The following is a 288,358-nucleotide window of genomic DNA, read 5'->3' as shown; positions in this document are numbered from 1 at the left end:
ATGTAAGTACAGTAACTGTTAAATAAAGTAAATCTATGGTATACATACTTCCTGCTCGCCTTCATTTTCTTCATCATCATCTTCTTCATCGTCACTATCAATCACAATGACATCATCTCTCTTGGACTGACCATCCTGAGATGAAGAAGTATTTTGTTGATCTGACTGAAGAGGTCCAAGATCTATTGGTATAGACTGAGAAGTTTCTTCGCTATCCTCCATTGGAGTGTACTCTCCCTGTGTAACACCCTGTAAAATATAAAAGTAAGTAATAAAAGGAAAACAAAATGTAGCATATGACAATCAAATACAGACAACTAAAAGTCTCCCCAGGATCAAGGAATAACCATTCCTCTTCTGAGCATCAACTCTGAGCTGCTGTTTTAGAGTTCTTTTAGTCTGGAGGAACAGTAAAGCAATTCACATGATAGCCAGAGTTTTAAAATTTTCTCCTTTCATTCAGCACAAATGTATGTTCAAAACAGTTGAACTGAATCTGACAAATACGACCAGAAATGCTAAGTAAAAAAAAAAAAAAAAAAAAAAAAAAAGGCATCAAGAAGAAAAAGCCTCAAAAAATGGGAAAGAAATTAGGACTCTCCTAACATACTTTTTGTAGCATTCAGGACTTCTGGTTCAGGTAAGGTAACTAGTTTTTGTTACTTTCCAAACAACGTGTCGCTGTAATGTTTTAAATTCTGCTGTAAAACAGCAGAATTTAAAATTATCACATTGAGTACTAGAACTTTTAAAGAAAGTTTAAAGATACCTGTGGAACAGACGTCACACAGACAGGATTTAGTGGGGGGATAAACATCTAAATATATAAAGGTTATTGAGGGAAAATGCCTTACTAAAGACTCAATATCCACTCTACTTAAATGAAATACATTCTACAACTCTACAGGAGACTTTGCTAAATTACAAAATTACCATGATTTGTACATGTTCCTTAAGAGAAAGATTAAATACACATTTTTCACTTGTATTTGGCTTCCTTAACTCTGCTACAATGTGCATTTTAAGTGGCTTTTATTTTAGTATCTTTGTTTGTTGTTTAGCCCACCATGACTCATCTAACACTAATCTTGCTCAAGGATTTGTGAAATCTTTCTCTAAAATTAAAGTCAGAAAGCAAAGGAGTAAATGAAGAAACGAAAATTCGAATTCTGTTTTAAGACTATGACACATTTAATCTCTACATCTCAGTTTCACATCACAGAATTAGTAAAAAGGATACTCTGATTTCTAAACCACATTAAATTACATTCAAAATTGCAAAGCTCCGTTAACATTCCCACAGTTACTTATGTAGCTATATGCTGAGTCCAATAAAAATTCAGTATCTAGCCTTGAACATAGGAAATTTAAACTTAAAATGATTTTAACTGCTTTCTATTGAAAATCTGCGAGACCCGATTTGAAATTTCTTTCAAAGACGTTGTTTGAAAAAAAAGCTTATTTTTGCTGAAATTATGATTTTCTTTTTTTCAAATATGCTTACTTCTCCAATTGAGTCTTGTGAGTCTTGATTGTATGTTTGAGCTTCTACCTCACCATCGGTGCTCTCTTCTGCTGTCACTTCCTCCTGAAAGACCATATATTTTTCTCATTTAAAACACATCATTAGTCCTAAAGTTTGATTCTTTAACATAGTAGAGATCATTATAATTATTTTATATAAAGCTTATCTTTTCCCACAAAGAAAACCGGTAACGTTTATTATTCTCCTTTAGCTCTGTTTTTATCTAGCACCTGAAGAAATACAGTTTTCCCATTCCAGTCCACTGGACCTATTCTCTTCTACATCTCTAAAATTTTTCAGAACCAGGAAAGAAGCCTTAGTCTCCCGCTCCATCTCCACCCTCCAAGCAAATTAAGTGATTATCTTCTTACAATCTTGCCCTTCTATGTTATGCAACATCCGTTTCCTACACAGTTAATGAAGTGCCTTTGTCTTGCTTAACATTTTTCATGAGTTGTCTGCTGTGAGGTATCTCAAGTTCAATCCGCTTTTCCAGGATACCCCAACTCTCTCACGCAGTATGTCACATGCATCTTCTCTAAGCTTTTCCATGAAACTTCTAATCTTTGTTTTCTTGGCAGAATGACTGTAGATAATGACCTCCTAGACCACATTTAAAAATACTCTAAATTCTTCCTCTTAAATGCTAGAATATAGCCCCCTCTCTCGATCCACACTACAGCCAAGATGTGAATGTTGCAACTGCAACAACCTCTGCCTTTTATGTTACCCAAACACACTTGCTTTCTTTACTGTCAGAAGAAAAAGTCATGTCAAAAATTAACTGACTTGCTTTGAAGTAACACACTTTCTCTTCCCATTAAAATCAACCGAAGTGGCGGATTAAGTAGTAGCATTTTATGTTCCTACAAACCTCAGCACCAACTCTCTGCATGTTTCTCATTTTCTTTGGAAGAGGTACATCCACTGTCTCCTCTGAAATTTGTTCTGAGTTTTCCACAGTGTTATCCTCCTCTTCCTCTCGTGGACGTTTAGACAGAGAAGAACTAGGGGTAGCTGAAACTTAGAAGAACCTCTCAGTTACTCTCAGAAGCAGAACTACAAATGCAGGAAGCAGAAAATCAAGAGGTTTGGTATTTTACTCTGGCAGACCACCTCTATTTCTGCACTGAAAGATAACAGAATCAATTTCATTTTGCTGTCTCCTACATCATGAAAATATCAGCCTCTTTGGTTACAAGCCTTATGTTTTTGGATCCACATTCACTCCCTAATTGAACCCCAATATAAGATTCTCAGGATTATAGTTAAAATACTTATTCCAACATTTTTGCTTCTGACAAGGGCACCTAAGAATTAACAGCGTATCAGCTGGAAAACAAAAAAAAAAGCAGTTTACAAAAGTCTGTTTTGTGAAGTAAGTATTCTAAACCAAATTCTACACTGTGTGCAGCAAATAGACACACAACAATGCACCACACTGAGCAGTATGTGTTCTCTGTATTTCATATTCCAGCTTACGTAGTTTACTAATGACTCCTAAAATTAACCTTGCTCCAACAGTATGGTGGAAACGGGAGCAGAAGGGTTTAATGTGTTAAACCCCAACACCACTCTGAATAGATAAAGACATGAATTTTTATCTTTAAGGAATATGGTGACATCAGAATTTCAGGGGTAGTGCTTTGGAATGTTCAAGAAAGGAGCCTACTTGTAAAAATGTGTAAAATTTGTAGTAAACTAAGGGGAAAAAAATCACAAGCAAATTCTTTTTCTGAAGCTAGGCCTGTTTTGACAGTAGAGCTACTTAAAATCAATGACTCAAAAAGTTAGGCCTATAAAATGAAACCAACCTGTGCCAAACACTGCTGTAGAAGTGGAGGGCCTCTCTATTTGAGAGCTCTGTACAACTTCTACAATGGTAGGGGATGGCTCCTGATTAGCGGGCTCAATCTGAGGATGACTTTGCTGAGTGGGCTGCACAAATGCAGTCGCTTGAGTCTGCTGCTGAACAGTCAAGATGGGCTGAGAGAGAGATGTCTGAACATTAGGGCTGGTAGAACGCACAGACCCACTAGTGCTTCCAAAGACGGGAACGTGCTCCACGGGTCCTTCTGATTGCATAGCTGAAAGGCAAACAGTAGCACATTCAACTGACTTCATATTATCTAGCACAGTTCACTTTCTCCACTTCAGGATGCCCTGAACAGTCAAACTCAATGTTTCCTAGATTCAGTTAACATTGCTTCTCGTAGCTGTCTTCAGGAATTGAGAACTTATGAACACTTCTGTTGCCTTAAAAAGCACAATATTTAAAAGAGATGAAGGGACAATGAAAGTACCTTCAAGTATCTTTAAACTAATGAGATTTCAAGGGAAAAGTAGCATTTATGTTTACTGTAGATCCCTGTACTACCCTAAAATGCTCACCTTCCTGAGTCTCCACCTGTGTTGTAGGCATAACTGTGGCAGTTGGAGTAGTCGTAGGATTAGTAACTGTAGCAGGAGTAACCATTGGACGGATACTAGCTCTTGGAGTAGACTTATTCCCAGCTATTGCTGCAGCAGTCACTTTACTCGGAGTTGACACAACCGGTGTTGGCTTAATATTTGCTGTTGGTGGATCTGAAGTGCTAGCACTGAAAGACAGGATTCATGATGGTAGCACACATTTTAAAGCAGATTTTAAAATACCAAGTTTAAATATATTATCATAACCATAGCCATTTTTTAACGGTTTTGAATTTAAAAACCTGCGAAGACATAATGTCTTCCAAAATTTGCTAATAGTTTAAAAAAGTGACCCACTATACCATTAGCAGCATTTTGTCCAGCCTAAAGGCTTGACAGATTTCTTAAAGGTTCATCAACTACAAAATCATAAGCAGGTCAAAAGGTGCAGTGCATAGCTCATAACATAAGCTGCACTGGGTCTTTCTTATAATCAGTTACTAAAGCTAACTGGCTCATTCAATACAGAGCAACGTGAAGTCTTGGTTGAGACAAAGATCAGCCAAATTATAAAATGGCATTTTTAAACATCACAGCCTTGGTTTAAATGAATGCTGTTATGAAAAATTAATAGGGAGCTGTTTTTCTAAACTTAGTAATACAGTAATAATCTCCAATTTAGAGCTTGGTTGCTTTTTCATTTGACAATTTTATCTGTTAGGTGCCATCTATTTAGTGCATTTCTCAAGCTTGAGCTCTTTGCACAAGGAAGATTCCGTCCCTCAATAAGGGAAAGGTAATAATCATCTGTACTACTTAAAGATTCTTGAAGTCTGAAAACACTTAAAAAATATTTTATGTTCCACAAAAATCATGTTCCTGGTGATTAATATGCCAATTCAACACCTGACAGGATTGATTAAATCAATTTATTGATTAATTTTTTTTCTTTATTGATTAAATGTGTCTAAGAAAACAGGAGAAGCATCATGTCTCAACTGGTATCTTCCAAGTTGCTAAAGAAAATTTGTGAAAATCAGTAGTTTACTAAAAAGAAGAGCAAATAGATGAAGACAAACCCAAAAATCCCCAAATAGAGAAACTGCAAAATCCCTAAACCCTTTTAACTCACATTCCTCTTTCACCTGAAGCTGGAGTAGACTTGAGTGAGATCTGCCTCTGCTGTTCTGGGACCTACAATGTAAGATGTAAAAGTATGCTATGTAAATGTGAAACAGAGCGAGTGACTTGGTGAAACACTTCAGCTGACAGATCTCTTCACTAAAAATTGGTAACATTAGTTAGATTTCATGATTACTGCAAGTTCTTCAAAATAAATCAAACCAATAATACCAAATATATCAACCAATTCAGTAATTTCTCAGATCTTTTCAGTTATTTTTTGAAGCTATTGAGACATTCAGTACTGTCAAAACCTGCTGAACAGATGTATGAAAATAGAAAAATAGAGAACAGTGCAGTTTATTGGCTGATTCACAGTGAACAATACAACTGTATGCTTGCTAACATTGGGTATTAGAATTTCCACCTGTTATTTAGGATGTTTAGAAAAAACATGTTCACATAAATATTCCCAATAAATTAATTACTGTATATATAAAAAAACAAATTAATGGTGCTAGTGCTACGAGCTGTTTTTGTAGTTCAGTCATGGAACATAAAAGCAGTTTATTTCCTCTCACACAGCTTACTAGAAGGATTTTGTACCTTATTTGTAGATTCTGGTGGCTCATCTCTCTGTTCATGGTGTCGCTCTTGCTGCTCTCTAAGCTCTCTTTCAAGACGGCAGATTCGACCTTCATACTGTGACTTGAGTGCACTCATCCGCACTTCCAGTTCAGTCTTCTGCTCTTCTAATGAACTGCTCTTTTGCTTCCACTCTTCATTTTCTTTCGTTAGCTGTTCTTTTGTACCTAATTGAATAGGAAAGAATCCAGTCTTGTCACTGTAAAACTGTCTACTCTGCATACTGGATGTCTGTCGGTTTTAAAAGGTTACTGAAGTATTTTGAAATCCTAAAAAAGTTAAGCTTTAGAAAGAGATCTTAAAAGTAAACTTTATGTGCCATTTTTCTATTTAATTGCAATTAACTAAAAATAAAAACAAAATATACAATAAATACATCCAATAAATAAAAAAAAATGAGCAGTTATAGAATGCCAAGATGTTTTCAGCAAGTTCTTGCACCACTGTTCCTCTCAACATCAATTAAAAATAGAATTGATATGTTTTGAACCTGTACATTATGGAAAGGCAGGAAAGGAGGGAAGAATTACCAAAGTAGTCAGTCTAATCAACAAGACTGCCAAAAAAAATGGCTGGCAAAACTATGGCAAAATTTTAATTCCCCCAGCATACAGCTAGTTGTTCACTTGTATCATCTCCTTAAGGAATTTAAATTTCTAATTTTTAGAAAGATTCTGTAACATCCGGTCAAGAACATATTTTAGGGATTCTGTCTAAATACTTTCCACAGGAATAAATTTAAAAAACAAACAAACAAAAAAAAACACACAAACAAAATCAAACAAACAGAAGACGACACCTTAAGAACATTAAAAAAAAAAATACAATACCAGCTAACTGTGCAATTTTCTGCTTGGCTGCAAGCAAGGTTTTCCTAGTTTTCTCTTCCTTCTCAGTGATCTGCTGCCTAAGCTGTTCTTCCTGTGTAGCCTTCTCTTGCAGATCTTGATGAAAACGAGCAAGTTCTGATTGCAACTGTGATATCTGCTCCTGAAGATTTCTAGCTTCAGTTTCCTTTTCTGCTATACTCTATAGAGAGAAATTGGCCACAATGAGCTACTCCAGCACATACAGTCTAACACGCTCCACAGTCCTATTATTAGCTGGCCATCGTATAAAAAACTTTTAATCAACAACAACAAAAGGAGTCCAGTCCTCTCTGAATGCAAAAGCTGAGAGAAGAGCATTTTTTTCCCCCCACTTACTTAGTCCAAGAAATAATAAGTCACTAGACACAGGATTTGAACCAGGTTTAAGGTTCATCTTTCCTGGCAAGGTAGAGGCATAGCTTGGTCATTTCACATTTGTGCGCACACAGATGTATGTGTACACATAAAAACAATGACAGCCTCGTAGTCTGCAGTTACTTATTTAAGATTCTAGTAGAATACAGTGCTTTGAAATTGCTCACTCTGATCTTACCTTTTGTAAACTTTCAACCTGATTCTCCAAAGCCTTTGTCTTCCCTTCAGCTTGGCCGAGAGAGTCTTTCAGCTCTTGTACCTCCTGGGCAGAAACTTGTTCTTCTTGTTGTTCTACTAAAGACTGAGTTGCTGCTTCGGCAACCATCTGAAATATGTCAAGTGGTATAAGGCTACAAGGTACTATCCAATTAGAATGTTATTGCTTCCACAAGCTGCTTCTGCATGCAAATGAATCACGTTTACTTAAACGAATTAAGTTCTGGGCAAAACATGCTCATGGAGCAGATCCTCCTGGAAACTCTGCCAATGCAGAAAATAAGGTGATTGGTGACAGCCGATATGGCTTCACTAAGGGCAGATTGTGCCTGACAAACCTAGTGGCCTTCTGTGATGGAGTTACAGCATTGCTGGACAGGGGAAAAGCAACTGGCATCATTTGCCTGGACTTGTACAAAGCATTTGACACTGTCCCCATACCCGCCATGATATCTTGTCTCTAAATAGGACAGGATGGACCACTCAGCAGGCAAGAAGTTGTCTGGATGGTCACACTCAGAATTGTGGTTAATGGCTCAATGTGGAAACTGGTGGAAACCAGTGATGACAGGTGTTCCTCAGGGGTCACTGGGACTAGTGCTGTTTAACATTTTTGCTGGTGATGAGGACAGTGAGATTGAGCACACCCTCAGCCAGTCTGCTGGCGACACCAAGCTGTGTGGTGTGGTTGACATGCTGGAGGGAAGGGATGCCACGCAGAGGGACCTGGACCTTCACTCAGAGGTTGCTGAGGCACTGGAACAGGTTATCCAGAGAGGTTGTGGATGCCTCATCCCTGGAGGTGTTCAAGACCAGGTTAGATGAGGCCCTGAGCAACTTATCTAGTGGGTGGTGTCCCTGCCTATGGCACGGGGGTCGAACCAGATGATCTTTGAGGTCCCTTCCAACCCAAACTGTTCTATGATTCTATGGCAGCTTTGAGACGTGGGCCTGCGTGAACCTCATGAGCTTCTACAAGGCCAAGTACAATGTCTTGTATCTGCTCCAGGGCAATCCTAAACACACGTACAGGCTTGGCAGAGAATGGATTGAGAGCAGCCCTGAGGAGAAAGACCTGGAGGTACTGGTAGACAAGAAACTCGACACAAGCCAGCAACATGCTTTTCAGCCCAGAAAGCCAACTGCATGCTGGGCTGCACCAAAAGCAGCATGGGCAGGAGGGTGTTGAGATCTGCTCTCGTCAGACCCCACCTGTAGGTAGCACTGTGTTCATCACCGGGGCCCTCAGCAGAAGAAAGACATGGAAGTATTAGAACAAATTAGAATGGGAAGGCCACAGAGATGATCCAGGGGCTGGAGCACCTCTCCTACAAAGACAGGCTGAGGGAGTTGGGGTTGTTCAGCCTGGAGAAGAGAAGGCTCCAGGGAGACCTTATAGCTGAACTTCCAATATGTAAAGGGGGCCTACAGGAAAGCTGCGGAAGGACACTTTTTCAGGGAGTTTAGTGAAAGGACAAGGAGTAATGGCTTTAAACTAAACAAGGGTAGATTTGCATTAGATATAAGGAGGAAATTCTTCACTCAGAGGGTGGTAAGGCACTGGCACAGGCTGCCCAGAGAAGCTGTGGATGCCCCATTCCTGGAAGGAAGTGTTTGACACCAGGCTGGATGAGGCTTTGAGCAACCTGGTCTGGTGGAAGGTATCCCTGCCCACGGCAGGGGGTTGGAACCAGGTGATCTTTAAGATCCTTTCTAACCCAAACCATTCTACAATTCTATGAAAACACAAGTATTTTAATGAACTCCAATGTTCTGTTAACAATGCTGCTAATAATTAAATGATATATAGCTTATGATTTGTGGCCGTTTGAGCTAACAGCAGAATAAGTTATGTAATTTTCTGCTTCTCTCTTTACAGATAAGTGTTCCTGTAGTGTTGTCATACTAAGTGAATGTGAAAATCATTATCCAGATTATACTTAACTCTAGATGAATTTCTCTGCAAACAAACAAGAAGTTTATCTACCTTATCATGCTGTGCTTTCAGCTCCTCATACTGAGTCTTATATCTTCGCCCAATTTTCTTGACCTGTGTTATAGTTTTCACTTTTTCTTGTATGTCAGCCACTTTAGCATCTAGTTCTTTCTGCAAAGTGTCCTTCTCTGTTCTTATTTTAGTTACTTCCTCCTTCAGGTTCTGAACAAGATTCTGGCTTGTAGTCAAGGACGCATTTGTTCTAAATAGCAAAAGATTGGAAGGAGATGCAAATAAGGTATTTGAAACAATACATTTCAATACTGCTCATTCATGTAATACCATGGGTATCATCTGTAGTGAACTGTGTTATTTAGGACTTCACAGTACAAACAGATAATGCACTTTAGAGCACGTTCAGTTAAGAGAGAACTTCAAAACAATTCATGTTTCATTTATGTATTATCAAGCTACAGTAAGAATATAAAACAGCTACATTGGGATAGTTAAGAAAGTAAATTTCCAATTGGTGTTTCATTATAAATGAAGCTATGCATGGAAGTTTTTACTAATTGATTAAATACCATACCTGGCTATTTCTGCTTTAAGCCTGCCCGTTTCTTCACTCATTTGTTGTATACGCTTGGTGTTTGCCTCCTTCTCTGAAAGTAGCTTGCGATATTCTTCAAGATCAGTGTCCTTCTGTTGACTCAACAAATGCTGAAAGGTTGACAAAACAGTTTGCATTTTCAGAAGATGACTACACAGTTACACACAAATTCATTTTTAATTAGAGTTGCTGGTTTTGTATTTTGACTTGGACTGCCAATGAACTAGAATAGCCTATTTTAAAACTGAATTAAAAAGCATTGCTCATGCAAATACATTTCCTTGGTTTTGACCACTTTTTGCAATATAGCTTACATTTTTTGTTTTAAAAGAGCTTTTAGAACTTTTTTTTTCCCCCCCAAGGGTTGATAATTTATTCTCCCCACCCTGCCCTCCCCCAGAACACCTTGTTTTAAGAGATGCTTTTAAGAGATGCATTTCCCACCTGTGTCCGGGCTTTCCAGCGTTTGACATCTTCTTCCAACAACTTTTTCTCTGCCTGCAACATTCCACTTTTCTCACTCAATTCAGCATTAGACTCCTGCAGAGGTAGAATGTCTGCCTCAAGCTTGCGTACCTGAAAAAAAGAATAGTTGGGGATTAAACTACCTGGATCTTTTAAGACTGAAGAAAATGGAATATGGTAAGCCTTGAATAATGGTGGTAAGAGGGACAGAGAGATCCAAAAAAAACAAAAACAAACCCAACACAAAACCACCCTCAAGAAGTCATGATATAGCTTCTTTTCCCACTCACTGCCCTTCAGTAGCCAACTGTGTGCAGGGAAAGCAACAAGGAGCAAAAGCAGGGTACAAGCCTACAGGGAAAAAAATTATAAGCACACCTTCACAATCTCAAGATTCTCACTTTGTACCTTGCAGTAGTAAACAGATTATCAATTATGTATTAGAAGTCAAGCAATGCTGCACTGGATTCTGTCGAAGCAACTGGTATGCAGAAATGTGAAGAGGCAAGTATGTTCCTTTTAAATTCTTAGTAAAGCTATGGACTGCTTTGTATCTATTTCTGTGCCATTTTTCATTTACCTGTTGATATTGCTGTTACAACTTTAGCCAGATTTTCTCTTCCATTTAAATCAAACGGAACTTTCGACTTTCCAATACTCTAGGAGAAGCAGTGTCTTATAAAATTCTCAATGGAACATTTCCTCAGTTGTGTATGATGTAAAGGAATAATCCCAGTTTAAATAACTAGCAGTGATATATCCAGACATTAACTGTCTGACTTGAATACACAGAAACAAGTGAAATACAGTACTAACCTTTGCTTGCATTTGTTGTAGCTCTTGTTCTAGCCTCTCCTTCTCTTCTCTTAGCATCTTGTTGGTTTCTATCAGTACGTTCATGGTCTCTGTTTTTTTCATTAATTCTTCATGCTGTGCAATGGTTTTTGCTGTTACCTTTTAAAAAAGATTGTACTTACTCATTTGCTTTGCTTTGGCTTACATATGCTTACATACTTACTGGGATCTGTCTTACATAGCTATTGTGGCATTCCTTGTGTCACACACATGTTCAAAACAAGTAAATATCAGTAACAAAAAAGATGGGGGAAAAACTCAGAAAAGATCTTTATTTTCCCTATTTATGTGTTTTTGGGATTGCCACACTGCTTCACAGGACCCAGAACAAGACCGTCCATTTGGCTATATACTAATCCCAGCTTAGCAAAGGCAGTAAATGAGAGAAAGTAGAACACAGAGAACAGCCCTCTACTTACTGAAATCATAAGCAATAATATCCAGCCATACCTGCACCTTCTCTCTCTCAGCATTGAGACTGTCTTGTAGTTCCTGGAGTTCCCTTTCAAGGTGTTCCACTCTCTGACGATAACGCAAACTTTCCACCTGTGCCACCTCAAATCTAGTTTCTGCTATCTCCTTTTCTCGACGTATAAATCTGCAATAAGAAAATGAACAAAGCATTAGGTCAATGAAAATGCAAGACAAAGCATTTTAAGTTGAAGTTGAAGCATCTTATATCTGAAAAATTACTGAGTTCAGAAAGATCAAGAAGAAAATACTAGAAAAAAATATTCTAGAATGATTTAGATAAACTAAAAACAACAAGAAAATAATCCCTATGAAACTTGCTTGCCAATCATATTTTTCCAAAATCTGCTTTAGCTTCTTGTCGAAATTGACTCTCAGTTTCTTTCTAGGAGTAGAAAGAAGTCTCCTTTATTAGTGATGCAGGACAATCTCTACCAAGTTAAAGGGTACTTACATTTTACACACTGTGCTTGAAATATAAAGCAAGAAAGAACGATTTAATTTGGCAACTGAATTTATAAACACCACCAGAGGGAGCTAAGTTTACCTAAGAATTTCTAAGATTTGTTCCTGGGATTTCCCTTCCTCGTTGAGAGAAACATTCAATGCAGATGGCATGGCTTCTTTCATAGATGTCACCATCTTGTCACTCAGACTTTCCAGTTGTTCATGTAATAATCGATTTTGTTTTTCCAAGTCCTCGCAGCGGGATGCAAGTGTTGAAGCTTCATCCTACAACAAAATGGTTCAATGACTGAAACCTATATAGACTGGTAGATAAAAACACCTACTAGAACCATAAAAATGATCATACCTTCATCATTCTCTCTCTCTCTTCCCAGGAAGCTTTACACTCTAGCAATGCAGACTCAGCTTTCTGAGCAGCTTCTTCAAGCTGCTGCCGTACTGCTGTATTCTTGGCAACTTGCTCTTTAATAGCCTGTAATGCTTCAACATCAGCAGCATGAAGCATTAATTCCCGTTCATATTTATTTTGAGCTTCAGAAGCCATCTTTGCCTGCAGAAAAAAAGGAACAGATTCTGATATCCTTAATGTTAACATTTAATATATACATAGAGATTCTCAAATGCTAGACAAAATTAGTGATCACTAAGGAAAACCACTGGCCAAAACCTCTGTCATTCTCAAGTACGAAAGAAACAGATATTCTTAGAATGGTTCCTTTTAAGGAACTATTATTTTTAAGAAAAGTTAGAATTTGTAATTATTTCCTTTAGTGGCTAGGAGGAGCTAGTCTACAATCAATCCTCTTGCTGCAGATTTTGCATGGATGCGATGCAGGAATTCTTTCAAGAACATCCACCGAATAGGCAAAGATATTTATCACATGAGGGTAAAAAACTTAAGACCAACTGCAGTCATAGTATTAGGTAAAAAAATGGAAACGCCTGCATATTAAATTTTGGGTTGGATGAACCAACAGCTAAAAGTTGTTCTCTATCCTTTACACTAATCAGTGTTGCTGGAGTTCTCACCTACAGGTAAGCAGATTCACTGTGGAAACATGGCTAACAAGACAATCTTATCAGGTGCTGCTAAATATCATATTGCCTGCAGTTTTAAAAGATGACAATTATGTTTTGGGTTAAAAAGGTATTTTCCCCATTGTTTTGTTGTGTTCATTTTCTTTTTCCTTCCCGCCTCAGAAGAGGGAACTAGAAATTCATTAAAAAGTTAGTTACTTTCCACAATCAATCCTTTCACAATGAAATAGACCTTAGAAACAGTGAGTGGGTGGCACCCCTGCCCACGGCAGGAGGGTTGGAATTCGATCTTCAAAATCCCTTCCAACGCAAGCCATCGTGTGATTCTCTGATAGCACCTTCTGCTGTTTTATTTTTTTTCTTCCTTTTTTTTTTTTTTTTTTAGTATGACAAAAACTATGCCTGCAACACTATATTATGTTCAACATCAGTTTACTCTGTAACACCAAAATGTTTGATAAGGTGAAACAACAAAGCATTAAATAAGCAGATGTTCACAAAATAGGAAAAGAATTTTAAGAACATCTTCTCTATCTGTCAGTCACTGATTGGAAACACAACCTTAGAAAATGTTTTGAATTCTGGTTAAAAAAAAAAAAAATGATGAAAAGATTACATTAATTTTACTACCATTGGCTAAAGTAGTCAAACATTACAAACATACTTGTTCCTGGCAGTCACGTCTGGCTTGCTGTTCGTTATTTAGAGCTGTACTGGCTCTCTGAAGGGCTTCCTGAACTTCTGACTGCACAGTTGTAAGACTCTTCTTTAGTTCCAATAGCTGTAGTGAAAAAAATGCAACCAAACAAAACAAATCTTAAAGACTAAATGGTAAAGTATTTTACAGAATGTTGAACTCTGCAATGCTTTGAATGTAGAGAGTTACGAATCATTTAAAGCTTAAGTATTATTTTACAACAAGTTGAAATGTAAAATGAAATACTTCTATGGCTTTGACTTATAAACACTCAGAACTCATTCCTGGCAGAAAAATATTACTGTTCTTTCAGAGTCAGGCTTGAAGCAATACTAGCTGCAGTCATCATGCTTCTTTCAAGACCAGTAAGAGCCCAAACGCAGAACGAACAAATAAGGGGAAAGACTGCTCCAGTTTTAGGGTATATGAACATTACAAATGTGTTTTTGGTTCATGTTACAAAAATGTTTTTCTGAAACCTTTCTCAAAGGTTTTTACTTGTGTTTTTTTTCTGCAACTAGTGCTCAAAGTTCAAGAGGACAGTGACAGTTCTAAATACACCACCACCCTAATGAAGCGATAAACTTAATGTACTACTCATGTTTGGTCATCTCTCAAATTTAGTTAGGCTTTTGTATATCCTAAAAGATTTATTTTGGACACTACTACACCGTATTGCCTCTACAAAAGGGAGCGAGAATAAATCTATATTTAGGAAGTTAAGTAAAAGCATAGTCTTGCAGACTCTTTGGAAAGGAGCTTAAGGGAGGTGGTATTCGATGCATACCTGTTGTTCCATATTCTCCACAGCTTTACGTTTCTCCTCTTGAAGTTCCTGCTTTTCTTTCTCTGACTCCATCAACTTCTTTTCCAGCTGTGCTTGATACTCTGAAGATTCCTTCAGACGAGCTTCAACAGCTGCACGAACTTCCTCTGTCACCTTCATCAAAATCCATCATAAGAGGTCAGTATTTTTTGTCTTATTTTGCTTTAAATATGGTATTCCAACGTGAAACCAACATTTCAGTGATATTTTAAAGTCAGAGCAGGTATTCTTAAGATCTAATTTAGAACATCACTGAAAATGTTGAAAACCACATATAGCACAGAAGAAAAAAAAATCTGTTTTTTCAAAACTGCAATACAGCATGAAGTACATGTAAAAAAAAGTTTCAGGTGACTATATTCAAATACACAGAAGCCAGTATATCTTCTTAGTACACACTAAAGTCTACAATACTCATAAAGCAAATGAAGCTACAATGAGATTTTTACAGAATGAGAACACAGACCAGAAGAGAACTGGATACTAGACTAAAAACATGCTGTCTTCTTCTGATGCTGTAACTTAAGCAGAAAATGAGAATTCTGTTTTCCCAACTCTTATTTTGACGTGCTGAACAGCTTAGAAGAAGGGGTTAATGTTCACCATTAACACGGTGAAGTATTTGACAGAAGGGAGACCACAAAGAATGTTTTCTTGCATCACTGAAGACCATAACATTTTGATGGAAAAGGTAGGGATTTAACTGCTTTTGACTGAGAGCTTAATAAATTTTTTAATCACTGATCTCAGTGTTATAGGAAGAATTTTTAAAAGATAATTCCACTCTTTCTTCTACAGACACGGGCAGAGTACAGCTGAGTCAAATCTATGATCTAACATTCTAAAAATATGCTGCAAAAAGTATTTCTATCACTAGAAGTATTTTTAATCAATTTTGTTTGTTTGTTTGTTTGTTTTTGGAACGCCTTCTAAACAAGCTTGACTTTCTTTGCAACACATCCCATAATTCTACAGACTTCAATATGAACCAAAAATTACATCTTTCATTTTGCTTTATTCAAGAATGTTAAATGTTAACTACTTACTTGTTTTTCCTTATTAAGGGATTCCTCTAGACTAAGAACCATGGCCCTGTACTGTTCCACATTATTAGAACTAGTCTTAAGTCTTTCTCTCAGGTCATTAACTTGTTCGTCAGCTTGCCTTAGTCGAGTTAGAAGATCATCCACATCTTCACTTGTACTAGGCTGACCTGTAATATCAGAACATACTGTTAACTGTGGCAGCTTTTAAACCACTGTTCTATTTAAAAGCTGAAGTCTTTTAAGGGTAACAACAAGAAAGAAAACAATAATAATTATAATAGTAAAAGACTCTCACAAAGTTTCTCTACAGAAAATTGTCATCCCTCGTCAAAATAGAAACTTACAGTAAACAACTGTTTCGCAAAAAAATGGCTTTTTAAGAACAGGTAACATTATAGATGGAAGAGCCTTAAAACAAAAATAAAATGGATCCTTACATAAGTTTGGCTTTAATTTTTTTCCTTTGTTAAAGTTGATCTGGGGTTAGATATTACTTTAAAAACTTATCCTGGTTATCTTTTGCTTGAATCTGTGGTTGCAATAACAAAGGTTTCTTATTTAGAGTAATGATCTTACTCTAAACGACAATTTTTATCGTTCTGCAGAGAGCAGCATTTAATATAAAAATTAAATGTAGGAAATTCAATGTAGGAAAACACCCTACCTTTCCCTAGAGCCCTCTGTGATGACTGAGATGCTAGCTGAGCCTCTGTATTATTAAGTTGTTGTTTCAACACTGTAGTTTCTTTCTGGGCATTCTTCAGAAGTTCCTTTGTGTTAATGTGACGGTTTGTCTCAGTCTCTAGTTGCCTCTTAAGATCCAGGATATGAACCTGAAAACACAAGATTTTTAGACTTGTATTTAATTCACACATGACATGAAGCCCCAACACATTTGTAAATTTCATGTATGAAAAACAATGCACTGTATGCTAGCAGAAGCCATGCAACTCAGGTTTTATTTTCACTAAAGCAATTATTACATATTTATAATTATACTTGCCTCTTGATTTTTGGAAAGGGCATGTCTTTGTTCCACCTCATTTTCTAGTTTCTTCTTTAGCTGAGATATCTCACGCTCTAGCTTTTCTATCTGATTATTGAGTCTTTGTTTTGTTTCTGTCTCAGACCTCTCCAGTATTCCCTGATAAAAAAGCATCACACAGTATGCTTACAACACATTTCAAAAATTTTTTTCTGAATTACTGCAGTTCACAAAAGGTTATTGTCACAACAATTCTCTTATCCACAACATAATTACTGCACAGAACAAGAAATAAGAGGTAAACATAGAATACTATGAGAAGTCACATTTAAAATTTATGACTTGGTTTTGAAATATTCTTTAATAACATCAATACAAGAACTACTATTAGAAGAAAATCCATTATCTAAGCAGTCCAATATTAGGGATTAAAAAAACAAAAACCGACTACAGAAATAAGAGTCAGTCACATGACAAAGTGGGCAGCCTTCAATATTTACGCTGTATATAACTAAGTACACTTTAAAACAGAAAACAGAATTATAAAAAAATAGGTACCTTAAAACAATATAAAAACTACCAAGGTGGACATTTATTGTTATAAAAATTAATATATCTTGTTTTCTTTGTACTATTATTTCCTCCATATTTTACTGTGAAAATCCTGCTCCTTATCTAAAAATTCTCTATTTTATACGTGGATAAAGTCCTGAGTATCATAATTCAGGATAGGAATTACAAACTTGCTTAAACAAGTTACTCAAGTAATTTACAATCAGTGTCAAACTTGTAGTCAAAAAAACCAACCTCTTTTCAGAACAAGTTCTATTAATGCTGAAGTCAATTTCAATTGGTATTTATTGCTAACTCTGACAGATAGACCAGATTTATCAATAATACCACATACCTGAATAGTTCGCAAATTAGTAAGTAGTAAGTTCTGTCCTCTTTGTTCAACCAGTAAAGACTCACGTTGCTGAGTCAAACGCGCATCTGACAACTTCAAGATATCCTTCTCTTTTTTTAAGTTTTCTGCTCTCACCTTTAAGATAACAATTAACAAGAACTTTGTTATCAATCCCAAATTTGTTTGTTAATTTTAATTTGGACAATACTAGTTTATAATCTGTTAATACTCATGAAAAAAACAAGCATTCTATGTAAGATTACAGATTGTAAATTAAGATTTATGCAAATAGGCCAAGAACAGTAAGAACATAACTGTTTTACTAATCACTTTCTGTTTTCTCTATAAATACGAGTTTTGAAACACCTTGTACATTTTATTTCACTTCATCTTTAGTCAGTACTTAAGATTTTTTCTGGAATGTTACAAAGGCACCCATAAATACAATGACATACACGTACACAAACTGGTACAAATGTAATAGCTGGTACATTTCAAAAATCCACACGTTCAATTTTCAGTTTTTAATTGTATGAAAAATTCTTCTACAAACTCAGAATATCTGAGACTATAACACAATATACTGCTCACCTCTGCCACAGCCAGTTTTTCATTAGCTCCCCTCAGGTCTTGAGTCATAGTGTTAATAATCTGCTCTTGCTTCTGAGTTGTTGCTGTGAGTTTCTGGGTTCTTTCATGCAGAGACGTTATTTCTCGACGATAGCCTTCAACATTATCCTGTAGCATCTCATAACTTAGAACAAAGCAAAGTATGTTCGTGATTTTTTTTTTTTCAAATTTATTTGTAAGAGGTCTAAGTACACAGCTACATATCATTTTCACGTGTACGTTTTCTCATAGCCTTATGTGGCACACTCATCTAGAAAGTATGTTCTTGATCCCACCTTCATGATTTTGTGTTCTTAACAGAAATTGACAACTCTCCCAGAGCAACCTACATCAAGGAGTCAATGTGACTCTACTGACAAAGAACACACACATATGGTACTGCAATTAAGTAACTGATTTACCGTTTGGATGCAAATTCCAGCTGTGTAGATATCTTTGCATTTTGTGACCTTAATTCTGTGACCTGCTCCTGAAGCTTTTCATTTTGTTCATTCAGCAGCTTGTCATTCTCTGCTTTTTCTTTTTTATAGTTCTCAAAAACTTCCTGCAACTACATTACAGAACAGATGTTGAAGTGCTTACAAAAGTAAAAACAATGATAGTTTTCTACCATGTTTACTGAAAATAATACCTGCTTAAGTGCAGCCTTAGCCTCCACTGTCTCCACTGACTCACTCATCGACACTGGAGCAGGAGTTGACATGGCCTGAGGTATGCTTGAGCGCTTTGGAGTAGATGTAAGAGAGATCTCCTCTGTTAGTATGCCTGATGCTAAAAAAAATAAAATAAAATAAAATAAAAAGGGTAGAAATGGGAGGGGCTTTTAAAGGCAACAATTGAATGAATGCTTGTCAAAGCATCATATAACCATATTTAAACATGGCTAACAACAGTACCACGTTTCCTAGAAAAGCCTTGGGCACTACTGAGAAAGCAACTGGTTGTCCATTCTTTATAGTACAACATGCTACCAGATAACATATGTAGTCACCACTACAACTCAGTCGTTGTGTGGTAAGTTATTACACTGCACAAACAGAATCAGGTGCCGAAATCTAAAGTCATGGGTTTTCTAGCGAGTAAAACTTGAATACCAGATTAACAAGTTACTGGTCACATTTCAGCATCATCACTGGAAGCTCATAACAAAAAATAAATAGAACTAAAACTGTCATTTGAGTGGTACAGAAACGTGAAGCTTACCTTGCAAAGGAATGACAGCTCCTGTGGTCTGTGCCAACAATATGCGGAACATGTCACGCTGACGAACTATAGACTCAACGAGCTGCAGCTGATGATGACGTGATTCACGCAGTTTTTCTAGCTCATTGAGAGCTTCCTCAAGCTGACTCTGAAGCTCAGAAATTCTGAAACCAAGACCAGTTATTTTTAGTAGTATACAAAGCAAGGTTTACCAAGATTACACATAATCCTTATATTTTGCCCATCCTACTAACTTGTAATACAGAATTATATTATCTGTGGGCTTTACAGCTAGTGAAACAGATGTGTGTGCATATACTCAAATTTTTCTCAGCTAGCAAGAATGAAAACTTAATCTTCCTTGTTTGAAAAACAGCTCTGTGTGTACCTACATTCACTGAAATGAATATTCAGTTAAGTTTTTCAATGACTAATATTTTTCTTGAACAACACATTTTCAAAAATTTTTCAAGGATTTTCACACAAATCCACTTCTATTATAAAAGACTAGCATTTCAGTGTGTGTTCTTGCATCTGTGGATTGAAAAAACAACATTTAGGAAGAATTTTTGGAAGAAATATTATTTATCATTCCTTTTCATCATTTTTTTATTTGGCTAAGGTATAAATCTATAAAGCAATTTTAATCTAAAAACCAAGACAATGTTGCTTAATTGCTGTTATGGATTACATAGTTGTTCATGAGTATACATGCACTTATATATACATAGTATATATATAGTATACATAGTAAGTAACAATAAGAAGCAAAATGTACGTGAATAAATCCCTGTTACTACTTAGTATAAGCACTTTACTAGAAGGAACAGATAATTTACTTAGATGATGTTGTTTCTTGCTCTTCTTTTTCCCTAGCTTCTCCTAGCTCCCTAAGAGCCACCAAGAGACGCTGATTCTGCTGCTGAAGTTCTTCAATATTTCTGTAAGACACTAGATGTTGAGATATTACTTCAGAAGAGCTACTAATATCAGCAGAGCTCACTTCTTCATCACGAATCACATGATTGCCTCTAGCTTCTTCAAGTTCCATTAAAAGGACACGAATCTGGAAGAGAACATTCTAGCATAAGACACAGCTTTAGAAGTTTGCTCTGAAAAACAGTATTAGAAAGTGCTTGAAATTATATTTTTCTACAACACATGAACTATTACTATCAACACATCATTGTAAGATAACTGCATTATAGAAAAGTTTGGCAAAAGAAAACCGCAACAGAAATGGAACTATTCTTGGTGTTCAGTTCTTTGAAAATAGCACAGGACACTCCAATTAAACAAACAAAACAAGTTATACTTTAGTTTTCCAGCCAGATGTTGAACAGTACTATGCTAAAGCAGCATCCCTTCCATCCATAAACTTATTCTAATTTAGCAGAAACGTAAATACATTGTCCCAAGGAGATTTTTTTTTAATAGCATTAGGGCTCTCAAACACAACTCTTCCAAGAAGACTTCATAAATACAGTATCATATTAATAAAAAAACTGTAAAGGGTACATTTTAAAGCCATAGCAACATTTGTTCTACCTGCTGTGAAAGGTCTTTTACTTGTATTCCCAGTCTCTGGTTTTCTCTTTCAAGTGTAGAAGCCTGCTTATTGGCTTTATCAGCAACATCCTGCAATCGCTGGATTTCCTGCAATTCAGAAATATAAAGCAATTCATCCATTTCTTTCCATAAAGATATGTCAATAGCTCTCTTCAGTTAAAGCGAGTTACTTGAAGAAGTAAAGCTTTGGAGTTGCACTGTAAAGGTTAAACTCTACTTACTTAGGAATCAAAAGCCATGATGTTTTATGCTCTATTAGTGTGCTTATTAAAATTAATAGGAACTGTAGGAACTGGGCACCAAGGTGTTTTGTTTTTTTTTTTGTTTGTTTGTTTTGTTTTTTTTAATTTTTTGACAAATACTGATATTTGCTTATAAAGAATTCTACTTTCACAAAGAATTGGAGATAAGTCACTGCATTTAAGCCTTCAATGTAATAACCGCTGAAGAATGCTGTTTCTGTGAAATACAGCGTTTCAGGAAAATAAATCTCAAGCTAGAAAGTTCAATGGACATTTTCCCCACAGCAACAGCTGACCAAAAGATCTATTTTATACATATAGGATTAAGGAAGGATTATATGCAGGATTAAGGAAGTACTAATCTATTTTTTCAATATTTTTACATGCCCTTTTCTCCTTCTTTTATACTAACCTTCATAGCTTGTTCAAGCTTTGCAGACAGACTAGCAACAGCTTTTTGGGAACGCTCAAATTCTTCACGCTGACGTTTTAAGATTGGTGCTTTGGCTTCCACCTCCTGCACTATTTCATCCAAATATTTATTAATTCTCTTATTCTCCAGCTTTTCCAAAAGCAACTGATCCTGAGTTTCTACATATGCATTGTACAGCTGCAAAAGATTTTATTTTTTTTTAAAGACATCTGTCCAGATGTGTCAAAGAACCATTGGTAATTACACCATTAGAGCAGTCAAATTTTATATGGAAATAAACTAATTTCTTCAAAGAAATGAGTATGACAAGTAAAATGTTCTTATGGGTCATACCATGTCAAACCAATTATCCCTACTAATTTTAAAACTACAAACATTTATAGTACAACTGTATATAATAAAAGAATAATAATAATATATATAATAAAAGATATGCAACTATATATAATAAAAGAATAATATCCCATAACAGGGATAAATTTCAAGCAAGTTTAAGACAAAAGAAATATAAAAAAAGCAGCAAAAACAGAAAATTATTTAATGGATGGACAGAATGAGCGATAACAGAAGGAAAATAATTCATGGATATGTTCATTTTTCTGCAAGAATAAGCCAATACCACAGCAAAACAAATCTAAATTATGCAAATATGCATAAAAAAAAAGGAAACAGAAGAAAAGTTCCTATCAAAAATCCATACAGAAAGTAAGTTGATGTGCTCAAAACACAAACAAACAACCCTGTGAATATTTTGATATACCAGGGAAAATCTGTCATTTATGCCACATAAACATCCCAAAATCATAGCTAATAAAGCTAATAAAATCCTCAAACACAGGATTTCATTGGCTTCATTCAGGCATTACACCAAATCCTAGACTGTGCATGAAAGTCTATTTAATTTTGTTATTAGTGCATCTGTTGGCTATTCAAGGGCCCTGAAACTTGAAGAACTTCTCACTTACCTCTGTTAATTTCATTCCAGGCTTGACCACTTTAGCTACTGCTGCAGCAGTGGGAGACATAGCTGCCAGTTCTTCCTCAGACAAGATAGCTCCTGAATAAATAATCCCACCAATTACCATTAAAAAGTTGCAGTAATTTGCATCTTAAATATTCTTTATTGATATAAGAAGTGTCCTCATACACCTTTGCACTTTCTTAACTACTGTATGTTAAATGATCGTATTTTAACTTCTTAAGGTTACTGGTGCAAGAGTTTTCTGCATTCTATATTATACATACGCATATAAAAGTGATTGATATTATATTTAATATTGTTTTCATTTATTATCAAGCCCTTTCACTAGTTTAATTTGAAATGATGAACAGTTTTTACTATTAGACTCTTAAGACTTAGATCGTGCCAGAAGGTAAATAAATTGAGATAGCTGAAGCAGAGCTTAACATCGTATTTCTTGGCAAACTGCAGAAGGTTTAGAGTGGCAGAGCGCTTGTTGACTTTCACTACATTAACATAAGAAGACAGAAAATTTACTTAATGCCTCTGTGTTCCTTTCTGTTCTATTCTCTCTTGCACATAATTACCTTCAATATTACAAACATTCAACAAACAGACTATTCTTTACAACTAGAGCAGTTAATACTGAGCAAGATTTAATGGTAAACAAATTTAAAGACCAGCATGTCTGGTGTTTGTTTATAAAGAGGAAAATAAGAATAGTTTACCATCCCCGCTCCACTCTGCAGAAAACCATTACAAGCAGGATGATTCAGCCTTAAGGAAAATATTTTCTTTTCCATTTTCTTTGAAAAGGTATGTCAGATTAACAAAAGAACTTAAGAAAACATTTTGACAGAAATGCATTTCTCTACTGGGGGAAAAATATGTATATTTATACTTTATAATATATATCTAATATATCTATAATGAATATAAAAGCATAGTAATTTCATGGTAGACTGGTAAGGATAACATGCCTGAGGCTTCATGTATTTTAGCTCTTAATGTTACCTTTACGTTTCGTTGTGGATAGAAGATCGTTAGCATTCTCTAGCTCCTTTTCCAGCTTGCTGATCTTCTCTCCCAGTTCTTTTTCCACTACAGCTTTTGACTCTTCCAACTCAGCCAAATGCTCTTGGGTTGCTTTATTAGCTAAAATTAACAAGCAATTTTTATTCTTTCTTCTTAAGACAAAAGTTGGCATATGAACCTTAAACTCCACTTTGACTTTTATATAATCTTCAGATCACGCTGAGAAGAAAACTCAGTAGTATGACAGAAGTTAGAACTGCTGCCTATCCCCTTTGCATTCAAGTGGGATAAAAATAATAACTGCCCATTTATCAATGGAATCTAAAGCTAAAAAACTAAGAAAATAAAATGAAGAGATATGCTTCTCTCTCCTAAAAATCCAAAGTAAAATTCCAGGTATGTTTGAAGATCCCCCTGCCCATAAATGCCTTCAAGTAAATTCAAACATAGTAAAATGGTAAAATTTCTGTTACAAAATTTGATTTTTCTATCCCCGAATCCTAGAGATTATCCCTTCAGAAATGCTCAACATCTATCTTTCAATACATCACCTTACTTATGAAGGAGAAAAGTTCTGTTCCTCCCATTTGCCATTTCTGACTCACAGCTTACCTTCACCTGCTTCCTTCAGAAGCTTGTGCAGCTCTTCTACTGCTCCTGTCAGTTCATTGCTCTTTGCCTCTGAGTCATCAGCAGCACTCTAAATAAAAGCATTCTATTTAAGCTTTTATTACATAGTAAGAGCAACTATAGAAGAAAGCTTGAACTGACCAAAGATTATAAACATACAGATTTTTGAGTAAAATACTAAGAGATTCAGCTGAACTAGATAAGTGTTTCCACTGGAATTAACTTGATGCAAACTGTCTTAAGAGCAAGAAGTGTCAGACACTGATACAATAGGACAAAACCAACTAATATGTATGTTTCTATGCCCCTTAGCTGCTTCACAGGTGGTACTAGGTTTTTCTTTATTGAAGAGCAGGAACAATTTGAAGATATTTTCAGTGTTTGATTTTGATCATTCTTAAAAATTTTAATTTTTCAAAAATCTTATATAAACAGTCTATGTTTCTTTGCTACCAATTAAAGATCTCATGAGTGCATGACTTCACAATACTTCAGCAGTTCTGCAAATCCATTGGAAATAACTGAAATAAAGTTGAGAAAAGTCTCAGAGTAGGCCCTCATGTGAGGACACTAAATCCGGACACCTTTAGTATAAAGTCAGCGATTCCAAACATACGGCGAACCTTATGTTAAGTAGAAGGCAAATATTCAAGCCCCTTCAACCCAGCACTTCTGTAATTTAAAGAAAGCAGTAAAAAACAACCACCACTACCAAACGAAAAGATAAATGGTGATGCATGGGTAAATTAGCTATTGACTGTTAACTGAAGGGTCATCAGCTAACATCTGGTCAGACACAATATTAATGCAGAATTCAAGCATTCTATTGCACTTAATTTTAGGTGGGTATTTATGCATTACAACTCTGGAAACAGAACTAATTAGCCTGACATGCGAACTAATGTGAACCTGACATGCGAACTAATGACCATTCAGTTGGCCTCTTTACCTATCTTTGTCTTATTCAACATACTATAGAATATTTTTCACTCTGAGCCGACAAAACAATCAAAAATTACTTGCTTAGATACTGCTAGACACAATGCATGACATTCAGCATTCTCAGCTGGATCTCTAACACTTGCAGAGTTTACAGAAGTAAACTTCTAGAAAATATAAAAGATTGCTTCCACTCATCTTTTATGTAACATTTAACTCCTAATACATCATAAAATATAGCTACTGATACAAATATGAAGCACTAAAACAGTCAGCATAAAGTTACTATTTTAACCAGGTTTGTTTAAACTACAAAATGATGCAAACATGTTGCCTAAGACAGGATGTTTTACAATGTTTTGTAATGGAGGCAGTCTTCCTCACATCCTCTACTTTGCAGAAGGGAAAAAAAAGAAACAAGCAGAAAACTCACAAAAATTGGCTTGCACTACACTTAAGCCTAAGATCAGCCACAAGTAATACTCTTATTGCTGAATCATTAAACTTACCTTATACAAATTAGATAATTTTATGTGGGCATTCAGTTCATTGTGGAATCTTTCCTCCATACTAGCTTGTTGTTCTTTTGCCTAGTAAGTGAAAGAAGAGACAGGGCAAGGGAGCATTCAATCATTTCTATTTCACACTTTTTTTATTTTATTTTATAGAATCAACTGTAATGCTGTTACACACGTACTTCAAGTTACCTTACCTCCTTCAGTTTATTCAAAAGGTCTTCCACATGTTTCTGAAGATTTTCATTTGACTGTTTTAAACTGTTAACCTGTTCCTCCATTCTGGAAACCTGTTGCAACAGTAAATGAGGATACTATGTATAAATTTGTCTTTATTTTAGACAAATTAGTAATTAGTTTCGAAAATACCTATCCCATTGATAGAAAATGTAAACTTTTATGCTCTTTTTGGCACCTTTGTTTGTTTATAAGTATAAAACACTCTTGGCTCCAACACATTCAGCTAAATGAAATAGTGAGAATCCTCAAATTGCTCATATTATGTATATCCAAATAGCCGCATGATCCTCAATGCAGGTAAGCACTACAGAAAGCCTGATCAACTGACCCGGTTAAAATAACTGTTTAGGTACCTAAACAGAAGCTCACTAAAGTTGAATATTTGCAAAATACAGCCACTGATTCTAACACATATTTTGATTCAGGAAAACAAAAATATCAGCAACTCACCTCCAAAAGGAAGTTAAATCAGATTCTTCTGCCCCTTTCCCAATTAAGAATTATATTCCTGTACATTTTAATTGCATTGTATCGTTTTATCCTTTTGTTATCAGCGATTACAAAGTTTCTAGCTTACCGTTAAAAATTTGACAGTCATAACCATTCGTATTCCTTACAATTCTCAAGTTAAAAGAAAGAACTCCTTACTAATTGCATAAAACACATTATTTTTTCCTATATTTTATACAGCTATTTTATACATTTTATACACCTATTTTATATTTTATACAGCTATTACTTATTTTTGTTAAATTTGGGTAAACAGGAAATAAAACTTTAAAAAAATAAATGGCAAAAACACTCAGAAATTACATTACCTCTTCCTTCTTGTTCTCCAGATTACATCTGAGCTCCAAGATTTCATTGCCTTTCTCCCTGGCAGTATGTAGAAGTTCATCTGTTTTGGCTTTCAACTCTGTGTTCAGCCAGGTGTTTTGACTCTGTAGCAGTTCTTTTTCTTGCTCCAACCTTTTCTCACGGTACTAAAAAGAAAATCACACATTGTAATTGTACTGGTTCCCTAGAAAATAAAGTAGCTAACCAAGTACTACGATCAGCGTAAAAATGATGCATATTAATTTGGTAAATAACACCAAATTAAAGGTAATACACTGGCAATACTGAGTTACCAATCTCAGACTAAGAACTTCCTGACACATAAGTTAGTTTCCTCAATAGTTATGTCAGTTGGGAACATTAACTAGGGTAATATCTAGTTCAAAGAAATAAATTAAGGTATCAAAGTATTTCTCCTCTCTTCTCCTTTCACCCTTTCAATTCTTTATGGAGTTACTTCTGTCCACAGAGAAACGTTCACAAATAATCATTTTTCTCCCTTCTACCTGCCTTTGCAGAGCCCTTCCTCCTAGCTGGCAGAAGCAGCCACTGTTGCCACTGATTAGGCTTGGATAAGCTTGCCTAACTCAATGTTCCCCTCTCCTGCTTGTCTTCCATGAGTATACTTCTCACTTCCAGGCCCAACAATCAATTTTAAAATAAAGTCATTTATCTTAAGTAACAGGAGTAGGCTTGACCTACTTTCAAAGTCAATAATGACAAAATGGTTACATCACATATAAACAACTACTTACTGGTAACACTACGACATTAACAGGTACTACACACGTAGGAACTACTCACCTTCACAGTAATATCTGATGTTTGAAGTTCATCCAGTTTTAGCTGAAGTTTCACCTTTTCTGTGTTTGCTTCTGTTAGTTTTTCATTTAAGCGTTTAACATCCTCTGGGGGAAGGAGAAATGAAACCATTGTTAAAATCAAAACGTAATTGTAGAACTCAGTTTTCATTACTGACCAAGTTTAAATGAATTGTAGAGAATGAGAACAAACAACATATATATATATATATATATAATATATATATATATATATATATAATGTATAAATAACATATATATATCAATATATAAATCATAAAATATACAATATCTCATTACACAAGTATGATTTTATATCTGGAAAACCAAACATCAGTTATCAAACTACTGTAGTTTTGTGCAGCTGGCATAAAAATTCCTGCCTTGCTTGCTTCCTTTTCTCTAAATAGCTTCCTGATAATCCATTATTTGGAGCTGCCCATATAAACTGGATATTCCATAGTGGTCCAGTCATTCAGGGAAGTGTTCTACTTAGCATAATCATATGAACCAATTCATTAATATATTCTTGGTTATACCATTTAAATGTTCAACTTCCTGAGATCGTCTTTCGCTTGTTCGAACCAAATCTCTCTTTTCAGCTTCCAGTTCTTCTTTTTCTCTACTTAATTGGTTCTGGAAAAAAAAAAATTAAAAAAAATAAAGAAAGAGAAAGCTGATTGCATTTAAGACAGTTCAGACAGTATTTACACTTACCATAACAGGGAAGCTTGCTAAATGCTATCCCACCCAACTCCAGAGACTGAAAACTGGGATAAGAAGCTTCTACAGTGGACAACCAAAACAGTCTAAACTAAAGAGTATGAAACTATGGCTGAAGTCCGTTGTTTCCATCATGTTGGGAAGAAGTCAAACAATTTCAAGTTAATGTACCTACTCTTCTAGAACCTAAGAGACAACAGGTTTCAGTTCTTTTTCCCCCCCATAAATCATTCTGATACTAATGTCCAACTGGCCTTTTGTGCTTAAATGCAAAATATCAAAGATCAGACAGCAAAGCAGGAAGAATTATAACACAGCTTTCAAGACCAACATACTGAACAGGTAGTCTCCATGCCTTTGCATTTTAACTGACATTAAGGTCTGGACTTCCATAAGACTCCTCCGGGTTCTAGCTGTATTTGAATGAAGACTAAAATGAAAAATTTTGTACATACAGCAGATAAAATGAACTGAAGGCCTAGAAAGAATACAAATCAAACAACAAGAACTGTTCAAAACTACATCTAATTATAACATGCTTTGAAATACAGCATTTTTAGATATGGTGTTCATTGAAACTGTTTTATTTGGTTAAATAAAAGATAACTGAGTAACCGAGGAATGAACACAAGTGAAAAAACAAATTAAAAAAAAACAAAGTCAACAGTCTTGGATTTTTTACAGGCCATAGCATTGCCTTTGTTTTCTAAGGTGGCAATACAAACCACTTCAGGCAGACCCATGTAAGGCCCTCTGGCAAAACAATCACATCCGCCTTCTCATTGTGGAAGAATCAATATAATGATAACGTTTTTCTTTCCTGCTCTGAAACTAGTGTTCTGCTGGATCAGTCATCCAAAGTGACTCACTCTGTAACCCCATAACTTCTGAGCGTAATGCAATGAAAACTGTACCAGGATAGGGGAAAGAATGGAAGAAAAACAGGTCTCCACTTTAATTTGCAGCTCAGCATTAGATTAACCGTAACATGAAGTTTTTGTCTGATTTTTGAGGTTCATCTTAAAGTCACTTTGGAACAGGTTTCAGATGGGACGAAACTAATCTATTCAAAATGAATTAAGAGCATCTGCTTTGACATATGTTCACCTGTAATTTCATTTGCTAGAACACAAACATACTCAAATAAACCAACATAAGAAGCACGTGCAATTTTCCTGTACACATGTCCATCTGGACGTGTGTATCAATACAAAGTTGTGCTGATATCGACACAGCCCAGCTTGAAATTTAATTGTGTTCTTCACTGGCATCAGATAAACTGAAGTCTTACTGCCTAGTTCTTCCAGTACCTGGATGGATGCATTACGATCCTGAGCATCTTCAAGCTCTCTGTTTTTCTCGTTCAGTGACTTCAACTGCTCATCTGTTGGGTAAGAGCACACAGTAGTGAGGTGTCTGTAATAAAAATCCAGTAAGTGGATTGAGTGGACTAGACAGTATTGTGGCAGCCTCAAATAGTCCCTGGGGGCAGAGGCGTTTATTGTGAAGAGAAATATGTAAGCCACCATATTACTATTACAATTTTTTCCCCGTTAAAACAGAAAATTCCATTAAAAGACATACATAAGCATAAAACCTCCCTGTTTGCAGAAGTAATAATTGCATTTGATGGTTGAATATTCAACTCCTATTTAAAACTTAATGCATTTCAACATAACATTGGACTAAAGAATTAAAATCCCGTCCAGTCTTAAGAATGCATGGTTATACTCACGAAGCTTTTTAACCTCCTCACGGAGAGTTTGACATTCTTGTGTTTCGGTTACAAGCCTCTCCTGACTTTGAGCCAGTCGCTTTTCTACTTCAAAGTACTGTTGTTCTGAAAAATAACAATATTATCTCAATTCTGATTCAAAGCTGTTATTCTTCTTTCTTATATTTATCGAGGATCCATACTTACAGACTTTAGACAAAAGCAGTATTTGTCAATAAAATATAGAATACTAAGATAGAATTTGAATAAAAACGTCTTTTTGAAGCTAAAAGATAATCTTTTACATATACTTAACACCGTTTAATGCATTTTTAATATGGAAATATATGTTTCCAGAAATGATCCACAAAATAACAGTTTTGATTAATTTTTATACTTCTTCAAAATTTTTATGTAGCTAGAGAGTTATATTAACACAATCACGTAGTGGGCTCAGTTGAGTCAACATAAAGATTCTTATGTCTTTAGATGTGAGAAAACAGGCTACCTCTACACATATAGAATGAAAGCCACATAAGTCTAGGTGTTGAGATTTAATTTGGAAAACGTTTAACAGTTCTTAAAAAAACAACTCTTGTGCTCTATGCTGCGTTTCTCGTAGCACTAGAAAAAAAAAAGATCTGAACTTTGATTCATCACCTGAAACACTCTGTCGCAGAGTTTAACTGTTAAATGCTTTGTTAAATCAGAGTTAATTAATCAGGCACAGTGGACTTGTAGGGAAGTACTGAGGGATTTTTTTTTATTTTTTTTTTAACTTATTTTATACTTCCTACCACATTTTAAAATTCCAAGTAATGCTGCCTTCCAGCTACCTGAGAACAACCAGCACACAAAAGAGACTAACGCGTTAAAACTTGTGATTTACCTTAACTTGACATGTCAAGTATACTTGCAGTATACGTACCGTACATTTTAATCACTTACTGTAGCTAGGCTTTTATCGTGAAACAGATAGAAAGGTTGAAGGAAAAATAGAATGTTTATGCCTAGTAAGTAAACTAACTTATTTTGTCAGCCATGTCCAGGGCTTACACTCATCTACCCTCCTTCCACTTTAGCTCTCCACAGCCATCAGTTTCTCCATGACCATGTAATCTCCAAACCAACACAAAGCCTTTGTTTGGATTAGGAGCACTTTACCCGGAAAGGTCGCAGTCTCCGGCGTGAAATTTAAAAGAGAAACTTGGGGAGTCGAGAGAACAAATCAGTACTGCTCCTCCACGAGGAGCTAACCGAAGCGAGGCACTGCCTCTGCAAATCTAGCGCAAAACGCTCCATGCGCCCATTTTGGAGAGGTTCTGATCCTATAGGAGACCTCGAGGGAGCAGCACCACGCTCCCCTCGCCGCCCCACGACGAGCGACCCCTCCGGTCCCGCTCCTCCCGTCAGGGGGCAGCGACGCTCCCGGCCCAGCCCCTGCTGCCCCTCGCCCCGCGCTTACCGCTGTCCACCTTGAAGCGCTCGTGCCTAGCCCGAAGCCCGTCGATCTCGCTCTGCTGGTCGGCCAGGAAGCGCTCCAGCTTGCCCTGCACCGCCTTGGGCAGCTTGGCGAGCTCAGCCCGCTCCAGGACCTGCTGCAGCACAGCCGCCATCTTGGCGCCGCACGCCGCACCTCCCTGCCCAGCCACCGCCGGGCGCCGCGCAATCTTCCTGCGCGGCGGCCGGCGCGCTGACGGGCACTTCCGCTTCTGGTCGGGCATCTCCGTCCGCCATCTTGGGTGAGGCCGCACCCCCAGTTGCCCCCCGAGCACGGCTGAAACGGCGCCGCGAGGCGCTAAGGCTTTGCGGCTGGGCCCGTCAGGGAACGGCTCGCTTCCGCGGGGCGTCCCGTGCGGCTGAGCGCTGCAGCGGTGGGGGGTGGGCGGAAGAGAGCGGCGCTGGGGCTTCTGCCGCACACAGCATGGCGGCCAGTCCTCTCTCTGCGTGGCCCGGGAGGCGGTGAGGGGGCGGCCGGGGCGGTCCTGGGGAGCAGAGTAGAGCCGAGCCGAGCCACTGTTGGTACGGCAGCACGGGCTGAGGCGCGGTGAAGAGCCGTGAGTTGCGGTCCGTGCCCGCTGTGTGCTTCGGCCCAGCTCTCAGCTGCAGCCCCGCCGGCCCCAGGCTGCTTTCGGCCGCAGGCGCTGCCCCCTCTGCTCCCCGGTGCCCACCGACCTCAGCCGCGGCACCTGGGGCCCTTCCCGGCACAGGGCTGCGTGTACGGGCGCGGTGAGTCCCCCTGTCCACGTGCTCTCCTGTGGTCACTGTAAAGACGGCCTCTTGGAGAGTTCACAGCCGCCTTGCTTTTAATTAATAATAATTAGGGCTAAATTTGCTCAGTGCAAACGTGCAGTACAGCTGCTCCCTCCCAGAGGGGGCTGCATGTGGAAGCAAACGCCCCGCTCATCTCTGATGTGACATGATGCAGAAAGAAACTGTTACTTGGAAGCATGTTTTTCCTGTCATTTTCCTCCAGGGTTTTAAAAAGCTTTCTTTCAAGTAAGGCTTGTGTGTACTTTTCCTTCTGTTTAGAGACTTGTGTTTTTAAGTTATAAAGAACTTGAAGTTCACGAAGATAGTTAATCTTTGCTAGATAAGAATTAATGTGTTCAGGATTTTTTCTCTGAGGCTTACTTTCATGTAACCGGTTTAGTTGCCACTATATACTGTGACTTCATGTGTCTTGTTTTGTAGGCTGAAAATGCAATACTGAGTCAAACCTGCAGCAATGGGTAGAACTTACTTTGTTGAGGAAGCTATTGGGCAGTATCTTTCAGACCTCAGCACGAAATTTAAACCTTATGTCACTGGCCTGTTAATAGGGCAGGTAAGTTTGTGAAGCTTGTAGCATACGTTTGTGTTAATAGGAGAAATTCCCCTTAGTTTTAATCATTGTTGTTAAGTCTATTAAATTGGATGACCATGCTATGACCAGAAAGGATGCTATAAAGTGTTTGCAGCATCAACTGAGTACTCAAGTTTCCTAAAACTTTTTTTTTTTTTTCCCTGAAAGATAGGACACAAAGAAAAGTAACTAAAAATCTCAGTTGTAAAACTTTGCATTAAAATCTCGTTTAGAGTTAAGGCAAATGAATCACACGAAGGAAGTAGTTTTGTGGCAGGTTATTACAGAGTTTAACGCTACATGCTGTAAGGCAGCTTTTAGATGTATTGTGTTACATAGTATATTACCAGATTTGATATAACCCTAAGGCTGTATTTGTTCATATTGATGTTCTTGAAAGTGTTCGTCACAAAGAGACTACGTTATTCGGGCTGTTCGAACACCTCCAAAGGAAGAGCAGAAGGAAGGCAACACCAGCCTTTCAAAACTGGAGTCCATTGATGAAGAATGGATCACCGCACATGCAAGTCAGGTAGCACAGTGAGTTACTGAAGGGGATGGGAGAAACAGAAAGGAAGTATAACGTACAGAAATTTCTATCACTTCAGTAATCTCTAGCCTCTTTCTCAAAGTAAAGGAACCTTTTTAGGCACACGGTCTGGTATATTAATTAAACCAAAGTACATGTATTTATTGTTTTCAAAGTTTATGATGAAACAGTGACCTGATAGGGCTGAAGTGGGAAAATCTGAAAGATACTCTCTTCTTCCATTTCAGAGGATGCGATATGGGAAAAACAGCCTTGCTTATTTTATTTCTGCTCTCTGCATACTTCTCTCATTAGGAATTTTTGGTATATAGACACCTTTGCTGGATATCTGATTTCTATTAATACATGTTCTTTTCTATTTTTAAGGTTTCTAGAATGCTTCCTGGAGGTTTATTAGTTCTTGGTGTATTTATTATTGCAACTCCAGAACTGTCAAAAGACAGTCAAAATGCTTTGCGCAAGGTAAGTAGAGGAAAGAGGAGGAAAGATGAGCATAATTTTAAGTGTGTAGCTGAGTAATTTTCTATTATTGTCTTCAGTAATCATGGTTGTTTACGCTTTTAGAAATAAAGCAGCAAAAACATTCTGTTTTGATTTCTGGTTTTGAGATTGAAACCTCAGAAACTGCTGTCCTTTGGGAGTGTATGGCAGCCCTCATTTGCTAGCTTTCTGTGTCTTACAGTGTTACTGCAATAGCAATTCTTCAAATATGCTATTTTAAGGTGCTTACTAAAAGTGGGCATTCTGTCTTAAAGAGAATATCTTTAGAGTTGCTTATATTAAGCTAAATCTTTGTAGCACAATCATTAGTAATGGTAGCCTATTATCTTTGTGGCTGATTGAATTGTTTAGAGGTACTTATAATAGTGTGAGACCTATAGTTCCGGTTTCTTTTAAAGGAATATTTTGTATATAAATGTTGACTTAGTCATGTGGGGTATTATATTTAAAAACTATTTGCTACTATGTCTAGTAACATGCCTTATTGTTACAGGATCAGAGCATCTAGTGCTGCATTCACTTCTTGTTCCCTAGATATAGGTTCATTTTCTTTTTTTCATAAGACAAACATAAGTGATTTTAAATGAGTAAGATTTAAAGCCTTGGGTCCAAGACTGAACGTTGGCAGTAGAATATAGTTATAGTGCAGCATAATCAGGTCTCAACAGTGATTATTGAAACTAGAAACCAACATGAGAAAATGATTTCTGTATAGGTGATCAGTGATTGCTGAATTCAAATTTGTTTATTGGCTTAGTAGCTGTCTTGCACAGCTGCCTTTCCTGATCCTTAACCCTTAAGAATAAAGCTGTAACACTTTTTCTAAGGAGAAAAGCATACAAATTACATATGTGCTTGGTTCAGTTTAAGAGGAACCTGAATGAAGTTTGCACAAGCAACTTTTTCTTTGGAGTATTAGTCTATGAATCTTTGCTGAATGTTCTTTTAATGTGATAATTTGGTGACGTATAAGCTGTGTTTTCAGTTTATCTATAGGCATGATATTGTTTGGCTTACAACTTTTAATGCATTACAAGTTCTGGTAAATAGTCTTGCACTATTTGTGTGGAAAAATCCATAATACTTAATACTGTTTTTTAATCTTTAGATAATCTTCTCAATAGAAAAGTCTTTGACTAAAAGAAGGCTCTGGAAACCTGCTGAGGAGGAAGTCTCAGACAGAGCAGCCCTTCAAGTTTGTTCTGCTACAAAGAAGTATCCTTTATTATGAGGCCACTACCCCCCAGTCTGTTTTTTTTCTAATTATTTTTGAATAAAAGATTGTGTTAAGATTCCCAGGATTCATTTGGCCCACAAGCCGTAAAAAGCAGTGTGTCTTCTGGTTTGCTCTATTCACTGCACCATGTCCATTTAACATATGTTGTCTGTGCTTAGTGTAACCAGTCACAAGGTTTGGTATGGCAGGTGCAGCTCTCTCTTTCTTGGTATTCTGCATGAGTACCTAGGATAGGGTATCAGACTGCTCATACTAGAAACTATATTTTTCTCTGGATTAGAAGGAATGGGTGTGCTATGTTTGGTACTTTTGATGTGGAAACTGCCAGGTGAAACTCTGTGTTCTGTTACCGATAGACATAACTGTTCTTTCTTTTTTCTTCAGAACTGGAATAGAGAACAAAGTTTTAGACTGGTAGATGAATTGGGAGGGTAAATTTGTTTGAGTTTGGGTAGACCAGTAAATTGCAATCACAGTTTTCTGATTAGCCATAAGTAAGGCTTCTGGTTTTCTCACTGCTACTAACAGTGCCTTTCACCAGTTTTCTTGATTTGTATAAAATAAAGGGAGCATCTGAAATACTGTACAACTTAAGATTGCAGTTAAGTGGTGCTCTAATGGTAGTGGGGAAGTGTCAAGCGTGTGGACACTAGTGCTGCAGAAGGATGTTGTGTCCGTTGATAACAGGATAAGCACAAGAAAAAGCAAGATTTTCCAGAGAAAAGTGAGAGAAACTAGGACAGATTGCAAATGTGTACATTGGTGGTTGTAAAAACACGTTGATCTTAGTACTTGTAAGAGATGGGACAGCATCACTATGGTAGTTTGAATTTACAGTCAAATGTATTTGTACTTTTTTTTTTTTTTTTTTTTTTTTTTCACTAATGAAAGATGCAAATTTTCTTCAAAGCATATACTGGAGAAGAATTTACTGTATAAAGGATAGAGTAATTGTTCTTACTTGCTTTTTACTTTTCACTGAATCTTTTTCTTTAAGTAGTGAAGAATAGTTTGCCGAACCTACGATGTACAAGATCCAAAGGTAAGTTTGACTTGTGTTTTTGCACAGCTTTTAATGCATGACAATGTTCAAAAAGGAACAACAAACAAACAAAAAAACATTATGTTAGTTATGTACTGTTTTGTATAGACACTTTCTTGTTTATTTCTTCGTTCAGAGTTCAGCTAAACCAGCAGATTGGAAATATCAGAGTGCTCTGTCTGCTTCCTGGTTGTCTTTGGACTGCACAGTAAATGTTAATATCCACATTCCACTTCTTGCTACTTCACCCAACCATGACTTGGAGAAGAATACCAAGGTAACTAACTGGTTGCACCAGCCTTGTATTTAATTTCTACAGTATTTTTTCTGCTGAAAATTACATGAGACAAAGATTTGAATACACAGTGTGAGTAGCTGAGTAGGACTAGTAAGCAGGGGATGTTTGACACTATTATTCATCTTTTAAATGTTATCTGAAGTTTCTGTGAAGCATTCCTAGTATGAAAAATGCTGACAGATATTTTTTTTTTCTGCTATGCTTAGTGTTGGCAGTTCCCTTTTCTCAGAATTATTGGCAAGGTCACGAGGATCCTAATTAAAGTCTCTTCCCTTTCACCTGGTGAAAGGTTGCACCCAGTTAAAATGGGTGGGGTGCTTTTAATACAAATTAACTTTAATAGAATTTACAAAAATATAATCATGTGTTGCATCTCTGGGGTAGCACTTATCCATTAAGAAATGAATATTTTAATATATTCTGAATACTTTGTTTTTAAGATTTGGTGTAGAAAAATATATAAAAGTATTTCATAGACTTTAGAACCTCCTCAGAGTAACTTCTGAAACATGTATTTCTCTAGTCTTCAGCATGATACTGTCCAAATCCTTTAGTGAAGTTCTTTTTATGAATTTTTTGCCTTTGCTTTTCTTAAAGAATGGATTAAATCGATGGTCAAAACAGATAGAGGACAGCGTTTTCCTGATCAATGGACAAGTTAAAGATGATGATACAGAGCTGCTGGAAGGACAGGTGAGTGCTGTACAACAAGGAATTAAACTCTAATAGATTTGTACTTAGAACTCCTTGTGTAATAAAACAGTGAATTGGAGGTCTTCTGTACAATGTTGGTTGATGCAAGTGGCCTCTTGCAAATAAGTAATGCACAAGACTCCTTGTTTTCCCATCCTCACTGCAATAAATTGCCTCTTCTTCCTCTACCACAGTAAAAGCAATTATTGTGTGTGAAGTCTGACTAAACATTTTTCTATATGTTGTCTCTGGCTTTTTTGCCTCATTAAACAACCTGAGTCAGGTGTAAATGCAGGTGATGAGATTTCTAAGACCTATGTTTGTCAAAATGCTCAATAAATAGTGGTTGCCATGTTCATATCTCCTTTGAGTTTTGTAATTATGTTCTCATGGCTGTTTTCCATAAGTTTCTGTCTCTTAAAGGCTATAAACTAGGGCACATTTTATGTTATTGTGAAGATAACTGTAAAGTAGCTTGACGTAACTGATTCAGGAAGATTTTTCCTATTTCATCTGACATACTCATTTTCTCTCAGAAAAAGTTAAGAGGAAATACTCAATACAGCACTCAGATTTCTGACGTCAAGGTTTTGACACAGCTGGTAAGTAGTGCACTCTGATACAATACAATAAAAAATGAAAGAACATTTTTAAATGTTGTCTAGAAATCCAGCTTAATTTATCGCAAGGTATTTTCCCCGTTGGATATTGACTGTGAAACTGACTATGGACAGATTGGAATGCTTTTTGTCTTTGAAATTATCATAGTGTGATAGTCATGTTGTATAAGAATTGCACAATATAGTTGTGAGGAAAATTTGAACCGCTGGTTAGAGAAATTAAGTCCTACGAACTAATTCAGTTAATAGTAGGACACCTGTACCTCCCTGCATACAATATGTTCACAGTGACTGCATTCTGATGTTCAGAATGAACCCCATGCTTTAGTTTGTCATGGCTATCTTCGGACGTTTACTTGAATGCTTTCATCAGAAGCTCAGTCACTGGTTTGGGGTTAAGATACAGATCCTGTGAGCTGAATCATAATCTGGAGCTGTTGGGTCTGTATTAGAAGTTTCCACTCCAGCCGAGCTTATGTTGATGTGACATTTTAATTAGGTGCCCCAGCCATGTTTGTAAAGCCCAATGTATAGGCATTGTTTTGTAGGCTTCCATTTGTAAACAGGTCAACCTGTTTTGGCACATAGTATTCTCTAAAGTTGCATCTAGAAAAGCATTTATAAAGTGTCATTTTTAAAACTTGAGAGAAACTAACGTACTTTTGTTGATACCTTGCTCCAATGGTTAATTGCTTCGGAGGAAGGAAAGCTTTTTATTTTGACATTATTGTAGACTCATAGAATGGTTTGGGTTGGAGGGGACCTTAAGGATTATCTGGTTCCAACCCCCTGCCATGGGCAGGGACACCTCCCACTACAGCTGTGTGCTCAAAGCTCCATCAAACCTGGTCTTCACTTCCAAGGGTGGAGCATCTGCAGCTTCTCTGGGCAACCTGTTCCAGTGCCTCACCACCCTTATAGTAAAGAATTTCCTCTTCATATCTAATCTAAATTTACCCTTTTAATTTAGAACCATTACGCTTTTTTAAAAGGTTTCCAGTCATGACATGAGTCAGTTAAGCAGTTCATGTGGAAGTTACGAATCCACTTGTTTCCAGGTATTGTCTTAACGAGTACATTCTAGAAAGCATTTTGTTTTGGTAATCAGGTTAACTATTTGTACGCAGCAGCAATTCGATACAGTTCTGAACATGACCAGATTTGTGACTTACTGCTGATTGATGGGATGGCTTTCAGGATACCCTAGGTTATGCTTACTACATAGTAAATGTATAAACCTCTAAATAATAAGAATAAAAAAAAGCCACAAGCCACTTCCCTGAAAGGTTTAAGAAATCCTAAAATCACAAAATATGGAATGTCTGGCAAAGTAAATACATCATACATAATGGAAAAGGAGAGAGATTCTTAGTTGTAGCTAACAAAACAAACAAACAAAACCCAAAAAATTATGAGGGAAGACAGATTATGTGTAAACATCTTAAGGTATGCTATTAATTTCCTTGTTCTGTTTTTTTCTTAATCATGCTGCAAGTGCCTAGGTAACAAGATAAAATTGAAACATTTATTTTTCAGTCCCAGGGTTCAAGTCATAGATCAACGGCAACAGTCCAAGTCTGCAGTGGTTCCATAAATCTCAAAGGTGCTGTGAAATGCAGAGCCTACGTGCATAACAACAAGCCAAAAGTTAAAGAAGCTGTTCAGGTAGTGAAAAGGTGAACTAGCAGTTCATCAGATTTGTGTTTTTGTTTTTTTTCCAAAATACTTGAAGTTTATCATACCGTTTTTTCTTTTCCAAAATTGTAAGGTCTAAACTGGTGTTGCAACATTCACCTCTTGAACTTAAAGGTTTGTTTCTGAAATCAATTGTGTGTGTGATAAATTCAATTCCTTTCTCGCTTTTAGCAGATAGGTCTTCTGTTAATGCTATTCTCTGGTGAATCTTTGCACAATTCATAAACATGATTAGGCAGTGACAATTCTTTTTTAAATTAAGAAAATATTTCAGACTGTATATTTATGTACACATAAATGAGAAAATCTAGTTTTGTTCAGTGTTTTTTCTTGTTTCTTATTAAATCAATGCCTTGATTTTCTTTTGTTTTTAGTAGTAATTTTTAGTTTTTAATTTAGAAATTCAGAAAAAAAAAATAGAAATTTTTAATTTAAAAAAATTCAGAAAGTTTTAGTTCTATTTTTTTTGTCTGCTTTCATCTTTGCTTTGTTGTTTTCTGGTTTATATTCTTGTGATGTTAGCTTGTCTTTATTGTACTTTTAATTCTCTTTAGAGTGTTTATTGTCTGGAAAACTAATCTTTCAACAAGGACTTCACCTATGAGGGACTTCTTTTGTTGTTTCTTACTAGTCAAAAGGTTTGCAGATGTCTTTTATATTGCTCATGCTTTGTCTTTCTCTTTGCAGGCTTTGAAAAGAGACATAATAAACACATTGAATGATCGTTGTGAAATACTGTTTGAGGATCTCGTTATAAATGAAGGACCTCACAAAAAAAGTAGGAATTCATGGAAAAATCCATTTACACTTGCAGTGAATTTTGTGTTTTTATAGAAGAATCAGCTGGCATACAGAATTTCCACTATACTTAGAGCAGCGTAAAAAGCAAATGGCACAGTTTCTATTCGGCAGCCCTTACTTTTTCTTAAATCCAGAGAATTTGGTTAAGTTTCTATATGTTCATTGGTATCACAGTTTTCAAACAAACTTTGTGTTCAGTTCTAACCACAAAATGCAGTTTCAGCCTCTTTCTCAATGATTGTGAATTCTCTAATTTTTTTTATAATTCTGTAGTTGAAGCTCCTGTTATTGAACTCCTAATTGTAACTAGCACACTAGTGCTGTGTGTTTTTTTTTTTTTACATCTCCCTATGGTATTCCTATTAATATTGAAATTAAAGATACAAAGTTTGTCAAGATTAAAGAACGAGCCGGACATGGCTTTATTCTTACATTATCCGTATTATGAATGCTAGTGGACGTGATCTTTGAAGTCCAGTACTTCATCTCTGTTAAATTAAATATTGCATTATATCTGGTCATTATGTTGTGCAAAAGTATCCTAACTCTCATTTTTTAATTAAATATGCAAATATATCATCCATGTTGGCTCTTCCCACAGAACTTCTAATCACTTCAGATTTCATTTTATAGGCTTGGTATCATTTAAAGAAGTAGATCGTACTTCAATACCACTAATAATTGCTAAATCGCTTTGGCTTGAATTTATCAGAGCATTCTAACAGAAGCCAGAACATGATGCAAGTTGATCTCATGACAATAAAAGTTGTCCTGATTATATTAAAAACCGATGGGATGTGTACAGAGACCAAATCTGCTAGGTCATGCTGGATGATTCTTTAAACTTCTTTGAGACAGTGTTATCACTATTATCTACTTTTTTTTTAAATATTAGTTGAAATATCTGTTTGAAGATCATATATAGAGGACAACCTTGTAGGAGATAGGATCTTTTGTAGTGGTTTTAGAAAAGATGGAAAAGAAATAGAAACAAGTTGATTGTATAAGGAAAAAGAACTTGTGTTCAAAATTATCATTTACTTTAGGATAACAGTTCTTTTTGGTGTACTAGTAATGTAGAATGGTATGTCAGCTAACTTTTATCTGAACTCCGTGCTTTAAAGTTGATGCTTTTATTTGCATGCAGTTTTCAGTTTCCTCTTTAGATGGCACCCATGCTTTGTGGTTGCGAACATGCAAAAAAAGCAGCCAAGTGTTTGCAAATCCTCTCTGTTGTTGAAATTATGTGCTGTCCTGCTTATCTTAAGTCTTTCCCAGAGTTCTTTGGCTAGTTATTGTAAACATGATAAAAAGTCTGTTTAACATTTTATAGTCTATTTTGGAGGTCTCTCAGATATTTCTGGAGAGAGTAATGTGAAAACATAAATCAGTATAATCGCAGCCAGAACTTTCATAAAATAGTAACAACTAAACAAACCATGCTTGAAATCAGGATTTTTACATGGAAACCTTGAGCAGGTCTTTTGCAATAGCTTTGTTTCTCTGTCAGAGATTAATTAAGAATCTTATCATAACTGACAAGGCATTTATTTGGAGGTATTTTTCCCCATTTTCTCTTAGATTTTGAGAGGGTATATCATGTCTTACCTCAGAGACTGTTTGTCCCTTTTGCTGGATCCAGTGTGATGCTCAGTGATTATAAGTTCGGTGATGAGGCTGCTGTAGAAATTCAGGAACGTTTTGTTGAGATGTTGGACCAATCTGTGCAAGATGAAGATATCCATATAGCAGAAGAACTTAACACAGGTAAACAAAGTATCTGAGAACTGGGATAGAAGGAATCTGTGATTACTGAAATGTTGACTAATATCATAGGCCTGTTTTTCCCAGATATGGAATGTAGTATGTTTAAGGTTGGTTTCCTTGTCAAGCTTAAACATCTTGTTATATAAATCTAATTACATTTTGTATGTATTTCTGAAAAATGGTAAGGGTTCTTGCAGCTTCTGAGTTTGGCTTGTAACAGAGTGCTTGCCCTCCAGAAAAAACTATGCTTTTTCATTGCTTGCATTATCTGTGCAACTATGGTTGCAGCCTATGAAGTTCAGACATATAGTAGAAGATGAAACTGTTAGCAAAAAAAAAAAAAAAAGTCTTTCAAGAAGTTTGCATGATAAGACCCCTTCAAAAATATCAAGTCCCTTCTTTGTTCTGAGCATTGTAATTTATGTACCAAATATGGTGCTTCAAAATTGAAGTTTTGTGGTTCATTTGAAAGGGAAAGAAAATCAACAGAGATTTTCATCTACTTATAAGTTTATGATCTGTCTGAGACATTTTTTAATACAGCTATTGTTATAACTGTTTATTTTTTTCTGAATAATCTGACTTAAATTGTTTCATATTTTTTCCATATGAGTTTTATTTTAACGTTGAAGCCAAATCTGTGAAATGGATCTAGTAATACTTCCTGTCACCTCTTGGAAGAGATTCCTCCCACATGTCGTTATGAGCTACTGGTTAGAGTTTTGTAACATGAATACAAAAAAAGCCTCAGTGATTCACAGATAATAGCAGTAAACACTTTTTTATATTGATACTTGTGGGCAAAAAAAGGAGATGTTTAGCCAACATGCGCTCAAAGTTCAACTGTGATTACTTATACTCTGTGTACTCAGGGTTTTTTTTGTATTTCTTAATTTGAGAACTAACCACAAATTCATATGTCTTTTTGAATAAATCAGTATTCCTAGGTGTTAGCTAAACCTGTTAGCAGTGAATGACTCCTCAAGTTGAGAAGTAGAAGATGTCCACAGCTCAAGAGCCTAAAGAAAAAACAGTAAAGCCAATAAAAATCTGCCTTGTATTATAAGAGTAACTTTAGTAATCTTAAAGCTAATTGTTAGTGAGCATTAAACAATTAGCATAACTTAGGGAAGTAAATTAATATTGTTGTAGCAGCACTAAAGGTAGGTGTGTGTGGGGAAACATGATGACTCAGTTGGGGTTTATTGCTTATGTAAGGATGTATGATCTGGAGGCAGGAGGAAAGCATAATTTAGACTAACAGTAATGCATCACAAAGATTTGATGCCACTAATATGTCTAAAGTGATGTCCAGATACCCAAATTCACTTTGTCAGCTGTTCTCATCACTTGCTGGTTATAGGGCTAGGCACATGGTATTTCTTTAATGTGAATTAAAGTAAACATATAGAAGAAGAAAGGGGAAAAACATACTAAAATGATTTCAGAAAAAAAAGTTAAGACCTGTTAAGAACTGACCTTGTCCCAGTGAACACCTAAATGTTTGTCTATAAGAGTGAGTTCTGTTAACAGTGGTGGTGGCAATAATGCTATGAACGCCGTGCTGTTTGATTCTGATAATTATCGCTGTGAAATTATTAGCTTGTCATTTGTTAAAATGCCTCTTCATTTTTATTAATCCTAGGAGGCCATTTTAGAAATTAGACCTGTTAGCTGCCTGCTCTTCCCACCCCCCCACTATTATCTATTGTAAAGAAAAGCATTCATTTGGCAGCTTGACTTTTATTGTTACTTTGAGATGAAGTTTTCATAGATTGCTGTAAACATGTTTTTGTGGCATAAATTTGGGGTTTCCTTTGTGTATTCACAGTGCATCATCCTAATATGGGTGGGATTTGTTGTTTCTCAGAGCTTGGAGCTGGCTTTAGTAATGACAGTCAATATTCACTAATACTATAAATTGTTTTGCTGTGAGTTTTGACGTCTTTCTGTTTGTATCCCAATTATTGTGGTTTTAGACACCAACCTTGAATTAACTGTGGGAATTATTTCCATTACAAAATTGTGGGGAACCTTTGCTTTTAAAAAGTACTGTTTAAAATTCAAAAAAATGAGCAGGCTTTTTAAATGATACTCTTTAAAACAGGAAACTTGTCAAGAAGAACATCCAGTCAATGCAATGTTAAGATTTTTTTTTTAAACGGCATTTAGTCAGCACATATGACAAAGATATTTTGAGAGGGTCAGGTGTGCTTTCTTAATATGGCCTGCTGCTGTCTCCTGCAGTTCTGTTCTCCTAATTCTTTGAACAGCTCTCCAGTGAGGTCGCTATGGGCCATGCTTTAAAATTGTTACTTGGAAAAGAGAACAAAAATGACCTATTTGTAATTGAAAGGTATAAACGTCTCTAACACTGTGGTTTCAAGGTATTTAGTACTTTAATACATGCAATTGAAAGCTCTGCATTTATTATTGGCTTTACTAAATCCCTGTTCCTCCTTGGGGTGGGGGATGTTAAATACACTGAGTAGATGAGGTGGTGGTGGTAATCTCTTCCCCATCTTTGTTAGAAAATTGAAGAATTAATGAAGAATTAAGGATTCATATAATTGGTAATGGAAAGCTTCTGCTTTCAAAAACTCCTTGTGATTTATACCACAGCTGCTTCAAATACAGGCCTTCCATAACTTAATGGTATAAATACCTTCAGTAACTAAATAGCTTGTGTTTTTTTTTTGTTTTTTTTACTGCTTCTTTCCTTTTTTTTTTTTTTTTTTCCCTGAGCAAGTGAGCTTTGTTGCCTTGATGTGCAGCTTCAACAGTTTCTTTCAGAGAGGTGTAACTGTCCTTAAAACAGTGGGTAAAAAAAAAAATAAAGCTAAAGGGCCCAAACTGACCTACTTGCTCATCAGAAATAAAGGAGAAGGTAATCTGCTGGATCTAGGCTTCAATGGGGACCCAAGAAATATGGTCAACTTCTCTAAAAGTAAGATGCTATTTAGGGAAGTGAAAACTATTAAGTACTTTAGAGAGAATGTGATGCTCTTATTTTGCTGGTTAAGGTATTTACTTGAAAAGCTATCTTGTAACAGTTAATAGCTTATTTAATGTATGCTTATTTAATGTATGCATACATATGTATGAAGGAGATATCTGCAACTTGTTTTCCTTTGCACAGAAAAAATAATGATGAAACGGCATCCTCAAATGGACTTTAAAGTGATGATAATTCCCATTCAAAAAATCACTCCCATGCATTGAAATTTTTTGCCATTATTTTATGTATTTTGTGCAGGTTGCAGAGACGTCTTAAAGCTGTGTTTATGCTTGGTGTGTGTGTGTATGTGTGTGTATATATGTATATACATATATATACTGTTAAGTTTCATATCAAACAATTCTTAACTGCTATGCTGTAGTACATCCTATACGAAGCCGGTCGATTCAGGGGTAGAAATGGCTAAAAACAGTTTGTAAAAGATGAGTTTGAATGCTTTTTTTGAAACTGAAGATATTGTGCAAGTCAGACTTAAGATTCTGAAGATATGTATACATGACTCATCCTACATGACAGAAACAGCCCATCTGATCACACACTTGGTTTATACGTTCCCCGATATTTTATGATAAAGTACTTTTCCATGAATCATTAACACATGAATCATAATGGGATGTGCCTTGTATTAGTCAGCTATGCAATTTGTAATTAAAGCAGATTGACAATCTCACTCTGGAAATGGGAAATCCATTTATTATTTAGATCAATATTTTGTAGACATGATAATTGGCACTGCTGTATTTTTTTTCCTCTTTGTTTTCAGAACAGGAGCAGTTTGTTAGTCTGTCTCATATGTCTGGGGTAGCTGCTGTAGCATTTCTACTAGAATAAACTGTTGTTTCTAACATAAATATACTTTGTAAAGTTGATAGTATTTTGCATTAACATAAGTATGAAATGCAGATGTTAGCTTTTCACCTGGTATTGTTCACTTGATTTCCATGCAGTTGATATTTGTCCAGTTACTGAAAACACAGATGACACACAACAGAAACAACTGACAAAAGCAACGTTGCTGATGAAACTGCAACAAAATATGGGTATGTTACTTCATTGTTTCTGCTGTGGCAAATCAGAAATTCTAATGGGTTCTTTTCACTAAAGTTTGCTTCCATGGTGGTGGTGTTATTCTCACAGCTGGCAAGGTTAATTTAAAAATGTCTTAATCCCTCCTGCTGTCCTAATGCAACAGCTTTTTAAAGATGTGCCCTGATTTCACAGCTGTAGAAGCAGGGCGTTTTGGGGGAGGAAAGAACTGCAAGCTGCTATTTGAACAAAACCAGTGCTTGCAGTTTGTTCAGCCTACAAGTTGATACAGAAAGCTTAAGTAGATTTTCCTTTGTTGGAGAGCCATCACTTCTATAATTCTGTAGTTGGAAAAACAAAACTACAGTTGAGTGGCTTGTTCAAGTAGGCATATCGTGAAATTGGCTAGTGACTTATTAAGCTTCTTCTTATGCTGATAAATATGTATGGGCTTGGGTGGTAATTGTCAGCCTCAGAAACTGGGGGAAGAGCAGTCGCAGAACTCCTCCAACTACGACATCTCCATGATATCCCTTGGTCTAGCTCTCATGCATCTGGCTGCACTTATTGGAATTCTCTTTGCTGTGAGCTTTGACTACCTTTTTGTCTTATAATAATTACACTTCAGTCATCAAAACAATATCATTTGTTTTCCGTTAATTCTTAAGCCTAGAACATGGTAACTGGAAGATTAAAGCAGAAGAGTATTAATTTCTGTTTGTTTTGCATATAACCATGTTTTCCTGTGAATCATCAGTCCTTTTTTTTCCTGTACTTAGCTTTTGGGGTGGTTTTTACTGTTTTTCCTCTTGCTTGTCATTCACATTGACCCTGCCCTCCACACCCTAGCTGCTCATGACTGTGCTGCCACTGCCACTCATTGAATTATTTTCTTTTGTTGTTTTTAGGTGTGGTAATAGCAGCTGCTGTTGCAGTCTTTGCATCAATCTTCTCTTTCAATTACTTCAGTGACTGAAATCAAGAAAAAGAAGCCTCATTGACATATTGATCAGTAATCACACTTACACAAGACTGAAACATCTGAGTTTAATACATTAGTAACTGAGAATTGTTACTCAAATGACACCAGTTAGATGTGCAATATAAATTCTAATGATACCTTCAGCTACCTTGTTCCAGCACATAGTTACTATATCAGGTAGCCAGTGAATCAAGTTCTTAAGAAGCTAGCTCTACTACTGTGTATAAATTAATTAATAGTAGTATGCTCTAGAAAGAGCCCCTAAACCAATACAGAACCTCAATTTTTCTCCGACTTGCTATTTTAATGTAAAATGCTCCTCATGGTGTTTTTCAGGCTATTGGTAATACTAGCAGAGTTTCCCGGTATGGGAATTCTTGCTTTAGAGGTTCCATTGTTAAGAGAAATCTTATCTCATTAAACTTAATTAGGGAAAAACTAGGTTTTATGAAGCCAACATCTCACCACATGCATTTTTAGGCAATATTAGTTAACTGTCTTACTAGGTGTACAAATAGTTTCTGGTAGACTAATTCAGACTGTAAATACCTTAGTTTAAGACCCGGAAAACTCAGAAATCAGTAAAATATATTGAACTTCTGGGATATAGATATGCTGTCTTTTACTTGCTGACTTCTGATGACAATTTCTCTGTCCAGTCCTGATTCAGTCATCTTTCTCTTAAAATGTTAACTATTTCAGCAACAGCTTCATCTATGTAGCTCTAATTATCTTTTAGATAACTAAGTTGTCAAAATTTGTTTGCTAATCATGACTTATAGAATATAAGCAGATAATTTTTCATTATAAGATATTCTCCTGGGTATGTTAGGCGATAACATTATTGTAAACTTGCCATGAGGAAAGCAGGAGGAAGGAAAAACTCCAGTGAAATTAGTAAAGGCAATGCATATATAAAATATGATGTTTGTTTGGATCTGAATTACAATAGAATAGAATTCCAGATTTTAGGGCATTTTAATACCACTGCAAATTTCTTTTTAGTGTAAAGGTTCTGGAGCACTATGGAAAATAAACACTTAGGTTCTAAAGCATAATCAAGTATGTATTGATACCTTTAATAAAAGGCAACAATGAAAAGGATGTATTTTAAATCCTCTTGTCTCTGTATTCTGTTTTCACATATTTGTTAAAATTATCTGCTTTGAGTGTTGAACTGTGTTTTGGGACACAGTGCTATCTTCTGTGCTCAGTATTGCTCAAGTAGAGCCTCTCAGGGAAAAGTGAATGTTATAATTGGAAACACTGCTTTCAGGTAAGTCCTTCAGCTGCTGCATATTTTATAGATGCGTGTTGCTCTGTGCAAATGAGTGGAATCAGTATACAAAGTGACATTATGCAAAAGCAGTCAATTCCGGCACTCCTATGGTGGAATTTGGGTGCTGTCCAGAAAATGAGATGAATTTACCGATGTGCTTCAAAACATGCTTGGTCTAAAAATTGTTCTACTACAGCCTATATAAGAAGGTAGGGCAGGGTAATAATGGGAAGAAACAGTTGGGTTTTTTTCCTTACCTGTCATTCTATTTGTCTCATTCCTGTCTGGGTCTCTGGAGGACCAGGGCTTGATTTCGTAGAAGTTCCCTCTTGCTTTTTTAAACAAGCATGCTCTTAAACTTGTATCCACTTGATATTTTCTTGCCCAAGTGTGGCTGTTGTCTGGCTTACTTAATGGTTAAATGATTTGGTATGAGATTAGAAAAAGCGTGATCTTTGTACCCTAAACAACAACAACAAAGTCACTAAGTTGCACCCCTCTTGCCAGTCTCCAGCTGGAGTTTGCCTGCAGTTTCTGTGGGTGTATTTTACTCAAAACTAAGCCAAGGAAGGGGGAAGTACAACATTTGAGACACTTGCACCCGAAAGGAAAATTGTCATGAAATACTCTTCCTATGGCTCTTCGTTGTGTTTGGCAGCTCTGGTACAAAAAGTACAGCTTGTTTAGATGTTCCATGGTTCCCCTTGCAAAGAACTCTATTCTCCCTTCTACATGCAGGCATATTTCAAAGTGTACTAAATGATCTTTGTGATGTTATCACATTAATTGTAAAATTAAGCATTCAGTTTATAATTTCCTAAGTATCAAGGATCTATGATAGTTTAGTATTGTAGTTTGAGGTTGGAAGAAGGTGAAGAAAGAAGTTGCCCTTGATGAGCTTTCTGCTTTAATAAAGGAGACTGCATTTTGTAACTACCTGTGCAGTAAGAAAACAATTCAACCCCATCAAAGCAAAAATGAGTAATTTGACTTGTATCTACAGATTGTGCCTTCCAGTCATCCTGCTGTGAGGAAATAGTGGTTGTAGAAGAAAGCAGGTTCTCACTTGTTTAAGAATTATGGAAGGGATTTCATTGTCTTCTTGCTTCCCATCCCTTTTGCACTGTTAGGCCATTGACAACCTGAGATAATGATTTATTTTAAGGAAGATTAAAAGGTATGTGTTAGAAAAAAGAAAAGCAAACTTCTAAATGTCTATTTATTGACTTATTTAACTTTTGTTCAGGTCTTACGTAGGCACATCCCTTTCCTGATAATTAGACAATCTAAAGCTTTCCGTGTGTGAAAATACCATTGTGACTGAAATAGAGCTTGATTAACTCGTAACTATATCTGCAAACAGATTTTTATTGTAATGTGCAAGAGTCTAGAGGAGCTGTTGGAACTTCCATGTCAGAAAAATCTGGCTCCTCTAAATGTAGTTCTAAAATTGAAATTGTGAAATACTTTAAACAAACTTTATTCTCTCTGCTTGTCCCTTTAATTCATCAGTATTTCTTTTGCTGTTTACATCTAGAAGCTTCAATTCTAAGGGTTATCTTTCAGCATGTCAATAACTGACGTGCACCTACTAGAGCTTCTATTCTCAGTCTGATCAGCAGTGACACCACTGATAATTAGGGTCCCCACCTTCATTTTTGTTTGTGTTGGTGTGTCTGAAGGTGTGCAGGGTCTCTGCCACTTTGAGTCAAACAGAAGAATAACTGTAGATGAGGATAGCAGGAAGGCTGCTCCCATGTGCTTGTTAAAACATTTACTACTTGTTATTCAAGAGTCTCCTGTACAGTAGGATGATGTTTGAGTCAAGTCTTGCTTTTTGTTTTTAAGTTTCTAGTATGTGTTTTCTGTTTGTTTGTTTTCCCTGCAGAAATAGGGATGACTGCTGTGAGCACAGCTTTATATGAAACTTAGTCATGAAGTTCTGTTGAGGCTTGGTGTCACATTTATTTTTTTTCTTTCTTTTTTTTTTTTTTAATTACAGGTGGAAAGAAATCCTGCTTAAGCATGCTTAATCTGTCTTTTAAATTGGATTGTCAGCTTGTTTCTTACAACTAGCTATTAATGTAACTTCTGGGTTGGTTATTGTTTCTAAGGGTTTTTTTGCTTTCAGTCTGGTTTCTCAAAAAAATGAGACTTATGTGAGTAGACTGCTGGTGTGCATCTCCTCTGAACTTTTGAACCATTTTTGATGAAGAGGGAGAGTTCTCAAGAGTGTTAACCTCCAGCCAGTTATGTGGAGGTTTTCTGGTGTGTAAAGGACAAACTTTTCATACCTCCTGTTTCAAACATTTCACCCAGGACAAATGTCCTGCTATTTAGGGAGCTATTTTTTTTCTGACGATCAGAAGGTAATTTGTTATTTTCTGTATAACCTGCTATATTGAGATTTTCAAAATGTTAGGTATACCTGCAAAGAGTAGCTTTTTGAAAATTTGACATGCTGATGCAAATGAAATACTAAGATTTAGGTGCTTTTAACTGAGGGGTAAGCATCAATGCTTGTTGAAGGGGGAAAAGGTCTGCTGTAAGGGAAGAGAGTGGTGCCAGCATTATTTCATCAGGACATCCACCAGAAAAGAACTTATATCACGCTTGTATTCATAAAAAAAAAAAAAAAAAATAAAAAAAAATATATAATACTGAAATCGCGGAATTTTGGGAAGGTACTGTTTGACACTTCTTGGTGAAATGAAATCATGAATTGCTTTACAGATTGAAAGACATTGTGTTGCTGAGATACAAAACTTCATATTGCTTTATTTATGTGAGGTGGTGTTTTGAATGCTCCATTAAAACATTAACCCATAACAAAACAATATTAAAAGTAGAAATTCAGTTCAGTAGTATTTTGATGGCCATTAAAATTGGACAAATAAAAAACTGTTTTTTGTCATTTTTCAAAAATGAGTCTTAAGTTGGGTCTTAATCATTTCATTTAAAAGGCTTTATGGTGATTCCTACAGTAATTTTTTACAAGGTCATATTTTTCAAAAATGTTTAAAGCATTATTATTTTGTTGTGCAGATCTTTTGGAAAGTAGTGACTTTTGGTTATCCTGTGAATTTTCCATGCAAAGGAAAAGTGGAGGAAAATGTGTTTAAAAGAATAATGAGGAGCCTGCTTTTAATGTGGTCATGGAAGTTGAGCTATGTGGTTTGTATCACTGCAGCAATAGTTCCTTGATGCTAGTCACTGAATCCCAACTGATCCATGTTCAGACTTTTCCATGGTGGGATTCTGACCTGAAGCAGAACTGGAAGCTCTCGCTCTAAATTGAGCAAAATTTGAAACTACCAAATCAAATAAAAACTGATAAGTGAATCAGTTAAGTCAAAACTCATCTTTTAAGATTGTGGTAATCTCAAATGTTATCAGAAAAACTGTGATCAAGATATAGATATTTTTATCATCAGAGCAAGATACAGATATTTCTGTCTTTAAAGTAAAGTTTAGCCTTCAGATTTGCCACAGTGCAAAAGTCACTGAAACATTATTAATGTTTCGCTTTTTTGTATCAGAACTGGAGGAGCTGGATGTCTTTATGCCTACAGGGAGGGGGAAAACCAGTGAATTTATAGTTAATTTACCATGTATCTTCCTTAAACAGGTTTATAAACTGTAGTTCTCTGCAGCATCCCTTTTGCTAACACTAAAACTTTGAATAAATGTTTACTAATATTACCCATATTTTTAAGGTTAGGGGTATGTATTGCAAGCATATTTCACACGCCTGATGGCAGGTTTTGAGAGCTGTTAAGTTTTATTCAGAGTTATTACATAAGCACAATATAATTTTTCAGTAACTTGCAAATATTTTAAATATTACAGTTCAAAACATACAGCAATGATATACTGAAATTACCAGCTAATTTGTTTGTGTTAGCAGTTTGGATGACAAAGTTAATAAAAGCGATGAGCTAACTTCCGTATTTTCACAATTACTAAAACTGAAATGCAGAAACATAAGATAATGTCCTGCCCGTGGCAGGGGGTTGAAATTAGATGACCGTTAAACCCTTCCAACCCGAACCATTCTGTGGTTCTATGAGATACCTAAGCCATTTAGGAATGCAAGGAATTCAGGCTATTTGTTTGTCCTTAAAAACTGCTGGATGAGGTCTTGTTCCTACTGAAGGTGGTTGGAGAAGTGAATCTCTTGAGCCAGGCCACTCCATAATTTCAGAGCCTGGGGATGGCTTTTCTTCTGTGCAGATGGGTAGGTCAGTTCTGTTGCTGTTGAAATGCAGTAGGTCTTGTGCATGGTTGGGCTCTTAATATTGTGTGTCCCTGATTTCTTAGAGATCACAGATATTATCCCATTCTTCCTATTGCTTGTGGCAGGTATATAAATAAGTACGTACAGGACTGGCTGTTGTAGGTGTTTTCAGTAAAATTCACATGCTAACAGTTAAGGAATATTTATATGTGTATCTTACAAATAAGTTAGGGAGCAAAGAGATCCTTCTCTAAATGAGATGGGTGTTACTGAGATGGATTTATGACATACTGAGGGGAGTCATAAGAGTGAGGATTGTGGCTCTCTAATTATTCAACATCTTGCTCATCGGTGTTACCATTTCCCAGTGCTGGAAGCTCCCTTTCAGGTAGCAACCCATACTCATTTAGGAAAGACTCCACATCCACAGCAAAGAATTCATCGTTGAATTGTTCAGAAACGCTAATGAAATTGCTCAGGAGCTCCCCACCCTTGTAGACGAGCAGGGTGGGAAGCACTTCATCTGAGAAGCGGTCTCCAGCCCCAGTGTCAGAGGCTTTGATTTTGCAGAACTTCACAGTGGCGTACTCAGCAGCAAGGCAGGTTAAGCTGCTGTTCAGAGCATCACAGCCCTTGATGCCATCTTCATAAATGTGGACAATGACGGTGGTAGTCTTCCGTTCTTTTTCAATGGCTTCCAGGAACTGTTCTCCGTTTTGCAGCTCACACAGATAACCATATTTAGGCCCAAAACTTAGCCTCTGGTGCATATCCTGCATGCAGCGTTTGCGGTATTTTTGTAGGCAGCTTTCATCTTCTTTCTCATCTTGAATTAATTCATACTCCTGCATACTCATCTGTGAATATTGAGAGAATGCTGTATAAATAAGTGGTCATTTGTTGACACTCAAACAGGAAGAGAATAAGTTGCTGTCTAAAGAATGCTGCATAGAAAGCTTAGCAAGAAGAACAAATTCCTAGTGTTTCTTTAATGTCTCTTGAGACAGGCAGGAAGATCCCATATCAAGGTTTTTAAGCACACTAAAAAAACTTTTAATTTCGTTAACCAAGCATTGACCATTGAGGCAGGGAAGGAAGCATGAAAGGTCAGACTCACCGGATTGTGTGGTATGTTGTTGTGAAGTATTCTGTTTATTTTACAGAAGTTAGACCCTGCTGGAGACAGAGCTAGGTAGACAGTTGGATCTGTATTTTAGATCAGGTGTTGCTATTTTCATGGTAAGCAAGTCTTTGTTCTTTGAATATGCTCTCATTCAATTACACTACATAGCTGCATGCCACTTAGTGTTAGTAGTGTAATCTGTGCCCAAGGGGATGCTTTATATTAAATTTACAGTATTATACATGGAGTGGTAATTCGTGTCGAGAAAATGTTTGATAAAAAAGGGGGAGATTTGGGAGTGTGGCCATGGGGGTTGGAAAGCCACGTGGTTGATGGTAACATCAGACTCTTAATGATGAGGCCATCAGGAATGTAAAAGAGTTTAGGGGGAACAAAGGATGATTCAGGAGACCCCATGCAGTCTCAGGTTTCTTGTTCTCCAGCAGTTAAGGCATGGAAGTTTCTGCGTGTTTGCTGTTGCTGTTATATGCAAAGTTGTTTGACCAATGAAAAGTTGTTTTGAAAAGAACTGCTGTGGGGAGAAGGATATAAGAGGGGAGCCTGTCTTCAAGATGAAAAAAAAAAAAAGGCAACACGATGAAGTTATGTCATCAATAAAGAAGCAGGAAAGAGGAATGAAAAGGAACAGGCTAGCAGAATGGAGACCAGGACAGGAACAGGCACATTGATTGCCTCATGAAGATAGGTTCGGCCAAACTCAGCAAACTGCTCAGAGAAGCTCGTACTGAAAGTCGCTGGAAACAGGCGCACCGGAGCTGGGAAGAAGCTCAAGCTGAGAGAAGCCGACCCGCGCACACAACTGCCCCTCGCTGGTAAGCAGCCGGGCATTATGGGGAATCATTCGTCCTTAGGAACAAAGACTGTCCTGGTAACCTTACAGCTTATTCTCCTTATTAACAATCAGACAGTTTATGAGCCTGAAATAACGGGACCAAACTGAGGTCAAGGTGTGGGACTCTGCAACTAAAACCGACAAGGTTGCAGTGGGATTGCTTGGCACCTGGCGAGCAGTCCCGAGGCCTTAAAGGGCGATGTGGGACCACAGTCAGAAACGTGTGGTTTGGCAGACAGTGAGGGAGCTGCGGGCTCCTTTACTGATCCGACTGCTACGCCATCTGCCCCTCTGCCGCTACAGCCATCGAAGGCTTTTGCTGTTCCGCCCCCTGCTGACCTGGACGTGCCTTTTGACCCAGGCCCTATTGGCCTTGAAAAGGAGATGGATATGCTTTTCTTCGATCCGGGAAGAATGGGATACATAAGGCCTGAAGACCTAGTTGCTTGACAACTTAAAGCGAGACATATTGTTAAAAAGGAATGGAGAATGGAGACTTGTTTGTAATCAAGAAAAGGAATGGAAAATGGAGACTGTTAAGTCATGGAACCTAAAGGATTGTTACCTTTCCTGATTGTATGTATGTATAGGCATACTCGGGTTTAGTATGTAAAGCAATCTTCTATATATTTAGAATGTTTGATGTTTGTGTGTGCGTGTTGGTGCAGCGTAGACTCCCCGCACACCCAGCGCCGTTTACTTGCCCTTTATAGCTTTTATACTTTTTATAAATATTTCTTTTATAAATATTACAAAATTCAGATTGAGTTGAGACTTCATTTATAACAACAGTATAAATACAAAGGAAAGTTAGTCAGTAGTTCTGTCCAGATTTGTTCTGTCCATATGACAAGACCTTTCCTAAATTGCCAAGGAATTGAGTCTGGTGAATTCAGGATTTTCATGTTTATAGACTTGTGCGTTTTATATGGTATCAAAATGTATTTACTTTGCTTATTTTTCCTCTTACCTTACGACAGAATCTCTCTCTGGTGTCTTTATCATCCTTACTGAAAGACCTGTGTGGAGAAGACATCTGTCGAAGAATTTCTTTCTTGCTCAAGGGTAAGGAGTCTCTGTCTTCACTTTCTAATTTAAACTTTCTCCAGTCATTGATCACACCTTTGGGCCCTGAGAGAGAAGAAATTAGATGAAAAACTGACTGCAACAAGAATCTGTCTTAAGTTTCTGCCCTTTGTTGTCTTGTCCTTCTGTGCAGCAATTTATCCACCTCTTTTCATTTCAGAGCACTCTCTAGGAGTGCTGAAAACCAGAGTTTTGGAACCAATATGTTACATGGACCCCCAAAAGAAAAAATAATGTATTTCTAACCTAGCATCATTTAGGTGGTCTGGTACATGTCATGATCATATAAAAGGATTTTGGTGAGCTATGTGAATAGTTAATGGCAAATGAAAGCCTATTAAAACTGATGTCTTGGCTAAGGCCAATGTTTTGTAACTGTACGTTTGTCTATCTTTATGACTGGGGTCTTTGAATATGTACCATGCATAAGGAGTGGACATTGATAGTAAAGTTAAGAACATAAGACACTCAAGATTTTTGTTTTTAAAGTCATATCAGTTCCCTGGGAATAATAACCTGTAAGGCATTGGTATGATAATTCTGATAGTAATGCAGATCTTGTTCTTTGGAGCTGGTTGATTGACTAAACTAGGGGGGGCGGGCAGAAGACACTTTCAGCTCAAAAGTCCAGTGTTGTTTTTCAAAACAAAGCACTTAAACCTGCACCTTACATTATAAAGCGAAACCAAGGAATATTTCAGTGTTTTCAGAGGTGAATGGAGGACGTAGAAAAGGCTAGGTAAGAAGCTCACCACCCTCTCCTGAGATAGAGGAGAGAGTACTGCTGCCATTTTTCTAAGAGTCTGTTTCAGATTAAATTTCAGCATCTCAAAGAGGCAGCTAAAAGCACTATACCCCTAGGTGGAAAGGGAATGTGAATTATCTTCTGTAGATAAGATTCCAAGACAGGAATTAACCTGAAAGGCTTGGCATAGTGATAATGATTTAAGTATACAGTGACCTGATTTTCCAAATTATTCAGAAGACTAAGACTGGATGTTGTGCCTACGTTTAGGTCTCTGGAGGGGGGGGGCGGGAAATCTTAACCAACAGCAGCAAGGCTGCTTGGGAAACTTGGGAAAGAACCCTTAAAATGGTTGTTATAAGAGCTGCAAGAGTTGTTACAGCACAAGAAAAAGAAGCTGTTGGAGCACGGAGAGGGATGATTGTCTTAAAGCATACAGTGACCTGTTAGGGTGATAGGATGAAGTGATGACTGAAGAACTGAGTACAGTGTGAGTACTCAAAAAAATTCATGGTGATTGAGGGCTGTTTTAAAAAGAATTGTGGTCTGAGCAAGGATGCTTTTAAAGATTTTAAATGCTATGCTGTATTTGCCAAAAGGATTTATAGATATATTTTTAACACTGAATGTTCCTTCCATAAGAAGGAAAAATAATCTTTTTTTTTTTTTTTTTAAAGCAAAACCTTGTAACCTAATTCTAGTGCACTGTGATTCTTCTTCCCACTCCCCCCCATGCCCCCCCCCCCCCCCCCCCCCCCCAAAGAAGAAAGGCATTTTGTTTGTGACTGATGCAATAAACTATTAAGGTCTGCATTGGGCAGTTGCTGTCCTCAGGTGTCTGAATTTGTCATTTGTTTGAAGTACAAGGAGGACTGGTGTCAAAATTAGTTTGATGTTACATGCCCTTCTATGAGAGGCATCACTGAATCCAAAATACCATAGTCATAGAATATCCCAAGTTGGAAGGGGATTCCCTTCCAACCCCTGCAAGGATCATTGAGTCCAACTCCTGGCACCACACAGGTCTACCCAAGAATTCAGACAATATGACTAAGAGCACAGACCAAACACTTCTTAAACTCTGACAGGCTTGGTGCCACGATTGAGTCCCTGGGGAGCCTGTTCCAGTGCGTGACAACCCTCTCAGTGAAGAACCTCTTCCTGCTATCCAGCCTGAACCTCCCCTGTTGCAGCTTGACTCCATTCCCTTGGGTCCTATCACTGGTCACTGAAGAGAGTAGATCGGTGAATATTCTCACTGGATTTGCAGCATACATTTCTGTGCAAGGATTTTGGCAACCCAGTGAATATACCTGGATTCTAGGCTTTCCCAGTGAGCAGAGACAGTTTAGCTTTCTTTTGGAAAACAAGTATAGTCAGTTTTCTTGCCTGTGTGTGTAGCTTGTCCTTCAAAATCTTCGTCCAAGCTAGTGTTTGCATTTTCTTCCATTTTGGTCACTGGTGCAGGAGATGCTGCAAGTTCAAAAAGGAGAGCAATTAGTAACAGGATGGAAAAGGAAATAAGTATCCTTACAGCACGATACTGTGCAGTGTGTAATTTTCTGTAGCAGGTAGGTATCAGTGAAGATCAAAACACATGATAATTGTAGAGCTTCTCATCAGCTTGTAAAAAGCAATTAGGATCATATGTCAATCTCTTCTTAAAGATCTCTGACCAAACCCTTACTGAAAATGCCTGGGCAAGGGTTTCTTCATTCTACTGTTTCTTCTCAGTCATCAGAGAATATAAAGAACTTAGAGTTCTGAACACAGCGTAGAAATAGTGCTAGTAAAGCTTTGTAGCTTTGTGCAAGGGTTTCCCCTTGGAAGTGGGAACCTATTCTCCAAGTCCTGCAAGTGTGTCTATTTTTAAGGAACGTCCAAATAGCTCATTCTTCATATGGAGGATGGAGCTGAGTATTTGTACTTGTTGGGCAAAGAAGAATTCAGAAGATAAGCTGAGTTTTGGGTAATGCCAGAGCATTATAAAGCAGCAGGATTTGACCAGAGCATTTGGTCTCAAACTCATCTGGTCAGGCTGATGTTCTGCTGCATCCTGAAACTTCTTGAGGTCCTGCAACTTTCACAAGCAGATCAATTTCCTATGTCAGAAGTATATACTGGGAGAGAAAAGTACTGATACTTCAAATCCATGTTTGGTATCCTACATATTCCTCTGTATGAACTCAGCCACCACCTAGTAATGAGTGATCTCACATTACATGTCAAGCAGAAATTTCCTTTTTAGTTTAAAATTTTAATTATAATATCACAGTGTCACTGTCCATAGAGGTCTTAAGGCAGAGAATTTGAGTGCTTCCGTTCAGCTTAGACTAGTTTTTAGCTTTAGGTGTTCGGATGTTAAGATGGGATTTATTTGACTTCATGGCAAATCCTATCTTGAAGCAAATACTTAGATGTTATTATGCCATGAATGTCATGTTTAAAAGTTGGTGGTGAGTTAGACCCATATGACTTCAGTATTGTAGTTTGTATACACAAGAGGAAATGGGCATTCATTTTTTACCTATCAGTGTCAAAGGATGAAGAGGAATAATGGCTGAGCAAGGCACAAAGAATCTGATGCTTGTGTGTATTAGGACTAATTCTAATTAGTAAACGTGGATATGTCATTCCATACATATATTGGTGGCAACTAATCAAACTTGTGGAAAGTCTTGCAAATTAGTTTTGGATAGAAGTAGGTAATGAGTTGGTAGAAATTCTATCTATAGATAACTATAGATAGTGTAGATCCCGATTACTGGGTCAATTGCTATTCAGTCAATTCTGAAATAGAAATATGGAGCTAATCCCTTTCCACATGTGCCAAACTAAAAATTGTCATGTCAGTGATATACTGTTGCATGGGTAAGCTGGGCCTTGTAAGGCATTCCCATCATTTACACTGGTGTCTACAGAAAGCTCTACTGTGTGCTGATGCTGAGGATTTTTTTTTTTCTTTCATGGGGACAGAGAAGGATTAATTCTCTGTATGCTTTGCTTTTTCATATCTTTTAGCCCTGAAAAACACTAAAAACACAGGATATGATGCTAAGCGGTCTGTTACAGGCTTGAACCAGAAAACTGGCCATGTTTTATGTGAACATTAATGATGGAAATTGATTGCTTAATGAATGAAAAGTCTCTTTAAAATTTGTGTTACTGATCTGTTGTACCTAATAAATCTGAAAAGATTAGGTGACTCATAATAACACAATGTTGCATTTCACCACTGTTCTGAAGTATGACATGAGGCAATAATCTTGGCAATACACAGACCAGTAAGCTGACCATAGGCCTAGGAGTGGGGAACTCCTCAAATTTAATCCTGGCCCTCAGCTGAGTCAGTCTGTGAGCCTGGAGCAAGTCACGCAAATCATTCTCTGTTCCTCTCAGTGGAGTTATAAATATTTATAGTTTTAGCTTGGTGCTGCAGGCACTGGGTTGTCCAAGCCAGGTGTTTCCCAATCAAGCACCTGAGGATAAGGGCACATGAACATGTAACTGCAAGGTGATCTGTGGGAAGCTCAGCTAATAGCATGAGTTGGGTCTCCTCTATACATACTCTTCTGTCCAAAAAAGCACAGTGAAAAAAGGTGTAAGGTGTTGCATTTACTGTTTTGTGTGGGCGATTTCCTACCCTAATGAGGGTAGGAGATTCTCCTATGTTCTACTGGAGGATATGGATGTGGTCTTTGTTGCTACTGTCTTTCTTTCTTTCTTTCTTTCTTTCTTTCTTTCTTTCTTTCTTTCTTTCTTTCTTTCTTTCTTTCTTTCTTTCTTTCTTTCTTTCTTTCTTTCTTTCTTTCTTTCTTTCTTTCTTTCGGTGTAATGAGACAATCATACAGCATTTTCAAAAGAAAAAAATAAATCCCTAATATTTGGGTATTCGGGTGCTACCAGGACTGGAACATGTTGTGTAAATGCCTCTAGGTAGAAAATATGCCCAGCTGTTACTTGTACAAAGTTTTAAAACCATGCAGTCAGCCTAATGCTGAGATAGTGAAGCAGGTTGTGTAAAAGAACAATTTTTAACGACACAGCACAAAGTTCCTTGGACCTGAAGTTGCAACTTCCCCTGCTGCATAGGTGCACCGAGCTCTAGTGTGCCCAGGAGCAGGGGCAACTAAAGCTGTATTTTGAATGAGTCAGCAGCTTTCCGAAGAGTGACTGCACCATGCAACCCCATGGATGGACCAGAGTGTGTTCACACTCCCATCTGCCAGTGGACCCTAATTAGTGGTCTGACTGTACTGTCTTTCAGAAATGTAATGTAATCTGTTAGCACAGTGCTATTAAACCTGAATCAGCCATACAGCCTGGTGGACTGCAGAGTTTGGAGGCAGCAGTTAGTTGCAAAGGAGTGGCACAGGTGAGGAGGATTATATGACCATTGGGGAATTCCTTCTCTTGTCACTCTTTGGTGCAGCTGTACACAGTGACACAGCTTCTGTTCAAACCTCTCTGGGTTGCTTTGCAACAGTTTAATTCTCCAGGCTTTTCAATGATGATGCAGGAGTGATTTCTGAGCAGAAGCTGACAAATATACTCTACAGGGTAGCTTTGTGTGTGGGAAATAAAGACTATGAACTCAATTTCACTTATTCTCTATAACAATATTTAGACTGATGTTCTCCTGTAAGCCCACAGAAGTTCCTAGCTTTTCCATTTTTGTTTCTTATTTTTGGCTCACAGGGTATCCAGAACCTCTCAGGAATCCACGATTTGACAAAGCATAGCCCATCAAGGTTGGTACTCTCTGTTTGGTGGAGGCTTCTGTGAAAGGCATCAAAACCAAGTATAAGAATGTGTGTGCATCAGGTGGTAATAGGACAATATATTTCTAGAGAAAGCTTTTTCCAATTTACACTTATAGGGTTGGACTTGCACGCTGGAGAACTTAAGACCTTGTCCAGTTGAAACCATCTCATATAAATTTTTTTCTGCTTCAAACACAATTTTTTTCATGAAAATGTGCCTTCTTGGAATTCTGCTAAATATTTGTTCTGTGTAGGAGCACATGGTGAGAGCCAGAACATTCTCAGATGATGGTCAAATAAAGCGATGACATATTGTCACTAAAGCTATTAGTTGTGTCAGCTAATTCTAAGGAAGTGCCAATAGACCTTTCAGGGCTCCAGCTGTGTTGCTGTTAATCAAAATTTTTCTCTTTGCAACATTTTAACAGCATGTGATGCCCCAGATGAATAAAAATCTTGGGGGAGGGGGGGCATTTATTTAGAAGATATATTGCATTTTAATTGATTTTTATCATTGCTTTTGACAACTGAAAACTGTTCCTTATGTTTTTATTTGAAAAATGTTGGGGTGAGGGCAGTTCCTAATCAGTTCTGTTGATCATCAGTGCTTTAGATGATATTCTGTAACATGGATGGTGACTTCCTGTATATATTTTAGAAGACTGGTGATTCTATAAATTCTTTACTTCCCTGCCTTACTGTCAAACTTTCTGAGTGAACAAAGCAGAAAGTAGCGTTTCTTGGTAGAGGGTATTTGGGTCCTTTCTATGTCTCTGCAGCCACATGTTCAGCAAAAGCAAAGCCCAATCCCCTAGCATATGCTTGAAACTACAGATTAATTTATGTGAGCTTTGGAGTTGTTGTTCAAGGATATGTTCCTGGCCATTCACATTGCTGGTGCTTATCCTTCTCTTGTGATAAGACCAGGCAGGCCTGTCTTACTACAGTACAGAAATGACCATTTTTAAAAGTGTTTCCTTTTAACCAGTATGAAATAATCCTTCCTACTTATATAGTAAAAATAGCTTGTATTTTTGACCTTCATAGAGTAGATTTCTGTTTTTACTATTCCTATGCATACTGAGATTTCAAGGTAGCTCAGCAAGAAAGCATGTTGTTACCTTTGTATTTGTAATAATGGCTTATTTAATCCTGGTAAGATATTGCAGCTGCAAATGCAAAATTAGTATATTTTAGTAATAAATTATAGTTACAGGAGGGAAATAATAAAAAAATTATAAACAAACTGTAAAAGGCAAGATGTGTTCTGTAAAGGACAAAGCCAATAAATAAAAATTGCTTCCTAAAAAAATTTTGCTAGTGGTCCAATAAGTAAACATGAGAAATATTTTTCTCAAAATCTAAACAAGCTCTAGGCACAAATTTGCTGCTCTCCATATGTGCAAATCCCACTCAAAATGCTGTTCTGTTTACATAAAGTTATAAATCAGCGTCATGCTAATCCCCAGCAATCAGTGGAAAATTGCCTATGAACTATGAAATTTAGGAACTTGTGGAAATGGAAGAATGGAAAATAAATGATGTCTCAAAGCCATCTTCGTCAGTGAGATACAATTGCAGGTTCGTATTGAGCTGTACGTGGGCAGTTGGCTAGCCAATGTGTGCACCCGGATTGCCCTGTTGTCTCCTCCCTCGTGGAAAAAGTAATTCAATATTAACAGCATTTCCCTCTCTCCAAGCACTCATTTACATCTCTCCTCTCTACTGTTTCCTGTTTTCCATTTGTGTAATTTCTTCCCTGCAAGGCTTGTCCCCTCTATCATTTGATGATCAACTTGGAACTTACTAGGAGGATGGAGAGTTACTTAAGCAAGCCAAGAGGAGTGAGTAGCTATGGACTTAAATGCTTAGGTTGCTAGAAATTGGAGGAAGCAGGTGAAGTCAGATACTCTGAATGTTATGTTAAGTGTCAGTCTACATACTACTCCAGATAGACTGGAAATAATACTGTAGCACCCATTCTGACTTCAGTTTCTGAAGTCAGTGTGTATTTTCCTGCAGGTGTTTGTATTTTCCTATGGGCTTTGTCCATGAGAGAGTTGTGGAAATGCAGATACTGCTGTGAAAATCTCATGTTGGGAGATCTGAAGGACTGCTCCCTTTAAGTTCTGCGTGATCCAGTAATGAGATGTCAAGTTCCTCTTGCAGACTGTATTCAGTCCTTGCTCCCAGATGCCGGAATGTGACATCATCCACCCCTACGTAGGTGGAGGCAGTTTTCCAATATAGCAGAATCAAGAGCCCTTCATGTGCGAGACACTGCACCTTCTGTTGGGACAGGAGGCAGCGCCTTCTGTGCTAGCAACAGAGACAAATTTCTGAGGAGCCTAATCTAAAGCTTATCCATGTCATTGAAGCCTTGTCAGTAAATAAGTGCACTTTGTGTGCACCACAGGGTGTGATCTGCACCAGTGAACACAATTTGTGTGTTTGAGGTTGTTTGTATGGTTTCGTTAGTTAGGATATATGTGCTTCAGACCCAGATGTGATCTGTCTCATCACTGCTATAGTGACTCTGTAGTCACTACATTTGTGACAGATTTTGCATTCCACGTTCATGTTGTGTTGTTCTTGCTGTTAGCTAAAATGCATGTTTGCTGAATAAGAGACGTAGTGGTGAGGGTAAAGCCCGTCAGTACTGAGTACTGTACCATCAGTACCACCAGCTGGTCCCTTCAAAAAAAAAACAAAAAAAACTCAATCCTCGGTTATGTATGTATTTAGATTTGCAAATGGCATTAACGTCATTACATAAGCAAAACCAATGTCAAGGTCTGAGTTCAGAATTTCAGACCCATTGCCAGAGCACTGCAGAGGCAACTGAAAGCCTTAAGCGCCTTTAATCATCCAGAGCAGATCACTGACACTGGGCACCAAACCAGGTAGCTGCTAGTCGAAGTATCCGCAGCTCCTATGACCTTCAGTGATGAATGGCTCACTCCCATTTGTTGTGCTAAACACCAGTTTCAGAGCCAGCCTTCACAACCTTGGTCGCCCCATTTGACTATTTGTACCAGTGTAGTGTTGCTGAGATATGTGAATGCAGACTTAAGTGGGTAGGTGAACATTTTGTGGGTTTACCTAGAGGATAACTTTGCTGGGGTATCACGTAGTGATTAGATCACTATGTTTGGAGAGGAACAAAAAAATCTCAAAAAGCTGGAACGGGACAATATTAGTTTAAAGAATAGGTCTTATGATAGGAAGAGAATATAAGCCAGGATGGGTTGACGCAGAAAGCTGTCAGCTTCACTGCAGATCATTGTGACGGATGAGAGCGTCACTGGATTGGATTATTTGGTCTATCCGCTTTAGGAGTGTTATGCTGTTCTTTATTTGTAAGATGGAAACATTTTAAGTAGATGCAGTTCAATGTTTCATTTATCTTTAAGGCTTTGCCAATTAGGAAATTCCATAAATTCCTTATGTGATCACCCCTGGCTTCATGTCTTTGTATTAGGTTAAACTCCACAGGATAAACAAAATACTTCTTCCTTTTTATTTCTTTTTAAGAGTACTTCAAAATTCGACCTACAATTATGTATGAGAAATAATTCATATGTTATGGATTATGTTTTATGGGTTGCCAATTTCTTTTGTCATTCACTTATACAAGTGCAAAATCAGATTGCCTTGTAGTAGTTAAACAATTTATTTCTGGATTTCACTCTGAAATGGATAACTAGCTCCACTTCTTTTACATCAATCAGTGCTTCTACCACAGTGTCACTGTGTCTTGTATGGAGAGGCAGAATGCAAACATTTTAAAACAGGATTTGTTTTGTTGTTTCAGGAAAATAAAAAATTAACATTAATGATGTCAAATTTCAGTTAACATTAACCAGGTTTAAAACAAGCAAACAAAACATCTAAGTTTTGTGTATTAAATAGTAAATGTCTTTTGAAATTCAGGATTTGACTCAGGGTTTGAATTTTTGGAATGTGTGCAGTTACATATTTGTTAGTATGGTGATGAATATTTTTACTCTTATTTATCTTGTTTTTAGTAAATGTGGATTTTATCAAATGGGGTACAATGGGAGGATTGGATACCAAGAAAACATCTATTTGCAGCAAAAGCAGAGCAGCCAACATTTTCAAATGCACATATCTGAGGCCACAAACCTCAATCCATGTTTAACCTCAATTCCTGACCTGATTTGTCCTTTGAAAGTCAGGACAGATGTTCAAGTTGATGTTTAAGTATGTATTTAGTTTCTGAACTCTAAGTAAACATCTGTACACGTGCTAGAATTGACGTGTCCTTGAGAGACTTGGTTGGAGCTTTTTGCAGGTTGGCAAATGCCTGCTGAATAGCACAAAGCCATGGAGAGTTGTTTTTTTTTCAAGCCTGATGGATGCTTGGCAGTGCCTCTCATCCCAGTAAGTTGTCAAAAATCACCTATGATAGAGCTGTAACTCTGACAGTGACCAGAGAGAGATGTTTAGAAAGGTTGATGGCCATTTTTTATGAAATTGTCGTGGAGTTCATTGAAAACCTAGAGGAAGAAGTACCTTATAGGCACTTTGAAGGGACTCTTACTGCTCCTTTTTGGCAAGAACAAAGGGCCCTGCAGGGAGGGCTGGGGGAATCGAAACTCGTGAAGTTGGGAGAACATCCACCGACTGCTTGGGGGTAGGGTTTCATTGTGAGGGCTCTGGATATGCAAAAAAATGCCTGCAGAAAAACAGTTAGCAAAATAAGTTTGGCTGTGAAACAGCAATATTTAATTCTGCTGGTCTTCCTTAGCTTGGCTGAAAGTTTTTGAAGTGTATACTTGTATTTGTAAAAGTATATCAGTAGGCATTCTTGCTTTTGCTTTCTTCATATCTACAGTTTCTTATCATTATCTGCAAAAGGCAGGCTTGACTGAGCCACCAGGCTCAGTATAAATGCAGTCTACATAAACAGTTTTACTGTCAGATTTGATAGAATAAGGTAATTTATCAGAAGTTGTTTATGACAACTTTCGAATTCATGTATTCTTCATTCCTGGCTTTCTCTGACTGTTAATATGCATCCTCTGAGATGTGTGAAGATTTTGTTTGCCATGTTCCCATCATTTGAAAAGTTGTGTTAGCTTCCAGTTCTGATGCTTGATAACACTGGATTAGTACCTCTCTCTGCAGCTGGACCTGTTCACACCAGTTGGGTGTCCCTGTGCAACTTCTAATGCTTTAGGCAAGCTAGGGCAGTCACTCTTGACAGGGAGTATTTATTAACTTCTTGGTTGCTGTATTAGATTTACATATGTCTTGTGGTGATGATTCTAGGGTAAGGTAAGTCAGAGCAGACCAAGAAAGACTGCTCTGGTAAGGAGCAGGGTTTTGATTTGTCTTTGACCTGTGCTCTCAAGAAGCTCTTGGGTCTTGCAGCTTGCTGCCTTGGAATTGTTCCTTTAGGACTGACAGAAGCAAGCAGATAGGGCTTGCTTGTAGGTGTGAGGTACTTGTTATTCTTCTATTCCTCCCCCCTCCCCCCCCCCCCCTTTTTTTTTTAATTTTAATCATTTTGGTAGACAAATAAAACTGGCTACGTATCCTTAGAGTCTAACAAGTACATCTACATGTTTTAGAAGAGTTGACAGATGTTAAACAGTTGTAACAAAATACAAACTTAAGGCACCAACAATGGGAAGCCATTTTTTTCTCAACATGATCTTGTCAACATGTGGGGTTGCTTTACAGAAAACAAGCCTGCTGCCTTTTTCAAGTGTCTTTGTTTTGTTGACCCTTCTAGGAAGCTGAAGAGACTAGCTGTGTAACACAGATCAGGCTGGGCTGGTATGAACCTCTCATCTTCCTTGCTGTTACATTGTTAAGCAGATACTCTTTCTGCATTAATAGCTTTCACTCACTATTAATATGGGAAGAGCCACCACCTAAAGGTAGGTTGGGTTCATGGTTCTGTTCTCTCTTCCCAACTGTCCACTAAAGTTTCTTAGGCGTGTGGAAAGAAGAACGGAAAAACGTTTTTCTTCTGTCCTTAATGCTTATGCTAACACAGTAGCTACATCTGCCAGCATTGGATTTAGAAATGTTTTCCCTTCATAGAACAAAAAGTGAAACTTGCTAGTTTTGGGATTAATTTTCATATTTATCTTAAATGAGTAGATCTGCATGTAAAAGTGATATATCCTTGATTTGTCAAAAGGCAAAAAAGACACTGAAGAAAACACAGGTAATCTTGAGTAAGATCAGCACATCTTAAGTGGGAGGAAAGTAAGTTTTCTCTCTTGAGCTGTAGGGCTGTGCCAGTTGGATGTATTACAACAGCATGATTTTTACTTGACTATTTACAAAAAAAAAAAAAAAAAAAAAGGAAAGAAAAAGAAGAAGGTTATAATGGTTTAAAAGGTATTTGATTAAATGATGGATGTCCAAGTCCCATTTCAACCAGCTGCAACTTTACAGTGTATATGGCAGGATTGCCTAGCCCTATTACTCACGTTATCAGGAATAACATCTCCTCTATATGATCCTGACATTCCTGTGGCAACTACTATTGAGTGAAACAAAAGCAGTAATAGGAATGTATTCCTCATGTTACTTTTATTAATGAGAAGATGAAAGCCAAAGCAGACAATAGCATGTGCCCACAGAGAACCCCAGAGAGCTGTAATTTCTATAGAGTTTACATTGCTTCTTGGTTTATTCCTTTCCTGTGTAACTCTTTTATACCATTGGTGTAATTCCAGAGGTTTTGTATTTTTCTTCAGCTTATTTATTCTTAACTATAAACAGTGAACTTTTGCCAGCTAAGTTTTAAACAACTTTACACATGGCTTGTAAAAATGCAGGAGATTAGAATTAACATTTGTGTTTCCTTTACAGACCAAAACTACAAGTACACCTCCTGTTTTCCTATATCAACTAATGCATTTACACAGGTTTTCTCTGAACATGAAAAATAAATGTCACAACTTGGAGAAAAGGCTGATGACTTAAAAGACATGCCTTCCCTTCCCTCCAAAAACATAGCTCAGATAAACAGCATAGTAAGTCCTTTTCCTGGGACTTAAATTTATTTATGTAGAAACTGAGGTGTAAATTCTGAGCCAAATTTTCTGTTTAGATCTAGTTGTTCCTAATACTCTTTCACAAGGGCTGCCACAGCTTTATCATGAGATTCTGAATATTTTACCCTTTCCCACGGTCAGGCTGCAGTTGCATCAACCCATAATAAGCCAGGCTTGTTGCGGTGATCTAGTAGTGTTTTTTATTTTTTTTTTCTTGAATGTTTCCAACATGTATCTCAACACAAAAGAACATTAACATCAAAAGAAAATGGCTTGTTGTAACAAGAAGTACAAGATACAAGGAAGCTTATTTGTTTAGGGAAAGTGGGGGAAAAGATGGGAAAGGGGAAAAGGAAAAACGAAGGGAACAAAATAATCTTATCTGAAAAAGATCTTACTGTGAATGCTTCTGATTCATTTCAGGTGCTTCTTTAGTACACAGCAGCACAATGTGTACACCAATACAGTATTCAAATACCAATTTACCTCCCAGTGACAGGATTTGGAATGAAGCCCAAGTTCAGCATTACTTATCGCCTGCATGATACGGAAAGAAGAATTGCGTATGCAAAACAGAAGAAATGACAGTATCGCAGTCCTAGGTATGGGCAAAGATGTCTGAATTCCTTTGGTTTTCACTGCTAATTTCAAGGATAAACTGACAGTGAATTTCAGCATGAATTTCTGGTGAATAAAATAGGAATTGAATGGCAAGTGTCTGAAAAGTGTTCTTTTCCATAAAACACATGTGTGGGCATCTTGTGCCCACCAGCTCTGCAACAGCATTACTGAGAGGTTTGGTGCAGCTGTTGTAGAAACTTGATGCAGAATTTAGGTACATTCTGTAAAGGGAGTAGCTCTGTCTCATTGCTGTTGTGGCTGAAGTGATAAAATTAGCCAGGTCCTGACCTTTTCTCTTTGCAGCAGCAGGTCATGTAATCAAAGATATAAGATCAAGAAGTCCTAAAGGTGTTCTGGTGATGTTTTTTCATCTTCTTCCGGTTGTGATTATGCAGCAGAGCATAACACTTGGTTAAACGTGACCTGCTGTGGGTACCCAACTTTGCAGCTTTGGAGTTAACTGCAACAGACACGAGAAGTGGATAGAATAGCAGCCATATAGAGTGCCGTATGCATGACAGGAAAGGAATTCTGTGAGCCCTAGAAGAAATGAAATTGGATTTCCTAGCATATTTTTCTAGTGGGTTTGGTGTCTAAAAGTTTTTTTGACAGCTTCAGCATTTAAAGTGTTTCTAATTGCAGATTCTCCTGTGTTAAAGGTATGAGTGCATGACAGAGCACTTTCCCTTTGGGAAAAGTAAGCTCAGATACAAAAACACAGAGTACCATAAACCGGAAAAAAAAAACACACAATAGTATTATGACAGATTATCATGAGGTCAGTTAATTGAATTAAGGAAAAATGATTGCTACAGCATTAACTATCCTGACAGAACACTTGAGATGTGAATCAATTTGTTAGAGCATTATTTATTAATGTTACAACACAGTCTGTGAAGAAAATCAAATCATAATTCATTTAACTATTTAACATTCAGTAAACACCAGGTTGGTCTGTCTGACAGCAAATCTGTGTTAATCCTTCAATCTTAAATATTGTAGGAGAGTCTTAGGTAGCATATCAATATTTATATGAAGTGAAAGAGTACCTTCAAATTAAGTTCTAAAATTACTGACATCTCCAAGACAACTTGGTTCAGTGGCCTGAAACCCTTTTCTGGACAAACTCAATTTTTGTATACAGAACTTCATGCTAACTAATCTTGAGAGGAGACAGACATGGATAACTCTAATAAAATTTTGTATTCGTTGGGAGGGGAGACATGCTGGAAAGCAAATGGTGCCTGGACATGGCTGTAACCTGGACACCGAGGAAATCCCCAAGGCACTTTTAGAACTTGGATAAATGGCCAGCATATTTCCTCATCTAATACAGTCTGATTTTTCCTAACTCTTTCTGATGGTTTACTTCATACTGTTTGGCTTAAGTCTTAGCAACCAGGCTGTATTTTCAAATGTACTTCTTCTCTGTGACCAAATGCAATACATAACAAAATAAACCCAGACTGCATCCAGCATACATGAGAATGAATATGAACTGCTGCCAAATGCTGCCTTCTGGGATTTTTTTTTTTTTTTTTTTTTTCAAGAAAGAAATTAGGTTTTTCCAAGTCCAATTTTGCATGTCATAAGGTTTCAAAGGGCAGCACTGCAGAACTTAATGGTCAGCAACACTGTTATGCTTGGACTTAAAATTGGCAATGAAGGCATCAGTGAGATCCAAGGCCTTATCTCATAATTCCTTTCTTTCTTTGCAAACAGTCTCACTTTGCTTTATTTAAAAGTTTTGAAGGCCTTCCTTAAGGGATCTCTGTGAAAAGGAATAATTATTATCTTCACTGCTTTAAGCACAGACAGTGTCCCTGCTATAAGAAGAAATGGTAATCTGTGGTTATCTTTGAGTACTGCTGAAGGCACAGCTATTTTAATAGGATTTCAGCAATTACAAAGGATAGGGCTCAGCTAAGGAATTACTTTATTTGATTCTTTGTGTCAAAAATGACAAGACTATTATGATATGTTTTCATTTCAAATTAGATAAAACATTTACTTTCATGCAAAACAATTGTCCTTAAGATATTGAACAAATGCAATCATTTAAGAGTATTTTAACTGTGATGTCATATTATGAATTACTGTTATTAGTGAAATGGCAAGAATATGCAACTATAAACCAATTTAATTTTAAGATGCCATTTTAATTTATTAATTTAATGTGTTCAAAACAAAGATACTGGTTTTGTGGATATTCTCATCAACACTGAAGCAATTACAAAAAAAAAATCAATTAAATGCTATTTCTTAAAAACCTTTTGAATAACACATTTTCAGCTGGCTTTATGCAAGTCCAACAGTTCTGTGTGAGGCTGAGGAAAAACAAGACCTGAACCTGACACTTAATATGGTTGAGTTTACTTTGAAGTTGCTGCTGCTCTTACAATTTATAGAGCCTTATTCAGATGGCTGCCTTGGATAACAAGAGCAGTAGTTCAAAAATTGCTTGGCGAAGCTTTGAGCATGTAGAGATTGGCAATGCTGTAGGCATTTTGTTAGGAGCATCTGAGATAGCTCATTAAAACCCAGTGTAGCTCTATCTGCAGGAAGCACAGTTCCCACAAAGTTTCTATCCATTCTTTTGACTGAATGCAGAGAGAAAAACTAATTGGCATTTGCTCAGTGGAGTTTCTTGTATTTTTCTTCTTTTCTGTTATCTGTGGCAGTTACAATGGAAAGGGTTCTGGGTCATCAAATAGATTCTGTTGTTATGTCAGGCAAGTATATAGAATTATTTTTTAGGCTTATCCTACTTCCTCTACTTCTTGCCCCCATCTTGCATGCCTATTTGAAATGAAAATACCAGTGAAAAATTGAATTGTTTCATTTCAGCTTGAAAAACTTAATTTGAGAGTTGACATGAATTCACAAAGTCTTTTACTTTTGGAGTAGTTAGAAAGGGTGACTTTGGGTTTCAATTTTTGTTCTTTTACCCAGGAAGTGCTATTCCCCTAGCCTTGGCCAGCTCTGCTCATACATGGTATTGGGTAAACCCCATTTCTCATTTGTTTTACATTCTTCTAGTCATAGTTCTTGGATATCTTCTTTCCAGTAAGCAGCAGAGTAGGAATTGCTCTGTATCTAAATGCTGATTGTGAGAATTCCTCTCCAGCTCTCAGATGAACTCAGTAGGCACTGAGCATTAACATTTAAAGGCAAGAACTGTGGTATTTGCTCATTGCAATATAATGGAGTGCTGTGTGTTGATTTATAGCAGTTCCAGCTTGTGTCTAACATTTCTCTGTATTGAAACTCAAGCTAAATCCTTTTGCTCATTCAAGAAACTCAGAGTTGAGGTTATAATTCAGTCTAACTGTGATTACTTGTATACCCTAAAATGAATGTTATGTAGCTTAGTCTTAGTTATGTTAGCACTGAAAGCCAGTTACTGCACTCTCCAGCTGAGTCTGCTGGATCCCATCACCATACTGAACAGACCAAATCACAGAGGCAACCCATTTTTCTTTCCTTTCTTTGCTCACCAGTATCTCATCCGACTGCTGTATGGTCTTTGGAGGGTTTTCTATCCATATGTGGCTTGTGGAATATGAGTTTCTCGTTCTGGTTGTATACTACTGGCTATCTGAAAGTGGTCTAAGAAGATAATAGGTCTATAAAATGGGGTGGAAATTTAAGGCTGACAGATTTTTTTTTTTTAAGTCCTTCTGTCTTCTGCTTTTAAAACAATTCTGAATTTGCAAAGCTTTTGCATATAGTAACATACAGCCTCGTATATCTGCAGTTAGTTGCACAACTGAACTAATCTCTGTAATCCAGTCCAGTATCTGGTGCAATATTTATTGAAAGTTATTTCCCCATTGAGGTAGGGGTTCTGATTGTATTGGAGTCAGGCCCCCCCCCCCTTTTTTTTTTTTTCTGAACTGATGCTCTCTTTTTTTTTTTTTTCCTTAGTTCTGGAGGGGCACAAGAATGTCCTTTAATAATAGAAAAAAAAAAAAGCAGTGGTTGAGAGGAGGCTATGAACAGATAATATCATGAGAAATTTGAAGCTGTGAAATATCTGTAGGGTTTTTGCACTTTGTAAATTAGGAATAGGTAGTGTTCTTTGACAACACTAAGCCTGAGAACCTTATGATAGTTTCAAGATCCATTGGTGCTAGCGATGAGTTTTCTTTATCGCTGAGATCTGGTAGTTACATACACTGGTGTAGAGCAATCATCTTTAGCTGTGTAATTTGCTCTCAAGTTATATTATTTTTTAACTATCTTTCCCTAATGCATTTCCCTGTGATTTGAGCTGTGCTGCAATTGGAATTGGTAGGTTTAGACATTAATATTTATAACAAAGATCAGCTTAAAATCCAATTTTGAAACAGGATGAAGTATTTGTGTATAATTCTAACAATCTGGGAGATAGCAGCTGCGGAAGAATGACTGTTCAAACTGTTCCCTCCTGTCAAAAAAATTTCAAGTACTTTCACAGAGCTTTTAAAGCTGTTGATTGTGAAGATCATATTGATTGTGTAAGCAGACGGGAAGCAAGAATCCGAAATGTGATTTTGCCCTGAGGTTTCTTGACCACTTAATATACAATTCACAACTGCTCATCATCTGGGGTTCTCAGCTGTAGAGTATCAAAAAATGGGGACATAATGATTTGTTCTATATACTAAGTTTTCTGTTTGTACTTGTTATAGTGATTTTGTGAGGATTGACATGCATATAAAATACATCCTTTCTTGTTAAGTCCATTACCAAATCTAAGTCTGAGTACAAATGAAAAAGATGTGCCATTGAAAACAGAAAAATACTGATCTGTAAGTGGAGCAGTCTCTGCACCGTCACTGAGCTGTGAACCTAACATTTTTCCATTGAGGTCAGTGACAGTGGCCTCAAAGCTGGTAGCCTAGCATCCCTGACAGGGAGGTATTTTCATGTAACAGGTCATTTAGACCTTTAGTTACATACTTGCAACCTGCCTAAAAGTAATGCTGCTATACCATCTACATTCTTACCAATTGCATTTTTAAAATTCTTTTACATCAATATTTATATTTAATGAAATGCTCTTTGGCAACAAAACTATTCTGAGCCTGAAATTAGATACTTGATTAAGAAGGATTTATTCTAAAGTTAGAATTTAGAGTATCCTGGAGATTCTGAAAATGAGGAACCCAGATTCAAACATTTTGATGTGAAAATGTCGTGTGGATTATCCCAAACATTTGAGCCCTTCACTCGCCTTTCATCAGTGTGTAAAACTCAATCCAAGTACAGGTAGTAGAAATATCATGTTTATATTCTTTTGCACATTCTTATATATAGGTTAGTATTCAAAGATTGATTACATTCAAACCAAATTGCTTTTTTGTAACCTATGACAAAATCAAATAAGCAGAGAGAGGATTCCATGCAATAAATATGAAAGCTCTGTTAAATTAGACATAGGTGTCAGTTCCTATAGTCTGGACACTATCAGCAGCTCAGGGGTCAGATTTCTAATGCACTTCCTCTTTGCCAAAATTACCCCCATCTGGAGCGATGCACCTTTTACTATAAAACTAAAGTAAAGCCTACATTTATTTAAAGCATGAATAATGACAGCTCTTGTAGCTTTTTATTCTCACCTTATTCAAAACAGCCTGCCAGATGCATAACTGAAAATCTGGCATTAGTTTTTATCTCAGTTACATTTCAGTCTGATGAAGTTTTCTGACAGACCATACCAGTGAAGCTTAACTACTAGAATGTTTAATATGTTACTAATAAATATTTGCAGCTGTGGCAAACTTCAAAAAACACATTTTATCCTCTCCTAAAATAAAACTTGAAAGGCAATTAACATACAAATCACTCTACCTGAGATGTTCAGTCGCTCAGCTCCTCTTTTTTCAAGTGTTGACAAATGCCCTTGATGGTTTCCAGGAGGGGAGCTGGATTACAACTGAACATAGATAGACCTGGTCTCAGATTTACATCTCTGTATAATGATGACCCTTGCAGAAATAGCTTTGGACAGATAATAGGATTATCATAAGGGAATTAGAAAATTCTGTTAGTTAGTTTGAGCCAATGAAGTTGCAGGCTGGATAGAGATTTAAAGGATTTAGTGCATAGATATTACTGGGAAGGGAGAAAAACAACTGAGCCTAAAGAAAAGATACAGATGGGCACCTTGGTATTACAAAGCAAGGTGTCTTGAAAATGATCAAGATACATGGATAGATTATAAGCACAGTATGATAACCCATTGCTGCATATAAGAAAGCTACCATTACAACCCTGATTGCCTTTTAAAGACTTGTGAATTGTGATAGGATTCCTGTTTAAAGAAAAGCATAAAGCTAATTCTGGAAATCATGCTAATAATTAATTAAATAGCCTAGTCATACCCATCTACTCATGAATTAAAAAAATATACAAAAGAAGAGGGGGAGAGACGTTTACTCTGTGGAAAACCGTAAATATAGTGCCTTATGTGGCTGTAAGAAACAGTTAAATTTGGAGCAGCTTTCAATGGAAGACTTGAGTTTAAACATTTTGTGACTGCGGCTTTTTCTCATAGTTGGAGGTCTTGCAACCAAGAAGGTCCATCTCTTGCCCACCGTGCTGCACAGACAAGCTTAAGCAGTGCGGCCCTGTTGAAATTTGTTCAAGTAGTGACACCAGCAGAGAGCTGAGAAGGGACAGGGACCCTGACTTCCATGTCCGTGTCCAGGTGTCTCCTGGAAGCGCCTGGCTGGGCAGCGCAGAAGTGAGCTGAGCGCAGTGCGGTACCTTACCTACACCTTACCGGCGAGTCGTCATGCTCTCCTTGAGGTCGTCTCACTTTTTTTAGGCAGTAAAGGAGAACTGTAGTACCCAGATACCCAGCAGGCTATCACTTGCCAAGCTCTACTCAGTCAGTGCTAAGTATATTCGCATATTACTCTGTTTGAAAGTATATTGTAATAATATACTAAGTTCAGAGAAATCCCGTGAACCACATTTGAAAGAAGGCCTACAGCACCATGCACAAGCTTTTCTGTGCTCTGCAGCACCTGGCTTTGGGTTGCTTCTGTGCACAGAGCGCATAGCTTGGGCTGCTATGTTTGTGCTCCTGGACACCTTTGGAGGTCAAAAGACAGGTAGGGGACTGGGGAAGTGCTGCCATCAATGCCCTGTCAGAGAGTGGGAACTGCTGTGTTTTGAGCTGTTTTCCTCTATCACATGGAGCATTTTTGTTGACAGTTCTTCCTCTCAAACTGTACCCTGAATTAGCTGGCAGGCTTATCCCTCTGTAAGTTCCATAACGTCTGCTTGGATAAAGCTAATCCAAAAACTTAATGCGAACTGAATTCCTTTAATGGTCAGCAGAGTTTTAGTCCATCAGCTCCAAGCAGACCCCACACTACTGCCTTTCCCTCTCCAGTTCCTACCCCACCATTCAAGCCATATGTGCTCTTGTGCTTTTTCACAGCACTATCCACCTCCTCCTTTTTTTTTTTATCCGTCGTCTTTTTCTTTAAGCCCACAGTCTATTGTTCTGAGAGAGCGGCAATTGTACAAAGGCCTCAGCTGCTTTCAGCTCATTCAAAGTGCTTATGCAACAGTATGGAAGTAATTTATCTGTTGCACCAAAATAAGCAAAATTGACTTGGTAAAAAGCAAAATATGTGGAGAGAGAACATGCCACAGAGGTGCGATATGGGGTTTGCTGCTCTATGCACAGAGTGAGCAGGACACAGGGTGTGTGGAACTTTCAGAAACCTGGCTCTAAAGGAGTTTCTGGAGAGCCAGTCTGATAGCTCAGGTTAACTTTGGTATTGTGTGATTTGTGACTAATGTTAGAGATAAAGTAATGACCAACTTTTAGTCAGTTTTAGATTTTGCTTTTATCCACCCAGGACTTTTATAAAACTGAAAGTTTGCCAAAGAACTGAACTCTAATTAGGAGTAATTAGGAGAAATGAGACCCTGCTTTGGCAGGCCCTGCTTGAGCAGCGGCTTGGACTAGCTGATCTCCAGAGGTGACTCCAACCTCAGCTATTCCTTGAGTAATTAATAAGTTGGTACCAGTTTCTTACGGAATAGTAGCAAATTACTGAAAAATAGGATCCCTGTTTTCTTAGAACTAAGATGGTAGAGAAGGATAACAGCAATTAGTTTTCCCTGTACGGATTAAACTCTATTTCATATTAAAGGTTGTTTATTTTCTTAAATAACACTGTAAGTGTGTGGGGAACCTGCAAAAATTCCTTACTGTGATTCCTTCATGGGAAGACAAAGCTAAGCATTCCTGTAGATTTTTTCCTATGTTTCCATATTTAAATTGCAGAGAGTTGGAACAGTAACTGTCTATCTCGGATAGCTGCCAAGTGGAGTATTGCTCAGGAAGAAAAGCCTCCACTGGGCTGGTTTGATGGAATATTTTCATGGGAACAGCATATCAGGTGAAAGAACAGCTGAGATGCCAGTGGAAAAGCCAGTCTGCCATCCTTTCTCTGTTCTAGCATGGAAATACATTCAAATGAAATTCAGTATTATTTTTGATACATTTAACCTCATTTATCTTAGCAGTGTCAGTGCATGTTCATGTGCCCACTGACACCAGCCAGTTTGATTTGTGTATGTATTGTGCTCTGATTTAAAACAAACAAAAAAAAGTTTTGAGAAACGTAAATAATAATACTATTTAAAATTATAAATTCCAATTCACTGTTGTTTCCCCCCAACTTCTAGCATTTATGTAGCAGTTTATATACATTTGTTCTTTTTCTTATTTTTATTTCTTGCTTGATTAGGTTTCTATTTGATAAGATAAGATTGCCTTGAGCTATTTCCTACCTGATACACCCTAGCTTTCAGAGACTGCAGGTGCTTCAATTGCTTCGCTTCCCTGCACATTATTTAAATTACTTTTTATGAGATGGCTGTTAATTTTTAATGGAAAATCCCATTAAATTGGAATGTTCAGTAACTCTATTCAAAAGGGCAAAAGCAAGACAATTACTTGAAGAGTGGTTCATACCTTATGAAAACATATAATATCACTGTCTCCAGACAACAGCATATATATTATATATATATATATATATTTTTTTTTTTGATGAGATATCACTTCTACTGTTTTAGATTAAAAGATAACCTTCATTTCTGTGATGTAAAATTGTATTTTATTTGCTAACAACAGCATGTACCACAATTTCAGAAAGATAGATTTTTAAAAAATAAAAATAAAAAGATTACTAGTGTTATGCTATTATAGCTTTGTATCTAATGATGAATAGTTGCTTCTTGCAGAAGATTTACAAAATTATAGTCGTTAATCCACCTTTTTGCAACAAAGGGCTATTTAAACCAATGATGAAGTCTTGGCATGGAAACTGATACTAAACCAATTAAGGAAACTCTGCCTGTTTGCATCCTTGTCATTAACTTAAGGAAGATTAAAATATAAAGCAGGAAGAAGAGCAATGTGTTTCTTGTGTCTGCTTCATCACAGACACAAGATCCTTTGCAGCTCTGAGGCACAGCAAACCTTAATTTTTTGTCCCATTTAATTGTTTTTCACAGCAGCTGTCAGGGTGGCCTCTTGTACCACTGAAGCTGTGGAGTAATGACCACACAGGGGCCAGGGTTCATTAAAGATCCGTAACTTCTACTTCTTTACTGAGGACATAACTTTAACTCCTTTATTGAGGACAGCTTCCTTCTTATACCGTTGGCTCTACAGCAGTACTTTTCCAGTAACTGTTCATTGGTCAACAGCTTTGCCCAGCAACTGCAAACAGCCAGCAACTTCCATGTCTTAATGGCTGGAGAACAAGCAGTCTGAGACAGCAAGGCATCCCCTGAATTACCCTTCTATGTTCCTTCTAAACTCTTTACATCCCTCATGGCTTCTTCGTTAACAGCCTGATGTTATCACCGACCATGGGGCTTGTTGACCCCCATGGCCACACTGCCACATGAAAGTGATCTGGGGATAGCCCAGATGGTGTTGGGGTGAGATTTCTCCCATTTTCCCACTGCCCAGCCATGTGCTGTCATTTCATATTTTTGAATTTTGTGTTGTATTTTGTGTATTGGCTTTTCTCCCCGTGTAGTCCAGGTCTCCTGCATGCATCCCTGTGCCAGGGAGAGCCAGGTGTGCACACACTCATGGCACCCATATTTGAAGAGGACACAGAGAAGGCATGTTCCCAGGTGCCCATCCACTCTCACTCCTTTGCCAGCTTACTCAAGGTGCATCCGCTGTGTTGTCCTGCGGCAAGGGCTGGATCACTGCCATGTGTTTGCCATCCAGAGTGCTGGTGTTAGCCTGGGAAACCTGTGTTTCCCGTTTGTGCTCAGTGCCACCTGGAGTGTGCAAGCATGAAGCTTGTGATCTTTTGAGGTCTCTTCCAACTTGGGCTGTTCCAAGTTGCAATTTGGAGTCATTCGAACATTGAGGATGTTGTGTTTGTGAACTGTTCCCTCAGGATTAGTTGTGCATTTTATGTATTCGGAATTGATTTATGGACAAAATCAGTTCCATACAAAACCAATGAAAGTTATTCTGGTGAACGAAAGATTTATATAGCTGTGGCTGAAGTCTAGCATTGTGTCCAGAGAAGGAATATGCATCCTACTTCAGTGTAATAGCTTTGTCTTAGAGAGGGCCACAAAAATTTCTGCTGTGTTTTGGTATCATACTTGGCCTCTCTTTAGTAATCTGTTTGGTACCATTACATGTGTTTACCCATAGAGGTCAGTGTTGGCCTTCGAAAAGGAAGAGAATCGTATGCTTGAAGCACTCTGTCACAAAGCACACAGCTTGCTTTTCTATCAGTTTCTACTGCATGCCTTGGATTAATAATGTTACACCGATCTCTTTCCATTTGGAAGATGTGACTCAGAGGGAAACCATTAGTGTGTACTTTGGTACATTATTAAATTTTGCTGTCTTACATTTTAAAAGATGAAACATGATATTTAAAAAAAAAAATCATAAAATATTTGCATATCCATCCGAAACATTCAGAGGGAAAATCTATCACATCTGTGTTTATTGTGTTAAATTTGTTTTATGCAGTCATTTGCTGGCTGAACACAGGAAATGTTTTCAGAGACGTGCCTGTGAACCAAAACCCTCCCACTTCATCCTGATACCTGCACACTGCGGGTTGTTGATGGCAGCAACGGTTGTGTCTGTATGAAAGCAATTACATGAACTGCTTGCCTGTGATTATGGAAGATACTTTGGGAAATAAAGTCTGTAGAGTAGTTATGAGAATGCTGTATATAGTTTCTATATGCTTTCACATGGAAAGTGAGGTGAGAATTGTGTGGGTTGCACCATATTTAGTTACTTCCTCAGTTGTATTTGTAAACTACCCCTAGACTGTGTGTATTGTAGTTTACTTAATCATCTAAATGCTTTTCAAACAGAAATGCAAAATGAATTTATTAGTTGTATAAAAATCTTAGCTTATCATATCAAGAAATGGGAAACTGCTAAAATAAGTATTCTTTTGCTTATGGAATGTGTGTGACAGGTGGAAGTGCTTTTGAGCAGTACGTCTATGTCTAACTGCAAAATAGTCTGAATTCCTGTGTTTCAAGCCTGTTGATAAAAACAAATCCCTGCCATTAATCATTCTCTGTGTTCTTTTAATTGGCTCAATTGCTTGCTGAAGCACAACTATTTTTTTCTACCAAATCAAAATAAATTAATTTGATAATGTTTAGTATTCCACTCATTGTGAAATTTATATGAAAACTAGCTTATTACTAAAATGTTTGCAGAAAGCATGGTGCAGCTAGTGTTTTTGGAAATGTATCAATATGAATGCTCAGCTGACATTGCTTATGCCTCTGTTCTGGTATTATTTTTCCTCCATAATCAGTGTTTTATCTCCCCCATGTTTTGGACGTGAGGTGAGAGGTTGAAATATGTTGAAATACCCACACCCAGATGCAAACAGGGTATCATTCATATGTGTATATATATAATTTTATGCTTAAGACGATGATGCACAAATTTCTGAATTTATATCTAGACAAAGGAGGTTACTTCTTTCAGACCTGTAGCCAGCAGGGAGCACTCTTACCTAAGGCATAGAGATGCTTCCCTCGGCTCATACGTTCTTCAATTTTGGTGTGTATTGGCAGCAAATTCTTTCACCAGAACAATAGGTAAAGGGTGAGGCTGGGAGTTTTCAGTGGCACACCTGTATTTTCTGTACTAATTTGTTGCCAGGTAATGAGACTTTTCTGTGTCTGTCATTAGCAATGGTAGCCTTCGCTTGTTAAAATTGAATGAATGGCAGTTTGGAGTGAGATGGAGTTCTGCTACTGAATTCTTCTAGAGATCTTTTTCCAAAAATGGTGGTTTTCCAAAACGGCGATGTATGTCCTTTTTACTGACTCTTAATATGATCAGTATGGTATCACCTAGGATATATCACCTGGGAATGCCACTGTATTTGCCATGGGCTAAGTGTAAAAGATGCGTTACAGGAATCTTTTGTGAATGTGTATAACAAGTTTAAAATATTTTGATGGAGAAGAGGGTTGGTTCGAAACCAAATTGAATAAACTCACCCATAAGTCACCCTGCTATTCAAAAGTTTTCAGCAGCCATGTGCAGGTAACTTGCATGCATTTGTTTTCTTTCCCAAGGATTAACCACTGTTCCACACATGGTTTAGAGAATATTTTAAAAGCAAACAGAAACGGTTTTTACCCCCTAAAAGAGTGCAACCAATCTTATGTAGCTATTGATTTAACACACAGACAATTGTTAGGATGACAGTTAGCTGCAGGCATTACACGGATGTCTGAATACAGGATTTTATAGTTCCTGGTCTGAAGAGACTGCACCTGAAGCATCTATGTCCTAGGGCCAGGTGACCTGGCTCCCCTTGGTTTAGCTAGTGTTTCCCATTTCAGACCTCTCTCCTTCTGGCCTGTCTGGAAGAAAATGCAAGCAAACCATTTCTAACAGAGAGGGAAGTGTGCTGCTGGCTTGTCTACTTAAGCTCTGTCTCTGATTTCTCTCTAATGGCTAGTTACTCTTCCAAAGTTTATTTAAAGTTGAATGTCATGCATAGCAGTGAAACCTGGCTCGGATCCTTTCTGGTCAGCTCCTAACTAATTACGTGTGATATATATATATATATATATTTTTTTTTTTTTTTTTTCCAGTTTATCAAGGACGTCTTTTTGGCAGATCTTTGGAGAAGACACCACAGTAATGTCAGACCACTTGTGCTGGCTGTCTTCATGCAGGGGCTGGGTGAAGGTTTGTGCACAAGGACATGGAGAAGGTAAATGATTATAAAAGGAGAAGGATGGGGTAAGGAGGGGAAACAGGAATGTCTAGAGCAGATATACAAAGGAGGTGGGCAGTTATTCCTAGGTCCAGATATAATGCTGCATGCCATAAAGTGATTCAGATCCAAGTCTGACCCATGCGTTTTGAACAAAATGGGGAAATAAGCTGGCTGTGCACACAGGTATTTAATCAGCATATAATCACAGAAGCATGTTTGGAAGGAACCCTTAGAACCCTTTGTGGGTCATCAGGTCTGTTCCCCTGCGTCATGGAAGAGTTTAATTATGCTAAGCCACTCCTCCTCAGATGGAATCAAGTACTTATTATGTCCAGCAAATATATTTCTTGGCAGTTTGCTGCACTGTCCATGTCTTAGAAACAAAAGCACAGAAGTATAATGTTGTTAAACTCTGGAAAATGACAGTAAATGTGGGGGAGGAATAATCTGTGTTTCACATTTATTGTTTCTCAGTCACTTCCGCCTAAGTGTTTTAAGTGGCTAAGCTTGTAGTTTTGTTTCCTAAACAAGAGTCCTAGAAAATGTCCTCTGAGCATTTAAAAAATTGTGTCTGTGTTGTACTTTTTCTGCATCAGCTTTTTGCTAAAGAATGTCTGGCTCGTATATGTGTGTTTTATGTTGTCCTGTATGTCTATATGTGAGACATATATACATGTCACCTGTACATGTTCTGTCCCATGCACATTTACATATGGCAGAATATGAGTTCTTAAGTTGATTTTGTTTCTTTGAAGGAATTGAAAAATTACAGTAAAAGCTTAATGAGTTGAAATGACTTTTCCTGTCAATATTTGCCCTTCTGCTACAGTGAATTTTCTGAACATACTGTGCTTTATTCATGCTTGTTCCATGATCAAACTTTGCAAAGAAGTTCTGAACTTTTGGGTCTGTTGTGCCCACTTTGCTTGAGGTATTTTGGAATTTAAATTTCATTTTTGTGTGCTTGTGATTGACTAAATAAATCTGATTCCTCCTTGACTGGAAGGGTGTAGCTTACCATTCGGAAAGCACAGCACTGGCTTGGGCCAGCGAAATCGTGGCAACCAGGAGCATAGAGAGGCATCATCTGTGCTAGTGTTATGGTGCTGGTGCTTACACCTCTCTTTCTACAAAAAGAAACAGAAAAATAGCACATGCAGCATTCCAACCCAGCATTCTCCACAAGGCTTGCTGTGTACAATACACAGAATCATCATGTCTAAACTACCCCTTTTTCTTAGTTCAAATAAGCATCCCCATCTTCTGGATGCCATTTTATATTTGTCGTGTCAAGTACCAGCCATTTTTCTGTTTGCTTAGATTCTCTGCTGTTGCACTGTGAAATTAGTGCAGTTTGAGTGGGTGAATTTTACATTCCAGGCATATCTAACCTTTTTTTTTTTTTTTTTTTTTTTTTTTTTTTTTTTTTTTGTGGACTTGCTGTGATGGCAGCTCTTGAGCTTGTCGTCTGGTCTCCCTGTCTGCCTGGTTTCAGCACCCTGTCAGCCCTCTGCTGCTAATATAGGCAGCTGAACCCTGTCATCTCCACTTCGTGCTGTTATTTTTGCTGCAGACAAAATTATTTCCATGTTCTAATCACTGCACTGGGGCTCTGCTTTTTTACTGAGTGAAAACTTCTTACTGGCTTTCTCAGGATGAACTGCTTCTCAATATGAACTTCTTCTGGCTTCTGGATAGCTTCAAAATGGTGTTGACTATTTCTTTTCCTGGCTTCTTTTAATTGGTATGAAACACTTCATTTTTTGTAATAATATCCACTATAAGGCAAGTTTGTTTTAGGGTATGACAATTTTGAGAATTTATTCTTAAAATGATGGAGCACAAGAGGTTGTTTCAGTTAGAATGAGATACTGACACAGCAGTCAGATGAGCTGGATGCTGTCTAGTGTAAACATATTAGTTTTAATCGAAACAACAACAACATAAGTGAAATTCATAATTAGGTTTTGCTTTGAAAAGTCAAAATGCTTGGTGCTTGGTACTTGGTACAAAGTACAGTGATTGATCAAGAGGTAACACTAAGATTTTGATCAGTCCAAGTCACCTCAACATTTTATTTGCCTTTGCTCAGGTACAGTGGAAATAATGGACTAATTGACTTACTTGACTGACAGGTATGTTGGATTCACAAAGTTAAAGAGATATGAAGTGGCTATTAATAGTCTCCTGGCCTTTCCTTGGGTATTTATATTACCTCATTTAACTTTGGAAAGAGTTCCTTTGTTAAAGTTGCTGAGCATTGCCTGAGGAGGAGGATTCTTGTCTAGTCTGGCATGATGTTAATAATGGCATTTAGCCCAACAGTATTATAGTCTGGCAGATTCCAAATTTTAAGGGAAAGAGATTGTTTTCTGTGTGTCCTGGGGGCTTTCACTTTCCCTGTTATTTTAAGTAATACATTTTAAAAATCATTTTGGCTCTGATTTATGCATTTTGCTAATTTTGGCTCCGATTCTTGCCTACTTTGTGATGTTAACATGCCTGTGCTGAAGGCTCTTTTCTAGAAGCCTCCGAGGGCTTGGTTTGTATCTTTTCTATACCAGTACCGTAGCACCTAGTCAAAATTATGTCTTACAATATTGCAGTTCTAAAAACTTATATGTAAAAAGAGCTACTTTCATTTCACTGGCTGTATAGGTAGCTTTTCTATGTGAGAGTTAGTATTTGTGTATGTCTCTTAAAAAAAGTTTATTTGCTGAACAATGAAATTGGTGAGTGCTGCATGTTCCACTGCAGCAGTCTGTTCTGCAGAAGACATCAAGACATTTAACTTAGACGAGTGGTTACATGCTGGATTCAGGGAAAGACAGTGATTTGAAGTAAATTTCTAAGCATATCATTGGTTACTTAATGTCTTTAAAAATCGCAGACACATAAGAAGATTTTTTTTTTTTTTTTTGATAAGTGGACCTGTCAATATCTGACAGAGGTTCTTCTAACATGACTTTCTGAAGAGGTTTTAGAAATGCATAAATGTCTTCTGTTATCAGTTGCAGTACAATGCATCCACTCAAATACTGAGAAATGTTACAGTGGTCATTATCATTTTATCAATAATTGTTTGGCTAATCACCCTAAGTGTTTCAATCTTCTTATCTGGCAGGGTGGAAAGAATCTGGAGTGGAGGGCTTTACTTTTCATAGGCACTTACCACAACAGTTTCCTGAATCACTGTTGAAGACCTTTAGCAAAATAAATTGCTTTTAAAGCTGAGAGGAAAAAAAAAAACAAACAACAGGATGTATATCACAAGAATTCTATTTGCTCATCTTGAATGAGATCTCCACATCTCTCATTGGAGCTGCTTTTGGCCCAAAGAGCTCATAACACAAATAGATAAGAGAGTAGAGCATAAGCAAGTCGAGAACCTAAAGCCTATAACATAAGCAATATGTTAATGTGAAATATGTTAATGTGAAAATGTGAAATGACAGCCAGGACAGGACTCATCAAAGATCAGAAGATGGGTATATAATATCGGTAGTGAGTACCCATCTATAGCCACGGTTCTGGCCACCTAACTCTGGTAGTCTCCCTGGAGAAATCCCAGTCCGAGATAGAAGGGATGAATTAAAAGTTCATAGTCATTGGTTCCTAGATGAGAGAGGAACTTGCTTAACCCCTCATATTGTTGTTGTTACTATAAAAAATAATTCATGGTTTATGAGGTATAACTGACTTCCAAGATATCCAAAGTAAAGTAAAGATCTTCAGAGAAATCTCACCAGGATACTAATGTGCATTTTGGTGTGCGAAAGAGAAGGTCAATAGGTAAAACATGGTAGAGTCATGCTGGAGTACCCTGAATGGAGAAACTCAGTGAGGTGAGGTTTTAGTGTAGCAATGTTCATTTATTGCATATCTCACAGTAGCAAAAGGAAAGTTTCAGACCAGACTTCGGCTACTTTCATAGTTATGATCTTTTGAAAAGCATATCAGCCCTTAAGAAGGTATCAGCATCACTTGGATCAAGTGTGTTGAGAGCCTGGAAATGATTTACTAAAGAAATTAGACTGAGAGAGGAAAGTGTATAAAGTTCTGGCTTATCTGAAACATCTCAGGCAGAAATATATTTTTTCCTCAAGAAAAAAAAAAAGTCAATAAAACTATGTTGCAGAGAAGTAGTTCTGACAAGTAATGAGGCTTCTAAATATCAAGTGAGAGGTAAATAAAGAGGAAATACTGTGCAGATGATGCAAGTACCCCAAAGGAGGATGAAAGAGAAATGGAGGCTTAAGGTGAAATGAATATATCTTGCTCTTTCCAAATGAAACAAAGAATCACAGTTTTACAAGCAATTGAAAACAGATTAAATGCTCTAAAAAGACATCATCTTCCTCCTTCATTCTTTTTCCATTTGGCAACATGTACAGAGAAAGATGCTCCAAGGGAACACCTGCTACTTGTAATAATCTTCAGCAGCCCCCAGGGTCATACATAACTGGCTTAAATTATAGCAGAATGTTGTGAGTTATGTTATGTGACTGAATGGGCACATCTGTCCTGGGCCACGGGGACCGCAAAGCCATCTTAAAGCATCTTCTGCATTACCTCTCTCCAAGTTAAATGTGTCCCACAGCTGTTACTGAAGATTGTCGTCACTATCCTTTCCTGTATTATTTTCCATCTTTAGAATTTCAAAAAATGCAGTAGTTTTGACACGGGGATTTGTTAGATGGAGGCTTTATCTCATTTTCAGTGACCTTCCCCTAACCTCACTGGTATGGTTTGAGAATATTTTTCCAAATTGATAGATAAAACTCTATCTAGTAATGGAAAAACTTGTTAACATGTTCCAGTGGTTTAAATCTGAACTCCTTCCAGCCCCATGTTTTGGCTTCTCTCTGCTGCAGCAAAAAAACAAACAGATGAAGGCAGCAGAACTGGCCATCTTCTCCAGTTTAAGGCTTTTGCTGAATATGCTTGCATATTTCAACAGGTTGTTCCAATATAAATACCCCTCCTGCACCACACCCCCCGCTCCCCCCCCCCCCCCAAAAAAAAAAAAAAGGACAGGAAACCCCAAACTGAGTGGGATAGAGCTGCTTCACAGAATGCCTGTGTCAGGAAAGCTCTTGACTGTGAAGGCGTAGGGTACAGCATGTTGTCGAAAGATAAAAGATAATTGCTAAGCAAAGCTGTGAAACAGTCTGGCACTCACGTCTCCTGTGCTGATATCCAGACTGCAGGAAAATGGGCTCGGTGTCAGACCACGGGGGGCTGCTGGAGAAGGGGTGTCAGGGATTCCGTTAAACCACAGTCCTTCCTCCCTGCTCCTCAAAATGTCAAATGCCAGAACTATTTTTCTTTGCTGTTCCATACCACACGCCTGCTGCTGCTCAAAAATGAGTACCTAGAGCACATCACCGTCCAGTCATGTCCACGTGGCTCATCTGCCTCATAGCGATGCCTCATGCTGCAGTCAGTAATGGACAATGTGGGGATGAGCAGGGGCATGGGTCACATCTTCAGGACCTTCCTCCTCTTCTGGCTGACTCTTTTGAGGAATTTAAAATTGTCTGAAGTATTACAAACTCCACAGGGAAGAAAAATAAGAAAATATAAGAAAATTGTGAACAGTGCTATAATTCTTGTATGTGAACATTGGGCCAGTTATCACCAATTATCAATACAAGGCTTTGATACAACTTTATGCTTATAGCCAAGGAGTACTACAATAACAAAATTTCTACTTTGCTTTCTTGTGAAGCATCATCATGGTGTTTTAGGAATCCAATGTAAGGAAGAATAGCGATTTTTATTTTTGTTTGTCATCTTACTGAGCTGCTATGACTTCATTGTCTGAAATAAAAGAAGCGTTCGTGATCTGAAAACATCTTTTGCATTTTTCTTTTTTTTCAAGACAAGTTTAATCTCACAGGTTGCTGAGTGCGTGTAAAATTGAATATCTTCAGAAAACAAAATGCAATCCATATTAGTTATGAATCCAGTCTTGCATGCCAGACTGATATGTGAAGAAAGCCTATGAACATATAATTTTCTAAAATAATGAAATGTAATTCTCTTTTTGTCTTCCCCTTCTACTAAACTAAATTTGAACTTCTGGAACTAAAACAACACTGATTTTATTTGCTGTAAAAACCCTGATCCAATCTGTGTTTGCACCATTAGTTGCTCTCATCTGTATGCTGATGTGGACTTCACATGACCTTTTCCCGTAAAGTTGCGTAGAAGAGAGATGTGGTTCAGCAAGGTAATTGAAATGTGGAAAAAAGATACATATTTCGTTTGAGTCAAAATAACATTTTCAGTGCTTTTTGCTGAAATGAGTACGTAAAGTTATTTTGGCTTAGCTTAATACTGCACTAGGATGTTTTATTTAATTTTGAAATTGATGTCTTTAGATAATATTTTCATTTTTAATTTTAGTTCATTTTAAATTGTTTCTTGATGACTTTGGTACGTTGAAGTGCAACTTCTGAGTTACAATGTCCAAATCCTTTTGAAATTTCTTAGTTCTTTCCCCCCCCAGTTGAAAATAACTGACAACCAAATCAAAATTCTGGGCATTTTCTTAGTCTTCCCCTCACCCCAAAGTTACTTTACATTGGTTCCTGGGGGAAGCTGAAGGAAGGTGGAAGTTGTGCTACTGCGTATACAGGCTATTAATGTTTGGCTCAACCCTGTTCTGTACTGACTTCCTTTTCATTGGCATTTGAGGTCTGGCATTTGAGGGCTGACCTTCTCTGAGACATGCTGGAAAGCAGGAGGGATGCACGTAAGGATGTGATGTGTATCCAGAAAGCAACCTCTGGTGTGGTGCTGCATGAACCTGAATTACAGGACAAACTCAGCCCAAAATAGGTGGAATTTTGATGAGATCAGTGAAATTATGCTTATTTATGGGAGATGTGACTGTAGTTCATAGATTTAGAGGCACTGTCTCAAAAGTAAAGTAATTCTTTCTGGTCGTCAGACCACACTGCCACCAATCCTCAACTTGTTTGTGTGGAGCCAGTGATTGATGCAGTTACCTTGAATGTTTTGGCAAGATGGATGTTTGCAAGAGCTGGCTGCTGGCTGTGGTTTTTAATGCTTCATGTACTAAAGGTGTGATCCACATTTTCATTTTCTTATTCTAAACACTCAGCTTCAGCTGGACAAATAGGCACGTAGGTTCAAAATGGTATAAGCAAAACATGTTCAGACTGCCTGCTTTTTTCCAGCAAAAGTAATTCTCTAAACTTTCCTTCCCTACTACAATATCATTGGTATTAATAGGAAAAATGGTAAATCCTTTCACTTCAGACCTAGGTGCTATTAGTTAGCTACCATCCCTACCTACAGCATGCTTCCTCACTTCCTTGCATCTTGCTGGCCAACACATATGGTGATAAGTTAATGTGTACCTCTACTCTATTCTAGGCTTGAAATAAGAGGATTTACCTATTCAGATGTCAAATGGGGCTTGAAGAATCTCTGGACCATGTTATTCACTGTGTTTAACATTATCCTGAGGAATAAAACATTTTGCCTAATGTCTAGGAGAAGATTCCTGTGGCCAGAATATGACTTCTTCGTCTATTCTTTCTTACATTGTCCTCTTATTTTCCTATTGGATTCATCATTATGGCCTCAAAGCACCTATTTAGTGAATGGAGCTCTGAAACCCAGTGGATGTGTCATGGTCATTTGCTGATCCATATGCTAGTCTGGATTTCTTCTTCTATAATCTTCCACTTAACAGTGCGTCCTTTAGAATGGTGTGAATGCATGTAGCAGCAAAAACATGAATCACAACCTATTGTAGTATTTTTTTTTTTTACTCATTTTGTTTCTTTCCAGCTTACTGATTCATTCAAGCAGAACAAATTTCCGTGGTAAAATTTAAGGTGTCAAAATATCCACCCCTATAACTCAATGCTTGATTATCTTGGCTGCTGTAATTTCCTTTTGCAAATGTTTTGGCTGGAAACAATTATGGTTGACCAAATACTGTTGATTCATTTTCAGAGAAAGGGGATTTGACTTCCTGGAGTTAGAGGAATTATGTAAAATATCTCAAAATTTTCAAAAAAGTGTAGTGTGAACCATCCAGGTGGTGACCATTAACAGGTTTTAAAGAGCACAGAATCATAGAATGGTTGGGGTTAGAAGGAGCCTTAAAAATCATCTAATTCTACCCCCCAACCCCCGATGCCCTGGGCAGGGACACCTTCCACTAGACCAGGTTTCCAAGGGGCCTATCCACCTTGTCCTTGAACACCTTCAGGGATGGGGCATCCACAACTCTGGGCAGCCTGTGCCAGTGCCTCACCACCCTCTGGGTAAAGAATGTCTTCCTAATAGCTACCCTAACTCTCCCCTCTTCTAGTTTAATGTCATTACTCCTTGTCCTATCACTACACTCCCTGACAACGAGTCCCTCTGCAAATTTCCTGTAGGCCCCCTTTAGACACTGGAAGGCTGCTGTAAGGTCTCCCTGGAGCCTTCCCTTCTCCAGGCTGAACAACCCTAAATCCCTCAGGATGTCTTCATAGGAGAGGTGCTCCAGCCCCTCTGTGGCCCTCTGGAATCGTTCTAACACTTCAATGTCCTTCTTCTGCTGAGGCTCCAGGGATGAAACCGGTGCTACAGGTGGGGTCTGACGAGAGCAGAGCAGAAGGGGACAATCCCCTCCCGTGCCCTGCTGGCTGTGCTGCTTTTCACAGAATCACAGAATTTCTAGGTTGGAAGAGACCTCAAGATCATCGAGTCCAACCTCTGACCTAACGCTAGCAGTCCCCACTAAACCATATCCCTAAGCTCCACATCTAAACCTCTTTTGAAGACTTCCAGGGATGGTGACTCCACCACTTCCCTGGGCAGCCTGTTCCAATGCCTAACAACCCTTTCAGTAAAGAAGTTCTTCCTAACATCTAACCTAAAACTCCCCTGGTGCAACTTAAGCCCATTCCCCCTCGTCCTGTCACCAGGCACGTGGGAGAACAGACCAACCCCCACCTCGCTACAGCCTCCCTTGAGGTACCTATAGAGAGCGATAAGGTCGCCCCTGAGCCTCCTCTTCTTCAGGCTGAACAAGCCCAGCTCCCTCAGCCGCTCCTCGTAGGACTTGTTCTCCAGGCCCCTCACCAGCTTCGTCGCCCTTCTCTGCACCCGCTCAAGCACCTCGATGTCCTTCTTGTAGCGAGGGGCCCAAAACTGAACACAGTACTCGAGGTGCGGCCTCACCAGAGCCGAGTACAGGGGGACGATCACCTCCCTAGCCCTGCTGGCCACACTGTTTCTTATGCCAGCCAGGATGCTCTTGGCCTTCTTGGCCACCTGAGCACACTGCTGGCTCATATTCAGCCAACTATCCACCATCACTCCCAGGTCCTTCTCTGCCAGGCAGCTCTCCAACCACTCATCTCCCAGCCTGTAGCTCTGTTTGGGGTTATTGCGCCCCAGGTGCAGGACCCGGCACTTGGCCTTGTTGAACTTCATGCAGTTGACCTCAGCCCATCGGTGCAGCCTATCTAGATCCTCCTGCAGAGCCTTCCTACCCTTGAGCAGAAGTGATGTTTTACCAAAGGTGAGTAGGCTGGCTGGGCAGCATTTCTGAGATGAGCAGCCAATGCTTGGAAATCTTTGAGCCACAGCCCTGATCAAATGGGTTCTATTCACACAGAAAAAATGGCTTTAATCACTCATTGTCTCCCAAGGAATGTCTCAAATTTCCTTAGGAGCTCCTGGTTGAATTTTCTGAAATGTCAGAATGTCAGATGTTTGCTATTAAAAAATAGGATTAAGATAAATGTGTTTCTCCTAATAATTTTATTCTGTATCAGGTTTCATTTCTTGAAATTCTGATCTCCACTGAACTTCTCACAAGAGAGCTGGTAGAATAGTCTTCTTGGTGGACTTAAGATTGGTTCTCAGACTAAATTTCAGTCAGTTTTACAGATTAACTTTTGCTTTTTTCTTAAAATCCTAAGACAGGTTTGGTAATAGAGACAATTGGGTTTTCTAGGTGTCTGTACAGAAGTTCTGTGCTGTACCTGTAAAAAGGAAAATTCATGTTCTGACTAGCCTTTTTCTGTTTAATAGTAACAGAAAAATTATCCAGTATTATAGGAATTTGCACTTAATCTTCGCATAAATTTATTTGATTTTGAGCGTATCCTTCTTGTTTTAATTCTTGTTCAAAGGCAGAATCTGCCCTGCCAAACCACACTCGGGTGGGTTTTTGTAATCTTCCTTACCGTGGGAATGAATTGTTCCAGAATTGCAGCTATTTGGGTCTGAAACTCGATTTACAAGAACTGGAAAGAGAGGGACTGTGGGAGAAGGCATGGATAAAGTAGAGTAATGAATTCAATATTCATCTTCCTGCCTAAGATGGAAGGATTTATACTCTAAATCCCTTCCTGAAATACAACAAATGCCATTTTAGTAAGGCTGAATTACTCCAATGATATTTTTCAACTTCAGAAAAGTTGTGAAGTGTATTTAATGCAACTCTGGTTGTAAACCTGTTCTCCCTAATATGTATTTTTAAACTGCCGTGCTACAGATATTAACACCATATTCACAAAAGTCCAGAAGCGGCTGCTAGTGGAAACAGTGCAAGCATCTTTACTTTGACTACAGATACCATTGAGAAAACAGCATGTTGAAAAATATCACCACCAACTCATCACTTGCAAATCTTCCTTCCCCTCCTTACACATGGGTGCATGCATGCAAACCCACACGCTCCCTTCACAAGCTTCAGAGCTCCAACTCATCTTGTGCAAATAGGGCAATAAAACTACATTGCTTGTTTTACCCCCAAGGCAGTATGTATTTTTCCATAGTATATGAAACACTGAAAGTTATATTTAAATACTTAATTATTCAACAAACTACAAGAGTGTCTTCTGCTCATGTGGCTGTGCTGGTTGTTTGGTGAAGTGTCATACCATGTTAGCTGGTGGCAATGTTTTCTGAATGCCTTAGTCCACTGATTGATTTAGATCAAACACATAGGAAGGATTTCAAGCTTGCTTTGAAAGAAAAATATTCCTATTAGTTTTGATAATATTTTCCCTCTGAAATTTTATCAGGAAACTAACATGGCCTTTGTAGACAGGCAGAAATTGATTTTGAATGAAGTCTAGAGAAGTGAGATGATTTTCTTCTCAAAACTCCAATACAGGGCTGTCCCTGGGTGTTACAGAGCAGCAGTTTCACTACAGCTGTCCTTACTCCTTCTTTGATTTCAGTGTGAATTCTTTCATGCCAAATGGCATTCATATTTGTAAAGCACAATGAATTGGAACAAAATTTGTTTCACCTGCTGTTAGTCTATTAGTAGTCGTCTTAAATTAGAAATCATTTTTAACAGTATAATTTTTTTACATCTCATCTTTTTGCCAGTGGATATATATATGACATCTATGTAATATATGAATAACATCTTCATGAGCATATAGCAAATAAAACTTTCAGGTTTGCTTCTTCATCTGTTCACTTCTTGTTTGCTTAATTGAAACTGATGGAACTTACTTGGAAGTACTTAGCAATTGTTTAATTGCCACTCAAAGTAAATGAATTTGAAAAACAAACAAACAAACAAAAAACACTCTTCAGAGTTATGAAAACATTAGATACTTTAATATTTGTGTGGGCACCTTAATTCTCCACTAATGAAGCAATCCTCAGCGTATAATTTTGGAAATGGTAGGAAGAGCTAAATGTGCATAGAAGAATTAAAAGACATGGAGATAAAACTTTAACAGTGGTATCTTTGTGCTAACTCAACATCTAGAAAATGATATTAGCAAAAGGCTTGGCTACATGGATTCCAAGGACTGTAATTACAAATCTATTTTCTGTTGGCTTCTTGAATATAAAGAGAGAGGATTTAGAACAGAGAAATTTTGTGTTCTGAATAAAAATCTTAAGCTATTTATACTTCAGAGGCAATACTTGCCCCAAAGGTATAATAGTGTTTCACTTAACTGTTTTTGATTGCTTGCAGCTTGTTTCAGTGGATAGATGCTACATTAAAAAAACAGTATAAATGGAAGTATTCCTTCATTTCTTAATTTATATGTGGTTTGAGCCATCAGCAATTATAACAATTTGATGAGTTTTTCTCATGAAACACAAGTAATTGAAATAGAGAAAGATTAAATCTTTGGCAGGTCATTTTGCAAATGAGAAGTTATTTTCAGGAGCTTCTCCTGAAGAACTTTCAAGTTCCACTGGAATAAACTTGTATTTAAAAAAAATACAACACAGGAATTGCTTTATAATGATGAAATGAAGTCAGTAAGTCAGTCCTGTTTTGTAACAGAAATCTTATCATAACTACGTAAACAGAGTGGGGGTGGAGGGTCAGTTGAGTGCTCAACATTCCTTTCGTTCTCCCACTCAAGATACAAGTGTCATGTATATAATTGTGTATTCTAGAAAAAGATTAAGAAATGCTGCATGAAGCCTGGATGTAATTTTCATTTCCATGTACTCTTACCAGTCTCTATGCAGGGCTTCCTTTTTATTTCAAGTCATTTAGTTTATCTGGTATAACAGCTAAATAGTCTCTAGACTATCTTTTTATAAGGTAGCCAATTTTATTATTAGAACTAGAAACCATATTGAAAATTAATGTGGTCAAAATCATCACTAGCCATTGGATTTCATAACCGAGATGCAACTGGTAGATACCTTGACTTTACCCTGCCTTTACTTGATTCTTTTTATTTTTCGTAACAATAAACAATAATGCAGCTTTAATCCATATAATATTATCTTAGTGATTTTTAAAATTAATTAATTTATTATTTTTTTAATTTTAAAAGAGCCTGCAATAAGTAGTCTGTGACTGTATCAGTCTGAATGTTTCCTGGTGCCCTGAGACCAATCCTGTTTTCTTAGAAAGGAAAGGTTACCACTGGTTACTCTGTGAAGCTGTCTTGTGTTCACATCTGCTGCTCCATTCCAAGGACATGGCAATCTTTTTCATATTGAAAAATGTCTTAGGGATAAAGACATTTATTTCTCAGAATTTTTCCAAAGATTGATATGGGTTGTTTGTGATGGGTTGGCTCCATTCACCACGACCCAAAGAGTCGTGGTGAATGGAGCCAAGTCCAGTTGGAGGCCAGTCACTAGTGGCGTCCCCCAGGGCTCGGTGCTGGGGCCGGTCCTCTTTAATATCTTCATCGATGATCTGGACAAGGGCATCGAGTGCACCCTCAGTAAGTTCGCAGATGACACCAAGTTATGTGCGTGTGTCGATCTGCTTGAGGGTAGGAAAGCTCTGCAGGAGGATCTGGATAGGCTGCACCGATGGGCTGAGGTCAACTGCATGAAGTTCAACAAGGCCAAGTGCCGGGTCCTGCACCTGGGGCGCAATAACCCCAAACAGAGCTACAGGCTGGGAGATGAGTGGTTGGAGAGCTGCCTGGCAGAGAAGGACCTGGGAGTGATGGTGGATAGTTGGCTGAATATGAGCCAGCAGTGTGCTCAGGTGGCCAAGAAGGCCAAGAGCATCCTGGCTGGCATAAGAAACAGTGTGGCCAGCAGGGCTAGGGAGGTGATCGTCCCCCTGTACTCGGCTCTGGTGAGGCCGCACCTCGAGTACTGTGTTCAGTTTTGGGCCCCTCGCTACAAGAAGGACATCGAGGTGCTTGAGCGGGTGCAGAGAAGGGCGACGAAGCTGGTGAGGGGCCTGGAGAACAAGTCCTACGAGGAGCGGCTGAGGGAGCTGGGCTTGTTCAGCCTGAAGAAGAGGAGGCTCAGGGGCGACCTTATCGCTCTCTATAGGTACCTCAAGGGAGGCTGTAGCGAGGTGGGGGTTGGTCTGTTCTCCCACGTGCCTGGTGACAGGACGAGGGGGAATGGGCTTAAGTTGCACCAGGGGAGTTTTAGGTTAGATGTTAGGAAGAACTTCTTTACTGAAAGGGTTGTTAGGCATTGGAACAGGCTGCCCAGGGAAGTGGTGGAGTCACCATCCCTGGAAGTCTTCAAAAGAGGTTTAGATGTGGAGCTTAGGGATATGGTTTAGTGGGGACTGCTAGCGTTAGGTCAGAGGTTGGACTCGATGATCTTGAGGTCTCTTCCAACCTAGAAATTCTGTGATTCTGTGATCACTGGACAGAATGGTCTGATGAAGTGCTCAGATTATCACATTATCAGATATGGTGGCACTAGACTTGACTTTTCTACCTTGTTGTGTTGGCTTTTTTGTTTTGTCACTTTGGGGTGAGCAAATCTTAAAATACCTTTTATGCCTCTGATCCCAACCTTAAAAAAAATAGAAGGAAAATATTGGCCAGGGAGAGACTTCTGGAATTTTCAGTTGTCAAAAGTGTAGGGGCACCTTTCCAGAAAGTTTATTTATTTATTTTTAATAAAGATCCATTAAAGTTTGTTTCATCTGGAAAAAAATAAATCCAAGTTAACAAACAGAACTTGAAGCTAATTTAGTATTCCTTGTAGTTTCTTTAAAATACTTCAAATAAACCTGATGTCACCGTATGAAGAAGAACCAGAAAGAAATTTTCCCCTAATTTTTTTTTGGGGGGGCACTTCTTCTCAGCACAGTGTCTACCTTCTCCTTTTTCTACACTGTGAATGTCTTTGGTTCTACTTATGTAATTCTGTAATCCCTTTGTGTATAAAGCCCAGAGATGCACAAATATTTACTTGTTGGGACCAAATCACCAAAACCGTCATATAAATGTTTGCTTGGAAGCATCATTGTTGGCCTTAAATCCTCAACCAAATGCCACCTTTTCCTCTCTCTTCTCCCCAGACCAAGCCGCTATTCTCATAATTTTGTATGACAGTAAAAGTTTGGATCAATTTGAAGAATCAGAGACAGTCATTGAGATTATCACGTATTTTTGACTGAGTTCTTCCATTCTTGGCATTTATGATGGCTCTTAAATTTTGTTTAAATATTCTCTCTTACACCAATAGATGGGGCAGCTCATTGTGTTCTGCTAAAACAAATATTTGCATGCATATTAAATACAGCCTGATTCATATTTCATACCGTATGCTCTGTGCCAATACATGAGTAAAGTTATAAGTTTATGGTAAAAGAAAGATCATAAGGAAACTATTGATCATATATGATAATGAATCATATGGGAAAGGCTACAATGTGGGAGCAAGTCCCTGGGTCCAAACATATATTTTCTTAGCAAAGTGAGCTATGATCCTAGAGTGGAGACACCATGCTTTTGTTCTCTTAAGTTTGTCCTGTTTGTATGTGTTGCTTTTCAGGTGCAGGATATGACTGTTTCTATGTAGTTGTCTGTCTGGTTAGAAGGAATGGACAGGCAGCCATTTTCCCATCTCTTGAAAATTTGTGTATTTGAAATTTTTCATCTTCTACATAAGGATGCAAAAAATTTTTGGGGGGGATTTTACTGTGTTATGTTTCAGCTGTTAAAAAATTCACATATGTGCTCTAACTTTTGGGTCTTTTCTACTCTTGTATGGCTCTGATTTCTGTGAAATGGTTGGATTTGAGAAAAGCTGAATGTACAGTGTATCAGTTACGGTTCTTACGAGGAATACAGAAACTATAAATTCAGGGTATTAAAGGTATATATTCTTGCTTCAGAAAATGCTTATTTAAACGTTTTGGAACAGCTCCAGTAGAAAACTTGGGATAGACTGAGCAGAATTCCTAAGAGCTGGTTACAACCAGGACCAATAACCCTGGCAAGGGAAGAAGTTATTTTGGCCATAAATGATAACTTAGAACTGATTTATTTATTTATTTATCCTGAAGATTGGCAGATTTTGGTGAGAAGACTGCTTTTGATAAGTTGCTTTTCTATTGGAGGTGCTGGGAAATTTTTGACTTGTTCTTATTACTCATATATTCACATTTATCATTTTTTGTAGAACATTTTGTCTTGAAAAGCTTATGATTGAAGATGAAGTTGTACATCTTAGCAAGAGTTTCAGAAGCTGTAATCAGTCCTCTTTCAGATTTTGAACAAAATCTGAAAAGTTTAAAATGTTGTGGTACAGGCAGACAAATTATAGGCTAAACAGGGAGAAGAGGAGAAAAAAAACTGTCATTATTTGGTGATTCTGAAATGGAAATTAATGCCTGCCTAGTCAGTGGGTTGTCAGCAAGTTGTAGTGGCAAGATCTTCAAAGAGAGAAAAAATATAGTAGTGGAAAACAAATTTTTGTGGAAGAAGACATGGAATAAATTCTCTTAGCTAATAGATGGAGTCACTCTGCGAGGTGATCAGCTCTGGGGCACATGTTCTGCAGCAACGCAAGGGACCACAGCCTACAGGGGGGTTTCCTGAGCTGAGGCTGCCCCAGGGCAGTGCAGAGGCTGCCCAGGGTTACAGCAGCTTGTTCAAAAGTGGGGTGCTGCCATCAGTTCTGGATGGGGCCAGAAGTAATGGCAGCCACCCCTCAGTGCTCCACAAGCAGCCCCTGGGGAGTGTGAGTGACCAGGAGCACGGCTGTTTGCATAGCAGTGTGAGCAGAGAGGATGCCCTGTGAAGAGGGCACCCCTTGAGGGAAGGCACCCTGTGAGGAGGGTACCCCATGAAGGAGGGCACCCTGTGAGGAGGACCATCCCATAGGCCAAACGGGAGGCACCAGTTATACCTTAACCCCACACCCAGATCTGCACAGGCCAATGACACACACCTTTCCTGATCCTTAAGGCAGAACAGTGGGCATTCGTCTCAGGGCAGAGGCTGCAGCTTTGGCTGGGCAGTCTGCATTGTCTGCCCCAGCGGTGGCTGATGCCACCACCCAGACAGAAGAACTGCTGAGGGGTGAGGCTGCCATGCAGACTGCAGGCTGATGAAAGTGCCCAACAAGCTGCAGGAGGCAAGACAGTCAGAAGGCCATGTAGCATTAGGGAGGCTGAGGAGGAATTGGGCATCTGGATCCTACACAGTCTGCAGGGGACCAACAGCCCATGGCCAAACACCCCAGAACTCCCTCACCACCACTCACAGAAGGGAGGGGGGCCAGTAACACTGGAGTCTGGAAGCTGGCAACAACAGGGAGCAGCAGGAAGACATTTCCCCAAAGGCTGAGGGGCCCTTGCATAACCAACTGCCTCACCCCCCTGCAGACTGAAAAGGAAAGACCCATGGCAGGAGTGTGGAGCTCGGTAAGACAGCCCCGTCGGCTCCCTGCATAACAACCAGTCCCACTAAGAAAAGGCAAAGGCTGGTAGTAGGAGAAGACTCCCTTCTGAGAGACACAGATGCACCCATCTGCTGACCCGATCTGCCCTGGGGGCTCATATCAGGGCTGTCACCAAGAGACTGCCAAGCCTCGTACAGCCTAAGGACTATTACTCTCTGCTGCTGTTTCACATTGGCATTGATGATGCAGCCAGGAGCAGTCTGAGGAGGGATTACAGAGCAGCAGTAAGGGACGCAGGAGCACAGGTAGTGTTTTCATCAGTCCTGCTGGTCAAAGGGAAGGGGATTGAAAGGACCAGTAGAATCTGGCAAAGCAACAGGTAGTTGCAGGGCTGGTGTCACAGGCAGGGGTTTGGCTACTGAGACCAAGGGACTCACTTTGAGAAAACCTGGTCTGCTGGGGGCTAATGGGGTCCACTGTCAGAGAAGAGGAAGAACATCTTCAGTCGTAAGCTTGCCAAGCTGGTGAAGAGCAAAAAAGAGGACTTCAAAAAGAGTTGCTGGTGGAAGGGACCCTCAATTCATCCCGCTCCTCTCAGCTTGATATCAGCGTCAGTGACAGATGTCAAGAGCCTGAAGAAGGGCCATGGGTCAGCAGGAGAGCACCTGAAGAGCAGCGCAAAGGAATGCCAACCACTGCAGCCAGTAAGCCAGCTTCATCAGGGGCCCAACTCAAATGTCTCTATGCTAACACACATAGCATGGGGAATAAACAAGAGGAGTTAAAGATGTATGCATGCCTGCAGGGCTATGACCTCCTTGGCATTATGGAGACATGGTACTATGTCTCCCATGGCTGGAGCATTGGAATGGAAGGATACAGGCTATTTAGGAAGGACAGGCAGGGGAGGTAAGGAGGGGACATTGCCTTCCGGTGACAAGGACAGTGAGATCAAGTGCACCCTCATCAAGTTTGCCAATGACACCAAGCTGTGTGGTGCAGTTGACACACTGGAGGGAAGGGATGCTATGCAGAGACCCTTACAGACTTGAGAGGTGGGCCCATGCAAACCTCATGAACAAGACCAAGTGCAAGGTCCTGCATCTGCTCTGGGGCAATCCTAAACACACATACAGGCTGGGTGGAGAATGGATTCAGAATAGCCCTGAGGAGAAGGACTTGGGGGAGCCGGTGGACAAGAAGCTTGACACAAGCCAGTAATGGCGCTTGCAGTATGCAAGCACAACCACTTGCTGGGCTGCACCAAAAGCAGTATGGCCAGCAGGGCACATGAGGGGATTGTCCCCCTCTGCTCTGCTCTCACCAAACTCCACCTGGAGCACTATATTCAGCTCTGGGGTCCCCAGCACAAGAAGGACAGAAGAAGGAGGGCCATGAGGATGATCACAAGGATGATCACAAGGGCAGGAGCACCTCTGCTATGAAGACAGTCTGAGGGAGTTGGGGTTTTTCAGCCTGGAGAAGGGAAGGCTTTGGGGAGATCTTACTGCAGCCTTCCATTACCTAAAGGGGACTGCAGAAAAGCTGGGGAGGGGCTCTTTGTCAGGGAGTGTAGTGACAGGACAAGGAGTAATAGTTTTAAATGAAAAGAAGGTAGGTTTAGGTTAGATATTAGGAAGACGCTCTTTACTCAGAGGATGGTGGGGAACTGGCACATGTTGCCCAGAGAAGCAGTGGATGCCCTATCCCTGGAGGTGATTAAGGCCAGGTTGGATGAGGTTTTGAGCAACCTGGTCTGGTGGGTGGCATCCCTGCCCACTGCATGGGGGTTGGAACTAGATGATCTTTAATGTTCCTTCCAATCCAAACCATTCTATGATTCTGTGGTTAACAGAGAGGTTTACTGGGTGCTTCAGGCAAAATAAGCACAGCTGAGTATGAACAACTTGCCAGGTTTGAAGTAAAAATAAGTATTTAGTTCTGAGTGAGGAGATGGTGAGATGCTATGCCACCATCCAGTCTCCTTGCCTCACGTCCTGCTTAGAGGTCAGTATATTGAAATACAAAGGGAACTTGGATTGAACTTGAACCTTCAGACTGAGGAAAGGAACTTCCAAAGGCAGAAGAGAAGCCAGAGAGAAGAGATGTGTTTCGAAGATCTGTTCACAAATTTCACAAGAAATCTCATTGTTGAGGTGGTGGCTGCAGCCTGCCTCATTGCACTGCTCTGTCAGGTCCTTCCTGCCCTTGAAGTGGCACCAAATATCTCTTCTGAATTTTGGGGGTCCATTCCCTGTTGCAGGTAAAAAAGCTCTGGAAATGCCTCTGAACAGAGAATATTTTAATACAACCACTAAAAGAAAAGGAGGGCAACTTCTCCCCCAGCCACTTTATCTAGCATAATTGTCCACAGCATGATAAGTCAGCCAGCAAAGAGGCAGCAAATTAAGATTATATTTCCTGTGTTACAACATCTAATACTTATTTAATCTCAATTAATATCTGTTTAATAGCTCTTTAATCTCCTGGGATATTTTCTGCCCTGAAAATTTTGTTGACACAGGTTGTATGCTGGAGGGGAACTGGTAAAAATGACTCCACATTTGCACAGCTGTATTTTGAAAGTCTGGAGTCTAATATAGTTTATTTATTTATTTTCCTAAAAAAAAAAAAAAACACTTTTATTGTCTTTAAAGAAAAGAGAAAGATTGGAAATTTCCAAAGCTATTTATGTTGTGACTTTGGTGCATTGTCAAAAAATGTGAGTTTGGTGAATATCCCTGCCTCCTGTATAAGGAAACCTTCTCTCATCAAACTTTTATCACATTATTAAAGTGATTTTCCGGAGGGGTTAAAGAGCCAACAAAGCAGCAGACTTCATTAGAAACGGTGAGTTGGGATCTCTTCTCCTCTTCTGACCTTGTTGCTCAAGTGAAAATGCCAGGGGCTGGAAAACCTCTGTACTGAATATAAAAGAGGCTCTCTAAACAGTATGCAAGAGGAGATAACCATTCTTCCATGGGTGGTTTCAAGGCCCAGCGCAGAGGGCTTTGGTGGGCAGGATTCAGCAGGAGTTAGGGGATATTTGGGAAACTTGCTTAGACAGACAGTGTCGCTTCTGCTCCCAGAAAAGCTCAGGAATGGGAAGCTGAGCTGAATCACCATCCCAAGAAGCCATGGATTTTGTCGGAAGTGTGATGGGGTCTTACTACTGTTTCCGCTACCTCGTCCAAAGCTGGTTTTCATTCAATCTATGTGCAGTAAAACATGATCTGCGGTAGATCTTCACTTCTATGCATTTCAGTGGCTTGGACAAAAGATTTTAAAGGGTTAGCTGGCCTGGGGGACTCTATGTCTTAACTTGCTACAGTCTTTAGAGAAACATTAATATGATGATGATGGTGCATATTTTGTGCATATTTGTGTGATATCCAAATAATATCTCTATTCACAGTGAAAGGCAAATTAGACTTTCAGAATTGCAGTTTAGAACTGGTCTAGCAAATTACTGTTGGAAGTTTCAGCACTTTAAATTCAAGATTTTGAATATTTAAATATCAAAAGTCAAAAATTTTTGTCCAGCTTTTGAGGCCATGCACACAACCTGCAGTCCATGTGTTTGTAGTTGTGATGGTATAGGTCTTAAATTATCAAGGATGGCTATTTTCCTCTTCCGTCATGCTGGAAGTTTTGTTATTCATGTACCTATTTTTAGTGAATTCATTGCAAAGGCTTTATTTGACTCTTGTCATGAGTTGCAGGCTTCAGTAGGTGGTTAGGTTGTAGAGGGAGATCTAGAGGATTTCTCCAATGATTGTTTAATGTGAGAAGAAAATTCATAGCTTTAGAGAAGGCTGTGTGCATTACAGAAATCCAGTTCTTTTGCCTTTGCAAGAAGCAAAAAGCAGAGCACTTTTTCAGTGCTTTCTGCATAGAAAGTTCTTTTTTTAGTGATTTTCTCACATCCTATTTGGATACACAGGCCCACCCTGTGTATCACATATTACAGTGCTGCAGAGTAGCCAGTGACCTTTTTTTTTTTTTTTTTTTTTTTTTTTGAGGGTAACTATAAATACTACCTTTGGCATAATAGATGGGTGGGCTGTGTTTCAAGGGTGATGTGCCAGACTGTGTTTTTCCTTTCTCAAATTAGTAGTTAAGCATGCTGCTGGAAGCTTGTCCAAGACAGGAAGATGCTCCATCCCAGGCAGATAAGATACTTCCAGGCACTTCCCAGGTGGCACCTTGCACCACAGCCCTGCTTCTCACGGATCCCATATCAGGAGAAAAAATGCAACACTTCTGCTTTTAACCCAACGCTGCCAAAAGGTACTCAAAAATGCATGCAATCTATTTTTTGGGGTATGCTTTGGGGGTGCTGCCTCTGCTGCAGTGCTCAATGAGCAGTGCCTGCAGGCATGTGAAAAACCCAGTGCACGGACATGGGCTGAGTGGCTTTAAATGAGAGTTTAGTTCCTCATGCTTGGTGCAGTGATTCTATCTTTGGAAGTTTATTTGCTCAAATGGCTTGCTGAGATGTGTGCAAACAATATATCCCACTTCTTAAAAAAAAGAAAAAGAAAAAGAAAAAAAAGAAAAAACAGTTTTTCAGGGAGGAAGAAGAGAAGGGTGTTAAGATGTTGACACATTCAAATTGATGTTGACACGGCTGTATGTGATCGAGGACTGTGCGTGCAGCGTCTCCTTTCATGCAGAGAACTGGTCTGAGAGCTGCTTTGCAAGTCAAAGTGGTCTGTGTCAGTGATCAGCTACACCCGGCGCTCGTGTAGCTGGGGAGTTCAGCAGGAAATAAGATCATTCTGCATCATTTTTCTTAGCTTTAATTCTTGAGGTTTTCTTGAAAACATTAGGCAAGATGAATTGCATAACAAGGAAGTTTACTTTCTACTCATGCTAGCTTTCCCTCTGGACTTTCTTATTTTATGTAAGAAGTTGTTTATTTTGCCTCAACTCCAACATGATTCAGGAGTGGCATTCTTGTTTTTAACAGTTAAAATCTTGGAAGGCTTTAAAAAAAAGGCTTACTGACTGCCTAGGAAAGGATATCAGATTCTGCAAATGTAATACTCAAATTATTTTACATGTTTTTGTTCATATTGGGAGAATTAATATTCATAGTTGTTCAGAAACAGTGAAATTGAGAAAGTCCTCACTCTTTCAGTGTACAAAGCAAATAGAAAGGTGGGCAAAAAGCCAAGAGACATTTTGGAGCAAGGAAGGAAAGTGGAGAAACAATGCACCTAACTTACTGTGTCTCCAAGTAGGCAGCATTCATCTCTGCCTTCCTGTTTAGAAAAGAGAACATTGGTGTAGGGAGGGGTAAGCTGTAGGCTCAGGCACGTGTGCGTTCTGCATATGCCTATGGTGCACACAGGTCTTCTTCCAGCTGCAGCCCTTGCCCAGGTGGACCTCTACACCTGTCTGGAACTGGTCCCAGAAACCTGTTTGCACCCTGTGCATAGGAGGAGCAAATACAGAGTTAATTGACGTTAGCAACAAGTTTACTCTTTTGCTACAGATTCTAGAAATAGGGATGTCTGAAGCCTCCTAGTCTGCTCCAGGACTGATTTTCTTGAATTAACGGATGCATTTGCAGGCTGCCCTGGGGGGAAGCATCAGGAGATGAGATGGTTCAAGAACTGATGTGCTCCAAGTGAGAGAAGGAAAGTGAATGAGGTGAAGATGATAGTTGCTGAAGAATGTAAAGAAAGGGAGAAGAGGGTCAGAATGAGACATGACAGCCAGAAATGCTGGGGTCTAGGGAAAAAGTCTGCCTTGCTGAGGAGTGTGGTGGTTCATCTATAGCACAGTCTCCATCCTAAAACTTGAGAGCCTTGCATATTCTGAGACATTTCTTTCCCCAAAACACTGTCCAAATGAATTATCTTCTGAGGCACAGGTGATACCACTGTAGAAAAAGGGAGCTGCTCTTTCAGTTAATTTCTAGGAAACTGGCTTTTTGGCATCCTGAAGTTTCTGGTCTCTCTGACCAGTTTGTGCTACTTGGTAGAGCATGTGTGATCCTCCAGATAAGTCAAACAAACAAAAAATTGAAATATTCTCAATTCATTAGCAGCCTTTACAGGTCTCTGAACTGCATGGCTACTGCTTGTTTGTGTACTTTCATTGGTCCCCCAGGATGGCTGTATCCTGCAGGCAGCCTGGTGGGTGGGATGAGACAAGATGTCGCGGGTGTTGTTCACTCTGAGCACTGACTGCTAGGAGAAGCAGGCTGTCTTGAAAACAGAGCCTCACTGCTAACAATGAAAAAATGTTATTGGTGAGTTTTTTCAGCAACCACTTTGAATTCTGTAATGCAGGCTATTCCCAGCCTTGGGCAAAGCTAGAAATGACAAAATGTTTTCACAATCATCCCCTTGGATTTGAGTCTGTGGTTTGAGGGAAGTGCCACTGCCCCATGCAGAGAAGACCAACCAAGAAGAGCAGAGACACCACTGTGCATCTGTCTGTCACACCAGTGCTGTTCTTTCTAAATAGTGCGGTGTGGCTGCAGGGATAGAGGGGAAAGTAACAAAATCGTGAGGTGATGAAGTGCTGCATGCACGGTGTGTGTCAAAGTTGTTGCAAATCACATGGTGCAGAGAGGCACAGCATTAGAGGCCAAGCCTTCAAAAATTGTTGTGTTGAGTTGTCCAGTTGCCTTTACCCTCTGGGGCTGCCAGGTACTCAGACTGTTATTTTGACTGTCTCAATCTAGAAAAAAAAATATTGATATGGATTTTTTTTGTGTGTGTGTGTGTGTGCATGTCTTCTCGATGCACATTTCTGTCTTTGTGTTTTTTAATCACAGAATCACAGAATGTTTGAGGTTGGAAAGGATCTCTGGAGGGCATTGGGTGCAACACTCCCCAGCAGAACCACCTAGAGCAGTTTGTCTAGGACCATGTTCAGATGGCAAATCATTGTATTATTACACTATTTAAAAATTACAATATGTAAATCAGTAATTTACCTTACTGAAAAGCACATCCTTTGCCTGGTATTTCATATCTTTTACAAATGATTACACATTATATCTTTCCACATTTCAGTGGGTTAGCACCTTCAAGAGGAATAAATTAGACATAAGCTTCACCCAAGATGATTGGCAAACAAAATGTCTTTCCTGATGTTCACATAGCCTGACTTTTGTTTTTCTTAAACAAAGTGATTTGCATGTTCATGGGCTTCTCATTGCTTGGACTGGGAAGGGAGATGGCGTGAGAAGCACTGGGGCAGGCTGATGTTTGTCCAGCATAAAATGGGAAATTCTGAGATCTTTCAGGCAATGAGTATTTTTTGACAAGACTTCCTGGTTGATTGTTATTCCAGAAAGAACTACAGAGGCTTGAAGAAGCAGTAGAAATGGATCAAAGTAGAGCAGTGCATAAAATGTGTTTAAAATGTAGAAGAAAGAGAAGAAACTGATACACGTGTACTTGTTTTCATGAACCTGTTTCCCCTCTCTGTCATCCCTCTCCAGAAAAGAGCCATTTAGGAATGAAAAGTGATGACAAATACCTTTTCTTTTCTTCTCCTAGTCTTTGTGGCAAGCATCAGAAATGCCAAGACCCAGCTCTGACATCTATTTATATCCCTCAAAATTTGGCATTTTCCTTGTGCTGGGCATGCAACAAGCTGCACCCACCTGCCCACCTGGGCCCTGCCACAAAGCTGTCCAACACGTAAAAAAAAAAAACAACCAACCAACCAAAAAAACAAATAGCCACGGGGAATGCAAATGTAAATACAAGTATGAGGGGCCTTGCACATCTCTATAAACTGTTCTGAGACATGTCCTGAGGTACATTGGATTGGCCATCCTCCCTTGCTCCATGCTCGCAAACCAGACCCCATATTCCCCATAAGACTCATGCTCTCCATTTAGAAATGAATTTAAAAAATAAATAACTGAAGCAACCCCCCTGCAGCATTGCTGCCCTGACCTCCCAGCCTCAGCACGTAATCGCAGGGGTTTGCTGGTGGCCGCGCACGTCAGCGGGGCTCCCCACGCGCTGCGGGAGGGAGGCACCACGAAGCCTTGTCCCATCCAGAGGCTCCGTGGGAAATACCCGGCCTCATAAAAAATGACTTCAGCTGCTCCAAATCACAGGGCCCATGGTGGTGTTCCTGTTGCATATGCTTGGAAAGTGGTGTCATGGGGCCATGAAGTTTAATTATAGCCGCTGATGCTAATCCTGCCCTCTTGCAGATTTCTGGCAGAGCTTCCATTGCAGGCGGGGATGTGGTTGTTGGAGGGGGGTGGCTGAGGTCAGCTCTGTCCGAAGCTGAAAATCCAACTTGAAACATAGCAAAGAAGTTTGTTACTGCACTGATTGGTTTGTTAAAAGCTCTCTTGGTTAGTTTATTCGTGGGGGGCGGGGGAGGGGGGGGCAGAAGCATGAAATTACATTTTTTTTGCATTTGTCTTCTGCAGAACATTTTGGAAAAAAATTACTAATGTATAAGATGAAAAATGTGGAGTTCAATGTTATTCATTCTTCATGTTTATATTTTTTATGATGTATTGGTGGCAGCAGTGAATCTTTTTAAATCACTTTGAACATATGCTCATGTTCATGTCTTACTCCAAACACTTTCCCATTTCATCTAATCAGGTTTTACAAATGAAGGCAGCCAGCAGCACAAACTGGAATAGCTCCACTATTTGAAGACTTTCTGTTTGTTTCTTTGGCAGATCTGGTGCCTCATGTACTATTCTGGATGTAGCACCAAGATAAAAATAGTAAAACACTAAAACACAATGAAGAGCATAAAGTCTGTACTTGTTCCATCTCTTTGTTATTCTGAATTGGAAAGGAGAACACCCAGATGTGTTTCCTCTGAGAGAAGAATGCTGAGGAGCTTCAGTTAGTCCAGATGCTGTCTGTCAGAGCCTGAGTGCCTGCAGCTAGGGCTGTGGTGAGCAGAGCCCGGCGGAGGATGGCTGGGCTGGAGGCGAGGAGATGGGACAGCTGTGCTGGCACCATGTGAAGTGGCTGAGCAAGTGGAAGAAGCCTGGTTCCTGGGTCCATATAACCTCTCCTGTGTCTGCTGGGGGCCAGCACGAGAGCACATATGTCAAAGTCTCCTGCTGCGCGCTTGGTGTATTTAATCTGGATGAGAAAGTTCTCTGTTTGCAAACAGGACGATTATGGGCATGTGTAACAGAGCAAGGAAGGCGGCAAAACAGCCATGGCCTGCCTGTGCTGTGGGACCTAGTAAAGCAAAAGCCGTGGTTTGAACTAAGTAGAAAAAATCTTTGGCTTTGTGTATAAGGTGTGTTCCTCTGGATGACGTGAGTGGTGCAAGTCGTAGTTCTGCAGGTTGATGGAGAGCTTGGGCAGTGCTGGAGGCAACAGCTTGGTGCTCTGATAATACACTTCTCCCCAGTGCTGGTCCAAGTACCTGCCAGTAAGAAGCGCAAGAGGAGGGTTACCAAATTTTTATTCTTTGTGCTATATAAATTATACACCAGCCTTTGGCCTCTGGACCATTTTTGCCATGATTCTCAGATCAAGAGGGTGTCTGGCTGCAAAGCTGTGATTTCGCAATGTCTTGCTAGGTTAGGTAAAATCAGGTAGAGCTTGTTTAAAAACAGAATTAAGTTAAAAAAATCTGTTAAATTACTGGCCAGAAGGCTGAAAGTGTAACCTTTAGTTATAACTCTTAATGTCTAACACTATGGGTTAATCATGGATTTAATCAGCAACAGCCTGCTCTGTCCTTCTGGGAGAAGAGGTTGACAAAGGATAAAGCTGGTGCAGATCTGCTGCTGTGTAGATGGAAGATTTTGAGGTAATAACACACACACACACACAAATTATGATCTTCCCAAACAGCTCTGATTTTAGAGTTTGCTTCGGGTTCTCCTGCAGTTGATTCTGCCTGTGGCATTTTGAATGGTCTGTGATACAAGATCAACAACTCTGAAGGAGGTTTTGAGTGCGATGCTGATTTGTTGAGTGTTATATCTCATCAAAAGTCTTCTGAATTCTGTAAATCATCATAGTCTACAGAAAATTAGTGCTTTGGAGAATGAATGAAATAGGTGTTTCCATCCACCTTGGGGTACCACCAGTGCGTAGGTCCCCCAGGCTTACAAGGAAGTCCAGTGTCCTTTCATGTTATAATTTGGAAGCTGAGGAATGAAGGGGGAGTGATTCTGGGGGGGTTACATTGCAGAGCAGCACTATGGCCAGGAAGGCAATCCTAGTGGATTCTCTTCTTTGTGTCAGTGCACTGCTTTACCCAGTAAACTGTACTGTATTTCTGAAAAAAAGCAGATTAAGGATATCTCTTTAGAAATTCAATTGGGAGTGAGAAGTCTCATGGAGGGGCTGTATCTTGGAAGCCAAGGCAGATGATCTCCCATGCATTAGCAGCGTAATTAATATACTTGAGTCTGAAGTGGAACTCAAGCATATAGCTGAAGATGGTAAACTCAGCTTCATAGGTGGGCACAATGTTAATCAAATGGAAGCTTAAGGAAGGTTTTGGAGCATCCCAAAACCCTCACATGCCCCTGAACTTCACCCTAGTTTCTCCAGAATGCTTTACTGCTCTGGAAATCTTTCTCAGAAAGATTTTCTTCATAATCACTTTTCAGAATTTGGGAATAGGAAGCTTTTTCATTATTCAATAAATTCATATTTTTCATAATAATCACTGTGCTAAATTTGAGGAATCTGGAAAAATTTCTCTTCCTCTCTTTCTCCTCAATGTTTTCAGTCCACATGCTGGCAAGCAGATGTTTATGGAGTGGAGCTACTCAGGCAGCATATCACTTCTGCAGAAAGCTTTGGGAATTTTTCAGTGATGCTCAGTTCCTGTAAATGTCCTCTTTGTAGCCTCCTCAGGAAGTTTCTCAAAAAGGGGATGAAGTCTGTAGTTATGCTGTAGGGAGACTGTAACTCTGCCTGCTCCATGGGGACAGGTGCACTTCAGCCTTGCTCTGCAGATGTGCATGGTGGTGGGCTGGGATTTTGGGAAACGCGTGGTATTTCTCTGTGAGCAGCCTGATGGGAACAGAAAAACCTTCAAGAGGAAACGTGTGTACAGGCATGAGTTTCCTGGAAGGCCCTCCAGGCTGGAGGGTAAGGCAAGGTTATAGAGGAATAGAAAAAAAAATGAACATGAGGTGGTTTATTTTGAACATATCAATGACACATAATGCTTTCCCAGAGAAGATTTATTTTAATTGGCAGAGATTTTGAAAAAGATCCCTAGGCTTACAGCCTTGGAGTTTGAACTGCAATGGTTTGTCTTTACTTAAAGAAAGCATTTTCAAGAGAGGTATCTTCCAAAATTCTTCAATCAGTTAAAGTTTTTGAAAAATAATACCTAAGGTCAGCTCAAAACAAAATTGTTTTTTCAAAACAAACAAACGAAAGAAGTTTGCCAGCAACTGGTAGGTGCTGGGCACATAAAAGAGATGAGACAGTGCTTTGTACCTCCCATATGAGGTCCGTACCCTACTGTGAGCAGCCTCATACCCACTGCCTCTGGGGGCTGCTGCTCTCCCTGTGTTCCCCGACACCTGCTGTATGTTGGGGAAGAACGCAGAGATCTTGCATTACTTTCATACAACAAGATCCTGATTCTTTGGCCAGCTTTGCTTCTAATCAAGCAGCTATTTCACTGGGGGCTATTCAGAGTCTCTGCCTGTTCTCCAAGTCTGCTTTCCTTTGCATGCCTTTCAGCATGCAGTACTGTATTACGTTTATGACTGACATGGACTGATTTATATGTAGATTTCATTGTAGGTAATATTTTCCCTTTACTTTCTGAAGCCTACCTAGTCCAAGTGTTGGATCATGGTGACTTCAAAAGACCTTTTTTTTGGCCAGTGTCTTCTGCACACAACTAGCTTCCCACATTTCAGTATCATGTTTATTTTCTTGACTGATTTTCAGGGTCATCGTGATGTTTGTCTCAAATTCAGCTGAATCTCACACTCAAGTAAAGAATAAGTAAAACATTTAGAGAATTAGTAAAACATTCATTAAAACACTAAAGAATTATTTGATATTCCAACTTCCCCTCTGGGTTCTCCTTGTGAAGCATAAGTTTAATCCATTTTTGAAGTAAATCAAGTTTTTACATGACAAAGTATTTAAACACTTAAAGATGAATATTCTGCCCATCCCTGCCTTGCAGATTTAATAATGATTTTTTTTTTTTTTTTTTTTTTTGTGTGTGTAGCTGTTTAATCAAGCTAACCAGACCCAGAGTTTCAGGGGATTTATTGCATTTGGTTTTAAAAGTAAAGGGAAAAAAAGCTGCTGAAATAATTACAGGATAAGAAAAAAAATATTTCTTTGCTTTATGTGCTTAAGAGAGCAAAAGAAATTTAATTTTTCTGCTGTTGTCATCTTCGTGATCTTGAAGAAGCCTGATATGGACTCAAGCCCATACACTGGCTAGCTGGTCTTACACTGAATAATGTATCTGTTTGAGCAGAGTCTTGTAATTGCCATTTTGTTTTGTGCCTCTTGGAACTTCATTAGTAGAAGATGAAAAGTTGTCTCTGTGTTGCTTTTCCATTCGTGTGTGGACTGTCATCCATTCACTCTAGCTGAATCACCAGTTTCTAGAAAAATCTCTCTCTGTGTGGCACTGTTTACCTCTTGTGAGGCTGCCTCTATAAATGCAGCGTTAAACGAATGATTCAGTCTGTCTCATATACACAGCTCTGAAAAAGACATACACATCAAATGGACAAAGTCAAAAGCAAAAAAAATAGATGCAAGGAGATTGTGGTATATGAAGGGAGCCCTGATGCCCATGAGAAACATTAGTTGATCCATTGCTTGTTTCCAGATGTAGGATGCAGCCACTCTTGTTTTGCTAAATATAAATTCATTTCATATTTCAGTAAAACTTCTTATAAAGCAGGGTTTAAATATGCCTTTAAGACACCAGGTGATTTGTAATGAAACTACAGGGGCATGTAGTCTCCCAGGCTATGTCTGGACTCCGCTGCTGGAGTCCAGTTAATGCAGGTAATAGGGCTGCTCTCTCCTTTGTTCAGTCTCCCCAGATCTATTCAGTCTCCCGAGTACATAAAATAAGATAGATTAGAAATGTACTGTCAGCAATATAAGCTCAAACCTGGATTCAGACAGGAGATGGATTTCTTGTATAAGTCTGGAGCCTTCCTTGTGTGGTTGTGTCTTACAACAAAGCCACACGAGTGGACCTGCATGTTTTTGCAGGCTTCTTGATGCTTCAGAGAGATTTCCTGGGTGAAGGCCAGAGAAAGTACAGTCCAAACCAAAAAAAAAAACACCCAGCATGTAAAGAGCTGAGAAGGATGTAGCCAGAGTAAGTCATGTGGTAAAGTGAAACCAGAGACATCAAGCTAGTAGGTGGTGCAGAAGAGTAGGAAAATGTGTTTGCTGTCTGAGAGAGGAAGACGACACACAGAGAAGAATTTTGGAAATTACTGCTTTATTCTCTTGGCATCATAGGAGCAGCTGCTGGTGTCTCTTCCAGTGCAGCTCAGCACATTCCTTGTCCCATTCATTTTGTTCCCAGATGTTCAGTGTGGTTGGAGCCCTTGGCCAAGAGAAAGCCGAAGGCATCTCAGGTACAGGCACCAGCCATGACGTCTGCACCACTTGCAGAGGGCTATGTGCAAGGGGGCTTGTGGAGAAATATCACGCTGTTTGGCAGGGTATTTCAGCATGATGGCAAAAGGCAATGGCTACATGTTGCGCTGGAGGAAAGCTGGACATAAGGGAGAAGTTTTTCATGGAGAAAATAGCTTAGCATGGAACAGATACACAGGGAGGCTGTGCAATCTCCATGCATGGAAAAGTTAAAAGCTCAACAGATAAGGCTCTAAGGAACCTGATCTAACTGATGGTTGTGTTCAGAAAAGTCCAAGTGGAACCCACCAAGGTCTCCCTCTCATTAAGGGTCTCCCCCAGCCTTGATGTTTCCCTGCTGTGTCACTTCTGTGCACTACATTTGTGGAGAATGGCCATGATCACTGCTTTGGATTATTTCCTCCAAGGAAAACCACTGCCTGCATGTGATTTATTGTTCTTGCTAAAGCTGTAGATCTCCATTTATCACACAGAGTTTTTAACTACCTCTGCAAAACAGGATGCTCAGGATGGATGCTGCCAGCTTGGGACACAAGCAGGTGAAGGACAAAGACATGCTCCTACTGTGCTTCAAAGGCACTTTGATTTTTATGGAATATGAACCTGCTGGCTTGAAGTTTTATGAGCCCATTAGAAGCACAGGGTGAGTTCAGACTAGCTCTGACTTTGAAAACAAGTCAGCCTGTAAAACTACCTGTGAGACTAAATCACAGTAAATAATAATGCAGCACAGCATATTATTGAGTTTTTTGTTCCTGGTCTGTTCCTGGTCTCCTCTTCTCTTCTCTTCTCTTCTCTTCTCTTCTCTTCTCTTCTCTTCTCTTCTCTTCTCTTCTCTTCTCTTCTCTTCTCTTCTCTTCTCTTCTCTTCTCTTCTCTTCTCTTCTCTTCTCTTCTCTTCTCTTCTCTTCTCTTCTCTTCTCTTCTCTTCTCTTCTCTTCTCTTCTCTTCTCTTCTCTTCTCTTCTCTTCTCTTCGCTCTCCTCTCCTCTCCTCTCCTCTCCTCTCCTCTCCTCTTCTCTTCTCTTCGCTCTCCTCTCCTCTCCTCTCCTCTCCTCTCCTCTCCTCTCCTCTCCTCTCCTCTCCTCTCCTCTCCTCTCCTCTCCTCTCCTCTCCTCTCCTCTCCTCTCCTCTCCTCTCCTCTCCTCTCCTCTCCTCTCCTCTCCTCTCCTCTCCTCTCCTCTCCTCTCCTCTCCTCTCCTCTCCTCTCCTCTCCTCTCCTCTCCTCTCCTCTCCTCTCCTCTCCTCTCCTCTCCTCTCCTCTCAGCATTTCTTAAATGGAATCACTTTGTTTCCTGAAAGCTTCACTTCAACTTAAGTGCAGCTCTTCATCTGTGACTGTTATTTTATAATGTAAATATTAATATTGATGCATGCGAACAGACAGGCCAAATAAAATGTTAAGTATGTTTGTGGGTCCTACAAATGCTTTAAGGAAAGGAAAGATTTTATAGGGTGCTATAACAAGTAATACAGCCGGGATATTCAAGTCGATAAAACCCAGACACTGAGAAGGATGGAAATACCTGTAGCAGCTGAACTTTGCAGCCAGTAATAAAAGTGTTCACAAGTGACACGTGTCGAGGCCTACTGGGGCCTCCCTGGCCCTGCCCATGGCCCTGGGGCTCCTCTTGAGCTCAGCCCTGGAGCCTCCATCTTGGCTTGAGCTCGGTGCGCCAGTCAGTGGAGACCTGAAAGTCAGGTGTATTGGGGTCAAGAATGCGGAAGGAAAAATGAAGGCGATGCCCTGTTGTAGAAGAGCAAGTCCTTCACTCTGGTGGTGCTGTCAGACCGTGTTCCTGTCCCCCGTGGCAGATTTCCTGAATTATGTCCCAGAGCGGGTTCTTGGCCACTCCTCATGCTGTGCTAGGTGTTGGCTTGTGCATGGGACACTTTGAGTTTTAGGTGCTTTGAACATTTTGGCTGAGCAATCCTAAGAAGGTCTGGTTCAGTTAAAGTAGAAAGGATGTTGGCAAGAATGAACGATGTCTGGAGAGCATTGATCACCAAAGAAAATTGGAGTATTTAGATTAGTTTAATCTCTCATTTTATTTTATTATTATTATTACTGAATGAATGAGATTTTCAATGTGTATTGGGGATCCTGAATCCTGTAGCTGTAGTCCTGCTTTTCTAAGCTTTATTTTATGTGCTCTGTTCTGTAGATTTATTTTCTAGTTGTGTTTTATGGTAGACAGACTTCTGGAGTCCAGTGGAAAGAAGGACATCCCATGGTCTCAAAAAGGCTCTTTCAGGGATTAAGGGAACGAGCTGTTTCTTCCTGGCCACAGGCAATAGAGCAAGAAGCTGTGGGTTTAATTTTTGGTAAAAAACTCCATTTCTCTGATGAAGGCAAAGCACTAGTCTAAGGGTGTTGTATCACCACCGCTGAGATTTTTAAGAATAGGTTGGACCCGCATCTGTCAAATTATTTGGGTCAAATTGTTCATGGCTTGGGGCAGCGGGAGGGACTATGTCTAGCCTTCTTGGAGCTTCACTTTGCTTGAGGCGTGAGCATGATTCCCTTTCCTTCTGTGTCTGGTTCCTCACTTCCAACAAGGGCAGCTCTCCTTGCTCTCCTCCATGCATAAAACTCTGGTAGAATTCTGGCAGTGTCAACCTGTCTTGGGTTTCATGATATATTTCATTTGGGTTGTCCTCTCATAAGAAATAGGTCCCATCCATGGAACTCTATGACTCTACAATATGAAATTTCCCTATGAGTATGGCTGTAAAACAATAGAAACTCTAGCTTCTATATGCTTGCTTTTTTTTTTTTTTTTTTTCTTTTTTTATAAATAAAATCAAAGTATCCGATGGCTTTTTAAGCACTTGAAGAAATTCATGGGCGTTCATGCATGTAGTTTTATCCAGAAGGATGGATACACTTCTCTGCCTGGAGCATTCTTAGTCCATGTTTGAAGCCTGTAAGAGACTGCAGTGTGCAGTTACCACCGGCTGGTGGACCATAACCAATGCAGGCACGGATGTAGTTACAGAAATAATGCAAGTAATTTGTACTCAAGAATGATGATTCCAAATCCAGGTGCTTGTGGCAGCCTGGGGGACACATCCTGAAAAAGTAGTGTATAGCCTGCCATTCATTGTTTCTTCTTAAATTTCTCATGGGACATGACATAGGCTTCTCATATCTTTCAGTCTTCATTTGGCCAGGCAAATTGTGCTGTGTCTGCTGGCTTGGGACCCCAAAAGTAAGCATTTAGTGATGCACAGTGTGTTTTTTGTTAGTGGTGAAATGAACTGCCTCTCCTGTTGCTTGTATTTTTGTGTTATTTGAAAATGGATGCTTGCTTTTCTACTCACTGTAAGAGACCAAGATGAATACTCTTAGTGGTGGTCACCCATGACTGTGGGAACCTGCTCAGTTCAACGCTTCTTCAAGAAGCCTTACCTTGCCACAAAACATGGAATATAAATAAATCCATGTGAAGGAAATCAAAAAGTGTGGTGTTTTGATATGGGAAACCTACCTTCCTTGCCCCTTAGTTCTGCTGTAATGAGTCTTTATAAGAACAAAAGGCACAGTGAACCTAGAGCCTCCAGCCTGGGCTGAGCATCTGTGTGGGGAGCAAGCAAATATTTGGATGCTTGTGTGAGCTTGAGAGCCTTTGTCCTAGAAGAAAACTGTTTCCTCAAGGGGACATTTACACAAGAGAAACTTGTCATCCCTTTGCCCTTTTTCCCCTGTCTTTCCTTGCTGTGGTAACCAGAGTGTAAATTTTTATGAATTAAAATGTGAGATACCTGGAGATCCTTGAGAAGCTCTAGTGTGGTGTGTGAGTTCAGGGAGGGGATATATTTTTTTGACCGTACCACTGGGGAGGGTGCTCCAGAAAAATCACTCCTCAGCACACGGGAATGTGTGCAGCAGGAGAAACTTGGGGTTTCCTTAATTCATTGCTCACACTGGACAGGCAAGAGCCTGCACACCCAGGGAGGGGGGATGATGTGGCTGTGGGAAGGCAGAGCAGGCCGGCATAACATACGTGCATTGCTGTCTGCACAGAAACCCTATGACTGCAACAGCACTGGTCCCACGGGGGAAGCAAGCCAGGGCTGGCCAGTTTTAACCTACAACCCAGTGATGTGTGTGTGTTTGTTTGTTTTAATGAAGGAGATGATAAAAGAGGGGTTCTCCCCTTGAATCTTTCAGCTGTGGGTGATTAGGTCATCGGGTTACTCGCGGTTCAGCTGGTGGGAAACTGAGCAAAGTCCTCTGAAGCTGGCAGCATCCAGTCCCTGGCAGGGAGGCTGAGTTTTGTAAAACTTATCTGAGAAAGTAGATTCCTCAGCCTGCCTATGTTCTTTTAAGGGGGAAGGGAAATAAAAAGGGAAGGGAGCAAAATGAAGCTGAAATAAAAAAGATGAAATAAAAATAGCTGAAATAAACAGACTGTTCTTTGGAGCTTGAGGCCAATGGTCAGAAAGGGAGAACAATGGTCAGAAAGGGAGAAAAAAATACTTCGAAAGAGAACAGTTGGAAACCAACAGGAGCATGCTTTGGTTTTGAGAGGGTTGTAATTTGAGCAACTAACAAAGCTGGGAAAGTCAGAGTAACTCTGCAGTTCAGCAGTGCAGTGCTTTCCTTTTATTGTTTATTCTTATTGTCAAAGTTAACCCGGATAAGTTTTCCTCAGATTATTTCCCAAAACCAGTTCCAGAACCAAGTTTTTTTTTGGCAGTAGGTATTTTCTTTTTGTATCATATTTAATTGTTTGTATTTTAGTCTCCAGAAGGCAGAGAGGGAAGTAATGGAAGGAAGTACAATATATCTTGTAGCTGGCATTCCCAGTGTGGATTTTAATGATTCAAGCTCTGGTAATTAATCTTATGCAAGTAATCAATTTCCATAATTGCTCTGACCAAAATTTGAATAAGGTTCTGTTGTTAGCTGAAGCAGTTTCCCAGCTACCAGCCAGACACTTGTACGTGCCCACACTGGAGACGACGGTCATTGCCACTGGCTGGGGTTTCACTGAGGCATACTCTGTGTCTGAGTCAGCAGGCCCTCTGAGCATTGGTGTGCTAAGTAGACGTGATAACCTATCAACTAGGATTTGATCTTTGTGTGATAGTGTGCATTCATCCCAGACGTGCCCCAGAGATTGGTGTGAGCAGCCGTGTGTTGTTTGCTTTATGACAGTATCCAGTGGAGATTCAGTGCATGCCTCTGGTTCTCCGTGTGTTTGACATTGTAGCTAGGACGTGGCTTTCAACTTCAAGGGGAAAAGCTTCTGCCTAGTGGCACAGGTGCCCCCACCTCCAAAACCACTGCCAGACAGTGTGGCGGCCAGGGTTGGAGGAGGAGAGGGGGGGAGGGTGGGATTAAGCAAAATCAGGAAGAGCAGAGAAGGCTGGTTTAATTCTGGTTTTCTGTGTATGGCACAGGATGTGACACCATTGCACTTCCCCACACCACTGAGAATCGGCTTTTAACGGAGGAGGGGGGGGGGGGGGGGGTGAGAGGCAGGGCTGCGTTGTGTCACTGTGCTCAGCTTTCTCGCTTCCCAGCTGCGTTTCTTACCGCTTCACTTCGGTGAAGCTCCACCTCGGTGGAGGCTCCTGAAGGAGCAGGAAGAAGAAATGATCTAGACTTAGATCTCTAGACTAGATCTCTAGACTTGCTTTCATCTCACAGAACGCCTCCTATAAAGCAGTCATTAGCTAAAGTAAATGCTTATGTTTCTTAGTGCTTTATTAAGACAATTGCACTAAAGCAACCTCATTTTTAATGAAACAAAGTTTTTTTTTAAAACCTTAGGCCCTTTGAAAAATGTTATTCTAATCAGTTACCAACTGGAAAATGATGCAACTTCTCTTGCAAGGTTGTTCGTCCCCTTTTCTCTTTCAAAGAGGGTCAGGTCTGTGATGGGTCATGGGATTCAAAGCTCCGAGGGTGCTTTTGCAGAGCTTCTGTTTTGGAAGCAGTTCACTAAAACCAGTCATTTTCATGAAGCAGTTGAGATCAATGAAATATTATATTTTATTTATTTATTTATTTATTTTTTCTCAGAAAACCAGTTCATGCTAGTTTGTTGTTGTTGTTGTTATTTCTTTAACTGAGAGTGAGAAAAGCACTGTACCCTTGTCACTGACTGGGCCAAAAATCGAGATGAAAACATTGATGAAGCCTTTGACTTGAAAATGACCTGTTCCTCCAGCAACTGGTTTTGTCAGAAGGGCAGTGATGGTGGGTCCTGGGAGATTTCAGATGGTGGTTATTAACATGAGTGCTGATTGCAGAATTCAACAAATTATATGCTTTCTAAAGATCTTGATTGGGAGTCATTAAGATGGTTCAGTTGGCGTGTGTTGGTATAGAAAAGGGGAATTTGGTAATTTCCTCATAAATCTGTAGGAGAACTAGTTCACAGAAGGTAGACGGTGTGTGGCATGACTGGAATTAAGATGTGATACAACAGTGAATTTTGAACAGATCACTCAGTGATGATGAAATCACAGAATCACAGAACGTTAGGGATTAGAAGGGACCTTGAAAGATCATCTAGTCCAATCCACCTGCAGCAGCAAGAGTACCTAGATCAGGTCACACAGGAATGCATCCAGGCGGGTTTTGAATGTCTCCAGAGAATGAGACTCCACAACCCCCCTGGGCAGCCTGAGCAGAACTTCTGCAATATTAATGTAAGTAGGGCAAGACTTCACAGGTTTGAGGTGAGATAATGGTTGGTTTAGAATTAATTGATTCTAGATTTAGCCATCTTTAAGAAAGTCTTGTCTAAACGAGGTTCATATCGCACATCTTGAACATATGACTTTGAGTGGGATGACTTACCCCCTGAACAGTTTAATCTCTTATCTATCGGCCATACATGAAACCTAGATGACCAAATTGTTCAACTTTTACATTGATAAAGTGAAGAGAGCTAAATCCCACCAAAATGTTTACTAACCATGTATTTCTTCTAATTGTTTGTGTATTTTCCAGTACCAAACAATGCAACCACTTCTGCTTACCAGAGATCTGCTTTCAGCTCTTTGCAAAGTGACCATCTTGAAACTGCATTTACAGAACTGTGCGTTTCTTACAGTTAAGGGCAGCCTGTAATAACCAAAAGCAGATCACTGGAACAAAAATACCTATTTTATGTCAGGGCCTCAACTGCACATCTTTGCATGGAAGTCCATCTTGCTGTCCAGGCTCCTTCTGGCAAGAAGCTTAGTGCTTTTAGTCCAAGACTGGTGAGAAACCTGTGCTCCTGTGACTTTTTTTCCCTTTCCTCTTTGGCCAGAAGACTTTTAGGAAAGCAGCAGGCTTGAGATGTCTATTTGAAACCAAGTGGCAAATGGGGGAAGAGAGGAGCGATTAATAGGTGGAGTACCTGACAAACGTTTGTCCTCTGGGGTGATGCTAGCCCTGTGTCTGGGAACTGGGGACATGAGCTTTTCTCACCATTTTAGTTGGGGCTGAAACACTGGAGTCAGACATGGTGAAGTTTAACCTCTCACTGTCTGGGCTCTTCCTCTTTTGTGGGTTGAAAGCTGATTTTGTGGTGAGTTAAACTAGCTGTCCCCATTCCTATCACTTAAATTGCTTTCTAATTAACTTACTTTCTCTCAGAAAAAGGTAGTGTTGAGGCAAAGAGGAAACTGAAGTCTCTGTGTGTGAAATAGTTTTTAGTACAGATAAAATATCAGAGGTGCCTCCAAACTTAAAAAAGCTTGCTTTTTTACCATATATGTTAAATGTGATATACCATAAGCACCTGAATGTAATAAGGCAGTGCATATAGCTTAATTAAATCTCAGTAGAACTAAGACACACGGTCCTTGATCAGCTACCATCCTCCCCCTGCCCCAAAGCCAAAACCTTCCCATGCAGCTGAGTGTCATCAGTTCAGGATGACACCACTGTAGGGCTCCACAGGGAGCTGGGGAAGGTCCAGCAGCCCTCCCTTCCCATGCCTCGAGCTCAATCCCATCCCCTGCAGCTGCCCCAGCCTGTCATCTGCTGTGTGCACCTCGATGGGCTCCTGCCCTGGGTACAGCCTGCAGCCATGGGCAGAAAAAAATATGATGGATCTTGGTGGGTGGGGATGAAATCTGAGCTCTGTTTTCAGAGGGTCTGTGGGTGTAGGGGAAGGTCCACCTGTAACCTGACAGCAACACATGGTGCGTCCCATCTGTTTGCAAGTCATGTGTTGTTCACGTAGCTGAGAAATAGTGACCTAGTTAGTGCTCTTAGTTAAATTTTAGCATTGTAAGGTTCTTAGTTGTATCTGTTTGGTGAATGGATCTCTGTTGCATTCAGATAGACTCTCCAGCAATATCAACCTTGCAAGCCGATCTAGATGTGTAGGATCCCCCCAGTGCTTCTGTATGTGTTGGCCATCTACAAGAAGGGCTGGAAGGTAGACCCGGGAAACTATAGGCCTGTTAGTTTGACCTCAGTGCCAACGAAGCTCATGGAGCAGATTATCTTGAGTTTCATCATGTGACACTTGCAGGGCAACCAGGTGATCAGGCCCAGCCAGCACGGGTTTATGAAAGGCAGGTCCTGCTTAACAAACCTGATCTTCTTCTATGACAAAGTGACACACTTAGTGGATGAGGGAAAGGCTGTGGATGTGGTCTACCTTGACTTCAGCAAGGCTTTTGACACTGTTTCCCACAGCATCCTCCTCAAGAAACTGTCTGCTTGTGGCTTGGACTGGCGTACACTTCATTGGGTTAGAAACTGGCTGGGTAGCCAGACCCAAAGAGTCATGGTGAATGAAGTTAAATCCAGCTGGAGGCCGGTCATGAGTGGAGTCCCTCAGGGCTCTCAGTACTGGGTCCAGTCCTCTTTAACATCTTTATCGATGATCTGGACGAGGGCATCGAGTACACCCTCAGTAAGTTTGCAGATGACACCAAGTTAGGTGCGTGTGTTGATCTGCTCGAGGGTAGGAAGGCTCTGCAGGAGGATCTGGATAGGCTGGACCAATGGGCTGAGGTCAACTGCATGAAGTTCAACAAGGCCAAGTGCTGGGCCCAGCACCTGGTGCTCAACAACCCCAAGCAGAGCTACAGGCTGGGAGATGAGTGGTTGGAAAGCTGCCAGGCGGAGAAGGACCTGGGAGTATTGGTTGATAATCATCTGAATATGAGCCAGCAGTGTGCTCAGGTGGCCAAGAAGGCCAACAGCATCCTGGCTTGCATAAGAAGCAATGTGGTCAGCAGGTCTAGGGAAGTGATTGTCCCCCTGTACTCAGCTCTGGTGAGGCCACACCTCAAGTACTGTGTTCAGTTTTGGGCCTCTCACTACAAGAAGGACATTGAGGTGCTTGAGCGAGTCCAGAGAAGGGTGACGAAGCTGGTGAGGGGTCTGGAGAACAAGTCCTACAAGGAACGGCTGAGGAAGCTGGGATTGTTCGGTCTGGAGAAGAGGAGGCTCAGGGATGACCTTATCGCTCTCTATAGGTACCTCAAGGGAGGCTGTAGCGAGGTGGGGGTTGGTCTGTTCTCCCATATGCCTGGTGACAGGACGAGGGGGAATGGGCTTAAGTTGCACCAGGGGAGTTTTAGGTTAGATGTTAGGAAGAACTTCTTTACTGAGAGGGTTGTTAGGCATTGGAATGGGCTGCCCAGGGAAGTGGTGGAGTCACCATCCCTGGAGGTCTTTAAAGACACTTAGATGCAGAGTTTAGTGATCTGGTTTAGCGGAGGACTCATTAGTGTTAGGTCAGAGGTTGGACTAGGTGATCTTGGAGGTCTGTTCCAACCTAGATGATTCTGTGATTCTGTATCAAAACAAAACTGCCCAGTTTTACAGCTGCAGTCTAGGTTGCAGGTTGTTGAAGCTCTGCTATTAGTGGGTTTTGTAAAGTTTTTTTTTTTTTTTTTTTTTTTTTTTTCTCCTGGTGTGTATTTTAGAGTACTAGCAGCTACACAAAATTCGTCTACTTCTGGATCTACCAAAATCCATTTGATTTGTGACAAGATGTTTTGCTCCATAAATGTATTTAAATATTCACTTTAGAAGCTAACAAATGAAGCAAACTCCACAGCTTCTACTTTTTTTTTTTTTTTTTTTTTTTTTTTTTTTTTTTTTTGGGTGGGGGGGATGCTAGGGGTTTGAGAATACTCCAGTTTGAAATAAAGTGCAATCTCAGCTCTGAAATTTCCTTCTTCTTTATATTTTAAGACTAATACTTGATTTGATGAGCATTCAAAAACAGTTCCTTCTTTCTGTATGCTTCATATTTTGTTGAATTTTCCCCTTTTCTCCTTGAACTTTTATATAAGGAGGTTAATGTTGTCAGGATACAATGAAGTGACAAATGATAGCTTGACTTCAGACTTTGAAAGGAGAGGAAACTAAGTTATTTATTTGAAGTTACTATCAGACACACTGGCCTTGTTTAAGGTGGAACAGTGGAAGCAGATGATTTAAAAAACAAAAAAACCCAAAACTTTTCCAAGTATGTAAAATAATTGAAAACTTTCTGTTCCTTATGCCTTTTAGTTTCTTTTCCACCTCTTTCCTGTATCATTTCATTCCTTCATTTAATTGGAAAAATCAATTTCAGGAAGCAGAAAACATCAGAAAAATGGTAGAAAAGGGGGATTTCTTTTAGAATAAAATAAAATAAATCTTTTCAAAGGTGTCTTTGCCTTTCCTTTTGTAGCTTGTAATCCTAGAATGATTAAGTGTTATGGAAACTTTCTAGAAAGCTTTGACCTTTTATTTGTTTTTCTGATAGAGGCCAGCAGCGTTGTTCCTAGATGACCTAAAAGTAAAACTAGTATTTTACTAGTATATAACATGCATTTTTATTAGCACTCTGAATTTAAATAAGACACCTGAAATTGTTTTTTCCTAATTTGGTAACTATCTGTTTCCAGAGCACTCCAAAATCCCCTGAGGACAATAAAATCTCCTCCATCCAGATACAGCATTGACCAGGCTGTAAATGTTGTTTTTGAAGTTGCCTTCTTGTCCTGATGCATGGTTTGGTTCTACTGGATTGAAGTCTTGCTTGTAGATGCAAAATTTAAATTCATCCATCACTACACAATTTTTATTTTACCTCAGTTAAATCAGGTCATTAATCATGTTCATATTCACACTGTATATTAAGTATGTTCAGATGGGATGCTTAAGTCTGCACTGAATCGAATAAAGAAAATTAACAGGTAGTAAATGAGATCATGGTTCATACCTGTTTGCTTCTTTCCCATGTGAAATTTAAACTAACACTAGTCAGAGAGCATTTTAGCATCTGCAGGATTGTTTCACTGTTGCTATGATTTTAATCAGTTGTGAACACTGGACTAGAATTCTCTGTTTCACTTTCTCAAGAAAGGTGTATCTTAATCCTGAGAAAGCTAAGTGCGTCTGAGTTAGATGTTATCAGGGAGAGATATGGTGGAAACATTGCATACAGGTTGCTAATCAAATATCTCATTAAGAAAAAGTTCTTTTTCATGTTTCCTTGGGGTTTTCCTTAGGTTTTAGGGGATTTTTCTATATTTTCCTTAGCATAAGAGTTCTGCTTTTTTTTTATACAAAGTTTATATCTTCTGAAAGGAGGCAGAGAAATAAACCACATCCTGCCCGGTTTTATCTTGTTTCTTGTCAGTCAGAAATACATGCTGGGCTGTCCCAAGCTGCTTTTCAGGTTTCACAAAAATGTCCAATGCAGTTTTCCCATTGCAGGTCATGCTGTTTTCTCTTCTCTGATTTTGGTTCTTATTCTACACAAGCCAGTTCTGGAAATGATCCCTTTTAGTAGGGATATCTTCAGAAATTGTATGTCAATTTTCAGGGCAGTTTTTGGAGGAAAAACCTTTTGAAGAGTCCTGTTGAAGACAAAAGGAAGGCATCCACAATGCATCTTGAGAAGTCCCCAGTGTAGAAGGGAGACATGATGCTAAGCTCTTGACAACAGAAATAAGAGGGAAAGATGTAATTTCTGAGGGACTCATAGCCAAAGCAGCCAGGGTTTCAGTATAAACCTGCCCGGTTACCTGCCCTTGGGCTGAGAGTTACTGGGAATCCCAGTGACCAGAGCTTGTGGCTTTAGGAAAGCTGTCATGGAGATGACTAGGAGCTGGGGAACCTTTTTTTTTTTTTTTTTTTTTTTTTTTCTTCCAGTCTGACCAGTTAGGGTTTCCAGTTCTCGGAAGAGTTAATGTTGGTGGTTGAAAATTACTGAGTCTTCTTGTAAAGGAAGTCTGTGGCACTGCTGGTGAAATTCCAGAGCCCCAGGACCTGGGAGTTTGAAGCCCCTGTAAAGGTTGATGCAAGAGCCTTTGGATCAGTTCGGACAGTGAGGACTTGTGAGAAGTCAATGGGTGATTTGTTTTTCCATGCTCTGTCTGCCCAAACTACCCTCCCAAACTACCCTCCTGTTTTGAGGCTCTGCCAGGTTTAGTCACCCTCAGCCTGATAAGAGCACACAGGTGTAGGATTGCTTAACCTCTTCACCCATTTGCAGGTTTTCAACATCTAAGAAGTCACCATCCATACCTTGAATCACTGTTAAAATCTGGCACAAGTTGAGCAATTTAGGACCACGGAAGCACAGTAGGCATAGCTTGACAGTCCTGTTTGGATTAAGAGGCAGATGATTGATCGATGTCTCAGAAGTGCTGAAGTTTTTCCCTCTGCACACACTGCCCATGTAGGATATGAATCAAATCACATAATTTAAGCGGTCTTCGGATTTTCATTACTCTTCCACTTGCCTATGACAGCAGTTAGGAAATTGGGTCATGACACTTATTGTATTCTCTTTTAGCATAGCTGGAAACTGTTTGTGTCTGCAAGAAGGCCAACTGCCTGCAGGATGGAGGCTGTAGGATAAATACAGAACTGTGTATGTATGTGTGACCACCATGTCAAAGTATTTTATCCCCAAACCAACACTCAAGTTCAAGACTTCAGGCCTTCAGTCTCATTCCAAAAAAATGACTGACCATAAATTATATACTGTTTGGTTTTGGTCTGCAAAATGCTTGTTTTTGTTTCCTTATCTGGTTATCTGATCTTTTTTTTTCCTTTTTTTTTTTTTTTCTTTTTACTTTCCTGTTGCTTCAGAGTCACCACATATATCCATGCCTCCCAAGTCAGATTTAGGACGGAAGACTGAAAGATTCAAAACACAAAGCAAAATGTGAAATAATCAACAAGGGCTGCAGCTCCACAGACACGGGTTAGGATAAGCTCATTTGCAGCTGGCACACATAGGAGTAGAGATATAAGGAAACTTTCTCTCTTTTCTAAGAGGGCAAAAATGAGTAGAAATAATTTTGACCTGTCAGAGCTGAGGTCATTTCAGGTGTATGATGTTAGATGAAGACAATCAAGATTGCTGGTAGTATTGGAAGGTAAAAGTCATTAAAAATGATTTTTCTTCCTCTTCAGTTTCTAATCCTGGAAGAGGAAAATATTATGAATCTAAATGGAATTATTGTGCTCACCAATTTTTTCCTCTTTTCTAGTCTGGGGAGAGGTAAAAGGAGTTGTCATAGGTGATTGACAGTGCAGTGGTCTTATTCTACAGACATGATGTTATGTGGTAGCATATTTCTTAACGTATATGCTCCATATATAAAGTAAAATAAAACAAACCTTTTTGATTTGTTTGGTTCAGAATCCATAACTCTAAAACAAACAAACAAACAAACAAAAAACCTGCAATAAGGAGCCTGCAAGGAAATTGATAAGGAAACCCTAAATGTTTTTTTTTTTTTTTTTTAATTTAATTTTATTTTAATAACTTCCTTCCTGAGCTGATGTAGTTGTCATCAGTGACAGGGATCTCTTGTCAGTTGAAATCCACATTTGGCTGCAAAATTTTAAGTCAAACTCTTTCCTAATGTGCTTAATGTGTTGACACTTGTTCATATGCATGTGTATTTGTGTGTGGTCTAAATTCAGATTCAAGCAAAAATGCTACTAATTAGAAAACACAGTGAGCCTCTTCTCTACAACAAAAACATGCATCGATGCATCATAGCTTTATTTGTTTTAAACATGTTAAGAATTTTTCTAAAGTAACCATCTTTTGCTCTGAGTTTTGACTCACCCCTCTCTTTACCAGAAAGCCAGCAGCCTGGATAAACGGTCATCGCTGTGTATTTTAATTCTCACTAATCATTATCTTTACACACCTCATTTTTACTTAAAGTTGACAGTGGGATGACTTGCTTTTTGCGTATGAAAAACAGCTTTTATGCCAGAGGGAGCTCCAGGGAAAATGGGCAGATGGGAGGATCCAGATGTGCAGGAACTGCAGGGTGTCCTGCCTATGCCAGAGCAAGACCAATGGATGTGGAAAGCTGGTGTGCACTTGCCAACCTTGAAGCCTATTCCCGTTTGAAGGAGACTAAGAGGAAAAAAAAAAACAAAAAACCTTCTTGGGACTGAAATATTGGATGATATTGGATGTTTTCTGCTGGGACTATGGGGAATAACTTCTACTTCAGAACTAGGTCTTGATGGACTTATTATAAAACTTTTCCTTCAAAGGGGAGTCTTCTCTATTGGAAGCATTTCCATGAATGCCAGGAGTTCCTGACAATTAACCTCTGTTTGCTAACACCGTTTTTCCTGTTCTTGGCAACATGTCAGTGAAGGTGTATTCGCTTGCCCCACTCCCCTCTATTTGCAGTAAACTTCAAGGAGCTTTGGATTAAGCTCATCATCCATCATCTTATACATGTACAAAGTTTTGTGGTGGCAGTCACATTGCAAATTTTCTCTCCCATTAAAAATATTTGCAACCTGGAAGAAAAAAAATGGTGACGCTTCTAGCCCTCAATGAGGGCTGTTCCTGCAGTGAACAGAGGCCGTTTGGACCGTCCCATTCCCTGTGGGAGAGAGGGGGGCTTGGCATGTCCCTTCTGATGGCTTTTCTACTGAACTGATGTGAAAGGCTTCTTGCTGATTGAGTAACAAAAAACACCAGCATCATCTGCCTTCACGACAAAATTGTCCAGCACAGAAAATTTCTGAAGAGTGCATGTGGGACCTCAGCACAACAGTTTCTGGTTGCAGCTGAAGGCCTTTAAGGTGAGTGAGTTGGACAAAAGATCAGTAGTGCTGGAGGTGTCCAACTTGCTGGCTAGCTCTTCCCCCTCCTGGTTCCCAGCCACACTTTATCTTGGTGGCCTCTAAAAAAAGCCTTGAATAAAAGGTATTTACTAGTGCCTTTTGGGAAAGGATCATGCACTAAATAACCTTTGCGACATGGTTAAGGGTTCACTTTCCAAGGAAACATGCAGTGACTTCAACTTTGTGTCCTGTAAGGGGCACTGGCTCGGAGGGGCTGTGCCCAAAATGGCCTCTCCTCTTGAGTCTTTTTTTTTTTTTTTTTTTTTTTTTAGCCAAGATTGGTCCACATTATGCCTTTTTAGAGACCTTTTTGTCTTTAAGGCAAGGATATGTGTAGGTGATAGCTATGGTAAGGCCAGCCCTGCAAAGCCCAACTGTCCCCACTTGCTTCACCTTGCTGCCCCATATCACTACATGTGAGCAGGTTAAAGGGTGAATGAAAGTAGCTATTTCCTGCCTGCTGGGAATAAGGAGGGTTTACAAAAAAATCCTCCAGAAGTGCATTGGCACATAGCAATACTTTGCAGAGCAGAGAAATGGTGCACTGGCGATATGTGTATGATTCAGGCGTCTTACATCAGCCCTTCAACTGGTTAAAAAAAAAACTTTCCGCCTTGTAGGTCAAAGAAATTCAGGGGTTCCCCTTTTTCTAGTCATTGTTCACATGCTCTCAGAAGGGCAGGGCCAGGGGGTGTTTACGTTTCCTTGAGACTGTAAAATATTGCCTCCAACTCCTGCTTGATGAAAGTGGAGATAGTAAGTAAAGACTCAGCTCACCTAAAGTCTGCGTTAGCCAATTGATTCCAGCAAGTTTTTACCCCTCTTTTGATCATAGTCTAGCAGTCACAGAGGGTGAAAACACCTTTCATTTCCCATAACCTGCTGAATATAGAGAACAAATTTATGCTATATGTTGGCAAGCTACAACATGTAATGTATGTAGAGGGCTGGGGGTTCTTCAGACCCAGTTAAATTATTCAGTGGTTCCATAATGGTTGGCTCCTTTATATCCAGATTCACAATGGAGTATATTTAATAGCTGAGCCTTACTAGTTTAAGAGACCGGGAAGCTTTTTATAATACAATCAGCTTTTTTGTGAGTCTTTCTATGTATTATATTAGGAAGATAGAAGTGGCAAAGCCTTAGTAATCTGCCTGACTACTGAGCACCAGCAAACACATGGGTACAAAGTGGCCCAAATAACTTGCAATGCTCTATGTTGTCTGCTTTGGTTAAAACAGAGATACAGGAAATAGTTTACTGCACTTCTACTAATGTGCAGAACTTGCTGTGCAAATTTAATATTTAATGATATGAATAATTTGATAGAAATACAGAAACTATGGAAGGAGAGCCTTTAATGTCTCATGTCTTGCCTTTAGGAACAAACTTTTCCACTAACTGCACTGAATAACATGAAGGACTTACTGAAGATTTGAGTTTTATGAAACACTTCTGTATCTTATCAGAAACTCTACAAGCAAAGTGCAATGGCAACATTTAGAACAGTGTGTCCATCAACAATGCTTCTACAATTTTAGTAAAAGCAATCTGAGAGGAAGGGCAGAGTGAGAGTTATGCAAACCTGAACAGTTAAATAGCTTGATCTCTTGAGTAACTTTGGCCTGATAACAACTCTGTGTGGCTTGATATGACTGCTGGTGGGTGATGGGAAGCCTTGGTGGGGCTGGAGTCCCATTCTGTTGAGTTCTGCAGATCCAGTTGGTCTGTTTTAAGCCTATACCCTATAACTACAGGATCTTTTCATAGCAAAGAGAAGGGATGCAAGCATTTCTTGGTCTCAGAATCACTGGGGTGAAATGCAACTGCAGCTGGTGGCAGAGGTCAGTGGAGCAAGCACTTAAATCAGCTCAGGCCGTGAATAGCTGTGCACTGACTTGCATGTTGGCGCTATTCCTCTCTTTCCCGCAAACTACAGCACACCCGACCTGACCCACACTTGTGGGTTTTCATGGGCATTAGCCAAAAATACCTCTGGTGTTGGCTGCTGAGGTGGATTGCATGAACACATATGATTTCTACATCGACATTGGCTGCAGGAAGACGGAGACTGCAATTCCTCTCCTCTTTGTTGCAATGCTGCTGTCGTGGATCTACATACACATGCCAACATACAGTATGGTATGCAGCAAGTCTTAGTTTCCCAAGTATTGAACCAATTTTTTTTTTCTATCCACAGATTTAGCTATTACAAAGCCAATTTCTTCTATCAGATCTTGAGAGCTAAGGGACTAGAGCATCCTTGTGGTTATAACAGGACTTAGTAAGAGGAGGAAACTCCTAAGCTGTAAAATGCAGCAGATCATAAAATCAGAGCAATTAAATGGAGAAACCCTCAGCCAAAGCAGATGTGCTGTTGTAATACTGACATATCTAATCTTTCTGCAGGGTGTATGCATAAAATCAACAAGTGCACATGGGAGCCAGTAGCTGCTGTCCCCCTGTTTCTGTGCTGTTCCCCTTAAGACATGCCATTATTCTTTCTTCTCCATGCATCTCTAACACGGAGAATGAGTTTGCTATTTGCAATGAAGCAGTGATCCTCAGAGAGACTGAATTTAATAATTTTGCAAAAATACTCACTGGTGCTAACAAAAATATTGAACACTGAGCATTTCTGCCATGAATTTAGGGTTGAGTGCTCACTGTGCTGGACTGCAGTGGGTGAAGGACTGCACACAAGAGTCGCAGCAGGGCTGCTCACAGCATGGGCGTGTCTCTGTTGAGACAGACTGCCAAGTTCTGTTTCACTGTGGTCAACATGGGGTGCTTCTTCTGCTCTCAGAGACCAGGATTCTTTAGGTTGCATTTTCAGGATTTCTTTTTCTCTGTGCTTTTTGAAGGCTTCCCCAGATCACACTAATGTATCAAGCTAGTTAAATCAATGGAAACAAGTGTCTCTACTTAGATCACAGCTGTGGCCCCCTGCAAAACAGGATTTGACCTTTATACAGTTATTTGTTTTCCCCAGTTGTAATGAAAATGGATACACAACTAACACAGTACTAATGCTGCATAACCAACAGCAGTGCACATGATATTACAGCATAGGTTAACAAATTTAAACAATGACTGTTTTGTCATGGGAAAAATAGAGGAATACTGGTATTTCATTCATGCAGATGAATTTATGGTGCGCAAGTCTTTGCTAAGTCACCAGTTGTGCAAGTATGTGGAAACTGTTCATGTGGTCAGTGTGATGATAGTAATACATTTCATGGATCATATCTCTGGCAGTGAAATATATTTGCATAGGTTCAGTAAGTCTTTGAATTGTGTCAAAGATCGATGACATACCATGCTTACTTCCAGATGTCTACAGAGAGTACTGATTCTACAGCATAGGATCACAGAACATCTCAGGTTGGAGGGGACCTCAGGAGGCTTCTGGTCCAGCCTTCTGCTCAAAGCAGGCCTCCTCTGTGGGAACACCAGGGTGTCAAGGGCACCAGCCAGCTGGGGCCTGAAAATGCCTCTGGAAGGAGGTGGCACAGCCTCCCTGGGCAATGTGAGTGCATCTGGTGTGCTGTACCACCCAGCATGAACAGTGGTGCTGTCACTCCTATCCAAATTGCTATTGTAATATCTGTTTCTAAAATCAATCCCTTTCCTGATAAAGGTTGCTCTGATTGGGGCTATAATATATTTTGGCCTCAAATCCATTGTCATTGTTCTGCTGGCCTCTTAAGTAAGCTAAGTAGATTTTTAGGGAACTAAAACTATATGCTGAAATGTTCTGCCATGTCTTTTGTACAGGAAAATTAAGAAAAAATAAATACATAAAAATCAATTAGATAAGCCCCCAGCCAGCTCTGGTGAGTACAGAGGTGGTTGGTAGCATAAGAGGTGACTGGAATATGCTTTGTGGTGTGGACATGCCTCTGTGTCAGGAAATAAGATGCACAGGCTGAACTCCTTTCAAGACAATACTTTTTTTTTTTTTTTTCCAGAGCTGCTTTTCAAGTTCAAGTTTTGCAGTCTATGAGGAAAAAAAAATGAACAGACTCTTTCTGCTTCATGCTGACATGTATTTATGGGTTTTCTTGGACATGCCTGTCAAAATTCCTGCCTTGTTGTTCTTGCCTCAAAAGACGGAGCAAAAATAATCCTTTTTCTACCCAGGCTTTGCCTGGTGTACGTATGTGGCAAGCTATTCATGGCAAGGATTTCTCATTACTTTCAAAACAAACCTTCCCTGCTGAGAACAGCTGTGGTGAAGAGCAGTTTCCTGAGAGCCAGCGAGCTGTCTGCTGCTGCCTCAGGACTCAAGTAAAAACTGTCCCAGTTTGAAGCTGGTGAGAACATGAAGGTTATGGTGCTCCAACAGATTTAGATGTTTTTTTGCTCATCTCTAAAAAAGAAAAAAAATGTTTAAGGAGTCCTGTCCACAGCATCTTTAGAAACCACTTCTCTGTACAGAACTTAATTTAAGGAGGCTGTAGATGTAGCAGCTGCCACTGGACTCAGTTATGGCTATTGTTCCTTCTAAAGTCTTCAAGAATAACTGCTTGAATTAAATATTTTTTTCCCTTGACATAGGCATGATGTAAAAGAAGTGATTTCCTAAGACCATGGAGATGACCAAGCTATTCTTATTTTGTCTTTTTTATGAGTCAGTTTTATTGCCTTTAGTTCAAGAAATAAACTGAAATCCACCTGTTTTCAATCCCATTTGTAGAATTATTTTGTATGAAAAATGTTGATTGTGCACAGTATAAACAAAATGAAGGTGATTTTTACTAGCTACTCTAACAGGAAGTGTTACAGAATGAAACATTACAACATATTGCTCAAGGAAATGAAATTCAAGTCAAAATCATTCTTCTGATTGCAGCTTTTCTATGATGCTGACATATTGCTTAAAAATTGTGAAACAGTTGAACTTTCTGATTCTGTTTTAAATTTTCTGATTCTGTTTTAAGCCATTATTTTTAAATTATCTAATTCACTTGCACTATGTATTTAAAATTGCACAGCCAGGAACAGGATTGTATTTCCTTTCAATTAGCTAGTCTAAACTGTAATTTAGCTTGGATTGGCATGACATTTAGGAAAGGACTGCTGGGCAGCCTTGCTAATGCAGGTATTCCAAACATAATCCACAAGATGTTGCCACTGGAAGCATGATTATTCATATAACTGAAAGAATAATGAATTTCTTACAAGTTGGAAGAAGTTTCAGGTCAATCTGAAAAACATTTTTCAAGTTAATGTAAGCATGACTGAATTTGGTTGAACACTTGAAATGTTAGGATTTCCTAACTTCCATGCTAGGACTTCTTTTTTTTTGCACTTCAGACAGGAGAGTGTTTCACAGGGACACACTTCAAATGAAGTGCAGGCACATGGCCCTGGACCAGACTGCTGTGATGTGGTCAGGGAAAGCTGCGAGACGTAGGGTGTTCCTCCACCTCTGCTCAGGAGCTCGACTTCCGCTCAGGCCCTCACCGTTGGTCCTTCACCTGTGCTGGACCATGTGCTGCCCTGCTCCCCACTACAGGCTCGTCCCAGCCTTCCCTATCTCTACGGACTCATCTGGTAAGCTCCAGGCTGTGGGTGACCCTGGCTGCTCCGCACACCCCACTCTGGCCTGGTGGAATAGTGCACTGGTTGGTGGGGATGCCCCATCACCTTTGAATTGATTTTATTGCTTGTCTAGGTCTCCTGAGGTTGTCCCCAGATCTGGCTAGACTATGTTAGACAATTTTAGATATCCGAGGTAGTCAGGCTTAGTCCTCAGTTTTAAACTTTTAAAAATAAACTCAAGTAAAGAAGATATCTTAGCTGGTACCGTTCATTCACCCAAAATAATTTTATTTTGAGACTGCAACTCACCTAAATAGAACACTTTTACAAAAGCAGCATAATAAACAACTTGGTCTTAAGTCAAGCTGTCAATGATGCATCAATGCCATTTAAAGCTTTTTTCAATGTCCCTCTAGCAAATGGTTCTTCTGCAAAGATTTCCATGGGTGCCATATGACTGTTAGAAAGATGGATATACTGGCAATGACATCTAAAGTCTTTTGTGCCTGATCAGAGCATGTGTAAGCAAACAACAAATCTGTTGAACAAGTGGGACTTCTACTGGTCCAAGGCTTGGTAGGGCAGATCCACAAAGTTGAAATATTTTTTTTGCATTGTGCTAAACTGTACATATTTCTTCAGCTTTGTATCATCAGAGTTTTGGACATGGCTAATTTGTTCAATAGCTGCTGTGCACTGTGTAATATTTGCATTTTTTCTTTTTCTCCTTTTATTCCTCTTCATTTTTAGTGCCAGTTGGCATAACAGTCAACCCTTCTGCACTTTTTTGAAAATAAAATTTCACTTAAAAAAAAACAATTAATTTGTTATGTCCAACGTATTTTCTTGTGCTAACTTTACAAAGACTGGGGATGTTTCTCTTCTACCTGAACACATGAATACATACACACACTTTGAACTGATTACTATATATATATATATATTTGCTCTTGCAGCTGGAGCTTTATGAAAAATACATTTTCCTTAAGTATATTTAACTGAAATTGTCTGGAACCAGAATTAAAATTGATTTTTAAAGAGTTGAGTAGTTTCTCTATGAAAATAAAGTCTGGAATTTCTTCTTTGGTAGTCACAGTAGGTATTCTGCTGCAATAGTAGTTTAAGGAATGGAAAATCTTTCAGGTAAAATCCATTACTTTTGCCTGCTTTAGTCATAAATTGTGTTGAATGCCGGTAACTCAAAGAACTGCTCCAGGTGTAAGGGACTTGGGAGATCCCTCTGGCTCACAGCAGGGTCAACGCTAAATTCAGACCAGGTTTCATGGGGGTATATCTTTTTGGTCTTCAAAACCTGCAAGGGTGAAGATGAGGCAACCGCTCTATACAACTCGCTCCCCTGCTTGACTGATCTTGTGATTAAAAAAATTTCTCCTTAAATATAGTCTGGATATCTCTTGTTTTGATTTATGCTGGTTGACTTCATTCTTCCTGATATGCACCACTGAGAAGGGCCTGGTTCCGTCTTCTCACCCACGGATTCAGACAGCTGAGTACTTTGCCTGCTCTCACAGGTCACTGATACAGATATTAAAGACTATGACAGACTCTGTGGTACCCCACCACAGAAACCTTTGAGACAGGAATGGATTCTTTAAGACAGGAGAACATCCCTGCCCTCTCTCCATTTGCAAATGTAAGCATTTTAACACAGGACGCAATCAGGTTGGTCAGGGCATGCTGTTCGCAGTCTCCTTGGTTTCCCTCCTTTCCATTCCCAGAAATGTACTCCAAGAGCACCCACTCCATGGCTTTCCAGGGACCGAAGTGAAGATGATTGACCTGTACTTTTCCTGTTCTCCTCCTTGTCCTTTTTGCAGATGGAAAAACCATTTACTGGGAGTAACATTTGCCTTTTCAATTGTCTGGGTCCTCCTCTGACCTCCATGACCTGTTAAAGATGATAGACTGGCCTTGCAAGGATACCAGCCAGTGCTCTCAGCACCAGTGGATGCAACCAGTCATGTCCTATGGATTTGTATAGACCAAGCTTTCTCAAGAAACCTTGACTCGATCCTCTTGCACCATTGGTAGATTTGAGCCCTGTTTCTAAGCCTGGAGGCCTGTGAGACCTTCCTGGTGAGTTATTAGACAAGACATCGAGTACCTCATTCCCATCTACATCAACTACCCTTACATTTTCCTTGTTCAGTCTTTTACTGCTCATATAGTTGTTGAAACTCTGGTTGTGGCCCTTGATATCCCTTACAAGTATCAGCCCAAAGTGAGCTGCAGCCTTCCTGGCACTATCCCTGTGGCAGGGACAATGGTTCCAAGTCTCCCTCCCTTGCAGCACTTTGTAGGTGTGGAGGTGGAGCTCGTTATAGATGAGGCTGAGGCTGTCATACATCTCCAAAGGGTGAGTGTTGTTTTTTTTTGTTTGTTTGTTTGTTTGTGTGTGTGTGTGTGAGGACTTACTCTCAGTTTGAAGAAGAAATGCAAAAGAAGATATTTCCTTCTGTGTTTAGATCTAAGAGCAAGTCCTGACTTTAATTTCTATTTTCTTCTTGTACTGGGGAAGCACAGTGTCTTCAGGCTCTTACCTGGCTGTTAACCCTGGTCAAATATTCAAGATAATGTTTGGATGAGTAGTGCTTCTGAATCATGAGTTGCCAGGAGAGAGTATTTATAGCTGCCATTAATGTTTATAGAAAAGAAGAAACATAGGAAACTTTGCTTACACTTGAAAAAAAGTTTTTAAAAGTGTTTATTCTAGAAGGCAGAGTTTAACTCTGATATGATTACATGATGCTCATGATATTCCACAGGCCCGGGCAGATCTCTGGATGTCTTTTCTAGGGCCATAATGACCTTTACATGCTATGTTTAATGGCAACTTAGAGAAAAAACAACACTATTTGCATACACTGATATAATAGATTAATCCATGTTTACATGTATAATCAGTGAGTCACCAGGTAAGTGCCAAAACACTGAGGAGAACAGAAGATAATAGTTCACAGCTTTGCAAAGTTCTCTTTCAAGGTAAACAGTCCTGTGTTGCTACTGGTGTGTGATAATTTTATTTCCATTATATTTAAAGTAGGTGTATTCAATCAGAATATGCTCAGGCACTGAACAAATTAAAGGATTAAAGGATTTTTCCTGCTCTTGTTACCTTCCACATGTTGGGGGAATGAGTTCCTATAAGCATTTTATTTAGTTCCTAGTATTTTATGAATATGTATGTGGTTCTCGGAAGGTTAATTCATTTTTTTCATATACTCCACGGTGCTTATTTCTGTTAGCTTCACAGACAATGGAATTAATTTCCGTGTGCAAGTTAACCATGCAACTACTGAAAAGTGGATAATTTTTTCAGCCCATTTAAATATGTTAAGGATGAGGAAATGTTGTTAGAAGGTGGTTCAGTATCTTTGTAAAGGGGTATATGAAATATATTTTAATCAGGAAATCTGTGATGTATAGATACTGTGTAACATTAAATTGTATGTGAAAATATACAGTTTCTTGATCTATATTACAAAAGCATACTAGATCTAACTTTGTGAGATGTAGATGGACACATGAATGTGAACAGGAAAGTTAATTTACTATTTTTTCTGTAGCAAGTCTTGTTATGAGAGAGTGTAGAGTTGCATCATTACTGCATGGCCATAGCAACAAGATGATGAAACCAGTATTTCAACAGCTGCTTTTTTTTTTTTTTTTTAATTCCTGGTGTTGGCATTTCTGAATATTTTTCAACAGAACTTGTAGTCTATGGGAAATCTTGAAAGCCTGTCTTTATTTGAATCACAACAAAACCAAACTGAATGCAAAATGAAAACATCAAAATTCTCTGGAAATCAGAAATGCCAAGTTTTGACATGCTGTATATAGCAGTCTTTTCTCTCATCAGTACAGCCAACCTGAGTCAATACTCAATGTGGTTCTGTGACAATGACAGAAAAACAGTAGCAAGTGATGGGAAAGACTTTGGTTGTTGGGGTGTGTGTGTGTGTGTGTGTGTGGCAGGTGCTGGTCACTTCTGCCATCCCAGAAACGGGTAATTCATTTCAAAGGCTTTCTCCATTTCATGACCTCGATGGAGATGACTCAGAATATTTCTGAAATTTCCCTTGGCAGGTTATTGCACAGTTTTATAGGCAGACATCATAAAAAATACTTTGGTGAACACACTAAGCTCTTAAAAAAATATATTTGTTAAAGCTTTGTGTGAGCGAATGTGTGAGCTAATGCAAGTTAGCTCGGAGAGATAAAATGGACTTTCCCTCAGGTATGGTCCTGGGATCTGTTCTCATCCAATCAGGGTTTGTCTGCTAACAAGTAGAGAAGCATCCTTGCAACCAAACCCCTGCACATTAGGAGATACACTACCAGAAGATATGGTACTGTAGAATAATGACGACCATATTGACTTGCCTTTATTTATAGTTTATAATCAGTGAATAACCTTTCTTCCATTAGTATGATTAATCAATAAATCTTTTATATTTTACGATTTCCCAGTATATTGTTGCAAATTATTCTGTATTTTATAGGTTCTATGAAAAACTCGTCCTTTTGCTTTAAAATTGCATCAGATGATTTGAATAGCTCTCAAGCTGCATTGTGTGAAACAGTGACTACTCCAGAACTAGTCACCTTCCAAATGCCATCTGGTCATACCTGCGTCATATGGGACTGGATCAAGCCCTTTGCAACCTGCTCTGACCCCAGAGCTGACCTGCTTTTCACTGGAGCTTGGAAAGGGACCTCCTGAGGTTCCCTCTAGCCCAAGTTTTTTTTATGAGTCTGTTTGTCCTACCTGTCCAGTTTCCTCCAAATTAACGAACTACTCTTACATCATCTCTCAGCTTCTGTAGAAACTATTCTGTGTTATTGTCATCCTCATGTTTTTGTCCTTATTTTTTTTTTCCAAGCAGATCTTTTACCTTCTGCTGCAAACTGGATAGTAGGCTATGCTGAGATTGGATCAATTTAGGTGATGTGCTGAGCTTTGCTGTCAAATCAAGAGCAACGCAAAACTGTGCCTATGGAAAGAAATTCAACTGCCAAATCTTTGCTCTAAAGAAAGAACTTTCCTGTCAATAGCACTGGTTTACACAGACACCTAACCTGGAGAACCAAACCAAGAGAAAATATAATGGAATTAAATTACTTTAGGTCTCTAATGACTTCTCCTGCGTTTAAACCAGTGAGCTACCAAAGGATTTATTTTTACTCTATCATCAGTTTTAAAATGTAGCCAGTCTGGTATTTTGTTTAGGGATTTAAGTTTATGAAACGGCAATTAGGGATCACTCTTTTTTTTTTTTTTCTTTTCCCTTTCTTTTTCTTTTGGTGTGTGTCTGTGTGGAATGACTGCATACATACCAAAAAAATAGGGTTTCCCATCAGGAGTGAGACTAGGAATTTCTGATGAGTGATTTCAGGCTTTAGATTCAGACATACCCTGTGCTGCTAAACTCACATATGCACACCTAAGCTGTCTGTTGGACAGAACCCAATGTCTATTTCTGGTAAAAGAAAGAAATTCAGGATTCATGTTTCACAGGAGACAGACCAATCAACTGTGAAAGTTAAAGTTTCTTTAAATCCAGACTATTAATATATGCAGTACATAGAAATGAAGTGAATCAGGAGTACTGAATTATATAATATACGTAATCTACTATGCTGTAGTCTTTAAAACCATTTCAAGTTTCATCGTTAGAAGCCCTTTTGTGCTTATTTGGATTTTAGTTTATAACACATACATACTCTTTACAATATATATTATGTTATAGTACTTCTTGTTTAGGAAAGGCAGGGAATAGTGGTGTGAAAATTAATGATAGACAAATAACATGAAGCCAGACAGCTAGAATTAGTGCAGGTTACTAAAAGGGTTTGTTTTAATGTACTTGAAGGGAAAAATACTCATTTGTCCTATGCTAGTGCTTGCAGTCTCTGTCATGTCTAGGTGCTATTGTGCTAGCATTGTGTCTCAACCAGAAGAGAAGCAAATGGAAAAACCATTAGTCTGCACAGATGCAATTTTCTGGAAGTCATCTTTTTTTTTTTCCCTTAGTAATTGTGAAGCAATGTCAGAATTAAAAAAAAAAAATAGTTTTTTGCTGCTGTTCCAAAACTGCTGAAACAAGTGTGGCAAGCAACTATTCAAGAGCTAGACGAACAAAGACATGTCTATGAAAAGCTTTTCAAGCATCGTAATGTAGCTTCTTGCTGTCTAAGCTTGCATACCTTTCACAAAGTTTTCCTAGTCTCCCCTTTGCAGATTTTTGGCTGCAAACCAAAGGCATTTTATTTTAGTAGCATTCTCACAATTCTGGCCTATTTTGATGTGATTACACTCTTTGTTATAAAATGCTTTACTCTGGACAGTTTCTTTCTGATTGCATGACAGCATTGATATCTGAGAGGACAGAAATACTTTCTGCTTTTACAAATTGGTTAATCAAATTTTTGGTTAACCAAATTTTCAGTTTTTCTGTACATTCAAAACCTTCTAAAAGCCATAGGAGTTGCTATTTTAGGTTATTTAAGGTGTAGTCCTGAAATTTTCATCTTATTCCAATGCTACCAAGTGACTCAGTCCTCATTTCTCCCCACTGTCCTCTAGTTAAAGCCATAGATAGTTTAGGCAGCTACAACAAGCTTTACTATTACAAGCAACTTGGGAAGGTTTTCCAAAAATCAAAGTGATTTAGACAACTTCAGACATCTGAGATTCTCTGAATCATCCTCTGTAGGTGCACAGCTCTGTCTGCTAAGTTTGTTGGGGAAAAATGGTTCCTTTCTGGGTCTTCTGAGTCACAGCTAGGTTGGATTCCTAAAGTAGTAGTAGTTGGATCAGACAGGAGGTAGACCACAGGCTTGTCTCCTTCCCTTAGGAAGAAAATTTCTGGGGGTTGTCAAAGTGAGTGCTGCTGGCCCTTACAAGGAGTAGAAACTCAGTGGCCAGCAGTGCAAAGCAGCCCTTAACTGGTCTCTTAACAGAAAACTTTTCTCTTTGTGTAAGTGGTCTGCAACAATCACAGAGTTGTGCCCTCTTGTACCTGACCCATATGATTTGAGGCTGGCCACACTCTTTCAGACCAAGGGTCCTTCTAACCCTGTTCCCATCTTCTGTGGGGCTGCCTGGGGAAGAAACCATATCTCCCCAGCCTGATGTGGTTTCCCACCTGTAGCACATAATGATTTTTTCCATCTACTTATGCAGCCCCCCCATGTAATTCTTCCAGCTTCTTCTAGAGCCCAGAAGGTGACAATTATCTCATAACAATGCATCACACTCACCACAAATCTCTTTTTAAATCTCAGTGTCCCCTTATGCCCTAGGTTAGAGCACAAGGACTCCAAAAACATGGGTTTTCTTACAGCACGCTTTAGCAAGTTTCTTTCAGCTGGTTTGCAAGTGAGCTGAAAAGAGGTCAGACTTGCGGATTCCAGTGGTTTTTCTGCCCACATGTCTCATTAACATAGGAGATGAAAAAAACATGGGGCTCACTTACAGATGTCACCTGCTGACGCAGTGCTTCTGAAGACCCTGAGCAGTGCCTCAGCCTGGAAGCTCCACATAGGGACTTGCATGGTTATCTTGGCTGGTGGTGCTGAAAGGTCTGCTCTGGGAGATGGGGAGCTCTTCCAGATGTTTCCAGCAGTTGGAGCATCTGTTGTTCTCATAGGAAAATGTCTACAATGCTCGGGGCCCCTCTTGGATTTTATCAAAAACATATTTAGTTAATCTCTGACAGAAATGCATCTGTAAAAAGCTAAACTGTCCTTTTCTTTCAAACCCCTTGGCAACTTTGGCCATGAGCTTGGAGCAGAGTGAGTTGCCTAAGCTCAGCATTGCAGGAACTGAACGCTCAACTACAGGCACCCTCAGTTAGAGAGAAGTCACCCACAATTTAAAACACTTAATCTGCTTTTTTTCCGTGTTGCTGGGAGTGACACTTCTAAATCGTTTCCTTGAGGTTGTTGTGGCCTAACTTTCCTGGTCAGAACTGAGCTGGCACCATTCCGGGGGAAAAACTATTTGATAAAGTGATCAAAACTCAGTTGGGCTCTTCTGCTGCCGGGGGAAGGGAAAAGGCAGGGAAAAAAGGCTGAGAAACAAAAGACAAGAAAAGTGGGGGAATAGACACAGGGCTGGAAGGAAATAGGGAATGGTAGTGGAAAAGAAAGAAAATGAAAAGTAGGGGAAAGATAGGGAAATCAAAGAAGGGGGAGGGTGGGTGGGAAGTGGAGCCAAGAGGCCTCCTTGCTGACCTGTCCTGGGACCCAGCTGGGGCAGCGGGGCTGCATACCCCCTCTGTGCTCCCTGCATGGCTGACCTCAGCCTTGGCTGAGCACAGCCGGGAGTCTGGGCACTGTCTGCTGTCCTCTGATGGCTGCTCTTTTTTTTTTTTTTTTTTTTTTTTTTTTTTTTTTCCCAAATGTTCCTTCTCTGTTTCTCCCCATTCCTGGACTGTCCTTCTGCTGCCATCCTTCCTTTACTCTGTTTCCTTTTTTGCTCCTTTTCCTATGCTGCCTCCTTACTTCCTCACTCTGTTACTCCTCTTCCTCACATTTCTCCCTTTGCTCCATCCTTGACTCTGCCTCCTTGTCATTTTTTTTCCCTCTGCACAATGCCTTGTCACTGATGCTTTGCTTCTCTTCTGTGTTTTACCTTTTACCTAACAGGAAACCCTTCATGTGAAGGTCTGTGTTTTTCTTAGCTTCTAGACCACAAAACTTGCTCCTCACAGAGGCCTCCGGTCACCATGACAGTATAAATAGCAATAATTAATGAAGCACTGCATGAACAGAAAAGGTGGGAGAGCTGATGACATGGGGCGGCCATTTGAGAGCGTGTTCAGCCATTAGCACAAGGCTGATGAGATATTTCTCCTGCAATTGCGGAAGCACTTACTGCTTCAGACTATTGATTTCAGGCAGTTACCCATTAACACACAAGCAAGGGACAGAGCTATGGGTATTTAAATATGGAAGAAATCTATGCATAAGTGTGTTTAATGAACAATAGCCCCAGGTGGAAGTAAACACATTGGCCAGGTCCTTGCGAGGCCTACCCGACTGCCACTGGCCAGTCAACACCTTACAGACTCAAGACACGGCTTTTCCATATGGCAATGTCTAACAACATATATCCACTGGCAGTACAGGACGAACAAATTCACAATGCAATACCCTTTCCTGTAACTTCCTTCCAAAGCATCCCCACCCAAAAAGAGGTATTTCTGGGTTTCCTCTGCCACCTGCAGTGCTGTGCATCGGTGCCACTGCCAAGAGTGGTTGTGGCAGACTTTGAAAGGCAGTGAGCGAGGTGTGAAAGCTGGCTGTGAAGATGTGTGTCTGCTCTACACAGCATTTCTAGGAAACTTTGAGTTTTTGTGCCTGCTGAAAGCTCTGGGGGAGGAGAGGGGAATGAGGAGAAGCAGGGGAAAAGGAGCAGGCAGCAGGGAATTTGACTCTTCTGCCCACGTCTGGGATCTGCCTGCCTTCTCCAGGCACCTGGAATAGCTGTCAGAATCCAACATATATGATTCAAATTTAATTTAAATCTACATATGTTCTGTGGTTAAGCTGTCAGGTGCACTGTGAGCTGCTAATGGCTGCTGAGATCAGCCCCACTGCTATGAGGTCATATGCTGCAGGTCTCTTTTCTGGTTCTCACTATGTTCCCTGGACCATGTGTGCCTGTTGCCTGACCCTGGAGGGGGGTAGGCTTGACTTGCTGTCCCGTACTGGATATCCTATGAGATATGTATAGAAGGTGGTGCAGATACCCTTACACCGTGGGTTTGCTGGGGCAATCCTCATGTGCGTTGTGGTGCTGCTGTGACCTCTGACTGTGGCCTCCCACCACGACACTGTGGCATCGCTGTCACTCCATGGTGGCAGTGCCAAGGACCATGGTATCATGTATAAGGGCTTTTTTGGTTCGTATTCCCAAGTTTCTCATACCTCTGAGATCATTTCCTCCTGAGGCAGGCTCCACTTGCTGTTGAACAAACATTATCAGGTCCCCTTCACTGCTGCTGCACGGCAGGGGAGCTTTGCTCTGTGTTTGGACAGTGTCAGCACAGGATGGGTCTGACCTCGCGGCACTTCAGTTCTTTGTTTTCCACCAGGATCTTGGGGACAAGGGCGGGAGGAGGATGTGGTGACCTGCATAAGCTTGTGCTGCTTGGATCCTGATCTTGTGCCCTAAACTGCGTCAGATGTGCTGCATATGGCTAAACTGTGTTTGGTATAAACAGCCAACAGGTCACTTAACTGTATCTTTCATAAGTCTGTGTAAGAAAGGCTACCATAATTGTCTAGAAAAAACAAATACATTTTCTTCTTCTTTTTTTTTTTTTTTAAACCTAGTTAATTTAGATATATTTGTTTTTCTTCCCAGAAGCACTTTTACTGTGCTTTCAGCATAGCTTTTTGTGCTTGGCCATGACTCTATTTTGCCTGTATAATGTATTTTAAGAGCTTTCCCCTTATACCAGTTCATTTGAAGGCAGCATAAAATGTCTCTAGCCTTTTCTTAGGCTTCCATACCCCTGATAATAACTTACATATACTGTTTTAAACATCTTTTTCTATGATAATTTAAGAAACATTATTCAAGTGGTGCAGTCTGATTTTGGCCAGAGCACTTCTTTTTAGAGCATAATGGGTCTGGGAGTATGCTGTCCTGTCCAGATGATACTGTCTCAGCCAACTGGCCTTAATAACTGTATTACAGGCTTTCATTCTATGACACTCATAGCCTCTTATTATTATTTTTTTTTAATTACTTTTTGCCAAAAATCCTTGACCTCTTGCAAAACTGGAGTGAGGTCACTTAGCTCCAGACACTTAGCTCTCGGATCTTCTGTTCAAGGTCACATCTCCCCTCAGGAGGTAGGTGAGCCGGGCTTGGCATCCTGCTGTGTTTCCCTGCTCCTTGATACTCCTAGAGCCATTTGTAGTTGGTCACAAAGAGTAGGGAAGGGGGGAGGAGGGGTGGAAACTGAGATAAAGTCCAGGTGGGTCTTAAAGACCTCCATAGTGCGGTGGCTTGCTTTCAGAAAGAAAGGCTCCAGGTGCTCTTAGTATTTATTGATGTTAAATAGCAGCATGAGTAGGTAGTAGCAGCATGAGTAGGTAGAAGTATTCTTCTTCTGTTCATCAGAAGAATAAAAGCAATGTTTGTCCACTTGCCTGATGTCTTCCTGAGCCTGTTAGCAACTAAATGAAAAACCAAGGAAGGAATTAGTGATCCTGTGACAGCAATCATATTGGTAGTTAATGCCTTTACCAGGAAGATGAAGGCATTAGAAAAGCATATCCTGAATGCTTGTCTGAGAGCACCCATAAAAGAGGAAACCTCTACATTATACAACAGATAGGGCAAAGAGGGGAGGTCTCAGCTGTGTTTTGACCAGAAATTTCTTGCTAGTCCTGAGAAATATTTCCCAAGGACAGTTTAGTTGAAATTGGCTTGGTTCAATGAAAATACAAAGTTCTGACAAAAGACAGATTTGTTCAAAATTTTCCATCCTGAAACATTACCTCTTCCCAGAATACGAAGAAATGAGGTGAAAACAACCTCATATTTTCTAGGGAAGAGGAGGAGTGTCTCCCATTTCTGAATGAATGTGGCTTCACAAGTCCAATTCTTACTCATGAGTCTACTCAACACACTTAATTTTATTAAGCAAAATAAACTTCCAGTTAAAGGCGGTTTTGTATGAGATCAAGAAAAGGCGAGGAAAAGTTTGAAAAAAAAAAAAAAAAAGTGAATTTCTGTAGCACTGGCTACAGCCTACCATGTCTGAAAAGAAGGGCTTGATTATTTTTTCTGCAAATAGTTCTTTTTCATTTAAGGTCTATGTTAATGGTGTGACAGGGGATTAAAACTTGGCTAATGATTTCAGTATTTTACATAGATTGAAAATATTTTTTAAAAAGTAATTGAGAGTTAAATGCTGTGTTGCTTATCTAAGTGTTCAACCAAGGAAACCTTAGCTCTACCCTTTCACAGACTATTTCCCATTATGGATCTCTGCTAATATTAATATATATTTAATAAATATATTTCATTTTACCTGTTTTGACTTCTGATATCATTGTGGAGCAGAGTCAAAGCCGTATATTTCCATAATATTCATTTCTTTATCTTAACAGGTTTATATTTCTTTTAAACATAAACTTTACTTTATTCCTTACAACATTTCCAAGTCATACCCTATTCCAAATTACCAAGACTAAAACTTGAAGATGTTTATTATAGCTTTTACAATTAGATTCAATGATGCACACCAGTTTTTACCTCAAAATGTAATAAATAGAAGATAATTAAACTGGTTTTGCAACTGGTATTGTTTTACCAAGGCAGTAAAGAACACTATATAGCTTAAAAATCAGACATCAATTTTGTCCCACCACTTGTGCCGCCCCTGATCCTTTGTGTGTTGCTGCATTCACCACACATGAATGCACACTCCTGCTTGTGGTATAATGTCTTTACCATGCAGTTATGTATACAGTAATGCACATATACATGTAATCTTGCATAATGTCTGCTGAGGAGCTCTGATTCAATGGCCATATTTCACTGAAGTCATTTCTGACTATAATCTTTGTTTAAGCCTAAATTTCTCATCTGTGGTTCATTTGCCTTCTCCTCTTCTATTAGGAGTGTTCATCAGATCCCATGTTAAAAATAAGTTTGAAGATTGGAACAACCTTTATGGCAGGGTAATATTTTTTATGGTAGAAATAAAGGCACACACATTCCTGAGAAATAGGTGCATCTTAGTCAAACCTGACATGGACTGAGTCTCTAGGTCTGAACCCAGAGCTGCCCTTGCTTTGAGTTGGAGGTGGGACCAGCAAGCTCTGGAGGTCCCTTCCAGCCCAAGCAATCCTGTGATCCCACAGCTGCTAATTGTGTTCATTGTTTTTTGCTTCACAGTTTATGCACAAAGCATTTGCCTAAGTCACTGCTAGTTGCAATACCAATATACCTCAAAAATAATCTGACAACATCTGCTGGTCTATTAAAGTTAAGCAGTTATTCTGTTAAGTGAGCATTAACATAAGGGTTTTAATTCCAGCCAAGCACATACAAAATGCCTATCCTCTAAATAATAATATAACATATGTAAAGGAGGTGCTCCGTGGCTATAAGTACTTCAAATAAAAGCTGAGTTCCTAGATAGCTTTCTATTACTCATGAAGGATGTTTTTCCATTTCACTAAAAATTAAAGAGTCTTCATTATTCTAATGTACGAAGTGTGTCGTGGTCACTCTGTGCAGCTGACACCAAAGTCTTCTGCAGTGTACTGTGAGACTTGCAGGTGAGAGTGCCAGCTGTCAAGATAGCAAGTCTGACCCCTGAACCCCTGTAGAAGACTCCATCTGGTCATCTTTACCACCTGATAACAAACATGACTTGGACATGGTTAGATCAGTCTGGATTATACCATCTTTCTCTGGGGGAAAAAAAAAAAAAAAAGTAAAAAAAAAAAAAAAAGTGGAAAAAACCACAAATTTCCACACTGCTTATATCAAGGACTGGGTTAACAGCAGGCCAGTGCTGGACAAAAACTACATTCAGCTTTGGCTTCAATCCTTACTGGGTTGTTAAATTTCTATGAATTTTCTCCTCTCTGTAAAGGAGAACAAAAGCTGGGACAGTTACTCACTGCAGGTAAAAGAAAAAAAAAAAAGAAGATTTTAGCTAAATTTAAACTGTTAAAAATGGCTGAATAAAGTAAGCTAGAAAGCAAAATGTTCAGAAAAGATTACTTATGCAACTAATTTTTCAAGTAGGTGCACTTTACTATTTCTTATCACCTTAGAATCTGTGCCCTAAGGCTTACAAGAAACAGGGATTGTGGTTGGGAAATGAGAAGGGGATATTGTGAAGGAACCAAAAGCTTTCATTTAATAATTAAGTTCTTTTTGATTTGACAGCAACCGTGGAGTAAGGAGAAGTTGACCTGATTTGAGAAGAATTGAGAGTGGCTGTGAACTTGAAGGTGGGGCTGGATTTATGCAAGTCATGCAAATCTAGACTAGTCTAAAGTCTGATGACGGATTGCTCTTTCAAAGCCTTATTCAAGTGGGTGCATTTATGACCATTTAATAATATGGAATCTTATTCATAATCTCCCATGCTGCCTACCCATTCATGCACTGAATCATAAAGTAATGTAACTTATTTTCTGAAGGAAGGGACTTCCTGTGAAAATGGAGCTATAGGCAAATAAATAAAAAAAATAATTATCAGACACTTAAGAAAATTTACATTTTTTTTTCTGGCTTCCAGTTGTCCCAGTAAATTTTGTAGTTATTGAGAATGAGCAAACATTTATTATGTGCTTGGGGATAGTATATCCTTTCTCTCAAAATCTAATCTTTTCTCAAACCAACACTTATGAAGGTGCTGAAAAAAATACTTCCTCGGTCTATCTTCCAGTGCCTGGTCTGTAAGGGGGAGAGGAGTAAAAAATCTGTGTTATGGGCTGCTCTTTAGTATCTTACCATGACTGAAAGCAGAAGTGATAGAAATGTCATGGGAACTTTTTCTAGTAAGCTTCCCTGTCCATTTTTGTAAAGTCAGGAGATGCAGATAAGACTTCCTGTTTTTCAAAATTAATTTCTAAATCTGATATTGAGTTATAGAAAAGTGTTTCAAATTGTTTCGTTGTACTGAGAGTCTCAAGGTGCTGTTTTACATTTAATAAATTGTGTTGATTTTTCAGTTGCCTAACAAATTAAATATAGCAATGGCTTTGTATCTATCTTTCTATTGCACCATACTGAAGATGGAGACTGGAAGTACTGCTAAAATAGCTGTCCCTTGTTCTAGTAAAGGACATAAACTTTGCATATGATATTTGCAGCAGAAATTTATGCAAGACATGTGCAACTTCACCAATGTCAAATCTGATGCAATAGCTGGTGTTGTGGACCCAGCTGTTGAATAAGTAAGTTTTTAAGAGTATCATAGTAAATGCTTGCTGTTTGCATAAAAGGTTTAAAGAGAGTTCTAAGTTCTAATATTTGCAACTGAGTATGACTGAGGGAGTCACTTTCAAGATGAAACCATCTTCCCCAAAGAGGAATCTGGGGGATTTTAATTCTCTATTCACAAAACCTTCTTTTACGAAATTGAAGGTTTGATTATTTTTGTTCCATTGCTGCTTTTAAAATTTAGTCTGAGAGATCATTTATCCTGGCTTATTGATGAGCCATTATCTGCTCTTACTTCTTCTGTATCTTGTTTGAAGTGATATTTTGATCTGAAAAGCCTTATGTGTTTGGTACCTACTTACTATGTGATACAAAGCTCTTGCTGGCTCTGTGGGGGAGCCATGAATGATTGCTGTCAACATCACTATCAAAATACCTCCAGAGATGCTTTCAGAAGTGCCAAGATATTGTAGACACAGAAATCCCTAGCTCTGCTAAGCCATAGTTATTTTTCGAAGTCCCATTTTTAGTTAAATGTTTTGACATTAGTTTTGTAGTTACGGAAGATATTAACTTGGTATTCTGAGTGTGTGTGTGTGTGTGCATGCACGTGCACTCACATGTTCCATAGATTTTCCTCTAAACAAGGAAAAAATCTGTTTTCTTTATTAAGGTTGTGGAAGAACTAGTTGAAACTTTAGTACAGTATTTTACGTATTCCCTCATTTGTCTTTCATTTGTGTGAAAAACAAATGGAGCAGGTGCCTGGCAGAGGGATGGTAATGAATGTCCTAGATCCTCCTGGCCTGAGAACATGAGCTGAAGACCAGGCCAGCAGGAAAGCTTCTGATCCCCAGATAGCTTGGGATGAAGTGTTTCCCCTGCATCTCATGGAAAATAGTGATGAATAAGAACAGCCACATATGACTGAAGGAGGAAATGCAGATTAAAGCACAAGTATATATAAAATTGAGGTTGTCACTTATCTTCAGTGTTTTTACTGGAGTCATTGCAGGAGATGTGCTTATGGCCAGGGCCTGCCAAGCCTGTTCTGGAGGTTACTTCTGCTGGGGCAAAAGTTTTGTTGTTGGATTTTTGCATGATATTTGACTAGGGCTAGGTAGGCATAGGGTCTTCAATGTTATAAATGATCACAGTACTGATGTGGAAAAAAGACCTGTTTTTTCCTCTACTGACAACATTATATAAATCATATGGCCATCCATAAATGCAGCCTCACAGACTCTCACTTCCTAAGGTTGCTGATTGCGAATTCAATTAGTGGATTTCCAGCATTTTTTTCCAGTGAGGTGAGCCTAGCGAAGTCTTGAGAGATCTTGTAATCACTATAGAATTTCTGCACACCTTTTGTGCTTCTTCTGCTCCGTAAAGAACCTACCCTAAGTAAATAGGGTTTGTTTTCTATTTTGTCTCTGATGGTTTCCAGGATAACTTCTTTTTGTGCTAAAAGGCTCAAAGCATCAGTCAACAGTGTCTTCTAAAAGAATATGCTGGAAATAGATGTTTCCCTCCTCCACGCCTGTCCCGTCCCCCAGGAGAAAACAAAAATCTGCCCCCCGGGGAGGCAGCAGACTAGTCAGACCAGATGGAGGGTAGGGCTTGGCAAGGAAATATTGAGGAGGAATGGTAATTGGAGTATTTAATGTGTTTCAAAATAATCACTATTAAAAATAAATAAATAAATGAAATTAGTGTGTCAGAGTGTGATGCTGCATGTCCCAACCAGCTGCTTTAGGAAGGAGTGCAGGTCTGGTGATACAGGGGATGAACTGCTGCAGCAGGCTGCAGTCCTGGGGTGTGCTCCAAACGGAGAGGGGCTTGTGAACTTCAATCCAGAAGGGAATTTGGCACTTAAATAAAGCAGCAGCACCTTGAAGTGGTGTGCCATTTGAGCAGTTGAGCCATGCTGGGTTTTGAACTGGCATTGGTGGTTCCTATCTCCGTTCCCAAGGACCAATCCCTAAGGAGCAAAGTCCTAGCAACTTGTCCAAGTGCAATCAGAATCTGTTACAAGAATGTAACTTCAAAGAAAAAAAAAAAGAAAAGGAAAGCACTAAATGCCTCCCAAAGGACCCTCAAAAAGGCATAATGGTGAGATCTGCCATACTATGTAGCAACCTCATTAACAGGCATTGATGAAGTCCTGACTCTTGATTACTCTGCAAATTGGAAAATAACTGTATTGAAGACACCAAGCCTGAGTTTAAGAAGCATTTGGACTGTGCTGTCAGTCATATGGTCTGAATTTTTGGGTAGACCGGTGTGGTGCCAGGAGTTGGACTCGATGATCCTTATGGGTCCCTTCCAACTTGGGATATTCTGTGATTCTATGATTCTGTGAAGAAGAGGTGGCCTAGGTGGCCTAGGAACTCTTTTTTTCACTTCTGATCTCAGTTTCAAATATTGTGGCAGTCTGAAAAGGTATCAAAATAAAGTGACTAACTACATGTATAACATGTAGAAAGAGATGACCATTGTGTGTAGAGGCATTTAGTAGAAAGCAGGGTTACACAGTTTTGTTTCTCAGAGGTTAAACAGTACAAGCAGCAGATATTAGGGGAAAAATCTTCATGCTCTGTTTCTTGATTTTGAAAGCAAACTCAGATAGCTCTTCCGCTTCTGAATTACATAAAGACTGAAGTTATCTGCGTTTCAAAATCCTCCCAAGACAATCCAACAGCTGTGTTGGAAATAAAGACAAAAATTTCACACTAAATAACTGTTGGTTATGGGATAATTTTTAAATAGTATTTAATTCAGATTTATTTTTCTGCTATAGAATTAAGTGCTCAGATAAATAATTTGAGCAAACTCTTATAAATCCAAATTTAAGCAGCTGGCCCATGGGCCCACTTTCCAAAAATAACTACTTTTGTTCCTTTGCAGGTTCCTGCCCTTAGTTTCAGTGCTGGCAGCTCCCTGGTTGCCCGATGCTGCTGGTTGCCCTCAACTCTCAGATTCAGCATAGCAGTGTTGGGTAGGTACACTTGCAAGGGCTGAGATGGCTCAGTGTGGTGACTCTTCAGTTTCCCTATGGGCCTGTAGAAGCCCAGAATTCTCCTACTGACTGTCAGAGACCCTTTATAGTTTAATGAAAAATGAAGGTCTGATATAGACTGAAGATTATTGAGAATATCCAAGATCATTTACTGTACAGTAATGTCAGGTTACATTTTTTATTATTTTATATCTTTTGTCTGATCTGTAAAAGAACCTACTAATTTATTGTCACATTAGGAAATCTGTTGCATTTATTGTCACATTATGAAATCCATTGCTTACCAGTTAAAATGGGTCTGTTATAATGACAAACACTGAAATGTTTCAATAAAAAAAACAGTGAAAAGAAGCTGGTTTTATTGTTCTATGGGGGAAAAAAAAAAAAAAAAAAGAAGTACTTCAGTCCATTTCCAATTTAGAAACACATTCTTTCTGCTTCCACTGAAATTCTCTACATTATAAGATCTGAGCCTAATTTACATGGAATGGACTCTATTTCCCTACCTCTGAGGAAATAATACCTTTTTAACAGCTCCTCTAAGATATCATCAGATCATCAATATTACATCACAATCTTGTGTAAGAAATAGTATTTCATAGCTCAACAAGCTCAACACATTTTTATTTTAATTATTACCTGTGACTGCCACTTAGCAACTCTGCCATTATTTGTTAAGCAGGATTAATTAATATTCTCTAGGCAACAGGCTTTATAGCCACAACTGAAAGGATATCAAGTTGTGTCGATTCTCATGGTAAGGTTTTGACGCTGCTTGAGAACATATCTGGAATTGATCTTGCTGTTTTTAGCCATGTTTTGTTTCTGTTACAGCTCACTGAAGCTTTTCAGGGCTTAAAATCATTCAGAAAAAATGCTTGGCTGGGTTTTTACACAAAGCCGTTTGACTTCTTGGGGTCTTGGTCTCACCTATCTTTGAAGACCTGCCAGCATAAATTCAGAAATATCCTCATTAATAGTCATGCATTACAGTGTTACACTAGGCAAAATGTATACAATGGTTCCTTGATGAATGCTTATGAAAATATTTTCTTTGGGTAGACCTTCATGCTATAGTGGAAAGCAAGACAAGGCAATGTGCTGTTTGGGGAACATGCCTTCTCCCACTGACAACCATCTGCCCATGATGCTCAGTGTGATGGACACTGCTTTCAGTTGGTTCTGTCCTTTTGCCCACTTTTAGGGCAAGAAAAGGGTAAAAAGTTTCATGTGCTCTCATAGAAAGGTCTACTACAAATGCAGTCATTTTGCAGAAAATGAATGGGTGTTAAAATTGCTTGTCAGCAGGGCAGGTTTGAACAAGGATGCTTGCACACACCTATATCCACTACTGTGTAAGCCTAAAGTAATGAGCTACACCTGGTTACCATGAAAAAATAGAGTGCAAAGCAAGAATGAATTTTCCACAGGATTTACTCCTTTACTTTTTGAGTGCATTGTTTTTATCCTTAGATAGAAGCACGAACTAATACTTTGCTAGTGTATTAAGTAAAGAAGCGAGGCTCTTGAAAGCAGCATGCTCATAGTTATGTGACACTTTTTCAGTGTTTTTCTTGAAACAGCTATTAATTAACATAAAAAAAAAGATACCAGGATTACAGTTGGTTAGAAGATGTGATATATTTCCAATTTTTAAAAATGTATTAAGACTCCTTATTTTTCAATAACAAGTTTAGTGGATTTTTTTCTTCTTTAGAAATATTTTGTAACCAAAACTAAAAAGTAAAGGAAAACAGATACTTTCCTTCTATTTTAACTTTCTGAGATCTGTTTTTTTTTTTTTTTTTTTAAATCTACAGGCACCCTAGTGCAATTCTGATTGAAGCCCTTACGTAAAAAATTTACCCAGTATTTTCATTATGTGCTTGAATAGCATACAGACAATGGTGACAGAGTGAGGTGGCCCGAAAAATCAGATATGAAAGATATGAAAGTCAGAGGGAGTTTCTGTAGATGTACCCTGCAACAGACCAGATACTGAATTGGTATGCAACAGATTGGTTTCAAAGTAGATGTTCTGAACATTATTTGCCTCCTTCCCACAAATTAGGAGGTTTTTTGTTTGTTTGTTTGTTTGTTTGTTTGTTTGGTCTGATGACTAATATGTACTGGATAAAGTGCCTTGGCTTGCCCAGCACTGAGGAACCAGCATGGGGCAAGCTCAGTGATAAACCAGTGAGATCTCATGATCTGTAGTATTGTCCCTGTTCTGATGGTGGTCAGCTCTTGACTTGCCCAGGCCACATCCAACTGTTTGGTTTCTCAAGGTAGGTGAAGATCTTAATAGTAGCTATAAGGGAATGCTAAGACTTTCACTTAGTCTCATATTTTACAGCCAGAAAAAAATCCCAGAAAGGTAAATTTGAAAACTTCTTGTGCTACTCCTTCCCTTCTTCTCTTTCTTGACATCTAGTTTCTTGTTAGTCTCATTCCTGAACAGCAGATGTGGAATGTAGTGACTTTTTTTGATTGTCAATATTAATTTAAATGTATGGGCCAATCATGTTGCATCAAAGTATAACATTATTTCGAAACTGGAGCTCCAAATGAAAGGAAGATGAGCACTCAGCTCTTGCCAAGGAGCATTTTTTTCTCAGTGCAATGTTTCCTGTGATGCTACTGCATTTCTGCCTTGCATACTTTTAGGCTCTTTGCATGTCTTTTAGTGAAAAAGTTAGGATTTTTCTACTCACCTCTGTTTCCATATTTATTGCACAGAGCTATGGCTTTTCTGCCCAGTATATATCCTTGTATCTTGCAGATTTTTTCTGGTCTTCCAAATAAAACAGCATGTCTTTGCAAAATGGTTTTCCAGTGTTGCTCAACAAAGTCAGTAGAACATGCAAGGAACAAGAAAGAACATCAGTCCCCCTATCAGAACTGGCTCCTTTGCCTGTGTTCCTTCTCTCGTTCACATCTTTCCTATGGGTTGGACAAACTACCTGATGATTTTTTTAATGGGTGTGCTGAAACCAAAAGGTTATTTTCTAGCAAAGCAGAAGTCTCTCATGCTACAAATGTCTCTTGAAATGCAGGTAATGTGTGGCAGGGTGTAAAGCAGTTGCCTTGGGAGAATTTGTGCTCCAGCGTAAAGGTCAGTGCACGTCCAGTGAGTGTATCAGAAGTAATAAACCTGGTCAGATGCCCAAGGGGCTCAGACTCAGTGCCCATAAAGAGCTCTTACGCAGCTGGCAAGTGAGCAAATGACGTATGGCCAAAGCCCTCAGTGAAGGCAATTACATATGGTGACCTGCTCACAAAAGCATTCTGCTCTAGTGCTCCTTGAGGGAGCCGTACCTCCAAGGGTACAGCTCAGATGTTGACCCCCCCGCTTCCTCTCTCCTCTTCAGTGTTGCCTTGGGTGAAACAGTTACCTCAAGCCAGTCTGGAGAGCAAGTATTTCTGAGGGCAGGTTTCCGCTGGGGAACATTCTTGTCTCTTGTATCATTGGGACATGCCTCTGCTCAGAGGAAAGGAGGAGCTCCTCCATGATTGAGCTGTCTCATCCATCATGTACCAAATCCATCTGGACAGGCCCTTCCCTAACTAGGACTGCAGTCACAGAAGCACCTTCTCTGTGGAACACTTTGCTGGCATGCTCTTGCTGCCGCACCTTCCCACGGAGTGTCCCACCGCCCCAACTGTAGTTGTGGCCTGTCATTGCCCTCTGAAGGGACAGGCATCGTCCATACTCACTTGGTCCCATGAGGTGCCATGTCATGCCACTCCCTTCAGAGCCTGCTTGTTGCATTGTGGGTGACAGTGTTAGCAGGACTTGTGGGCAATTTTCTCACCTCTGGGTCTCAGGAATCACTCTTTTGAATATTTTGCTTGGGGAGACATACAATAATTTAATTATTTTTCCTCACCAACACAATCGAACTAACACCCCAGAAATGTTTAGGATTGACTAAATGCATTTTTTGAGCCCCAAACAAATATCATTTCTGTATTTTTTTACCAAAGATGCCAATAGCTTTGCCTTTGCTTCCCTTCTATCACCTGCTTTATTTCTTGGAGTGCTCAACTAAAGCCACGGGACAGGCTTGAAACCCTGCCTTGCACTGAGTCAGAGCAGCCGCCTTCCAGGAGCCTGCCCATGAGACATGGCCGCGGGCCCTTCTGGGACAGGGTGTGCTCACTCTCACCAGCTGCACCAAAGCACTTCAGAGTTTAATTGAGCTAGAGCAAACACATGCGTGAGAGGGACCATGGGTTACCCACAGGAGCAGTCAGAGCTGGCCTCTCCCTGAGGTGACAGACAGCAGCCACATCCCCCTTAGGCAGGGGGGTAAAGTATTTTCTCCCCTCACATCAGAAAGCCCAAAGAAATGTGCTGGAAATGAATATAATCGCAGAGTTAACTGGCTATTAAAGAAAAATAAACCACATTCCTCATAGAAGGTCTGTATATGTCTACATACACACAGCCTCCATGTGTGACCAGGAGAGAGACTGGAGCAATGTTTTTGGAGGGGCCCTCAAGACATTGTGGTTTTGGGGCTGAAGTGATTAGGACTGAGTTTTAAGTTGAAGAGAGTTAAGGGAGGTTTTTAGATGCCTGGGTACAGTAGGACAATAAGGGAACTACACACCAGTGGAGATGGAAAACTACAAAGTAAAGGCAGGAGGACTGTCATATGGGTATATGGACCTGTGGGTCTCTGGGCTAAACCTTGAACCAAAAAAATTTTGAGTGACTGGAAGGAAGATGACTGGATGAAGGACATTTGGCCCCTAGAAAGTGGCCATGAGAGGACACTGACACTTTTGGGATGGGGGTGTAATGGAGATGGTCAACAGTGGGATGATAGTTGGTGCTGGAGGTAGCATTTGGTCAGTGGCTGGGCAGAGGTGGTAGGAGTTAACTGAGGCAGTACAAGGTACTCAGTCTCCTTAGTTATCTCTTTCACAGCTTTCCCCTTTCCTTTCTGGAGATGAAAATGCAGGTGAGGGATTGGGTGGCACCTGGATATTCTATGAAGGGTAGAAACACATTACAGCAACTCATGCGAATCCCATCTCTGGGTTTTTATTAACAGAAACACTCCTTTTTGTCCCAGCCTCACAGCCCACTTTTTCACCTTGCATCATTCTTTGTCAAAGTTAGTCAAGATAGTAAAAGATAACTTTGCTAGAAAAAAAAAAAAAAAAAAAAAAAAGAGCAAATCTGGGCCCTTGTAGAGAGGGAAGACAAATGGTTGATACTGTCCATGAAGTGGCTGTCACAGTTGATTTAGCCTCATCTGTTTGCAGACACAAATTACTGTCTCACAACAGTGAGAAAGTACCATAGATGAAAATATGCCCAACTGCGAAGACCCTGTCTAATTGCTGCTAGTATTCCAAAGTAGTTTCCACTTTTAAGCTAAGCTTGAAGGGAAATACATATGAACTATTCTTGCTTTGAACATTTTAGTACTCAATAGCAGCACAGGGAGGTTGGTTACACCAGCACGGTGTTATGTGTCGCCAACAATGTACCATCCCTCCAAAATGCTCAGGCACTCAAGAGAGCATTGCCGGCATGCAGCACAGTGAGTTCTCCATGGATTTCATAATGAAGTCCTTTTTCAGTAGTGGCAGAAGAGAAAAATAACTACATTTGGATGATTTGAATTATAGGCACCTTGATTTGGGGGTATAAGAGATAATTCTGGATTTAAAATTCAAAAGCTATCTTTGCCCATTTTTAGTATATCCCAAAGATTACTCATTTAATCATGAATGGAAAATAAAATGAGAAAATTGTTTAATACAAAGTTGCAGTCATAGGAGCTTATTGAGGTAATGTTTTCAATTTATTTATATAAGCAATTGCATTTTAAAAACATTTTTGTCCTACAAAAATAAAGTGAAATAATTTACAGAATTTTAAATAAATAATTTTGAACACATATTTATCATGTGCAACTTGAACCCAGCCAAACCCAGCAGGTTGGGTCACAGACAAGTGAAACGTGGCTTCAGAGAACAAAATGCACAGTGAACGATTCCTTTCCAAAGCAGCTTATAGCAACTCAGCTGACATAAACTTTTTCTCCCAAATTCCTTTTTACCTACCCCAAAATAACTAAATTTGTCCAGACTTGTCCCTCTTTGACTTTAAGCCAAGCAGTTTTCTTTGTTAATGGTAGAAAGGTGCTCTGACATGCGTTCCAAAGATAATCTGAACGACAACTACATGTTTAACTGATGACCAAATAGTTTTCTCTTATTAGAATATACAGTCCTGACCACATTTTTGTACAAGGTTATTGAAGTTTCTCCTTTCTTTGTGCCTCAGATAGAGAAACAAAATGCCCTTCCTGAAGTGTTTATACCAAAGACCATCTCAAATCAGTCACTGGTATTGATTGTTATAGGAGATCTGGAGTCAGCTAATTGCACTAATGGTTACAAATTTACTCTGCAGAAGGTAATCAGTGTTTTCAAACAAATCCATAGAAACAAAGAAATCACAAGTCAAGCTATTCTACTACCATAGCCATTACAACACAAGCCTCTACAAATGCTTGAGAGATTCAGATGTAACATAAACTCAAGTCCTTTTCCACAAGTAGTCAAGGAATTTTGTGTGGGGGCACAGAATACCAGGTTGCTGCTCTACTCCAGTCTGAAGTGACATTCTTTTTACCTATAGTTCCCCAGCTGTTTTTATGGGAAGATCATCTTCTATATTTCCTCTCTAGAAATTAAAAAAAGATACCCTTATATGCAAAGGTTTAAGTGCTGGTACAAGATCCTGTGTAACTTTTTATGTGCCCATATGAGGCTAGAAATTTTAGTGCTGGATCAGGACACATGTTTAGGACATTTTGTGCTAACTAGCCAGTTTTTGTTAAACTTAAGCCACTCATTTAAAATGCCTCTGTTTGTAATCTATAAATAAAATATTAGCATCCCCCCCAATCAAATAAATAGAGCTCTAATTCATTACTATGGATTGTGTATATAAAACCTAAGCTAACAAAGTCTTGTTGCCTTGAAGTTTTGCTCAATCAGTGCTGCATACGTTTACATAGCTTCCCAGTTATTATTCCTCAATAATCTCAGTTTGGGTACACAAACCCATACTATAGTCATGTTCTTAACTAAAACTGTACTGTCCATTTGTCCTTAAAGTGACAGAATAAAATTTATGTTGTCAAGTAGACCAGAGAACTACAGCTATGAAAAAAAAAAAAAAACACACCACCAAACTAACAACAAACTAATACTTTGGACTAAGTTTAAGACGTCCCTGAATTTGCAAAATAACATGCATTGGCTGTTGCCAAGTAGCCTTGTATTACAGCCTGATAGTAATTTCTAAGCTCAGTATGATTACTATCATGTTCTTACATAAATAACGTGATATATGCTTCAAAAATAAGAAGCATCTCAGACTAGTTCTATTTTCTTTAAATAATTAAATTAAAAAAAAAAAAAAAAAAAAAAAAACAAATATTATAATACCCTAATGCCCTAAGCAAGGACAATGCCCTAATGCCCTAAGCAAGGACAGATTTTAAAAAAAATAAATAATAATAATAATAATAATAAAAAAAACAACAACAAACACCCACAAATATGCAAGTTACTGTGCAAATTGCCTTATTTGCAATGAGGGAGAGGTAGTGTCATTGATAAATGCAACGCATTTTCTGACTTTACAACATTAAAAAAGTCTTATAAACATGTATTTGTTAGTTTTGGAGTGCTTATATGGAATTCAGAATCTTTTCTGGTGGTTTTCATTAGGTCAAATTTTCTTCTGTTTTTAGTTTGATGACCTGTTTTCAAGCTTAAGCAACAAGTTGCTTTTGTAGTGTTCTGAGACCTACACAAGACAAAACCTAACACCTGTTGTCACATATTAAAACAAATACAAAACACAAAATAAAAATTGGAACCTTCATCCACTTTGGAATACGTAGTTCTGTTACAGAAGATTTTAAACAAGGGATTCACTGCTGTAGAGCTGAAACACAGAAAATCCCTTTTGTAAGTAGAAGCCTTACCCGAGTAAGGAATCTAGGGCAACCCCCAAAGTGAAGATGCAAAAGTGTTTTTTTTTTTTTTTAAACTTTAAGCTATAAATAAAATAATTTATATAAATAAATAAATAGATGAATACTTTATAACTCAGCAGATCGCTCTTTCAGTAGTAGTGTGGGGTTGATATCTTCCATTGCTGTGTTTGAGGTACTAACATTAATAGTTGCCTCCGTGGGTTCAGGATTTAAGACGTGGAAAGCAGTGAAAGGACAGCCTTTCACGTTGTTGCAGATGAGCTTCTGTAAGGAGGCAGTATTGATTATTTCAAATCCCACTTTTCCACCAAAGGTGCTAGGCTTCCAGTACTCTGGGGAACAGATAGCATTTCCCATCAGTCCTTTCAGAGAGAATGGTGCGCCGATTTCTACCATTGTTTCGCCAAAGATGGCACCTGGTCGTGGCTTTTCTACAAGGAGTCCTGGATACAGCTCCATAGCATCTATGTCTCCATAAAGCTCTTCCAGTTCAGCAGCCATTTCTTTTTCTCCTGTAATTATTGATGAATAAACATAGTAAGTGGAAAAATCCTGTTTTCATGGCAACACCATCCTGCTGAAGTTCAGAAACAGGATTGAAGGCTTCTGTTAGCTATTTTAAAGACAAGGGCACTTATTTATGAAGAAGGATTAAAAACTGTTACCTGTAAGTTCTTCAAATGATTTAAATGGTTTCAACATGAAGCGTTTCCTGTACTCATTCAAGGACTGGTATCTCATTTGTCTGCTTTGGTCAATTGAAGCCTTTGCTACTTTCTGTACTGCAGCAGGAACATTTTTTCCACCAGCAACCTATTCAGTAAAGATGAAAAGTAATAAGATCTCCAGATAAAAGTTATGAGGAAGTTATGCCTTCATATAGTTTTGCATAGATTTATTGCACCCCTGATGCAACCCCCAAATTGTTAACTTGAGAAAGTACTTACCCTGCCAGCACTTTGCTTGGAGAAAGATTTCACCATATGGGAAAGGCCATGTTCCAGCATTATAGAGTTGTTGTAGAGGAACTGCTGGAAAGTGTACTCCTGGTCATGTATTTGAAAAGTGTCAGGCAGAAGTGGGTGCCAGTGGTACAGGGTATTGAATTCAGCTGCAATTCGGTTCTGGTATTGGAATCGCTGGTTGAACAGAAGCTCAGGATCAAACTTGAGTTTGAAGTGGTAGCCACTCAAGTGTTGCACGTAATCTTCAATAACAATCTTGATTGTCTCTCCTGTTGGAGAAGGAAAAGGGACACAGTATTGGTACTAATTCCCTGAGGAACCCTATCTATGAGAGAACATGCAATTTCTAAACTCTTCTGGAAAAAATACTATAGGGATCAGGATAGCAAACACTCCTCAGCATTCCCTAATAGTACAGAGAGAGATCCATGCATTTTATGTGACTAAAAGTAGGGGGTAGAACAGTACTTAAGAGCCCAAGTTTTTGGCTGTGGCAGACAAACCTTTCTTTGCCTTATAGCTTGGTTATAATATACTATCTAGGGCAGAGGTAGGGGACAATAAAGAAAGCTAGTATCTGAAAGCAACCTCTCAGCTTCTGAGCTGCTTAAAACAATTTTCTTTTATTGGTTTACTGTTTCATCCACGATTTGGGCACAGTCTTTCCAAACTTGGTACATGTCAACATTAACAGATGAAATACCACTTAGCAGACAATTAGACAGGAGAAGTATGTGCAATAACATTTTATGTAGCTTCCTGAACTTAACCACAGCCCCTCTTAAAGCATATCTGAACTGACCCAACCCCAGAAGAGAAAAAAAAGAAAAAATTCTCTCAGAGCAACTGAGGTCATCTAGCCTCACAGGCCTCCTCTCTGAGAAACGAATCTTAGCTTCCCATCTTTTCACCGCTTTCAGTTCTGTTTCCCTTAAATACCGGAATTAATTATCACTTGACTCAATTTTCTTCAGTTTTGGTATTTAACATAGCAGGAGGCAGCTGTATTTTAATGTGTCAGGTCATGAAGGCTCAGATTTATTCCCTCATACAACAATTAAATAAGAGTTTTTCCTCTTACTAGATCTACTGCAGCTGCAGTACATCACAGGTAGAAGCGTCAAGCTCAATGGAACATTTGAATTGCACGTAGTAGAAGTGACACTCACCTATCAATATGAGTCTAGTAGTTTGGAATAACTGCTCATCATCCCACTCTGGATGCTCCTGTTTCAGGATGTCACAGACCCGATTGTGTTCTCTCAGCCATATTGTAGCATACATCATTAAACCTGGGACCAAACCAAACACCTCCTGCCCAACAGAAAACTGCAAGTGTTCAGGAACATGAGGAGGGTAGATCATCTCTGCCTGAGTGTCCTTCACTGTGGGTGGATACATTTCCCCATCTATCATCTGCCAAAGAGGGCACACAGGAAGAAGGGAGAAAGAAGAGGAGAGTCATAAGCTATCATGCTTATGAGATACGATGTATTGACTCTGTTAGCACTGACTTAAAGCAAGCAACACTGCAAGCAGAGCACTAATTTTAAGAAATATGTCATCTAATTAAAAGGCGGGAAGATAAGACATACCTGATATTTTAGCTTTCCATCCTTGAGAAGTCTCAGTTTAAGCTGTCTCTCCAAAGTCTCTCCATAAATGTGATTCAAGTCAACCTGTAAAATAAAAGCATTTGGAACATGAAGACAAGCTACATTTTTTGCTATTTTAGGATAGGTCCTAGTTCTGTGGATGCCAATACGATTTCATCCCTTAAATGTTTACCTTTTAATTATAATATTGTTACCTTATAAGTATCACACAATGATATTTAAGATGAAGCCAAATTATTTCCTGGCAACTGGAGCAATCACTCTGTAAGTTTTTAAATTGGACTGGCAATTTAAGAGGACTCTGTTTAGAGTGTCAGCAGCTTTTTATTATGCAGCCAGCTCTTTATATACACAAACATTTTACAGCTTTCTGTTTTAGACATACACACAACATTCATACTGAAAAATTCTTTATCCAAAGGCTGTCTGCTTTGTAGATAACTTTGTAGATAAAGATCTTAAAATTCAAATTTGCTTCTGAAGTTCTTTTTAATTTTAATATACCTAACATATTAAGCAAAAGCAGATTCTTGGGAAAAAAAAAAAAGTCATAGCCCTCACTGTACAGAGCCTTTAAAGAGAATTATGTGAGATGCTATTCAGTCACCAGAGTTTTGCCTCCCCTCTTCCATAACTTCCTGATTTGTTGCAGGGCATGTTGAATGGTATGTGTACTAGTGTTTGTGCATTCTGACTACCTGTAAGGTATCACTCTAGCTGGTTAGTAGCTCCTAAGAGCTAAGTGCTGTGTTCAAGTTACAGAGCTATAGTCTTACCCCATGGCCAAGAGCTTTAGTGAAACCAGGTCCTTTCTTGTGGTCTGTCTTAAAGAACTGATGAGTGAAGTGTTGGGCAAAGAATGTGAACATCACATTTGTGCCTTGTGGGTCAGGAATAAATTTTTTCCGCAACAAAAACTTCTCCACAATCAGCTTTGAATCTGGGAGTTCTTTCTTCCCTACAAGGAAAAGAAAATCTCCTTATAGTAAAGTGAGATGTTCAAGACAGCTATGGTTACTACTTAATTTTGTTCCTAACAAAACAGACTTACTATTTTCAATTTATTAATGCAGGATTCAACAACAAACGCCAGAATGGTTATCTTTAAGGTCATTACACAATATGCAATACATGGTTATCCTCAAAGTCAACTACACTGTTAAAAGGTTGTAGACAAGCTTGCCTGTTGGTGTTTTCTAAGACAAAAAGATAAATAGGAATTCCTAGAAATGAACGTTATGCATCTGTTTTATTCCTTACCTTTAACACCCATTGGTGTTGGACAGTCACGTCCTACCGGGGGAAGACTTCTTGTGTAATAGGAAAGATTGGAATAAGTTTCCCAGTTTTTGTAATTATAGTCACTATTGTAAGTTGGTGGGCTGTCAATCAAATGTGATCTTGCTGGAAGAGAGAATAAAAATTATATGTATTTGTTTTTATTTTAAAACTATACCTTTTAGACTCGAGAAGTAAGTCACATGGCCAGATTTTTTCCATATATTTTGCCAGCAGTTGTATCAACAAATTCCACACATATAATCCCATTTAACTTCAGTAACTGATGGTTGCTGAATAACAGGAATAGGTTCTGAATTAGCAATTGGCTCCAACTATTGAAATTTGCATCAAATGGTTCATGTTATGCTATATGCTAGCAAAATGCTAGATTTTATCAGTGATGAGAGCAAAATGCATTTCTGTCTGAAAGCACATTTCACATCAAGTGTGCAATGCACTGAAATCTTAAACTTTGTTTAGTGTTTTTACCTTAGTGCATTTTAGCTTGCTACTTCATGAATAAACTGATCAAGTAGAGCATTCTGGAGTCCTACAAGTAGCTCCTGCCAGTTAAGAGTATGAGAAGGGAGAACTTATACTTACACGTCAATACATATCTCATAATAGTATCTCGTAAGAAGGGGATGTTGTTGATGATGTTCCAGACTCCTTTGAAGTGGGTGAGAATGTAATGGACAGTATTTGGCGTAGGTTTCAATGTTAGTTTCAGCCATGTGAAGAATTCCGCTGTGAGCACAGATGGAAAGATTGTAAGTTAGCTATTAAGAATAACCTGCAATTTTGGAATTGAATTCTCAAAGTTCATTTCCATGAGAATGGATCCAAGATACTTACGTGTTGTACAATTTTCCCCATAATATCCTGTCCTTGTGCAGTCACATTCATACTGGTCAAATCCTGTTGTCATGCATACTCCTCTGTTCTGACATGGGTTTGAGCAGCAAGGATTGGCTAGAACAAAATTAAATACTCTGATTAAAATAGTGTCTTTTATACCTAGATCAGTGTTCTCACCACACCGAGTGAAGTTTTTGGATGTAGGTTGACAGTGCCCTGAAGTTTAATGTTCACTGGGATGTCAACAGAATGAGTACGCACTCACACTATACTTTAGAGAGCTATGGGTAACAGCTAACTACAAAAACTAGGAATTTGGCATTGTGGACTGTGACAAGCTTCTCAGAGCATTTGTGCTACCTCACACAGGTCAGTGGAGGCCTGACATCCTTCCTACCATACTTAAGTATTCTAGAAACCACAAAAAGTACAAGATAAAAATAAAAATCGTTCTGGATTTCCACCTGGAAACCTACACCCCGTGAACCACCCCTAGGCTGCAAGTGCAGCGGAGCCCCATGGAAGCTCCTTACATGCCCAGGACAGCGGGGCCGTGATGCGGGCCCTTGCCGGCCGCCCTTGCCGGCCTCTCACGGCCGCCCCCGGCCCGGCCCCCGCTGCCTCGGAGCCCGTTGCGCGTCGCTTTCACCCGCGCCACCGCAGCCGCCTCCCCGGCTGCTGCCGGCCCGGCGGAGACGGGTCGGGTCGGGACGGGTCTCACCTGCGTGGCCGGCAGCCAGGAGACCGAGGACCAGTGCGCAGGGTAGGATCATATCCCGGCGGGGCTCCGTGGTGCTGGTTCTGGTGCTGGTCGGGCTCTGCGGATGCTCAGTGCCGAGGACCCAGTGCTGCTCCCAGGTAAGCACCCGCCTATTTATCCCGGGCGCCGTGAGTCACCCCTCCTTCACTCCCCCGGGCCGCCGCAAAGTCACGAAATTGGGAATTTTTCGGCCCCGCCCCGCCGCCTGCTGCTGGGCCGACCCCGGGCTGGGCCGAGCCCGCTGCGGCGTGGCGCCGGGGGCCGGCTGGGGAGGGCCGGGACCGGCCGGGAGGAGCCGTCCTGCTGCCCGGCAGAGTCCATCCTGCTTCCCGACGGGAGCCTCCCTCTGCCCGGCAGGGGCTTCCTGCCTCCTGCCCGACGGGAGCCTGCTCCTGGCCGTCAGGGACCTCCCGCTGCCCGTCGGCCCTGCCGCGCTCCCCGGCCCGCTGTCCCGAGGCCCCCAACGCCCCCATTTCCAAGCCCGGTTTCCAAAACGCCTCCCGCACCTGGCCGGGCCCAGGCGTGTCGCGGTTAGTGAATAATCTGTGTACACAGTAATAGGCCATCCTGGATGTTCTGGAGAGGGGCACGAAAATCCATAATTGCATGATTCTTCTGGTATAGCAAAAGGTGTGTATTTTGACTTTAATTTTAATTTCTGTGCTCACAGACGCACAGACGTGTGTGTATGTATATGGAGATAGCACACTGCTGGCCTTGGTCACACTCTTGGCTGCCAGCTGCATGTATGTGCATCTGCGGTAGCTGGGTGCAAGTCACGACTTCGTACAGGTTGTGCAAGGGCGGTTCAGCTTCTCAGGTGTGAGACGGGGATCTTCTGCTCCCGCATCAGGAGCCAGACTGACCAGCTGCAAAGCACGGGTGATGTTCAGGGTGTACAAAGGGGCAACTCCGTAGATCGAGCTTCTGGCTTTGTAAATTTTGTTTCCATTTTACACTGTTCCTATTGTGTCTTACAAGGCTTTGTAAGACTTTATTTAAAATGTCAGATGAGCAAGGTGTTACTTTTTAATAAGATGGGTAGGAAGCTGTAAATGCAGAAAGTATTTCTAAGGTGTAAAACCAGCAATGTTTAGGGGAAAACTGAATGAGCTGTGTGCTAGGGAATTCTCTCTGAAATGATAAAACATTACTGAGGGATCTGGAGAACCCTGGGGATAAGGATAACTTATTTTGGGTAAAGTTTTGATCTATTAGAAGTAAACGATGTGCAAATGGAGTAGAACTTCAGTTTCGGGAGAGGACACTTGTCCTTGGCAAGGGGCATTTGTCGCAACCGCCAAACTGGTGAGCGCTTCTTCACCTTCCACCCTACTCCCTGCAGATGCAGGCTGGAGGGAGGAGGGCAGCCTGGGCTGCAAGGCATGGTGTTGATGCTTCTTGAGCAGGGCACGTGGTGAAGCATGGGCTGTCTTTGGGTCTGATTTCTGCTGGGAAAGGTCATTTGTGCAGCTGGTGGCTGTGGTGCAATTGGAAGGATCCTTCAGCTCCTCTCACGCATTGAAGCAAGATGATGGAAAATCAGGGGGATAGGATATTGCTGTTTTTCCAAAGGCTCCCCTTCACCCTCATGTATTGTTTTAGGATTGCCTGTAATCAAGGTTATGTGCTGGAATGGGATTTATCCTTAGAAATAGGTTATTTTGCTGTGTCAAGACTCACCACCAGGTGGAGATTTTATGCCCCAACTAACAAATTCTCTATTTTTTTTTTTTTTTAACATACAAACTCTCATTGAAAAAAAAACAAACCACCACCATTATTTTTACTTTAACGATAGTTGTTTTAAATATCCTCTGCTCCAGGTGAAAGCAATCACTGAAACGTACTATCTTCCTCAACCTCAACATTTTCTTCCTCAACATTTTTACTTCAGCTGAAGCATCTGGATTCCCTTGTTTCTGTTTCCATTCCAGGTTGCGTATGAAAGGCTGAGGAATGTATATAGAATATGTATTGAATTCATGCCTCTTTGCTGAGGTCAGTTTATTGGTTTCTATAGGCCAGGTCTCAGAAAAACACTGGAAGAGACACAGCCATCCATAGTAACATCAGTAATGCCACCAGAAGGGTGGCAAAGGGGAAAATGTACCCCTGCCTTGGTGCTGTTCCATTTTTGCCCTGGCTCCTGAAAATCTAGAGCAAGTTCCATTGATCTGGGAAGAGTGATTTTCCTGGTGTGGTGTTTCTGTGTTAGGGAGATGGAGGCTTGGCAGAGTGGGAGAATTTGCCCATTGCGTGTCTTCCTTGCAAGTTTTCAAAGCATCAATCCCTCCCCCCCCGCCCCAGTTATTTTCATTCATTTTATCTGTAGCTATGGTTCAGCAGGAAAAATTAGGAAAGGCTTCATTTCTCATTGGGGATATTTGTACCCATGAAGTGAATTTCAGCTTTGCCATTCTGAGATGTTTCTTAACAACTACCCATGGAAATTACGTCATAATTGTATACATAGTGGAGTATAGGATAATGTAGATTTTTGCCCCATATGGGTAGGTAGAACTCCACCTGGCCTATTTTTGACAGCTCTATTTAAAGAAGAAGGTGTCTGAATGCAGTAGGATTCACTGAATATTACTGCCCCCTTCTGCTGGATGTTTGTTTCCTATTGCATTACATGATAAATGATGACCCACAGCTAGTTCTTGTTCTTCCTGCCATTTAGATGGTACCTTATTTTCAGAGTAAGCTCTAGCAAGTCAATCATTTACAACCCAAGCCACATACAGTGCTGTTTTGTAACCAAACTTCATGAGGTGAAGCTGTCATTTGAAAATTAAGTAAAAGGCTGAAAAAAAAAAAGTAGCTTCACTATAAAAATAGAAATGCATAATTTGAATTTTTGTTCTTCCAAAATTTCAAACTGTAGCTATTCAAAATGGCTACAAATACAAATACCTGCACTAGCAGATTATATTGTGCTGTCAAAAGAGATGTTAGAAGATGACTTTGTCATAAGATGCATGGGAATGCCATGGCCCTGTGGGCTTCCACGACAAGGAACTAATGCACAGCTGTGTGTGTCACAGAAATTAACTCAACCAATTTGCTGGAAAAAAAAAAAAAAAAAAGTAGTAAACATTGGGTGTTTTTAATATTGCCATGTTACGATCATAAATCACCTCCCTAAATTGGATTAGGAATCAAATATTAAGAATAGTTTTTTATTGCCTTTTTGCTTCTCTGTTTTCTATCTGCCCTCTCATTCCATATGGTCTAAGAACTTAGGCTTTTTAAGGAGGGGGCAATAGTTTATTCTTATTTTGCATTGTATTTGGTGAAAATAATAAAAAGCAATCTGCCTCTGAGTTACAGACCTATTAACATTGTAGTGAGTGAAATGATTTTTGTGCATATTCTATAGAATCCCCAGGAAAACTGCTTTTTACAGGCAAAACACACACTCCTATTTCATTGATTGGAACGCCATCAAGTGGAGGTGAACTAGAGCATGAGTAGCTGTCTAGATGCCAGGATGATTTTGACTTATGCCATTTTCACCTGTGTAGTGGGTTTGGTGGATTTTCTGGTCACTTCCCAGATGTGATAGGTAGCAGAAAGGCTCTGTCCAGTTGGGAATGTTCTGGAGAGAGAGCATTAAACTCCAAAGACTGTGCATGTTCCCTAGTGAGGTGCTGATAAAGTGAGCTGGTCATCTCCAGTTCAATGAACATGCAGTATTTTTATAAAAGAATAAGTAGACAGTTAAGTAAAGCTATGTTTCTGTCCATAATTACAAAGATCCATGTCAGAACAGTAACAGCTTTATGTTCATCAGGAGCTCAAAGTGTAACTTAATGTATCTGCTGCTCCAAATGAAACAGTGCTTGTGACACATGCTCAGAAACATGTATCAAATATTTATAGGCATTTGGCAACCTGTAATGAAACAAATTGTATTTTTTTCCTAACCCTTTTTTGCCATTACAGGTTTCTAATAAAGTAGGAAAGCAGGCCAAACAATAGGTCATGTAGATCCATGCAATACATGGTAAGAACATAGCAAAAAAACAGACTTGTTGTATCAGCTGGTTCCAAGGAGTAAGCTGTATTAAAGTCAGAGGGGCTGTTTGCACTTAAGCCAGCAGCAAATTTATCCTCAAGAGTTTTTAATATGTTTCAAATGTTTTCCCTTCCCTTGTGATTGTGGGAATCTCATCATCATGTTTAATAGCACAGTAATTTCCTGGCAAGCGGGCCAACTTTATTTCTTCAGTCTGTACTTTTCTGTTCTTTTATTGCAAAACGTGCCCAATCTGAAGCTCGCTATCACCAACAGTCTGACTGTGTTGTAGCCGAAGCAAAGACACACTCTGGAGATGGTGGGTACAAAGATACGATAACAAATCTGGATGTTCTGAAAATGTTCTTGAAAATAGAAGGACACAAGAAGGAAGTCTATGTCTTTAAGATTCTTTTGCTGCCCTCTGCTAATCAGGAACATGTTCACAGAAATCTTTGGTTATGTATTTGCTTGAAACTTTCATGTAATCATCTGTGGGTTTGACTGGCCAGCGCTGCCAGTTCTCTGTCTCATCTTCTGAGTTCTGGAGTGCTCTGGTCATTTGGGTCATAGTTTCATTGGGACTCTGCTGGAAAACAAAAATAGGCTCTGCTGGAAAACAAAAATACTCAGTTACCTGGATTTAAAACAAGGGAGGTTTATTTATTTTTCCAGGAAAATCATGGTAAAAACACACTTAATTTGTGGAGCTTCTAGACTAGAAATTTTGCTGTTGTCATCTTGTACTCCAAAACAATTAGTGACAGTGAAAATGATGCATGAATGGAAGGTATGTGAGGTCTGGGATCTGGGTGGCGGTGCTCCAAAGCAAAATACCATGGACAGTGATTGGGAAGAGCGGCTTGGGAAAGTGGGAGTATGCCTTAAATCCAAATCAGTTGTTTTCTTCTGGAATTATCCAAAAAAATGTGGTAGAAATGGTGGGTAGGTGGCACAAAAAGCTACTTCAGATTTAGGCAAGATCTGAGCAAGTTTGGGCCCTAATTTTTTTTTGTTTTGTCTTCATGCATTTTGTCTTACCTCTGCATTTCAGCTACCAAAGAGGAAACATAAATCCACTGCTTGTGTTTTATTTGGAAGCCAAGAGGAGTTTGAGGGGATGCTTTCCAATATGGGAAAGTTGCAGTTTCTTTTGGCAACATCTTCTCATATAACTCTTCCCTTGCTTTTTTTATCAATTGTTCTTGTTTTAATCCTCTGATATTCTGGACAGAATAGTTAGTTTTACTTAGTAAAACTTAGTAAAACTAAGGTGAAATGACTTAATGTCAAATTGAACTAGTGACATGAGGTGTGGAATGAGACACCTATGCTCTTCAGCTTCATCGTGCTGCATCCTGGCCATTTTTTTCCCTAGTGCTGTCTGTTTGCTCTGTAATTTATTTGCCATTTATCCATAGTATAACACCTCTATAGAGCGTCTGCACACTTCTTGGTGCTTGTTAAATAGCAATTTTTCCCAAAACTAGACAGAAAATAAACAAGAACTGCTCATTAATAACTGCTAAAAATTGAATCTCAGCCTTATCCAAAGCAAGGGTGAGCTCTCTACTTTGGGAGGTTACTGGACTTTAAATTCATGTCGTTTTAAATGAAAGTCAATCCACAAATCTTCAGCAAAAATGGCTTCCAGAATCAAGTGTTTTGTTTTTGAGCTGAAATGTATTAGACAATATTGCTCTTTTCCTCATTTGCAAACTTGGTAGTCACAAATTCAGTCCTGCTTGACTAGTTCCTGAAAAACAAGCCCTAAATGACTTAAACTCAGCTTGAAGCACTCTCAGATGAACTTTTTCCAGGGAGTGTAGGTGAATGGCATATGGAACAGAATATTTTTATCCTATGGGATAGTTTGAGTTTGCAGCAGAGGTTGACCCTGGATATTTCACCCTCACTATTTGTCCTATTTTCTTTAGGTGGCAAGACTTTGAATTTCTTTTATGGTTGAATTTAAAGGAAAAGGCCATAAACATAAATCATCAGTTTCTGGCAGCCACAATACATCAGATCTATGGATATTTTTAAAATTCCAAATAAATTTTCAGAAGCCTTGTTTGGATGCAATTGACTGTGGGATTTTCTTCCTAATTGAACTGCACCTATTAAACAGACAGTATTTTTCATTGTTCCTTGAATGAAGGAAAACAAGTTATCCTTATTGACAATCAGCTACCAAAGCACTGAACTTCTCTGCTATTGTGATTTGGTTCTCTGGTGTTTTGTTTTTTTTTTTTTTTTTTGCAGTCTCCGTTTTTTGTCGATGTAGCCTCAATATGTTTTGTATTTCCTATGTAGACATTTGATCACAGCTGCAACAAATACGTCATGAGATTTTGTAACTCTCTTACATAAAGAAGCATCAGCTGACATTTTGTCTGTTTTTTGTCATCTCACAAGAAGGCTGTAACTCATGGTAGGGTAATTGCTTGTGTTATGCCATTTATAATAAGCATTTTAGATCAAAACAATCAGAAGGTTATCTTTCCATGGAAAATCCATCCATAAAGAGTAGATTTGCAAATACTACCTTCCTTATTGCAGATGCTGAAATTTGCTTTTAGCTACTTCCTGCTTAACTTTTAGTAAATCCTTTCATTCAGTCTCATGCTCTTTTGTTGTCCAGCTGAAAGCAGCTCTGTTGTCACACAGTGAATACCATATTTTGTAATTTTCCACCACTTTCCAGCACACTGACATTAAACTGGATAAAGGAAGCCATAGTAGGCTTTATTGAGTAGAAAATCATTTCAGCATAATGCTTTTATACATAAAACCTCTTTAGGTAATAAAGTTTATTCACAAATGCCTTTTCTCATTCACTTTTGAGAAAGTAAACATTATTTCTGCAAAGAAACTTTTTTTTTTTTTTTTTTTTTTTTTTTTTTTTTTTCTACCAGAGCATTTAGCAGATCTGTTTGTAGCAGTGCATAAACTCCTGTTCTGTGTAGTTACTATTATTCTGCGGGGTTTTGTAAGGTTTCCATACACTTAATGGCTCCATAAGGTGAGCTGCCTTTAGTCACTAAAGGAAGCCCACAGATCTTGTAGATACAATGTTCTCAGGTGTGTTCATCAAATGCTTACATGTAAGAGCTAAACACAGAATATGATACAAATGCTCTTTTTATTGTGTCGCTGAAAGCTGTGCGTATTAGATCTGGGAATTTTCCATCATTTACCAAAGGGAAAAAAAGGGGAATAAAGCAGCACTTCAGCATAAGCTACGTAAAACGAACCCTGGCAGGGTTTCTCGATTAGAAGATTGAATCTAACTCAATGTAAAACATTTATCCACATAGGTAGCTATATATGCTACACACTCCATATAACTATATGTAACTATAAATCATCTGTAATTCACAGACTAATATGGCCAGTCTCTCAAAACCCCAAATTTGCAGTGCCTTAGTGCAGCTCATGTACCTCTGTGGGGCGCACGTGCCCGAGGCTGCTGGGCTGCCTCACTCACAGGCTGGGGGCTACACAGAGTGCTGCACTTCTGTGGGCACCACGAGCCTGTGCAGATGGATGGGCTCATTAACCCCGCTGCTTCATTGTGAAGCTCTGTCCCTAAGGCTGTGCTTATTGGAAACACTGGGATGGTTTTTACAGTATTAAAGGCTGAAGTGTAATTTCTCACCGCGGCTTGCCTTTCTGTTAGCTACAGAGCAGTTTTCATCATGGTCTGATATATCATAGAATCACAGAACCATTAGGGTTGGAAAAGACCTTCAAGATCATCTGGTCCAACCACCATGCTGCTACCAATATCACCCACTAAACCATGTCCCTAAGCACCACGTCCAACCTTTCCTTGAACACCCCTAGGGACAGTTACTCACCACCTCCCTGGGCAACCAATCCCAGTGCCTGACTGCTCTATCTGAGAAGAAATGTCTCCTCATTTCCAACCTAAACCTCCCCTTGTGCAACTTGAGGCCATTCCCTCTATGTCTATTACTAGTTATCTGTGAGAAGAGGCCACGCCCAGCTCCCCACACCTTCCTTTCAGGTAGTTGCAGAGAGCAATAATGTCTCCCCTGAGCCTCCTCTTCTCCAGGCTGAACACCCCAGTTCCCTCAGCTGCTCCTCACAGGACTTGTGCTCCAGGCCCCTCACCAGCTTCATAGCCCTCTGTGTGAAGCTCACAGGTGAACAGCTGTTTTGACAGCTTACACATACAGTGCAGTAAGGCAGACTTCTCGTTAGGGTTCTTGCATTTTTAATACAGGATGGGACTTTGGTGACCAGCACAAGACGGATACACCTACAGTCTGTCTAACAGCCTTCTGCGGAGATTTACTACGTTGCAACTTTGTGGAAGTGTAAGCTATCCTCAGCTTGTTCTCCACTTTTCAAACACCACTTTGCAAATATTGCAGATGCTTGCCTTGACACCGCTGTACTTACTGTGACCTGCAAATTAATTTTAATGTAACTCCATTGGGGGATGCAGTATGCTCTGAGAGCCTTGCTAAGTAAGCACACGCTATGCTGTGAGGAGGCAGCTCAGCTCTGCAAGCTCTTGTTGTCAGCCTTCACTCAGTGCCCACACAGGAAGGAGCCATCAGGGTGTACATCTCATTAAGGACTGGATGTGGATTAAGCTGCTGATGTTAAGATGTTGCGTTGATTAAAACTGACTGTAGCTCCTCACAATGGAGTGGCTGGACGAGTCACTTGGTGTCAGCCAAAAAAATGTTCCATGACACAGACCTTGTGGCAGCGTGCTGTGATGGGCAGCATCACAAATTAGAGTAGTAGCTCACAGAGGGCAGGTTCCTGGAGCAAGTTGTGCTCCAGGCAGGGTGCCCAGTGCCAGCTCCCCAGACTCCCAAGTCTCCCTTCTGGTTACCTCCACCTCCAGACTTAAATCAGTAGTGTTTTCCAATATCCTTGCCACCTTGCCTCCCTCTGACATGTTCTTAGGGTTGAAAAAAGGAAAGAGAAATTAAGAAAGTAAAGGTCTGTAAAAAAACTCAGAGACCAGAGAAAACTGTTCCCTGTGATCCTTTTCCTTAAAAGGCTTTTGGAAACTCCAGCTGGGTGGGTAGCTTGCTGTAATTATTCGTACTTACCAGTGGGAACTGAAGGCATGCAGGAGAACATCGCAAGTTGAACTACTCAGGTCAGAACAAGAATTATAACGCAGGGCTATTCTGCCAGCAAAATGTAGAGCTTGGGAGAGAAAATCTGGAGAAACTACTGCTTTTTTCAAAGTGAAATTAGATGATCATGAAGGAGACATCACATCATGTTATGTCTTGCCAGACATATGACTCTAAGCAAAGGCAAATAATTTAGAAATTGTTCAAATGCTTTTATGCTTTTTAAGACAGCCAATTATGTAATGGCACCAACAACTGCCTGGCTCAGTAGGCTCAAAAGCAAGCCTTTGAGGGAAATAATGCCACAGTGATATTCATCAGGAAATAAAAACTTGCTGTTTACTCTCTGAAGGTTTTTAATTTCTTTTCCCTAGAATTTTCAATTAAGCAAAACGTGTAACAATCAAAAGTATATAAAAATAGAAAATAATTAAGGAGGTGTAAACACTACAGTGGCTGTACTAGATGAGACCCATAGTCTATCTAGTCTAGTATCTGCAAGGGAAAATATCTGACATTGTTGGAATTGTATTATAGGTTTCAGCCTGTATAATGAGAAAGGAATGTCATCCACTTATAATTTCTATTTATGTTTGTTAGTGAACCAGAACACAGCAAATTCCATGGCTGAAATGCACCTTTTGCCTGTAGGACAGCACCTTTACAAAGAGCAAAAGATGAAGGTCTATCTCCTGAAAGGATATTTTCTCAGAAAAAAGTATGTGCTCATTTGATTTGGATAGAGTCAGCTTCCAGATGCTGAACTGACAGCATACAGTTTAAAGGATTAGCTCAGGTCTAGCTGAAAATGTCATTACTGTCAGTAAGAGGTATGCATATGATCCTGTGATCAGTTCTGATTATTGCACTCCACACGTTATATCCTATATCATGAATTTTTAATGGCATTTCTTTGTGGACCTGAAGCAACTGTTAATTTGGTGTAATGTTGATGTGACTCTGTTTTTCTGTTTATCCAGTGGCTGTCACTAAAATATTTTTGGATTTATTTCTCTTCACAAGCCTCAAGGAAGAGAAGGTAAATCACATAAAGCCAGATGAAAGCTTTTCAGATTGTCTTCTTCAGTTGTTTCCACCAGCTGTGGAAATGCTGTGCTGGTACTACTCTGTGCCTTGCTGTGGGACAGGTGCTATCACTTATTGCTTCTCCTTATAGATAGTTAATTAAGCAAATGAGGGCTTTACAACATGTTATGGCAATGTGTGTTATTTTGGGTCTCTGCTTTGCATGGCATTTTTCCTGGGACTGTTTTGGAGAGAGTTGCCAGAGACCTCGGGCCAGGCAGCGTTGGCTTGAGGCCAGATTTGGGAGGAGCAGCTGAGCGCTGCCTTGGTGCCACCAGAGAGCTGCTTCCTGGGGCTGCCACCAGCTCCCTGAAGTGGCTGGCTCTGACCTCTGCCTTGTGGTGCAGGCTCTGGGTCAGCGGGTGGTGCCAGGGCTGCAGCTGACTGCCTGTGAGGTTTTCTTCTTTGCCTGCAGCTCCTTGGAGTCGGCAGAGGAAATGTGTTTTGCAACAGACTGCAATTAAGAGTTTTAGCTCTTGCTAGGAGAAGAATGCCTGGCACCCTGTGTTGTGTCTTTCCTCTTGACTTTATTTTTGCAGGGAAGGGCTGTAGCTCCCATGCAAATAGCTTGCCGTTGCCCTTGCTAACCACCAAGCACCTCCCGATGGGCTCCTCCACCCTCTCTCCTGCACTTGGTGAACTCGGGCGATTCTGGGTTAGGCCCGTGGGCACCTCAGGGAGCATTAAATAGAATCATGGATTTGGTGAGCGAGACCTTGTGAACTTCCTCCTGGTGAACTCATTTGAGACAGTGCTCCTGTCTGTACCAATTATTACACAGTTTCACACAAAGTGGTTCTTAGGTGCTGTAACTTACCTCCTGGGGATTTGAAATGCTTATAGACTTTCCAGAGGGAACGAAAGCAGAGAAATATTTATATGTAGAACAATTTCTCATTTCACTTGGACAGCAAGAGTGATCACCCTCTTACCCAAGGCTCCTTGTCCTCTGCTCTTTAACACTGATGAATGTAAATGACATATTGGCAGTACTGTGAGAAGTCAAATATTGTCACACTATGAGCAATATAGAATTGGGAAAAAATCCCCTTCAAGTGCTAAGCACTTTGCACAGCAAGAGCTTCTAAGTAATCTGGTAACATCCTTTTTCTCCTGCACTGTGTATACCAAGCTGTGGTATCAGCTGATGGTTACCCACTCCCAAACAAGTCCGTGCAGCTGCATGGGGATTTACGTGGGAATGCTCTGGATACTCTGCCAGCACTGTCCTGGGATGGAATATTTCAGCATTTGCCAGTTACCTGGAAGTCCTTCTCAACACTAGCCAGCATGAGATTCATGTGAAATAAAGAACTTATGCCCAACATTGACATTTGGACAGTTGAACTGCTGGGCCAACAGGGAGTGAAGGTCCTGCCCATATGCAGAGCTCTGTCTCCAGATTGAGGCCGAAGGGCTTATACTGCAACTGGCTTGTCAGCTTGTCCCTTTTACCTGAGGAACCAGTTCCTCTGTAAAAGCTGTGCCTTTGGGCTTGCAGTCATCAAAAATAATGTTGATTGAAATAGAGGTGTTTCATTTTATACCCTAATCATGTTTGGATTTCATTCAGGTGAAATCTCAAAATCTGCCCTTTGTGGGCTGTTCTGATGCCAGTTGAATTAGGAGGTTAATTTTAGTCTTCCTTTTGCTAAGCTATTCCTTGTTGCTCAGAAGCTTTACTAAAATACTAATGAATTGTTAACTATTGTGGATTAAAAACAGCCTCTTTCACTAGGCATAGCCATGCCCTTATCTTAAGGTGAATCTTCTTCTCTGACCCTGACCTTCCCATTTCATACAGCCACTTTTTAACCATCTTTTTAACTACCAGCACCTGGGATTGATCAGTTGTGATGAGGAGGTGCTCTGTCCTGGGCTCTGATGCCCGAGGGTCAGGCATTCCTAAACAGGAGGAACAGGAGCACTGGGACAGGTACAGAATAAGTCTTTAAAAATATTGGTCCCCATTATATCCATATTCATATCCAGGTCTGAAAGGCAACCTTCAAGCTTGCCACAAACAATGTGTTCCACATTTGCATTTTTTTTTTTTTTTTAAATGCATCACAATGGTCTTTCCTGAGTATATGCTAAGGGCTTCCTTTTGACAGGAGCTGATCTTTGTAGTCTGACCTGGCAGACAGATATGCCCCTCCGCTCATTCAACACATCTGTTGTAGATTAGAATTATGCCCCCTGGAGAGGTTTTTATGAGTATGGCTTATGGTTTTTTTAGTTGTTTGAATTGATGATGGAAGACAATGGGCTATTACAAAAATATGAAAAACAGAAGCTGGACAGACAGTTTTGGAAGAAAACTTGTTGTTTTATGTCCAAAAGCACATACAGAGCAGGAGAACTATCATGGCATGGACACATCACTCAGCTTCTCAGATACAACATGAACTGTGGCTGCAGTGCCTCCCAGATGCTTGCATCGATTTCCATAAGGACCCCCAGAAAACATTTAATTATGTCTTGCAGTGTAGGGAGGATTTGAAACTCCTCTTAGGCTGACAAAAGTCATGGAATAAGAATGTGTTTGATGTTAATTTGTGCCCAATTCAGTTGATGGATTTCATTGGCCAAGGGCTGATTTATTTGCTGAATTAAAAGTGTAAAATAACTGAAATATCTAAAATAATTGCTAAAATAACACTCTGTCCCTGCTAATTTGGGAACATGAGGCATCATTTTGTTGACTTCTGTACAAAACCAAATATCGTTTTCTTCTACTTTTTGCTCTAATCTTTTTCCAGCGAGAAGAGAAACTGAAAATGCCTGTTTTGAGAGTTAGTGTGCGTGCTGGGTGCAGTGGGCAAAGGCAAAACCTCTAAAAAAAAAACCACAGAATTTTGCTAACCGCAAAAATAAAAGATAATAATTAACAAGGTAAATGACACTAAACAGCAATAAATGTTCTGTTCAGTTACCGAACAAAGTATCATTATGCAAATTAGATTGCGAATTTGACTGGATGTGCAAATCACACAGGGAATGCATCCCAAAGTAATCCACACAAATTTTGCAGTAATGATAACCACCTTTCTTGTTTTCTGAATTCACACCTCCTTTTGTCTCTATGACGTGACATGGTATGGGAATTGGGTGAGACGGTTGTTTGCCTTCTCCAGTTACAAGAACTTTCCAACTTGTAAAGGTTGTCAGAAACCCCACCTCTTGAAAAGCTTGGGGATTATGGTGAGCTGCAAGCTCTGCAGCACCAGGTTATTCCTGTGTGGCTGGGATAATGCCTTCAGTTCAGAAACTGGACTTAATAAATAAAGGGTATGGCTAGTTCATTGGTGTTTCACCCAGAGAAGGTGAAAGCTTAGCAAGACTGAACGAGATCATCATTTCGCAGGTTCTTCTTCTGTTGTCTTCCCACTTCCTTTTTGAAAAGGAAAAATGTTGGTTTTGAAAACATTTCCCAACTGAAAGTGCACAGCAAGTTGCTCTCGGTTGGGTGTGTACACATGTATGATTCAGATCCCCTTTTGCTGAAATTCATGAGAGCATACAGGTACTAATAAGTCATGAATAGCAATGTACACATATGCCTGCTTTTGTCTCTTCCCTCAGGTTCTGAACCCAATATTTTCCTTGCTGGGTTTCTAGTTTTTTTTTTTTTTTTTTTAATATATATATATTTTCCTAACTCAACTAGGTAAATATGCTGAAAGATGAATACAATATATCTTAGCATAGCAAATTAAAATAAATTGTAAAAAAAATAACAGAAAAATAATATCAAATAAATTATAGTTTCTAGGAGGGGGCCTGAAGATTAGCTGATAGCCCCCACAGAGACTGCTGATCTGCTTGCCAGGGAATATACTTACAGAGGGCTGATTAGAGTAGGATCAAACTACATGCAGGTCAACACAGTCCACCCTGGTTTCGGTCTAGGAACCAGTGCAGTGAAATTTTAAATAAGATAGCTTTTTACATTTTTCATACTCATTTTAGGTGTAATAAATAATAAATTAATTGGTAAATAAGAATAATAAATAAGGCTTTCCTTTGGTGTATTTACTTTTTCAGACGATGATGATACTTGCAAAAGGATGAGGTTTGGGTATCTGGGGATCCACCATACAGGCATGGTATGTGCTGTTGGGTCTAGCCAAGCATGTTTCTGCATGTGCTTCTCTCCATATCTGCTCGAGTTTAAGAATGGTGACACCTAGACTAACAGGTCAAGAGCCCAACACATCTGTGTAGCTTTTCAGGCAGCCAGATTGACAGAGGTGTTTGAGCAAATCATGCAGACTCACAGATATTTGGCAGGAAAGGGGCTAACTGTTGTCAGCTGTCGAAGGTACCGAAGGCACAGCCAGAAACCCCTGTCTGCAGCAGATAAACGGAGGACCTATGGTGAAGAGTCAATAGTCAGTGTCTCTTGTGCTCTGTGTCATTCAAGGAAACCCAGCCACATGACCTAGACACACATTTCTTGGTGCATGAAAGCTGGTCACACACATCCTAGTGCTTGTGATGCTGTGGGCATAAGGGTGTGAATGTGAGCAAATGACATGGGCTTTACTTTAGAACAAAATCACCTTCCCTGTCTGTTGGCTCTTACATTGAGCTTTAATCTATTGTTACTGTGATGCTATTTCTTACACGCTTCGTTTTCCAAGGACAGCAGCAGTTTTTCACACGTTATTTTGGTGACTGATGCTTTATAAGACTTCAAATTTGAAAGAAAGAAATGTTGTATGTACTAATTATTCAGTGACATTTATTATTTCCTTTACTTCACAAAATCTTTAAATGCCTTTCAAAAAGCTTCTGTGAAATAGTAGTTCTCATTTTGGTGTCATACGACAGCTTAAAAATGGGAAAGCTAGGCACAAAATGAGGTTGATCTTGTGAAGTACTTTGATTTAAAAATACCCTGTGAATATCTGCATTGAGAGTGGTATGGCCTTATTGCCAGGCTTTATACACAGGATTGTGATGAGGAAAAGTGGACAGTGATTAATTTGCCATTGTGATAGTGTGTACAATTTATAAAGCTTAAACTAAAATGTAGATGAATACTATGCCTGATATACGGCTTTATACACACATATCTACCTTTGACAGGTATGGGAGTGATTTCATGACTCGGCCTGCTGCCCAATATGGGGTATTTGTTTTCTAACAGCAGCACTAGGTGGCACACAAGGTCAGGGCAGAGCACCTCATGTCAGAAGTAGGTGCTGAGCTGCTCCCTTGGGTCAACAATGGCAATGGCTGTGCTGAGCCCATGGCTCACACCCAATGCCTCTTGCCATCTATTTCTGCACACTCAAAATCATAGAGGAGGCTGAAGCTCTTCATAATGACAGCAGAGCTTAGGAGCAACAGACATTTGCCACTCTTGGATGTGTTAAGCCTGCAAGCACAGTTAACCTTGCTCCAGCTTTGAGAGGGAAAATCACATGAGAGTAAAGTGCACACAACCAACAAGGACAGCCTCAGTGTGAGTTAATCCAGTCTTATCTCTCAAAGCTTAGAAGGACAATGGAAGTTTGGTGGTCTATGAGGTTGTTTGGATACTAGATGGCTCCTGCTAAGAAGAAGAGAGCTCTGCACAAAGTCTGGGTGGTGAATCCCTGCTCTGCACTACCTAGGTGAGATCCTGATGGGGAAGAGCATCAGCAAGGGACCGTGGCTTACCACCACCACTGTAATGGGAGTTGTTTTCCAGTTCTCTTTATGGGCTGCTATCTTTATCTAAGTGTACTTAAGTTTAGAAGTGCCAATGTTGTAGTGTACTTGAGAGGAAGCAGACTTCAGCATTCCTTTCAAGTATCAAGATTAACTATAGAGACTTTTTTGACCTCGTTAGCTTTGTGCAAATGTATATATTTTTGTCTTACACTGGTTGGTGCTGAGGAACTTACAAACAAACTCCCTAAAAATGTCAGTGTGAAAGGGCAGTGGGCATGCACACAACTGCCAGCTGAATTTAGCGAGAGTTCCATGCTTAAGTACTCACGAACAACAGGATGGACCTAAAGTGGTGAAGAGCCAAAGGCTGCAGGTATCTCAAATACTCTGGATTGAAAGCTGAATGTAAAGTTGCAAAAGGATTTCTCATTATTTGGTAAAACCTGGTGTATGAAATTGAAAGTAATTCATTTAAGGAGAAACATTCTGTACATAGTCAGTGGTGGATACTAAAGCAGGTCCCCCATGCAAGACACTGTGGAGCTCCCACATTCTGTTTGAATATTTGAAGCCATAGAAAGAATTTGAAAATGTTTTCCAGACTAAAGTGAGTTCTCAACATATGAATGTATGCTAGAGTTTGTTTAGGTATATCTGTGCTTAGCCCATCTCCATGGTTTTCAGACAGGAAAGAAGGGAGGTTTTGACCTCCCTTCAAAACCTCCCTTCTTCCAGGATGACTCCGTTTGCTTGCCCTCTCTGCTGCCTGACATGTTGCTGACTGGATATGATCTCTGTTTTTCCAGTTCTGGCTCATAGCCAGCATATTTCCATCCAAAGTTTTATGCTCCTGATAATGGTACCTATCCGTCTGTCCTTGGATCTGTCTCACTTCCAGCAAGTGTTTTAGCAGGTGTTTTAGTTTTTGTGACAAAACAGAAAAAGTGTTTTATTTTTTTCAAGGGACCTTTTGTCCCTTGTATAATTGCAGCGCAGTGACATTTATGTGTCATGTCAACCTGTCACTGTCTGAAAGATTGTATTTCAGCAATCCTTCAGGCAAACCCAGAGGAATGGCTGAGCAGCTCCATGGCTAGGAAGCTATGAGATGCCAAGTCAGACACCAGCAAATAGATCATCTGGGAGAAGAGTGAAGAAATAAACCCAGTTTTGCACCAGATTTGCAGTATGTGGAGAGAACATTAGCAAGGTGAAAATTAAATCCAGAATCAACGAACACTCACAGAATGATGAATCAGCCGAACACAGGGACCTCTCAATACACAGCGAGCATCTGGCTGCCAGAGAGTGATGAACATCTGATGGAGAGCGGTGATCTGAATTCTCCAGCTTCATTAGCAGCAGTCTGCTAAATCTGAGTGGATGCAGTTGTATGGAGAAAACCTCAGCTGGTAAGGATTTCTCTTCTGGTTTCTTTTTATCTTTCTTGGTGTTGATATTGTACGCAACGATGGAGATTGTTTGCATTGCTTTTTGTGGGTGTTACTGGGTTCTACCATACTGGGCAGATGTACTTACATCAATACAGAGTATCTGTGTGCATATCTACGTGGCACAGCCAGCCACATCAACATGTCCTCAGAGGATTTTCTGAGAGCCCAGTGTGAAACACAACTCGGTGTGTTTGAAACTCTAGTATTTTCAATCTGGGTCAGATGAAAGGTCTGTCTTTATGAAAGGTCTGTCTGTGGACAAAATGTCTTTAAATTAATGATTTTTGGAACTTGGAGCCATCTCGGTGTAGATGTAAATTACTTCAAACTAATACAAGTGATTCACATGGATGAAGAGGCTTTGTGTGGTGCTGGTGGTTTCAGAGTGCCACCATGGATGCCTGCTGAAGTCTCTTGTACCAGGGGCTTGTTGTGCTCAAAAAAGGTAAAATTAATGATGGCAGATTGGTTCTCTGGCCTTACTTCACATCCTTTCCTCCTGCATTTCTATCCAATTACTTGAGTCTCTGTCTGAGAAAATGGCACAGATATTTCTTTAATTTGGGAAAGAAGCTCAATACTATATGCATGTGCACTGGGTAGCATAATCTAAAGCATTGCATAACTCCAGTAAAAAACATGCAGAGCTGTTCTGGCATCAAAGGTTGGCATCGAAGAGAAGCAGTGTGCTTGGCTGGAACAAACAGTTCTCTATTAAGACACATTGCAAACGCAGGGGTGTCCTCCTTGAGATTCCTCTAATTCTGTAGCCCTTTTACCACTGTGCTAAATTTAAACTGGAAATGTCATTTACATGTAATAATTAGCAAAAGAACACTTTGTTTTTTCTACCTAATCTTTCCTTGCTAATGACCCCCTTCCCCCCCACCCCGCGTCTGCTGGGCAACTAAGCACTTTGACTCATTATACCCATCTAGCAGATGATTAAAGGTTGATTAAGATGATTACTTTGTATATCTAAATCTTATAAATCTACTGATAACAGTTATTCCCAGTGGGCAATAAGAATGCTGCGTGGAGAGTAGGGGTTGGTTATTTCTACTCAAGATTTTCCTAAATTTCAGTAAGCATGTCAGCAAGAATGGGTTCACTTTGGCGACTGGTGTTTTCTGAGAGGAAAAGCAAGGACTGTTAGTTAACCTGGATTTATAACCTGTGCTCTTTTACCTGTAACAACGTGGAGCTTCAGAGATCTTTGAGTTATTACTCAGTTCTTAGAAGCAGTTAAACACCTGGGTGTTGAATGCTGAAGGATAAAAACTGGAAAAAAAAAGAAAAAAGTTTAGGGCAAAAGTATCTGAATGCAAGATGTGCCTCAAACTTTAAAAACTTCAAATGTTGTGGTTCAAGATCCAGTTGAAAAATGCCACGTTAGACCCAGGAAGAGTAATCTTCATGTTATTGCAGAGCACCCCCTTCTCTCTCTGCCCCTCCAAAATTCTAACATTCCTTCTTAAGGGAGCTTTGTAAAGCTACTGGCTGAAGAGATGGTGGCACATCATAAAACAAAGCTTAAGTAAAACATTGTCAAGAAGAATACAAATGAAATCCAGCAATTTCAAGTACCAAATTACTTGAAATTTCCTGTGGACTGATAATTGGCAGTACAGTACATTCAAGATAGGAAATGATAATGATTTACTTACAAAAGTAAGTATCCAGTTAGTTATTAATGAGGAAGTTGATTATTGCAAGTGAATGCTAACCAAATTTCAAATATTTGCAAAAAAAAGAAAAAAAAAAAGAAAAAAAAAAAAGAAATGTTTTGATGAAGATTTTGATTATTTTTAAACTAAGAAATGAATTACTAATTACTAGTGGTCACATCAACAAGATGATACTGTACTCTCTTAAATTTGTGGCAATACAAAAGATGTCATAAACTGAAAAGATACAGTAATACTTCATTATGTTTTACTTCTACTGCTGGTTTTAAGCTTGCAATGGATGAAGTGTTACAAACATGTCTGTGTATGGAGAAACCTGAAATGACACTAAATGACATGGAGTTGTGAGGACAGGAAGGCACAGAAGTAAACAGGGTAACCACTAGCATAAGAAATTGGGACAAAAATACAGGAACTGCAAAAATGTGCAGCCAAAAGGAAATTGTCTGAAAAAGAAAGTGAAAGATAGAAATAGTGAAAGAATGATACCATTCTGATATAACGATTCACAACACGTTGGTCTCAAACACCCAGATCAACCCCAGTATGTTTTTGAGATTGATCCCGTCATGTACTAGAGTGGGACATAGTGCAAACACACCCAGATTGTGGCATTCCCTTCTGAACAGAAGGCAGCTGGAAGAAGTTTGGAGGGTACCAAGAAATAATAATAAAAAAAAAAGATAAGTGGCTGGAAGGTTTGAGTTATGAGAGGATATTAAAATACATAAATACACAGCATAACTTGGCTAAGTGACAACTCTCTGCACAGCTAACTATCTACAGACATTGGAAGGGTATATACAGGAGGATGATAGAAGAGCTTCAGGTGTCTTTAAAAATAGCAGGCAAAGTAATGGAGGAAACATCTCATCTGGATAAAGGAAGGGGATCCTTTGACAATGACATCTTGCAGGCCATCACGTTCTCTCAGGGAGGTGGTGGAAACAATAATGAGAGTGCTGAATGAAGTACGAGGAATGGGGAGGAGGTGGCCTAGTAGCAAGAAGCAAAGCAGGCACAAACAAGAGTCAGGAGAGGGAGAAGATGAGAAATGTCTTGTTCTCTCCTCTTCCTAACTATGCTTGGCCAATCTTCCCATTACTGTGCTGGAACTAAATTCTGGGGACAACCTCCAGCAGCAGTGGCTTGATCCATGAGAGCTTTTCCAGATCCAGCATATTTGAATGTTTGATCTCAGCGACTGAGTATTCATTCAGTCCAGCTTAGAACATACATTCCATAGGAATGACAGTGGTTTTTTAGTTAGCAGCATACACATTAATTAACTTTTTTTTCAAGTGATTGGTAGGAAGGAGCCAGTGGGGAGCTCTGGTGTTGAGAGACCAGAGGGGGATGCATACCAGTCCAAAGTAGTCAGAGCAAGAAATGGTTGTTATCTGCAGTGACACCAACTAACTGGGTAGTCACTTCTGAAGTGATAATCTTCTGGGTATGTTCTTTTGGTTTTCAAAGAAATCAAAAGTTTGAGAACAAAACTGGAAAGATGGAGGATTAGAGGAAAAGCTTATGGCAGATAAATTTGTTTGGTGACCTTTACCTGTTGGTACTATTAAAATAAATTCTAAGGAAATATACCTAGGAAATAGGTTATTTGAAACAATTAATGGCCTGAAAGAGCAGTTTGCAGCCTTAGGCAAAGCTTAACACCAAAGACATAGCAAATTAATAATTAACCATAGTAATGTTTATTATAAGAAAAGTAGTATTTTAATGTCATGTCTGAGAATTATTATTCAAGCTTTAGAAATTTCTCCTGGTTAGGCTCAGGATGGTTTACGCATACAGAGTGATAAAAGCTTTTTCTTGAAAAAACTAATGTGTGAACACAAGAATTAATTCCCCTGAGGGAAATGCAAGACCCCATAGGATTTTTAATGAATGTAGTGGCCATCTATGACCCGTTTCAGACCAGCCTTTAAGTGTGCAATTAAAGTAAAGCATATGCTTAAATTTCTTTGACGTCAATGGGACTTCAACAGGGCTTAAGTGATGTCCTGATTAGAGAAGCTTCCATCACCTCATACTTCCGCTTGTTTAAAACTGGACACAAACAGAAGTCCTTAAAGCCTATGTGCCCTTTCATGTGGTATTAAAGTTCCACTCTTACAAATATGTGCACAATGGAATAAAAATACATCAACGAGTCATAGTCAGAACCAGAGCTAGCTGGAGTATTTATTGCATGTTTTTATGTAGCTTTTGCACAATTTTATATGCAGGAAGCTTGGTTGGGACACACAGAAAGATATTTCTGTATGGGTAATGGCAGCAGGAAAGATTTTTCCATTCATTGAATTAGATGTAGTCCTGCCACATGAGAAGGGAGAGAAGAGATAGCCAGAAAGGAAACAGTTTTATTCTGATACGCATAATGCTGGAACAAGCTCTTTGTTCTTGGCATCAAATTAGAGGGAATAGTGTTGTAAACTGTGCTGAAGTTGCTGTTGAGTGCAGTCCACTGTTTAGTAAAAAAAGTTCTGCTTGCTAAGATTTGTGCATTGACTGCTTGCTGAAGGCTGGTGATGAATTATGTTACTTATGTAGTTTAAAAAAAAAGAAAAGAGGAGAACAAAAGAAGAGAGGTCAGGGTCTGTAAACACCAAAGTTTAGAGCACAGCTATAGGTGAGGTACCCGGTTTCTATACAGTGTTTTCCCTTGTGCTATCCTCAAAAGTGCTGCTGTGCAGCGCTACACCAAATGAAAAGTAGAACAATAAAAAGACAAATTCTGCAAACATCTCATGCAAAAGTATTGGTTTGGTCTATTTTAGTTTATGCTTCTATTTCTAATAACTTGCATGCTTGATTTCCTTGTTGCCCAAACAATTCTTCAATGAGTCTTTATGATAGTAGAAATTGTTTGTCTACTGTTCATCTCATGTATCTCACTCACTTCACTCCCCCTCTAAGTACCCTGACACAAGACTGTGTCTTCCTACCAGTAACGGGCTGGCTTGTCTTGAAGAAACATCTCAGTGTCCCATATCAACAAAAACATTTTTTATACATCAACCTGTAATTATTTTTCTTTAGCTGCTTTCCTTGACAGCTTTTCAGGAGTAAGCCCTCTTGTGCTAAGTATGGGGCTATCTCCTTTAAGATAATTTGGGAATATCCAGGACTGCAAAGAAGCACATTCACCAAAGACTAAGCTGTTTCACCCACTTAGTCATTAATAAAAGGGATTATTCTGCATAAAGTAATATTAACATCCTTTACTAATTCCAGTATAAAGTTTGTTTTATTTGGCAGATCAGTGTTAATTATTTCCCAATAGATAGCAAGACTATAAGGGGCAAGTAGATGAGACATGAAGCTAAGGGGTGTTTCAAAAATTGCAACACTATTCTTCACTGCATCACTGCATTGCAGCTGTATTTACTGAAATGGGAGGGGATTGGGGTGGGTGGTGGGCTGCAGCCTGTTCTTTTCCAGGCAAGAAAGCTGTTTTTCTGGTCTTCTGGAGTCTGATTTTTGGTTCTCTGCTGTGGTGATGAGGAAGTCTGATTGCCAGTGTAACAGAAGGGAAGTGGCAAGTGAGGGGCCTGGTCTGATGAAGGGCAGACAGTCACTGTATGCGATGAGATGGTCGCACCTGTGGTCTCTGCTGCCTCTCTGGTGCACACCTCAGGAAAGAATATAAGGAAGGTCAAGTACTTGTTCCAGCATTCACGAAGCAGTGTCTGAGAACATGCTGAGGCCACTGAGGTGGTAGCTGTGGCACTGCATTTAATGGCTGCATGTGGATGTATCCATCATGCATTGCTCTAACTTCTGATTTCACTTGGTATTTGGACCTTTACAGCATCTTCTGGTGGGGACCTCCACAATTTCCTTATGTGACAAAAACTACCCAGTTCTTGGAAGACACAGTTCAATACACTGAGAGATCAGGGTTGTGAGGCATTGGAATGGGTTGCCCAGGGAAGTGGTGGAGTCACCATCCCTGGAGATCTTTAAAAGACGTTTAGATGTTGAACTTAGCAATATGGTTTAGTGGAGGACTTGTTAGTATTAGGTTAGAGGTTGGACTCGATGATCTTGAGGTCTCTTCCAAGCTAGACAATTCTGTGATTCTTTGATGCAAATCATAAGGCACAAGCCATGTTTATTTAGGAATCATGCAGTGCCGAGACATTAATCCTTCATTAATTTTGGCTGTGCCGGATGCCCCTGGGCCTAGCACAGCTCCCTCCAGCTGCAGGACAGGCCGCAGAGGGCAGAAGGGCTTGCTGCACCTTGTGTTGCCTGCAGCCCATGCCGGGGGAGCCAGAGTGGGGCGCACGGTGGAGAGGCGAGCGTCTCCTTGCCAATACTGATGGCTATGGGTCATCAGCCCGGCACTGGCACTGCTTGGCGCTCCCCCATGCCTCCTGGGTCCCAGCTCTGCTATCTGGGGCCTACGGCTGGCTGTGCTTTCAGTCACATTGGGCCATAGGCTTGGCAGAAGGCTAACAGTTTGAGTAACAAGAAGATAGGCAATAATTAAAAGAACAGAAATGACAGCACTTGGATGAACCAAGCACAAATCTGGTCCCAGGCAACTTCAATATGTGTAGGGCTAAACCGGTGGCACAAAGCACACTGTGGAGCAGACTGCCTGCAGGCTGACATAGCCTCCACCATCAAGGTTCTGGCTTTTGAGAGTCTCTCTACAATGAAAGATAACTGACAGTATAAGAGAATGAGGGCAGGTGTAGGAAAATTACCTGGAGTGTGTTTGTAACTCAAAGTTGTGCAAGGAAAGCAAACCAAGTGGTATTCCCAAGCCCCAGGTTCTGAGACATGAAATATATTTTTTTCTTGCTGTATTGTGTTGCCCAGGTTTGTCTACAGAAACATAAAAAATATTCTGATTGTGTCGTGTGTTTGTCAGCATTTCCATGTCGATCTCTGTGTTGGTCATGTCAGCTGTTTCTGGGTTTTATTTAAAATTTTTGGCTTCTACTTTCTGACTGTCAGTTTGTTATTTGGAAGATAGTGCCAGATTGCTGCCATGTGGGGTGGTGGTGGTAAAGTTTGTTGGGTCCTAAAGCTTTCCAGCTATTTCTAGGAGCAGATGTCTTTCATCATAAGAATACTTTACTTTAGAAATAAATAACGGAAGTATTTGTAACAATAGAGATACTCAAACTCATGGAGCAATTTCATAAGTAGCAATCCACTACGGATCATTTTAATAAGTAAGAGCAACTCAAGAACTCAGCTTTCAGAAAGTAGGAAGTCTTCAGGTTTACTGTTATTCTTGAATGCCTGTATCCATTTGTAACATAAATGATTTCACGGTTTATCTGTGAGAGATGTGTACATCTATAATCTCTGAGGAACAGCTGACTATTTTTTTTTAATTTTATTTTTATATTACAGCAAACATTTGAGACCACAGGGTGACAAGTTTAAGATGATCTATTCCTTATGCTGCAAAACAAAAAAAGAAAGAACAAAAATGTAGTTTTCTCATTCCACAGATGTAGAAATTGTTCATTGTTAAGTGTGGGAAATTTGATCTTAATTCTTTCCAAACTTTTGAAACTGTTGGTTGAGAGACTATTCAATAGGAGACTGATATTTGATTATTAGATACTTGGCTCCTGATAGCATTTGTACATTGAGGTTCAGCTATTGTAGAAATATTTTGCAAATTCAAGTTCAGCCTCAGTACGCTAAACTGTCTTCGTTTCCTCATAATGGCTAAAGGACAACGAGTCCATAACTTTTGCTGGTAGAACAAATTCCTAGTTGAATTTAACTTGTTCTACAAAGTGTTTCTTGTGGTTAAAGAGTATTTTATGTGTGTTGCTTTTGTCATAATAATATAGTAGGTTTAGGTCATTGTGGAATAACATTTCCTGATAGTCAAAGACTCTGTAAAGATATCCAGAAACTTTACTGAATGTGAGAACATGTACAAATGAAGCTGCTTCTCTGCCTAGTATAGTTTCTTATATGGTCTTTTATGCAGGTTTAGGTCTAACTGTGTTTATGGATATGAGAACAAAGAAGCAATATTCAAGAGAATGAAGCCAAAATAACCCAAAGAGATTAAAACAGAATTTATTGTCAGAATAACTTTCAATAACCTGCAAAGAAAAGTCTCAAAGGGTTCTTCACATTGGTCTGTCACACCTAAATTCCTGGCTGGTGAGCGTTCCCTGGAAAACTCTCTGCTTTCTAGAAGCCGGAAATCTGGTTTTCAATTTTTTTTTTTTTTTTCTAAAATTTTTTGAAATTTCCAAAGTCTCATTTAAGTAACAGAGGCAGCAGAGAAAGATGAAGGTTCATTAAAGGGATGCAGCTGAAAAAAATGTTTACCCTTCTTATCGCAGTGCATTGTCATTTGGTTAACTGCCTGAGCAGTTATTTTAGAGCAATAGCACTACAGACAGAATTGTATTAATCTGAATGAGAAAGACATTTCTGGTGTGTTTTAAATGTTTAATTGTAACAGACATTTTAACCACAAGAGGACAGGCTTAAAACAAACAAACAAACAAACTTCAAAAGGAAAATTTATGCAAAATTGAAATGTTTGAGATTCGCTTACAGTACTGTTTTACAGTAGTGGATATTCTGTCGTAAACAATACAATGAAAATCTTTACATCACAAAAACAAATAACAAAAAAAAAAAAAACACAAAACACAACAAAACATTATAACAGAAAGGCACTCATTTAGAAGAGGAAATGTGCAGATTACCCTTTAACTGGAGTGTTACCTTTGAAGAACCTGAATGAAGTGTGCAGAAAACCAGTGACCCATGGTGTAAATAAGAGTGTGTTAAAAGAATGGTTGTTATGCAGTACTTTCCAAAAGGGCGAATAATGAGCTTTTTAACAGAAATATTTTATCTCCTGAAAAGTGCCTCTCAAACACAGACTGTGTTATGGGTACCTTTCAACTTTCCGGTGATATTCGTGTGAGTTCTTTGCTGAAACTTTGTTTGCTTGACTGAAGCCCTAGCCCTCTCCAGGACTACACAATCCAGAACAGAGTTTGAGCTTTTCCATAATGTCAATGTCAAAAACTTATTTTTTTTTTTTTTTTTTGGTGTTGTGCAAGGGTTTTCCATAAGTCCCTATGCACATAAAACATTTGCAAAAACAGAATAAGCAGTGAGTCCTTCAAATACTTATTCCTGTGAATAGCACCATTTACTTTATTTGGACAACTTCTATGAAGAAAGGTTTGCTGGAGAGAACATGCCTGTAAAGGGCAGACATGATGAAGTCCCTGAATGCACTATATTCATGTTCTTGTTAGTGTTGTGATGATCAGAGTACAGCCCCAGTGTGTTTTCCTGTACTTCTCACAGATGTTGCCTTCCAAGTTCCTGGGTATTCTGCTTTGAATATTTTGAACCACTCTAACGTTTAGTAGTGGAGTTAACTTAAGTTCTTGTGATTTCTGTTTTAATACTTTTTTTTTTTTTTTTTTTTTTTTTTTTCAGATCAAAGCCTTCCTTAGTTACTTATATTTTATTTTAAATTTCAAATAGAAAGGTATTTCATGTAGTTTTCTGCTTACAGTTTCTTTTTCTATTCCTTTCAATGAGTGTAAGGTGTGACAGGAGCACTGAAGGATAACAGCAAATTGTAGGAAACCTAAACAAATTCAATGCATCTGTCCTTCATACAGCAGAAGTCAATGAGATTCCTACGGTGGAGCTATTGTTCAAGGGATGGGGTTAGATGGAAAGTCTTAGCAAAAGAATTTGGGGACAGGCTGCTAACACAAATTTAGGAGTAGCTCAGGTAGAAAGATTTTGTTGTGTGCAGCCTATCATTTGATTCAATGTCACTGTGAGGCCAGTAGCTGGTATACTACTGATTTTTTTTTCAAAGATGGTTGCAGTGCAGAGCTAAGACTTCCAGATCAGTGAGTTCTTACTCCTTACCAGGCAATATTAAATTATGGCTATAAAATGCAGTAACAACATTTTTCTTCCAGAGGAAGTCACGCCTCAGAAATCTGCTTTGAAGATGTCAACCATTCTTTAGATGAAGTTGATCCGATCTAGTAAACTAGGATTTTTGAAAATGAAGATAAAATATCCACACCCCTCTCAAGAATTAATAACAGGTTAAAATGGTTAAAGGGGGTTGGGGGAAAGGTAGGAATAAGTGTTCAGTTTTCATAACTGAGAGCAATAATAAGTTCAGTTTTTGTAACAGAGCAATAACCTGTGGAATCTCTCGCTGGAAGCTCTTCTATTTGATATATTCATAAATGAACAGGAAAATAAAAGGTTGAATAATGGAAGAGCCATCTTTGCAGCTAGCAGAATTATTCAATGTAGTTGCAACTACAGTGCATACACACAGCCATAGGTCCAAAGCTGGCATTCCTGTTTAGGAAGGAGAGCTGGTCATTCCTGTGGCTAGCTTAGCAGTAAGCAAAAGGAATGTAAGCAGTTAAAAATAGTTAGGAAAGAATTAGAAAACAAGCAAACCATTGTTACTGTACAAACTCAGTGCTAGCCCATGTTTTGGATGACACATATCACACTAGACACACATCTTGCGAAGAATATACAAGACAGAAAACGTAAATGAAAGAGTGGTGAATTGCATGCCCCCCCCCAAAAAAAAACAAACAAACAAACAAGCAAACAAAAAAAACAACTAAATAAACAAGGACTCTCCAACTAAATAAACAAGGACTTTTCCAGCCTGGAAAAGAGATGAGTGACAGTAAGTGATCAGCAATTTGGAAAAGGTCCACAGGAAATTACTCGCTATTACTTGCAACACAAAAAGTCATCTGCATCCCAGTAAAATGATCAACCTGAAGACAAACAAAAAGAAGTAAATTTTTATTGACTAAAACTGTGGAACTTCTAGCCACAGGGAGGTACAGAAATAGTGGGTATTCCTTCAATAAGATACAGCAGAGATGACAAAAGTTACGTTCAATGACAGCTAGTTAAAAGTCATGGTCCTGGTGCTACCCCTGGGGGAGGAAGTCCCCACTCTGTGCATTGCTGCCAGAGAGAGGAGCACATTGTGGCCTTTCTATTCCTCTTCTCCTTGGGCATCTACTGGTAGTCACAGACAGGGACAAGATGCAGACAGGCAGGAAGGTGCAGAATTATGGTCAGAACAGCAGCTCTTCAGAATAATGAACTGTACCACTCAGATGTCAAATGTTGACCAAATGATGATTTTTTTTTAATTATTTTTTTTTTTGCCTACTGCTTTATATTTATTTGTTTGTTTATTTATTTAATGACTGATTTTTGTTCATACTGAGGCAGCTTTGCTGACTTCTGTAATGTAAATAGTACTCCAGGGTATACTTTAATTCCATATTCGGTCCTGTATTCATCTCTTTTAAAAGTGAATGCTCTTATGTGGCCCTATTATAAATAAGACCAGCACTAGTGTATAATTATTCTTCATTGGGAAGTCATGCGATTTTTCTGCCAAGCATGTGGCAAAGAAGCTGTTAATACTATATAGGATTTCTAAATACTGTAAAACTTCCTTGAAATGCTGACTGCTGTGACGTTACTTAAATTGATGTAGTTGTTCACAAAGTGGCTGTCAGGGGCACTCAGCCAGCTCTTCAGTTTGTACTGATTTGGGGAAAATCCAAGTGATTTGTGCCGTTGTGACAGACCCGGCTGCTTGCCAGCTCAGGACTGCACATGAAGTAGTTGTGCATGCTGTGAGGGGATCAAGAAGATGGAGCCAGCTCCTGCCTGGTGGTGGTGGTGCAGGGCAAGAGAACCTGAGATGATAAGCATGAGTTGAAGCAGGAGAGTCATAGGATCATTTAGGTTGGACAAGACCTCTGAGATCAAGTCCAACTGTTAACCTAGCAAGAGGCATGCAGAGGTATGGAGTGGATTTACAGAGGAACATTTTCCCCCATGAGGACAGTCCAGCAGCAGCACAGCTTGCCCAGAGAGCTTGTGCTGTCTCCATCTTTGGAGGTTTTCAAGTCCTGACTGGCCCAAGCCCTGGGAAACCTGGCCTGCACCCAGAGCTACACTGGCTTTGAGCAGGAAGTTGGACCAGAAAACTCCTGAGATCTTTGTCCAGCCTGAGTTACCCTATGATCCTATCGTTTTATGAGGTCAGACGTTACAGATATAATAGCAGACAATTATGGAGACTAACTTCTTCCTTAATATGAAGGTTTCACCCAACATGCTGCACTTCAAGCTCTCAGAAGATATTTCAGGATCACAGCATTGTGTCTCAGGCCTGCTGTTATTTTAGCCCATCATGTTTGTTTCCATAACTGCCATGGGTGACTTGGCCACAACCCGAGACAACCACCATGTAGGTGGGAGGAAGGACAGAAAGAAGGGGTCTGCCAAAGAACTGGACACCTGAGCAGAATTCACTGTGAATGCAATTTTTCCTCATTCACAGTGGAAAGTCCTCAAGAGCAATTAGTTATTTTTTAATTGATGGGGGAAATTGATGGGGGGAAGCGGTTGTGTGCGGATGTGAGGGAGTGAGTACAGAGTGAAATGTGCGTAGAAGAAATTTCAGTTTTCCCCTGTGCTGATGAGTCTGATAAATTGCCTCAGAGGAGCAAACTGGAAAATCAGAGTGCGTTTATTCTGCCAAATATCAATGATAAGAGGCACTTGGATGGCTGCTGATAGTTGGGAGTCCGGCATTAGCCAGGAACCCACTTCAGATTATGCAGCTGATAAGCACATGGTTATTTTTCACTAGAGGCCATCTTAAAAGCAAGAGCTATTTTTTTTTTTCCTATGGTGTTATATACAATGGATGAAATTATTTTTACCACAGAAAGAGAGATACTTTATCTTGGCAAGAGCAAACATCTCAGGTTATGCTCTTCATGGAGGCCTCAGGGAGGTGGAACAGGAGGTGATCCTCTGTTGAATAGCTGGAGTTTGTGAAACGTGATTAAAGAGTAATTTTTTATTTATTTTTTTTTCCCCAATGCACTGTGAACTGTTTGTGACTAAAAGAAAATTCCATGTTTGTGTTAAGCATCTGGCAAAATATCCCTTTTTGTGTCCTTCGTTGATTGTTTGTCCTGATATGTCCACTCTTGCTCTCAGTGGTTTTGCCTAAAGTTTTGTCTGGGCCCTGACGCTTGAGAGCAGCACACTAAAATGGCCTCTGTAATTTGTCATAGCTTCCCTTACAAGTCTGCTTCAGAAAAGCCCTTTGTCTGCTTCGTACTTCACAATGCCATTTTCCACAGCCTCTAATTGCCTCACCGCAGCTCATGGCTTGTTTCCACTGCAGACCACGCCAAGATCTGCCACTGTCGCGGAGAGGAGCTAAGGGGGTGGCTCTCGGTCAGAGGGCTTTGGCCGAAACACCTCCTGCCCGAGACAGGAACGCGGTGACATCCTCACCCTGTGGGATATTGTGGAACCAATGGCAGCACAGGTAGTTGTTAGTGGGTTGATGGTCTGAAATGAAATGTAATCAAAAAGCCTTTCACATAAAAGAGAGTGCAAGGAGGTTTCCTAACTCAAGTCATTCAGACATTGGTTGACCCACCAACAGATTACATGGACACAGCAGGGTGAGTAATGGGCTGCAATGTGGGGGGTAGAGCAAGGGATCGGGGAAGGCATCTGTTCAGTTAGTTTGGTCACAGGAAAAAAAAATCACGAAATCCTACCCATAATTTTCTTGAAGAAACAGGACGAAGACCAAAAATAACTTTCATAATATCATAAGAAATAACAGGAATGTCATAATGTAAATGAAAGCTTTTCATTTTTTCTGTGTGCATCAAAAAGAGCAAAGAGGAATTTTTTTTCTATCCTCATTAGTCAGCTCCTTATCAAGAGTCTGCATTGCTTTCGTGGGCAGTGAAAAATCAGTTTTGCTACTCAGAACTAAAGCAGAGATTTTTGATGGAAATCCTGCAGTTCCCCTATTTGTTGTTTTTGTGTGCATGTGTGTGTGTGTGTTTGCATTTGATATGTGTAGAAAAAAAAAGAAAAAAAAAAAAAGAAAGAATATATCCAGAGACATACCCTGGCAGTAGTGTTTTACATAAATTTAAAATGCTAGGAAGGAGAGTTGGAGATTGAGTCTGTTTGCAGACAACTGTTCCTTGGCACAGATCAGGGACGGGTAATCAAGCCTGCAAGCAACATGTGGGTTCACAGCAGTTTGAGTGTGAGCAGAGCAGGACACGTATCTGGAGTGATGGGTGCTTATGGTCACCTCTGAGACATGCACACCTTCTGGAAACCCTGCATTTCCAGCACTACAGAGTGTGGTACGTGTCTTCAGCAATTCAGAATCAGAAAGTTTGGGCATTTAGATAACAGGAAAGCTGCTCATGCCTTCAGCCTTGCCAACCAGGCAAAGGGAAAAAAGTAAATGCCTTGCTAAGAGGAATCACATGTATGCTGTCCTAATTTCCACACATGCTAAGACCGTTACTGAGCTCTACTGACACATTTTGAAGTCTCCTTTCATACCAAAGGGTGAGTTGACAGTGATCTTCAGAGAGCAGTTGACGTGGAAGTCAAAATGACTTGAATAATGACACCATAGTGGTTTTGCTTCCTTTTTCTGGCTAGTGTTCCCTCAAATAGGCATGATGAGGAAATGGGTGAAGAGGCTGTCCACATCAAATAAATGCTTTCTGAGCTGGCAGCCCTAGGTTTGCTTTCTAAACATAAACTTACCCTTCTTTGTGACAGCACTTACAGGACAGCACTTTCCTACCGTAATGCCTTTTTCCCTTGCAAGATGAGACAGAAAACAAGGTTAAAAGGAATGGCCAGAGTTGCTCAGCTCTTGCAGTGCATCATAGCAGGAGACCAGTAAGATTATGGAGAAAATGAGGTTTCTGGCTTGCGTTGCTTTATACCAAGGAGTGGTTCGCTTTCCTCTAATTGTGGCTACCAGCTTACTACACATTTAGGAACCTTGTTAACTGAATGTGAATATTTACCTCTCACTTGTGGGAGCCTAACCTTTGGTTTTCTGTGCTTTGAATCATCTAAGGCATTTTTCTTTTTTTCTTTAAAGCCCCAGCAAATTCCATTAAATTCCATCATAAAGCTTAAAACTGGAAAGAGCTTGACATCAACATCAAAGAAAAATTCAACCTTGTTTTTTGGTGCCTAAAGAACTAGCTTGTTTGATATCTGTTATGTTGAGAGGGCTAGTTAAGGTTGAGCAGCAGCTGAGGCTGATGCCTGTCAGGTTTTCCCATTGACTCAGTACGGAATCCACATCCAAAGTGGGATTTTTTTTTTTTTATAGCAATAATGCAGCAAATAATATAACACTTCCGTTTATAAATTTTCAGTTTGAATAAGGCACGATGGGGGTGTGTTTCAGACTAAAAAATTTAATAATGCTAAAGTGTGCAGAGGAGCAGTAGTCTGATGATGAGAGACAGCAATAGGAATGATTTCCGTGTGTGTGTGAGCTCAGAGGCTTTGTCTTTGTAAGCTTTAGACTGGTAAAGCAGTAACTTGAAACTCCAACTCTCCATTCCAGAGACTTCCTTCTCTGAGCTGGAGGATTTCGGTGAGGCCCAAGACACAGAGACCATGTAGACAGAGGTCAAGCCCAGGTGCATAGCCACATGGGTTTGACAGGCGGGGGCCCTGGCGGTGCAGCCATAAGCATGTGTCCCCAACTGCTACTGCAGGCTCGTAGCACAGAGATTTAGGATGTTAGCTGCCTGTTCCCCATGCTACCCAGCTTGGTATCTGCAATGACAACGTGGGTCAGTGATCCCATTCTGGCAGCCTCCCACTGTGATGTCTTTTAATCTGATTCAGGCAGATGGAAGGGAGAGGAAGCATTGCCTGGCCGCTGGTTGATTGGAGAGGAGATTGTGGTGGATGTCATGTGGAACGAAGAGCGGCCATGCAGTCACCTGCGGGTCTGAGTGGCCCCTGGGTGTCCCACTGTGCTGGGCACCATGGCCAGGGACACGAGGGGAGCACGGCATGTGCCACCATGAGTACCCACAGGCCGCAAGTTTCCATTTAGCCGCTGCTAGTAACTGAAATCTATTTTGCTTTTAAATTTGCTTTTATTTATGGACGTTGTCACCGTAGCTGCTCTCTCACCACGGCCTCAGCCCGGCGCCCCCTCACGGCTGCCCGCGGCCCCGGCCCGGCCGCGCTCCCCTCCGGACAGCCTCCCCGTCGCCTCCCCAGCGGTCGCAGCGGGACGGCGGTGCCAAAAGGGCGCTTTTTCCCCCCAAAACTACCGCGGCCGGCGCCGGACGCCTCCTTTTGGAGGCGGCGGTCAGCTGACGGCTGGCGCCTCCCCCGCCGCCCGGCTGAAAAGTGCCGCATGCCCACCGAGGGCAGCCGGTCCGGGCCGAGCCGAGCCGAACCGTGCAGCCGAGACCGCGGGACCGCGCGCAGCTGTAAGCCCTCGGCCGCCCGCTGCGGGGCCGGGCCGGGTCGGGCCGGGCGGGGGGTGCGCGCGCGGCGGTCGGGGACAAAGGGGCGGCCCCGGCGGGCAGCGCTCGCAGGGCGGCCCGCGCGGGAGGGGAGGGGGATGGCGTGAGGCGGGGGTGGTGTGAGGTGCCAGCGGCGTCAGGTGCTGGCCGTCGCCGGGCGCCGCGTATCGGGGTGGCGGCAGGGGCTGGGGCTGGGGCGCGGGCACCAACTTCGGCAAAGATCGCGGCGAACGCCGTGGCTTGTGCCAGCGCATGAAGCAATCCGTTTTGAAACGTATAGGGAAGTAAAGCAATATGCCTGTTAGGGAGAAACGTCACAAAATGTCTGCGACAGCAGCTCTGGTTTTGTGGCAAGTACGGGACGAAGCGCACCCAGGCGTGCTGCTGGCGGTTCGGGGCGCGCACCGGGAGGCTGCCGTCGCCGCTTGGACGGGACCGCGCCGTGCCGGTGCCGGTGCCGGAGGAGGGACGTGCCGGGGAGGTGCGGGCAGGACGGGGCCTCCTGCACCTCGGTGCGCCCCGGTTCTTGCTGTGCTGGTTGGTCGCTGGGTCAGCTCCGCGCTCAGCCTGACACCTTCGGAGAGAAAACGTGAACCTGAAACTGGTGTGCTTGCTTTTTCCTCCTGTTAGGGGGGCAGTTTTGAATGTATGATGGGAAGTGTTCGTCGGCCGTTGTTGTCTTCCAAAATCTACTTCTTGTCCCCTTACGACCACCATCAGGCATTCTCTTGTGTTCCTCTAGCAGGGATATGCAACAAAAGAGACATCAAAATACTTCCGCTACATAATTTAATCTCCTATTGCACGGCCAATTAATCTGCAATGGAAAAATACCATTTTTGGCTCTCGGCAGCAGGTGCTATTCATGGTCTAATTTTTGTTTAAGTAGACAGAAAGGAAAAATTTCAAATCCTTTTGCTTCACTAAGGTCGTGTACTTAATTTCACCTCAATGTGAATTAGTTTTATTTAGCAGAGTTACCATAAGGTGCCCCTCCTGTATTTCCATGATATTTTGAGTAGATTTTGCCCACTGGCCTAAAACAGCCAATGTAGGAAGTGCTGCAACCAGTCTGTTTGGGCTTCAGTGCACTTTAATTTATAACACTTAGTGATTGAGGGGAAAAATGATGCGTATGGAGTGAGCCCTGACCATTGCCTTCAGAGGTATCCCTGATGAGCTGCCGAGTGCACTTCACAGGCCTTCCACATGAGCTCCACTTGTTTCCTTGGCATGTCTTCCTGACAGTACCCGGGGGCTGGATCCAGTGTGGCACAGCAGTGGCTCTCCAGGCACACATCACTGCAGGAGTAGTTGGAAGTGGCTCTGTTTGAAGACACTTGAATGGTACGCAGGTGCATGGCAACCTGTGTGACTGTGCAGATCAGACATGGACAGCCATGGCGGTAGAGCTGGAGCTGTTCTGGATGTTTAGGATCTATGGGTTAACTGAATGAAGCCCGTTGACTGGCTTGGGCTGGAAGACATGGGGACAGACTTGTGAAGCACCCAGAGAAGTAGGTATCTCCCGCTTCTATCTAGAAGTTCAAGCAGATGAAAGCTGACTACAAAATACAAGAAAATACTTAGTTTCCCTCTTAGGCAGTAAGGAGCTGGAATCCACTTCCAGAGCAGGTGTCATGCCACCATGTAGCTGGCCATGCCATGGTGTGCACTGCTGATGCTTTCCAGTGCAGCAGGTCGGAGACATCTCAGAGCATGGCGCCAGCTGAGGGTTACTTCACGGAGTTGAGAGATGGGAGATCATGCTCAGATTTATTCCTTCCCTGATACAAAGCACCGATAGGGATCAAAGTCTTTGTATCCTTCAGGACAGTATCCAAACTTAAGGAGTGACCTTGAGGGAGCAAAACCTAATATTTGATTAAGTGTTTACTTCATATTGATGGGAAAGCCCACATTTTAGTGGTTATGCTAAAGACAGATGTCAAAAATATCTCTAGCTTATAGTCCAGAGATGGTTTAAACAACACAGTCAAGCATTTTCCTACAGTTCTGGTTCAGCTGGTGTTTAAGCTCCCAGCTAAAGCCCGGGGGACCAGTCATGAGACACATGTTTAAAGTGAGTTTACAGACTGGCCAGTTGTTATTTCATTCTCTTTCTGACTGGGAACTTGTTGTAATCTTTGGAAGGGTTTCTTTTTGATTTCCTGGGCAGTGGCAGCAGAATGGGCTATCATCGTGCTGAGAGGTGATGAACTCTGCCTCATGTGTGTTTCCCATTCCTCAGTGATATAACTGTGTCTTTCTCACTAGTCTGAAAAACAAATTCCAGAACCTGGCTTAGTAATGGAAATTATCTCATCATGCCCTAGGTTATAATAATGTGATGTAGTAAGAGAACACTTTCAAAAGAACTCTTTTTTTTTTTTTTTTCCTTAAAACTGGTATTCAGACTTTCCTGAGGGCTTTTGTTTGCTGTTTTACCTCAGAGAAATGATATGAATTTCCTGACTGTACCAATTTCCAGTAGCCTGTGTGTCAACGTCTGGAGCAGCATTACTCAGCCCATGATGCAGGGACAGGAGGTGGTCCCGAGGACATGAGACAGTGGTCCATGAAGCAGGAGCAAAGAAAGCACCAAGAAGCAATAAACCATTTTTTTTTTCTCTTTCCTGTAAACAAATTGTGGGGAAAGTAAAAGTAATTAATGACCAATTAAATGTGATCCTAATTTTTATGAGTGGAAAGATGAAGACATCTGTTAGCTAAATGGGGTGAATGTTGCCTCTGGTTTCTGTCTGAGCACAGTAGTCTCCTGTGCAGACTGCACAGCTCACGCACAAGCACTTGTATTTTAGTTTGAGGAACAAGCTGCTTCTGAGTGAATGGTGGCATTGGCAGTGGTGCATGCTGGGGCTGAGGAAAAGGAATGCATTGCTTCTTTCTCTCTTCTGAGAACAAAACTAGTTTGGCAGACATTTGTAGGCTTAACTACTAAATTAAATGTTGCTCATTGTTAATTTTCACCACTTTAGGATGCTGAGAGCACACTTTCCAAAATATATGGTAGTCTGTTTGCAAACAAGAATCCTTGTCTCTCCGCTGCCCCAGCTTCCACCCCTAAATAAACAGATTTGTGAAGAAACATAACTCCCATATACACAAGTTCGGACCTATACACGATTTGACTCTGTCATATTAGTGTTTTTTTTTGTTTGTTTGTTTTGTTTCTTTTTTGTTTTTGTTTTTTTTTTTGGTGGTTATCTGATAATAAGGCCATCTAATTTAATCTTCTTTGATATTTATCTTGCTTTCTTTAAATGATCTCAGCAAAAAACAGTGAAACTTGTATTTCTTTTCCTATTAGTAATATCTAACACTCCTTAGTCTTAGCTGAGATCCACAGGCACAGATTATGAGAAGATCTGCATGAACGCGCACTTACTGCAATAAGTAACAGTGACAGCCTCCAGAAGGTTGCATTTCAGAAGCCATGGGTGATGAACAAGGCTGATAAATGGGATGGTGGGTGAGGTGGAGATGGAGGCGAGGAATGGTGAATACATTTGTAGGGGCTGTCGCGTCCCATACGGTTTGCTGCATTGGCCAAACTGCTGAAGAGAAAGATCTTGCTTTGGGAAAGCCTCGTCAGTTGGTGTGTGTTTGGTGGGGGTGTTTCTTCTTTTTTTTTTTTTTTTTACCTGTGACCATGTCTGTTTCCAGGATATAGAGTGTAAACGGTGCTTAATTACTAGAACTGTTTTTCTGATGCATTTATCTTACTGCACTGTCAGTTGGACAGTAAAAATAAATGCCTCCAGGTAGAATATTTGTTTTGGCCTGTTCCAAAACCCATTAACGTCAGTGGGAAGGGAAAGCAAACAACACGCATGGGTAAATGTTGTACCAGACACAGAGACACTCTCTGCAGCCCAAGCCATTGCTTTGCATGCTCTTTCAAAGACTGCTGTTGTATTCAGCATGCAAAAGTTTATCTGTATGCAAAATCAGCAGCTGCTACATCACATTGCAGTCCTGTTAGAAGAAAACACACAGAACTTAAAAAGAGTTGTGGGGAGAAGGTGACTACATAGACCCTTGGAACTAATTAGAAATTTCCTGGATGTTACTCCTGGGTGCCATCTCTTAAAAATAGTCTGTAATGGAATTGTAAAAGAAAATGGCTTTTGAGGCACTTCTGCTCTTCAGTTTCATAGATAGGGATGCATGCGTAAACAAACATCTGGAATAGTGATGCAATCTGGACCTAGACAATTTCAATAAAGCATGAATCAAGCCATTCTTACGTTGCTGTTTTCTTTGGATCATTTTTCCCTCCTAATCCAAAGAGAATTGATAATGAGTTTCTAAGCATTAGACTAAGCACAGCACCCCTTTATCTTCTGATAAAGGCATGAATCTGCTGAGGTTTCACAAGCAGAGTGTTTGCATCGTCTTGTTCTGTGAAGGAAATGCATTTCTTCTCGTAAGCAAACACCTTCAATGATCAGTGAAGGACAGTGCAAGTGCAAGGACTTGTCTAGGCAAATGGGAGCAGTAGCTGGTACAGCATTTAAGGGGAAGATTAAAGGAAGCAAATCCTCACTTTACTTCCGGTTTATTTTTATGGGTTTGTGTCGGTTCAGAGATAATACTTGCAGACGTGTTTTTTTTTTTTTACCAGGCAGCGTGAGGTTCCTGTAGGCAGCTGGCAGTGCCAGCAGCACTGAAAAGCAGTTCTTCTCTAACTGCAAACACCTGCTTACACCTTGCATTTCTTGGGCATTTTCCACTTTGAAAATTGCGTGCTCACATAGACCTGCCTGGTAAGTGACTGATTAGGTTTGACTGTGACATACTTCTAAGAATTATTTTGGCTTTTCTACTTGAATTACTTTTTTGTCCAAGGATCCCAAACTTACGAATCTTTTGTGTGGGGTAGTAAATACAGGTTTAATTTTGATAGGGCTATTTTTGATATAGGAAAAATAAAATAGCTTCATAATGGTCATTAAGTCAAATCTGAATAAGAATTATATATTAAAAAACAAACAAACAAACAAAAAACAAAAGCCATGACTCAGTTTTACCTTCTTAGGTATTCCTCTCTCACAAATCTGAAGTGCTGTGGAAAAAAAAATCCCATTGTAACTATGGTGAATTTTACTAGGTGGTGTCTCAAAATGTGGCATGTGTATATTTATTATTTTGATTTGTTTTTGTTCCTTTTTGCTTATCTTCTGTGTGTTCCTGAGATTGTCTTGTAATTTAGGAACTGAAATAGTACAAGCAGGAAAAATGTTTGATATGGCTAAAGGGAAAGGAAAACAGGTCTTGCTGCTTGTAAAGCTTGCTTCACGTTTGCCGGTGGAAGAAAGGAGGTTAGGGTGAAGCAAGCTTGGCTTCTCCCTCCAGTTCCTTCTTCTCTTTAAAATTTCTGTTTTGCATAGGTCTGCCTGTGATCAGTGATGACACTGGAAAGATCCTGCTGAAAGAGCAGGATAGGGCTGGCTAACATGCCTGTGTTCTTCACAGTGCAGATGGAAAGCTTGCCCCAAATTTCTCGTGTGCTAGAGCAGAGCAGAGTTCATTAGTGTTGGGGCCATCGCTCTTGTTGGCACCATTCAGTGTGTTAACTGATGGCTGGCGGAGGACTGACTTGCTGAGGCGATCAGCTCTGGGGCAGACACGTTCTGCAGCGGAGTGGGGGATCGGACAGGCAGGGCTAATTTTTCTGGCACCAAGCCGCCAGGACCCGGCAGCCCTCGCGAGGGAGGTGAACGAGGCGAGAATGAGGCATAGGTGGAGCCAGCAGCACCCCCTCCCTGGCCGTTCAAAAGCTGCCTCTAGGGAGCGCAGGCGACCAGGATGGGCAAACAGGGCGTGGCACGTCAGAAGGGCGTGGCATATCAGAAGGGCGTGGTGTAGCAGCACAGCAGTTTGTGCAGGCAGGGTGAGCAGGAAGGGCAGAGCGTGCCACCCCGCCCATACGAACACCTCCTCTAACGGCTACCGCTAGCTCAGCTGCAATGGTCTCCACCAGGCCCAGTGCGCTCTCCAGGAAGTCTGTTCACACCCAGACCGACTGCCCGCTCAAAACTGTGGCAGTTCTGGTCTCCGGGTGCAGGGAGTGCCTGAGCCTGTTGCTACCACCTGCGGGGGGCAAAGAGACTGTGTGCGTGAGGTGTGAGCAGGTGGACGACCTGGTCTGCCTCGTGGCAGAACTCAAGGAGGAGGTCAAGAGGTTGAGGGTTATCAGGGAGCGTGAGTGGGAGAAAGACTTGTGGAGCAACTCCCTGCGTGGCCTGAAGGACATGTACCGGGATGAGACACCCCAAATGGGGGTGGACCCCCTGCCCTGCTGCTGTTGGGCAGAGGGAGGGGACCTAGGAGTTGAGGAGGAATGGAAACAGGTCCCTGCTCGACATTGCAGGCGATGCCCTCCCCCTACTGGCCCCACCTTCCCAGGTGCCCTTAAGCAACAGGTTTGAGGCCCTGCAGCTTGAGAGACCGGTAGCTGAGGAACAGGTAGAAAGTCTACTCAGGAGGATGACCCTGACCCTACCTGTAGGGAAGTCTGCTGCCTCCTGGGAGCCAGGGTCAGGGACATTGCCAGAAAGCTTCCCAACCTGGTTCGCCCCTCTGACTATTATCCTCTTTTAATAGTCTAGGCTGGCAGTGATGACATTGAAGAGAGAAGCCTAAAGACCATCAAACAGGACTTTAGGGGACTGGGACTGGCGCGGGAGTACAGGTGGTGTTTTCGTCCATCCCTACGGTGGCAGGGAGGGGTATGGAGAGGACACGGAATGCCCATCTGATAAACACATGGCTCAGAGACTGGTGCCAACACAGAAATTTTGTTTTTTTTGACCATGGGGCATTTTACTCAGCACCTGGCCTGATGGCCGCAGATGGGTCCCTATCTCTAAGGGGAAAATGGATCCTAGGCCAGGAGCTGGCAGGGCTCATTGAGAGGGCTTTAAACTAGGTGAGAAGGGGGACAGGGCTGAAACAAGGCTTGTTAGAGCTGTGCCAGGGAGAACAATGGCAAGGCTGGGAGAGAAGGCAATGGCCCAGCTGAAGTGCATCTACACTAACGCATGCAGCATGGGTAACAAACAGGAGGAGCTGGAAGCCATTGTGCGGCAGTCAGGCTACAACTTGGTTGCCATCACGGAAACATGGTGGGACCACTCTCATGACTGGAGTGCTGCGATGTCTGGCTATAGGCTCTTCAGAAGGGACAGGCAGCATGGAAGGCGTGGTGGTGTGGCTCTCTGTATCAGAGAGAGTTTTGATGTCGTGGAACTTGAGGCTGGGAATGATAAGGTTGAATCCCTATGGGTTAGGATCAGCGGGAAGGCCAACAAGGGAAGCTTCCTGGTGGGAGTCTGTTATAGACTGCCGAACCAGGATGAGGAGACTGATGAGGAGTTCTACAGGCAGCTGACAAAAGTTGCGAAATTGTCAGTGCTTGTTCTTGTGGGGGACTTCAACTTCCCAGATATATCCTGGAAGCACAACACAGCCCAGAGAAAGCAGTCTAGGAGGTTTCTGGAGAGTGTGGAATATAGCTTCCTGACACAGCTGATTAGAGAGCCTACCAGGGGAGGTGCCCTGCTAGACCTTCTCTTCACAAACAGAGAAGGACTGGTGGGAGATATGGTGGTTGGAAACTGTCTTGGGCAGAGTGAACATGAAATGGTAGAGTTCTCCATTCTTGGAGAAGCCAGGAAGGGGACCAGTAAAACTGCTGTATTAAACTTCTGGAGGGCCAACTTTGAACTGTTGAGGACACTGGTTGGTAGAGTCCCTTGAGAGGTGGTTGTGAAGGGCAGAGGAGTCCAGGAAGGCTGGGCGCTCTTCAAGAAGGAAATCTTAATGGCACAGGAGTGGTCTGTCCCCACGTGCCCAAAGATGAGCTGGCGGGGAAGAAGACCGGCCTGGCTGAGCAGAGAATTGTGGCTTGAGCTTAGGAGGAAAAAGAGGGTTTACAATCCTTGGAAAAGAGGGCAGGCCACTTGGGAGGACTCTAAGGATGTTGTGAGGCAGTGCAGGGACAAAATTAGAAAGGCCAAAGCTCATCTGGAGCTCAATCTGGCGACTGCTGTCAAAGACAACAAAAAATGTTTTTGCAAATACATTAATGCAAAATGGAGGACTAAGGAGAATCTCCAGCCTTTACTGGGTGCGGGGGGGGGGGAACTTAGTTGCAAAAGATCAAAAGATGCGGAAAAGGCGGAGGTGCTTAATGCCTTCTTTGCCTCAGTCTTTAGAAGCAAAACCAGTTGCTCTCTGGATACCCAGTACTCTGAACTGGTGGAAGGGGATGGGGAGCAGAATGTGGCCCTCACTATCCATGAGGAAATGGCTGGCGACCTGCTACAGCACTTGGATGTACGCAAGTCGATGGGGCCAGATGGGATCCACCCGAGGATACTGACAGAACTGGCGGAGGAGCTGGCCAAGCCGCTTACTTTCATTTATCAATGGTTCTGGCTATCGGGGGAGGTCCCAGTCGCCTGGCAGGTAGCAAATGTGATGCTCATCTACAAGAAGGGTCGGAGGGCAGACTCGGGAAACTATAGGCCTGTCAGTTTGACCTCAGTGCCAGGGAAACTCATGGAGCAGGTTATCTTGAGTGTCATCACGCAGCACTTACAGGGCAACAAGGCGATCAGGCCCAGTCAGCATGGGTTTATGAAAGGCAGGTCCTGCTTGACGAACCTGATCTCCTTCTATGACAAAGTGACGTGCTTGGTGGATGAGGGAAAGGCTGTGGATGTGGTCTACCTTGACTTCAGCAAGGCTTGTGACACCATTTCCCACAGCATTCTCCTCAAGAAACTGTCTGCTTGTGGCTTGGACTGGCGTACACTTTCTTGGATTAAAAACTGGCTGGATAGCTGGGCCCAAAGAGTCGTGGTGAATGAAGCCAAATCCAGATGGAGGCTGGTCACTAGTGGCGTTCCCCAGGGCTCAGTACTGGAGCTGGTCCTCTTTAATATCTTTAATGGATGATCTGGATGAGGGGATTGAGTGCACCTTCAGTAAGTTCACAGATGACACCAAGTTAGGTGCCTGTGTCGATCTGCTCAAGGGTAGGAAGGCTCTGCAGGAGGATCTGGATAGGCTGGACCATGGGCTGAGGTCAGCTGTATGAAGTTCAACAAGGCCAAGTGCCGGGTCCTGTATCTGGGGTGTAATAACCCCAAGCAGAGCTACAGGCTGGGAGATGAGTGGTTGGAAAGCTGCCAGGCGGAGAAGGTCCTGGGAGTATTGGTGGATAGTCGGCTGAATATGAGCCAGCAGTGTACTCAGGTGGCCAAGAAGGTCAACGGCATCCTGGCTTGCATCAGAAGCAATGTGGCCATCAGGTCTAGGGAAGTGATCATCCCCCTGTACTCAGCTCTTGTGAGGCCGCACCTCGAGTACTGTTTTCAGTTTTGGGCCCCTCGCTACAAGAAGGACATGGAGGTGCTTGAGAGAGTCCAGAGAAGGGCGACAAAGCTGGTGACGGGTCTGGAGAAGAAGTCCTACGAGGAGCGGCTGAGGGAGCTGGGTTTGTTCAGCCTTGAGAAAAGGAGGCTCAGGGGTGACCTTATCGCTCTTTATAAGTACATTAAAGGAGGCTGTAGCGAGGTGGGGGTTGGTCTATTCTCCCATGTGCCTGGTGACAGGACGAGGGGGAATGGGCTAAAGTTGTGCCAGGGGTGTTTTAGGTTGGATATTAGGAAGAACTTCTTTACTGAGTGGGTTGTGAGGCATTGGAATGGGCTGCCCAGGGAAGTGGTGGAGTCACCACCCCTGGAGGTCTTTAAAAGACGTTTAGATGTTGAACTTAGCAATATGGTTTAGTGGAGGACTTGTTAGTGTTAGGTCAGAGATTGGACTCGATGATCTTGAGGTCTCTTCCAAGCTAGACAATTCTGTGATTCTGTGATATGATAATCCCTTTCCAAAAGGTGTGTTACCAGAACTGGTCTGGTTTGCCAGTGAAAGCTTTTTGCTTTTGCAAATTGACATTTCCTGACCAAAAACTATTGCTGAAAAGTACTTGAACAGCTCTGTTGTGTGCATTCCCCTGTGTTATAGTATGTTGCAGTCATTTCCCTTTCAGCACAGCATGAGCCCATGAGGCAGTGTCTTAATGTGCTGAGGAAGAGTTTGAGCTGGTGGGGGAGGTACCAAGTCCTTGCTGGCTTAAGGAAAAGTTAAATTAAAAACTTAGGCAAGTTTGTAAGAGAGTAGTCATAGTTCATTCAAATTATATTGAACTTTCACCTACTGACCAATTTTTGATGCATCAAGGAGAAACTTGAAAGTCCCTCTTGTGCCCCTGACTTTGCAATGCTGTTTTAACAAGAGAATACGTACATTTGGGGGTTTCTTTGTGAATTTGATTGCTCTGCATTTACTTTTTGAGTCATCTTTTGTGGCTTCTTAGTGAATTAGGCTGTATCACATTCCTGATGGCCACATTTAAGGTCTGGTTAGCTAGCAGTTAATGCTTTTTTGTTGGCTTTGTGCTTCTTTTTTTTTTTTTTTTTTTTTTTTTTTTGTGAAACCATTGCAGTAGCTAACCACTTAGTACTGGCAGAATCAAGACACAGTACAGGTCAACATATCTTACGGTGGCTTATGATAGAAAAATGTTGAATAGTTATGTTAAATTAAAATATTATTTTTGTTTTTACTCATCCACAGAGCCTTAGTTGATAATGTTGTGCATCCATTAAGGGTGCCTTATAACCTTACATCACAGAGTGGTTTGGGTTGGAAGGGACCTTAAGGATGATCTGGTTCCAAGCCCCCTGCCATGGGCAGGGAAACCTCCTACTACATCAGGTTGCCCAAAGCCCCATCCAGCCTGCCCTTGTACACTCCCAGGGATGGGGCATCCACGGCTTCTCTGGGCAACCTGTGCCGGTGCCTCAGCACCCTCCTAGCAAAGAATGTCTTCTGAATAGCTAATCTAAACCTACGCTCTTTTAGTTTAAAGCCATTACTCCTTGTCCTATCACTCCACTCCCTGAGGAAGAGTCCCTCCCCAGCTTTCCTGCAGCCCCTTTAGGTACTGTCAGGCCACTATAAGGTCTCTGGAGCCTTCTCTTTTGCAGGCAGAACAACCCCAGCTCCCTCAGCCTGACTTCATGGGAGAGGTGAACTTTCTTCTCATCCTCTCAGGGTTTGGCTGTGTTGTTAATGGTAGCACTTGAGACAGGTGTCTAAAAGTGAAGCAAGCAAGGCCCAGTTGAAAATGTTCTTCCTAAATCAGCAGCAGGATTGCACTGAGCGCTGGTGGCAGTGGGGTGTCCTTGCTGTTCCTCTGAATGTGGTGGAAGTGGTGGAGCAGAAAAGCCAAGCCATTCTGAGCAGATGGGCGGCAGAGATGGTAAGTGACCAGGGTGGATCTTCAGAGTCTATGGGAGACACCATGGAGAAAGAGGAAGCTCGAGAAGGGGCAGAAGAAGCTGCCATTCCCTCACACAGTTAGCTGGGAGGAAGACACACAGCTCCTCCAGCCAGCTGGGGGAGCAGGATTGCGGAGGAGTCTCCTTTCAATTCACACAGAAAATCAGAAGCCTGGATTAAACAGTTTCTTTGCACTCTTGATGTAACTATGGCTTCAAACAAGTTGGTAACTCAGGAGATTTTTTGGTAACTGCTCAGATTTTGGGCTGAAGGTCTCTGCAGCTGGAGGCTTGACTGCATGGGGTTGGGCAGGCTTTGCCCCATGCTGTTTGGCTTTGTGTTACAGCTGTGTACCACATGTAGATCAATAAACAGGCATTGATACATTTATGTTTCAATCAGTTCCTTATAAAATTACTAGTGTCTGAAAAAAGTGAAGAAATCTTTCACAGTATAAATTCACCGCCTTGTCTCTTCCCTTTAGAGAGCAGCATATGCAGTAGGGATGACTGTAACTGCCTTTTGTCTGTGCTCATGTATGAGACCTACATTTTATTACATACTCAAACTCAAGCTTGGCAACAATCATAAAATATTTCCGTATAAATTTTACTCACATTGTTTAAAAGATGCTGAAAAATCTCAACGTCAGAAGTTTTATTTATGACTACTTTTACTAGAAAGTCCTGATGAATTTCCGCAAGGGCTCACTCATCAGGCATTCTAACTACTTTGTCATGCTTTTAATATTATCACCAGCTAGACCAGAGGAAGTGCAGCACTATTGTCCCCTTTATTGTGGACAATGGCCAGAGCTCATATTTTGAATAAATAGTCCAAAACCAGAGCATGGAAGTTGTAACACTGAGTCATGTTGCAGAGATGTGCTGAGCATTGGATGAGGAGAGGCACCTTTGTGAGCAATTCTGTCACCATCCCTGCGGTGCAAGCGGGGCAGCAGCTTAAAAAATCTTTAAAGGAAACGTTTGAATCATAGAATCATAGAATATCCCAAGTTGGAAGGGACCCATAAGGATCATGAAGTCCAACTCCTAGCACTGCACAGGTCTGCCCAAAATTTAGACCATGTGATTAAGTGCACAGTCCAATCGCTTTTTAAATTCAGACAGGCTTGGTGCAGTGACTATGTCCCTGGGGAGCCTATTTGCCTAACTTTCAGCTAAATTTGTTTTATTGCTGACATGTTTTACCTGAACAGAAGCCAGCTGTTAATTTCCCCAGTTTTTTGCATATTTGAACTATTATTGTGGTTGTCCTATTGTGTGAAACCACTGCATAACTGTAACACAGAGGCATTTTCCTTTGCAGTTGAAGCCTGAGAGCATTGGACAACTGTGCATGCATTGCAGTAGCTTTCCTCATCCCCCCGAAAGCAAAACATAAATACTTAGCAAAAAATATGAGGATAACTTCTTTTAGTTCATTTTTTTTTTGCTTCCCTGCTGTTAAACAGGGATGGTTGAAACCGAAGAGGGAACAAAGCTGCAAAGATATGTAAGAACCAATCTGTCATTATTATTATTATTTTTTTTAAGGCATTGTCCTGAAACATTTAGAAGTTGGATGACATCCCTGTTGTCACCAAGGCAGAGTGAAGGCTGAAGTATTTATTTGGAGTCTAAATCTAGTGCCCCAACTGTAAAATACTCAGCAGTAGTTAATGCCACAGTTCTAGAAAGACTGCTTTAAGGGTGGTCATGGAGACTTTTGCAAACTGTTCTCAGCCAACCCACTGAAAGTGGAAAAGTTGGGTAGTTTAGTGGTGTTTATTCCTTTTTACTTCTACCTAAGTTTTAAAAGAATATAGTCTACAAACACTGTCCTTTTTTTTTTTTTTTTTTTTTTTTTTTTTTTAAGTGTTGCACTTCATATGCATCAATTGATTTTAGAACTTTTATATAAGTGTTTGCATTTTTGGCAACACTTTTAAAACTGACTGGTATTGAGTTTTCCCATTTCAGACAGCTGAAACATGCTAGTTAGTTGGAGCACTCACTATCTTGAAGCTGAAGAGAGAATGAATGTTGTCTGTTGCCTTAAGTTGGGCTTCCGAAAGTGAGAACACTCCTAAATCAACAGCTATTGCATATTTAAAAATAAATAAATAAATTGTAGAGTAACTAAGTCCCCAAATCCTAATGTACAGAAATGTTGTGCATTTTAAATCCTACTTGTTTAAACAGAAATGTGCATATAACAAATGGTCTTTATAGACAATCTTCTTAGAATGTTTTAAGCAATAGGTGAATTTGACTAGTGTATTGTAATTGTTTTTACTGGGAGTATACCCAAAGAATTCCTCTTTTTTGGAACTTGTGATTTCTCACATTCTTCTCTGTCTTTTGGCCTTCTTGCAGGAAAAACAAGATAGCTGGTTCCAGCATAAGGTTGTAGGGAGTCTGACCTGTGCAGTGGTGGTTACTGATCTTCTGTTTGCTTGAGGGTTTTTGATGAATTTTGAAACCCTACCATCTACATTATCTGTCTTGTGGTTTGGATTTCTGTAGAAAAAGATTAGCCAGTGATCTCTACCATTTTTAAAAAATATTCTTGGCATCCTTTAGCTGAACTTTTTAAATATTCATGGCTGATTTTTGTTGTTGTTATTGTTACTACTAGCACAATTTCAAGTAAAATGTGAAGCATTGGTGAAAAGTTACATAAAGTTAGTAAGGCAATCTTTCAGAATCTGAATTAATTCCTTAAGTATTTCTAGGAAGATACAGTTCTGTTCCATCTTCTAAATTCTGTAAGATGGATATGCAGTGAAATCTTGTATGATGACATAGCTTTTTTTGTAACCTCTTGTGAACCGTTGTAGTGAGTGTTTCTCGTTAACCCTTCCTTGCGTAAGCAATATAATTGTAGGATAAACCATTATGCACTGAATCAGTCACCTCTTCCTTCAGGCCTGTAGTTAGTGTCCACGGTGAAAATGCAATACTTGGCTAGAAAGGAAATGTACTGGGAACTCCCGTGGCCAATGTGTAATAGGTGCCAGGTATGCAGGCAGAAATGCTTCCTGAATATTTGTTGGTAAGGTATTTGCCCGCAGAATATAACAGAGTCCTTCTGTTGGACTAAGCCCAGCTTAATTAAACTTATTATGGCAGCATGTCTGAATTTCCCCTGAATCACCAAGCCTCGTCTCCTATGGCAGGAGGCTGCTGTAACATGGAGATTCCCAGGAGATGCTGGTCAGCTTGTACACAGAGTACTGGCCTGGTAACAGTGCAGTTTTCCTCACTTTTGTCCTCTGAAGTCCTCCAGTGTAAATTTACCTCACCTCATCTTCTGAAATGTTTTTGGAGTTTCAGTCCTGCTGGTGTGCTTTGAATCTTTTTTTCTTCTTCCATTGAGAAGAAATCTCGTTGCTCTCAGCGCCACCTATAGCTTCAGCAATTGCTCACTGGCCAGGAGGTCATCTTTGCAAATGAGATTCATGATCCTTTCATCTGTTATGCTCTCTTTAGCAGGAAGTCAGATATGGTTTCCCAATCTTAAAATCTCCTCTCCAGTAATTTATACAATGTCAACTTCCTTACCAGACATAGCCCTCCAAAAATGTGATAAAAAGGTCAAGCTTCTTGCTTTTCTGCTCAGAATCCTTCCCTCTACCCATGCTGTCTTAACAAGGCATGGGAAGAACAGTCATTATACATCAAAGCATATAATTTTTCACTTGTGGTGAAAATTGAGTGATGGATGCCCTACACAGAAGAAGAGGTAATCCTTGTTTCTTGTGTGGGAAGACCTCAATTGAGAAATAACATTACAGTGATTTTCCAGGATGCTTGGGAAAATCATGTTGAAGCAGTATTTGTTATTTCTATTGTACAATCACAGGATCGATCTGTAACCAAATAAAATTCTGTAATCTGATTTGATAAAAGTGGATGGTGACATTCATACCAAAACCTTGAGGCAATATTTAGGTTATTCTGGACCCTCTACTTTTATCATGTTAATGACTATAAGTGAGTCACACTTACTATCTTTTAATTGTCATTGATTTTTTAAAAGGAATTGGTGAACTTGGTATAAACAGTCTCCCTTTTATGATTTTCTTAACATCTCGAGGATTTAGTCTGGTGGTGATATTTATAGTGTGTTGCGCTTTATTCATTTTTGGAGTTTTTCCTGCTCAGTGACACTAACTATGGAGTAACCTCATATTCAACATGGAACAGGAAAGCCTCATTATTCTTCATGTCTTTCTTTCATCCTTGACATATCCTGTGAAACCGTAAGGTATCTGTAAGCAGTGTTACTGGATCAACACTGAGAAGTAAAACTTTTCCAGTCATAATCCATGTGTGCATTAACTTCTTTTGGGGAATTGCTCTGTTTATCGTTTGTCTCTATAGTGGTTTCCCTTACCCTTTTCAGTTTGTCACCTCATGTGAACGTGGAATAAGATCAAAAAGTCTTGATTTAAACAGAGAAATGCCTGTCCACTAACAGCTTGTTATTTTTGATGTCTGAAATTGTACCTAACAATTAGATACTTTGGGCTGACAAAGATAGTTAATTTCTGGGTGCAAGTGAGATTAGGAGTTTAGCAGAAAGCTCTCTCTATGTTACATGACCAAACTAAACAGTACTCTGTTCAAGATGCTATGTTTAATGTGGTGTTTTATAAATGTAATAATTTGGAAACAGGGCAATTGTTGGTAAAACATCAAGAAATGCATCTTTAATCAGTCAGGCTAGCTTGTTTAATTTTGGTGCTACTGTATTAACTGACAGCTTTTAGGCGTGTGTTCTTGTAGAGCTGCAGCGTACCAGCTATTGGGCAGCCCTTTAGGAAGGAATTCTGTTGGCCCTGGGAACCGCACTGCTCAGGGGCAATGCGGCACCCACCCTTCGGGTCTGGTTAGAGGCTCATCTTTTTCTCAGTCCATCAAGGGCTGGCCTGCCACCAGCGTTACCTTGTTCTCTGCTCTTTGTATTTGCTTATGAAGTCTTTAATTAGCTGATGATTTTTCCATTAGGCTTCTGTAGCATGAGTGGTGCGTAGGGGCAGTGTAATGTGAGATCATTGTGGGATCACAGCTTTATTTACTACAGATGTCTGAAGTAAACATTCTTTGGGACTTTCCTTGAGGCTTTTGATGAGCTTAATAGGTAGCTTCTCTTAGTGCTGTATTTTGGTTCTTCTGTCACAGGAAGATTTTAAATAGAGAAACACACGAGTGTGATTAGCCCAGATGCATCCTGACAGACCTTCAAGCCAAGAGCAGCATCATGACCAGGGCTGGGATTCATCGTCCCATGAGCTGGGGGTGTGTGGAGAACCAGAATGGTTGCGCTGTGGATCACATCAGGCTCTGCTTGCTTCATGGCTGCTTTTTTTTCCTCTTATTTAAAGCCTCTGCCTGTTTATCCTAAAACGTTGCATGTGTGTTTTTGATAGTCACTAATTATGCCTTTGCATATTTGTCTGCCAGCATGCCACTTGCCTCATGCAACACAGAGGACAGATGTTGCTCGGGAATTCATTACGGCTCTGTAGTCAAAGAGCCTGTTGTTTGCAGGATCACAAATGTATTTCCCGCAGATATTGAAATAAATGAGGCAGGGGGTTATAGGAAGAGCATGGATGATCTCAGTCGAGCAGAGGAGTGACCGGCTGGAGACCTCGATGCCTGCCTCCAGGCTGCTGGGCACCATAACTCGGCCCAGCCTTCTGCCTGGGCCTGGCCTGCTCTCCGCTTCCCGCAGGCAGTCCCTCAGGTGGGGCGGCAGGCTGGTAGCATGGCCGTGTACTTACAGCAGTACACACCTGTTCTCAATCCGCTCCTAGGTTGTTTCCTCCGTGCTACAGTGACTGGATAGGCCTCACTGTTCCCTTTGCTTGGTGGCCTTCGAAGTTTGCAACACGTCCTAACTACCACTGTGGCCGAGCTTGTTTACCAACACTCCCCAGTGTCCTTCTTTAAGTGGGATGAAAGGCAAAATAAAGGAAGGTGTATGTAGCAAATCAGCTATACAACATATATGCAAACACAGTGCTGCTTCCCTCCCACCTGTCTGTTTATAGCACTACTGAATTTGGTTGATGAATTTTTCATAAATATAAGTCTTTGCAGTTGTTATTAGAATAGGGTTAATAAAGGCGTGTTATGTGTTAGCATCCTTTAGGTCTGAAAAGCTGCTTGCTTCCTGTAACAAAGATGGGTTGTTCCTGGTACCCTGACACTGAGATGCTTTAAATGAAAACTATGAACGGAATTTGTGTTGCAGTGTTTCTTATTCAGACTTCCTTAGATTAAAATAAATAAGTAAATAAAATCAGGGTAATTTCTAGCCTCAAGCTATTGTTAGGGCTGACAGGATCAAAGAAGGGATGCAGTGTGTTCTAGTGAGCTTGGTGATAAAAATCTTTTATGGGAAGGTGTGCATGTAGTTGCTTGAGTGAGTTTTTGGGAAATAACGTAAATCATCGTTCAGGGCTTATTCTGTCCTTCAAAAATGGGTGAAGAGGCAACATTTGCCTCACAGAATGCTTTTTGCTTTCCAGCCTGAGGCTTGTGCTGGTGGCGCAGGTGTGACTGTGGTCTACGTGAATCTGAGAACCAGTCCTGGCCAGCAGTTATTATCATTGTTATTATTATTTCTTAAGAGATACAGAAAGGAAAAACATTTCATAATGTATTTTACTTTGATGGTTGAAAAAAATCTGAAGCGTAAGACCTTGGGTAGTCCAATTTCAATAGAAATCCTCACAAAATCTTCAGAAAATTGTGGCCTATGGAAAACCTGTTTAAATCCTGCAAGGTGGTGGGCAGTTTGCCCAGCAAAACCTCCTGTGGATCTCTGTAGGCAGCTGGGATGCCTGGGGGGGTTATCTACATGTACAGCTCTAGCTGGAATTTCCTCTCCAGGTTTACAGAGGGCACTGTTGCTGCTAGATTATTGATGAATGGAAAGCTGACTAATAACTCCCCTGTGCTGGTGCTGCTGAGATAGTAGAGTTTGTTTTCCATTACTACTTTCAGTGCAGTTAGGTGCAACTTTGTGAATTTTTCATTTGAGGAAAAAGCTTGGAAAGTGAAGGTGGTGTTAAAAGCTGCATTAAAAAAGCTTAACAGACCCTCGCCATGGAGGGCTGCAGTTGTCCGATGCAAGCTGCCGACTCTCATGCTAGAGTTCAGTTCTAAATTTCACAGCTCCTGGTGTGAATGTAGAATGTATCCTTGTGTAGTGAGGAAGACACAAAAAGAGGAGCCTCATCTCTGGTCTGTCTTGACCATGTGAACACCTTCATGTAGAGGCAAGCTCCAGGAGTCAAGAATTTGTCACTACAGTAAAAAGTGTATTACTCAAGCAGTGATTTAGTTAGTTCCATGCATTACAATGAACATATACATATGAATGCACCTACTGTATACATGAAATTGCTTTATTCTTTTCTTTATCTGTAGAGGTGCTGGAAGCACTTGGATGATTGGAATTGAAGATATTTTGTTTGTACTGTTACACTGAGTCAGAAGAAATAAGCACAAGACATTTCTGTAGTTCAGGCAAGTAAATATCTCTACCTCAGTAGCTTATATGAAAATAAAGTTTTGCTTAACAAATGAATTGTGGGAACATTTTAAATGGATGAACTTGTTTGTTCTGTTACAAAATATAGTTTAAAAGGAACACAGGAATTTTACCTTTTTTTTCATTATTTAATAGTTAAAGGATCTGTCATACTGACCTCTGAATAACTGAGAAGCCTCTTCAGTGTGGAATTGAACTAGACATTTGACAGTTGTATTGAATAAAAATTGAGACAAAAATGTCCTTCATAGATCCTTATCAACACATCGTGGTAAGTAGCTATATGTCTCCTACTTATAGTTTCTCGTGTATTGTCTTGTATCATGTATTCTTTTATAAATTATTCTAATAAGCACACAGAACTAGAGTTATTGTGAATTCCTTTAAGTAAAGTTAAGTGTGGTTAGAGCAAACTTACGAAGAAATTTATTTGAATGAAATTTGAAAGAAACTCAACTTTTCAAAAAGAGGTAATGACTTTGAGTTGTTCTTGTGTAAGTCACAACAGAATACAGGCTTCTAACTTAACGTAATGAGGGTATTGTTTTAAGGGAATTGCCTGTTTGAAGTATTTTGTTAAAGTGCCTGTATTTGACTAGTTTATCATACAAGTTTATTACATGCTGTTAGTCAGTAGCCTACAAAAGTAACATTATGCTACTTGCTTTCTCCCTTCCGATACAGTTTTTCTATACAATTTTATGAATTTACACTTCTCCCTTCTCATCAGTATGGGTGGAGGGATGAATTGGCAAATTTAGATACACTGTTCTTAAACCAGTGTCTATCAATGATGTTGATTCAAAGAGAATCTTCAACATACAGCCTATAAACTCTAGGTAAGGATCAGTGAGAAGATCTGTGCCGCTCAACAACACATTGGTGCCAAAGTGCTCCCTCCTTCCCACTGCCTTGCAGTGGCCCTCCTGCATCCCTTGTACCAACTCTGAAGTGCAGCTGATCTGAGTGAGCTCACTGACTTTGCTGAACTGAGAGAAAACCAGTTTGAGGCAGAAGATGAGATAGGTGCTGTCAGAGCTGGCCCAAGCAAAGGGCAGAACAAGCTGTATGAGTGGAGAAGTAGGGGGCAAGGGAAGGAGAAGGAAAATGGGAACAAAACTACCTGTTGTGTGGTGGCAAGCCAGCAGGATGGGTCAGTCAGCAGCTTGCTGAACACAGTGGCTGCAGTGTGCTCTCACATATCTCTGCTTGAATGACTTTCTAAAGTAAGCACTGAAATCACAATTTCTATCAAAACTGAAATCTCAAAACAAGCTGATTGTGTTCCTATGAGCTACTTTTCGTAATTGTCCCAGAATCTCATGGCAGGAAAAGTGATACATACTCAAAGATAGCTACCATATACTTGCCGTAATGTTGAACATTGCTAAAAATATAGTGTGTGCTTCCTTGAAATGATCTCTTATCAATAATGTGGTTTCCACCCCACGCAGTCACATCCTTTATATGAGTTTGCAGCCTACAGATGTCAAACTTGTGTTTTACTCCCTATGCAGTTCTGTGAATGCTGCTGTAAAGACAAGTTTCATGTTGATGTCTCTATTTACAAGTGTTTAAAACAATATGCTAACATATTCCTTTCACTATCAGTGCCCTCTCCTGGATGGAATATTTGGTTTGCTGTGTACCTTTATGAAAGCGGTCTCAGATGCATTCACTCATTTCATTGACTCATTCACACAAAATACCTCTTTTGACACCAGTATGTGCACCATAGTGAACAAGATACAGTTTCACAAGAACAAATAATTGCAGTCCTCTGGCAGTGCTGAATTCTGATGCAGCGATGTTGTAATCGCAGGCAGGACTATTGTTAATGCAAGAGCTGATTCTGTAGTTGTTTGAAAAATGCATGGAAGTCTGAGTTCTTTTTTCATTCAAATTTAAATTGCAAGGAAAGTTTTACTAAAATTTGAACACTCGGGGCAGCAGGCTTATATCAGTGCAAAATAGTGCATTTTTATAACACTTGGCATTAAAAGTCTCAAAAGAATTCTGCATTTTCCAAAAGTCCTTATGCTAACCACTATGCATTTTCTGATGTCTTTTATTTTTATTCTTTCCTCTTTTTATGAAAGATTAGAAGGAATAGAAGAAGGTGTTCACAGAGTTGCTGCAGAGTTGCTTCACAAAATGCTTTTGGGTTCAGAGAAGAGTTGAGACATAATATAACTTGTTAACTTGGTATTGGGGTTAAATATTACAATAACGAATGAAATAACTTCAAAATGTATGTGTATACACAAGTATTTACCTTTATTTGTAATATCCATGTAAAAGAATGAACTTCATTAAAATCTGTTATTTAACAAAATAAGCATTTTCATTTGTCCAGCTCAATTGTCAGCTTGAGTGTCCTGCTTATAGTTAAGGAAGTAGAAGTAGTAAATCCTTATTACGCAAGGTATACCAGACCTTCCTGATTTGTATTTGGTTTATATCTCCTGATTGAGTGATATTTTGTGACTCAGCATTCTGGGGGATGAAAAATACTGTATTCAACACATGCAAATTCCTTGCTTTCCTGGTAAGTGTGGAAAGTTCACAGGCAAAACCTGATAGTGCTACAGCAGATTTTTAGAGCATTGTTTTGTTTCCCAGACTTGTAGTGCAAAAGTATGTATAAAAGTATAAATGAGGGGAATTAGATAAGAGAAATTTTACTGGGAGAAAAAACACAGTTCAAGGTGGAAAAAAAAGGAAGGAGGCAGGAGGAGGAGTTAAAGAAGGAGACGTGTGAGGGCAGGAGACACTGAACAGTTGTTCTGTGTACTTGGAAAACCTAGTGCTTGTACCTAAAAGGAGTGGACTGAGCAAGGAGAGCATATTCTGTCATAACTTAGAAAGCCCATCTTTAGAGAAGGCATATTGAAGGTGGCTGTTTCTGTCTTTTCTCCCCTCTTCTGCCTCTCTCCTTCCTTCTCAAAACTTATGGAAGAAGTAAAGTGAAAGAAATATGTAAAGCCAGGTCACCTTGGAAGAGAGGATTTAGGCTTTTCAGTTTTGTGAGCTTCTGCAATTTTTAACCTGTCTTAGATTTAAAGATATGCAGATGTTGCTCCACTCAGTGTTGCAATGTTTAAGTGATTTATACCATCTTGTTTTCCTCTGAAGTAATTGAGGAGTTAGCAATGTACAGATTTTTATCAAGACATAAGGTGAACTAAGTCACATCAGAAAACATAGCTTTGTCATCTAAATTAGCAAGGATTTAAGTGTTTAGAGTCAATATACTGTGTTTTCAGGGGGCTTTTAACTTCTGTAGGACTTAGTCTTTCCAAAAACTAACATCCAGCAAGTCTTTTGGGATCATTTCTTTGGTAATGTGGGTATTTAGGTCTCTTAGAAACTGGATCCTAAGTGTAAAATTGCCTTAATTTCCGTTTGCACTTCAGTTGCATTAAAAACATTTATTTTAGGATAGAAAAGATCTAGGCTTTCAAGCTTCCTGTGTATCTGTGTACATTTTTACTAAGAGGGAGATCATTTATTTTAGTCCTGTGCAAATTTCTTCTAAGCATGTGATTAAGTCTAGATATTAATAACTCTATAATTATGAGCCTCAGTTTGTTATTTTGGGTGAGGCATGGGGAAAGAACATAATGGTTTTCTGCTGTTTTACCAGGCCTCTGTGTATTCACATTGCTTTTGGAGGATACCAAATCCTGTGCCACAGTTAACTCTTGGCACAACAGCAGCTGGAATTAAGAGGTTTGCTGCTTACATCAATAAAAAACAGTTCTCATGGTAGCATTAGGTAGCAACTTGCAATAGAGAGTAATGACAATCTCCATATTGCTGTAATGAGAAAATTCCAGTGAGTGGTGTTTTATCCTCGTTTTGACAGTGGGCATTTTATTTAGGCACGTGAGATGTATGGATAGGACTGAGATGCAGGCAAACTACTTTCCAGAAGTGCTTTCTGTAGGTGAACATCTTACAGTATCACCATTTTACAGCCAGGACCCTGGGGACCAAAATTGTCCTCGAGCTTCGCATAGCAGCTGAGAACAAAATCCAGCACGCCCTTGTCCTATACTCGTAACTTAATTATAACTTCAGCCTCCTCTTTGTTGCTAAATATTCAGTGATCTCTGATTTGTGGTCTCAAGCAAGGACAGGAGCTTTCCTAACAGCTAAGAATAAGGGGAAGGGTGGTGTCTTTGTACTTCGGGCTGTTTCTTTTTAATTATAAGGTTGTATATGACAAAGCAGTGATATAACAACATCAGTCTGGGTGAACAAATGCTGGGGCCAGCACTGCATTGTGAAACCAGCACTTCAGCGATCTGACATGGATGAATGTGGCACACACTGATAAAACAGCTTTGAGCATGCTCAAAAAGCAAGGTAGAAACAAGGGATGGAGAGAGAACCTGTTTTCTGGAGATTGACACCTTGTAAAAATTCTTGAAACCATGTAATTTCAGAGCTGGGGTAGTTTTATGTAGCTGTGTGAGAAGTCCTGACCTCCTTCCTGTTCTTCCATCCACTCGTGGAAACTGCAGTGCAAAAGATAGATATCATGAAATTATTGGGATGTCTTCCTGTCAGGACATGGCAGGCTGTTAAATAGGTGATTTAAATTAAGTAGGCGATAGATGTGAAGTCACACGTCTAACACCTTCCTGCTAAGTTTGATACTTCCGAGCAGGTTAACAGTCCTGGCTGGGAGACTTGGCCAGAGGCTGGATCCCATTTTTGCTGCAGTTGGCGAGCCGCTTGCTGCGAAATGACAGCTTCAGTATACCGCTTGTAAGCTAATAGTTTGCATTGCCACAGTTTTCCCACTGCTTGCTTACTTGTTCTCTGAACCAGACAACTCCTACAGCTTTACAGAGGAAAAATTACAGAGTTGGTATTTCCTGCTGGGCAGACTGTCATGAAACGAGCCTCCAGACATCCCCCTACCTGCGGGTGACTACAGCTTGAATGAAGATGCAGCAAGTCATTGTCTGGGTCAGCCAGTGTCTGCAGTGAAGTCATACCCTTAGCACCACTGGGGGCATTTTCCCTAGGTATTTGCCACTGTGATGTGACTGTGCCTTTGCAAACTTCTAGACTGCAGAGTTGGGGAGGAGTTGATGTTTCTGCTGTTGTTTTTTCAATGAGCCTTGACTCATCTCTTACTTAAGAATTCACAAGCCACTTTTGCTATCTATAGATGATGATTGATTTTTTATTTTTTATTTTTGAGCAGATGATATGTAACTTACAAGAGATTGTTGTTTCTTATCTTATTTGTATTGAAGCAGGATCTAGTCTGGTTGTGGTGCAAGAATATCATGTATGTGAAATAGTGAGGCTTGTCTGAAACAACCAGTTCTGCAATAACTGTGAGAACCTCTTGAAGGCCCTTATAAGTCTAGCAGTTGAAGCAAGCTGTAGCTTAAATGGAAGTACAAGCCGCTGTTAAAGCTAAACCATGAATAATGAATTGTAGTGTGTTTTTTTTTGGCTTGTCTGTTTCTTTCTTTAAAAAAGGTGTTTTGAAACAAAACACACACACACAAAAAGCACCGGGTGCAGCCTGAATAAGCATATCCCACTCTTAAGGTGCTGTCTGTTATTTTAAGTAAACTTCAAGGAATTTCCTGATTCTGGTAGTTCCCTTTCTCTTCTGATTGGGATACATTGCAAGATCTTCAGTACGTGGTTAGCTGTCCTAATGATTCTAATGGGTGAGTAAGAAAAAACAGCAAGAATGTCAAGGCAGAGACCTGTGACACAGGTGTGTGTATGAGCTGTAGGTGACTGCCTGAGCTCCTCTGGGAGCTGGAGAACAGCTCGGACGTTGTGCCTAGCGCAGGAGCAGAGCTCAGGGGCAAGGGGGTGCCCCAGTTTCCATCCCAGGAGGGCTCATGGGCTGGTGCCGGGGATGAACCAGTGTCCAGGCAGTGTGGGCAGCCAAAGAAGCTATGGTCAGGCTGGGCGTTAAGGTAGCAGCGTAGGTATGAGCACACAGACAGTTGTGGGGGACTTGTGCCTGGTCGTAATACCGAGTGCTTACAGCTTACCCATGCTCTGCTTCCTTGTGGAAGGCTGATGGTGTCTGTACACAGTGATGCTACTCCTGATGGCATTCAGTAGTTTGGTCAAACTTGTGACTCTGTAAGCAAAACAGATGTGAGCTACTGGCCTCTTTCCATTGAGGTTTTTACTTTAATTTCTTAATCTCACTTGCTTCCATTCAGGACATATATTCTGGCTACTTTTAAAAGGCAGTTCTTTTAAAAAACTCCAAAAACGGTGTGAAATTTGCTTGTGGATGTTTCAACACCTTGCTTTTTGCCCTCACTCCATTGTCTTAGGGACACTTACACTTTGAATAATGATGTGTACTAAAAAGTATGCTCTGTGCTTTACTAATTTTATCCTTTCCATGTGCAGTATGCATAGATCTGTTCCAGAACATGTACTCAGAAGTAATTGCACCTGTTCTTTTTACTGGGGAAAGGTAATTACAAAGATGAGCACATGGTAAAATAGCCCCCTTTTTATTTTATTTTTCTTACCATACCAAGTTGTCCTTGACTGACTAAATGCCTTAAAGCAGGTTCTGTAGAGAGGAGGAGAGTTATTTATTGAGATTAGTAGGTGTGGCTGCAGGAAAATCAAGCAACCCTAGTGTAAGGCTTGACCTTTCAGTAAAGCTGCAGGGTGCAGTTCAGCTTTAAGATGCTTTATCCAGTAGGCATTTCATTTGCACTTTGGCTTGGGGATTTCTCTCTCAGTTCTTGGATGAAATGAAACCTGTTTTAATAGAATAGCTGCTTTTTGATTCTGGAACTTAATCACCTCTAACTCTCTGACTTCCAGGTGGAACACCAGTATTCTCATATATTCACTGTGACAGTAAAGAAAGCCACAAATGTCACAAAAGGAGCCATTGGTGACATGCGTGAGTATTTCTCTTTCTGTTTTGCCTCTTTTTCTAGGAGACTGTTTCTGTAGGCAGGGGAAGGGGACACAACAAGATTGTCATGCATTAAAAGATTGGTTGTGTAGTGGTTTCTGTTTCTCGTCCTGCTTGTTAAAGCTGGAGTGGTGTAACCATTTCAGTGCTTGTTCACTTCAACTCAGAAAGCTGATTTGCCACTCCTTCTTTCCATCGATCCAGAACAGATGAGTGAGTTGTAAACAATTTGCCTACAAGCAGACACCACCTACGTTTAGTTTTTTGGCGTAGTCGGAAGTGCTGTTCTGAGTATAGTGAAACTGGCAACTGCTGTATATTCAAAAGGCTGTGGTTTGGTGGTGTGAACACTTGGAAAGAAAGAAGCCCAGAGCTCTGCTGAGTCAGTACAACAAAGTGTGTGGGGGGAATAAGCAGATCTCATGATGGGGAGCTATATAAGACTCCAGCACTTCTTCCCTTTTCAGTTGCACTTCTGAGTCTCCAGACTTAGCAGCTGAACAGGAAACAACTAGGAAGAGAGACCCATGAAAACTCTCATCTGTTCTTAAGGAGGGAAGAGAGAGAGAATAATATATTGGCTCAGTCTATAGAAAGAATACTCTTGCTTCCTTCCTGATGAGTGTTTTGCTGTCAGGTCATGTCTCACTTTCCCTGGCACTTGATCCATAGCATTACATAGCCTGAGACTGCAGGCTGAGTGGTACCTTGCTCCTGCTCTTTGATCAAGCTGGTTTGAGATGCAGATTTCCCTCCCAGCACATTCCTGGGGTTTTGAATTTCTTTCAGGTCAAACTACAGCAGCTGCTCTAATGCACGGTCTTTGCTTCAGCAGGTGAATGATTCTTTTATGTTTAGTATCCAGCATTGATATCAAACAAGGTGGGTGGCTGGGGAGAAATAGCAGGGAGTGTTGGCTGGGGAAGAAATGGAAATCCATTTAGCATCTACTGTGGGGTGAAGAGAAAAGCACAAGCAGAAGGTGCTGTGGGACATTGTTCTGGCAGCTTCTGAAAGGGTGTTCATGTAAGAAAACCTTGGGAGAAGTGGTCTGGCCTAGGGACCCCACAGGTTTGTGTGAAGGAGAGGACAAGCAAAATGGGAGGACACAGGATCCTGGCATGAGATAGAGTGTGGGGAGCATGCGAAGGGAAGAAGGGGGGTTGAATTATTATATTAAATGGACTATGGAATGGGTTAAAAAGAAAGCCAGAAGACCATCAGGGCAGGTATGGTCCTATTGCATAAATTCCAAATATTATGCATCAAGAACACTGAATTTTCTTCCAGTAAAAAAAGAAAATGTTTTGTAAAACTGACTGAATCATCGAAACTGAATAGTTACTCAGGAAGCACTCTGATAAAACCTGGCAGAACTGTGCTTAAGGGCTATTGAAACCTGCTTGGCTTCCTGTCTGAGGCAGCTACTAGTGCTCTGTAGCCCGAGGCACCTCGGGCATCTCACAGTGAGCTTCCAAATTCCCAGGGCTCGTTCTTGGAGTCCTGGCAAATCCCTGAAGTGTGTATGTGTGGGGCGACGAACAACAGAAAAACCCAACTCAGATGACTTTTCATTTTTCCAAAACAGAAACAGAAGCAATGTTTTTATTTCCCATGTACATACACATCTCTGTGTATTGGAGCTTGGAAGCTATTTGATCAAATCAGTAATCTTGTTAATACTGAAGAAAGATGCGTGAAGCTGTGAGCAGCACAGGGCCTTTACTGGTCGTGCCAGCCAGTATTTTTTTCATTTGATTTGTCAAAACTGCAACTTGTTAAAGGAATTTCTGAAATCTTACTCTTGGTTTCTGTTCTCAAGCACAGGGCTTGCTAACAGGGGGAGTGGCTGTGATACATAACATCACATTCCCTGGTCAGGGTGGAGTCCTGATTGTTGCTGTCCTGTGTGAGAGGCACTACCAAGTTCTTGACTCTTCTGGTGGGTTTCTCTCAGCCTCTTCTGCTAGGGTTGCTCCACTTTCTATAGATAGTGACCAGCTCTGTGGGCAAGAGAAGTAACCTTTCAACATGGTGGTGATGGAGGCCCTGGGAACGTGAGAGATTAATGGTTTGGTTTTTTCCATGCCACAAGTGAATGCCTCAGGTGTTAAAAAGTCTACTAGAAAATTTTCAATTCATTTACATTTATTTATGTATTTTTTTGCCCAGTGTATGAACAGGAACTCTTCTCTTTGGAAAATCCTTCTTAGGTGCAGGAAAGTTTTATATCTCTACAGGTTGTCAAATGCTGCCTTCTGAGGAGATTCTTGTGCTCTGGCTTATGGGGCAAGGGTGGCCAACAATTTTGATCACTTTGTATTTTGAAGTACTGCTGTGCTTTGCAGCCACGTTTTACAGCTTTGCTATTTTTTCTGAGACTGATAGCTTTCAGGAATAGTTTTGAAGGTTTAAAGTAGACCCAAGTTATTAAATGTATGGAAGTGCTTATAATTTTGCTGTATATCCAATGTAAGGATCTGCAGTCAACTGCTGTTCAAGGGATCTTGGGTCTGGTGTACATGGTGCTCTGACTTGGCTGGGCATGGAGACCCAGCCACTGTGGCAGTTATCCACACCTCCTTCTCCCCAAGCCTAGCTTGTGGAATTCCAAGCAAATTTTTAAAGATGTTCTACACTCTTTGTTAATGAAGAGCATACCTGGTTGTATCAGCCTTAAAACTTAGTCATAGGCAAACACTTCCATAGGTAACTTCCATAGGCTGCCACTTCCACAGGCTATGAATTTCCTTGTGTGAACAGTTCATGTACAGCACTGCTGATTCAAAAAGTTTTCTTCATTTCCTGGCCAATCTGGGTGACTGAAACAACAGAGAAAATTGGAGCTAGGATAGCTGCCAGATGTTTTTCTAGCTTCTATTTTTATTTTTTTGGCTGAGGTTTCCTATTGTCTCGGTGAGCTTTAAAATCTTTATTAGAGTGATGTGATGGAGATTAGCAATCAAATCTGAATCTGTGTCATACCAGTCTCTGAGTTACCAAGCTGCGGTAGCTTGGATTTGATTTCTCAGTGTTAAAGAACATCAAAATACTAAGAAAAGAATACTTGCATCATAATTTTTTCCATGCAAATAATTTTCGTTTATCTTAGATTTTGATCAGTTATTCAGAAGACATTCTTCACTAGAAGGGTGCTGAGGCACCGGCACAGGTTGCCCAGAGAAGCCGTGGATGCCCCATCCCTGGGAGTGTACAAGGGCAGGCTGGGTGGGGCTTTGGGCAACCTGATGTAGTGGGAGTTGTCCCTGCTCATGGCAGGGGGCTTGTACCCAGATCATCCTTAAGGTCCCTTCCAACCCAAACCATTCCATGATTCATATATGAAATTATGTCTTTCTCTGCAGTTCAGTCTAGTACCTTCTGATTTCAAATATCTACCCATTTTCTGTTGTCTTCATAGAAGAGAACTTCTAAAGATTTCACTTATTTTAATTTCATGGTCCCGCTTTCATGGTGTCTCTCACACTCTGGATGTTGTCCTAATAACATCCAATCAGTGCAGCTCTACCTTTGAAGAAGGTTTGAATTCTGTGGAAGTGATTGCTGCTCTAATAGTGGTAGTGAACTTTTCTGAGTAAGTGTTTTAACAAGCTGCATGATTTAGGAGAAGAGCAACTGCAGCATACAGAGTATCTCAATGTCTGTGTGTTTTTGGAGAGGACATCATCATTCCTCAGCTTTGTGTTGGTCACAGGGTCAGTAGACCTTGTAAAATCTTTTCTTTTGTGTTCAGTGTAGTTGATTCTTATATAATTGATGTTTGTTTTTGAATGTGTTATGAAGATACCACTCCATACTGCAAAGCCTTTCGTTACTTCCATGACAATACAAGAACCTGCAGAAAAAGATCAGAATCCAAAACTACAGCATGCTGGAAGAGAAATGCTTGAAAACAGTGATGGTTCTTACACTAGGACCCTGTTTCCAAAACTTGCTAATGTGGGGATGGATCTTCTATAGGATCTAGATGGATCTTCTAGAGGTAGCTCTTGGCTTGGCTAGCTCATGCTGCAGCAAGGAACAATATATGTCTCCTGCAAGTCAAGGAGATGTTCTTCCAGTGTGGTTGGTGTTGTTCCAGGCTGCCTTCTGCTTCTCCAAAGGAGATAAGGAGTTGTGGCATTTTGCAAGACAAATGGGTGTCTGTCCCCGCCTGCTGCACCTGCCTGGCCCTGGCACGAGGATCTAGTCAAGCAGCATGCATGGGAAGGGGAGGTGATGTCTGTGGTTTCATTTGCTGTTTGTTTCCTCCAAGTCAATAGGTTGGGGGAACTTACCCATGGGGTTGTGTTTACTTTGAGCCATAGGTCCTGGTGTTGAAGCTGGTTCATTTAAAGCCAGAGTCACATACTTGAGTGCAGTTCAGGCACACATATGCAGTGTTTTAAACCAAAAAGTTAGCCAAAAGGGAAGGAATTGGAGATTTGCTTGCTCGTAATAGATCAGGGATGCAACAGTTTCCATTACAACAGCTCATTTAGTACTAATCCAGCTGCTCACTTTATAACTTCTGGCAGGTTTCACACCCTAACTTAGCTACAATACTTGATTTAACTGTTGACATGTCATCAGATAATGCTCTTCCTACAAGGCCATGAAGCAGGACCTGAATTTTGCAAGGGAGCTCCAACAGGAAAACAAGCCAAACCCTTCCCCTTTGTCAGCCCAACAACCTGGAAAAAGTAGGTCAGAGTTGGCCAGTTTTCCAAGTCCTACAAGCTGCACATGCAGATCTTCACGTGGCCAGAAGCCCTAAGATGTGCTGCATACCTAGCAGGGCAAAGAAGTGCTGGAATTAGCTCACTGTGATGAGATACAAGAATTTCTGTTTGGACCCATGCTGCATTGATCTGTGTTCGAGTGGCCTGGATGGGCAGCAGAGTCCCAGGATGACCATGCTTTGTGGGCTTCAGCATTCCTTCTCGATCTGACTCTTTCCAACAGCCTTGTACCATCTCTTCCATCAGTCATGTTTTGTGGAGGTGTGCTCTACTGCCAACCATAGGAGCTGTCTGACTCCAGAGCCATGGGTAGGTATCTTCAGAAGACACGGGTATGCCCATCTTCAAAAAGGAGCACTACGAATAACAGCTGCTCATGAAATGTCTACTGCATATCTCAGCCAAACATCGATGCAACTGTAGGCTTGATTATGGTTTCATGGATACATGCTGTGGTTTTGCCCTGTTGTAGGCTGCTGCATCCAGAAGTAGTGCTGGGAGGTGCAAGCTTTATTGGAAACAGGCTTATGAGTTCCACAGTGAAACTGATGCAAAAAATGCTGCTCTTCCTACTCATAAAAATATCTTTTTGATGAAAAATTCTATCTCTGAACGCTTGCCATGTAGCTATTGAGGCAGGGACTGGATTTTGTAAAATATTAGTGAAAGCTTGTTTTCATCCTAGAGAAAGGCTTTTCTGGTACTCTGTTATGCTGCAGTGATAACATCAAAGCAGGCATGCGAGCTTAGACCAAGGACCCATCTTGCCTGATACTCTGGCTGTAGGACCTCCCTCTCCAAGCTGTGGCCATGTGCAGCCCCAAGAGAAGGGAGCTTGATGGTGACTGGAAATGGTTGTGTTTCATGTGCTGTCACATCAGCAGGCAGAACTTTGTGGTGGGGCTCTCTGTATCCCTCCCAGGAGCTGTGGACACTGCTGTTTCTGCAATTTGAGCCTTTCACCCCTTTTCTGTAAGGGGTCTCCCTCCTTTCTGTCTGTTTGTGCTCTGTAATAGTTTGATTTCTTCCTGCTTTCTTTTCTTTTCCCTCTCATCCCCTTTCTCAGGGAGGACTTTGAAGTTTTGTTAGGGTTGGGCTAATGCCTGATCCCAAGGGAGAACCAAGACGAACATTGGTCATAGTTGGATACCGAGCAAAAATAAGAACAGGATAAGTATGTGATGTTTTCTTCAGATCCTCTCGAAGCAATCATCTGTTCTCAGTAAGGGACTCCCTGAACTGGATGTGAGGGCTCCTAATTACATCAAAAGCAGAGTTTCTCTTGCATAAACTTCACTGGTTTTCCTTACATCCACATAAGTCTTCTCATCCACAGCTCCTTTGATCAGGAGTTCTGCAGGTTACTATGTACTGTGCAGAATAATCACTTTTTAAATTTGTGTTAAAACTGGGTTTTGTAAGTGTGACTTGGAGCTTCCCTTGGTTACTGTCTTGCATTTGTTGGACGTTAACTTGCCCACATATCTGTCTGTAGCAAAGGAGGTTCTCACAAATAACAAAAAGTGCTAATCTGTTGAAACACGAGGAATGTCTGCTGACTCAGTGCAAGGTTGTGCCATGCTTAGTAGGGCAGACTAGCTCACATGCACGACCATCCTTTTCCCTTTATGGGCCTGTTAATGTCGGTGTACATATGCTGTTCTGACCAAGTGCACAACCATCTGTTGCTCAGCGCTGCAAATGAAATGCCTGTGATAACCAACCTGAACAGCAGTGTTAGTGCAGAAACACTTTGCAGGTGTCACTTGATTTTAAAACCTCCCATGACTGCTCACAGCAGCAGTAGTGATGGTTCTCCTGGAACGTGGTGTTTAGGTAACCACCCTGAGCCTGTGTTTACCCACAGTTCTGGCTCATTTGCGCAGCTCCACGTTTGTGGAGGCTTCCTGACAGGCCCAGGGAAGAGCCTCTTCTCCCTGCAAGGCGTTGAGGCCAGGCCTCAGCAGCTTAGTACATCAAGCTCTAGGGCTGCTGGTAGAGGACCAAAACCTCTAAAGCCTCATAATACCAAATACAGATCTAGTATAAACTTGTTCTGTGGATTCAGGGATGTTCAGAAAATGTTGACAGTTTAAATTTACTTTAGCAGACTATGCCAGGCTAGGAGTAATCTATACTCCATCAGCGAACAAAAATCTGGAGTCAGAGTCACATTGTGGGTTTTGAGTAATTTACCAGGAATGTGACGATCTGCCTAAACCTACTCTAGACCAAATTATCGCTGCCTGGATCTGGCATTAACATGGACCTGCAGTCACAGGGGAGCTGGGCAGCAATGCTGCCTCCTCCTGCCTCTCCTGCTGCTGTCTGTATTGACAAAGTGAGATGATTCACAAATTTAACACTGTAAAACCTCTTAGGAGCTAAGCATTTCAACTGAAGAAGGCAAAAAAAAAAAAAAAAAAAAAAAAGCAACCCTTAGATTCTGTCAAATCACCAGAAAAATGCATTTTTCTCTGGATTATTGTAAGCTAATGTTTTAGTTGCTTTTCACTGCTGTCTCTCCACAAAGGGAGCTAGAGAATCCAGAGAAGGGATTTACTTTTTTTTTTTTTTTTTTTCCTCTTGGCTCTTTTACAGATTTGATATGAACCTGTTAAAGGGTTCATCTGACTTTTATTTTACTTTGTTTTGTTCAGGGCCTCATCAGCAAAACTGCCAGTGGCATCCCGCCTGCCAGTAAACTAGGTAGTAGTGCACTCCCAGAGCTGGGAGCTCAGTCCTTTCCGTCTTCTAAATTATGCCGGAGATGAAAAGCGCTGCAATGCAAGGCACTAATGATCTCTAATAAATGCATTACTCAATGACAGGATTTCTCACAGCAAAGCTGCTGTCTCAGGAGCAGTCTTGCCTCACTTGTAGTCACCTTCTGCTCATGAAATCGAGCCCTGCATTATCACCCTTGCCAAATCCCTCTGTAAGATGAGGGACAGAAATCTTGGCAGTCCTTATCATACCTTGAACGTGACAGCAAATAACCTATGGCCTTCAGCTTGTGACTCCTTACAGATAGACTATGGCTGTGTTTGAAAGCTTCCAAAATATCCACTCCAAATTAATGGGAAGCCTGAATGTAAATGTAGCAGTTAAACTGCATCAGTATCTATTGTGAACACTCTTTCAGAATTAAAATAACTGAAGTAAAATTCAGTGATGAGATGGACCACATATGGGCTTAAATAAATTTAGCCAATGTGCTTCACAAGTTATTTGTGTATTTCATTAGTTGCCTATGTATCAAGAGCTACAAAATCAACCAATCTGAAAAACTGAAATAGCTGAAACAGTCTTGTCTGATACCTGTGTTACAGACAGGGCTGGAGGCCACTGCCACTGGCTTAGGTGGCATGGGCTAAGCCACAGTCTTCTTGGAAAGTGGAAACTGAGAACAAACCAAGAAGATCAGAAGTCAGGCCTTGCTGCTTTTTGGGTCCTTCTGTTGGCTGCAGGAGGTGTTAAAGTGAAGGTTACCCAAGAGAGCCATGAGGTGCTTGGCTGCCTTGCAGCCCGACACAGCCAGATCTGCTGTGTTGCATTCCCAGGCTCCACCTCTCCAAGTAGGAGAAGAGCTTTTCGGTTTCCAAAATCACACCTCCAGCCTCCATTAAAGACAGTACCCGCTTACGTGTTGCCTGCGAGTTGGCAGGGAAGGTACACTGAGCAGTCCTCGCCCTGAGTGCCTGGTGGCTTGGTCAGACATTTTGCTGCCTCTTTCCACGGCAGTAGCACTGCTGGCTGCTGTGTAGGGCACCTTGTGGCTCTGGCTCCTTTTTCCATTCCTGCCTGCCTGAGAGTGAGGTATGTAATTAATTAATGGTGCCTCTGTTCTCTTGAACACGGGAGCCACCTTGTCAGACCTTGCCTTAGCCTGTCATTTCAGCTACTGTCAGCAAAGCAAGGGGAAGCCAAATCTAATGATACAAATGTTTGCAAATACATTGTTTGAGGAACACTATTTGGGACTTACTGATGTTGGACAGGTATTAATGAACACTGCTTGTAGTTCCCATTTTACTCTCTTTACACATAAAATTCACTATTTGAATAAAAAATTGGGTAATTATTTATAAGCACGCATTGAAACCTATGAAAAGATTTATGTAGCATGTGTCATGCTGGTTTACAGTGATCGATGCTAATGCATTTTCAGCCTGTTGAAAATGCCTTCAAGCACCTTGCTTAGGGTTTCTCTCAGGACCCAGCAGGTCTGATAGCTTCCATAAGGCAGTGGAAATGTGGCACATATTCCTCCTTGAGTCCCCTCCCCGAGCAGAACTGCTTGTGCCTAGGGCAGAGCTGGCGTTGGACTAGATGATCTTCAGAGGTCCCTTCCAACCTCGGCCATTCTGTGACTCTGTGAGGAGGGCAGTCCAGCAGTTCCCAGTAGGGGCCTCAGCTGAGCAGCACCAAAATTCGTGTTGTTAGTGCTTAAATCAAAACAACAAAGCAGCATGTGGCACAGGGAGAGTTATCTGTGTGGCTCTCAGTGTCACGAGAGGAAAGAATATCAGGCATTGGGAACGTAGATTGAATGGTACACTGATGGGGAAAGGCTCGAGGAGTTTGTGGTCATTCACGTCTAGTTTCATACCTCAAACCTCACTGTTTGTGTTTAAAGGAGAATGAGATACAAGGAAGTTAGAGCTCCCATGTTAATAAGGTTAATAAAGTTGTACTTCAGTATTGTAATCCAAAAAGCTGATGGAAGGTGGTAAAGGTGGTCTTCTGGGACCTAGTAATAATTTATGAACCGGATAGCACTTACTCTTAGAGGATGTTGGTTAACCAGGAGGCAAAAAACTCCAATAAACCAAACTAACATTCTTCTTTAAGGAAGTTCTGCAGTATGCTTGCTGGAATATTCCTGTAGGTGCATAGGTGTGGTAGCTGGAGATCATGGGTCCAAAAAACCTGGATCCAGATTTACTTTCTATAACAGTGATGCATATATTAACTGAAATTAATGTTAATTTAGTTTTATTTAATAATCCATTATGGTCGCTGGTATTCACAACATGCTCGTGGGAGAAAAAGACAGATTCTTTTGTGACAAATCAGATTTTGCAATACTTCAAGAGCTTTGCTTTTCTTTCAAGGCTTGATGGATATTAGATAAAGTTTAATGTATGGTTGAGGTGGGTTTATCCTTGGTGGTTGAGATTTGAACAACCTTAATATTGTTTCTCTGTTATGCTATTGAAATAATTGCAATTGGAATGACTGAAATATGTACAGTTAATTATATTAATTTGGGGGCCCGATGACAGTCATCCTACCAAATCAGTAACAAAAGATAAAATGGTTTCCACTCATAGAAAATTTTACAGGTTTCTTTAATAGATTGCTTTGAGCATTACTCATTTTTAATGTGAGAATGATTGATCCTAATTAGTGTCCATTGTGTGTTTCACTTATGATTCACAGTATAATTTAGAGATAGGATTCTATAGGAATTATATATGTAGAGATAGATGAAAAGTCATTAAATTGTTACTTCCTACCTCTCGGCCATTTGTTAAGCCAGCATGTTTAAAAATAACTTCATGCCGAGTCTGCTTTAGATCTTAGATATCTGTTTTCAACCCCTGGGAATTTGGCAGATGCTGTAAATCTTTCAGAAGGCTTATTATGATCAGTTTGTTAACTTCCTTTATAATTAGTCCAGCTCGAAGCTGATAATTGGAGGACCCTGTGTTAGTCTTATTGAAATCAACACCGAGACCAGTGTTGTGTAAAGGTAGGTTTTTAGCTACATGTATATGTCAGCTCATACTCTTCACATCTGTGCCATTACATAGGCAGCGCTTAGGCACTGTAGAAGAATGATATTTTAGTTGCATACACACAATGAGACACCATAAAGCGTTGAAGACTGCCAGGAAGGGAGGAATATGAAATCACACTCTACAGTCACTGTCTGGCAATAGTGCTTGTGTCCGTAGCTCTGTCATTTGCAAACCTTCCACGTACTTTACCTGCATTACAAAATTCAAATGCAGGGCAGATTGCTGGCCCACAAATTATAAAAGAGTCATGCAGGAATCTGTGTGCAAAGCATAGCCCTGCAGAGCTGTGTGGAAGTGCCATTTTCTGCAGAAGTAGCTTGAGGGAGAAGTACGATTGCTTACACGTTGCCTCTCTTGAGAAGTGTGTGGTTGGTCTTTCACATAGGTTTTCTTCCAAGTTTTGCTTTATTTTAATGAAGGAGCAAATCTGTGACAGTGCTGCCCCTACATATAGAATCTTCATTATCTTGTAGTGATTATACTTCTAAAGCATCAGCTTTTGACTCATAAGCTGTTTCATAAGGATGCTTTCTTTTTCCATCAAAATATAGATAATAGGAGTGATCAAGCTACTTCTCACTGATACTTTCGGATTCATTTTCTGAAAAACATACCTGGGAAATCAACTAGCAAAACCACATACAGGACTAAATAGATCTGTGCAAGAGGATATACACTTCATCTATTTTATCTGCATATGATAAAATGTTTTAAAACACATTAAGTGAATAATTTTGCATGACTTGCCAGTTTGCCAGTAGCTAGTTTTTGAGTGTCATCCCCAACTGATAACAAGGAATAAAATTTTGATTTACATAGCATAGCTTATAGCAATATCTTAATCAGAGCACACAGTCTTCCAGTATTTTTCCTCTTCAGCTGAAGAAGGAAGTTTGGAAAGAATAGATTTTCATTTTCTTAATTGAAAATAGCACAAAATAAACTTTAAAACATTAAAGGGCAGATGATTAACTCTTCGCCTTGGGTTAAAAAACATAATAAAGGCAGGGAGTGAGGGGGAGGCTTGGCAAGACAGAGTTACCAAGATATTTCTTTTATTTATTTTAGTGACTGATTTTCTAAGTTTAGTTGTTCTGTGCCTTGGGTTTAGTTTCTGTTTCAACACTCACTTGGAGTCTGTCTCATAGGAAGTTAGAAACGGCAGCTGTGTGCCAGCTGTGCCGTGGTTTGGTGTTTCCATGTGCTTTGGGATTTGGAAAGCAGGTAGCAAGCCATTTTGCTCTTTGTGTTTAAAAGAAAAATGCGAGTTTTGTAACTTAGATTTGATCCCCTAACCACATAAAAATGGAACGGAAAGAGCAGCATTGATGTTTTGCTCAGAACACTGCTTAGTGCCAGTATTTTTGTTAAAAAGCAAGTTTTTGGGGGCAAGTTCAGCCTCTTGGCACTGCGAGTCTGTAGTGTTTGTTGCCAAAATACTGCTCGATGCTTGGACTTAGCATATAAGATCTTGTCGCTGCTCATTTTGGTAGGTGTTTTGCTGTTTAGTTTCACAGGGCTTCGATTCCCTGCCTTCTGGAACAGTTTTGTGTAGTGATTCAAGGGAGCTAATGCATTCAGTAGGAGCTGGCAATTAAAAAATAAATTTTAAAAAATCTGTCAGTGGGAAAACAAAAAGATGTGAAAGGCACCTAGGGGTTGATCCCCCCTCTTCCTCTGACTTGAGGTAAGAGGCAAGCTAAGATCAATTCTTAGGAGCTAATGAAGATTGCCATTTAAAGGCTTTTCTCGCTGTTCCCCAACTTTCAGTAGCTGAGTGTTAGTTAACAGGTAGTGGTGTACCCTGCCAAGTGGTGGCAATTAGCTGAGACCCACAGGTATGGAGCACAGTGTAAAACTCCCTCAGAGTCTGTTTACATACAGATTTTTAGTTTCTTGAGTCTCCATTTTTGAACAGGTTTGCTTACTGTCCTTGAAGAACATCTAATTCACAGCATGACACTCAGATGTTACTCTGACTCTGCCACACTATTTGACCCACTTTTTGTGGAGGTTCAATGCTTCTGTTGGGTGGTGGCAACAGAAAGCATGTTGGGTCCAGCTGATGTTCCCCACTGGAAGTTTCGATTCCATTCTTCCCTGTTACACAAACAAAACCTCCTGAGTGTTTGCAAAAAGCATTATTTCAGTTTTGTGTTTTCTGAAATGAGATTGATACCCATTTGAAGGTATTGAGCTGTTTTTGTTTTGCTCTTTTCTTTCTCCTAGCTGAAGGACCCGGTGGTTCTGGGCTTCAGCACTCACTGATAATGTTTTATTGAAATTCTGGAGTTCCTAAACACATTTGGCTTTGTTGAAAGAAGTCTTCAGACTTCAAGTATGTACAAGGAGGGATGTTCAGACCTGTTTGACCTTGAGATGGGTTTCAATCACTTTCACAAAGACCTATTTAAAAGAAAAGGATTCTTATTTGTAGTGATTATTGCATTTTCTTGAAAGTGTTTCCCAAGAGTCAAGGGCAACCTTTGCAGAGAGGATACTGAAAAGATAATAGAATCATAGAATTGCTTAGGTTGGAAGAGACCATTAAGTCCATCAAGTGCAACTATTGATGTACATGTATGTGTTTTGCCATGTTACAGCAAATGGCTTTTAATGATCACAAAAATCTTGGAGATAACTTTCCATGCTCTCCTGTGCAGCAGTGTTGTAGAGTCTGGAACGGGCTTCATCAGACTGGCTCTTGGATTTGTAGGATAAGAAATTGTTGAAAAATCTACTTTCTATAAATATTTGATTGACAATGGTGAAATGGAGAAAAAAAGAAATTCCTTACTGTTACTGGATATGTGTTTGAAGTGAAATAAACTAATATGGACTTAGAAAAAATAAGTCAGAGAAATGTTGGTGCAGTTTCAAACACAGCCTATTTTATACTTTGGACCTTGCATTCAAAACTGATAGCATGAAGTTCCTATTTACACAGTGCTCTGTCTTTTAGAAGTTTAACTGAAATGTGAAAACACGATATAATCTCTTCTGGAAATACAATGCAGTGCTATACAAGGATTGCGACAACTGGAATTTCTCATTTAGGAATGAACTGTCATTCATAATAGAGATGTTGACACTGGTGATGGTTAAATCTCAGACAGAAAAGAATCTAATTTGATGGAAAAATCTCATTTGACAGAAGAAAATTACTAGCTTTAACTGTTTGGATTTGTCAGGCTGCCAACAATGCGTGCTTTGCTTTCAGGAAGAAATAGCCATCACTGAACATGTCAGGTGAATTTTTTCAAGGTGTATTTTTTCTCCTACTAGTAATTCTGATTAGGTACTGTTGGCGTATGTTACTATATTTTCAATCAGTGTTCTGCACAGTTATTTTTCAAATGCAGCATGTTCATAAAGTGTTGGTACTGTGGTGACCTCCACAAAACTGCAGGTGTAAGAGGCTCCAAAACTGTACTCCCAGTTACTCGCTTTCATTTTTAATTAAAGACTGTTTCTGTGGAATACTTCTTGGTGTGATAGAAGCCAAAGTAATTAAAGGCTAGAAAGAGAGGAAAGGATAAGAGCTTTTAAAAATAATTACCACTGCTTCATAGAGGTATACATGTTTCCAATAAAATTGAATTTATCTCGGTGTCCTGTTTGTTCAAGGTGCTCTCCTCTCTTAAACACATAATTTCTGTTTCTTTTGGCATATTGGTAATGCCACTGTATCATTTACGTCATTATATTCATAGATTTATATAGTTCCATTTAAATATATTCCTGTCATAGACCAAGAGATGATCTGTAGTTTAACATAACTGTTACAACCCAAACTTGAATTTTATCTAATGTTTGCATTGTTTTGCTGTGTAGTTGACACTCCAGACCCCTATGTGGAGCTCTTCATCCCCTCTGCCCCTGACTGCAGGAAGAGAACTAAACATTTCAATAATGACATCAATCCCGTGTGGAACGAGACTTTTGAGTTCATTCTGGACCCCAACCAAGAGAATGTTCTTGAGGTAAATCAAGTTACTGATCTGCATCTGTGAAAATGGAACTCGAACAATGTCTGGATGGTTAAAATAACAGTACCTTCTGTGTGTATGGCATCTGTTGTGTGAAGATTGAAGGGTTTGTTTTTTAATATTACAGGCTAGATTTTGTGTTTAGGCATGGTGCTCAGCAGGAAGTATTGTATGAATTCTTTTATTCAGGGAATAGTCTTGAGAGTCATTGTAAGATAGTTCTCTGAGTCATCCTTCAGAGTGCTCATGAGGGCTAGTGGCTTACTGTTCCTTGCATCAGCCATAAATTATTTTGTCTCTGCTTCCTTCACTGATTCAACTATTACAGACTGTGAATAGTTGGGGGTAAAGTCAAGTCTCTGCTCTTTCCCTGCTTCTCCCTCAGAAGGTAGAAAGCAGAATCATGGTTCTGCTTTCTCCTTGTGCCCATCCAGTGGTGTTTTGGGAACTCTTACACCATGTGCAGGCTTGTTCACCAAGCCACCATCTAATATCAATATGTTAAGCCTTTCAGGGTTGTGTACAATAAATGAGTGGTAAGTATAATTATTTTATCAGTGCGCATGGTAAGCATGTAAGTTTTACAGTGCTGTTAGCTTGGTTCTTCATAGGGTATGGCCCTAACATGCAAAGTCCTCTGACCCAAGCTTACAGGTTTTCCATCTAAATTAGTTGGATAGACAGGACAGAAGCCAGAGCCTGTGAAGCTAATAACTATAATCTCTTGAGACTAAACTGTTCAAGATTCTAAAACTGTGTTGTGTCTGCAGTAGTGCTCCCTGTCTTCCTTGGGTGAGGATCAGGATTTACTGTTTGGGCAGGAAGAATTGCATGCTCATTGCACTGGAGCATGAAGAACAATCATGCACATGTAACAACACTAGTTTTTGCAGAAAGGAGGTTATGCAAAATAGCTTCCAGTTTATCAGGTGCAAGAGTCACCTGAGTTGATTTGATCTGTTTTGGTCATAGACATGCAACCTGGCTAAGTGAAACTAGAGAAAAGGTTGAAATCTCTCACATAGTTACTGCTTTCTTATAATAATACAGGCAAACAGTTATCAGGACTTCTGCATTTTCTAGCATTGATTTATTCAGTCATTAGAAAGTATAGGATTTTATGAGCTGCCAGGTGGTTGATTTCCAGCATAGTGTGGCTGTAGTTTACTGCTAGGATTATGCAAGTCCCTATTTCCTGTAGCAGAACACAGTAAACTTCATTAGAGTTAGAATTTGGAAATGTATCTTTATAGTACCTAAAGAATGTTTTCTGAGACACATGCTAAAAAAATCATGAAAATTGCCTGCAAAGCTTCAGTGATACCATGTAATAATGGTTAATTTTGGACCTGTTTGATATATATCTGCATACATACATATATGCTGTTCATGGTAAATGTTCTCTTCACCATGAGAAATATATTCTCTAGGTTAAAGCCAGTATTTGTGTTCTGTCAGTGTTGTACACGCTTACAGTTCCTAGCAGAGCCTTTGGGGTCTTGTGGGGGGTACAGTGTCAGAATTCAAATCTGTGAAACTACCTAGGCTATCTTTTGAGTGCAGACTTTGCGATCCTCTCTACTTCTTGGATTATTTTAATCTAAATCTTTAACTATGTCCCAAGTGCAGTTTTTACTCTGTGAAGTGTAAGAAACTCTCCAAAATCCTCTTAAGAAGTTCTTGCTATTGCTATTTGTTTTATGTCAGCCCTCAGAGATTACAGCAAAGGGCATAAAGTTCTGTGAGAAAACAGAGAAATGTGGATACCATTAAAATAATGAGTTCTATACTAAAACACAGTTCCTCATCTCAATAGGTTGATTGTGGCATAGGATGAAAAAGATTCTTCTTAGCCAAGAAGAGGTCGAACCCAGATATAACAACTAGTCATTCAAGTGGTTGTGTCTTGATTCCATTTATTTTATGCAAAAGAAACATTCTAAGCTGAAAACACGATATTTTAGAAGAAACTATTTCACAAAGCAGAAAAAACTCATAAACCAAACGAGTTTGGAGAACTCATTTACTAGAAACCATGGAAATGGTAATTTGAAATTCTTTCTGAACATCTTGAGAACTTGAAAGGCTACCACTGAGATAAAAGACTGCCAGATGTAGACCAATGTGGGTTAGAGCAAATGCATTGAACAACATTCTGCTGTGTCTGCATGAGTGTTTGTATAGTACCACATTTTGAAAAGGCATGTGATTTGACATGGAGGATGAGAAGAGACTTGAAGATCTGGTTGGATACAGAGAAAAGCTTTGTGTAATTTGGAATGCTGTGTATTTTGCCAAATCATTGCTGTGAAATTCTTGGTCTGTGGATAGAAGGTTAGGACATATGGATTCCATCTTTGCTGAAAAGCTGCTGTATGTTTTTTGGCATATTGCATTTAAAATACTTAAAAGTTTCAATACATAAAAGTTTCTCTATGGAGAAGTTTTGCTAACTGGAAATTTGAAATAATTATGTATGTACTATATATAATTTGAAGTAATTACATCTGCTTAGTCAGGTGGTGATTTTTACTGACAGAAAGGTGCTCACATGAAAAATGCTTTGTAAATGATGCTGTCCTACTCTTGCCATTGAATGCCTTGAAAATGCCACCTACGCTATGCGTTAACTTATCCTGTTTTAAAATGATATCACTGGGTGTTGACTGGGTTGGGTTAGTCATATTAATTTCCCTGTCCCTTTTGTAAATTTTAATTTTAGGCATAGACTGTATGGAATTAATAAGAGATTTATCAGTGTAGAATTGAATGTCCTTGTATCTTTTCTAGGTTACTTTGATGGATGCCAACTATGTGATGGATGAGACTCTTGGCACATCCACATTTCCTATATCCTCTCTGAAACTGGGAGAGAAGAAGGAGGTCCAGTTAACTTTCAACAATGTGAGTGGCAACATTTGAAGCTTTACCTGTGTTGATGCAGCTTCAAATGTGATGGGAAGTTTTTAAACCTGAACTGAGACCACCTAAACTGCTGTGTAGATCTGGATAGTTTCAGTCCAGTATCAGGTGTCTGAATTTTAACTGTGCTGTGTTGTGGTTAAACAGAGCTTCTTCACAAATCACGGGAAACTTGCTGCTTATAAAGGCTGTGATGTTTCCTAAGGAATCTCACTGAGTGTGATATTACTCAGAGTTTTCCCTTAGTCACTTTGTTGAAGCATAAGAAAAACATTTAGCCTGCTCATGATACTGGTTGGAAGTACACGTTCCTAGATAAAAGGAAATCCAAGACTATTTCCAATTGCATCAGTATGCCTCATTAGTATTTGTGGCCATACTTTCTCAATATAGAACCAAATTTTGAATTCAGTAAAGGATTAGAATATATCATAGATGGGGTGATGGCAGCAGCATGCCAGTCAGGAAATAGCTAAATTAACTAAATGTGGAGGCTGGGGAGGGGTATCTCAGGCAAGGATGGTTCTCTGCAGGCCCTGTTCATTAAGTGCTGGCCATGGTTAAACACAAGGCTGACCCACTGGCACTATTTATCTCCTTACGCTCTTACTGAGAGAAGAATTAAGAAAATCGGCAGCACTGAATGCTTTCGTTTCTGAGAGGATCCTCTTTAAAAGCCTAGTTTCAAACTTTTGCTCTCTAGAAAAGTTTCTGCACCACTTAGTTCAATTTAGTTTAATGGTCTTTGTTAGTGAGAGAGGTTACATGGGTTTTGCTGTTCAGTATATTATCTCTACTACATATGCCTGTGGCTTCCAGAAAGCTAACAGGAATTAATTTATTAGCATACATTGCACTTATAATAAATGGCTGGTTGTAACACAGCCCTAGTTAGCATGTAATAATGCATTAGTGTGAATGCTGCTTAAAAAAAAAAAACAAAAAAAAAAAACAGCAAACAAACCCCGATTGGATTATTCTCTTTAAACTCGTATACAAAACAAATGGTGTCAATTTAACAAGGATGTGTCAATTTAACAAGGATTGCCTGTCTGCACGGAAACTCCTGGAAGTAGTTGTTAAGTCCGTGTGTAATTGAATTTGTTCTGCATGTATTGAAATATCATGACCTATTAGAGTAACATATGGGAGGCCGTTCTGAATGTAATTCAGCAGCTGTAATTATATTCCTCACATCTGCTCATCTTTATATATACCATACGATACATATAAATACCATATGCATTTCTCTTTGGGGCTGTGGTTTATTATATGAGCAGAGGTCGTGATTTGTGATTGCTCTGCTGTTTTGTATCACTGTGATACAACTTTAAAAGTATGTTTAGTTACAGCAAATAACTGCTTAAAGCCCATTTACTGGAAAAGGAGAGTTTTGTGCATAAAATATAGCATTTAACTAGGAAATGCCTTAGGAAATTTATAGGCAAATGGTAAAGGAACATCAAGTCAGGCTGAGCCCAGTGTAGACTATTTGCATGCACAACATGTACTCCAGAGATTTCCATGGCAGTCTGTATAAGGGAAAAAAAAAAAAAAGACATACACTTTCTGTATTGGAACATTTCACTGGAAGGGCTTATTTAATAGTGTGCACATACATTTTTTCAATGATTGGATCACTGCATGTTTTCTGAAGTGCTTTCTAAATTAGTAATATCAGGTGCTGGAATAATGTAATTGCTAATCTGCCTTTGAAGTGTTTCCGTAAATGACTCTTTGCTCTGTTTCTTCATGTTCACCCTTTATTTCTTTGCCTTTTCTTCCTCCCCCCCACACCTTGTTAATTAGCCACCTCATTACAGCACCCACTGTGGAAGGCACCAGGTGAGCACCAGGTTTTACCTGGGCAGGTATGCAGGAGGGGGGAGGCCACAGGGAGCTTTGCAATTTCCTCTCAGTAGCTACTCTGTACAAGGGTGAAGCAAATGTGCAGAGCAAGGAGCTGGCCCAGTTCTAACCCTGTTCCTGGTGAGCACACAACAGAGAGGAGGAGAATGATTCCTTCATAGCTTGAGGTGGAGCAAAAGAATATGCCGTGTGAGTGTTACACACCTCCAAGGCTGGACCGATGTGTCAGTGGCCATTCCCTGTGAGAGAGCTGGGGACATGAAGATGCTTGCCTATTCTTAGTTCCAGCAGCCCTGTGCTTTTGGGTTTTGCCTAGCAAGTGTAATTGGTGCTTTAGTCATCGTTTTTAGCCTTTTGTGTGCTAGGAACCCCTTTAAGTGCTCTATGAATGAGGCAGAGGAGACCATTCTGTAGCTTATGGGCCAGGTAGACGCATTTAACCTGCAAGAGTGCTCTGAAATTCCCACCTCTTGCCACACAAATATTTTTTGTGCATGCAGCTATTCAGCTAGTTATCACCAGAGCTGTTAGATGTGCTAAAAAACAGTCAAATTGTTCCTTTTAGTATTGACAATGAACTAGCATTTTGTTGGACTTACTTTTCTGAAGAGGCAGGAGAATTCTTACTTTGTTTTGTTCTTTTTAACATATTGCCTAGCAGATGCTTAATGGAAGTGAAAGCATTCTGTAGTGACATTCATTAATTTACTTGCATCTTTCAGAAATTGTAATCAATCACTCTTCTTGATTGATAATTTAGACTTATTTGACTATGGAAAGACATTGGGTAGCTCACATGGAGCACAGAGCAGTCATTCTCTTGCAGGTTTCAGATGCCATTTGAGCATGAAATTTGCCCAGGGAACTGGGAAGCAAGGACCAGATGAACTGTAGCTGGCAATAGAAACAAAGGATCTTAAGTGTGTGAAGACAATTATATCCCTTCAGACTGAAGATGAGTAATTGTCATAAAGTGGTATATTTTGAAATCATACTGTGTGATTTTAAAAAGAAAAAAAAAAAGTTACATTTCAAAGAAACTCACAATTTTAAAAACACCTTGACAGTAGTATTTTTATATTCCAGGTGTGTTAATGTTGTGTTTTTTTTTCCTCTGTAAGAGATGTGACCAGATTTGAATCTCTTTTGTGTAGGTCACAGAAATGACTTTGGAGTTGTCTCTTGAAGTGTGGTAAGTATTTCATATCAAAAAAAAAAAAAGATAACTGGAAAACATAATAGCAGCAAAGACATTTTTAATTTTATTCTGTTATAATTTTCTTGAAAACATCATGTAGAGATTCCTGGTTTTAACACTGAAATACCAAGCAGTTCACAAAGCAATTGTATCATTGACTTGACATTACTTGTATGAATACTTTTCCCCTTTGCAAATGCTTGTAGGATCCAGGCTATTGTATATGAATTTCTCATCATGGCTTATGTTAAGTACTTTCCTTTTTAAGGGCTCTTAGACATAAGCTTCAGCTATTACCCTCATTATTTTACCTTCTTTAGTAACTTTGCATCTCATGTTAGCTTTCACCATATATGAATACTCATTACAAAGCCTCCCTGAAATGTGTTGATACCATGCAGTATTAATACCAGGTTAATAAAAAAAAGTGTTAATACCATGCAGTACTGAAGTCAAAGGTGAAGATCTCAGTAGGAGCAGGATTTCCGTTAAAGCTATGCGGATGCCTACATTTTTAAAAAATATTTTTAATTTTGTTTCTTTCTCTAGATGCCTTTCTCCTTTCTCAGCCTGTCTAGGTGAAAGACCAAAAATTGTCTTGAGGCGTAATCAGAAAAATACCTTTTAAGTCTAAAAATGAGTTACTGAACACAAGGCATTTAAAGAGTCCTTTTATTTTGGCAGGAACTATAAATAGCAGTGCTGAGCACTGTAACTATAAATGTAATGACTCTGGAGGCTGAGAGACATCCCCCAGGGATAATTTTTGCTCATCATTTTATTCTTTTAGAGATGATATGTGTGTGGTCCTCAAAGACCACCCCTAAAACTTTGAGGGCTTGTACATTATAGATATTTCATGTCTCAGACGAGGTGAATGTAAGGTGGCTATGTGTTGCTGCTATATAGGCAGTAGGCATTGAAGCGGTAAAACAAAAGCATCCGATCAAGTTCAACTCTGCTGTTCTCTGATGGGCATGTGGATTTTGGATTCTTGTATGGATTTCTAGTTCATGGTGTCATATATACGTCCATGGAACATTGCCTCTAGACAGTCTTTTTTCCTCTTTTTTCTTAATTACCAGTATTTTATTACATAATAGTTTTTAAGATAAATCTAAGGAGTCATTGTGTGTGACTAGATAGATCCAATTCATTATTATGTGTTTTTCATAAAGGATTTGTGAAAGTGCTATCAAAAGTGTAACGAATGTGTCAAAGTATCCACAACATTTTTCAGCACATTTTTACAAAAATGGGAGTTTCAGTGAGGCAGATACCAGGAAGAATCCGTGTGCTCCTCACTGCTATCTCAGCAAATCGCTGAGTGCAAGTATCTGTTGCTCACACACACGCGGTTATGTGGGAGGGCTCCTGCTGAATTCAGCGGTGCACATCCACAAAAGGAGTGTTCAGCATGCGATAGCTTCTGGGCTGGCAATATTGAGGCTTTTTCTGAAGACCTTTTGCTAAAAACCAAGGTCTGTCAAACTCTGAGCCTGGAAGTATTGTAGTTCAAACCCTTGGAATGAGACTGGGTGAGTTAACCGGTCCGAAGGAGGAGACTGCTTGAATTGTTTGTCCTACCTTATCTGAAATGAGAAGTGGGAGCCGAAGTTGTAGCTATTATTTAAGTACAGGATTGAGGTCTTTACACAGCCCTATTTGCAATTCTGATTGCAAAAGGCAGGGAAAAAGCTGAAGAAAAGAGGCTTCGTTTCTCCAGTTGGCAGTCAGGACAGTTCCTGCTAAAAGCCAAACACTTATTAATTGTAAGGCTGAATGGATAAAGCATCAAAATTGGCCTTTCCTCCCTAAATATGTACCTTTTACTTAAGAGTAAATGTTAGTAGGTGTGTATGAACGTTGTTCATTGCAGTTCTTTTTACAATGGATAAGCAGAAAATTCAAATTTCTAAGCCGAAAATTTAACACTGGAATACCAAGCAATTGTATCATTGACTTAACAACTTTACTTGTATGAATAGTTTTCCCCTTTCCAAATGCTTGTAGGGTCAAGGCTATTGTATATGAACTTGTCCACTCACATATATATTGTTTATGTATTTATTTTTAAGACTGCACAATACACCACCAGAAGCTGCATATTTAATGTCTGGTTTTCACTAGTATGTGAACAGTGAAGTTCCTGTATAAAATCCACATCTTAAATGTGGATTTTAAATGTGGATTAAAAGATGTGTATAAAATCCACATCTTAACCACACAATGTGTCATTGTTCCTTGCTTCCTTCATTCCATAGACCCACGTGATGCAGTTGTTGCATGTGTAACCTTTTATTTTGTTTTATTCAAGTTTGTTATTTTTCTTTGTTTTATTAGGTGTGGTTTTTTTAGTTCTTTTTTGAATTATGCCTTTTCCTAAAGCCTATCTGTTTTGCAAAATAGCTCTTCAACAGATCTCCGATTCAGTATGGCTTTGTGTGATGAGGAGAAGAAATTCCGGCAGCAACGAAAAGATAATATCATGCATAGCATGAAGTCATTTCTAGGAGAAGAAAACAGCAAGAACTTGACCACTTCCCGTGATGTAAGTTTGGAGAGTTCACATCAAGATTAGTATCCCCTGTGGATAGTAGAAGGGGTTAATGTAAAGAGAGAGAAGAAAAGCAGAAAAGTTTCTTTTTCCTCTGTGTACATACTGCGTTTAGGATGGGGAACAATTTTTCTCCTGCCCTAAGGCAGGAGAAAAGATGCACTTAAATAAGGTATGTCCATTATATGCAAGAGGACAAGACTGCATAAATGCCATCGTCAGATAGAAATCACAGCTCTTCATCTGCACTGGCACCTTAAACAAACTGATGTAACTTCTAATCTGGCTTGTTTTAATTCTTTGAAGGCTATGCTGGGGTTAGAATTCTGCATGGAAGGAGATGTATCCCTGTGTTTTATTCTACTCTGATGCTGAATTCCTTTGTTATTCCTGATGCTGAAGACCTTTGTTAAGGTCTCGATTCTGAGCCGAGATCGTCATCTGAAAAAACACCTGAAGGGCACGTGCAGTATCTGCTGCACAAGGAGCATGTGGTGGCTCTGGGCATGCACACAATGGTGGAACCTGCCCTTGCATGCTTGATCTTCAGATTGTGCTCTTTAACATCGCCTTGGCTGTATGGCCTTCATGTCTAAAGGATCAGGCAGGAAACGAGCTGTTTTGGTGTCAGAGTCAGTTGAGAATTGATTTTCTTTCCTTCCTCTCTTTTTCCTTTGCTTGTTTTATAGGATTAGGATTATGGAGCTTAATTCTTAGAGGGTATCAGAAGCTGCAGCTTTCATCAACTCACAAGTGCTCTGTACTTTAAAATGTCAACCCAGTAGAGCTAGATAGACTGATGAAGGTTTGGGTCACATTAAAGTGAGGAAGTGTGCTGAACCCTACTTACGCTTTCAGTGATTTTGTACAGCAGTGCTTTATTTCAAGTTAATGAAGGATACGCTTGGTCCAGGTCCAGTTTCTTTTATTGTTCTAGCTTTTCCATCCTCCTCTTTCTTCCCTGTTTGTTCCCTGCCTAGTGTTTTGCTTCCAGCATTGGGACAGGATGACTGTTCGGGGTGGGTCAAGCAGCTAACAGAATCAGTGAATTAGTCTGGCTTTAAGACACTGGTTCCTTCTGTGCATTTTAGTATGAACAGAATATGTCAGTCTTATGCAGAAACTGGAACCAACATAGAAGAATTGCCTTCTAAATTTCTATTAAGTTTTCAGTAGGTAATAAAGGTGTTATTGACATGCACTTTTGAACTTTTTCTTGCTTAATACAATGTGCTTGAATGTTTTTTCTGAGGAAGATGAAAGAATTTGAGAATATTGTGGATATTTTATTTGTAGAGATATATATCACGCACATTGTGTACAAACATTTTGAAGGTTGTTTTTGTAAAAAAAAATAAAATCAATGAAGTTATTTTATTGTTGATACGTGTAAATCTTATCTGAGCAGATATTTCTGGATGACATTGTTCTGATCTTCTTCAGCAGACATATCTTTCTCAGAAAAGATGCAAAGATGTTCTGCCAAGATCCAGGTAGGATTGGAGTGATGCTTAGTGCCTAAAGTGTCAGTTCTATGCAGGTGGTATATATGCATCAGTAAATCTCATTATTGCAAAAGCTAGGTAAGCTTTCATATTCTTTTTATCATCATCTTCCCTTGGTATCCTTCGCTGTCTCAAAGTTCATCAGTGTAGCTGCATCTTCCAAGACCAGGCAGTAATCTCTTTTTGTAGGCTTATCAACCCTAGAAGGACTGAGGTAATGTGATCCTCCCCTTTTTCATACGCCAAGTGTGTATTTCTAAGCTGACTTGTCAAATTTTTTAGCTGCTTCTAGTGATGAAAAATCCTTTTTGTTCAAATTAAAATACAGTTTTGTCCTTATAGCCTGTCATTTTTATTTTTATTGCTAGAGATGTGAGATAGCAGGAGGATTTATAGGATGTTTAAAGTCTTAACATGGCATCAGGAGACATAAGTATTCTTAGCTGCCTATGAGTCATTGTTTGATCTTAAACAAGTCACTTACTCAGAGTTCATCTAAGTTTCTTCATCTGTGAATAGCAACATGTGTGCCTTGCAGGGATGCTGTGGGATTTTAATACCTGTGAAATAATTACGCATCCCTGAATGGTAGATAAGTGTGTACTTCCAAATCTCCTTGCTTAATGTTGAAACACATTCTGAAAACACAAAGGATGAGATTTCTCGTACCTGTGTTATTACTTCATTTGATAATTTTTGTTGCTTTAAACAATTTTCTAAAAATACAAAAATCAATTAGACTTCTCTAATTCTCTCAGACTGGATTTGCAGAACAATTTTTAATAATATATATGTCCCCCATAGCAAATATTTTCACACCACAGGCATTTTTGTCTGGATTTTGTGCACTGTGTTTCCAGGACAGTTGGACGAAAACATCTGCACCATTCATTCCCAAAACAGGATTTAATGTATTTCAGCTTTTTTTTTTTTTGCCAGGTTACTGAAAAGTATGACTGAGATGGTCTTTTTCAGAGCTCGCTTTTCTGAGATCTTGTTTCCCAAATGCTTTTTATTTTCACATCCAGTTAAAGAGATTAAACAGTCAGCTCTTGGTGAAATGAGGTGCCCAAGGGTTGAAGTAGAAATGTTTTGCACTGAGCCTTTCCCCGTGTTACAATGCTGCTTGGTTTCTAGAAGCAATACAAATGCGTTGATGAAATGCTTCATCGAGATTGTTAAGTCCTGCTCAGCGGAGCTTGTTTGGATTATATCTAGACTGGTTTGTTCAAAACTAGCTTGGGTGCTGTGCAGACCAACCATAGGAAAAAGAAAGCCATGCTGGCCTGGCCCTTTGGTTGTTTAGGAAAAGATGCCACCATATAGAAATAAGCGTGGCAGTATGGCCAGGGATTAGAGCAGTAGGCTTTTGTCACCAGGACTCTTGAACTGAACTCACAGTTTTGCTGTTGGCTTCCTGTGTGACTTCTCTTGTGTACCACTTGTGAATCTATGTTTACTAATCTGCTTGAGTGGAATTAGTACCTCTCTCTACACAGCTTTTACAAAGGATTTCAGCTGCAGAGTCCCTCAGATGAGCAGAGTGCATTAGCCACAGCCTGTATACATGGAGGCATATGCATGCCTCAATCTCATTTCTCCATTCTTTTTCACTGATGAGATGGTTTCTTGCTTCTTTTCCCTTTGTCCTCTGCCTGCAGCTACTTCCACCCTGCCTCTCCCTTACTTATCCTAGAGCAGAACATGTAAGATGGGTGTATGTAATTTCAGATTTCACCATTTCTTTCACTTAAACCTGCTGGAAACTGAATTGCAGCTGAAATGCTGCTTTAATAAAGCTACCTATTTGGTAGTAGCAAATATGTTCTTTGCTTTCCTCTTCATAGCAGGAGAGAACTTTTATTGTCATAACCTTGCTTATGATCTACATGTCAACTAGGATTAGATTGGCTAAAATAAATGGATGCAAAAGTGCAGTAGATGCTTCTCTCCATTTATTTTTTTTTTCAGTGTTTAAGAGGTTTATTTAATGTGGGAAGCTTGCTTCAGCTACTGCCCTCTACTCTAGAGCTCTTTCATTGAACTGCACTTCTGGAAATAAAGTAGAGATTTCAACTCTTCATCCTTTGCTTTGATACCAAGTGGAAATTGAGAGATTCCTATATATACACATACCTCTCTGTATATCCATCCTCCCCCAGTGTAGGAATCTCTGATTCTGTGGGTTAAGTATACAGGAAGAATTTGCAGCCAGGATGCTAGTGACTCTTCTTGACATTCTTTGTTGATCCTCCTTACAGACATCTCTGCATTCTGAAGGAAACTCACATTTTCCCTTGTGCTCGTGCCACATTACTGATGAATAGATTAGTTGAATAGTGGTGCTTTGGAAGTGTTCATGCATACTTTTTCCAGGCTTGCACCTGCAAACCACCCTCTTCATCCTGTTAGGATTTGTCTATGTGGATTAATGAGGTAGTGTTTGTAAAGAGCTTTCAAAGCCTAACGTACATTATTAAATTTCTGATTAGTAATATGGCTCTTCTGTTCAAAGCAACTGCTCCGTTATTGGGGTGTTGGCTTAACAAAACAGGCATGTCCTAAATCTTTACCTTTGTTTTGTCATTTTTGGATAGATAGCTATCTCTGGATATGCATGATGAATGCTGATGCCAATAAATACCTGTGGTTTCTATTACTAAATCTTAACACTTATAAAGAAGATAATCAAATAATCTTACTGCATCAAGAGTAAGTAATTTTTGCAGAACAGAAGCCTCAGGAAATGTCTCACCTTATTTGGTCATTTCCAAGGGGCTATACATTTTTGGTCCACAAGGGAATTTCACTGCTTAAAGTATGGAGCCTATAGAAAAAAACTCAGTAATCACGTGGTCCCTTTTCTTATAACTAATCCCATCCATTGGCAGTTTACGTTGAGTTTCAGTGAAATTTTTGACTGATTACTGGTTTGATCAGATACAGGCTTTCTGCACAAGTGTGTGATTTTTTTACGCTTAGTAACAACTAAGAGGTTTTTGTCTTATCACCATTGAACAGTGGAAAATTCTTCTTGGTTTCTGAAAGCCAGGTGGGACTCTTGCTTAGTCTAAAACTCTTCATGCTGGTATCAAGCGGGCATTTCTTTTTTTCTGTCATATTTCCAGAAGAAGGAAAGAAGTATAACATAAAACTCCTATAAATATGTTTTCAATATGGTATCACTTGTAACTGAATCTGCTCTTGCTCAGTTTTCTCTTAGCAGTTAAATAGGTGTAAGGATGCACATAAATTCTCCTTATCTCACTGATAGTTTTTGCAAGGTTGTTTTAAATCTGAGACTGTCTTCATGCTATTTAGTAATATTCTTTTTTTATTATCAAATGTGGGTTTAAACTCCTTTTAAACTCCTAACCAAAATACTATTAGTCTCTCTTCTGTTTCTTATTAGTAACTTTTGCTGTCTTTGGCTCTGTCACTTAGATATCATTTGGATTAAAGCTGGTCTTTAGATTGCTTTAAAAATTTCTGTGGTTTAGTGACTAAGAAGTTATTAAATAACTGCATTTAATATCTTCTCTACTTTGTTTATTTCCTCAATTAGGGATAATCAGGACAAACATTCCAAAAAAAATCAGAGTATATTTTTATTAAGAAGTCTTACTACAGGTGGAGATATCTTCAAATAAATTCTACTTCTAAAGATATTCAGCAATTAGTGTTCTAAGTACGAGAACATTGTGGGGGCAATAGCTTACTGTTGCCGAGACCTGACTTGGTTTACAGCTGATTTGTAGACTTATTGGCTGTATTTTAAAGTCTGAAGCAGTGCCGCAAATCTGTGCTAGTAAATTGAGCTGGGAATTCTGTACATTTTTTCAGTAGACGGGATGCAAAGGAGAGTCAGTATTTGACTTTCACCCTCTCTATATGTTTTACTATTTGACCTGAAGAATTGAAAAACTGAAGCACTACCCTTCTGTGCCTGTAAAGAACCTAAAATGAAGGATTCTGCACAGTGACTATATTGTCCCCTGTCAGCATGTAGTAAATGAAAAATATGATTCAACAGAATTATAGAAATAGTGTTTGGAAGGAAGCTCTGGAGGTCAGCTAGTCCCAGGTGTCTCTGAAAGGACTACATTATCAGTGCTTAATTTACAGTCAACAGAGAAAATTGGGAGGATTCCGTCTAGCAAGTCCCAGGATAATCCAGAGTTTAGAATATTGCAGAGTCCCAACTCTGATATTCATCGTCCCAGCCTTGGTCTGATCCTGAATTCCATCACCTCATGAGGACTAGCAGCCCAGGAAGCTATCAGTGGCCACATTTGTCCCCTGATCCTTTAATGTCTGTGAGCAGCAGTGAGGTGCAGCACTACTAGTCAGCCCCTCCAGCATGTGCTTTAGGTCATTGTTACAAACTTCTTTGATGGCTTGCACAGTGCTGCCCTTCGAGCAGGGGATTAAACTGCCCTGTGAGGACCACAGCCAGATCAGGAGACTTCTGCTGTTCTTTTAGGGAGAGCCTTACCTACCTCATCCAATTGATTAGGCAATGTGAATAGGACTGCCACAACTTTCTTTCGTCTTGACACACAAAATCCCAAAAGATGTGTGTCTAATTTCATCCCGATGTTCTGTGCAGTCAAGGAGCTGCCTTCTTGTAGAGCATAGCCCCCTGCACCGTCTTCCCTGCCTATCCCTCCTCAGCAGTCTCCACACCTCCATGGCAGTGCATCAGGTGTGCCTGTTGTCCCACCAGGTCTTTATCACTGGCTGTGCCATCCCGTGACTGTGAATGCACATGAGCTTCCATCTTTATTTGTTTCATGTCCAGTCTCTGTATGTTAATACAGAGACTTTCTGAGGTGAGCCTCTGAGCCCTCTCCCTCCTGAGAGGGAATATGCAGGTCCCCCCACTAGCTTTCTCCCATGCATACCTCCTGCATTTGCAGTGTTTGCACCCTTTGCTCGTGTAGTTCTCTGTTGATGACTAGTTAGTCTGAAGTCTTCCTCATTTAATTAGAGAGTCTGTTCAGGAGGATGTTCCTCACTCTTTTGGTTAAGTTGATAGTTATTTTCTGAATGGACCATCCTCATCATCAAGCAAGGCTTCATGAGCAAGACTACAGGAGTCTTCTTCTGATGTTGCCTAGGCGTGGTAACATCTGCCTAAACCATTCCACTTCAAAACGGGAAAGATCAACTCCACAGGCCACAGCTGTGGCCCCCTGTGCCCCGCATTTCTGCTACAAGAGGGGGAAAAACATCTCTCATCTGCTCATCTATATCACTTGTGCCCACATGGATGAGCACTGAGGTGCTGTTACACGCCTTTTGTTGGCACCTCTTGGTTACTGGTGGCCCGCCCCTGGGTGCAACATAAATAGGAAGCTCTTACACACGTGACACTAAGACACTGCAGAATACTTTCTGTTTGGCTAACCTGTGTCTGTGCACAGGCTAGAAAAATTGTAGGTTTCATCTCTGCTGTGAGGATCACTCAATTGTGACCTTATTAGCACAAGGACGGTATGCTTGGCCAGTGACTGATGAGTAACGTTTATTTGCTACTTTAAGTCTTTATCAGAAGTGAGTTGTTCATACTGTGTTCTTCTCATCTATGCAGGTACCAGTGATAGCAGTATTGGGTTCAGGAGGTGGATTTCGTGCCATGGTAGGGTTTGCTGGAGTTATGAAAGCACTTTATGAATCAGGAGTTTTAGACTGTGCAACTTACATTGCTGGCCTCTCTGGATCCACATGGTAAGGATTTTTTCTTTTGTTTTTCTTTCAGTATTTCTTCAGGAAGCTCAAGAACAATTTTTCATGAGAATTAACTTATTTCTAAGGTTGTGATTCACAGCCTATTTTATGTACACACTATCAACAGGTAAATTGCTTAGGGAGCCAGCTGTCTTACTATACAGCATGGCAGTGGAGCAGATCTGCTAGTGGAGGTGTTCTAGAGTGCCTGGAAGGATGGATGAGGACAGCTCAGACTCCAGGTGGTCTTCCTAGCTTTGGTAGCAGGAATAGATGGAAAGAGATGCTACACATATACACCCACGATTCTGTATCAGTGGTCAATGCTGTGCATATTAGAACTGTGTAACTGAGTTTTTCTTCTTATTAGGTGAACCAAAAAAATCAAGCTATTGATATAAACTCGAAATATTTTTGATTGGTTTTCTTTTTCTTATTAAATAAAAGAAAAAAATCAATTAGACTGAATGATGACTCATTCCATTCCAAGTGGATTATATCCTTTTGGGGTACTTCTTGAAGATTCTCAAAATCATTGAAAGATCTTTTGTCCCATTTTAGACTCAGTAGTAGATAAACTTCATAGTAGATTTACTGGGAATGTCCAAGACGTGTTCAGGGATCATTTCTTAGCATAAGGAAATTTGAGCAGATGTATTCCAGCTTGAAGGGAAGAATGCTGATGGCCATGCCGATATGTGATGTGATTTGCTTTGTATCACTGTTATTGTCACTGTTTCGTTTACAAAGTACCGTGGCTTTTTAAAACAATTTGTCAATCAGATGCGAGAGAAGATCTTCCAAGATGTCTCAACTTGAGAATGCCCTAATCAAGTAGTTATGATGTCCTTCTGTCTGACTCAATGAATACTTCATCCTGTCATTAACAGGAACAACATCAGCAGGAGAAAATCAGTGATGTCACTGTGAAAGGCACTCTCTGGGTGTTACAGGCTCAGAGCTTTGTAGGCAGTAGACTAATTTGAACCTGTGTTACGTCTGCCTTAACCAGTCTTCTGAATAAGAGGGTTGCTCTTCGCCCTGCCCAGTGTTATGAATCCACTGCCTTTTGTCTTGTTGGCTTTTATAAAAATTGTTGCAAATTACCCTTTTGGGTGATTTTGGGTGAAGCTTGCTCCCTGCTCCCATACTAAATAGGAAGTTTTCAGAATGCTGGAAGCATTTGAATTGACAGAACAACCTATGGACTAAAATAACAGCTTGTGTTCAGATTTAACTACAAGAGGTTGGCATCCCAAACTTGCCTTTGTTGCATTTTCTGTCACTAATGGTTGGAGAGGCAGATTTACCACTGACTATTAAGCCATCCAGATGTACTGTTTCAAATTTTCCTCAAAAGTTGAAGGTTTCATTTGACTGGATGAGGAGCAATTGAGTTGTGCAATGCTACATGAAGACTTTTCGTTGTCTTTCTAGGGTTGGATTTATAGTCCATATTCTTGAAAGGTCTCAGCTGGGCATGTGGTCTTTTTTCTAGAAAACTCAGGTGTGAATACAAGGTTGACCCAATGGAAACCTGTAGAATATTTATTAAAATAGCAAGATTATCCAAACTGATTCAGTCAGAAACATATGCTGCAAAAAGTTGTATTTAAACAAATTCACTTTTACTGTCACCTATTTGGACTTTCCTTGCTTGATGAATAAATAAATTAACACTTTGACTTTTCTCTTCTCTTCTCTTCTCTTCTCTTCTCTTCTCTTCTCTTCTCTTCTCTTCTCTTCTCTTCTCTTCTCTTCTCTTCTCTTCTCTTCTCTTCTCTTCTCTTCTCTTCTCTTCTCTTCTCTTCTCTTCTCTTCTCTTCTCTTCTCTTCTCTTCTCTTCTCTTCTCTTCTCTTCTCTTCTCTTCTCTTCTCTTCTCTTCTCTTCTCTTCTCTTCTCTTCCCTCCCCCTCCCCCTCCCCCTCCCCCTCTCTCTTTCTCCCTTCTTCCTTTCACTCTCCCTCTCCCCTTTCCGCCTTCCCCTTCTTCCTTCCCCTTCTTCCTTTCCTTTTTCCTTTCTTTTCTTCTATGCAGTCTGTTAGTTGGGAATAATACTCTCTTCTTCTCTTTTTTTTCTGAAGGGTGGAGTATCCCTTTCCTGGAGGGAGAGGCAGGTTTTTGCTTGTTCACTCAGATGCATGCCGAACTTCGGAGCAATGCGTTTACTTCCCTGATTGTTTCTGTCATCTTGCTTCAACCTTGTACTGAATTCTTCATCCTGCATTTTCCTTTCTCTGCTTAGATGGAAGCTTGCTGCTGTGTTTGTTCCACCCACGAGCTGACGTGCATGCTAAGCTTTAGCAACTGTGCAAGGCCTTAATGAATCAAGTCCTTACATCATGCATGTGACAAGGTTCATCATTCTGTCAAGTAAATTGCAGGGCAGTGATCTCAGAGCCAAACTTACACAGTGTGTGTGAAACTGCTACGCAAAATTATGCCTGCAGTATGGTATGTATACCTGAGCCAACTAATGGAATAAATAATAGTGAAAGGAGCCTCTAGTAGATTAGGAAAGCCTGTCTAGAGTCTTCAACCATCCTGTTACCTAAACCAATAAAGTGAAAACCACAGTTGTCTACATGCGTGTCTAAACTTTGTTTTGAGTAAACAAAACTTTAGTTTCCAAAGTTACTCAATGACAAAATTGAGATTTGCCTGATAGGCTTCTTCCAAATCCTCAGACTCAAATCCCTGCACATGTTGTTGTCATAATGCTTCGTGCTATTATGAAAACACCTAGATCCTGGAAAATACACTAATAAACTAGTATATTTTAGTAATTTTTGAATAGTGATTATGCACTGAAGAGCAACAAAAAGGGGTAGATCTTGGAGTGAATGAACTATCTATGTATGCTTATAGAATATCCAGTCCTCCAAACTTAGGCACACTGTGACAACTTGAAAGTCTGATTTTTCAGCCTTCAATAATTCTGTCCATTATCCCTTAAACAGGTAAACGATTAACGCTTTAATCTTTTACATCATAAATGATATGTAAGTGTCTGAAGAATATGTGTTTGTAAGTTTCTATTTAGAACAAATTATTTAGCTTTCTATGTCTTGAAAAAAAAAAAATGACTATTGTGTAAACAGTGAGTAAAAAATCTGATTTAATCAGTTATTGTATCCAATTATTTATGGGATTGTTGTATGGTTCGGGCACCTAAAAAAAACAACAGGGTTTGGCACTCACAGAGCCTATTTCTGTTGCAGGTACATGTCAACTTTGTATTCACATCCGGATTTTCCAGAAAAAGGACCAAAGGAGATTAATCAAGAATTGATGAACTCTGTGAGTCACAACCCACTTCTGCTGCTCACTCCTCAGAAAGTCAAACGCTACATTGAAGCACTGTGGAATAAAAAAAGCTCAGGACAGCCTGTCACATTCACAGATATCTTTGGAATGCTAATAGGTGAAACACTTATCCATAATGTGAGTGCATTTTTATGATTATTGGAGTTGTGAAACTATTGTGTAATAAGTCTGATGCTTTTTTTTTTTTTTTAATATTTAAAGTTATAGTTGAGTGGATACTAGATAATAAACTCATAAAATACCTTCTTGCTCCGGGATGTGTTTCTGAATGGTACTCATTTCTTTAAGAGCTAGGAAAACATCATGCATTCATGTGCAGTGGAAATGAACTCAACTGCTGGATATTTGCAGCATCCTTTCAGCATTATATATCATCCATGAAAATTACAGCTCAAGCATTTTCAACACAAGTTTACAAAATATTGCAACCCCTTTATGCACATTTTGCTATAAGAAAAGCAGCATTTACTTAATGAAATATTACTTACAAGGGGAAAGACCAGATACACATCTCTAGTATTGTTTTTTCTGAGAAATAGCAGTAGCACTTCATAGTGTTGTATTTTATTATTGACAAATCCTATTTGACTGAATTGAGCACATAGTCTTCAAGTTCAAGCGAGTCAGGTAAGCAGAATTTAGATTTGATTTTATCATAAGATTGCAATGTGTTAATAGATTCACAGACTTGTTTTATATATACACTTACAAATTTCATAAGTGTACTTTACAGTTAGTTTTTAAACACTAAAATACTGAAAAACAGGCAACATAGCTTTTAGTAACTGATATATAAAGTGAGTTTCTGACGATAAAGGAGTGTTGATGATCCTGTGAGGTTGGTTAGAAGTCCCTGTTTATTAAGGAGTTAAACAAATGCACAGATATTTAGCTTAAATCTGAAGCTGATACACTTGGTGAAAAATGGATATAAAGCTCTTGGTTATTCAGAGATAACATTTCCTAGTACTATTATGCTGTAATTATTTTCAGTCTGTTTTTGGTTGCGGACACCAGAATATTATTTGAGGAAGATGCAGGCCTTTGCTTAGCGAATGTAAGCCTCTTAATGGTCTGTTTGCTTTTCCTAGTGACAATCTTTCCTGACTTCTCAGAAACAGCATAGATTGGAAAACATATGATCATTAATGACAGTTCTGAATAAGAGAAGGTTTTTCCTAGTTTTATTCGTTAAAGTAACGGAGGGGAAGAACTTGCACTGTCCAACAATACAGTTTTGTTTGTGGTCATGTTATCTTGGATTCTATAATGCATTATATAATGATGCAATGCACCTTCCTATCAACTCTTTGCCTACTCCTTTCCTCCTGAATTGTGCAGATAAAAGGCATTCAAGCAAATTGCTTCCTTTTACAAATTCTTTTGGTCTGTTTTTCTTGGAAGTAAACGAATTTGCCCATTGTCCTGTATTTGAGAACTCTAGAAAAAAAAAGTAGTCTCTGAAATATCAGCAGGCTGTTATAGGATCCTTTTGGACATAACTTCTTTCTTTTCGTGCAGAGAATGGACACCACTCTGAGTAACATGAAGGAGAAAATCAATAAAGCACAGTGTGCTCTCCCACTCTTTACATGTCTCCATGTCAAACCAGATGTCTCAGAGCTTATGTTTGCAGGTATGTTTTCAATCTGTGTGGAGTCATTTGAGAAAAGAAGAGAGATGTGCGTGATTGTTTTTGAAAAACTTCGGAGAATAATTCCATCATGCAACTTGGGTACACTTTGAAATTATTATTGTCATGGCAAGGGTTAGGAAAGATTTTGGCATGATACTAAACATTCCTTGGGGCTTAACAAAATTCACACTGTTGTGAACCAACTACAGGGAGATTTAACTTAAAACAAGAATAGGAAGCTGTGATGCCAAAGTATATACCAAAGCAACACATCAGAAGGACAGTTGTGATAGTTTTAGAATATGATGGGGAAATGGACATGTGCTCAGTGACTTCTAGGAATCTGACAGCAGAATCTGATAACAAGGAGTTACTCAGGAGTAAGCAAACAGATCCTTATGTGGATACTAATTTGGTTGGTGCAGTATGTGGGCACCTGTCTATCAGAGTTACAGGCTTTAGAGAACAGATACTGAATAGGCATATTCCTCATGGCAAATCCTGGAATTGAGCCTTTTCTTGGCTTTTAAGATGCATCTTTACTTGTCTGTATTACCAAGTAAAATGGAAAGACAAAATGAGTGTACTTTAGATCAACTGCCTTTTTTCACTCTTTGTCCCTGGAAATGAGTCCTACCACTGTTTTCGGTTTCTGTGGAATGATAAGTGGTGGCCAAGCTTTGTTCTCTATCTTCTACAAAAAAAAAAAAAAAAAAAAAAAAAAGATTTCCTACCAACTGAAAAGAATGTTGCTTATACAGAAAGTAGGTAAGCAGATTACAGGAGTCAAAATAAAAAACTGGTGTTTCTCCAACAGCAGAAAGCTGCTTAACATTAATATATCAAACAGTAAAAGGGAAACATTTTCAGACAGGCAGGATTATTCTTCTTTATAAGAAGACTGAAATTAAAAATGAACTCCTTTTTACTTCTTGCACAGTGTAAAGTACTGTTGGTAATATAAAAGAGGCTTTTGCTTTCATTTATTTCACAGCTTTTAGTGCCATCCAGTAGCCTCACTTGAGAAACGATCCAGTTTTGCTAGGTGCTGTACAAACACAGGAATATATATGCCTATGTAGTTATCTGTGACTGAGAAGGGAAGCACCAAGCAGCTTGCCCAAGGTTTAGAAATCAAATAATATCCAGATTTCTGAAAAAGAGTATGTGGGAGAGTTGCTGCCAAAAATTTGTTCATAATAGAAAACAAAGTTGTAAATGAATTTATAGTTTTCATAGAAGAATGTCTGCGTTTTTCCTTAAAAGTCTGAAGGCTTTTCATTTGAACATATGTGTAACTATTTTGGTTTTTGATGATGTGGTGGTTTTACTTGGGTGGGTGGCCGAGTTCCACCATGGCCGCTGTCTCACTACCCCTCCTCAAATGGGAAGGGGGAGAAAATATGACACAAATTGCTCAAGGGTTGAGATAAGGATGAGGAGATCACTGAGATCACTCAACAATTATTGTCACAGGCAAAACAGACTCAGAGTAGGGAGATAGTAAGATTTATTGCCTATTACTAACAAGCTAGAGAAGTGAGAAACAAAGGAAAGAAACCAAAAATGCCTTCCCCCCATCCACCCTTTTCTACCTCCTCCTCCCAAGTGGCACAGGGGAATGGGGGAATGGGGGCTGTGGTCAGTCCCTGATGCTTCATCTCCACTGCACCTTCTCGGTCACTTTCTGCCCCTGCTTCACGTGGGGTCCCCCCATGGGATGTTGTCCTTCCCGAACTGATCTTGTGTGGGCTGGCCACAGGCAGCAGATCTTCAAGTACTGCTCCAGATATGAGTCCGTACCACGGGGTCCATCCCTCAGCAGCAAACTGCTCCTCTCCACAGGCTACAGGTCCAGCACGGAATCTGTTCCAGCAGCAGTCCTCCACAGGCCACAGCCTCTGTCAGTGCTGCTCCACCTGCTCCACCATGGTCTCCTCCATGGGCTGCAGCGTGGAACCCTGCTCCACCGTGGTAATCCATGGTCTGCAGGGGGACAGCATACTTCACCATGGTCCTAACCACAGACCGCAGGGGACTTCTGCTCCAGTGCTTGGAGCACCTCTCCCCCTCCTTCTTCACTGACCTTGGTGCCTGCAAGGCTGTTTCTCACTCCTCTCTCTCTCCCAGCTGCTGTGTTCAAAACTTTTTTTTTTTACCTGTCTTAAATATGGTCTCACAGTGGCGCAAAGAACCTTGCTTATTGGCCTGGCTCTGGCCAGCAGCGGGGCCCTTACCTAACATGGGGCAGGTTCTGGATTCTTCTCGCAGAAGCCACCCCTGTGGTCCCCCTGCTACCAAAACCCTGCCACGTAAACCCACTACAGATGACCTTCTGTTTTCTGAGGAATTTTATTTGGGTTCCTAATTTGTTCTTTCTAAAAAACAAAATGATATTTCAGTAATAATCATAGAATCAGTAAGGTTGGAAATGGTCTCTAAAGAAGTCCAGAACTACCTGAAGGCTGGTCAAGTTTCTCAAGCCTTATCATTCTCAAGCTTACAAAAAAGGCATTGCCTCTGTCAATGGATCTTGTTTTCCCTTTTTGAGACCATCACATTTGTTATCATATAGAATGCTAGATCTTGATTGTTTCTGTTTAAGCTTCTTTTCTCCTTTTAGAACTGAACAGCTACTTCTTGTATGAAGTATGTAGAAGGTTTTGAATAAAAATGTTTACACTTTCTTATTTACTAGATTATAGTCATAGGTGAGTTCATGTTGTTTCAAGTTGAAATGCATTAATTATATCAGGTAACATTCCTTTGAGAAGTGATGGTGCAAGATTTCATGTAGCTAGTAATAGTTTTCATGCCCCAGGCTCTGCATGTTTTCCCAACCCATAGTATTCCTGACCCTGGTTGCTCCGGACATACTCAGAACTGCAATAATCATTATAACTGAACATAATTGCAGTGATTTAGTTAAGTGACAGCTTTTTATTTTATTTTTTATTTATTATTATTATTAAGATAGCTTCTTTAATGATAAGGAGATACTGATATCCAGTGTTAAAGAGGGGAGTGTAATTTAACGTTTGGCTTTGGTATTGCATGCTTCCATCCCTCTAACAGCCTCATTTGCCACTTCTCCTACTGCTGTAATGCCAGACCAGTTGAAATTTGGATTATAGGGTTTTGCTCTTGAAACTACTTGTAGTAAACTGACGGTAGCTATCAGCATTTGTGTGAGTGTGTGTGTGTGTGAGTGCTGTCTGTGCATTTATGTGCCCTATCCTGAAGCTGCTAGGTGTATATTGTTGGGAAATTACTACCTTTGTCTTCCCTTCTGAGAGCCAGCTGAAGGCTGGTATGTATATGCTCTTACATGAGGACCACATCCAAACTGCAATCAGTGAGCACGACTGAGACTTTTGACTTCAGTACATTTTGGCTCAAGCCACTAGCAAGGAACTAACCTGCTTAACTGAGACAGAAATTCCCTGAAACACCAAGTATTTCTCTTTGTATGGGGTTCCACTCTCACTTTCTGACCTTCGGGGAGAGACTTGTGTCTTGGGACATTCAAGTCCTGCTCATTTGAATGGCCGCTATCTCAAGAAGCTTCAGGAATGGCAGAGTTAAAGTCCTTTAATTTTAAGACAGACATCTTATTTCCTGAGTGTGGTACATGATTTGAGAAATAATCATCTTTAGTGGAAAAAAAAAGGTGGACTATCACAGATAAAATTAATTCTAATTCTAAATAGTTTAATTATCAACATGGTTCTGAAATATATATCTGCCAACTGCTGTTGATGGTACTCAAAGGGAAATAGCTTTAAATTCCTGGACTGGGTCTTCAAAGGAATTTCCCTCTGTTCCAGTAACAATGAAAATTTATTTTTGTGTGGTTGATATGGAAAATAGGATGTTGTCTCTGACAATGTAGATAGTGTTGCCCCACCAGTGAAACTCACAATAGTCATAATTAAATCTTTCCTTTTCAGTACAAGTGGTTAACGTTCTGGTTAACATTTCAATGGAAATACTGAATACCTGGATGAGTGGATGGCATCCTATGACCTGGGGGGATTTTTAAAGCTCTTTCTTTTGACTTTCCGCTTCAGAATTTTTTTTTTCTAATTTAGTTATAGAAGCAGTCAAATTGATGACTATTAAAAATGTGGAAGTTAAGATAGACGATTGAATGAAATAATGAAAACATATTTTTGTTCCTTTTTGCTCACTTTTTGAAGTGAGTTCTCAGATATTAGCAACTCCACTGGTACCAAAGAAAATATTTCAAAGTCAGCTAAAAATCCATTTTCCAAAAGGACATACACTGTAGAATGGAAATTGCTTTTGAAGTTTTTTTGATTGAATCAGAAACAACATTACAACATTTTATTGTCATAATTTGGTACTAATAATTTCTTTGACTGTCTCTTAGCTTTGCATTTTCTTGTTGGGAACTATTTTTGATGGAATCCAAATGTCTCCTCTTCTGTAATCCTTCACAACATAACAACCTTCCTTGTGATTTCAAACAATGTTTCTGCTGCCTTTGTTGTCTTCATCTGCATATTTGGATGATATATTTGGTAGGATCCCAGTGAAAAGAAAACTTTGCCATGTTGGCACTTCATGTGATGGGGAATTGCATGGAAGCATGAGATGAAAAACAGATGTCATTTTGTTTTTTCTCATTCCTGATGGCTACTTTTTTACATCTGTTTTTCCAACCTTCTATTTTTCCACCAAATTTTTTTGTGATAAAAGAGAATGAGAATTCTTTCTTCACTGTGGCATGAGATTGGTCTTCATTTGAAATAAAACTTTTGACTTTGCATGATGTAAGAGTCATTACTGTTGGCTGTAAATTTAGCATTTAATTTACCGTCAGTTACTTTCCTTGGACAGGGTCTTATTCATTCAGGTATGCTCATCCTCTATTTCAGATTGATATTGCTAACAGAACAAACTTTTTATTTCTTATTTTGCAGACTGGGTGGAATTCAGTCCATATGAGATTGGTATGGCAAAGTATGGCACTTTTATGTCTCCTGATTTGTTTGGAAGCAAGTTTTTTATGGGGACAGTGGTGAAGAAGTACAATGAAAATCCTTTGCATTTCTTAATGGGTGAGTATGCGACAGAGGGAAACTTAAAACTAATTTCAGTAGCGTTGAGTAGTAGTGGTTTTAAATGCATTCACAGAAAGAATAAAACGAGAAGTACAGTTATTAATTTGCTATTTGCTGGAAGCTAGACGTTTGAAAGATTTCAGAAACATGGGTTGAAATTTTGAGGTTTTGGTTTCTGGTAAACCTGAGTTTGTTCTAAAATCAGGGGTCTGTTCAGAATGAAAGCAACTACTTAAATAGTGCGGTAAGTGGTGGTTTCTTTTTTTTTTTTTTCCTTCTACCAGCCTCCATTCATTGTTTACTTTTCCTTTTCAGGTGTCTGGGGCAGTGCATTTTCTATATTATTTAACAGAGTGCTCGGTGTCTCCAATTCCCAAAATAAAGGTCCCACCATGGAAGAAGAATTAGGTAATTTTAGTAAACACTTGTACTACTAAGCAAAACAACTGCTAACAAGATTCAGTGAATTCTCTGTGGAAGGTTGGCCCTGTGCAGGTAGTCATTTTGAGAATATGTAATGCAAAGAAGTTTAACTACTGGTATTGCTAGGTGCTAGTGAGGTCAGGGAAAAAGGATTAATAATTTTCTTTCTTTCTTTCACTTTTGTTTCTGATCAGTATCAGAGGTAATGAACATCACATGAATATGTCCACCTAATATTTTCATTGAGGTCGGATTCCAACACCCTTTCTTATGTTTTGCTAGTTTTTGGAGATTAAAAGATGACAAATAGCTACTTCTAAATTTCTAAACACTGTACTTTGCTATTCTAGGAGTTAAATGAGTAAAAAGAAAATTTATAGTCTCTGGATTGTTAGATTATTCCTTTCTAGCCACAAGCTGTTGGTATGTGATCCTTTGCTTACTAATTCAGTGAGTTCGGTTCCACTGCTAATGCTCAAATGGCAAAATAACTGTAAGAAAAGAGTTGCAATTTGCTTGGGATAGACTTTATTATGCTTTGTTTGAGAATGTTGTTGATAATGAAAAAGTTTCTTTTATAAGTTTTTCCTATTCAGAGGGCATTACAGGGAAATGTCTTTAAAACAAAAAATAAATTGTACTAGCCAGATTTTTCTAAAAGTGTGGAGAGAGAGTGCAGACTGAAGTGATTAAAAAATAAATCCCTAAACTCCTAAGCTATATCTCTCTCCTAATAGATGTTTTTCAGTTGTTTGATACCGTATTATTTATGGATGAAAATGAAACCTGTTCCTTCAGGATCATGTTTCTAGTACACCTCGTGAATGTTAACGCCTACTAATGGAGGATCTTTGTCAATGACTGATAGTGGAAGGGTCTATGTTATGCTTTTTAAGATTCTGAGAGACAGAATTTTATCTCCCATCCCTGGCCAAAGTCTGTATTCATTTCACATAAACTTTTAAAAAGTATGCACAAATATGGAATAAGATGTGAAAATACTGATTTGAGCAGAACCATAATCTGTTGCCAGAGTTGCAAATGTCCCAGTAAAATCTTGGTACCACCAAAGTGAATGGCAAAATGCCAGTGGACATAGAAAAGACACAGTTGCACACATCAGGTATTATTCATATGTAGAAGCAATAAATAATCAATTTTTCATGGGGTTTGCTTTAAAGAGATTATTTGATGTCCAAAAATTGCATTTCTTCTTGTTACCTTCCTTTTGGGGTCACCGGTGTTTATTTTTACCTGTTTTTCATGTTATTGCTTAAGAATTCGTACATGGTAGGCATTTGTGTATGCTTGTCTACTGTTGATATTTTTGGGTAGTGTTTGAGAAGATCTACCAAGTATTAAAAAGAAAAAGTATCTAAAGAAAAATAGATGATGACAGGAGCTCTTTTCTTTCTGTAGGTATTCTTATAGTCTTGTATGCAAGTCTAAGAGGGCATAATCCTCTTCAGAAAAAAACAGTAATGGTGGTCATTTGTGTTTATTTTTCATTTTTTATTTAACAAAGATGTATTTTTTTATACTTGATATTACAGTGAATCTCTCTTCAATCTTCTCTTTCAACCTAGTATGCCTGTAAGAAATCAGATTTTATCCTTGAGCAAAAACTACAGTTAAACTTGCCATTGCTTTGATACTGCATATGATAGAAATTACAGACTAATTGATGTGTGTGCCATCATAGAATAGAATCATAAAATACCCTGAGTTGGAGGGGACGCACAAAGATCACCGAGTCCAACTCCTGGCTCCACACAGGAACACCCAAAAATCAGACCCTGTGTGTGAGAGCACTGTCCAAATGGTCTTCGAACTCCAGCAGGCTTGGTGCCATGACCACTGCCCTGGGGAGCCTGCCCCAGTGCCTGACCACCTCTGGGTGCAGAACCTTTTCCTAACACCCAGCCTGACCCTCCCCTGTCCCATCTCCGTGCCGTTCCCTTGGGCCCTGTTGCTGTCCCCAGAGAGCAGAGCTCAGCGCCTGTCCCTCCATTCCCCTTGTGAGCCCAGCAGAGACCAACATCTAAACTAGCCTTCTGTGAGAAAAAGTAGATGATTATTTACTTTCACTTTTCCTTGGGAAAAATGATTACTTGATCATACAATCAAGTTCATTCCAATTCAGTTTATTTCAACTGGTTCCAAATTTGAATTATAGAGATAATTCCTAACATACATTATACTAGGGAACAAAAGGGTTTTATTTTCCAGAGGTCTCTTTGATACAATTTCAGCACTGGACCTCAGCTTACATTTCCAGTTTCTGTAGAATATGAGCTTCCAAGATGAGGCTGCTCATAAAACGTAGAAAATTGAATGTATTTCAAGAAAGACTTTCTTCCATAATTTTAAACTTGGTTAATTACTTTATATGTGGTATAAACAAGACTTCAGCAAAAATAATGTTGTCAGTCCATAATCCATTTTCACTTGGGAGTGGAATGCGTTTCTTTTTCCATACTCATTTTTGACATTGAAATAATTCTCAAGATAGTGGTGAACAGTTTGTAATGACTTTGTGGTTATTTTAGAAACAAAGCTTTAACTCTAACAAAATACATATTTTTGCCAGAGGAGTTCCTTCATTTCTGTTTTTATTTCTTCCACTTCATGTTTTGAGGTAAAAACAATTGTCTCCTCTGCCTTTGTAACTGCACTGGCCTTTATTTTTCAGACATACTTGAGTAACACTTTAATAGCCCTCTTGGCTTTTGTTTTTTCCCCACTATTTTAATGGGTTCATATATGTATGAATGAGGCTGTGTTCTTCTTTTTTCAAAAATTAGTATTGAATTAACAGAACTCCTGTTGTCTTTCAAGTTTGCTAGGAGTTATTGAGACAATAAAAACTATAAATTTTATTTAAGGTGAATGCATCAGATACGTGATGAAGTAGCAGGTGGTGTGTACTGCTTTACATTTTCCTTTTGCTTTCTCAGCCTTTTGGCTTATCTTCTTAGTGCAGGAGCTATCCAAAAATTGCAAACTAAAGCCAATATATTGTGATCAGATTCTGACTATAGAGATGTCCACAACAGATAAAATCTCTTAGCTGTATTTCCTGTTACGAAAAGTATCAGTTTTATGCCTTATTTTTTTTAAAAACTTCTTAGCTATTTTGACAATTAAGTCATAGCAGTTTCAAGTAATTTTTTATTTCTTTCAACAGAAAATATTAGGCTAAAGCACCTTGTAAGTAATGACAGTTCAGACAGTGAAGATGAATCACAGCATCCAAAAGGTAAGGAAATCACCACATTTTATTTCATGGTTTACTTTCTTCATCAGCTTTCTTGTAGCATATTCAAGTTTGTGGATTGTCAAATCCCATTCTTAGTCATATCAAGAGTCCCTTGGAAAAGAGGGTGGTCATTTATACCAATAGTAAAACTTGCCTGCTTAGTACAAGGGTCTTAAAGAAGCCAGTGGCTCAGCAAAATAGAGAAATCTTGAACAAGAGACCTTAGAAGGCCTTTGGCTTGGCCTCATGTCTGCTGCTCAAGTCAATGACAAATTCTCTTGCATGTCTTCAGTCTTGGCATCAGCACAACAAGGCTTCACAGTGCTCTTAGATTTCATGTACATCCAAAAATTAGCCTTTTTGAGTCAGGGATCTCCTGAAGTCCAGCAAGATACTGTGCTCAGAGGCATGTTTGAATTGTTATCAGCACAGCAAACTAGCTCTACCCGTTGTTTTAAGGGTTACTTGTCAAATACTTGAGAATGGTTTACTTCGTGTTTACAGCATTCACAGATGTCTTTTAGCTCCAGTACAAATGACATCTGATACAGGGAATTCCAAGCTGGCACAGTGTTTTAAACAGTGCCCAAATCCAGTTTCCCAAAAGAGGCACAAGCACATATGGAATACTGGACAGTGGGAAAAAAAAAAGACCCTATTTAAAAATTTAGGCACCTGAACCACCTACAGGTCTGTGATTTTAGTCAGGTTCTCTATCTCATTCTAATAATGCTTTCTGTATTTGATGATCTTTTTGGAGAATAGTGATTTTCACCTGAAAATTTTGATTATTTTTTGAAAACTAAAGCAAGGACAGGAATGAAGCTCTTCTTTGTAATTTTAGGATCTGCAGGAAGAAAACAAAATTCTGTGAAATGAGACTGTGATTGGGTCATTAGCTCAGCTGAATGATTACTTCTTCACTTCCCCTTATGTGTAAAATAATAGAGAGTGGGTGATACCACATCTTATGTTTATTTGCAGATTTCCTGTTTAAGTACTAGAAGCACTGTATAAGCCAGCAGCAAGAAACACTACATTTCTTTCAGTTTGTAGCCGTAGTGGACAACCTACAAAGCTGATTTGTATGCACTTAGTAATCTTTCTTAATTCTATAGGATACTTTTGTACAGATGTTGGACCTCAAAACCCTGTGGTGTTTGATGTTTGTTTTCTCTCTGTTTATATAAAAAGCCTGAGCCTGCATTATTTTCTTACACAAAACAATCAAAAAAGTCAAGTTATGACAGGTTATGAATGTAAGGTAACACCAGTCCAAGTCATTTTAATGTCTATAGCATCTATCTAGCTATAGACATCCAAGTTTGGACATTTTATTGTACTCTTTGATTAAAACTTAATATTCATTGTAGTCTATATTTTTTTTAAATGATATTTTCAGATATTGTAGAATTGCTGTGTGATAGCATTCTTGTTTATACAGATATTACAGAATTTATATTTAGTATCTGCAACTTTATATGTACCCTGTATCTACTGTGGCTGCAAAGAATGCATCTAAGTCTGTGACTGCTTGCAGTAAAGTGAAATACAAATGACCTCTTTTTGAGCAGAGTCCACCCAAAGGTTTCTTTCTAAACCTAAAAGAGTGGTATTTTCCAAGGACAAAGTAGAGGGATGTTTTAAGGAGAATAACTGAATCTGCTTCTGTAAAAGACTCAGAGGACAAACTTCGGCTCCTTAAGGAGAGCTGTTTCTAGCAGTTTGCATTACACCCAAAGGATGGAGGAGGGTGTAATGCACATCAGGATGAATTTAGGTATGCATAGTATGGACATTCCTGATTCAAGTTTGTTACCTGAGGGCAGGAGAGTTTACATTTTGGCTGTCAGCACAGCTAAAGTTAAATCCTCATTGCCCTTGCCAGACTAACTAAGAGCAGTTCAGGTCCTCTAACACAGTCCCAGCATATTTTCCTGATGGACACATCTACACTACTGTACCGCAATGAGAAGTTTCACTGGCCTGTGAAGGTAAGAGGATGATTTCTATTTTCTTAGTAAAATTCTTGCAGCAAAGCTCCTTCATTTAATCCATAGCTTCTTGAAAGAAGGATATAGTTCTTTGTAATAGGTCCTTTATTTTACTAGACCCTGATTTTTCTAGATCTTGGTTTATACTCCACACATTAACAGTCTCACCATTGGTTATTTTCATTTTCCTCTACAGGCACTGAGAATTCTGAGGCAAACCAAGAATATCAGAACAGCAGCCAAGAAAGCTGGGTGCAGCGAATGCTGATGGCTTTGGTGGGTGATAGTGCCCTTTTCAACACCAGGGAAGGGCGTGCTGGAAAAGTGCACAACTTCATGCTGGGATTGAACCTCAACAGCTGCTACCCACTCTCTCCTCTGGCAGACCTTCTAACTCAGGAATCTGTGGAAGAAGATGAACTAGATGCAGCCGTAGCAGGTTAGTTCGCAGAAAGCCCATGTTGCTGCATATTTATTGTGAAGCTGTGAGTTCCTCAGTGTGGTAACATTTACTCAAACTGTGAAGTGCATGGTGGCTAGGACAGCAGCTGCACAGAATTAGGAATCATATTTGATCAGTATTTTGAAGATTTCCTGTAGACAGTGTTACTTATACTCTGCTCATTGGAAGCCTATGAATTTCTGAGTATTCTTCTGGCACTGGTGCCTTTCTTTTTTCTTCCTTGGTAGGCAACAGAGCACTGAGTTAACGATATGACTTTCCCCATAGAAAAGTTATATGGGAAGATGCATACTTTGTGGAGCCTCCACACACAGTTTCTGTGATTCAAGTTGCAATGCTTGGGGTTTATTGTTGACATCCTTCAAGTATAGGAACTGCAAATCTCCATTCCTTCTATGCTCTCACGTGGCAGCACAGCACTGCCAACCATACCTCATAATAATAACAGTCACTGCAGCCCCTATTTTCTGTTCAGAGGAAACAGATTGTCCTAGTTGGTCATTATGCAATAATAAATACCAGATGTCGTTTAAAAGCTTAAGTAGCAGACAGTCTCTAATGTAGATTTGTTAATGTAACAAATCCCTTTGAGTGGTTGTATAGTAATTTCCATCTGTGCTCCACTTTCTAAATATTTTTACCATCTCAGAGGTGTTTACAACTGGGTAATCTTAATATTTATAGTGCTTGTAAAAGAGGCAGGAAAGCGGGTAATAGATTCATGGTAGGAAAAAATGACAGTTGATGAGAATTTTGCCTAATTAAGATGTGGATAATCTTCGGTATCAACTATCAACTTCCTGGGTCTTAATTTCAGATGAAATAAAATGCAGGTTTGACAGAATGAGCCTGCTCCTCTGATACAATTACTTTTGAGTGCCTATCACCTGAAAATTCTCTGGCTAAAATGTCTGGCAGAAGTTTGATTTAGCTGCAATTTTTAGTGTTTGTTGAAGCCCACACTCATAAACCTGAACTAACAGCTCAAATCTAACAGCTGTGAATAGTCACAATGTAGCCAAGGGTAGTAGAAAGACAAAACAAAAGATGAAATTTCAGTAGTTGATATAAAATTTAATCATTCAGTAGTGTGATAAGTGTATCTACATTTTAATGGTGTTAGTGAATTTTACTAGTGAATATGTAAGAACCTAGAAGTCCAGAGGAGTAAATAGAAAGGAAACTTTGGAATAAATTTGAAATATTTTGTATTAGCAAGGCACTGGCTGCATTTAAGCATTGCATATTTATTCCTATCAGTGAGAATTTAGCTAGCAGTTTGAGTACAGTGAGAAGTCTCAATTGCTTTAGAACTTTTTTTTTTTTTTTTTTTTTTTTTATTAACAGGCTCCAAAGGGAGAAGTAAGTGAATCAGAAAGGATATCACTGGAGGTCTTTAAAAGACGTTTAGACGTAGAGCTTAGGTTTAGTGGGGACTGTTAGTGTTAGGTCAGAGGTTGGATTCGATGATCTTGTGGTCTCTTCCAACCTAGAAATTCTGTGATTCTGTGATATAAATAATGCTTTACATCTCCAGTTGTCTCAAGCCTTTCACAGACACACTGAGTCGGACTGTGGAGAATGAACTGTGATAGGCTTAAACCGATCCTACAGGCATTATGGAGGGCAGAATTTAGGCTCTGGAGTACCCTGAAGAGATCCCAGCTGCTTGATCTGAAAGTAAAAATCCTTTAGGAAGTGAAACAGGTACAACCAGGCAGTAGTGTAGAAATGGGATCACATGCTCAGTGTTCCCAGCATGCACATACCTGGTGGTATTGTTCTCCAACAAACCCATGGCATTTAAATATTTCCCTTTTCCCAGGAGTACAAATCATGCCTGAGTTTTAGGACTTCTGCACGGGTGTGCTGTCTACTTAGAAGGGAACATTCTTACAGCCCCAGGTTCTGTTCATACAGCAATCAGTGGGATTACTGCTGCTTACTTCAGTGGACCAGCATCTAACTCCTTCCAGTGCAGGAGCAGAGAGTATATATACAAAAACTGCTTTTGCAGTAGAAGTGTGAGATCATTAAGGGCTTTAAGTCAGTGAAAATGCCAACTTAGTTCCTATATTTGAACTATACTGTGATTTTATTGTCTTTTTATCGTGTACCGTAGTTTGGTAATTCTAGCTTTTTAGTGCTTACATTCCTGGTTTATATGCTCAAAATAGTTGGCATCGTTCTGCTGTGGATTCAGTTTTTGCTGAGCATTTTCTTAATTGATCTCAAATATGCTTTAAAACTTTACACCTCATGAATAGTTTAACTGTGAACTTGGAGTTGTTTTGTTTCTGTGCCTTAATATTACAACACACCAAAATTGCTTGAGAAAATGCCAAGTGAATAACAATAAGGAAAAAAATAACTCACTCTCTGCTTCCTTACTTCAGTATTTATGGAAACTGTTATAGTAAATGCACGTCAGTAGCAAATGCCCTCTTTATCTCTCTTACTTTCATTGAAGCTGCCGTCTGTGACAAAGTTTGGCCTCCGGAACATTCTCTTCCTTTTATTTCTAAACCATTCTTAATACCCGTTTGTGTATCCAATTACTGCAAATGAGATAGGCATGCTGTGCTGGTTTCACACAGAGCTATACTCCCAAACATGTTGTGCTTCTCTCAGCTGGTAGTTTGGGCTGAAAGCTTCTTGTAATATGGATGCATCTTTTATAAAAGCAGTCTGCATGAGCTGAAAATTAATGCCGCAGGCTCTCAAAGCATAAATACTCCTTTCAGTCTTCACACTGCTTGATGAATAGTGATGGGTTGGTTGAGCAGGGCTACTAGAGTATGTAGAGTGATTGTCCTGGATTCATGTGTTGTAAAATGTAAAAAGAATAAAGGCTTCTTATTCAGCTCTTCAGAATAACTACAGCACAGGGCATAAAGTAGACAAGGCTTCTTTTAGCACCAGGGACTCACATTGTACATTACACATCTCCCATGGCAATTGCAGCCTCACCTGCAGTGCCCTGACCTGTGGCTCAGTCTGGCTGCGTACCTTATCTCACTGGGTTGGTGTGTGCTGCTTCTGGCCTCCGTCTCCATTGTGTAAATCAAATCAAACTCCATGCCGAGCCTGCCTTGAAATTCGTGTCATTAAGATAAATAAATAGGCACTGGATAATGTTCATTGCTTTTGTAATTCTGGCCCAGTAACAGAGACATAAGTTACATTTAATTTTATTCTCAGTTCAGCAATTACAAGTAGACTTCTGAAAGGAATTATAACCAAAAAAAAAAAGAAAGCAAAAATCTTAAGTTGAATTTCTCCTGTAATTACAGGAGTCCAAAACTAATAAAAAAAATGTATGTGGTAATTATAAATTTATTGATGATATTACAGTGGTTTAGCATTTAAAATATCTTAATCTGGGTGGTACAAGTTTTGTTTAAAAGATAATTGATGACTTGATTTTGGCTTCAAATTCAGATTTTGTGAAGTGAACTAAGAGTAAGCTAAAAAGATGTTTTTGTAATTTTTAGGAATTCTATTGAGAATAAGGTTTTAAAATAAACTATAAATTGTGTTTGAAATATTGCCTTTAAAGAAGGAAGGGGGAAACAAAACTATTTTAGTTATCTTAAAAGTATCTGTAGTAGGTGTATGTTTATAACAGTGGGTTTTGAATTATAGTGAATTTGATAAACACTAATATATTTTCACTGATTTATGGCAATTCATGGCTATTAAATATATCTAACTCTAAAATAAGAAGAAAATAAGGTAACGATGCCAAGTATTTTGAGCATATAAACCAGGAATTCTAAAATAAGCTCTCACTCAGCTCTTTAACACTAGGCAGTCATTTGAAAGTGTTTTCTCTCATGGAAATCAGTGCAAATTTTAGGAAATAGGCGGATCATTTCTCATCAAAGTTTGGTAAAAAATAATAACAGAAATAAAAATTAAAAAATACGTGATCTAAGAATTTTTGCTGCTCATAACTGTACATTTTTCTCATGCATCCTGAAATGAAGAAGGAAAGTTGTTGTAATGAAATAGAATTTTAATCGATTTTGATGGATTTTATTCACATTGCTCATACTTTCAGATGACTTTTATTGCCAATAGTTTGGTATTAGGAAATTTAATTATACAAGAAATAGTTACAGTGTTCTGTTCATCATTGCTTAGATTACACTGCCCTCTACAGATATAATCATTAGTTTTTAATCAAATGGCCAAAACACGCATTAGAAATAGTTTTAAAATCTAGAGCAAGAAGAGACTGTCAGGAGCAAAGTAGTTAAACTACTGCAGGGGTAGTTTAGCAGTATCCAGGGACTTGGATAAGTGCAAAGATTGCTTGTTCTTTCCTGAGTTGCATCCAGGGAATGTTGGAATTAAAGAGAAAACATACCTTATTTTGCCCTCAGTTTGGTCATTAGGGATAGAAGACTATTTTATACAATACCATGGCAGTAAGTAGCTAATTCTGTTCAGTGCTTAAATTTTGTATACTAATATGAGTTCTCACTTCTTTTTGTTCCTAGTATAGTAATGAATATGAGGTCATGAGGTTTGCAGTATGTTGAAAAGCAAGTTGTTTGACTTGTTAGTCTTAATTTTAATGGTCAGAAACAAAGATGAGCAGCAAGCAGGAGCAGAGCCACTTCATAGCTTTGTGGGCAAATTCTAGTTACTTGGGTGAACAAGATCTGGGAAGGACAGAAGGTTTGGGAGGAAACCAGGAGGAGAAGGTTGGGCAGGGAGTGTAGGACCAGAGATGTATGTTAGGAATCTGTCTCAACATCCTGTAAAGACTTTCCTTTGTATCTTGGGGTTGTTAGGGTTGAAGGGATAAAGCTGGGAATGCAAGGGTCAAACCTGGGCATCTGTCCCCATCCATTATGCTTTGAGTCACCTCTGCTTCTGCCTTGGGACAGGCTGTTGGTGTGCATGGCCTACTGAGGTCCCTGCCAGCCATGTTTTTTTCCTCCTTCTCCAGTTGTTAAGATGAGAATTAAGGTTATACATATGTTCATGGTATGTGTAGCTGGAACACCAAAGATTAGATTCTGTGGAATGTTCAGTACTTGGGGAAACACTAGAAACCCCATCAAAATTGCAGTTCTTTATTGGTGTTTTCCTGTATTGTTTTGTTTTTATTTGTTCTACATAGATCCCGATGAGTTTGAGAGGATATATGAACCACTAGATGTGAAGAGCAAAAAGATTCATATCGTGGACAGCGGGCTTACATTTAACCTGCCGTATCCACTTATCTTAAGACCTCAAAGAGGGGTTGATCTCATCATCTCTTTTGATTTTTCAGCAAGGCCAAGTGATTCCAGCCCTCCCTTCAAAGTAAGTAAGACAGGCCATTCCTTTCCTTGTGTTAATAAATTTATGTTGACTCTTTCTTCCAGTTTGTTTCTTTCAGTTGGGTTGGCTGCACATTTCATGGTTCCAAAAGGCCATAGTGCCCATCTACAGCATTGGAGCAACTTGTTTCCACATCAAGGCAGAATATTCCGCTCTGCCTTAGTTTCTATATGTGTGACTCACATGATGCAACCGACACAAAGTAGACAAATACAGTTTTGGTCTCTGTAAATGATTGTTTGAAGTAGTAACTATGTTGTTTTTTATGAAAGTCTTGCCTTCACATTGAACTGCAGAATGTTATGTCAATGGGAAATAATTAAATTTACTGTTGTGCTAGCACTCTAGCTCTGTACAACCATTCTCAGTGATGCAAATGAATGGTTTTCTGTCATCATCTTGTAGAAATGTGTTTTCAGTCTGGTATTGCTAAATATTTAACATTTTGAAAGTGGGACTAACTGTTCATTTTCATGTCTGCAGGATAATCCCAGTACTGGTTTAAGTATAATTCCTAAGACCAGTCATGCCAGAGCAAAACAACCACAGAAAAATACAGATTAAATTACCTGCTTAATTTCTGTAGCAAGTGTCGAAAGCATAGCTGTCTGTCTGTGCAACCTGTACAAGTTCTGCATCCAGACAGCTCTAGTTGGTCAGAAAAGGTTAATATTGGATGATTTGGTAGCTGACATAGAAACAGTAACACTTGAAATGTCTGTTGAGAGGGTCTTAAAGAAGAGGCAACACTTACTGGAAACCCAAGTGAATTTTTAAAAAGAACTTTTATACCTGTTTGAGAAACACCTGGCATTCTTTGTAAAAGTGCTTTACAGACAAATTTCAATTAGAACATGGGAAAAACATTTTTTTCCTTCTTACTACCAAAGGACAAGAGCTCACAGCAACAGTGAAAATAACACCAAAATGAACTCTAGATCATTGTTGTCAAACGCAGAGAAAAACAAGCCTCAGATGACTAGAAAGGAGTAACCTCTGTAATCTCTGGGTCTTGTGGGGACCACCTGGAAGAGTAGAGCACTGAGAGGAATTGGAGCAGTGCCTTTCATCTTTTAATTGATTCAATCCCACAGTCTACTTTCTTCCTTTAAGTTTCTATTCATTTAAGAATTTCTCTCCTTTTTTGTTGGGACTATTTCCCCTGTCTGCTAGATTTACTGATGCAGTGCCATCATCTCCCCTGAAATGCTTCTTCCCACCTGTTTTTTATGTTCAGCACACGGAGTCTGTGTAAAAAGCTCTTTATAGTTGTCTTTATTAGTCTGCCTAGGCATTCAACTTTCTGTTTCCAGCAGTTGCAATTTTCTGCGCCATTTTGGTGAACATACCATAACATGGAGAGATTGGTTGGAGTATCAGGATGTCATCCTGAAAGTTTTTCTATAAACTGTAATTTTTTAAATGCAAAGTCATTTTACACAAGAAAAGACAATGGGAAAATTAAATAATGCCTTAGATTTTCGTGAAGCTGCTGGTGAAGGGAATGGTTCATTTGTTTCTGATGCACAAGTATGTGTATAATAAAAAGAGTGACGTACCTCCACTTAATACACAGCTATAGTCCACAGGCAGAGGTTGTATGGTGATGGCCTAAAGGACAGAAACCAGTTTTGTTTACTGACTCTGCAATCCCATTGGCTCTTGCATTACAAAGAGTAAATGTCAGTTCAAGAGTTGGGTCTGTTGTATCTATGGTTGCACTCTAATATACTTTTATTACTCCAACACATAGGAAAATCAGCCAGCTAAAGTTGATAACTCGACTCTTGTTTTATCATTTTACACCCACTGTCTTTTAATCTCTTGTGTATCCACAACAGTTGCCCCAATTTCATTCAAAACAAAGATTAAATACGTTGACCTTCCCTCCCCTTCCTCTCACACACCCTCATTACATCCTTTTGAGTCATTATTTACAAATTATTTTGTTTACTCAATTGTCACGAGGAAAAAGAAGACTGTTTTCCTAACTTACTTCTTTGCTTAGCATGCTTTCAAATGTTCTTCTGTGCTGTGATGTGACTACAAACCTAACAACGTGTGGATCGGTGTTTATTAACCCTCACTGGTTTCCATAGCACTGATACTCAGTTTGCAAGTAAAATTACAGATGGTTTTTTCTAGCTGTCAGCTCTGTAAATTCACCCAAAGATTTATATGACAGACCAACTCTTTCCTTCCTGTGAATCATCACAGGTGATGAAGATTGGGCAGGCTGAATGAGTTTCTCAGTTACTAGACTGGGTCTCTTGTCCAAAGATGGACTTGATCAGTCCTTCTGTGCTAAAGAAGTGTGAGATAATAAAACTGCTTCTAGTGTGGATACCTGTATCCATCTAGAGAAAATCCCTTTTTGCTGTGAGTGCTTATATATATTGTGTTATCTTTTCAGGAAATTTTGCTTGCTGAAAAATGGGCCAAAATGAACAAGCTTCCTTTCCCCAAAATAGATCCAAATGTATTTGATCGAGAGGGCTTGAAGGAGTGCTATGTTTTTAAACCAAAGGATACCTCTTCAGAGAAAGACTGCCCTACTATAATCCATTTTGTTTTGGCAAACATCAACTTCCGGAAGTATAAAGCTCCAGGTGAGCAAGTAGTTTTGGATGCTGAATCTAGGTGTTCCTTTGAAGTTTTATAATGATGTAGTGTTTATAGACTACAAATGCTTTGTCCCTGAAATGACTCTTAAGTCTATCTGTAGTAGTTAGGGATTTAAAAAAAAAATTAAAAAATAAGTTGGTAAGTTTTAGTTGTGTTTTTGTTTTGTATGCAGGTGTTCCAAGAGAGACACCAGAAGAGAAGGATTTTGCAGACTTTGACATTTTTGATGATCCAAATACACCATTCTCTACTTTCAACTTCCAGTATCCCAACGTTGCTTTCAAGAGGCTTCATGATCTAATGGAGTTCAACACCCTCAATAATATAGATGTATGTATGCCAGCGTGGAAGGGGCTTAAAGGGTCTAGACTGTTAAAGGGGAAAGTAGGTAAACCCCAGGGTCTGCCATCCTAAAGGTACAGAAGTTTACTTCAGTATTTGCCTGATTATTTTGGCATATAAAGTGCTTCCTGCATTTAGTTGTGCCCGTTGTTATTTTGAAAATTGAGCTAGATCAAAGCCCATTATAGTCAGTGGAAAAAATCTGCTTTATTTTAATGAGAGATGGAGTAAACTTAAGGTAGGTTCTTTATGAACTTGTGTATAAGCATGCTGATTATGGGTGCGCAGACAAACTGTGTGATGGTTGGACCAGATGATCCTGAAGATCTTTTCCAGCCTTAATGATTCTATGATTCTATAGACAACTTGCATCCTTCTGGCCTGGGAAAGGAAGTAGAGAATCCAGTTACTGGAAGTAACCCAGTGACTGGACTTACCAGAAGAAAGTTGGATGAGGTGCTCAGTAACAATTGGGTGAAGAGAATTTGGTCTTTCACTTGACCTCCATTTATATAGTGTCTAAATATCAGTTTTGTAGTAAGCATAACTATGTATGATCCTCTGTCAATAATAATATGTGAGGCTGCTGGAAAGGGCCAGGGGATACTTTCCAGAAGATAAAAATTCTAGATATTTTCAGGACCAAGAAGATTGACTTAATATGGTGGCTGTCTTCCAAATAGAACTATTGGAGTATGGTCTGTGTGCTTTCCATAATGGTTGACCCTGTGCTTGTTAGGATCCACTCCCATTCCTGCTCTGTTCTACTGCCATTTCTGTGTTGTTTTTGTCATTTTAGCATCAAAAGCCCTGCAAGGTAACTGAGCAAATGTGACTGCAGAGGATGTAGGATTTTATGGTCAGGTTTTTATACTCAGGCCTTTATGTATGATGATGATTTTCTAAGTTTAAAAAAAAAATAAAAAAAATTGAACTTATTTTGTGAAGATCTGTGGAAATTTTCTTCTCAGCTAACTCTATGGTATTTAATTATACTTTCTAACTGATACTAGTAGTAACACAGGTCTGTGATTGGTAACCCTTTTCTCACAGTATCTGCAGAGTGGCTTTCCATATTCACAGGTGTAAATCATCATCCCAGATAAAGAAAGGATTTATGTTTTTTTTTTCAATGTAGCGAGCAAATCGTGTTGCTTTGGGACCAAGGAAGTGAAAGTGGGGATTTAATGTTTCAATGTAGTCATGATTTCATACGCCCTTTAAGTATGTATTTTTACGTTGTTTTGATTTACCCTTCAGTGTTGTGCAGGGACTCAGGTGAGATGGTTCATTTAGTATGTTCCTGTGTGACTTGTTTGATGTTGGTGATAGATACCCTGTCATACCTATTAACTACATCTAAATAACTGTTTTTTACAATAAAACAAATAGAATTCATACTGATACTCAGCAATCACTTTGATCAGAGGATGGAGTGGAGATGAAATTAGGAGCAACAGCTGTTAAGATCTGAAGGAGTCTTTTCTTTCAGTTAATATATCATTAAAACTTAGTTAACTTTCCCAGAGTGACACATTTTAAATTGTTTTCCAGGTGATCAAGCAGGCTATGATGGAAAGCATTGAATACAGAAAGGAGAATCCGTCTCGCTGTTCTGTGTCACTTAGCAGTGTCGAAGCAAGGAGATTCTTTAATAAGAACAATCTTAACAACAACCATACGTAGAAGATGTGTCACACGTCCTATTCCTTCAAGAATCTGATTCTATCTTTATAACTGGAGTTGTAAAGACATTTAAGAGCATCACTACTCTTGAAAAGGGCTGTGCAAAGGTCCTGAAAACCTTTTCTTGTGAATTTTCAATATTATTTTGTATTTCTTTTTTTTAAAAAACATTGAAAACATTTCAGTATATTGATGTCCTTAGTTTAAAAACTGTGTAATTAGGTTATTTTGGCTATAAAGTCACTGACTTCAGTGTCTTTTTTTTTTTTTTCTTCTTTTTTCTTACAAAATTGTAAACACTGGTTTCTTTTAGTGGGACAATTGTCTTATATTTAATTGATGTAAACTGGGCATATCTTGAAATGTAACACAGAATGAAACACAATAGAATAAATCTTTAATAGCAGAGATGATACAGGTATAAACCTGGCCTCAGGCCCAGATTCCTCTCTGCTTTACACGAATGAGAAGATTGTCTTCAAATTTAGTTTGAAAAATCGATAAAAGCTGACTATTACTGCTAGTCAGTAGCAGCTTCCTTGTATATTAAGTTGCTTGTCTGCTTACGAGCACTGTTGCTTGCTTGCTACACTATTGATTTCTTAGACTGGAAGGTGTTTTGCTTGCCAGTAACTGTTGGCTATGTTGGCCCAACCAAAACTCCATCATCAAGCTTGTGTTTCACCTTTTAATTTTCTTCTGTGAGTGGTGGCTCTTAAACAACACTTTGTAACAAATGGCTGTCAAAGAAATGGGCTCTGTACATCTTTGATATGATCAGTAGGATCCTCAGCTGGTTGTTAATGTGAGGAAAACTGTTGTTGTTGATACTAAGAAGGATCTGGTCTTGAATCTCAGAATCACACATATTTTCACAAAAATTGAAGTCCACTTTACTGTTGTTTAAGAATATATACATCCACTCAGCAAAAAATCCAGCCTCTTGCATTTTCTATTTCTCTTTTATTCCACGAAATTACATTGCTTGAGTTTTAGCTAGTAGCACCTGTGTGTTAAGTGGTTAAGTTCACATATTTCTGCCCCAAATGTTTCCAGGTAAATTAAACATGATTTTGCATTTGATTATGATTAAAAGCAATACATTTCTGCAAAGGGACAGTGGCAATATTTACAGTGGATAAATAAATTGTTCCCGTGTAAGAATGTGAAGTAGTTCATCTGTTAAGGGCTATATTTAAAGTCTATTTTTAGTACTTTGAATAGCAAAAGACTGCAAATAAAGATAGATTATTTTAGTACCATCTGAAAACATGATTAAAACCTTCATACTAGATAACTGTGCAAATGCATAGGAAAGGGTAGTCACACCTTCAAACACTTCCAGCCTCCTTTGGAATAATGTCATCAGCAAGTGTGAAACGAACAAAAGGAACTGACAGGGCCACCAGGTGACACACATCAGCACTGCCTGCATACCAGATCTGAGAGCTGCAAAGTTTAGGATGCTTGGTCTGACGGGTTTCACTTAAAACAGCAACAACCAACCAACCAAAAACCCCTATGGGATTAACTCTCAGTGGGTGCACCTGGTAGTCCCAGCAATTTTTTGTTACTTGCTTTCTTGTGGGGTTTGGAGAAGGTGGCAGGGGCTGAGCAGTTTGGGTGAAGGTGAATTTAACTGTTTGGGAGAGTTAATGGACATGTGAAGGTACTTGTAGAGGTGAGAAGGTGGAAACCATTTCCAACTGCCCTGCGTGCTGCTTGGCCAGCAGCAGGTTGAGAACAGCACTCCTTTCTTTAGGAATTGCATTGTGGTGAAAACAGAAGGTGTAGGTGGGATTGTTCACAGTAGCGCAGTCGGATGGTATGGGTGTTTCTTTGCAAGAACTGTAAATGAAATTTTGCTCTCTGTATTTCAGTTGACATTACTGGGGTTCATATTTCACTCCCTTACCTTTATGATAGGGCTTTCAGGATTCTGGCAGGCACAGAGATAATTGTCACAAGGGTATCATTTTGTGTAAAGACTACCCAAAGCATATCTGATCTTGTTTTGTCGCAAAATTATCAAACAACTTTACTATAACTGCTCCTTTATCCAAGTTTATTGCTAATTCAGTGACTGTTCATCTTATTGTGAATAATTGAGCTATTTTTAATTGCTAAAATCTGTAAGCCCAGAGGAAGGGAAGTAATTGTAATGCATAATAGATGCTGCATCATCCCTCCTTAAATCTACATGCAATGCTAGGTAATTAATTAAATTTTCTGTATTGATTAATAGGTTTTATTTCTGTTTGATGTAATGCATGTTTGAAATCAAGAGAGAAAATAAAAGTAACTTATCTTAGTGCTGCATAACTTAAACATTTTTCAGTAAATTTTGGAATACAGGAAGAAACTGGTACTGCTATTGTAATATTTTCTTTATATTTTCCCCTTTTTGTTAACGAGGTAATGTTTGTATTTTGTAAGATGCACCTTCTCTGTTTTATAGAAGTTTTATCATACTTTACACAGTTTATAATATTACAGTGTTATCAAACAATAAAAAACTATATTTGGCACCTACTGTTTTCAGTTTATTTTGATCATTTACATGATATTTTCACTTTTTTTTGGTGAAGGGTTGTGGAACAACTTTGTGGTGTATGTGGAACCTGGTGGAGCAGCTCATATGCAGGGAATTCAGGGCTTTCCTTGTTAGTCTTTCTTTCTAGTTTAAATGTTACAAATGCAACTTCTTTGAGCAGCCCAATGTGTACTGATCATGCGTCAATCCATTTCAATCCCCGCTGTTGTATTTTGCTGCCACCGCTCTGCCAGCTGCTTTGTGCTTTATCTTAAGAGCTTGACAGCATGGGCTTGGATGCTGGGTTTTTACTATCTTTAATCTCAGAGTTCTTAAAAAGCAGGTAAAAGTTCCTCAAACCTGTTTGGGTCAAATAGCTTTTGGCTTGTTGCTTCCTTTTGCTGAAAACCGAGCACAGTGTGTCATCTGCAGGTTCTTCAGAAATGCAATGTCATCATTGTGATGAGAGATGCATAAATACTCCTCATCGCTCTTTGGCAAGTAAGGCTAGGAGTTAGCTATGACCAGTAGATCTCCGAATAAAATAGTAGAGGCATCAAAAGCTTTAGGTCTAACATGCATATGGGGGGGTAAACAAATGTTTACCTCAGCTAAAACCAAATCTATCAGAACAAAACCTTGTTCTAACCTTTTCAAGCATTTGAAATGTCTCAGCCTCTCCATAAGCTCATTGGTAAGTTCATAATTATAATTTCATTAGTCTCAAACTAAAACCTCACCTAATTTTAGTTTAACTTCAAGTAGAGAAATTCATCGTGATATGATCAGAAACTCAGAAATTGAAAACTATTTCAGCTCAGCTTTAGAGTCTTACCCAGTATATTAAAAATAGTCTGTAGTCTTAATATTCTTAGACAGTATATTAAAGTCTGCAGTCTTACCTAGTATATTAAGAATTACATCAAAGGACAAAAAAAAATGGAAAACAAACAAACAAAAAAACATAAAAACCCTTCCACTTCTGACAAGTGATGGGAAACTAAGAACACTTTGTTTGCTTGTTTGTTTGTTTTCCTTAGCCTAAAGATCTAGTCTTCTGTTTCCCCATCCGTCTCCTAACTCTGCTTGATCTCTTTTATCCCTGTGATATTTTTTTCCATCAAGCATATTTATGTTTCTGAGGCTAGGATTGTTGGGGCTGTGCCAGGGGGAACAATGGCAAGGCCGGAGGATAAGGCAATGGCCCAGCTGAAGTGCATCTACACCAATGCACGCAGCATGGGTAACAAACAGGAGGAGCTGGAAGCCATCGTGCGGCAGGCAGGCTACGACTTGGTTGCCATCACGGAGACGTGGTGGGACCAGTCTCATGACTGGAGTGCTGCAATGCCTGGCTATAAGCTCTATAGAAGGGACAGGCAGCATAGAAGGGGTGGTGGTGTGGCTCTCTATATTAGAGAGTCTTTCGAGGCTGTAGAACTCGAGGTTGGGAATGACAAGGTCGAGTCCCTTTGGGTTAGGATCGGCAGGGACAACAAGGCTAGTGTCCTGGTCGGGGTCTGCTATAGACCGCCGAACCAGGATGAGGAGACTGATGAGGAATTCTACAGGCAGCTGACAGAGGTTGCAAAATCATCAGCTCTTGTACTCGTGGGGGACTTCAACTTCCCTGACATATCCTGGAAGCACAACACAGCCCTGAGAAAGCAGTCTAGGAGGTTTCTGGAGAGCGTGGAAGATAGCTTCCTGACACAGCTGGTTAGTGAGCCTACCAGGGGAGGTGCCCCGCTAGACCTTCTCTTCACAAACAGAGAAGGACTGGTGGAGGACGTGATCGTCGGGAGCTGTCTAGGGCAGAGTGACCACGCAATGGTGGAGTTCACTATTCTTGGCGAGGTCAGGAAGGGGACCAGTAAAACCGCTGTATTGGACTTTCGGAGGGCTGACTTTGAGCTGCTCAGGACATTGGTTGGTGGAGTCCCTTGGGAGGCGGTTCTGAAGGGCAGAGGGGTCCAGGAAGGCTGGGCGCTCTTCAAGAGGGAAGTCTTAATGGCGCAGGAACGGTCTGTTCCCACGTGCCCAAAGACGAGCTGGCGGGGAAGAAGACCGGCCTGGCTCAACAGAGAATTGTGGCTTGATCTTAGGAGGAAAAAGAGGGTTTATAAGCTTTGGAAAAGTGGGCAGGCCACTAAGGAGGACTTTAAAGAAGTAGCGAGGCTGTGCAGGGACAAAATTAGGAAGGCCAAAGCTCATCTGGAGCTCAATCTGGCTACTGCCGTTAAAGATAACAAAAAACGTTTCTATAAATACATCAACACAAAAAGGAGGACTAAGGAGAATCTCCATCCTTTACTGGATGCGGGGGGAAACTTAGTTACAAGAGATGAGGAAAAGGCGGAGGTGCTCAATGCCTTCTTTGCCTCAGTCTTTAGCGGCAATACCGGATGTTCTCTGGATACCCAGTACCCTGAGCTGGTGGAAGGGGATGGGGAGCAGGATGTGGCCCTCATTATCCATGAAGAACTGGTTGGTGACCTACTACGGCACTTAGATGTGCACAAGTCGATGGGGCCAGATGGGATCCACCCAAGGGTACTGAGGGAACTGGCAGAGGAGCTGGCCAAGCCACTGTCCATCATTTATCAACAGTCCTGGCTATCGGGGGAGGTCCCAATCGACTGGCGGCTAGCAAACGTGACGCCCATCTATAAGAAGGGCCGGAGGGCAGACCCAGGAAACTACAGGCCTGTCAGTTTGACCTCAGTGCCAGGAAAGCTCATGGAGCAGATCCTCCTGAGAGTCATCATGCAGCACTTGCAGGGGAAGCAGGCGATCAGGCCCAGTCAGCATGGCTTTATGAAAGGCAGGTCATGCCTGACGAACCTGATCTCCTTCTATGACAGAGTGACGCGCTGGGTGGATGAGGGAAAGGCTGTGGATGTGGTCTACCTTGACTTCAGCAAGGCTTTTGACACCGTCTCCCACAGCATTCTTCTCAAGAAACTGGCTGCTCTTGGCTTGGACTGGCGCACGCTTCGTTGGGTTAGAAACTGGCTGGATAGCCGGGCCCAAAGAGTCGTGGTGAATGGAGCCAAGTCCAGTTGGAGGCCAGTCACTAGTGGCGTCCCCCAGGGCTCGGTGCTGGGGCCGGTCCTCTTTAATATCTTCATCGATGATCTGGACGAGGGCATCGAGTGCACCCTCAGTAAGTTCGCAGATGACACCAAGTTAGGTGCGTGTGTCGATCTGCTTGAGGGTAGGAAAGCTCTGCAGGAGGATCTGGATAGGCTGCACCGATGGGCTGAGGTCAACTGCATGAAGTTTAACAAGGCCAAGTGCCGGGTCCTGCACCTGGGGCGCAATAACCCCAAGCAGAGCTACAGGCTGGGAGAGGAATGGTTGGAAAGCTGCCAGGCAGAGAAGGACCTGGGAGTGATGGTGGACAGTCGGCTGAATATGAGCCAGCAGTGTGCTCAGGTGGCCAAGAAGGCCAACGGCATCCTGGCTTGTATTAGGAACAGCGTGACCAGCAGGGCTAGGGAGGTGATCGTCCCCCTGTACTCAGCTCTGGTGAGGCCGCACCTCGAGTACTGTGTTCAGTTTTGGGCCCCTCGCTACAAGAAGGACATCGAGGTGCTTGAGCGGGTGCAGAGAAGGGCGACGAAGCTGGTGAGGGGCCTGGAGAACAAGTCCTACGAGGAGCGGCTGAGGGAGCTGGGCTTGTTCAGCCTGGAGAAGAGGAGGCTCAGGGGTGACCTTATTGCTCTTTACAGATACCTTAAAGGAGGCTGTAGAGAGGTGGGGGTTGGCCTGTTCTCCCACGTGCGTGGTGACAGGACGAGGGGGAATGGGCTTAAGTTGAGCCAGGGGAGTTTTAGGTTAGATGTTAGGAAGAACTTCTTTACTGAAAGGGTTGTGAGGCATTGGAACAGGCTGCCCAGGGAAGTGGTGGAGTCACCATCCCTGGAAGTCTTCAAAAGACGCTTAGATGTACAGCTTAGGGATATGGTTTAGTGGAGGGCTGTTAGCGTTAGGTTGGAGGTTGGACTCGATGACCTTGAGGTCTCTTCCAACCTAGAAAATTCTGTGATTCTGTGATATGTTTGGAGGAGATTCTTCTCAAATGCAAGTACAAACACGTGTGCTTGGGTGTGGATTTTCTCAAAATCTACCTATAAGATAGTAGAAGATGGATTTTGAGGGGGAAAAAAATATAATTTTTGCAATTTGTGCAAAAATGGAGGTGCCCCCATGCTGGCCCGGTGCCTGCAGAGTGCTCAGCCCTGCCGTTAGCTGGGTGTCTGGGGAAGGCGGGCATGCAGCTTTGCAGAGCTTCAGGCTGAGCCCCCCGCTGCCAGGGGAAGAATTGGAATTTTTTAGAGGGAATGAATGCTCAGAATTAAATCTGTGCCGGAAAGCATGAGAGCACAAGGACATTGGCCTCAAGACTGTTAGCATCAGCATGTAGAAAACATTCTGGCAGGGAGCTAGGGTTGTGGCGAATGTGCTTTCTGTTTTGACCCAGCATGTTTTGTCTGGGGGATGCAACCTGAGAAGCGTAAGCAGGCTCTGGTATTCTCTTTGCAGGCTGGATCGCCCACAGATCTCAGCTTTTAGAGCACTAGCTTGATTTTGAGGCTCAGCTGCTCTGGACGAACAAATGGATGGGATTTTAGCAGTGCGGCACAGGAGGTTGTGCAACCAAAGACATTTACATACCACATGTTTGCTCTGATGCTCACTCAAAGCAAAAGCATGTAGACATTTCCTGAAGCTGTAAATACACCCATCACTCTTACTGCTTTTTCATTTCACATATGGGTTAGATTTGTGTATCAATCTGACTCACCCAATTAAGTTGTTACACACTGGCTCTTCTCACGCTAGGTAAGCAGATTGTCATAGCAAAGAATTCCCCATGACAACAAAATTATGAGACTATTTTGCATGTGAAGAAAAGAGCACAATGATAAAGTTCACAGAGTGACCTGTTCACCTTTGGGCTAGCCAAAAAGTTAAAATTTTCAGTACAATAGTAACAGCAATTTCTTGTGTGACTGTTTAATCCCTGAGTGCCATGCTGCAGGTATTTGGCTCAAGCAGAAATCAGGGACTGAAGCCCAAGCCAGCAGGCTTCTGCTCCGT

General features: G+C 39.9%; 5 protein-coding genes and 1 long non-coding RNA gene across 23 annotated transcripts in view; 3 read left to right on the top strand and 3 right to left on the bottom strand.

Annotated features, from left to right (window-relative positions):
* The window catches only part of TPR (translocated promoter region, nuclear basket protein), a 44,943-nt gene extending 13,312 nt beyond the window's left edge, over positions 1-31,631 (bottom strand). For 4 of the 5 annotated variants that reach the window (XM_084526993.1, XM_084526989.1, XM_084526991.1 and 1 more), the window contains exons 1-40: positions 31,426-31,631; positions 29,982-30,086; positions 29,557-29,630; positions 28,063-28,159; positions 27,507-27,610; positions 26,684-26,848; positions 25,823-25,915; positions 25,620-25,700; positions 24,154-24,241; positions 23,521-23,661; positions 22,511-22,602; positions 21,525-21,722; positions 20,850-20,957; positions 20,141-20,367; positions 19,302-19,465; positions 18,730-18,869; positions 18,500-18,648; positions 18,060-18,222; positions 17,469-17,603; positions 16,580-16,720; positions 16,241-16,409; positions 15,577-15,743; positions 14,492-14,644; positions 13,672-13,788; positions 12,316-12,519; positions 12,049-12,233; positions 11,481-11,628; positions 10,992-11,129; positions 10,155-10,286; positions 9,690-9,820; positions 9,152-9,362; positions 7,127-7,273; positions 6,535-6,733; positions 5,666-5,871; positions 5,070-5,131; positions 3,917-4,125; positions 3,340-3,612; positions 2,400-2,548; positions 1,505-1,588; positions 49-249 (exon numbers count right to left, since the gene is read on the bottom strand). In XM_084526993.1, the coding sequence (XP_084383119.1) occupies positions 49-249; positions 1,505-1,588; positions 2,400-2,548; positions 3,340-3,612; positions 3,917-4,125; positions 5,070-5,131; positions 5,666-5,871; positions 6,535-6,733; positions 7,127-7,273; positions 9,152-9,362; positions 9,690-9,820; positions 10,155-10,286; positions 10,992-11,129; positions 11,481-11,628; positions 12,049-12,233; positions 12,316-12,519; positions 13,672-13,788; positions 14,492-14,644; positions 15,577-15,743; positions 16,241-16,409; positions 16,580-16,720; positions 17,469-17,603; positions 18,060-18,222; positions 18,500-18,648; positions 18,730-18,869; positions 19,302-19,465; positions 20,141-20,367; positions 20,850-20,957; positions 21,525-21,722; positions 22,511-22,602; positions 23,521-23,661; positions 24,154-24,241; positions 25,620-25,700; positions 25,823-25,915; positions 26,684-26,848; positions 27,507-27,610; positions 28,063-28,159; positions 29,557-29,630; positions 29,982-30,086; positions 31,426-31,576 (5,901 nt within the window). In that variant the 5' untranslated portion in view covers positions 31,577-31,631. The remainder of the gene's footprint in view (positions 1-48; positions 250-1,504; positions 1,589-2,399; positions 2,549-3,339; positions 3,613-3,916; positions 4,126-5,069; positions 5,132-5,665; positions 5,872-6,534; positions 6,734-7,126; positions 7,274-9,151; positions 9,363-9,689; positions 9,821-10,154; positions 10,287-10,991; positions 11,130-11,480; positions 11,629-12,048; positions 12,234-12,315; positions 12,520-13,671; positions 13,789-14,491; positions 14,645-15,576; positions 15,744-16,240; positions 16,410-16,579; positions 16,721-17,468; positions 17,604-18,059; positions 18,223-18,499; positions 18,649-18,729; positions 18,870-19,301; positions 19,466-20,140; positions 20,368-20,849; positions 20,958-21,524; positions 21,723-22,510; positions 22,603-23,520; positions 23,662-24,153; positions 24,242-25,619; positions 25,701-25,822; positions 25,916-26,683; positions 26,849-27,506; positions 27,611-28,062; positions 28,160-29,556; positions 29,631-29,981; positions 30,087-31,425) is intronic. The other variant, XM_084526990.1, reaches the window with a different exon arrangement.
* ODR4 (odr-4 GPCR localization factor homolog) lies at positions 31,579-48,151 on the top strand. Of its 5 annotated transcripts, none has more exons than XM_084527000.1 (14): positions 31,579-31,702; positions 32,655-32,787; positions 33,206-33,337; positions 33,722-33,817; positions 34,965-35,071; positions 36,099-36,135; positions 36,272-36,412; positions 37,031-37,126; positions 37,663-37,728; positions 39,283-39,411; positions 40,129-40,219; positions 41,824-42,009; positions 45,976-46,068; positions 46,963-48,151. In XM_084527000.1, exons 2-14 carry the CDS (start codon positions 32,689-32,691, stop codon positions 47,028-47,030), a joined length of 1,341 nt encoding a protein of 446 aa, XP_084383126.1. In that variant the 5' UTR covers positions 31,579-31,702; positions 32,655-32,688; the 3' UTR covers positions 47,031-48,151. The 5 variants fall into 5 exon arrangements, with proteins under 5 accessions (XP_084383126.1, XP_084383128.1, XP_084383127.1 ...); XM_084527002.1 differs by having other exon boundaries at positions 31,666-31,702; positions 33,206-33,345; XM_084527001.1 differs by lacking the exon at positions 31,579-31,702 and adding an exon at positions 31,732-32,189 and having other exon boundaries at positions 33,206-33,345.
* Positions 48,152-52,072: 3,921 nt separating this feature from the next.
* Positions 52,073-74,705, bottom strand: PDC (phosducin). The gene is made up of 4 exons (XM_084528500.1): positions 74,619-74,705; positions 57,749-57,832; positions 55,499-55,659; positions 52,073-53,409 (listed from the first exon to the last, which is right to left on the bottom strand). The coding sequence occupies exons 2-4, from the start codon at positions 57,807-57,809 to the stop codon at positions 52,882-52,884; spliced, it is 750 nt and encodes a 249-aa protein (XP_084384626.1). The 5' UTR covers positions 57,810-57,832; positions 74,619-74,705; the 3' UTR covers positions 52,073-52,881.
* On the top strand, positions 53,417-151,692 carry LOC311440948. Of its 5 annotated transcripts, none has more exons than XR_014695660.1 (7): positions 53,417-55,593; positions 66,884-67,031; positions 68,586-68,764; positions 81,930-82,051; positions 135,219-135,477; positions 147,332-147,396; positions 151,241-151,692. It is a non-coding gene; the product is annotated as an uncharacterized lncRNA (long non-coding RNA). The 5 variants fall into 5 exon arrangements; XR_014695661.1 differs by having other exon boundaries at positions 53,419-55,593; positions 66,884-66,927; XR_014695663.1 differs by lacking the exon at positions 53,417-55,593 and adding an exon at positions 61,074-61,110.
* A 5,460-nt stretch (positions 151,693-157,152) lies between these two features.
* Positions 157,153-164,964, bottom strand: PTGS2 (prostaglandin-endoperoxide synthase 2). The gene is made up of 10 exons (XM_084526988.1): positions 164,830-164,964; positions 164,106-164,222; positions 163,854-163,997; positions 163,230-163,373; positions 162,746-162,927; positions 161,949-162,032; positions 161,523-161,769; positions 160,336-160,622; positions 160,054-160,201; positions 157,153-159,900 (listed from the first exon to the last, which is right to left on the bottom strand). The coding sequence occupies exons 1-10, from the start codon at positions 164,879-164,881 to the stop codon at positions 159,494-159,496; spliced, it is 1,812 nt and encodes a 603-aa protein (XP_084383114.1). The 5' UTR covers positions 164,882-164,964; the 3' UTR covers positions 157,153-159,493.
* PLA2G4A (phospholipase A2 group IVA) lies at positions 164,842-283,247 on the top strand. 6 transcript variants are annotated; one of them, XM_084526984.1, is made up of 20 exons: positions 165,188-165,498; positions 181,820-182,183; positions 217,161-217,259; positions 217,420-217,555; positions 224,125-224,206; positions 238,605-238,753; positions 241,550-241,663; positions 244,705-244,742; positions 247,158-247,299; positions 254,404-254,540; positions 257,762-257,984; positions 259,389-259,503; positions 264,450-264,587; positions 264,906-264,998; positions 268,201-268,272; positions 270,463-270,705; positions 275,864-276,048; positions 278,480-278,675; positions 278,864-279,021; positions 280,588-283,247. In XM_084526984.1, exons 4-20 carry the CDS (start codon positions 217,523-217,525, stop codon positions 280,717-280,719), a joined length of 2,250 nt encoding a protein of 749 aa, XP_084383110.1. In that variant the 5' UTR covers positions 165,188-165,498; positions 181,820-182,183; positions 217,161-217,259; positions 217,420-217,522; the 3' UTR covers positions 280,720-283,247. The 6 variants fall into 6 exon arrangements, with proteins under 6 accessions (XP_084383111.1, XP_084383110.1, XP_084383109.1 ...); XM_084526983.1 differs by having other exon boundaries at positions 181,808-182,183; XM_084526985.1 differs by lacking the exons at positions 165,188-165,498; positions 181,820-182,183 and adding an exon at positions 164,842-164,966.
* Positions 283,248-288,358: the final 5,111 nt, after the last annotated feature.

The sequence above is a fragment of the Aythya ferina genome (genome assembly GCF_964211825.1).
Source record: "Aythya ferina genome assembly, chromosome: 8".
In the NCBI taxonomy this organism is placed as follows: Eukaryota; Metazoa; Chordata; class Aves; order Anseriformes; family Anatidae; genus Aythya; species Aythya ferina.
The sequence above is the reverse complement of the archived record's forward strand: the minus strand, read 5'-3'. Positions and strand labels throughout refer to the sequence as shown.

What these genes read in the sequence shown, in the direction of transcription:
- PTGS2 (XM_084526988.1), bottom strand. Translation starts at nt 164,881, where the DNA reads ATGATCCTACCCTGCGCACTGGTCCTCGGTCTCCTGGCTGCCGGCCAC. An exon ending in ATGGAAAGCTAAAATATCAG is followed by an intron (nt 161,770 to 161,948) that starts GTATGTCTTATC and finishes CCTCTTTGGCAG; the next exon opens with ATGATAGATGGGGAAATGTA. An exon ending in CCAAGCAAAGTGCTGGCAGG is followed by an intron (nt 160,202 to 160,335) that starts GTAAGTACTTTC and finishes TTTACTGAATAG; the next exon opens with GTTGCTGGTGGAAAAAATGT.
- PLA2G4A (XM_084526985.1), top strand. Translation starts at nt 217,523, where the DNA reads ATGTCCTTCATAGATCCTTATCAACACATCGTG. An exon ending in ATCCTTATCAACACATCGTG is followed by an intron (nt 217,556 to 224,124) that starts GTAAGTAGCTAT and finishes TCTGACTTCCAG; the next exon opens with GTGGAACACCAGTATTCTCA. An exon ending in GGCCTCTCTGGATCCACATG is followed by an intron (nt 254,541 to 257,761) that starts GTAAGGATTTTT and finishes TTTCTGTTGCAG; the next exon opens with GTACATGTCAACTTTGTATT.
- ODR4 (XM_084527000.1), top strand. Translation starts at nt 32,689, where the DNA reads ATGGGTAGAACTTACTTTGTTGAGGAAGCTATTGGGCAGTATCTTTCA. An exon ending in CAGAGCTGCTGGAAGGACAG is followed by an intron (nt 37,127 to 37,662) that starts GTGAGTGCTGTA and finishes ATTTTCTCTCAG; the next exon opens with AAAAAGTTAAGAGGAAATAC. An exon ending in TGAAGGACCTCACAAAAAAA is followed by an intron (nt 40,220 to 41,823) that starts GTAGGAATTCAT and finishes ATTTTCTCTTAG; the next exon opens with ATTTTGAGAGGGTATATCAT.
- PDC (XM_084528500.1), bottom strand. Translation starts at nt 57,809, where the DNA reads ATGGAAGAAAATGCAAACACTAGCTTGGACGAAGATTTTGAAGGACAA. An exon ending in AGGACAAGCTACACACACAG is followed by an intron (nt 55,660 to 57,748) that starts GCAAGAAAACTG and finishes CTTCTCTCTCAG; the next exon opens with GGCCCAAAGGTGTGATCAAT. An exon ending in GAGAGAGATTCTGTCGTAAG is followed by an intron (nt 53,410 to 55,498) that starts GTAAGAGGAAAA and finishes CAATATTCACAG; the next exon opens with ATGAGTATGCAGGAGTATGA.